The sequence below is a fragment of the Carcharodon carcharias genome, chromosome 2, assembly GCF_017639515.1.
Source record: "Carcharodon carcharias isolate sCarCar2 chromosome 2, sCarCar2.pri, whole genome shotgun sequence".
Lineage (NCBI taxonomy): Eukaryota > Metazoa > Chordata > Chondrichthyes > Lamniformes > Lamnidae > Carcharodon > Carcharodon carcharias.
This window is the reverse complement of record NC_054468.1, coordinates 152,915,168-153,203,525: the sequence shown is the minus strand read 5'-3', so window position 1 is coordinate 153,203,525 and position 288,358 is coordinate 152,915,168. Positions and strand designations below refer to the sequence as shown.

The 288,358-nt window shown below is 43.9% G+C and overlaps 2 protein-coding genes across 8 annotated transcripts; one reads left to right on the top strand and one right to left on the bottom strand.

Annotated features, from left to right (window-relative positions):
- The first annotated feature begins 47,292 nt into the window (after positions 1-47,292).
- LOC121273235 (dynein light chain Tctex-type 1-like) lies at positions 47,293-71,824 on the top strand. Of its 2 annotated transcripts, XM_041180259.1 has the most exons (5): positions 47,293-47,361; positions 62,113-62,154; positions 62,244-62,367; positions 67,544-67,621; positions 71,453-71,824. In XM_041180259.1, the coding sequence occupies exons 1-5, from the start codon at positions 47,335-47,337 to the stop codon at positions 71,521-71,523; spliced, it is 342 nt and encodes a 113-aa protein (XP_041036193.1). In that variant the 5' UTR covers positions 47,293-47,334; the 3' UTR covers positions 71,524-71,824. The 2 variants fall into 2 exon arrangements, with proteins under 2 accessions (XP_041036193.1, XP_041036202.1); XM_041180268.1 differs by lacking the exon at positions 62,113-62,154 and having other exon boundaries at positions 47,294-47,361.
- A 70,371-nt stretch (positions 71,825-142,195) lies between these two features.
- tmem181 (transmembrane protein 181) lies at positions 142,196-260,488 on the bottom strand. Of its 6 annotated transcripts, none has more exons than XM_041177392.1 (19): positions 260,368-260,468; positions 259,388-259,535; positions 259,127-259,243; positions 252,487-252,590; positions 215,571-215,632; positions 213,163-213,253; positions 205,452-205,573; positions 177,023-177,145; positions 174,909-174,989; positions 170,685-170,784; positions 169,652-169,782; positions 167,092-167,183; positions 158,525-158,582; positions 157,021-157,123; positions 156,070-156,121; positions 151,079-151,161; positions 150,358-150,447; positions 144,900-144,966; positions 142,196-143,423 (listed from the first exon to the last, which is right to left on the bottom strand). In XM_041177392.1, exons 4-19 carry the CDS (start codon positions 252,578-252,580, stop codon positions 143,345-143,347), a joined length of 1,428 nt encoding a protein of 475 aa, XP_041033326.1. In that variant the 5' UTR covers positions 252,581-252,590; positions 259,127-259,243; positions 259,388-259,535; positions 260,368-260,468; the 3' UTR covers positions 142,196-143,344. The 6 variants fall into 6 exon arrangements, with proteins under 6 accessions (XP_041033326.1, XP_041033334.1, XP_041033317.1 ...); XM_041177400.1 differs by having other exon boundaries at positions 259,446-259,535; XM_041177383.1 differs by lacking the exon at positions 259,127-259,243.
- Positions 260,489-288,358: the final 27,870 nt, after the last annotated feature.

Genomic DNA, 288,358 nt, shown 5'->3' with positions numbered 1-288,358 from the left:
CATCAGCAAACATCCCGACTTCTGACCTTATGATGGAAGAAAAGTCATTGATGAAGCAGCTGAAGATGGTTGGGCCTAGGACACTACCCTGAGGAACTCCTGCAGTGATATCCTGGAGCTTAGATGACTGACCTCCAAAAAGCACAACCATCTTCCTTTGTGCTAGGTATGACTCCAACCAGTGGTGAGTTTTGCCTCAATTCCCATTGACACCAGTTTTGCTAGGGCTCCTTGATGCCACACTCGGTCAAATGCTGCCTTGATGTCAAGAGCAGTCACTCTCACCTCACCTCGGGAGTTCAGCTCCTTTGTCCATGTTTGAACCAAGGCTGTAATGAGGTCAGGAGCTGATTGGCCAGGTGAAGTTTAGAAACAGAGTGTTTATTTTTCACAAAGGTTACTGGTAAAACTTAGTGCTATGAGAGATTTTTATTATCAGGAAAGTGAAGTCCAAAGAAATAATGAAACAGTGGGTATTTGCATTCAAAGGGGAAAATATGCATAAAGGAGCAAATGTTGTGTGTAAGGGTAGGCATTTTAAGTACTAACAAGTGTGAAAAGCCTTCAGCATCTATGCCTTAAGCTGCTGTTTTCAAAGAACTAAGGTTAAGAAAACTCACATTGATTTCGACTAGTTCAGGGTATCATGTTTCTTTGCCTGGGTCTTTTAAACTATATGTGTCTTAGTGTTGCCTTAACGTAACTATAACTGGGATTTAGATTAATTAGGGGATTTAGAAGTTATCCAAGCAGTAATTTGTAGATCTATGTACGCATTTAAAATTATTTCTTCTATTATTAAAGGTGTAATTTAGTTTGGTTAGACTTGGTGGCCTTACTACTACTGAATTTAAGGCACGCATCTCAAAATATGTACAAATTGCAAAACAAGTTGTAGCAGTTGGTTTAAATTTCCTTTGGGATTTGAACAACTCAGCTGTGCCAGAACGTTAATGCTGTTGGAGAGGCAGGTGGATGGACACCAGCATATAGCATTAGAAAGGAAAAAGAAGGTGGACAAAGGATTGCAAGAGATAGCACTAGAATAAGAAATAATAAGGTATTAGGTGGGGTCATATTAAGAGACAATACAAGGTCTGCAATGGAGTGCTGCTTTGGGCTGCAGTAGAGTGCTTAAGTTGGTGTTCGGTGATTGAGGGAGTTTGGTGAGGAGGGAACGAGGTGTCCTTTGAGTACTGTGAGTAAGGTGAGGTAAGTATTTACTACTTTTATCGCTTATAGTTTTTAAGGTCTTATTTTGTGGTTCATCATTTTTAAGGGCTGTATTCTGTAACAACGAGGAGCAGGGAAGAAGGGCCCTAGAGTAATTGATATTATTTGTTATTAATTTTCTTCCAAAAGGTTTAATTTAATTTAAAGGGGTAAGTCATGGCAGAAGAGCTCAAAGCCATGTTGTGCTCCTCTTGCTCTATGTGTGGGAAGCCAGGAACATTTCCAGTGCCCGGGGCCAGCATGTGTGCGGGAAGTGTCTCCAGCTGCAGCTCTTGGAAGCCTGAGTTTCAGAGATGAATCGGTGGCTGGGGACACTGTGGAGCATCTGCGAGGCAGAGAGTATCGTAGATAGCACGTATAGACAGGTGGTCACACCAATGGCTAAGAGTCCACAGGCAGGAAGGGAATGGGTGACCACCAGGCAGAGCAAGAGGATTAGGCAGAAGTTGCAGGAATCTCCTGTGGCTATTCTCATGCAAAACAAATATACCGCTTTGGATACTGTTGAGGGGAATGGCCTCTCAGGGGAAAGCAGCAACAGCCAAATTTATTGCACCACAGTTGGATCTGCAACAGAGGGGAGGAGTAAAAAGTGTGGGAATCCAAGAGTCACAGAGGATTCAGTTGTAAGGGGAATAGATAGCCGTTTCTGTGGCCACAAATGAGACTCCAGGATGGTATGTTGCCTCCCTGGTGCTAGGGTCAAGGATGTCTCAGAGCAGCTACAGGACATTCTGAAGGGGAAGGAAGTGGTCATGGCACACATTGGTACAAATGACATAGGTTAAAAAAGGGATGAGATCGTAAGAGCAGAATATAAGGAGTAAGAAACTAAGTTGAAAAGCAGGACCTCAAAGGCAATGATCTCAGGATTACTACCAATGCCATGTGCTAGTCAGAGTAGAAATAGGTTGATTTATTGGATGAATATTTGGCTGAAGAGATGGTGTGAGGTGGAGGGTTTCAGATTCCTGGGGCATTGGGACCAGTACAAACTGGACAGGACCGGGACTGATGTCCTAGGGGCAATATTTGCTAGAGTGGTTGGGGGGGTTTAAACTAAAATGGCAGGGGGGTGGGAACCTGTGAAAGGAGTCAGAGGAGGGGGAATCAAGGACAAGAACAAATGACAGAAAGGGGAATAAGAAAAGTGATAGGCAGAGAAATCAAGGGCAAGAATCAAACAGGGCCTCAGTGAAAAATAGTGAGAACGGGACAAGTAATATTAAAAAGACAAGCCTTAAGGCTTTGTGTCTTAACACAAGGGGCATTCACAATAAAGTGGATGAATTAACCGCGCAAATAGATGTAAACAGGTATGATATAGTCGGGATTACGGAGACATGGCTGCAGGGTGACCAGGGATGGGAACTGAACATCCAGGAGTATTCAGTATTTAGGAAGGACAGACAAAAAGGAAAAGGCTGTGGAGTTGCATTCCTGGCTAAAGAGGAAAGTAACACAATAGTGAGGAAAGACATTAGCTCCGACGATGTGGAATCAGTATGGGTAGAGCTGAGAAACACCAAGGGGCAAAAAATGTTAGTGGAGGTTGTATATAGACCCCCAAAATGTAGTGGTGATGTTGGGAATGGCATTAAACAAGAAATTAGAGACGCATGCAACAAAGGAACAACTGTAATTATGGGTGACCTTAATCTGCATATATATTGGGCAAATCAAATTAGTAAGAATACCGTAGAGGAGGAATTCCTGGAGTGTATATGGAATGGTTTTCTGGGCCAATACATTGAGGAACCAACTAGAGAACAGCAAGCAGTGATAGGAGCAGATAATCAAAAGATGTCACAGACAAAAGAACAAAGAGGTGTTGACGGTGGTGATATTATCTAAGAGAATGTGCACACCTTCAACACCTCTTTGTTCTTTTGTCTGTGACATCTTTTGATTATCTGCTCCTATCACTGCTTGCTTGTCCCTACAACCACCCCCTCAACTTCTCTCCCCCCAACACCGACCCCCCCACCCCCACCACCTTAAACCAGCTTATATTTCACCCCTCTCCTAATTTTACTCAGTTCTATTGAAGGGTCATGAGGACTCAAAACGTCAGCTTTGCTCTTCTCCGCCAATGCTGCCAGACCTGCTGAGTTTTTCCAGGTAATTCTGTTTTTGTTTTGGATTTCCAGCATCCGCAGTTTTTTGTTTTTATCTTTATAACTAGAGATCAGGCCATCCTAGACTGGGTATTATGAAATGAGAAAGGAATAATTGGCAATCTAGTTGTGCGAGGCCCCTTGGGGATGAGCGATCATAATAAGATAGAATTCTTCATCAAGATGGAGAGTGATGTAGTTGATTCTGAGATTGGGGTCCTGAATCTTAATAAAGGAAACTGCGATGGTATGAGGCGCGAGTTGGCTGTGATGGATTGGGAAACGTTACTTAAAGGGATGATGGTGGATAGGCAATGGCGAACATTCAAAGAGCACATGGGTGAACTGCAACAATTGCTTATTCCTTTCTGGTGCAAAAGTAAAACAGGAAAGGTGGCCAAACCATGGCTTACAAGGGAAATTAAAGATAGTATTAAATTCAAGGAAGAGGCATACAAATTGGCCAGAAAAAACAACAGACCTGAGGATTGGGAGCAATTTAGAATTCAGCAAAGGAGGACCAAGGGATTGATTAAGCTGGGGAAAATAGAGTTTGAGAATAAGCTTGCGAGGAACATAAAAATTGTCTTTAAAAGTTTCTATATTATGTGAACAGAAAAAGAATGGTGAAGACAAATGTAGGTCCTTTACAGTCAGAAACAGGGGAGTTTATAATGGTGAACAAAGAAATGGCTGACCAACTAACTACATACTTTGGTTCTGTCTTCACAAAGGAGGGCACTAATAACATACCAGGAATGTTGGGGAACAAAGGGTTTAGTGAGAAGGAGGAACTGAAAGAAATCAGTATTAGTAGGGAAATGGTGTTGGCGAAATTGATGGAATTGAAGGCCAATAAATCCCCAGGGCCTGATAATCTACATCCCAGAGTACTGAAGGAAGTGGCCCTAGAAATAGTGGATGCATTGGTGTTCATCTTCAGAGATTCTATAGACTCTGGAACAGTTCCTACAGACTGGAGGGTAGCTAATGTAACCCCACTATTTAAAAAGGGAGGTAGGGAGAAAACAGGGAATTATAGACCAGTCAGCCTGACGTCAGTAGTGGTAGAGTCCATTATAAAAGATTTAATAGCTGAGCACTTGGAAAACAGTGGCAGAATCAGCCAGTGTCAGCATGGATTTATGAAAGGGAAATCATGCTTGACAAATCTACTGGAATTTTTCAAGGATGTAACTAATAAAGATGATGAGGGGGGGCGCCAGTGGATGTGGTTTATTTGGACTTACAGAAGGCTTTTGACAAAGTCCCACATAAGAGATTGGCATGTAAAATTAAAGTGCAATGGGATTGGAAGTAGTAAATTCAGATGGATAGAAAACTGGTTGGCAGACAGGAAACAATGAGTAGGGATAAACGGATCTTTTTCCGAATGGCAGGCAGTAACTAGTGGGGTTCTGCAGGAATCAGGGCTGGGAGCCCAGCTATTCACAATATATATTAATGATTTAGATGAGGAAACTAAATGTACTATGTCTAAATTTGCAGATGACACAAAGCTGGGTGGGAGGGTGAGCTGTGAGGAGGATGCAGAGATGCTTCAGTGTGATTTGGACAAGCTGAGTGAGTGGGCAAATGTATGGCAGATGCAGTGTAATGTGGATAAATGTGAGGTTATCCAGTTTGGTAGCAAAAACAGGAAGGCAGATTATTATCTGAATCTAAACTGAGAGAGGGGAATGTGAATGGCCTACTCCTGCTCCTATTTTATATGTTTCTATGTCAAGATCTAAATTAGTTTTATAGTGCATGTGTGTAAATGCACAAAGTGTAGAAAAGAAGGTTGGTGAGCTGAAAATGCAAATAGCCACACAAGAATATTGGTGGGATTTTTAAATTTGTGCAGCGTCCACATCTGCATCCAGGCCAACATGGTGGGCAAAGACCAGGAAGTGAGGGAAGTGGGATGCAATGGATCACACAATGGACAGCTGTCACCAAGCTATAACAGCTGCTGGGCCATAGCTGCAGGTGCTGGGCTTGCCGTATAGAGGTTGGTCCCCCACAATCATGGCCAGGCGGCTGTGGCCTTTTAAATTGAAAAAACAGACCTCTTCTTCAGAGGGCCTCTCCATTTTGACAGTATACCGCCCCCCAATATGACTCCCTGGAGCTCAGAGTTTGCAGCCCTATATATCTAGATATTTAAACCTAGCTACTTGCCTGGGTGTCCTTGTACACCAGTCATTGAAGGTAAGCATGCAGGTGCAGCCGACGGTAAAGAAGGCAAATGGTATGTTAACCTTCATAGCGAGAGGATTTGAGTACAGGTGCATGGATGTCTTGCTGCAATTATACAGGGCCATGGTGAGGCCGCACCTGGAACATTGTGTGCAGTTTTGGTCTCCTTATCTGAGGAAGGATGTTTTTGCTATAGAGGGAGTGCAGCGAAGGTTTACCAGACTGATTCCGGGACTGACATTTGAGGAGAGATTAAGTTGGTTAGGATTATATTCGCTGGAGTTCAGAAGAATGAGGGGGGAATCTCATAGAAACCTATAAAATTATAACAGGACTAGACAGGGTAGATGCTGGAAGGATGTCCCCGATGGTGGGTGAGTCCATAACAGGGGTCACAGTCTGAGGATATGGGGTAGACCATTTAGGACTGAGACTAGGAGAAATTTCTTCACCCAGAGAGTGGTGAGCCTGTGGAATTCACTACCACAGAAAGTAATTGAGGCCAAAACATTGTATGTTTTCAATAAGGAGTTAGATGTAGCTCTTGGGGTGAAAGGGTATGGGGAGAAAGCGGAAGCAGGCTATTGTGATGGATGATTAGCCATGATCATAATGAATGGCGGAGCAGGCTCGAAGGGCTGAATGGCCTACTCCTGCTCCTATTTTCTATGTTTCTATGTTAAGATCTAAATTAGTTTTATAGTGCATGTATGTAAATGCACAAAGTGTAGAAAACAAGGTAGGTGAGCTGAAAATGCAAATAGCCACACAAGAATATGGGTGGGATTTTTAAATTTGTGCAGCGTCCACATCTGCATCCAGGCCAACATGGTGGGCAAAGACCAGGAAGTGAGGGAAGTGGGATGCAATGGATCACACAATGGACAGCTGTCACCAAGCTATAACAGCTGCTGGGCCATAGCTGCAGATGCTGGGCTTGCTGTATAGAGGTTGGTCCCCCACAATCATGGCCAGGCAGCTGTGGCCTTTTAAATTGAAAAAACAGACCTCTTCTTCAGAGGGCCTCTCCATTTTGACAGTATACCCCCCCAATATGACGCCCTGGAGCTCGGAGGTTACAGCCCTATATATCTAGATATTTAAACCTAGCTACTTGCCTGAGAATCTACACCTCAGCAAATCCTTTTATGCCGGATTATACGACATGAAGCCCACAGACGGCATGGCCTCCCAGTCCTTCCTGTCCTCTATCACGGAGGTCTTAGACGACAGTACACGGGAGAGCCTGGACAAACCGCTAACTCCTGATGAACTGACTAAGGCCCTTGAGTCCTTCGAGAAGAGTAAGACTCCCAGAAACGACGGCTTGCCGGCGGAGTTGTATTCGGCTCTGTGGGACTGGATCGGCCCAGACCTGCCAGAAGTGTACGAGAGTATGCTCCTGGCCGGCAGTATGTCAGAAACCACGAGGAAAGGCATTATCACCCTCATCTACAAGCACAAGGGGGAAAGGGAGGAAATTAGAAATTGGCGACCCATTTCACTGTTAAATGTGGACTATAAGATTCTGTTCAAGGTCATCGCCAATCAGGACAAATCCGCTCTGGAATTGGTGATCCACCCTGACCAGACCTGCACTGTGCTGGGCAGGAAGATTTCTGACAGCCTCACGCTGCTCAGGGATACGATTGCCTATGTGCAGGACAGGGGTGTGGACACCTGCCTCATCAGCCTGGATCAGGAGAAGGCCTTTGACAGAATATCGCACACCTACATGGTGGATGTGCTCTCTAAAATGGGGTTTGAGGAGGGAATCCACAATTGGATCCAACTGCTCTACACTAACATCAGTAGCATGACCTCAATCAATGGGTGGGAATCAGATAGCTTTCCAATTAAATCTGGAGTCAGGCAGGGCTGTCCTCTCTCGCCTGTTCTTTTCATGTCTTGCATAGAACACTTTGCTGAGTCCATCAGGAAGGATCCAGGCATAAGAGGAGTGACAATCCCAGGCAGTGGAGGCACTCAGATCAAAGCCTCCCTGTACATAGACGATGTCGCCGTCTTCTGCTCGGATCCGCTGTCGGTGCGCAGACTGATCCACAACTGCGACCAGTTCAAACTGGCCTCCGGAGCCAAGGTAAATCATGGGAAGAGCGAGGCCATGTTCTTCGGGAACTGGGCTGACCGATCCTTTGTCCCTTTCACTGTCAGGGCTGATGGCCTGAAGGTACTGGGGATATGGTTCAGAGGGACCAGGGCATGCATTAGAAACTGGAAGGAGCGAGTGTCTATGGCATGTGGGAGCGACGCTCCCTCTCCATTGCGGGTACGAACCTGGTCATCAGGTGTGAGGCACTCTCGCTGTTGCTGTACGTGGCACAGGTCTGGCCCATTCCACACTCCTGTGTGGTGGCGATCACCCGAGCCATCTTCCGCTGTATCTGGAGGTCGAAAATGGATCGTGTCCACAGGGACACAATGTACAAGCCTCTAGATAAAGGGGGAAAAACATGCCCAACATCGCCCTCATACTGATGGCCACCTTTGTGTGTGGCTGCATCAAGTGGTGCGCAGACCCTCAGTACGCAAACACCAAGTGTCACCATGTGCTGAGGTTCTATCTGTCCCCTGTGTTGCGAAGGATGGGTCTGGCCACGCTGCAGCGGAACGCTCCAAGTAGTTGGACCATGCCGTACCACCTGTCCCTCGTGGAAAAGTTTATGCAGAGAAACATCTTTAACCACAAGTCCATCAGGCAGTGGTCAGCACGTAATGTCTTAGAGGCCCTGAGGGAAAAGGAGATGGTGGTTCCTGTGGGATGGTTCCCCGAGCAGACTGTCAAAGTCATTTGGCAGAATGCCTCATCGCCAGAACTTTCCAACAAGCACCAAGACATAGCTTGGCTGGTGGTGAGAAAGGCCCTCCCTGTCAAATCCTTCCAACATGCCAGGAGTCTCACCCCCTCTGCAAGTTGCACTCAAGATGTTTGCGGTGGGGACGAGAACGTTGTTCACCTCCTTGTCGACTGTGCCTTTGCAAAGAAGGTGTGGAGAGAGATGCAGTGGTTTCTGTCGAGGTTCATCCCGAGCAGTTCTGTGACACAGGACTCTGTGCTCTACGAGCTGTTCCCAGGGATGCACACCAAGACAAACATCAACTGCAGCTGGAGGATCATCAGCTCGGTGAAAGATGCTCTTTGGTCTGCCCGAAACTTGTTGGTCTTCCAGTGGAAAGCATTGTCCCCAACCGAGTGTTGCAGACTGGCACATTCCAAGGTCCAGGACTACGTACTGAGGGACGCACTAAAGCTTGGGGCAGCCGCTGCAAAGGCGCAATGGGGAAAGGTCGCTGTCTAAGACCTTTCTGACATAGTGCACCGAGGGACTGGGAATTGTGTAGACCCCTTGGGCTGTATGGCTCGCAATGAATGTATGCATTGAATACTAATTGTATTCTAATTGTATTGAAGCACTTCAGAGTGCAACATGATGTATGCTGATAATCTTTTAAATGAAAACCAAATCAACAAAATTGGGATAAATCAGGCACAGCCCCTAATTCAGGTCAGCTGTAAAACCAAGAACAAAGTTTAAAGGAAACTTACAAACTTTAAATCAAAGGGGTCAACAAAACACCCCAGTCCCCGCGGTGCCCACCGAGCATGGAAGGCCTCGTGAGTGCCAGCAGACACCGCGTGCTCCTTCTCCAGGGACATCCGGCAGCGAACGTAGCCACGGAAGAGGGGCAAACAATCGGGCGGGACTCCCCCGTCGATCGCCCGCTGCCTGGACCTGTTAATGGCCAACTTGGCCAGGCCCAGGAGCAGGTTCACGAGGAGGTCCTCCTCCTTCCCGACCCCATGATGTATGCTGATAGTGCAATGGTATTGGAGTTGTCTGATTGTCTGTAATGACCATATTGAAATGATTGTAATATTCATTGATTGTATTGAAGCACCTCGTGATCCATGTGTAAAAGTTGAATCTGATTGCACTTTTTGTGATGGCGATTTAGAGATGTTTTGTAATGTTCTTCCAGATATTTTATGAATAAAGTATTTTTTCAAAAAAAGGCTGCCCATCTTGTGGGAGCAGGTGGTCTTGCCAGACCTAAGCGTGCCTCATCCAAAGAGGCTGATGCCAAGAAGGGGGTTGGGAAAGTGGCCCACCAGCCTGTACTAGTATTTTCATGCCTGTCCAGCCAGTGGCAAAAACTCCATGGCACACAAAATTCCTGCCCAGAGAGCAAAATGAAGCAGAAAGGTGAGCTTGATAATACAAATGAGGACAAGGCTGAATATAGAAATTTCAGAGGGGAAGTGATAAAGGAAATAAGAAGGGCAATGGGAAAATATAGGAAGAGATTGGCAACTAACATAAAAGTGAATCCAACAGTCTGCTATTGGAATATAAATAGTAAAAGATTAATAAGAAGAGAGGGGCCAATTAGGGATCATGAAGGAGACCAACGCATGGAGGTAAAGGGTTAGGTGGAGGTATTAAAGGAGCACTTTGCATTTGCTTTATCGTGGAAGAAAATGCTGCCAAACTTATAGTGAAAGAAGTAGTAGTTAAGATACCGGCTTGGCAAGTTGATAGAGGTACTAGAAAGGCTGGCTAAATTTGTAGTTGATAAGTCACGGGGAGATAAAGGGGTGCATCCGAGGATACTATAGGAAATAAGGGTGGAAGTTACAGAGGCACTGGCCTCTTCCAATCTTCCAATGCTCCTTAAGTAAAGGAGTGGGGAATTGCAAATATTACACCCTTGTTCAAATGAGGGTGTAAAGATAAACTCAACAACTACAGTCTAGTTAATTTGGTGGTGGGAAAGCTTTTGGAAACAAAAATCTGGAACAAAATTAAAAAGTCACTTTTTAAGAAAAGTGTGGATTAATTAAGGAAAGTCTGCGCAGATTTGTTAAAGGCAAATTGTGTTTAACTAACTTGATTGAGCTTTTAATGAGATAACAGAGCATTGATGATGGTTGACAATGGCTGATGTGTTGCATATGACTTCTCAAAGGTGTTTGATAAAGTGCCCCATACAGGTTTGCCAGCAAGATTTAAGCACGTGCAATGAGTAACTCACTTCCTGACTCTCCAAAGCCTGTCACAGAATCAATCACAGAATTCAAACAGCACAGAAGGAGGCTATTTGGTCCATCTTGTCTGCACCGGCTCTCCAAATGAGCATTATGACATAGTGCCATTGGCTTTTCCCCGTACCCATGCACATTTTTTCTATTCAAATGATCATCTAATGCCCACTTGAATGCCTCAATTGAACCTGTCTCCACCACACTTCCAGGCTGTGTATTCCAGATCCAAACCACTCATTGTGTGAAATGTTTTTTCTCATGTCACATTTGCTCCTTTCGCAAATCACTTAAATCTGTGCCCTCTCGTTCTTGATCCTTTTATGAGTGGGAACAGCTCCTCCCTATCTACTCTGTCCAACCCCCCCATGATTTTGAACATCCCTATCAAATTTCTTCTTTGCCTTCTTCTCTCTAAGGAGAACAGTCCCAACCTCTCCAATCTATCTTCATAACAGAAGTTTCTCATCCCTCTCCTCCATCTACAAGGCACAAATCAGGAGTGTGATGGAATACTCCCCACTTACCTGCACGATTGTAGCTCCCACAACACTCAAGAAGCTTGACGCCATCCAGGACAAAGCAGCCTGCTTAATTGGCACCACATCCACAAACATTCAATCCCTCGCCACCCACGCACAGTAGCAGCAGTGTGTACCATCTACAAGATGCCCTGCAGGAATTCATCAAGACTCCTTAGACAGCACCTTCCAAACCCATGACCATTACCATCTAGAAAGCCAAGGGTAGCAGATAGATGGGAACATCACCACCTGGAAGTTCCCCTCCAAGTCACTCACCATCCTGACTTGGAAATGTGTCACTGTTCCTTCACTGTCGCTAGGTCAAAATCCTGGAACTCCCTTCCTAACAGCACTGTGGGTGTACCTACACCATTGGACAGCGGCAGCTCACCACTACCTTCTCAAAGGCAACTAGGGATGAGCAATAAATACTGGCCCAGCCAGTGAAGCCCAAATGCCATAAATGAATTAATAGAATTACATGGAACAAAAGGGACACTGGCAACATGGATATGAAATTGGCTAAGTGACAGGAAACAGAGCTGTGGTAAATGGTTGTTTTTCAGACTGAAGGAATATAATGCTGTTCCCTGTGGTTGGTACTCAGACCACTGCCTTTCCTGATTTATCTTAGTCACTTGGACTTGGGTATATAGGGCACAAACTTAAATTTCAAAATTTGCAGTCGCACAAAACTTAGAAGTATATAAATTGTCTTTTGGTAGTACAAAACTTGAGTATCACTAAAGAAAGAAACATGTCAAAGCTTTTTGTCTTGCACTCATCTGGGCATTCGCAAGAATACCAAATATAAAGAGAATGACAATTTATACTTCATGAGAAGATAGTGCTGATTGGTTGGTAAGTGGACTCTGATTGGTAGAGGTAGAGATTGGTAGATTGGTAGATGTTATGGAGAAGGCATCAATTAACTGAAGACTGACAGTTAACTGCCAAGCTTTGTTTAAATTCAAACCAGCAGGTTGACTCTGATTGGTCAAGGCATTGCCCTGGGGAATGAACCAGAGAATGGCTATCAACTATTTTGTTCAGTTGAAACAGGTGCAATGTGTGTACATGTTCTTTCTGTTTACAAAGAACAGGGCTCTGTGCATTAATATATGTAGCTTCTAGCACCCGTAAGTGTGCCACACTGCACGCCCAACTGATAATCTTAAATTGATTGTCAGCGTAATTTTTAGCACACTGAGGATTGTTTAGCAAATGTTGTCCAATCACAGAATCACATCTAATTTTGGACACTGTGTTTTGAGTTTTGCAAACATGGGCTGGTTGGGTACGTTCAGTACTTTGCCTGTTGTGAAAAGCTGAAGGGACATGCTGCTTGATATGATCCATCAGTCTTTGGGACGTACAGCCTACATGCCTAGCATCACAGTGACATTAAATTCATATATCACATTACTCATTTGTGTGATAGCCAGAATGTCTTTTTGGCTTAATGGGAGCATCCTGTTAGTAGCAAACACCACTCGTGTTGCTACCGCATAGTAGTAGCATGAAACCTGTTTTTCACCTGTTGCTCAAATTTTTGAAATACCTTACCCTTCCAGGGTAATATGAGGTAGGCTAGGCAATCTTCAGGACCAAAAGTGGCGGCCTTTGAGTTTGCACAATATACAGCAAGCAATGATCTGATCAGGGTAACCATTATCCCACAGGATGGCTTTGATGTGCCCTATTTCAGCACCAAGCTTGCATAGCGAGCAAACGGCTTGGGCTCTATTTATGAGGTTGCCATTAAGGCCAATCTTATACTGCATGGAACTGAAGGAATCCCTACACATATATTGACCAGTGAAGGTAGGCTTGCAGTAGACAGTAGTAGAGAACTCTCTGGCAGATTTCTCAACTAGCACATCAAGGAAAGGGAGCTCATTTCATACATTCCAATGAGTAAGAAAAAGTACAAGGGACAGACACAACATCTGTGGTTACTGGAAAGGTTAAAGGTAGTATCAAACTAAAGAAATATAGAATTGTACAAATATAGGTGGAAAGCCAGAAGACTGGGCAGAACATAAGGAACAGCAAAGGATGAAGAAAAGGTTAATAAGAAGGGAAAATTTAGGGTACGAGAGAAAGCTAGCCAGAAATATAAAAATTTCTATAAATATTTTAAAAAGAAATGAATTAACAAAATGAACAGTGGTCCGATAGAAGATGAGCCTGGAGAATTGATAATGCAAAACAAGGAAATGGCAGATGAATTAAACAGGTATTTTGCATCGGTCTTTACTATAGAGGAAACAAGTAACATCCCAGAGGAAGAGTAAATCAGGAAATGGACATCGGGAGGAACTCAGGGAAATTATAGAGCAGTGGTATTGAGTACATTGTTGGAGCTGCGGACTGACAAGTGTCTGGGTTCTGATGGACTTCATCCTTGGGTCTTAAAAGAAGTGTCTATTAAGATTATTGATACATTGGTTTTAATTTTCCAAAGCTACCTAGATTTGCGTAAGATCCCATTAGATTGGAAGATAGCAAATGTAACTCCATTATATAAAAAGGGTAGGAGACAGAAAGCAGGAAACTACAAGCCAGTTAGCTTAACAGCTGTTATAGAGAAAAAACTTAGAAGCTATTATTAAAGAAGTTATAGCAGGGCACTTGGATACATTCAAGTAATCAGGCAGAGTCAACATGGCTTTGTGAAAAGGAAATCATATTTAAGCAACTGATTGGAGTTCCTTGAGGAAGTAACATGTGCTGTGGATAAAGGGGAACCGGTGGATGTACTGTACTTAGATTTCCAGAAGGCATTTGATAAAGTGCCCCATCAAAGGTCATTGCAGAAAATAAAAGCTCATGGTATAAGGGGTAACATATTGGCATGGATAGGAGATTGGCTGGCTAACAGGAAGCAGACAGTAGGCATAAATGGGATCAGTGCTGGGGCCTCAACTGTTTACAATTTATATAAAAATCTTGGGGTGGGATTTTCCACGCCCACCAGTCGCTAGGATCTTCCTGTCCTGCCACAAGTCAATGGACTTCTCGCTGGGGCGCCACCTCACCCACAGCAGGTCCCGCCCGCAATGGGGCCAGAAAATCCAGGCCTTGGATGAAGGGATGGATGGGATGGTTGCCAAATTTGCTGATGACACAAAGATAGGTACAAGAGTAAGTTGTGAAGAGGATATAAGGAGGCTACAAAAAATATAGATAGGTTCAGTGAGTGGGCAAAGATCTGGCAAATGGAGTATACTGTGGGAAAAAGTGAAATTGTCCATTTTAGCAGGAAGAATAAAAGAGAAGCATCTTATCTAAATGGTAAGAGATTGCAGAGTTCTGAGATGCATAGGGAGCTGGGTGCCTTAGTGCATGAATCGCAAAAGGCTAGTATGTAGATACAGCAAGTAATTAGGAAAGTTAAAAGCAAAATCCTGTGGATGCTGGAAATCTGAAATAAAAACAAAAACTGCTGGAAAAACTCAGCAGGTCTGACAGCATCTGTGGAAAGGAAGACAGAGTTAATGTTTCGAGTCCATATGACTCTTCATCAGAACTAAAGAGGAATAAGAAATGTGGTGAAATATAAGCTGTTTAAGGGGATGGGACAGGTGGAACTGGATAGAGGGCCAGTGATAGGTGGAGGCAAAGGAGAGATTGTCAAAGATGTTATAAACAAAAGGACAAAGGGGTGTTGATGGTGCTGATATTAGCTAGAGGATGTGCTAATGATGACATTAAGGGTAGAAAGCAGGATGAGCAAGTGACAGATGGCCCTAGTGGGGGTGGAGTGGGGTGGGGTGTGGTGGGGTGGGGTTGGGTGGGATGGGGGCAAGGGATCGAAATAGGCTAAAAGGTGGAGATAAAACAATGGATGGAAATAAATTTTTTAAATAATGCTAAAAATAGGTGGGAAAAGAAAAATATATATATAAATATATATATATAATAATTATTAGAAAAAAGGGGATCAAAAAGGGGGTGAGGATAGAGGAGAGAGTTCATGATTTAAAGTTGTTGAACTCAATGTCAAGTCCGGAAGGCTGTAAAGTGCCTAGTTGGAAGGTGAGGTGCTGTTCCTCCAGTTTGTGTTGAGCTTCACTGGAACATTGCAGCAGGCCAAGGATGGACATGTGGGCATGAGAGCAGGGTGGTGTGTTGAATGGCAAGCGACAGGAAGGTCTGGGTCATGCTTGCAGACAGACCGAAGGTGTTCCACAAAGTGGTCACCCAGTCTGCGTTTGGTCTCTCCAATGTAGGGAAGACTGCATGGGGAGCAGCGAATGCAGTAGACTAAATTGAGGGAAGGGCAAGTGAAGCGCTACTTCACTTGAAAAGAATGCTTGGGCCCTTGGACGGTGATGAGGGGGGAAGTAAAAGGGCAGGTGTGGCTCTTTCTGCGGCTATTTCGATCCCTTCCCCCCACCCCACTCCCACTAGGGCCATCTGTCACTTGCTCATCCTGCTTTCTACCCTTAATGTCACCATTAGCACATCCTTTAGCTAATATCACCACCATCAACACCCCTTTGTCCTTTTGTTTATAACATCTTTGACAATCTCCACCTGTCCCACCCCCGTTAAACAGTTTATATTTCACCACATTTCTTATTCCTCTTTAGTTCTGATGAAGAGTCATACGGACTCGAAACGTTAACTCTGTCTTCCTTTCCACAGATGCTGTCAGGCCTGCTGAGTTTTTCCAGCAGTTTTTGTTTTTGTAATTAGGAAATCTAGTAGAGTGCTATCAATTATTGCAAGGGGAATTGAATATAAAAGTAGGGAGGTTATGCTTCAGTTATACAGAGCACTAGTGAGACTACATCTGGGGTACAGTGTTCAGTATTTGTCACCTTATTTAAAGAAGGATGTAAATGCGTGGGAAGCAGTTCAGAGAAGGTTTACCAGACCAATACCTGGAATAGACAGGTTACCTTACGAGGAAAGTTGGACAGGCTAAGCTTGTATCCGCTGGAGTTTAGAAGAGTAACAGGCGATTTGATTAAAACACATAAGATCTTGAGGGGTCTTGACAGGGTGGATGTGGAAAGGATGTTTCCTCTTGTGAAAGAATCTAGAACTAGCGGTCACTGTTTAACAATAAAGGGTTGCCCATTTAAAATGGAGATGAGGCAAATTTTTTTCTCTCAGCGGGTCATGAGTCTTTGGAATTCTCTTCCTGAAAAGGCAGTGGAAGCAGAGTCTTTGAATATTTTTAAGGCAGAGGTGGATAGAATCTTGGTAAGCAAGGGGGTGATTGGTTATTGGAGTAGGCAGGATGCAGATTTGAGGTTCCTGTCAGAACAACCATCATCTTCTTAAATGGTGGACCAACTTGAGGGGCTGAACACCTACTCATACCCCTTGTTCATATTGCAAAGGTGAATATGAGTGCAGAATGGAGGCCATTAAGGTGTGTAAGGAAGTTCTTATGTGCAGCAATGGATTCAACTATAGCAAATGTGTCATCTTCATAATCAGAAATATGGAAGGGGTAGGAGAATAGCTGTCACGCCTTTCTCGTGAAATTCAACAAAGATGTTTGCAAGAGCTGGGCCTAGAGGGGAATCCCATGGCAAAACCATCTATTTGGGCATACATGGTGTCATTAAAACTGAACTTAACTGCACGAGTTGCTGAGTTTGTAAGTTCAATGAATACTGATTCACAGAAGGTGGGAGTCCAGATCGCCATGATATATTGCACCAGTGCAAATGTCTATGGTTTCTGTCATAACACTTTAATCACAGCAAATGGTCCATCTTCAAGGACTAAGAATATTCTGGAAGAATTTAGTGCAGAGGCTGGGGCATAATGGTATTGGCAATGAGCTGGTAACCCGGGTTTGTATCCCACCGTGGCAGATGTGGAATTTGAATTCAATAAAAAATATGGAACTAAAAGTCTAATGGAACCATTGTTGTAAACCTATCTGGTTCACTAATGCCCTTCAGGGAAGGAAATCTGCCATCCTCACCTGGTCTGCCTACATGTGACTCCAGACCCACAGCAGTGTGGTTGACTCTTAAATAGCCTCTGAAATGGCCTAGCAATCAAAGCGCTAAAAAGTCAATGAAAAGGAATAAAACCAGCATCAACCTAGGCACTGGAAATGACAATGGCAAAATCAACCCTGTCAACCTTGCAAAATCCTCCTTAAAAATCTGGGGGCTTGTGCCAAAATTGGGAAAGAATGTTCTTAGTCATACTGAGTCAGACATAGTCATACTCAGGGAATCATACCTTACAGATCATGTCCCAGACACCACCATCACCATCCCTGAGTATGTCCTATCGCACCAGCAGGATAGGCCCAGCAGAGGTGGCAGCACAGTGGTATACATTCAGGAGGGAGTTGCCCTGGGAGTTCTCAATGTCATCTCTGGACTCCATGAAGTCTTATGGCATCAGACCAAACATGGGTAAGGAAACCTCCTGCTGATTATCACATACTCCCCACCTCAGCTAATGAATCAGTACTCTTCGATGTTGAACATCACTTGGAGGAAGCACTGAGGGTGGCAAGGGTGCAGAATGTACTCTGGGTGGGGGACTTTAATATCCATCACCAAGAGTGACTCAGTAGCATCACCACAGACCAAGCTGGCCAAATCCTCAAGGAAAAAGCTGCTAATTGGGTGCGGCAGGTGGTGAGGGAACCAATAAAAGGGAAAAACATACTTGGCTCATCCTCACCAACCTGCCTGCTGCAGATGCATCTGTCCATGATAGTATTTGCAGGAGTGACCACCGCACAGTTCTTGGGGAGATGAAGTCCCATCTTAACATTGAGGATACCCTTCATCGTGTTGTGTGGCACCACCACCGTGCTAAATGGAACAGATTTTGAACAGATCTAGTAACTCAAGACTGGGTATCCATGAGGCACTGTGGGCCATCAGCACCCGCAGAACTGTACTCAACCACAATCTGTAACCTCATGGCTTGTCATACCCCCACTCTACCATTACCACCAAGCCAGGGGATCAAGCCTGGTTCAACCCTGGTTCAATCCTGGTGCAGGAGGGCATGCCAGGAGCAGCACCAGGCATACCTAAAAGCGAAGTATCAACTGGTGAAGCTACAACATAGGGCTACTTGCATGCCAAACTGCATAAGCAGCAAGTGATAGACAGAGCTAAGTGATTCCACAACCAATGGATCAGATCTAAGCTCTACAGTCCTGCCATATATAGTCGTGAATGATGGTGGACAATTAAACAATTCACTGGAGGGAGAAATTCCACAAATATCCCCATCCTCAATGAAGGAGGAGCCCAGCACATCAGTGCAAAAGATGAGGCTGAAGCATTTGCAACAATCTTCAGCCAGAAGTACAAAGTGGATAGTCCATTTCAGCCTCCTCCAGAGGTCGCCCAATATCACAGGTGCCAGTCTTCAGCCAATTCGATTCACTCCATGTGATATCAAGAAACAGCTGAAGGTACTGGATACTGCAAAAGCTACGGGCCCTGACAATATTCCGGCCATATGTGGTCCAGAAAATGGTGCCCTAGCCATGCTGTTCCAGTACAGCTACAACACTGGCACCTAAATGGCAATGTTGAAAATTGCCCAGGTATATCCTGTACACAAAAAAACAAGACAAATCCAACCCAGCTAATTTCCGCCCCATCAGTCCACTCTTGATCATCAGTAAAATGTTGGGAGGGGGTCATCAAAGGGGGTTATCAAGCAGTACTCACTCAGAATAACCTGTTCACTGACACTTAGTTTGGGTCCCGCCAGGGTTACTCAACTTCTGACCCTGTTACAGCCTTGGTGCAAAATTGATCAAAGAACTGAATTCCAGAGATGAGGTGAGAGTGACTGCCCTCGACATCCAGGCAGCATTTGACTGAGTGTGGCATCAAGGAGCCCTAGCAAAGTTGGAGTCAATGGGAATTGGGGGAAAATTCTCCGCTGTTTGGAGTCATATCTGGCACAAAGGCTGACGGAGGTCAATCATCCCAGTTCCAGGAGTTCCTCAGGGTAGTGCCCTAGGCCTAACCATCTTCAGCTGCTTCATCAATGACCTTCCTTCCATCATAAGGTCAAAGATGGGGATGTTCGCTGACAATTGCACAATATTCAGTACTGTTCATGACTCCTAAGATACTGAAGGAGTCCATGTCCAAATGCAGCAAGACCTGGGCAATATACAGGCTTGGGCTGACAAGCAGCAAGTAACATTCGTGCCACACAAATGCCAGGCAATGGCCATCTCCACCAAGAGAGAATCTAGCCATCACCCCTTGACATTCAATGGCATTACCATTTCTGAATCCCCCACTACAAACATCCTGGGGGTTACCATTGACCAGAAACTGAACTGGACTAGCCAAATAAATACTATGGCTACAAGAGCAGGTCAGAGGCTCGGAATCCTATGGCAAGTAACTCACCTCCCTAAAGCCTGTCCACCATCTACAAGGCACAAGTCAGGAGTGTGATGGAATACTCTCCACTCTCTTGGATGAGTGCAGCTCCAACAACACTCAAGAAGCTTGACACCACCCAGGAAAAGCAGCCCACCTGATTGGCACCCCTTCCATAAACAGTTGCTCCCTCCACCACTGACACACAGTAGCAGCAGTGTGTACCATGTACAACATGCACTTCAAAAACCCATCAAGTCTCCTTAGGCAGCACCTTCCAAACCCACAGCCACCACCATCTAGAAGGATAAGGGCAGCAGGCACATGGGCACACCGCCATCTGGAAGTTCCCCTCCAAGCCATTCACCAACCTGACTTGGAAATATGTCGCCATTCCTTCGCTGACGTTGGATCAAAACCCTGGAATTCCCTCCCTAACAGCACTATGAGCATACCTACACCACGTGGATTGCAGTGGTTCAAGAAGGCAGCTCACCACCACCTTCTGAAGGGCAATTATGGATGGGCAATAAATGCTGGCCTAGCCAGCTACATCCACATCCCATGAATGAATTTTAAAAATTGTGTTTTATAAAAGATTTTACAATAAAAGGTAAACTGGTAGACTGTTTACAAAAGGCCACATGGTGATGTGTAGTTTTAAAAAAAATGCCTGGAAAACTGTGTTTAAAAGCTGGTTTTAGTTTTTCTTTGGAGGACAAGAAGATCAACTATTTGGGTAGAGAATACACCAGCTGCTGAAGCTCCAGACCCAGATCCAAAGCAGAGAGTGAATGGAAGTTGCTCCAAAATCACTTTACATTCTGAAATCAACAGACTGAAAGTTTTCCTCAAGTCCGCCTGAAAAATAATGCAAGAGTCATCAATTGTTTCATAGACCTGTGCTAAGAGTTCAACTGTATAACCCAGACACCGTTTCAAGGACTCCACCATCTTTCCTTTTTCCCTGAACCATTGACTTTTAACCTTTTCAGCAGAATTCCTCTATTTTATTTAGTTTCTTTTGGTGTGTGTGTGTGTATCAGAGTATTTAGAAAGAGTAATTATTATATGTTCGTTTTCATATTATATGCTAATAAGCTTCACTTACTTAACAAGTCTGATTTTACAGTAAACTAATAATTTTGTTATTTATTGAAGAAACCTGGGCATTGAGTGGTCACTCTGAGATTAATAGGAAAAGCACCTATTTGGCCATATAGCTAGCTGAAAAAATCATTTAAGTATATGTTGTGCCCCATGGAGTAATGGAACTAGAGATAGTGCACTGTTCCCATCTCGGTCATAACACTTCCTTGAGTGGTACATTGGTGAATAAGCTAGCAATGTCAAACAAGCACATAGGCATGGCATCACTATCGATATGCAAGTCCTGTATGGTCTTCGCAAATTTGAAGGAATCTTCCTCTGTGCATGTGGAAAATTTGTCCAAAACTGGTTGCAGCAACTGACCCAACCATTTAGCTAATTCATGTTGTGCAGAACTGGCCATTATTAAGATAGGGCGTAAAGGAACATCACATTTGTGTGTCTTGGGCATCCCACACATACGTAGACTCAGTGAGCCATGTAGTCCTATCGTATGTATCACTCAGCAGCTCATTGCACTTACACAATTCCAACAAACATTTTTTTAGCTTGCTTTTGAGCAAAGCTGTCTGGTCATGCTGAGCGGCAGGTCCAATGGATACAAATTTGGACCCATCATTAAGAATAGCGTGCATTTTGTTGATATAATCATATTTTTTAAGGATGACTATTCCAGTCCCTTTTGGGTTTACTGATAAGTATGTCTGGGTTGGTCTTGAGCCCTCGCAATGCTACCAGACATTTGCCTTGCATGTGAAAATTGGCCAAGTCATTCCGAGTCCCGCAATCTGCATGTGCTAGAACAGGTAGACGCACTTTTAAGGATTCAGCATCTTCAGTGGACGCTGGTTTGTGGCGGGATAGCTGGGAGTAGAGGAGTTCGAACTGAGCTAATATCTTTTCCTGTATGAGATAGGATGAATGTATACAAAACTCGAACCATGCGCAAGAACAAACTCCTTGCTTTCAGAGAGTACATGGTCAGAGAGACTTACTACGTGTTTGGTGGTATTTTTAAATCTGCTGCTAAACCTCTTGCACTTAAGTGAGTTTACAGTGTGGGTGTATTATTATTTATGGTGCAGTCATCTATTGAGGCAATATTGTGACATAAGCAGATCAAATCAAAAAATGAACGAAATTTATGCACCTCAAACCAAGCGCGGTTTAGGGCATGGCATAAATTAGTAACCCTGTTACCAATCTGTTCAATTTCATTTTACGTAAACGCTCGCTCAATGGTGGGACTATGTCTACTTTAACATTATCAATACACTTGAAAATAAAAACAGGCACAATCTTGGGTTTAATACACTCGGAGAAATTCAATAGGTTGCTTACCTGTTCTAAACTTTCCTATGAGTCGAACTATGTTGTCGATATCCCAAAGTCATATTCATCAGTTAACTGGTGCATTCTCCATAGTAACACCTCTACCAGAGTCCACCAACCAGCACTCTCTTCTCATGAATTATAAATTATTGTTCCCTTTACATTCGGTATTCTTACGAATGTCCTGATGAAGTGCAAAAGGAAAAGCTTCAGCCTGTATCTTGTTGGCAATACTTAGAAGTAAAGTGAACCAAGAGGAAGATAATAATAGACTTCAAGAGGACATCAATGCATTGGTAGAATGGGCAGAGAGAAATGTGAAGTGAAACACGTCAACAGGAAGAATGCGGAGAGATAAAAGGTACAATTCTAAAGAGGGTGCAGGAACAAGATAGACCAGGGTTTATGCACACAGATCATTGAATGTGGCAGGGCAGGCTGAGAATTCATTTCAAAAGGCATTCACATGACTCTGGGCTTTATAATAGAGGTGTCGAGTACAAAAGCAAGGAAGTTATGATGAGCCCTTATAAAACAACGCCTCAAGATTTATGAGAAAGGTTCCAGGTTGAGGGACTTCAGTTATGTGAATAGATTGGACAAGCTGAGGTTGTTCTCCTCAGAGAAGAGAAGGTTGAGAGTAAATTTGACTGAGACATTCAAAATTTTGAGAGCTCAAGACAGAATTGATAGAGAAAAATTGCTCCCATTGGTGAAAGGATCAAGAACCAAAGGACACAGATTTAAAAGTGATTTTCAAAAGATTCAAAGGCATCATGAGGAAAGTGATGACACACTGAATGGTTACAATCTGGAATGTATTGTGTGAAACGCTGATGGAGGCAGATTCAACTGTGGTTTTCAAAAGGGAATTGGATAAGCATTTGAAGGAAAAAGCATGCGGGGCTATGGGGAAAAGACAGAGGAATGAGACCAGCTAAACTGCTCTTCCTGAGAGCTGGCACAGGCTTGCCAGGCCGAATGGCTTCTATTTGTACTATAGGTATTCTATGTTTCTATTCTAGGTCCATGCAGAAGAAAGCTTCTACCTTACAACACAATGTAGCACCTTGGTGGTAAAGAGAAACTTTTCAAATACTCAGTCAGGAGGCTTACGTAGGGCACTTGTGAGAATGCTGCCTCCATACAGATGTGCTGGAGATTTGTGGGCATCTTGTCCATAATTGGCACTCCCAGGCTCCTGACCAGTAGTTTGTATTCATTTGTTAAACTTCCAGCACCCATATTCAAGTTGAACCTTGTTAGCACTCACTGACTGAGCAGGCCAGCTGTTAAAGTCAAGGTTCAACTCCTGTACTTCACACTCATCTAAATTTCCCATTCGTGAGTGACTTTCATATGTACATTTTAGAAGAGTCTACAGAACATTGCAGAGGTTGTGCAATGAGATCTGTGGCAGCCACGTGTCTCATAGTACATTCGGTTGTGCCATGATGGTCAACTGTGTTCAGCATTGCCTGGTGTGGCTCAGGAGTCCCACTCTGGCATGGCAGTCTCCGCTCCATTTGCTGCAGAGGAAGACAGTGGACTGGGAAGGTGCATGATTCACTGTTATCTGGCACTGTTCTTGGCCAGCTGAGCTTTTCATTTCTGCTAGCCTCTTCCAAAGCCTTTCCAAACAGTCAGCCTCCAAAGGTCATGGCTATCGGCGATGGTCTCCCAGGTGTCAGTGTCAATATCCACCATCCTCATATCTTCCTTGAAGGTGTCCTTGTAAAGGAGATATCAACGCCCAGGAGGCTGTGATTCAATGGCCAGTTCACTGTGCAGGAGACCTTTGCATATGTGGCCATCATCCATCCAATGAATGTGGTCAAGACAGTGCAGATATTGTTGACTTAGCAATGCAGATGCTGATAGAATTAACATGCTCCAGGACCCCTGAGTTGCTGATGTTGTCCTGCCGTTTGATGCTAAGGATACATCTGAGACAGTGAAGGTGGAAACTCACCAGCCTTTTCTCCTGCCTAGCATATGTTATCCAGGTCTCATCATTGTAGAGGAGTGGGTTGGTAGATTCGGAGTTTGGTGTTTTCAATCAGGTTGCTGTTGTTCTACACTCTCTTACTCAGCTTAGACATAACAGCTGCAGCTTTTGTGATGCACATGTTAATTTCAGAATCAAGTGACAGATTGCTGGTGATTCTGGTGCCAAGATATGTGCAGCTGTCAACAATCTCCAGCATCCCTTTGTCAATGCTGGTAGGTGGAGGTATAGCAATATCCTGAGAGAGAAAAAGAGATAAATTAATAATCTCATAGTAAGGTGGCCTCTAGGGAAGTGCAACCATAATATGATAGTGTTTTATATTGAGATTGAATGTGATTTTATAAAGTTCAAAAATAGGGTCTTACATCTAATAAAGCAGACAACGTAGGTATGAGGGGTGATTTGGCTTAAGGCAGTTTGAGAAACTGCATCAAAATAGATGAATATAGACAAACACTGACTAGAATTTAAAGAATTAATGCATAATTTGTAACAAATATACATTCCTTTAAGGCACAGGTGTGCCCAACATGTATATGGGTGCAGAGAGCTAGCATGCTTTCTGCTTTTTGTAGACTAGTCAGCTTCTCATTTTCAGCCTATACCACTAGCTAGCAGCAAAGTGAAAAAGAGAGCTAAATGTGGAAGTCTCTCCTTTTCAGTACACAGCTTCTCCGCTGTGCAATGACAAGGGGTTAATTAATAATCTTGTTGTGCAGGGTCCTTTAGGGAACAGTGACCATAACATGATAGATTCTTCATTAGGGTAGAAAGTGAAGTAGTCCAATCTAAAACTAGTGTCCTAAATCTAAACAAAGGAAGTTATGAAAGTGTGAGGCGTGGGTTGGCTAAGATAGGTTGGAGAACATCATTAAAATGGCTAATATTTAAGAAATGAATGTATGCATTGCAACAATTATACATTCCTTTCTGGTGCAAAAACACAACAGGAAAAGCAGCCCAACCATGGCTAACAAAAGAAATTGAGGAGAGTATTAGATCCAAAGAGGAGTCATATAAAGTTGCTGGAAAAAGTAGCAAGCATGAGGATTGGGAGCAGTTTAGAATTCAGCAAAGGAGGACCAAGAGGGGAAAAATAGAGGTATGAGAGTAATCTTGTAAAGAACATAAAAGCGGACTGTAAAAACTTTTATAAGTATGCAAACAGAAAAAGATTAGTGAAGACAAATGTAGGTCCCTTACAGTCGGAAACAGAGAATTTATAATAGAGAACAAGGAAATGGCAGAGTAATTAAACAACTACTTTAGTTCTGTCTTCACAGAGGAAGACACAAATAAATTCCCAGAAATGCTAGAGAACCAAGGGCCTAGTGAGAAGGAGGAATTGAAGGAAATTAGTATTACTAAAAAAATAGTGCTGGAGAAATTAATGGGACTGAAAGCCAATAAATCCCCAGGGCCTGATAATTTACATCCCAGGATACTAAAGGAAGTGGCCATGGAAATAGTGGATGCATTGGTTGTCATCTTCCAAAATTCTGTAGATTCTGGAACAGTCTGGCAGATTGGAGCATGGCAAATGTAACCCTATTATTTAAAAAAAGGAGAGAAGGAGAAAACAGCAAATTACAGACTGGTTAGCCAAACATCAGTAGTAGGGAAAATGCTAAAGTCTATTCTAAAGGATGTGATAACAGGACACTTAGAAAATATCAACAGGATTAGACAAAATCAGCATGGATTTATGAAAGGTAATTCATGTTTGACAAACCTACTGGAGTTTTTGAGGGCATAACAAGCAGAATAGATAAGGAAGAACCAGTGGATGTGGTGTATTTGGATCTTCAGAAGGCTTTTGATAAAGTCCCATGTAAAATGTTAGTGTGTAAAATTAGGCAAATAGGATTGGGGGTAATGCATTGACATGGATTGAGAATTGGTTAGCAGACAGGAAACAGAGAGTAGGAATAAATGGGTCTTTTTCAGAGTGGCAGGCAGTAACTAGTGGGGTACCACAGGGGTCAGTGTTTGGACCCCAGCTATTCACAATATATATCAATGATTTGGATGAGGGAAGCAAATGTAATATTTCCACGTTTGCTGATGACACAAAACTTGGCAGGAATATAAATGGTGAGGAGCATGTTAAGAGGCTTCAAGAAGATTCAGGCAGGTTGAGTGGGTGGGCAAACACATGGTAGATGCAGTATAACATGGATAACTGTGGGGTTATCCACTTCAGTAGGAAAAACAGAATGGCACAGTATTATTTAAATGGCGATAAATTGGGCGATGTTGATGTACAAAGGGACCTGGGTGTTCTTGTGCACCAATCACTGAAAGCAAGCGTACAGCTGCAGCAAGAGGTTAAGAAGGCAAATTATATGTCGGCCTTCATTGCGAGAGGACTTGAGTACAGGAGCAAGGATGTCTTTCTGCAGCTGTACAGTGCCTTGGTGAGACAACACCTGGAGTATTCTGTGCAGTTTTGGGCTTTTTACCTTAGAAAGGATATACTTGCCACAGAGGGAGTGCAGCGAAGGGTCCCCAGACTGATTCCTAGGATGGCAGGATTGTCGTATGAGGACAGATTGGGTCGACTTGGCCCATATTCACTGGAGTTTAGAAGAATGAGAGGGAATCTCATTGAAACGTATAAAACTCTGACGGGGCTGGACAGACTGGATGCAGGAATGATGTTTCCTCTGACTGGGGAGGGGGGGTCTAGAAAAAGGGTTCACAGTCTCAGGATATGGGGTAGCACATTTAGGATTGAGATTAGGAGAAACATCTTCGCTCAGAGCTTGGTGAACCTGTGGAATTCTCTACCACAGAAGTCTGTGGAGGGCAAGTCACTGAACATATTTGAAAAATAAATAGTTAGATTTCTAGGCTGTAAAGGCATCAAGGGGTATGGGGGGGAGAGCGGGAATATAGCCTTGAGACAGAGGATCAGCCATGATCATACTGAATGGCGGAGCAGACTTGAAGGGTCAAATGGCCTACTCCTGCTCCTATTTTCTCTTTCTAAGTCCTCAGCTGTGCCCCCTTGTGATGATACATGGAAACTGGGTTCCTTTCAGTCCCATGAACCAGCTATTGATGAATAGCTCTAGTCCTTGTGGATACCTTGGGAAAGATGAAGGTTAAGGGAGTAAACCCTGACAAAAAATCTGGAGTAGAGCCCAAAGGCAGACTGATATCTAAACATGTCATCTTTCAACAACTCCTGCAACTAAGCTAATGCCAAACATAGTGTGTTGCATTCATTTGGAGCCAACCCAGAGGTCAAGAGGGGGAACCTGATGCTTGGGCAGCCCAGCCTCCAAACATTTTGTTTCGGTTTTGCGCCCTGGAGAGCACACTGCAGTTTCACTGCAGGACATTAGCACAACATGAGAGACAGCAGTGAAGAGAGATAAGCCCAACTTGATTAGTATAGGAACAGGTGCCACAGATTGTCTCTGATGGTGAAGAGGATATTTGTGTACCAATGGTCAGTCATCCCCCACCTTAAGTCAGGCCATCCCCGACCAGCAAGGTGCTGACCCAACACAGTCAATGGGTGCTTGGATCTTGGATCAAATTGATCGCACCAGACAAACAAACAGAATTTAATGCCCTGCCCTGTGGCAATTTTGGTGGCAGGGGGCATTTAATAGGGCAGGAGGGTGGCGGTTAGGGACCCCACCACCTTCACACCCCTGTCTTGATTAGGTCCCTGGCAAGCAGGTTCATGGATGTCCTTCCCACCCCGCTGCCAATTGAGGCCTATAACTGGGTAATTAATTCCCACTTAAGGGCGTCATCCCATCGCCACTAATATTAGCCCAGCAGGGGACTTGCCATGCAGGGAGCACAATAAGCAAATCTGTGTGGGTTTGCTTGAGGGGTCCCGGGGGAGATCCCTCATTCAAAAGTACTCAGTGCCTGATTGAGGGACCCAGCATCAGAAAAGGGAGGCCCACTGAGAGCCACCATCCTGCCCTTGCTGATGCCCCCTCACCTTGCCTTGCCTGCAATGCCCTGTGGCATGGGATCAAGTGACAATCATAAGCCTTGGGTGGGTGTCAAACCGGCAGTAGCCACCGCCTCCCCAAGACCCCAGGGTGGCTCACCACTGCCCAGATAAGTGCCGGGGCAGCACTTATCAGATGGCCTCCCCTAAAAGAGGCAACATGGGATTCTTGCTGGCTCCCCATTTATCACCATTGAAATGACTCTTCCAATCCTGTGTCCTGAGTAAGACCTGGGCAACATATGCTAGGCAGGAGAAAAGGCTGCAAAGTTTCCACCTTCGTTATCAAGATGGATCCTGGCATCTCTTGGCAGGACAAAATCAACGTCTCAGAGGTTATGAACATTGCTAATTTCATCAGCATACACCCATGCTAAGCCAACCACATCTATGCTAGCTCAGCCACATTAATCAGATCACTGATGGCAGCAGATCCAAAGTCCTTCAGCACAGTGAACTGGACATTGGGTCATGACCTCCTGGCAATGTTATGACCAGGTGAGAAGAGGTGAATTGGCTTCCTCCTCAGTTGATCACAACGTAAGTTTCTTTCTCACAAGGATATGCCTTTTCCAAATAAGAATGTACTTAACTATTTATGCAGTGAGCCAATCAACAAGGTTTTCCTCAGTTAAAGAAAAAGCAAATTTATTAAACACTAAATACAAGAGAAAAAATAAAAACGTCATGTCTCACACACAAGTATCAGAAATAAGGAACGGTAGAGTAACATAAAAATGTTAAAAGAATATACAGTTAAGAGTCCTTCGATTGACTTTGAGGCATGGATTTTTTAAATGCTGCGGCTAATTTGGACTCGCTGATAGACTTCTAGTAAAGTTGACTTCTGAACCAGGTAATAAGCTTGTTCCAAAAGTGAGAGGGGGAGAAAGCACCTATGCAGGAATCTGTGCATTGCCACGGTCTCAGAATGATACTCATGGGTTAATATAGTATAACCTGTCTAATGCTTGCAAGCACCAGGTGGCCATGACTAACTTGAGAAAGAACGTAGCAAACAAGAAAAGTCCTTTGTTTATACCATACTGGCAACCTTCCAGTCGAATTCAGACTTTACCTGTGGACTGGGTTTGTGACCGGTGCCAAGGAACTTGAGGATATCTCTCGACCAGCCATCGCAGCGGGGTCTCTGACGGGCAGAAGGATGTGAGATTATTGTTTGTAGTTGTGTAAATATAATAAAGTAACATTTATAATCAGTTATAAAAACAAAAAAACTGCGGATGCTGGAAATCCAAAACAAAAACAGAATTACCTGGAAAAACTCAGCAGGTCTGGCAGCATCGGCGGAGAAGAAAAGAGTTGACGTTTCGAGTCCTCATGACCCTTCGACAGAACTTGAGTTCGAGTCCAAGAAAGAGTTGAAATATAAGCTGGTTTAAGGTGTGTGTGTGGGGGGCAGAGAGATAGAGAGAGAGAGAGGTGGGGGGGGTGGTGTGGTTGTAGGGACAAACAAGCAGTGATAGAAGCAGATCATCAAAAGATGTCAACGGAACAACACCTCATCTTCCAACTAGGGACTTTACAGCCTTCCGGACTGAATATTGAATTCAACAACTTTAGGTCGTGAGCTCCCACCCCCATCCCCACCCCCTTTCTGTTTCCCCCTTCCTTTTTTTTCCAATAAATTATAAAGATTTTCCTTTTCCCATCTATTTCCATTATATAAAAAAAACCCCATGAGAGCTATACCTTGAGAGCCCTACCATCCATTCTTAATTAGCACATTCGTTTAGATAATAACACCAACTTTAACTTTAACACCTATGTGTTCTATTGTACTATTGTCGTTGACATCTTTTGATGATCTGCTTCTATCACTGCTTGTTTGTCCCTACAACCACACCCCCCCGACCTCTCTCTCCCTCTATCTCTCCGCCCCCCACACACACACCTTAAACCAGTTTATATTTCAACTCTTTCTTGGACTCGAACTCAAGTTCTGTCGAAGGGTCATGAGGACTCGAAACGTCAACTCTTTTCTTCTCCGCCGATGCTGCCAGACCTGCTGAGTTTTTCCAGGTAATTCTGTTTTTGTTTATAATCAGTTGTCTCCTTTGATTCCACTAATATCGGTCAGATCCAAACAAAGCATCACCCTATAACACAACGTTTGGCGTAGTCGGCAGGATCTGAGCGATATGTGGAATAAGGAAGAAACTGGATGGTAGATCCAGTTAAAATATGGGTGTAGCTAACATCCAATTGGGATCCCAGCCACTGGGATGGGGATATTTGGTACTCTTCGGGTGAGGAGTATGAGGATGGAGAGGAGGATAAAGGAGGTCCAGAAGTCTGTCCCCTTGTAACATCAAAAATGAATTGTTACAAGAGCTGTTTGTGCTGAAGAGAGAGAGAGAGAGAGAGAGGGGATGCCCCTAGAGGTGTTAATGAGCAGTGACAGGCAGGAGCAGAGGAAATGTGAGCTTCAGTCAATTTGATTGTCCCTGTAGGGGGAGACTCCAAGATCCCTTTGTTCCCCCCACTGCTACTTGAAATTTTGGTTAGAGTATTTTAAGTTGTTAAGTTCATGTTATAGGAATATAAATACATACCTTTATAAATGTGTTTGTTTATGTGCAAGGAAGCATTTGTATGTGAGTTTTAATGTGTTTTCTTCCATAAATTGTCATTTGTGTGTGTAGTTCAGCACTTTAGGTTACTTCTGAATAGCTAGGATGCTATCTAAGATGAAGAATGTCGATAAATATATGGGACCTTTAATCTGGATACAGATCAATAGACATGAGAAAATTTTGATAATGTAAATTACATTTCTTACAGAGTTTAAAATTTTGAGATTTGATTCGTGATAAAGTTCTCAAAAGGGAATTTTCATTTTAAAGAGTTTTTGACAACAATTGGCACTAATTCAAATGCTGCAAGTTTTTGTAATTGTCAGTCTGTTCCCAAAATATGAAGTTAAGCTCAAGACCTTGACAAAGTTTGGCAGAAATCCAGTTTTGACCTAGTTAATGAATCTGGGATAATTCTAAAAAAAATAGTGGGTTACTTTTGAGACAATAAAATATTGATTAAAGAAGAAGATAAGGAAACAAAACATGTCAATGCCTGATTTCTGTTTTAAAACTGTTATGAAAGTATGTTATTGTACTGTAAGTCTCTCCAGACAACCTGAACAAGATAAGATGGTAGCTTTTACATGTGTAAAATGGTATGAGGAAGTGAGACAGACAGACAAAGAGAGAGAAAGAGAGAGACAAAAACAGAAACAGAAATACCTGGAAAAACTCAGCAGGTCTGGAAGCATCGGCGGAGGAGAGCACAGTTGACGTTTCGAGTCCTCATGACCCTTCAACAGCACTAAGTAAAAATAGAAAGGGATGCAATATAAGCTGGTTTAAGGGGGCGGGGGGTGGTGCTGGGATAAGCAGCCAGTAATAGGTGGAGATAACCAAAAGAAATCACAGACAAAAGGACAAAGAGGTGTTGAAGGTGGTGATATTATCTAAAGGAATGTGCTAATTAAGAGTGGAAAACAGGACAGATAAGGTACAGATAGCTCTAGTGGAGGTGGGGGAATACTAAAAGTGCTAAAAGGTAGAGATAGCCAATGGGTGGAAATACATTTAAAAATAATGGAAATAGATGGGAAAAGAAAAATCTATATAAATTATTGGAAAAAACAAAAAGAAGGGGGAAGAAACAGAAAGGGGGTGGGGATGGAGGAGAGAGTTCAAGATCTAAAATTGTTGAATTCAATATTCAGTCCGGAAGGCTGTAAAGTGCCTAGTCGAAAGATCGGAAGATGAGGTGCTGTTCCTTCAGTTTACGTTGAGCTTCACTGGAGCAATGCAGCAAGCCAAGGACAGACATGTGGGCATGAGAGCAGGGTGGAGTGTTAAAATGGCAAGCGACAGGGAGGTCTGGGTAATGCTTGCGGACAGACCGAAGGTGTTCTGGAGCTGTGCAGGCAGCTTCACAGGCTAAGGCAGGCACCCTGGACTAATGTGACAGAGGCGGGTAACTATTTGCGAGAGATGGCGACCCAAATAGGGATTTATACCGCAAACTTTCAGGGACCAGATCATAAGCCACTTACTGCTGGTATGCGAAATCGATTAATACGACACAGTCCTCCACACTTAAAAGGTGCTTTGCTGGCTTTGTTAGGTCCAGCACAAGGACAACCAGTGGGAACTGTGGTAATGTTGTTAGGACAGTTAGAGGGTGTCGAAGAAGAGCGAGCGAGAGCCAGAGTCACAAATAGTGGAGAAAGGAAACTGAGGGGAGATAAAAATGGGAATGGTGGTGTTAGGAAGAATTTTACCAGATGAGAAATGTTTACAGCTCTCTTGAAGTCAGGGGTACCTAGAGAAGAAATAGAAGGTATCCCGACTGGGACTATGTATGCATTATGGAAGAAACAGAGTGGGGGTAAAAGAAAGCTGAGTGCACCTCTGGTGCAGGAAGTGATGTCTGACCTAGAGAAACCAGATTAGTCACATGATAAAGGTAATCAGGAAGAGCCGCCAAAGCAGCCGAAACCACGATTGTACCTCAATTTAGAGGAGTTTGGAAACTGGAAGGTTAGTTATCCAACATAGGGGCATGGCACGGGGACTGAGGTATGACTAATAAAGAGAGTCGCCCCTGGGGACCTAAGGCCACATGTGCCGATTACAATATATTGGAATAATGGGAATAGGCAACACGTAATGGCTGTTATGGATACGGGGGCCGAGGTGACATTAATTTATAGAAACCCTAGAAAACATGCAGGCATATGGATGGTAGTAAATGGGTTTAGAGGTGCCGAGAGCCCAGCAGTTAGAACTAATATATGGTTAGCCATTGCTAATAGACCACCAAAGATAGTCCCAGTACCGATCACTGAAATCCCAGAATCTGTTTGCCTTCACATGGGATGGTAGGCAATATACTTTTCAGGGACCAACAATGTGTCATGGATTGATAGCATGTGATTTGGAAAGTTGTAACCTCTCCCTGGGAATTAGCGTCACCCATTATATTGATGATATTCTAATCTGAGGACCAACTGAAGAGATAGTCGGGGAAGCTTTGGCTACATTGGTGCAACATATGAGAAACAGAGGATGGGAAATCAATCCCAAGAAAATCCAGGGACCTAGCAAAGTGGTTATGTTCCTGGGCAGACAGTGGACAAGAGGAGAGCAAATTATACCAGATAAAGTGAAAGATAAGATCCGAGATATGCAAGCCCCTACAACAAAAGAGTTGGCCCAACTGTTTATTGGGCTATTAGGGTATTGGAGACAACATATTCCCCACTTATACAGCCAATTTATAAAGTAACGAGAAAGAAAATTGCCTTTGAATGGGGACCAAAGCAACAACGGGCCTTTGAGACAGCAAAAGAAGTTGTGTTGACCGCTATGCCTCTAGCTCCAAAGGTTGTGGGACACCCCTTAGAATTGCAAATATCAGTTGAGCAGAATGTGGTGACTTGGAGCCTATGGCAGAATTTGCCAGGGAGACAAGCTCCATTGGGATTCTGGTCATGAAAAATGCCAGAAGCTGCGACAAATTACTCTCCATTCGAAAAACAACTGTTGGCATGCTATTGGGCTCTGGTAGAAACTGAAGGATTGATCGACCCATACAGCTATCTCTTTCATGACCTGGAGACTGTCTGATAGAACCAACAATAAAATCGGACGAGCACAGCAAAGCTCGAGCATGAAATGGAAATGGTACATTGCAGATAGAGCGGCTAAGGGAAGGGATGGGGTTAGTTGAATACATGAGGAAGTGGCTAACTACCCTACTGATCCAAAGACTACTGCTACCCAGCCTCTGCCTCCACCTGAATCTTCTGTTAAATAGGGTCAAATGTATGAAAGTTTGGAAAATAAGGACTTACGGCATGTTTGGTTTACTGATGGGTCGGCTACGTATTGCCGAGGTAGATGAATCTGGAAAGCTGTGGCGTTGGATCCAAAAACTCAGACAATCTTAGAAGAAGAAGGTACTAACGGCTTTAGTCAATATGCTGAACTAAAGGCGGTAATCCTTGCTTTAGAACATGATCAGGAGGGACTGGTAGTACATATTTACATTGACTCGTGGGCAGTAGCCAATGGAATGGCAGTCTGGATGCCAAAGTGGAAGGATAATCAGTGGGCGATACACGGAAAACCCTTTTGGAGAAAAGACTTTTGGGCTCAGATATGGAAAGAAGCCCATAAGAGATAGTTGTATGTAAATCATGTGGGCGCCCACTTGAAAATTACCATACCCACTAGCATGAACAATGCAAATGTTGATGAAATGACAAGAGTTCGAGCTATTGAAGTTGAAGAAGAGGAAGTTAAGCAGTTTGCACAATGGGATCATTGAAAATCCAGACACCTAGGGGTGGCAGGAACCCGACAATGGGCATCTGACAGAGAAATCTCAGTTACACATGATACCGCATGAATGGTAGTTGCTGAATGCCCAACATGCCAGAATGTGAAACAATTCCCACTCCAGAAGAAACCCTTAGGACAGATAAAAAGGCGGATGGGACCAGGGCAAATTGATTATTATAGGGCCATTACCCCTTCAGCATTGATATCAGTATGTACTTACAATGGTAGATACTTACTCAGGTTACATGGTCACCCATCCCACTGTAAAAGCAAACCAAGCTGCAACAATAAAAGGATTAGAGTATCTTGTGCAGAGATACGGTGTCCCTAATGAGATACAATCAGATAATGGAAGTTGGGCAATGGACAAAGGGATTTTGTGGGTGTATCATATACCACATTATCCACAAGCCTCAGAATTAATTGAACGAATGAATGGGCTATTGAAGCAACATATCAAATTGCTAACCCCCAACCATACTCTAAGGGGATGGTTGAAAGTATTAGCTCAAGCAGAATACAATCGGCCTAGGCCTGGGGGTACTCCTATTGAATGGATGATGGGGCGGAACCAAGTTCCTCCCCAACAACTAAAGTCCACTGAATAAAATGTATGTGAAGGTGGAAAAGTATGGGTGCATTACCCTAATATGAAACCAGTACAAGGAGAAGTATTGGCACATGGGGAAAGTAATACCTATTGGGTTTTACTTAAAAATGAAGATATACCAACCTGTATAAATACTGATAAGCTGAGGAAAAGAGAGTGAAACTGTAAATAAGAGCAGCTATTTCATTATGTCGTTACAGGTGAAGATGATGTGGTTACTTCTGTGCATTGTTATACCTCTGATGGACAGATACGGGACCTTATTTTTGCCCTAACGCTTTGGCAATTTGATGGAATTGTATGAGATAACCCAACGGAATGAATTGAAACTTACTCTATATACCAGACATTATAATGCATGGATGAAGCTGTTAAATTTGACTAAGACTAATTTGACTATAAATCCAGATCTGAAATGTATGCAATGTAATGATACTGCATGCAATGTAACAGCTATAATTCTAAATGGATAGATATATGGTGTAAGTTTATTACATTACCACATTTATTTGGAGCTAAGTTATGGCTCCCTGCATTCTACGGAACATGGTTGGATGAATATAATAAGACCCATGTTGGGGAGGATTGTGAGCATTGACCTGAAGGATTGGTATGTCCTTATCATGCCCCAGTGTTTGAGCCATGCACCATTTGAGACTTGGGAGGAACATGTAAATGGAGGAAGTTACCCATGAATAATACTATTATACATGAAATTGGGCATAATCATGTTTGCATTACTTGTAGCTACACTGTTTACCTCAACTCAGAACGAATAGAGCCCCCTGTTAATTTATGCAAAGTTAAAATTTATCGGATTTATGATCCATTAAACCAGAAGATGTACCCCATTAGGCAGTAGAATTCCATAGTAAGATACAAGCAAATTAATGGTATACAACGTCTTCCTCCGATTGTAACTTTGAAACAAATGATTCCTCTGGAATCACTCCAAAATTACTGAGTATTTGGCCAACGTAAAACATGATTTAATTAAAAAGGAAGTTGCCATGGTATACACGAATCAGGAATTAGTTTATATTACAGACAAATTACATACCATAACCACCCATCATTGGTGGGATATTTTCAGCGGATGGTTTCCCAAAGCCTCTATGATCCTTACCTTAATTATGCATCCAATTGTGATTTTACTAATCATACTCTGTATTGCATTTTTGGTTTTATTGATATTACTATGTAAATTCTATAAACTGTATCATAAGGTAATGGCTATTGAGCAATTAATTCATGCATATACTCATTTGCTTGATAACCCCTGAGTATCAAGGGGTGGAATGTGGGAATCTGCGGATTGCCATGGTCTCAGAATGATACTCACGGGTTAATATGGTATAATCTGTCTAATGCTTGCAAGCACCAGATGGCCATGACTAACTTGAGAAAGAATGTAGCAAACAAGATAAGTCCTTTGTTTATACCATACTATAAAGGCAGGGACCTTCCAGTCGAATTCGGACTTCACCTGTGGACTGGATTCGCGACTGGTGCCAAGGAACTTGAGGATATCTCTTGACCAGCCGTAGCCACAGGGTCCCCAATTAGCAGAAGGCTGTGAGATTATTGCTTGTAGATGTGTAAATATAATAAAGTAACATTTATAATCAGTTGTCTCCTTTGATTCCACTAATATCAGTTAGATCCGAACAAAGCGTTACCCTATAACACAACAATATACTTAATACATATACCTGCCCAAAATTAATTGTTGTATCTTTCAAACTGATCACGTGATGAATAAGATTAAATTAGAGTCTTGAAATGAGGGTTTAGTCATGGCATGTTCTTGACGTAGGGTCAGGTAGGAGTCGGGAACGTGGCGAGAGTCTCCAGTGGCTGGCTGAACGCGTTAACTTACTCCAGCACTCAGACTATAAAAACCCATCTAAACTTAAGGCTCTTGTAGATGTCGGAGGAGCTGTTACAACAAGCCCAGAATTGTAAAGCAGCAGTTATGCTGGGTTTATCAACAAGAGCTCCGGAGTGGCTTTCTGAGCCAAATCCCTTTTGCAAATTTAAAGTTTAACATTGTCCCTGTGAGAAAGTGCAGAAAAAAATGTTGTATTCTGGACACAGGATATACCCACGGTTAATTGATGTCTCCTTTAGTGACCTGTAGCAGCTACTGTGCAAGCTGGCAGAAATTATTTCCCCTGCAGATGGTCAGAAAAGGTCTTCACAATGACTCCACTCTCCCCCCCCATGTCAGTAAGTGTCTCTTACATGTACTCAAGAGACCATCAAATTAATCCCCTACATCAGGATGTACTTAACCTCAATTAAGACAATGAAAAATGCTTGGACTTTAACGCATTGCCCCAACCCTCTTTGGCTCCGGATTGAGGGTAATTAGCTATTCCCGAAGAATCTGGTCATTGCTGCACCAAAACTGTTGTTGCAGCATGTGAAGAGACGAGAACAATAAAGAGGACGCAGTCCCCAAAGAACAGGGGAAGTGCCTGAGGTCATTGCCAAATCCAACGCCTTCATCAGGAAAGCAGCTGGAGAGAGTTGGTTTCTACTAAGCCATCGCAGGCGTAGAAACTCTCCCTTCCTCCATTCCTAGACCATTAGGATAGGCACTAACTAAATTCCCACCCCAACAACCCCTAGCTGACATCAGCTGACTCAGTACAAACCAGATGTGAACCTGGGCCCTTTCTGGTTTCTATGGTAGTGTATTTATACATTGGAGCATCAACCTCTGCTTCAATTCATAGAATTATAGAATTCATACAATATTCAGATTTATTTTATATATTGATGGTGTTTCTTATTTACTCTCCTCAACTTTTACCCATTTCCACCCCCATCAACACCATCCTCAGATTCAGGATCAGAATTGTCCGGTCTGCAACTATTTCTTGAGCATTTTTATTGTTGTCATCAATCCACCCACTGGGTGATGATGGTTCAAAAATAAGAGAATTAATCCTGAGTATTGTTGAAAAAGAGACATATCGAAGCTTTTCATCTTGCTGTCATCAGGACACTTCACAAAAATGCAATATAAGGGAAAAACAACAATCTATACTGTATGTGAAGACAGTACTGATTGGTTAGCAGTGGACTCTGATTGGTAGAGGCATTGCCATGGAAAATGCACCAATAATGGTGACTGACAGTTAACTGCCAAGCATTGTGTGAAATTTAAACCAGGCAGCTTGACTCTGATTGGTCAAGGCATTGCCCTGAACAATGGCTGTCACCTATTTTGTTTAGCTGAAACAGGCACAATGTGTGTACATGTTCTTTCTGTCTGTAAAGAACAGGGCTCTGTGTATTAATATGTGCAGCTTCCAGTACACACAAATGTGCCACTGTGAGCCCTAGTGACAATCTTAGCACACTGAGGATTATTTAGCAAATGTTGTCCAATCACAGAATCACATCTAATGTTGGACACTATATTTTGAGTTTTGCAAGCACGGGCTGGTTGGTATGGTCGGTACCTTGCCCGTTACGAACAGTGGAAGGAACATGCTGTTTGACATGATCCACCAGCCTTTAGGATGTACAGCCTACATACCTAGCCTCACACTGGCTCTGAAATTCATATACCATATTACTCATCCGCGTGATAGGCAGGATGTTTTTTTCGCTTGAAGGCAACATTCTCTTAGTGGTGAATATCACTGATGTTGCTACTGCATATTAGGTTCATCCATTGCTCAAACTTTTGAGATACCTTGTCCTTCCATGGTAATCTGAGGTAGACTGGACATTTTTCAGGGCTGAAAGTGACAGCTTTAGGCCCGTTCATGAGTTTGCATGATATACAGCACAAAATGATCTGATCAGGGTAGCCATTATCGTGCATGGGCAGGATAATGGCTACCCTGATCAAATCATCCTCTTGTTTTGTGAAGACAAATGCAAAGTACTCATCCAGTACCTGGTTTCCACAAAAATATTTCCTTCTTTGTCCCCAATTAGCCTATCCTTCCTATGACTATCCTTTTACATTTTATGTGCTTATACATTACTTCTGTATTCCCTTTTACATTTGGCAGCATTTCCGGAAAAAGAAACAGTGTTAGCGGTCTGAATATTATGGTCAGTGGTGAAACAGCGGCATTCACTGCTGCCCATGCTGCGAAATGCAAACTTTCCTAACTTATTGGCTGCAGTGAGAATTTTGACTTGTTGCAGCAGCTTGATCCACTGACAAGATGATTAGCAATGCCTTGCAGCATTCCCAGTGAAGCCACGCATCCTAGTATCATCACAAGCTGAAGACATGCCAATTGAGCTCAGTCGTTAGCTCAAAATTATGATTGAATCTGTTATCACCCACTTTCAGGGACCATAATGCCAGCCATGGCACCTGTCCCTCTTTGTTTTAAAATGTCAACATTTGTATTTAAAGGTACATTTCTGTCTTCAAACCTTTACATTGAGCAAAAGCCTTTTTCAAAATGGGACTATGGACATACAAAACGGCACCTTTCTATGTTAGCTCAAACTGTATCACACTCATATCTCTAAAGCTGGCTACAAAGAGTCATTAAAATGAAAAAGACTCCTCAAGGGATGTCCATTGTATCCTATGAATAAAGTGTGAAAAGTCCTTGGCTTCTGAGAGAACAGCAAACAGGAAAGGATTTCAAAGGACCACAACATAATTAACTTCTTAGCCTGATGGAACAATGCTTCATCAAAATTAACACAGCAGCCATTTTGTTTTATGATAAAGACAGGTTGAGAACAGCCATTTTTGTATGCAGAACCCCAGGATGAACTCTGATAGACATCATCAGAGGGTTCTTTTCTTCTCTGACACTGTAAGTAAAAGAGGAAGGTATTAAGAAATCAACTGCTGTTTTGCCAAAAGAGTCCAGACAATCTGCAAGTGCCATAACTGCAGAGCTATTGAGGAACAAGAAACCTTCTCTCTCTCCCAAAACCTGCTTGACCTGCTGAGTCCACTTGAGAAAGGCAAACACCAGCTAGTCGATTGCAGAAGCCATCACAGCTGCTAAACCAAACCTCAAGTTTCAAATCCTTCACTTTGGAGAGAAGGATTTCAAGCAAGGATATCTCACAGGGACTGATTTAAAATCTCATATTTAGATATCTTTTTTTCCTTTATCTGCATTTCAATCTTTACATCTGTATTCTAGTTAATAACTTTATCACTTTTACTTAAGTAACTTTCAGCAGTGGTTTTGTAATAAACTACTAGCCTACATCTTGTTAAGACTAAAACTTGTCTGTTGGGTCATTTTTAAATCGTACCACTTACAAATTAAAAGGGGGCTACATATACACACACAAATTCTTAGCTAACGGACTGCTTTGAAGAAACGCCTTTATGTTGTTGTGACAATTGGTTTAGAAATCAGTTGAGCTCTTTAATTAAGGAATAATGAGTGACAACATTATTTTGATATTTTAACAAACAAGCCCAAATATTTGTCAACATTTATTTTCTTTGTTTTTGGGGACCATTTACAGGAGTGAATTTCTATTATTCATTCATGGGATATGGTTGTTGCTGGCTAGGCCACCATTTATTGCCCATCCCTAATTGCCCTTGAGAAAGTGATGGTGAGCTGCTTTCTTGAACTGCTGCAGTCCACATGGTGTAGGTACACCCACAGTGCTGTTAGGGAGGGAGTTCCAGGATTTTGACCGAGCAACAGTGAAACAGTGAAGGAACAGCAATAGTCAATATGGCGAGTGACTTGATGGGGAACTTCCAGGTGGTGGTGTTCCCATGTGCCTGCTGCCCATGTCCTTCTAGATGGTAGCGGTCTTGGGTTTGGAAGGTGCTGCCTAACGAGCCTTGGTGAGTTTCTGCAGTGCATCTTGTAGATGGTACACACTGTTGCCACTATTTGTTGGGGGTGGAGGGAGTAAATGTTTGTGGATGGGGTATCATCAAGTGGGCTGCTTTGTCCTGGATGATGTCAAGCTTCTTGAGTGTTGTTGGAGCTGCACTCATCCAGGTAAGTGGACATTATTCCATCACACTCCTGACTTATGCCTTGCAAATGGTGGACAGGCTTTGGGGAGTCAGAAGACAAGCTATTCGTCGCAGGATTCCTAGCCTCTGACCTGTTTTTATAGCCACAGTATTTATATGGCTAATCCAGTTCAGCTTCTTAAGGGTAACAGTATTTATATCGCTAATCCAGTTCAGCTTCCTAAGGGCAACCCTTAGGATGTTGATAGCCAGGGTTTCAGCGATTGTAATGACATTGAATGTCAAGGGGCAATGATTAGATTCTCTCTTGTTGGAGATGATCATTACCTGGCACTTCTGTGGCGTGAATGTTACTTGCCACTTGTCAGCCCAAGCCTAGATATTTTCCAGGTCTTGCTGCATTTGGACATGGACTGCTTCAGTTTCTGAGGAGTCGTGAACAATGTTGAACATTGTGAAATCATCAGCAAACATCCCCACTTCTGACCTTGAGATGAAAGTAAAGTCATGGATGAAGCAGCTGAAGATGGCTGGGCCTAGGACACTACACTGACCTTCCTTTGTGTTAGGTTTGACTCCATCCAGCAGGGGGTTTTCCTCTTGATTCCCATTTACTCCAGCTTTGCTAGGGCTCTTTGATTCCACACTCGGTCAAACGCTGTCTTGATGTCAAGGACAGTCACTCTCACCTCACCTTTGGAGTTCAGCTCTTTTGTCCATGTTTGAACCAAGGCTGTAATGAGGTCAGGAGCTGAGCCTGATGGAACCTAAACTGAGCATCAGTGAGCAGGTTATTGCTAAGCAAGTGCCGCTTGATAGCACTGTTGATGACCCCTTCCATTACCTCACTGATGATCAAGAGTAGGCTGATAGGGTGGTAATTGGCCAGGTTAAACGTTTCACACTTTTTGTGTACAAGACATACCTGGGAAATTTTCCACGTTGCCAGGTAGATGCCAGTGTTGCAGCTGTACTGGAAGAGTTTGGCTAGAGGCGCAGCAAGTTCTGGAGCACAAGTCTTCAGTACTATTGCCGGAATATTGTCAGGGCCCATAGCCTTTGCTGTATCCAGTGCATTCAGCCATTTCTTGACATCACATGGAGTGAATCAAATTGTCTGAAGACTGGCATCTGTGATGCTGGGGACCTCCAGAGGAGGCTAAGATGGATCACCCACTTTGCAGTTTTGGCTGCAGATTGTTGCAAATGCTTCAGCCTTGTTTTTTGCACTGATGTGCTGGGCTCCCCGATCATTGAGGACGGGGATATTTGTGAAGTCTCCTCCTCCAGTGAACTGATTAATTGTCCATCACCATTCACGACTGCAAAGCTTAGATCTTATCCGTTGGGGTAAAACCACTTAACTAACTATTGCTTGCTGCTTCTGCTGTATGGCACACAAGTAGTCCTGTGCTATAGCTTCACCAGGTTGACACCTCATTTTTAGGTATGCCTGGTGCTGCTCCTGGCAGCAGGAAATGAAAATATTTTCCACTTCCATTTATCATTTACAAACCAGTGAGAGATGTGTTTGTAACATCAGATGATGCTTCAATGCTGTGCTCAAAAAATACTTCTGTAGTGGTAGCTTTGACAAACAGACCACAGGAGGCTCAGGAACAGATTACCATCGTTTATTCGAGCAATTGCAAGGACAGAGCCATCTCAAGCAGCTTGAGGTAGCATTCTGCTAAATTACAAGTATTCAGCATATTTATACATACTGGTCATATACAAAAACATTGTTCAGATTCCAATTTTGTCAACATATACATACACACATCCTCCTACACCCAGGCAGAGCTTTTCCCCCAATCTCAGCTGGGACCTGGCCTTCCCTTATCTGTTGAAGAGCACACTTCATCTATATTGTTTTCAACCTATGCCTCCAGTCTGGCTCCCAAGGCCTTTCTGTTGTTTGCAGGCCCTAAGGCTGTGCAAGGTTCATCTGGTAACCTTTGGCTGCCTGGAGGATTTAAAAAGTTCATTCCCTTTCAATAAATTCTTACTGTATTTCCCCTAACACTTTTCAATACTGCTGTGACATGCCATAAAAAATAAAGTTAATACTGCATGTGCAGGAAATCCAAAACAAAAACTGATAGCAATAGAAGAGCACAACAACATCATGAAAGATGAAAAAATGAACTCTAATAATATGGAAAACTGGGCAGCATAGATTTTTGCTATCAGATGGTACATAGTAATAGTTTGTAATCTTAGGGATGAAGAACTAGTTTGTCCTGTGTTATGAAATGCATTCATTCTGTGTGCCATGTAAGCTTTGAGTCTGTGGAGATTATAACATTTAAGGCTCAGGGTGTTCCACTGCTTGTCACATTTGTTCCTGCCTAGGAACAAGGATGGGACCCTCTTGGAACGTTGTGATAGGTCACCAGATCAGTTCAAGGGTCAGTAAACAGTCAGTTTGAGTCAGTCAGTTAGCAAGTGTCCCAGGTGAGGAACAAAGACACAGGATAGCAACAGGCCCCAGTTAAGTAAAAAGAAAGGAGCAGAGAAACAGGCTCCCAGTTAGAGAAAGAGCTGCAGGGAGCACACTTTAAGTAAAGAGGGCCGTTGGGGCAAAGGTATCTCTTTGGAGCAGTGAGGTTCTGCTTGGCACAGCCGAAGATCTGAAATTGTGCTTGTAAGTTGATGCTTGAGTGTACTTGGAAATTCACGGGAATGTAATCTCAGAAAGCTAGACTGAAGCCCTGTGAGGTGGGCTGTCATTGAAGCCGTCTAAGTTGGAGTGACTTTTGGAGAGAATTCCAAGGCAAAATCTGAAAAGGTGAAGATTAGAAGCCCTTGTGAGAGAGACAGAGTTTCAGTGAGATTTGTTGGCTCAGTACAACTAACATCTGGGCTGAGTTGTTGAGAAATCCGTGGAATCCATTTTTGGTTGCATCTGACATTTCTTCTGTGGTGTGGTGTGTCCAACCACAGTTTGCCTGTTAACTTACATGTATCTCATACTTATCCTGAATGTTAAGAGTATAAGATAGATATTGTAAATTGTTTTATCTTTCTAAACTTGTATAGTAAAATATATTTTTGTTTGCCCAAAACCCATGGAATCTGTGGCTTTATTCACTTTGTAACTGTCTTGAATTTCAAACTTTGGGTGGAATTGTCCCAGATTTGCACTAAGTGCAGTAGTGGGTGTGTAAAGTGACATTTTACACACTGGCCGCAATGGTGGGTTTTCACACTGTATCATCCCAAGCCAGCCACATTAATTATGCATTCCTGGGAAACACACTGTTTCCATGGTGGGCGAGCTCTCATTCGCTCACCAAGCCATCACCTCGCCTCTTCATCAAGACGGGCGCCATATTTAAAGTCCAGCCATGTGCACACATCTCAGTGCTTCCAGCCCATGACTACTGCATGGAAAATGTCCACAAAAGGCAAAAATATTGGAGCCCCCAGGTTTAGTGATGCGTCACTGGAACGCCTTTTGGACACCATGGAGGCCCGCCAGGTTGTCCTCTATCCCCGCTCTGGCTGCAGGGCAGCAGCATGACCAACCAGGCTTGGGAGGCAGTGGCATGGTGATCAATGCCAATGCTGCACAGAACAGAATGGCCATCCAATGCAGATAGAGGATGAATGATCTCAACCATGCAGCCAGGGTATGACAACCATCTCATCATTCTAAGCTCGCATACTCAAGCCCATCACACATTCACAGACATCTCACACACATATCCTCTCATGTCCATCTGGCTCATCTCCTCTGGAGGCTGCATCCTCAGCTCTCACCATCTTGAGGCCACTTGTACCGATCAACATGTGCCCCACATACACCCCGGGTTAGCCTCCTTCCCCAGTACAGCCCTCGTCCTGCAGCCTCTTCCCTTTCCTGAGGCCATTTCTCCCCTTCACCAAGCAAGCCTTAGCCCTGCAGCCATTGAAAAGCCACATATGGCTGATCTGGCAGGTAAAGATCTGCCGTGAGCCCCCCCTAAACGTGATGTGGTGCTGTCTGTAAAGCCTGGCACTGATGACTGTGACTGCTGACCAAAGCAAGGTAGGCAAACAAGCCTTGAAGTCCCGAGCGAAGTACAGCTCGCCAGGTGTACGTCGCTTATTGTCACGAAGCTATTAATATATATATTATAGGAAAATATTTTACTTTTAAAATAGAGGTTTAGTCTATGAGTGTGTCTTAATTGAATTAAAGTCAGCTAGTCTGGATGCTTTGATGTGTACTAGTTTTGAGATGTAAGAGAGGTAGAGTGCATTTGCATTTTTTGAATAGAGCATTAGAGAAGCGGAGTGAAAACTGGCACCTAGCTAGCAGAGACAAAGCATTATGTTTATATTGCTAATAAAACTGGTACTATGAAAGAGTCTTTATTGTTATAAGAGGTGGAGTTCAAAAAGGCTGGTGATACAATGAGTATTTACATTCAATGAGATGTGCTGGATATAACCGATGGCAGTTTCGTGTGTGCAGGGTAGAGGCAATGTAAGATCAAAGCAGCTATAAGCCTACAACTGTCTCCACAGGAACCAAAGTGAGAGGAACCTCATTTTGAATTCGTAAGGTGAAAGTGGTATCTGGTTAAGCCTATGTGTGCTGTTGTTTTAATGGAGATTAGTTTGAGAATTTGTTATAAGTAATGATAGTAGTAATTTGTAGCCATGTATATGTGCTTAATGTGTTGTAACTTAATAAAATGTTTCATTTAGTTTAATACAAAACTTCTCGAGAACTGGTGGTCGGTTTCCTGAATTAAGAGTTGCATCTCAAACATACCAGTTAAAAATATAGGTTATGACAGTTGTTTAAAGTTTCCCTCTGGGATTTTTAAATAACTCAGCTTTACCAATTGCTGGGTCATAACACTTATGTGCTGTTGTGAAACACGTTGGTGTGTTTTCCTGCCGACATGGGCGGACAATCCAGTGGGGTGGTGGGGGTTGGGGGGGTGGGGGTGAGTGCGGGCAGGCCTAATGATGATATGCTGATGCATTACAATGATGTTCCCAATATCTGATGGCGGAGAACCGCGGCCTGCCATTGGCGGGCTGAGTGGACTTTTGCAAACTGGTTTCATGCCATCGTGATACCGATCACGCTAAGTTGTCCGCTCATGCCGCCGAACACGCCCAACACCTGTGGACACGGAAAATCCCAGCATTTGTCTACTTTAAACAAAATGTTATTGGTCCCAAACTGAATCTTCCCCACAATCTGTTCAAGCATTGTAACATCTGGAACTGTCGCAGAAGTAAACATAAAGTAAACAGCAAAATATTGCAGATGGTGGAAAATCTGAAAAAGCAATTGCTGGAAAGGCTCAGCAGTTCAGTCTGCATCCCAATCTTATTACTGCTCAAAGCTACTTTCTTGGTGGATAAAAGCAGCCAATCACTACATGCTTCTTCAATGTAACTAGTCCATTACACTGAATCACAGAATTGTTGCAGAACAGAAGGCTGGTCGGCCCATCGTATCTGCACGGGCTCTCTGATTGATCAATTCATTGAGTGCAATTCCCCCAACTTCTCTCCATAGCCCTGCATATGCTTCGTTTTCAGATAATAATCCAACTCCTTCTTGAATGCCTGATTTGAACCTGTCTCTAAGACAGCACATTCCATGTCGTAATCACTCATCGCATGAAAAAGTTCCTCATGTCCCCATCACTTCATTTACCAATTACCTTAAATCTCTACCCTCTCATGCTCGATCCTTCCACAAGTAGGAACAGTTTCTCTCCATCTATCCACACTCTTCACAATTTTGAATACCTCTATCAAATCTCATCTCAATCTTTTCTTCTCCATGGAAAACAGTCCCAACTTGTCCAATCTATTTATATAATTGTTCATCATTCCTGGAACCATTCTTTTCTGCACCCTATTGCCCTCACATCTTAGCTCAAGTGTGGCGTCCAAAACTGGAAACAATACTCCAGTGGAAGCTGAACCAGTGCTTTATATGTAAGTTTAATATAAATCTTTGCTCTTGTACTCCCTCCTCTGGGTATTGTAAGCTTTATTAACCCCGCCTTCAACCTGTCCTGCCACCTTCAAAGTGCATATATATGTGTACCTAGGTCCCTCTGCACCTTTCGATTTGTATCCTTGATTTTATATGGTCTCATTTACTTTATTCTTTCAAGATGCTGATTTGCATTTCTCTTTTTCATTCTTACACCAGCAGTTAACGGAAATTTGCACCTGATCTTTATAAATATTAACAATGTCTTCATTCTAAAATAGATGCAATTGCCGGACCGATGTAAACATCATTGACAAGCAACTGGTTTGAAGTCTCCCTCCCAAAAGCGACATGCGCAAAGCCATATGCGACCTTTCCATATGGCTACAATACACAAGCGCACGATTCTTGACGGTCGCGAGACTCCCTCCCAGTTGGGAATCCGGGTCATCACCCCGAGAATGGCGCCCGCCCGCTGTCGCGAAGACGCGCGTGCGCGGACGGAACCGTTAGAAAAATGGATGAATATCAGAGCGGAGAGGAGGTGAGGTGATGGGGTAAAACATAGAGTGAGGGTTGAATGAGGAAAAGCATTTAGAAGTCGGCGGATGGGCAATGGTGTTGGGGGGAGAGTGAAGGGAGATAAGGATGGGATGGGGGAGATGATGATGGGGAGGGACGGGGGAGATGATGATGGGGAGGGAGGGAGGGGGGGAGGGGGGAAATGATGATGGGGAGGGAGGGGGGAGATGATGATGGGGTGGGAGGGGGGAGATGATGATGGGGAGGGAGGGGGGAAATGATGGGGAGGGAGGGGGGAGATGATGATGGGGAGGGAGGGGGGAAATGATGATGGGGAGGGAGGGGGGAGATGATGATGGGGACGGGAGGGGGGAGATGATGATGGGGACGGAGGGAGGGAGGGAGGGGGGAGATGATGATGGGGTGGGAGGGGGGAGATGATGATGGGGAGGGAGGGGGGAGATGATGATGGGGAGGGAGGGGGGAGATGATGATGGGGAGGGAGGGGGGAAATGATGATGGGGAGGGAGGGGGGAGATGATGATGGGGAGGGAGGGGGGAAATGATGGGGAGGGAGGGGGGAGATGATGATGGGGTGGGAGGGGGGAGATGATGATGGGGAGGGAGGGGGGAAATGATGGGGAGGGAGGGGGGAGATGATGATGGGGAGGGAGGGGGGAAATGATGATGGGGAGGGAGGGGGGAGATGATGATGGGGACGGAGGGAGGGAGGGAGGGGGGAAATGATGATGGGGAGGGAGGGGGGAGATGATGATGGGGTGGGAGGGGGGAGATGATGATGGGGAGGGAGGGAGGGGGGAAATGATGGGGAGGGAGGGAGGGGGGAAATGATGGGGAGGGAGGGGGGAGATGATGATGGGGAGGGAGGGGTGAAATGATGATGGGGAGGGAGGGGGGAGATGATGATGGGGAGGGAGGGGGGAGATGATGATGGGGAGGGAGGGAGGGGGGAGATGATGATGGGGAGGGAGGGAGGGGGAGATGATGATGGGGAGGGAGGGAGGGGGGAGATGATGATGGGGAGGGAGGGAGGGGGAGATGATGATGGGGAGGGAGGGAGGGGGGAGATGATGATGGGGAGGGAGAGATGATGATGGGAGGGAGGGAGGGGAGATGATGGGGAGGGAGGGAGGGAGGGGAGATGATGATGGGGAGGGAGGGAGGGAGGGGGAGATGATGATGGGGAGGGAGGGAGGGAGGGGGAGATAATGATGGGGAGGGAGGGAGGGAGGGGGAGATGATGATGGGGAGGGAGGGAGGGAAGGGGAGATGATGATGGGGGGAGGGAGGGAGGGGGAGATGATGATGGGGGGAGGGAGGGAGGGGGAGATGATGATGGGGGGAGGGAGGGAGGGGGAGATGATGATGGGGGAGGGAGGGGGAGATGATGATGGGGGAGGGAGGGGGAGATGATGATGGGGGAGGGAGGGAGGGGGAGATGATGATGGGGGGGAGGGAGGGAGGGAGAGATGCTGATGGGGAGGGAGGGAGGGGGAGATGATGATGGGGGGAGGGAGGGAGGGGGAGATGATGATGGAGGGGGAGATGATGATGGGGAGGGAGGGAGGGGGGAGATGATGATGGGGAGGGAGGGGGAGATGATGATGGGGAGGGAGGGGGAGATGATGATGGGGAGGGAGGGAGGGGGGAGATGATGATGGGGAGGGAGGGAGGGGGGAGATGATGATGGGGAGGGAGGGAGGGGGGAGATGATGATGGGGAGGGAGGGAGGGGGAGATGATGATGGGGAGGGAGGGAGGGGGAGATGATGATGGGGAGGGAGGGGGAGATGATGGGAAAATGATGGGGAGGAAGGGAGGGAGGGGGAGATGATGGGGAGGAAGGGAGGGAGGGGGAGATGATGGGGAGGGAGGGGGAGATGATGGGGAGGAAGGGAGGGAGAGGGAGATGATGGGGAGGAAGGGAGGGGGGGGAGATGATGGGGAGGAAGAGAGGGGGAGATGATGATGGGGAGGGAGGGAGGGGGAGATGATGATGGGGAGGGAGGGAGGGGGAGATGATGATGGGGAGGGAGGGGGGAGATGATAGGGGGAGGGTGGGAGCGAGGGAGAGTGAGCTGATGATGGGAAGGGAGGGGGGAGCTGATGATGGGGAGGGAGGGGGAGATACTGATGGGGAGTGAGGGAGGGAGGGGAGATGATATGGGGAGGGAGGGAGGGAGAGATGATATGGGGAGGGAGGGAGGGGGAGATGATATGGGGAGGGAGGGAGGGGGGAGATGATATGGGGAGGGAGGGAGGGGGGAGATGATGATGGGGAGGGAGGGAGGGGGAGATGATGATGGGGAGGGAGGGAGGGGGAGATGATGATGGGGAGGGGGGGATGGGGAGACGATGATGGGGAGGGAGGGAAAGACGATGATGGGGAGGGAGGGAGGGGGAGATGATGATTGGGAGAGGGGGAGATGATGATGTGGAGGGTGGGGGGGAGATGATGATGGGGAGGGAGGGAGGGGGAGATGATGATTGGGAGAGGGGGAGATGACGATGGGGGGGTGGGTGAGATGACGATGGGGAGGGTGGGGGAGATGATGGGGAGTGGGGGAGATGACGATTGGGGAGGGTGAAGATGACGATGGGGAGGGAGGGGAGATGGCGATGGGGAGGGAGGGGAGATGACGTTGGGGTGGGAGGGGGAGATGGCGGGGGAGAGGGGGAGATGACGCTGGGGCGGAGGGGGAGATGACGCTGGGGCGGAGGGGGAGTTGACAATGTGGGGGAGGGGGAGTTGGCGATATGGAGGAGGGGGAGTTGACGATGGGGAGGGGGAGATGACGATGGGGGTAGGGGGAGATGACGATGGGGGGGAGGGGGAGATGACGATGGGGGGTGGGGGAGATGACGATGGGGGGGTGGGGGAGATGATGGGGGAGCGGGGGATGATGATGGGGGGAGGTGGGAGAGATGATGATGGGGGGAGATGATGATGGGGGATGTTGAGACGATGATGGGAGCGGGAGACGATGATGGGGGGAGCGGGAGACGATGATGGGGGGAGCGGGAGACGATGATGGGGGGAGCGGGAGACGATGATGGGGGAGTGGGAGACGATGTAGGGGAGCGGGGGATGATGATGGGGGGGTGGGAGAAATGACGATGATGGGGGGGAGGGGGAGACGATGATGGGGGGGAGGGGGAGACGATGATGGGGTGGAGGGGGAGCGGGAGACGATGATGGGGGAGGGGGAGACAATGATGGGGAGGGTGGGGGGAGACGATGTGGGGAGCGTGAGATGACGATGGGGAGAGAGGGGAGATGACGATGGGGTGGGTGGGGGGAGATGAAGATGGGGAGCGGGGAAGATGACGATGGGGGAGGGGGCAGATGACGATGGGGAGGGGGTGAGATGACGATGGGAAGGGAGGGGGAGATGACGATGGGGAGGGGGTGAGATGACGATGTGGGGGAGGGGTAGTTGACGATATGGGGGAGGGGGAGTTGACGATGTGCGGGAGGGGGAAATGATGATGGGGGGAGGGGGAAATGATGATGGGGTGGGTGGGGGGAGATGATGATGGGGAGGGTGGGGGGGAGATGACGATGGGGACGGTGGGGGGAGTTGATGGGGAGCGGGGGAGATGAAGATGGGGAGCGGGGCAGATGACGATGGGGGAGGGGGCAGATGACGATGGGGAGGGGGGGAGATGACGATGGGAAGGGAGGGGGAGATGACGATGGGGGGGAGGGGGAGATGACGATGGGGGAAGGGGAGTTGACGATGTGGGGGAGGGGGAGTTGACGATGTGGGGGAGGGGGAGTTGACGATGTGGAGGAGGGGGAGTTGACGATGGGGGGAGGGGGATGACGATGGGGGGAGGGGGACGACGATGGGGTGTGTGGGGGAGATGATGGGGGAGCAGGGGATGATGTTGGGGGCGGTGGGAGAGACGGTGATGGTGGGAGACGATGATGGGGGAAGCGGGAGACGATGATGGGGGGAGCGGGAGACGATGATGTAGGGGAGCGGGAGATGATGATGTAGGGGAGCGGGAGACGATGATGTAGGGGAGCGGGATACGATGATGTAGGGGAGCGGGAGACGATAATGGGGGGGTGGGAGAAATGACGATGATGGGGGGGGGGAGGGGGAGACGATGATGGGGGGAGGGGGAAACGATGATGGGGGGAGGGGCAGACGATGATGGAGGGGTGGGGGAGACGATGATGGGGGGAGGGGGAGACGATGATGGGGGGAGGGGAGACGATGATGGGGGGAGCGGGAGACGATGATGGGGAGAGGGGGAGACGATGATGGGGAGGGAGGGAGGGGAGACGATGATGGGGAGGGAGGGAGGGGAGACGATGATGGGGAGGGAGGGAGGGGAGACGATGATGGGGAGGGAGGGAGGGGGAGACGATGATGGGGAGGGAGGGAGGGGGAGACGATGATGGGGAGGGAGGGAGAGATGATGATGATGTTGGGAGACGATGTTGGGGGGAGTGGGAGACGATGATGGGGGGAGCGGGAGACAATGATGTAGGGGAGCAGGGGATGGTGTTGGGGGGTGGTGGGAGAAATTACGATGATGGGGGGAAGGGGGAGACGATGATGGGGAGGGAGGGGGAGACGATGATGGGGAGGGAGGGAGGGGGGAGACGATGATTGGGAGGGAGGGAGGGGGAGATGATGGGGGGAGGGGGAGATGATGGGGAGGGTGGGGGGAGATGAAGATGGGGAGGGAGGGGGGAGTTGATGATGGGGAGGGTGGGGGCAGATGGGGGGAGGCGGAGATGGTTAAGGGGAGCGGGGGAGATGATGATGGGGAGGGTGAGATGATGAAGGGGAGGGAGGTGGAGATGACGATGGGGAGGGTCGGGGGGAGATGACGATGGGGAGGGTCGGGGGGAGATGACGATGGGGAGGGTGGGTGGAGATGAAGATGGGGAGCCGGGGACATGATGGGGAGCGGGGGAGATGACGATGGGGGAGGGGGGAGATGACGATGGGGGAGGGGGCGAGAGATGATGGGGAGGGAGGGGGAGATGACGATGGGGGGAAGGTGGAGATGACGATGGGGGAAGGTGGAGATGACGATGGGGGAAGGGGAGTTGATGATGTGGGGGAGGGGGAGTTGACGATGTGAGGGAGGGGGAGTTGACGGTGTGGGGGAGGGGGAACTGATGATGGGGGGAGGGGGAAATGACTATGGGGGAGGGGGATGAAGATGGGGGAGCGGGGGATGACGATGGGGGGGGTGGGAGAGATGATGATAATGATGGGGGGGAGACGATGATGGGGGGATGGGGAGACAATTATGGGGGGAGGGGGAGACGATGATGGGGGGATGGGGAGACGATTATGGGGGACGTGGGCGACGATGATGGGGGGGAGGGGGAGACGATGATGGGGGGAGAGGAGGGTGGGGGGCTGTTGGAGGGGGTAGAGGAGGGTGCGGGTGTGTTGGGGGGGTAGAGGAGGGTGGGGGTGTGTTGGGGGTGTAGAGGAGGGTGGGTGTGTGTTGGGGTAGAGGAGGTTGGGGGTGTGTAGGGGGGGAGAGGTGGGTGGGGAGGTGTTGGGGGGAAGAGGAGGGGGTGTGGGGAGGAGAGGAGGGGGGTGGTGGGGGAAGTGGGTGGGGGGATTTGGTGGGGGAGCAGGGTGGGGGGGCGTGGGGGGGAGGAGGGTGGGGGGTGTTGGGGGGAGGGGGGTGGGGGGGGAGAAGAGGGTAGGGGGGTTGAAGAGGAGGGTGGCTGGAGTGTTGGGGGGCTGGAAGAGGGTGTTTGGTGTTGGGGGAGAGAGGTGTGTGGGGGGATTCAAAATTGGCTTAGTTGTAGGAGACAGAGTGTGATGACAGAAGGATGCTTTAGTGTTCGTAAGCCAGTGGCGTACCACAGGGATCTGTGCAGGGTCCCCTATTATTTGTCATTTTTATAATATGACATAGCTGACTATGTGGGGTGTAGGATTAGTAAGTTTGTGGATGGCACAAAGATTGGCTGAGTGGTTAACAGTAAGGTTGAGTGTCTTGGGCAAAAGGAAGATATAGATGGGATGGTCAAATGGGCAGATAAGTGGCAGATGGAATTTAACCCTGAAAAGTGAGAGGTGATACACTTTGGAAGGAGTAATTTGACAAGGAAGTATTTAATGAATGGCATGACACTAGGAAGTTCTGAGGAATAAAGGGACCTTGGCATGTATGTCCATAGATATCTAAAGGCGGAGGGGCATGTTAGTGGGGTGGTGAAAAAGGCATATGAGGCATTGATTACAAAAATAGGGAGGTCATGTTGGAGTTGTATAGAACCTTGGTGAGGCCACAGCTGAGTACTGTGTGTAGTTCTGGTCGCCACATTATAGGAAGGATGTGATTACACTGGAGGGGGTGCAGAGGAGATTTACCAGCATGTTGCCTGGGATGAAACATTTAAGTTACGAAGAGAGGTTAGATAGAGTTGGGATGTTTTCGTTGGAGCAGAGAAGACTGAGGGGCTACCTGATCCAAGTGTACAAGATTATGAGGGGCATGGACAGGGTGGATAGTGATCAGCTGTTCCCCTTAGTTGAAGGGTCAGTCATGAAGGGACACAAGTTCAAGGTGAGGGGCAGGAGATTTAGGGGGTTGTGAGGAAAAACTTTTTTACCCAGAGGGTGGTGACGGTCTGGAATGCACTGCCTGGGAGGGTGGTGGATGCCTCACATCCTTTAAAAAGTACCTGGATGAGCACTTGGCACATCATAACATTCAAGGATATGGGCCCAGTGCTGGTAAATGGGATTAGGTAGGTAGGTCAGATGTTTCTCACGTGTTGGTGCAGACTCGATGGGCCGAAGGGCCTCTTCTGCACAATGACGGGGAGTGGAGGAGGGGGTCGTGGCAGACGAGGGCGAGGGGGGTGGGGGGGATGAGGACGGGGGAGGGGGAGGGGTGGTGGGGGATTTTAGGATGGTGGGAGGGGAGTAGGCGGATATGAGAATGGGGGAGTAGAGGGAAGCTAGGGGAGATGAGGACGGCGAGGGGAGGGTGGGTGAGGGGGATGAGGACAGGAAGGGGAGAGGGAGGGGAAGGGAGCGGGGGAGACGGGGGTGTGGGGGAAATAATGACGGGGTGACGATGGTGGGGAGGGAGGTGGTGGGGGAGACGAGGATGGGGTGGGTAGGGTGGGTGAGGGGGACAGGGAAGGTTGGGGGGGGGTGTGTGGGGGACAATGATGGGGAGGGTGGTGAGGGGGGACGAGGACATGTAGGGAAGGGTGGTTGCGAGTGGGACGAAGACGGGCATGGGAGAGGAGGGGAGTGGAAGGGGGTGCAGGGGACACGAGGACATGGGAACAGTGGGACAGACGATGACAGGGAGGGGAGAGTGTGGGGAGACGGGGAGGGGGTGTGGGAGACAGGGAGGGGAGGCTGGGGAGGGGTTTACGAGGATGGTGGGGGATATGAGGACGGGGAGGGGAGGGGGGCTGGGGCAGATGAGGACAGGGCAGAGGAGACGAGGACGGGGCGGGGGAGTGAAGGAGACGAGGACGGGGCGGGGGAGTGGAGGAGAGGAGGACAGGGAGGGGGGTGGGGGAGAGGAGGACAGGGAGGGGGTGGGAAAGACAGGGAGGAGGTGTGGGGGAGACGGAGTGGAGTGGAGGGGATGGGGTGGGGTAGATTGGGAGGGGAGCGGGGCTTGGGGAGATGGGGATGGAAGGTCAGCTGGGGGGCATGAGGGCAGGGATAGAGGGTGGGGAAGAAGAGGACGGGGTGGGGTGGGGAGGGTTGGTGTGGGAGATGAGAACGGGGAGGGGTGGTGAGCGAGGGGAGAGGAGGGGGTGGTCGAGACAGTCATGGAGGGGAGGAGGATGAGGGAGAAGAGGATGCGGAGGGGTGGTGGTGGGGTCGGGGAGAGGGGTATGGGGGACAAGGAGGGGAGGTGTTGGGGACAGCAAGCGGGGCAGGGAGACTGGGAGGGGGTATGCGAGACGATGACGGGGAGGACAGGAGCGCAGGGGAAACGATGACAGGGAGGGGCAGAGGGGGTGGGAGAGACGATGACGGGGAGGGGAGGAGGAGGTGGAGGAAACGAGGACGGGACGGGGTGGGGGAGACGAGGAGGGTGTTGGGGAGGTGAGGACGGGGAGGGAATTGGGGGAGACAAGGAGGGGGAGGGGAATGGGGAGGTGAGGATGGGGAGGAGGTGGGGCAGATGAGGACAGGGAGGGTAGGGGCTGGGGGAGGTGATGATGGGGAGGGGAAAAGGGGTTGGGGGAGGTGAGGAAGGGGAGTTGGGCAGGGGGCGATAAAAATGGTTTAGGGGGCGGAGGGAGATTAGGATGTGGTTCCGGGTTGTTTAGGATAGGGGGTGGAGGGTGATTAGGATGGGGAAGGGCTGAGGGAAACTGAGGATGGGAGTTGGCTGGAGATGAGGATGGGGTGGTGCTGGGATTTGAGGATGGGGAGGGGATGAGGGAATTTGAGGATGAGGAGGTGGGCAGGGGTAGATGAGGATGGGGAGATAAGGATGGGGAGGAGTGTGATGGGGATGGGGCAGTTAGGATGGGGTTGGGGGGGGTGAGAGATAAGGATGGGGGACGGGGGGAGATGATGATAAGGATGGGGTGAGGGGGGTGGTAGGGAGATGAGGATGGGTTGAGGGGATGGGGGGAGATGAGGATGGGGGGAGGGGGTGGGGGGAGATGAGGATGGGGGGAGGGGGTGGGGGGAGATGAGGATGGGGGGGGGGGGTGGTGGGGAGATGATGAGGGGAGGGGGTGGTGGGGAGATGAGGATGAGGGGAGGGGGTGGTGGGGAGATGAGGATGAGGGGAGGGGCTGGTGGGGAGATGAGGATGAGGGGAGGGGGTGGTGGGGAGATGAGGATGAGGGGAGGGGGTGGTGGGGAGATGAGGATGAGGGGAGGGGGTGGTGGGGAGATGAGGATGAGGGGAGGGGGTGGTGGGGAAATGAGGATGGGGGGAGGGGGTGGTGGGGAGATGAGGATGGGGGAGGGGGTGGTGGGGAGATGAGGATGGGGGGAGGGGGTGGGGGAGATGTGGATGGAGGGAGGGGATGGTGGGGAGATGAGGATTGGGAGGTGGTGGTTGGGCGATGGGGATGGGGCGGTGGGGAGATGAGGATGGGAAGGGGGTAGTTGGGGAGATGGGCAGGAGGTGGTGGGGAGATGTGGTGGGGGGATGGGGGGAGGTGAGGATGGGGGGAGGAGGTGGAGGGAGATGTGATGGAGGGAGGGGGTGGGCTGAGATGAGGATGGGGGAGAGGGTTGGGGGAGATGAGGGTGGGGGGTGGCGGAGGTGAGTAGGGGAGATGAGGATGAGGATTGGGGAACGGGGTGGAAGGAGATGAGGACGGGGGTTGGGTGGGGGGAGATGAGGATGGGGTGAGGGGGTGGTGGGAGATGAGGTTGGGGAAGGGGTGGGGGGAGATGAGGATTGGGGGTGGGGGAGGTGAGTAGGGTGAGATGAGGATTGGGGAACAGATTGGAGGGAGATGAGGAAGGGTGAGGGGGGTGTGGGAGGGTAGGGGGGTGGGGGAGATGAGGATGGTGGGGGAAGGGGTGTCGGGGAGATGAGTATGGGGAGGGGAGTGTGCGTGAGGAAGATGAGGATGCGGAGGTGGGCGGGGGGGGCGATAAAATGATTTGGGGGAGCAGGGGGAGATTAGGATGTGGTTCCGGGTCGATTAGGATAGGGGATGGGGGCTAATGAGGATCGGGAAGGGCTGAGGGAAACTGAGGATGGGGGTGTGGTCGGATATGAAGGTGGAGAGGGGGTTAGCTGGAGATGAGAATGGGGTTGTGCTTGGAGATGAGGATGGGGAGGAGGTGAGGGGAGATGGGCAGGGGGAGATGAGGATGAGGAGGTAGATGAAGGTGGAGAGATAAGGATGGGAAGGGGTGTGATGAGGAGGGGGGAGGGGGAAGTTGATGATGGGCAGGGGGATGGTGCCAGTGAGGTTGGGGGGGGCAGGGGGTAGATGAGGATAAGATAGGTGGAGGGGGTGGTGGGGAGAAGGGGAGGGTGGTGGGGAGATGGGGAGAGGGTGGGGGAGATGGGGAGGGGATGTGTGTCGATGAGGATGGGGAGGGGATGTGTGTAGATGAGGATGGGGGAGGGGAGTAGAGGGAGATGAGGATGAGGATTGGGGAACAGGGTAGAGGGAGATGAAGATGGGGGTAGGGGATGGGTGTAGATGAGGATGGGGGAAAGGGTGGGGGGATGCAGATGGGGGAAGGGGTTGGGGGAGACGTGGGTGAGGATTTTGGGAGATGAGTATGAGCATTGGGTGAGGGGAGTAGGGGGAGATGAGGATGGGGAGGGGAATAGAGGGAGATGAGGATGGGGAAGGGAGTGGAGGGGGATGAGGATGAGGATTGGAGAACAGGGTGGAGGGAGATAAGGATGGGTTGGGGGTGGGGGCAGATGAGGTTGGTGACGGGGCTGTGGAGCAAGATGATGAAGGGGAGGGGGGTGCGGGAGATGAGGACAGGGAAGGTAGGTGGGGAGGGGAGGTGCGGTGGGGAGATGAGGATGGGGAGGTGGGGTCGGGGAGATGGGGATAGGGAGGGGGGTGGGGGAGATGAGGATGGTGGGGCAGGGGGTGTTGGGGAGATGAATATGGGGAGGGAGGAGGTGTGGGGAAGATGTGGGGATGTGGAGGTGGGCGGGGAATGATTAAAATGGGTTGGGGGGCAGGGGGTTGTGGTTCCAGGTCGATTAGGATAGGGGGTGGGAGGTAATGAGGATGGGGAAAGGCTGAGGGTAAATGAGGATGGGGGTGTGGTCAGATATGAGGGTGGGGAGGGGGTTGGCTGGAGATGAGAATGGGGTGCTGCTTGGAGATGAAATGGGGAAGGGGTGAGGTGAGATGAGATGGGGAGGTGGGCAGGAGGAGATGAGGATGAGGAGGTGGGCAGGGGTAGATGAAGGTGGGGAGACAAGGATGGGAAGGGGTGTGATGAGGAGGGGAGAAGTTGATGATGGTGAGGGGGATGGTGCCAGAGAGGATGAGGGGAGGGGGTGGGGAGAGATAAGGATAGGGGGGCAGGGGGAAGATGAGGATAAGGATGGGTAGAGGGGGTGGTGAGGAGATGGGTGGGGCTGGTGGGGGAAAGGGGAGGGTGGTGGGGAGATGGGGAGGGGCTGGGGGAGATGGGGAGGGGGTAGGGGGAGTTGAGGATGGGGGAGGGGAATAGCGGAGATGAGGATGGGGAGGTGAGTAGAGGGGGATGAGGATTGGGGAATAGGCTGGAGGGAGATGAGGATGGGGGAGGGGGTGAGCGTAGATGAGGATGGGGGGAAGGGGTGGGGGGATGCGGATGGGGGGAAGGAGGTGGGGGAGATGAGGGTGAGGATTTTGGGAGATGAGTATGAGGATTGGGCAAGGGGAGTAGGGGGAGATGAGGATGAGGGAGGGGAGTAGAGGGAGATGAGGATGGGGAGGGGAGTAGAAGGAGATGAGGATGGGGAGGGGAGTAGAGGAAGATGAGGATGAGGGTTGGGGAATAGGGTGGAGAGAGATGAAGATTGGGGGAGGGGGTGGGCGTAGATGAGGATAGGGAAGGGGTGGGGGAGATGAGGGTGAGGATTTTGGGAGATGAGTATGAGGATTGGGCGATGGGAGTAGGGGGAGATAAGGATGAGGGAGGGGAGTAGAGAGAGGTGAGGGTGAGGATTGGGGAATGGGATGGGGGGAGGGGTGGGGGAAGATGAAGTTGGGAAAGGGACTGTGGGGGGAGATGAGGATGGGGTGGGAGGAGGGGAGGGAAGGCCAACACACCATTTGCCTTCTTCATTGCTTGTTGCACCTGCTTGTTAGCTTTCAGTGACTGAACACCCAGATATCTTTCCCAATGTTTCCCAATCTCTCCCTATTTAAGGTATACTCTGCATTTTTGTTTGTCCTGCCAAAGTGGACAACTTCACAGTTTTCCACAATAGATTGCATCTGCCCATGTTCTTGTCCACTTACTTAGCCTGTCTGTGCCCAGGCTATCTTGCCAGTGCAGAAGAGACCAATCAATCTGAAACCTATTATATGAGCTGTGATGGGGGTTGAAGATTGTGATTATTTCTCCTGGAACATAAATACTTTTCAATTGTGAAATAATACTTTGCAAGATTCTTGAAGGAAGAAACAAATTGATATCTAAGGAAGACAGAGTCTTAACTTGTATTTTCAGCTTTTATCGTGTAGTTGTTGAAAAATACAGAATTACAATCACAGAATAACAGCATAGAAGGGGACCATTCAGCCCATCAAGTTGGTACCTGACTCTCAAGGGCAATTTAGCTAGTCCTACCACCCTCCCCCCTGCCCTTTTGCCATAGCATTACAATTTTCTCTCTCTTCAGGTGCTAATCTAATTCCCTTTTGAAAGCCACAATTGAATCTGTTTCCACCATCCCTTTCAGGCAAGCATTCCTGATCCTCACTTGTCGCTGTATTAAAAAAAAGTTTTCCCTCAGGTTGCCTTTGGTTCTTTTGCCACCTTAAATCCATGTCCTCAAGTTATCAGCCCTTCTACCAATGAGAACAATTTCTCTCTTACCTACTTTGTCTCAACCCCTCATGATTTTGAACAACTATCAAATCTCCTCTCAATCTTCTCTGATGAGAATTGTGCCATTTACTTCATATTACCACTCCTCATTCTTCTTATCAAAATGTTTTACTTTATGCTTCTCTGTATTAAACTTGATTTGCCACGTCAGCCCATTCCAGTCATTTATATATATCAAGAAAATTAATGGTCCTAATACTGAACCTGGGAGCCCCAGTCTCCTCCAGTATGAAAAACAACTGTTCACCATTAGTCTGTTTCATGTGGCTCAGCCAACTTTGTATCCAAGCTGTCACAGTCCTTATTCTATGGGCTACAAGCTTACTGGTAAGTCCGTTATTTGGCACTTTATCAAACACCTTTGGAAATCAATGTGCATCACATCAACAGAATTACCCTCATCAAAAAACTCAATCAAGTGGGATAAACGCAGTGTGCATTTAACAAATGCATGCTGGTTTTCCTTAATTAATCAACAAATGTCCAAGTGACTGCTAATTTTGTTTCTAGAAGTTTTTCTACTACTGAATTAAACTGACTAGCCTAATTGCTGGGCCTACCTTTTTTTTGTTGAGCAATGGTATAACATTTGCAATTCTCCAGTCCTTTATCTAAGGAGGGTTAGAAGATTATGACTAGTTGCTCTGCAAGTCAGGAGTATAATGGCATACGCTTCACTTGCCTGGATGAGGTACAGCTCCACCAACACTCAAGAAGCTTCACACCATCCAAGACAGAGCAGCCGACTTGTTGGGCACCCCACCTACAAACATCTCTCCACCACTGATGTACAGCAGCAGCAGTGTGTACCACCTACAAGATGAACTGCAGGAAGGCGAATTAGACAGCACCTTCCAAACCCCATGACCACTACTACCTAGATGGACAAGGGCAGCAGGCACATGGGAACACCACCACTTGGAAGTTCCTCCCCAAGCCACTCACCATCCTGACTTGGAAAGATCACCGTTCCTTCATTGTCGCTGGGTCAAAATCCTGGAACTCCCTCCCTAACAGCACTGTGGGTGTACCTACACCACATGAACTGCAACGGTTCAAGAAGGCAGCTCACCACCACCTTCTCAAGGGCAATTAGGGATGGGCAATAAACTGCAAAGTCTCCATTCCCTCAATGTGGATATTAATCGGGCTTTGAACAGTCCACAGAAATCCTAATAGATGCTTATCAGCAGCTATGCCATAGTTCATTGTATTTTCTTTCATCATGGATGATTACCAATTCTCACTCAGCAAGCTTTAATGCTGTTTAAGTATTGGGAAATTCTCCCACAGTCTTCAATTCAGCTTGGATTTTAGACTTCACGGATAACTGTCACTTCTCTTGTCCATCTGCAGCAATGCATTGTAAAGATCTATAAAGGACTATTTCTTTCAACGGTTAGAAATGTTATTTTAACACTTTATGAAATGCTCCCAATTTTATTTTATTAAATATTGTTCTATTTTAATATTTTGCTGTGTCTCTCAGTTTATAAATTTAATTTGTCAGTAAACTTAACCAAGTAGTTTTAGGCTGTTTAGTCTGCCTTTTGAGGGAGAAGAAGACATGTTATGTGTTCCACATGCTCATTGTACTATGCACCACATCTGGAAGTTAATTGTTAATCCTGAATGTACAGTACGTAGTATTGGGCACAAGGTTAAAATCATAGGAGGTTTGATCTGCTGTTGGAACCCATGATTTTTGTTAACAAGTGATGTTCAGGAAGGAAGCCTGAACTGTGACAACTGATATGAGATCACTAGTTTTTTTGTGTGCAGTTGTAGACTTTATTGGTGTGTAAAATACTGCTGTGATTGTTCTGATCTCAACCATTCCACCCTCAAAGTAGGTATTGCATCTTTGGGGAAATAACCAAGCATTTTCTAGTATAATGTCCAGGTATTTTATAATAAAAAATTGTTAAAGCCATAAGGCAGTAGTTTTTAGTGAACATGGGGAAAATTGTAATCTTTTAGCAAACTAGCCTTTAAATCAGCCGTGTTGCGAAATGCAATAAGTTGATATACAGAACAGAGCAATTTTTCATTTCCACCTAACATTTAACTTTTTATTGTAAACTGATGGTCCATGTCTACACACTCCATTGGCATATTTCTTGCCTTGTCTCTTTGCAAGCTTTACTGCAGTGAATAAATTTCTGATAATGTTATAGCATTTTAGAAAGATATTAAGACAAAAACTAACCTGTATTTTTTTCTTTTGAGACTGCCTTTATTGTTGATGAAATTAGTGGCATTATTAAAGAGGTAAGGTGTTATGCAGAATAATTAAAATCTATTTAAATTCTCAACCAATACTTAGCTGTTGAAACTCATTAACTTTCTATTATTTGCAGTCAATTGAGGCTGCAATTGGTGGAAATGCATATCAGCCTAGCAGAGTTAATCAGTGGACGACAAGTTTAGTAGAACTGTGTCTGAGTCAGCTTACGAAGCTGGGGAAACCTTTTAAGTATATTGGTAAGTGTTGCAAAATATTAAAATGACTAAGTGAGACAGAAGTAATATTTAGTTATCATATTCAGTATTTGTGACGCTGGTATAATGTTGCACCTGCTCTGCAAGATGTCTTGCAATGCAGTCTTTGTGTTGCTCATGGTGCCATGTGATCTGCATGGACTGATTGAATTTTTTACACCAGTATACTACAGAGAGGCAACATAGTATCCCAGTAATGTGCCTTTTTTTTAAAGGCATCTCCTCACTCCCACCCTCGTCTTGCTGGAGTGTGGTTCTACTACTGTATGCCACTTCAGTCAACGGGATGTTTATCTGTAAGTTTAAACAGGAAATTGTTAATAGATTGTCTGATTGTAGAGGCATCACTGGTGAGCCTTGACAAATGTCCACATATATTCACTCACAGCAAAAGTTGTTGGACAATGATCAGGAGAGAGAATCTTAGCCAAATCATGAGAAGAGAAACTCACTTTCCTCTCTGCATTGTGAGGAGCTGCTTCACTGATGCCATTGTGAGAAACTCATGCACAGCGTCTAGAAACAGTTACAGACCATTCTGCACAGAGCATTGGGAGCAGGTCACCACTAACTATGGTTGGAGATGATGTGTAGCAAGGGGAAGTGGGACATTTGGGAAAACATAGTGTAAGTAGTAAATTTTTAGTAGTAGACTTTTGCAAACAGTTGAGCTTGTTGAACAAATTTTTTTTTGAGGATGTAACAGGGTTAGCTGAAAATGTAAATCTACATTAGCAAGGTCTTTGACACAGTAACATAGGGCAGTATTTTCTGGCCCCTCCCACCAACAGTATCCCGGTCCTGCCGAAGCGAATGGAAATTTGAATGGCCTGCCACATGGGGCCGGAAAATTCTGACCATAGAATATATAGTTAAATATATAGAAAAAGGACAGGAGAGGGGAAAGCATGATAGTGTAAAGGGCAGAGGGAAGAAGAGTTTCTAAGTTGCGTGCAAGCGAACTTTCTCCATCAGTATGTTTCCAGTCCGGTGGGGAAGAAGCACTGCTGAATCTAGTTCTTGGGAATGAGGTGGGCCAAGTGGACAAAGTATCAATACGGGCACCTTTGGGAAAGTTATCATTGAATCTGAAGGTTAAAATTAACCACGAAAAAGGATAAGGAACAATCCAGAATGAAAATAATTAATTGGGAGAGTGCCACTTTCAGTGGGGAGAGAACAGATCTGGGCCAAGTTAATTGGAATTGAAGATCGGTAGGTAAAACATTAATTGAACAATGAGCTGCCTTTAAAGAGGAGGTGCTTCAGGTACAGTCAAGGTACATTCCCAGGAAGGAGGTAGGTAGGTCAAACAAATGTAGAGCTCACTGATTGACAAAAGAGAGAATAAAGTGAAGCAGAAATAGGGTGACAATGTGTGACATTGACAGATATGACAGATGCCAATTTGATAATACAAGTGAGACCCAGGCTGACTATAGAAAGTTCGGATGGGAAGTGAAAAAAGAAATAAATAATAGTAGCAAAGAGACTGACAACCAACATAAAAGGGGATCAAAAAGTCATCCATAGGCATAGTAAAATGTCTGATAAAAGGAGGAATAAGCCTGATTAGTGACTCTCACATGCTGGCAGAGGACATGGCTGTAACCAAATGACTACTTTGCATCTGATATACCAAAGAAGAAGGTACTGCCAAAGTTGTAGTTGAGACACTGGAGGGCTAAAGATTGATGAGGATGTATTAGAAAGGCTGATTGTACTTAAAGTTGCCAGGACCAGTTCCGATGCATCCAAGGATCTGAGGGAAGTAAGAGTGGAAATTGTGGAGTCACTGGCCATAATATTTCAACACACGGATGCTGTCAGAGTACTGGAGAATTGAAAATGTTTTTAAAAAGGGTATAAGGATAAATCCAGCAGCTACAGCTTATCCTTGATGATGTTAAAGCTTTTAGTGGTGATAATCCAGGACAAAATTAATGGTCACTTGGACAAAGGTGGATTAACTCAAGAGCCAGGATGAAATTGTTAAGGGCAAATTGCAATTATCTAATTTGATTGAGGTTTTTGATGAAGTAATGGAGAGGATTGATGAGAGTAATGGGCAGATCTTGTAATGTAGATCTTGTCTACATGGACGTTCAAAAGGCATTTGATAAAGTGCCACATAACAGGCTTGCCAGTAAAGTGGAAGCCCGTGGAATAAAAGGGATGGTGGCCAGATTGATACTAAGTTGTTCTAGTGACAGGAAACAGAGATTAGTGGTGAATGGTTATTTTTTGGACTGGAGGAAAGTATATAGTGGGGTTCCCCAGAGGTCAGTATTAGGACCACTGCATTTCTTGATCTATATTAATTATCTCAGACTTGGATGTACAGGGCATAATTTCAAAATTTGCAGATGATAAAACTTGGAAGTATTGTGAACTTTGAGGAGGATGGTGATAGACCTCGAGGACATAAGACAGGCAGAATGGGCAAACCTGTGGCAGATGAAACTTAATGCAGAGAAATGGGAAGTGATACAAGGAAAGGCAAAATAAAGGAGACAATTATAAAGGAGCTGTAGGTGCAGAGGGACCTGTCAGTATATTTTCACAAATCTTTGAAGGAATTTAATTATCTTAAGAGGAAACATTTTCAGGGCCCAGGGAAAAGTCATGGAATTAGGACTGGCTGAGTAGCTTTTACAAAAAGCCAGCTTGGACACGATGGGTTGAATGGCTTTCTGTGCTATAACCATTCTGTGATTCTAGGTTGACACTAGTTGTAAAGGGTAGTTGTTAAGGGAGCAGTGTCAACATGGATTTAGAGGCACCTCAAAGATTCATTCTGGTTGTTTTCGAGTTATAAAGTGAAGCTTTCCAGGTTTGCCACTGGTACCAGATTTGGAATAAGTATGTCATATTCAAAAGACATTTGGGAGATTGGGCCACAAAGTTGGCTTTGATTAACATAGAGAAATGCAAGTTATGACTGTGGGAGGGGAAACAAGAGTGGAAATCAAATGGGAGCAGTCTACATGAAAGAATGTCAATACTTCCATCTGGGGAGCTGCTAAATTTAAATGAGGTTCAGCCAATAAAATCACAGATAAGTCTATGCCGCCGGAAAGGCCAGCTAGCTTGTGTGCGCAAATACCTAATCAGCTTAAAGCTTATTGGATCGAGGTATAGATAAACTGGCTCCCTAATATTTAATATTAGTACAAACTCAAGGGCAAAATGACATCAATACAAGCTTAAATGGTGAAGTAAAAATATAGTTGAATAACTTTTTTAATTTGATGCAGTAAATTTGTAAAGTAGCAAACCAAGATGATGTTGTCAACTCTGAGTCAATACATTTTCGGCAGCCAGAATGATTACAAGTTACGAGAGATAAAGTAGGATTGGCCCAATAGAAAGGTATAATCTCTTCGCTGGTCTGTGTTCACAGAATCACACAGTGCAGAAGAGGCCCTTCAAGTCTGCACCGACATGTGAAAAACACCTGACCTACCTACCTAATCCCATTTACCAGCATTTGGCCCATGGCCTTGAATGTTATGACATGCCAAGTGCTCATCCAGATACTTTTTTTAAAGGATGTGAGGCAACCCACCTCCTCCACCCTGCCAGGCATGAATTCCAGACTGTCACCACCCTCTGGGTGAAAAGGTTTTTCCTCACATTCCCCCGTAAAGCTCCTGCCCTTCACCTTGAACTTATGTCCCCTTGTGACTGACCCTTCAACTAAGGGGAACAGCTACTCCCCATCCACCCTGTCCATGCCCCTCATAATCTTGTACACCTCGATCAGGTCGCCCCTCAGCCTTCCCTGCTCCAATGAAAACAACCCAAGTCTATCCAACTTCTCTTCATAACTTAAATGTTTCATCCCAGGCAACATGCTGGTGAATCTCTGCACCCCCTCCAGTGCAATCACATCTTTCCTATAATGTGGCGACCAGAACTGCACACAGTACTGCAGCTGTGGCCTCACCAAGGTTCTATACAACTCCAACATGACATCCCTAGTTTTGTAATCTATGCCTCAATTGATAAAGGCAAGTGTCCCAAATGCCTTTTTCACCACCCCACTAACATGCCCCTCCGCCTTCAGAGATCGATGGACACACACACCAAGGTCCCTTTGTTCCTCAGAACTTCCTAGTGTCATGCTGTTCATTGAATACTTCCTTGTCAAATTATTCCTTCCAAAGTGTATCACCTCTCACTTTTCAGGGTTAAATTCCATCTGCCACTTATCTGTTACTTAAGAGGTTGAGGAAACTGATGTGAGAGAACAGGGGATTAGATATCTGATGAGTAGTCATAGTCTCTTAAAGATTAGTTGTTTTCCTAGGCTTTTTTTCCTGAAATTGACCAATGGTTATTTCTGTAATAAAAGCAAAATGCTTCGATTGCTGGAGATCTGAAATAAAAAATAAAAGTGCTGGAAAAAATCAGCAGGTCTAGCAGCATCTGGCATTTCCGAAGAAGAGTCATATTAGACTTGAAACATTAACTGTTTCTTCGCAGATGCTGCCAGACCTGCTGAGTTTTTCCACTGGTTATTTCTTTTTACCCCCCGCCCCCCCAGAAGTTAGCATTCCTGGTGCTTGGGAAGGGCAGGGTACAAGTTAACAATCCCGTAGATAGGCTGAGCATTCAGTAAACTTTCCTTCTCCTATTCATATGAAAATATCTTAAATGTCCACTTTTAGTTGGTCAGTTTTCTTTATATTTGAAGAGCAGACAAAACAGAGTACTTTGTGACAGCAAATCTGTTTTGGCAGTGGCTGGAACTTGAAGATTGCCATATCCTGAATGGTTTAAGCACTAAATGGCAACTTAACATTAAAGATCTGAAGCATGTAATATTCAATTCTAAATGGGTGAGTCCTAGAATCAGAATTTACAGTACAGCAGGCAGAAGACAGGCAGTCTATCATATCCATGCCAATGCTTCAACTGGAACCACCTTATCTAATTCTTTTCCATTATCCTTTCGCAATAATTGCAACTTTATTGCAGATATGTTGCTTTGTCACGTGTTTTATCCAACCTATTTAAAGCAAGTTGAAAAGATGTTACATTTGTGCCAATTGAAACGTCAGTAACTTTAGTGGTGTGTTGGGCCTTCTACAAAAGCATGACCAATATGGCTACCACTGAGATGTTAACCCATTTAACTTGTATTTTGCTTTAGTAACCACTGTGATAATGCAGAAGAATGGAGCTGGTCTGCACACAGCTAGTTCCTGTTTCTGGGACAATAATGCTGATGGTGAGTATGTAAATCTGTAATAGTGGAATCTGTTGCCTGATAATCTTTACACTCTAAAAATACATTTTTTTGTTGTGCTTTGAAAAGTTTTAACATAACGTGCTGTGAGAATGCAAATATTGCGTGCTTCCATTTTCCTTCTGTTCTCTTACACATCCAACATTCTGACTGGTCAGAAAGTTAGTTTGTTGAACTGTATTTTAATCATAAGAAATGGAAGCTGTAGAAGGCCATTTGGCCCCTTGAACCTCTCTGCCATTCAGTAAGAGCATGGGTGATCTGATCGCAGATTCATTTCTACTTTAGTGTTGGCCTTCCCATAACTCTTGACTTCCTTGTAGATCAAATACCCATCTAACTCAATCTTGAATATATTCAATGACCCAGCCTCCACTGCTCACTAGAGGAGAGAATTCCAAACATTGACAATCTGCTGAGAGAAAAAAAATCCTCCTCTCCTCCAATTTAAATGGGAGACCCCTTATTCTGAATTTCTGTTCCCTAGTCCTAGATTCCTCCATGAGAGGAAACATCCTCTAGGCGTCTACCCTGTCAAGCCCCCTCAGAATCTATATGTTTCAATAAGATCACCTCTCATTCTTCTAAACTCCAGTGAGCATAGGCCCAATCACTCAACCTTTCCTCCTAAAATAACCCCTTTCAATCCACCCAGTGAACCTTCTCTGAATTGCTTCCAATGCATCCTTCCTTCCTTAAATAAGTAGACCGAAACTCTGAACAGTACTTTAGGTGTGAACTTGCCAATGCCCTGTCCAGTTGTGGTAAGACTTCCCTACTTATCTCTCTTGTAATAAAGACCAACATTCCATTTGCCTTCCTAATTATCCCCAACACCATGAGCTCTTAGCTTGTGTTACAACTTTTTAGGTGGCACTCTATAAAATGTCTTTTGGAAATCCAAATGTACTACATCTCTTGGTTCCCCTTTATCCACCCTGCATGTTCATTCTCAAGGAATTCTAATAAAGTTGAGTATTGCTTTTCGTCTGGCACTTATCAGGATAATTCGCAAGAAAATGTCAGGGGAAGCAACGTATTTGTACTGTATGAGAAGAGTGTTCTGATTGGTTGGCAAGTGGCTCTGGTAGAGGTGTTGCCATGGAGAATTCACCAGTTGATGGTGACTGACAGTTAACTGCCACGTGTTGCTTGAAATTTAAACCAGGCAGCTTGACTCTGATCGGTCAAGACATTGACCTGGGGAATGAGCCAGCAAATGGCTGTCAGTTATTTTGTTTAACTGAAACAGGCACAATACGTGTCCATGTTCTTTCTGGCTGCAAAGAATAGGGCCCTGTGTATTAATATATGTTGGGCTTCTAATACATGCTAATGTGCCACACTACAAGTCCGACTGACAATCTTAAATTGGTTGTCAGCGTAATTCTTAGCACACCTGAGGATTATTTAGTAAATGTTGTCCAATGTTGGAGACTGTTTTGAGTTTTGCACGCATGGCCTGGTTGGGTATGGTCCATACCTTCCCCATTGCGAACAGCGGAATGGACATGCCATTTGACACGATCTGCCAGTAATTGCGACATATGGCCTACGTACCTAGCATCACACTGGCACTGAAATTCATACACCACATTATTCATTTGCAGAGTCAACATGGTTTTATTATGATTTTCTAAATGTCCTGCTCTTCAATTAATAATGGATTGCAGATTTTCCCATTGGCAAATGTCAGGATAACTGGCCTATATTTTCTTGCTTTCTCTAGTGATTATTTTAAGTTCCTCCTTCTCTTTTGCCCCTTGATTTTTTTCTATTCTTTGGATGCTTTTAATGTCTTCTACTGTGAAGACAGATATAAAATACTTATTAAAATCTCTGCCATTTCCTTGTTTCTAATTATTGATTCCCTAGTCTCACACATTAAGGGTCCAATGCTTACTTTAGCTACTGTCTTCCTTTTAATATACTTGTAGAAGCTCTTACTGCTTGCTGCTAATTTACTCTCATTCTAATTTCTCTTTTTTTTAGTCATCCTTTGCTGGTTGCTGAAATGTTCTCAATCTCCTGGACTGCTGCTAATCTCTGCAGCATTGTGCGCCTTTTCTCTCAACTTGATACTATCCTTAATTTTCCTAGTTCGTGCTTGTCACAGAATCTTTGTATACCAGTAGAATATATCTTTTGAGTATTTGGAAATACCTCCTTAAATGTCTGCCACTGCTTATCTACCATCTTACCTTTTAACATATTTTCCCAATCTACTTCAGCCAACTCTGTCTTCATACCTATGTAATTGCCTTTATTTAAGACACTAGTTTCACACCCCAGTTTATAATCTTCAAACTAAATGCGAAATTCTATCATGCTATTGTTCAAAGAAGCTGTCCCAAATACACTTTCATGAACTTGCCCTCAATTTGCTAATTTGATTTGTCCAATCTATATAAAGACTAAAATTACTCACAATTATTGCAGTACTTACAGGCCTTGATTATTTCTTGATTTTTATCCTACTGACAGGAGGCCCATAAATTATTCTCACCAGTAACTTACTTACTTTTTTTTTTAATCTCCACCCAAACTGATTCTACATCTTGATCTTCCAAGCCAAGATCATTTCTCATTACTATTGAAGATACCCTTGAATATTCAGTTACCAGCCTTGGTTACCTTGCAACCATTTCTATTTGTGCCATCAATTCATCTATTACGAATGCTTCATGCATTCAGATTTTTTTTTATTCGTTCATAGGATGTGGGCATCACTGGCCGGGCAATCATTTATTGCCCATTGCCCTGAGGGCATTTAAGAGTCAACCTTTAAGAGGGCATTAGTGAACCAGGTGTGTTTTTACGACAATCAGCAATGGTTTTAGATTTTCTTTAATTCCCAGATTTTTATTGGATTCAAATTTCACAATTTGCCATGGTGGGATTCGAACCCAGGCCCCCAGAGCATTACCCTGGGTCCCTGGAAAATACTACTCCATTGACAATATCACTATGGCACCGCCTCCCACTATTAGGCAACTTATTTACCACTGGCTAAAGCTGTGAAACTGTCAAACTGTTTCAAGTGCATTGGTTATGGCAGGTAAATTCATTTACATAAAAAATACCATTAACAAGGGAATGTTCATGTTTATAATGTTTCTCACCTCATGGGCAGCTGCAGAAAGCAATTTTATAAATGAACATTCATTCATATCTCTTTTAAGGAATTGGCATGGTCAGGCCACTATTTTGTCATTACTAAATAAGTCAAATCTATTTCTATTATATGCTGGTGTGAAGTTACTAGCAATCATTGAGGATCACGGTTCACAGTATTGTATTTGTTTATAATTAATGTACTGAATAAGTTAAATTCTGTGCTTATTACATGAGCTTCACTCCACAATTGTATCCAGTTTTGTATGAAAACCTACAGAGTGGCTTTGGCATATCCAACATGTGATAAGATTTGATATCCTTTGTTGATGCCCGTTTATATGATCAATGAAATGTGGGCTGAAGTTGTATCACTTGGAAGAGAGTTCACTGTCCAAAGTGCCTATGGGATGAGAATCTGACCTAATGCCAGTTGTTTTCTTGTAGAATTAGGAGGAATTCATTGTGGCGGAAGAGCAAACCCAGGATTACCTCCTGATTAGATGATGGCAAGGCCAAATTCTAAATCTAGGTACACTCCTTTCTGGGATTGCTACACGGCATACTTGGAAAGATTAAAAATAAAAATTCTTCCACATGTCAATCTGTAGAGTGTACTGACTAGTTCTAATTTAAATTGCACATACTTATGTTTGTTGTGTTGAAAGGATTCTTCACCTCCTCTCTTACTGCTTTCAGGAAGCTGCACTGTGAGATGGGAGAATAAGACCATGTTTTGTATAGTCAGTGTCTTTGGGCTGTGCATCTGAAGCCTAGACCGCTGCCAGACTTCATCCTCAAATAACATGGTTTTCAAGTAAAAGATGTACTTGTGCAACACTTGATTGTTGCCTTAATGATTACATAATATCTTTAAACTACAGTCAGCATATGTTGTTTTACTATTTCAACTTTGGTATTGCATTTTAGTGCGAAATTTTATAGTTTTAACATAGCATTGGTTTAATCTATGCTGCCAAGAAAAGTAAACAAATGGAACTTACACTAGTGTTTTCATGTAAAGTTGCTTCAGTGTTGAGGTTTTTAAATAAATGTGAAATGTTTAATTCACGTCTGTTTTACATTATTCAAGGTTTGGTACAGTTGGACTATTTACTTTGTTTCCTGGCATAACTATACTTAAAAAACCTTTGAATATAAAATTAAACTGAAAAATTCTCTCTCAAATAGCTACAATACAACATGTTCTTAACTAGAGGAATTACTCATTTAAATTAGATATGTTGGATTGAAAGTAATAGCACTTCAAGATCTGTGGATGTAATTTAGAGCCTACAGATATACCTTAGTTAAAGCAAAATTGACTGGGGATAGGCATCAGCATATAGAAGTAGAAAGGACTAATAAGGTGCATTTAAAAATTAGGTTGTTAGAGAAGGAAGTGGTACCATACAGGAGTAGTCTAAGAAGGACTTCAAGGAATACAAACACAAGTTTAGAATGTAATAAGGTTGGTGAGCCACAAGTGCAAATAGCCACGTGGGAGTATGATGAAATGGCAATAGTGAAATCGTGATTTAAAAATAGTGAGGACTGGGTGCTTTTTTAAGTGTTCAGAAAAAAATAGGGAAAGAAAAAAGGGAGGTAGAGATTAGGGATTGTAATGTTGGAAATAGAGGATGTCCTTGGAAGATCTAAGGACAGAGTCTATTTGACTGGAGTTGAGAGGCAAAAAGGGGATGCTCACACTACTGGGGGCATTAATAGGCCTCCAAATAGTGAGAGCAAGAGAGCAAAGAGAGAGAAAATCATCAGGGAAATCACAGAAATGTGCACAAACTATATATAAATATATATATAAATAATAAAATCAACAACAATCATAGATCTGATGTAGTTTCACCTGATATAATACATAAAACCTAATTAGGGTCAGTTACATGAAAGTAGAGAGCTGTAGCTCCTCAAAGTAATCTAAGAAAGTTGCCAAGCTTCATAAAATACATCCGTGTACGTGTTATAGTGTATTTCCTCAAGTTTAAGATTCTGCATATGATCACATATCCAATTAGTAAAAGAAGGCAGGGCAGACTGTTTCCAATTTAAAAGAATAATACGTCTAGCCAATAATGTTGAAAAGGCAAGTGCATGGGTCTTTTTGTAAGAGGAATGCCATTTGGTTCCACTCCAAAGAATGCTGTAATAAGAGAAGGTTCAATGTTGCCGCTGAAAATACGTGAGAATTATATAAAAAATTTTGTCCAAAACAAAGCCAATTTAGGATATGACTAGTACATATGAATTAGAGAGGCTGGGGCAGTATGACATTTATCACAGGTTGGATCAAAATTTGGATAAATCTTAGATAATTTCACCTTGGATAGGTGGCTACAATGCAAGGTTTTAAATTGTAGCAACCCATGTCTTGCACATACAGATGAGGAATGTACACGAGAGAGAAATAGACTTCTAGTTATCTTCTGATAAGTCTGAGTTAAAATCTTGCTCCCAAAGAGTTTTTAAGGTAGAAAGTGAAGGGCAGTGTTGTGAAAAAATTAGAGAATACAATTTGGAAATGAACCCCCTAACAAAAGGATTTAAGCCTAACATAATATCTATTGGTGACTTAGGGGGCAATAAAGGAAACTGGGGCTATGTACATTCTACCAAGACCAAAAGGTATAGGGGAACAAAAGCCAGGGCTCCTTGGATAACAAAGATAGAGAATATGTTGAAACAAGAAAAGAAGGCGTATGATCCATGTCAGGTTTATTCTTCAAGCGAGAACTAGGCCAAATATAAGTTGAGAGGTAAATTGAAAAGGAAAATATGACTGACGAAGAGAGAATATGAGAATAAAATGACACTTAACATAAAAAGGAACCCAAAAATCTTCTCCTGTCATTTAAATAGTAAGAGTCTGGGTGCACCCTATTAGGCACAAGAAAAACAATAAAAATGCTTGCAGCTGCAGGGCAAAGCTAGAATGCCAAAAGAGCACTTTGTATGGGCGCTTACTGAGAAAGCGAATAGTGACAACATATTGATAGAATTGCAGATGACTGAAGTAATGGAGTGAAAATTGATGGACAAGATGTGCCGCAAAAGCTTACTATGCTTAAGAATGGCTAAATCACCTGGTCTGGATGGCTTGCAACCCAGATTGCTAAGGGAATTGGGGAGTGAAGAAAGCAGAAGGGCTTGTTATAATCTCCCATCTTTCTAAGTGCTAGAAGATTGTAAACTGGCAAATATAACACTCTTGTTCAAAAAGGGGTGTAAGGTCATTCCTGGTAATTACAAGCTTATCATCAGTGGTGGGTAAGATTTTAAACACAGACACTTGGAGTGGTTGAGTTAATTAAGGAAGAAGAAAGAAAGACTTGCCTTTATATAGCACTTCTCATAACCACAGGACATCTCAAAATTGCTTTACATCTATGAAATACTTTATAGTGTTGTAATATAGGAAATGTGGCAGTCTTTAAGCACACAGTGAGCTTTCACAGACAGCAATGCGATAATAAGAACAAAGAAAAGTACAGCACAGGAACAGGCCCTTCGGCCCTCCAAGCCTGCGCCGATCATATTGCCCGTCAACTAAAACATTTTGCACTTCCGGGGTCCGTATCCCTCTATTCCCATCCTATTCATGTATTTGTCAAGCTGCCTCTTAAACACCACTATCGTACCTACTTCCACCACCTCCTCTGGCAGCAAATTCCAGACACTCACTACCCTCTGCGTAAAAAACTTGCCCCACACATCACCCTTATAGTTTTCTCCTCTCACCTTAAATCTATGTCTCCTAGTAATTGACTCTTCCATCCTGGGAAAAAGCTTCTAACTATCTAGTCTGTCCATGCCACTCATAATTTTGTAAACTTCTATCAAGTCGCCCCTCAATCTCCGTTGCTCTAGTGAGAACAATCCGAGTTTCTCCAACCTCTCCTCATAGCTAATAACCTCCAGACCAGGCAGCATCCTGGTAAACATCCTCTGCACCCTCTCCAACGCCTCCATATCCTTCTGGTAATGTGGTGACCAGAATTGCATGCAATATTCCAAGTGTGGCCTAACCAAGGTTCTATACAGCATGACTTCCCAGCTTTTATACTCAATACCCCTGCCAATGAAAGCAAGTATGCCATATGCCTTCCTGACTACCTTATCCACCTGCGTTGCCACTTTCAGTGACCTGTAGACCTGTACACCCAGATCCCTCTGCCCGTCGATGCACTTAAGGGTTCTGCCATTTACTGTGTAATTCCTGCCTGTATTAGACCTTCCAAAATGGATTACCTCACATTTGTCCGGATTAAACTCCATCTGCCATTTCTCCGCCCAAGTCTCCAACCGATCTATATCCCGTTGTATCCTTTGACAATCCTCTTCATTATCTGCAACTCCTCCAACCTTGGTGTTGTCTGCAAACTTACTAATTAGCCCAGTTACATTTTCCTCCAAATTATTTATGTATACCACAAACAGCAAAGGTCCCAGCACTAATCCCTGTAGAACTCCACTAATCACAGCTCTCCATTCAGAAAAGCACCCTTCCACTGCTACCCTCTGTCTTCTATGACCAAGCCAATTCTATATCCATCCTGCCAGCTCACCTCTGATCCCGTGCGACTTTACCTTCTGTACCAGTCTGCCATGAGGAACCTTGTCAAAGGCCTTACTGAAATCCATGTATATAACATCCACTGCCCTTCCATCTTTGATCATCTTTGTCACTTCCTCAAAAAACTCGACCAAGTTAGTGAGACATGATCTCCCCTTCACAAAACCATGCTGCCTCTCACTAATACGCCCATTTGCTTACAAATGATAGTAAATCCTGTCACCAAGAATCTTCTCCAATAATTTCCCTACCACTGACGTAAAGCTCACCGGCCTGTAATTTCCTGGATTACCCTGCTACCCTTCTTAAACAATGGAACAACATTGGCCATTCTCCAGTCCTCTGGGACCTCATCCATAGCCAGTGAGGATACAAAGATTTCTGTCAAGGCCCCAGCTATCTTCTCCCTTGCCTCCCTCAGTACTCTGGGGTAGATCCCATCTGGCCCTGGGGACTTATCCACCTTAATATTCTTCAAGACGCCTAACACCTCTTTTTTGATCTCAACATGATCCAGGCTAACTACACACTCTTCCCTAGACAAATCGACTGCTAAGTCCTTCTCTTTGGTGAATACTGATGAGAGAAGTATTCATTCAGTATCTCTCCCATTTCTTCTGGCTCTACACACAGATAATGATACACAGATAATGGCCAGATAATTTTTTTTGTGATAAAAGTAAAATGCTGGAAATCTGAAATAAAAACAGAAAATGCTGTAATGACTCAGCAAGTCTGAGAGCATCTGTGGAGAGAGAAACATAGTTAACGTTTCAAGTCTGTATGACTCTTCAGAGCTGAAAAGAAATGTTTAAAAATGTTTAGAAATATACTATTTAAGAGGGGATGGAGCAGGTGGAGAAAATTAGGTGGTCAGGGATAGGTGGGAGCTCAGGAGAGATTGACAAAGATGCCCTGGACACAAGACAAAGGGCAGACACAAAGACATAGCTATTAAAACATTCTGCTATCTTACCTTTATGCCACCATCAGCACCTTTAGTCTTTAACTCTACCATTAACAATCCGTTTGTCTTGTGTTCAGGACATCTTTGTCAATCTCTCCTGAGCTCCCCCACTATTCCTGCTTCTATTTTGCTCCACCCCCTCTTAAACAATATAAAATCCATCACATTTCTATTTTTCTTTAGCTCTGAAGAAGAGTCATGCAGACTCAAAATCTGTTTCTCTCTCCACAGGTGCTGCCAGACCTGCTGAGTTTTTCCAACATATTCTGTTTTTTATGATGTTGATTGAGAGAGCAATATTGGCCAGGAGACTGGGGAATAACTTCCCTGCTCTCCTTCAACATAATGCTGTAGGATCTTTACATTCACTAGAGCAGGCACATAAAGGCCTCAATTTCTAACATTTCATCAGAAAGATGGCACCTCCAACATTGCAGCACTCCCGCATTATGGCAATGGAGTGTCAGCCTTCGTTTTTGCATTTGAGCCTTGGAGTGGAATTGGAACCTTGACTTGATTGATTCTAACTGAGCCACAGCTGACACACACAGTAGCAAGGATTTGTAAAAGGTAGAAAACAAAAACAGAATTACTTGGAAAAACTCAGCAGGTCTGGCAGCATCGGCGGAGAAGAAAAGAGTTGACGTTTCGAGTCCTCATGACCCTTCGACAGAACTTGAGTTCGAGTCCAAGAAAGAGCTGAAATATAAGCTGGTTTGAGGTGTGTGTGTGGGGGGGCGGAGAGATAGAGAGACAGAGAGGTGGAGGGGCGGGGGGGTGGTGTGGTTGTAGGGACAAACAAGCAGTGATAGAAGCAGATCATCAAAAGATGTCAACGACAATAGTACAATAGAACACATAGGTGTTATTAAAGTTAAAGTTGGTGATATTATCTAAACGAATGTGCTAATTAAGAATGGATGGTAGGGCACTCAAGGTATAGCTCTAGTGGGGTTTTTTTTATAATGGAAATAGGTGGGAAAAGGAAAATCTTTATAATTTATTAGAAAAAAAAAGGAAGGGGGAAACAGAAAGGGGATGGGGGAGGGAGCTCACGACCTAAAGTTGTTGAATCCAATATTCAGTCCGGAAGGCTGTAAAGTCCCTAGTCGGAAGATGAGGTGTTGTTCCTCCAGTTTGCGTTGGGCTTCACTGGAACAATGCAGCAAGCCAAGGACAGACATGTGGGCAAGAGAGCAGGGTGGAGTGTTAAAATGGCAAGCGACAGGGAGGTTTGGGTCATTCTTGCGGACAGACCGCAGGTGTTCTGCAAAGCGGTCGCCCAATTTACGTTTGGTCTCTCCAATGTAGAGGAGACCACATTGGGAGCAACGAATGCAGTAGACTAAGTTGGGGGAAATGCAAGTGAAATGCTGCTTTGTAAAAGGTAGATCGTGTTTGACTGAGAGAACCTTTTGATGAAGCAACTGAGAATATTATTATAAGAAATACAAGGGATATTGTCTATATGCATTTCAAGAAAGTGTTTGATGAAGAACCACATAAAAGGCTAATTAACAAAATTGAGGCTCATAGAAGATCACTGTCAGCTTGAATTTCATAATTTGCCAATGAAACCAAGCTTGGAGGTGTGGCACAGATCTACAAAACACGTGCAGGGATAAAATGAGCGTTGGGGTTCATGTGCATAAATCATTATAGGTAAAAGGCCATACTGAGAGAGTAGTTAGCAAAGCATGAGGGATCTTGAGCTTTTGAAGGGGTATTGAGTACAAATTGGGGGAGCCATGCTGATCTTTTAGTTGTGGCCTAACCAGAGCTTAATATAAAGTGTCCAGTTCTGTTCACCACACTTTAGGAAAGATGTGAAGGTCCTTGAGACAGTTCAGAGGAGATTTACCAGAATGGTTCCAGGGAAGAAGGAATTTAAATACAAGATTAGTTTGGAGAATCTGTGGTTGTTCTCCTTGGAACAAAGGAGGTTGAAGGGAGATCTGATAGAGGTGTACAAGATAATGACAGGTTTAGGTAAGTAGACAAAGAAAATATGTTCCCATTAGCCAGTGGTACAAGGACTAGGGGACACAGGTTTTGGCAAGAGATGCAGGGGGAATGTGGTGATGAATGTTTTCTGATGCAGTGAGTGGTAATGACCTGGAAATTGGTGCTTATGAAGGTGATGGAAGTGAGATGATCAATGATTTCAAAAATAAATCGCAATTGCATTGAAATTGAGTCAATTTCATTCTTTGGATTTGAAGTAGTAGTCTGTCAATTTTTGACTTAAGCTGTTCTATAGAATGCTTAGTATTAACAAGTAAGACATTTACTGATTCTAAATTATAGTGATTACTCATATTGAGATCCATCTTCTACTCCTTCGACCCTATTGCCACCAAAATGTTGTCTACCTAACTTGCCCACTTGCTCTTCATGTTAGCTGATGGTTCTCCCTCTTCAGGTGCTGTTCCTCTCTCCTTTAAATCTGCTGTAATCAACTCTCTTCACAAGAAATCAAGTAGGGGTCAGCCCCAGTGTCTTCCGCACCATCTCCAATGTCCCTTTCCTCTCCAAAGTGATTGAACATGTTGCTGCCTCCCAAATCTGTGTCCATCTTTCCTGGAATTGCATGTTTGAATCCCACTAATGAGGGATTCCCCCGCCACAGTGCTGAAACAGCTCTTATAATGTGTTATTTACCACTGATATTACTTGATGGAGGTAAGCCATCCCTCCTTGTCCTGTCTGCAGTCTTTGATACTTTTGACCATACCGTCTTCCTCCAACACCTCTTCACTAGACTGGGTTGGATGGCACTTGGCTGGTTCCCTTCTTATCTAAGTGTAGCTGGAGTATCACTTGCAATGGCTTCTTCTCCCACTTCCGCACGTTACTTCTGGTGTCCCCCAAGGATCTATCCTTGGCCTCTCCTAGTTCTCATTCACATGCTGTCTCTAGGTGACATCATCTAAATACACAATGTTAATTTTCACATGTATGCTGACAACACCCACCATCACCTCTTTCAACTTCGCCACTATTGCTGCTAAATTATCAGTTTGCTTATCTGACATCCAGTACTGGAATAGCATAAATTCCCTTCAGTTAAATATTGGGAAGACAAAAAGCCATTCTCTTCTGTTCTCTCTCCAAACTTCATTCCCTAGCTACTGACTCTTCTTCTCCCTGACACTAAATCAGAATTCTCACGACCTTGGTGTCACATTTGATCTCAAAACGAGCTTCCAAAAACTTAACTATGCAATCATTAACACCGCCTATTTCCACCTCTATAACATTGCCCAATTTTGACCCTGCTTCAGCTCACTTGCTGAATTCCTCATTCATGCCTTTATTACCTCTAAACTTGACTATTCCAATGCACTCCTGGCTGGTCTTCCACATGGACTTTAGTAAGGCCTTTGACAAGGTCCCACATGGGAGGTTAGTTCAGAAGGTTCAGACACTTGGTATCCATGGAGAGGTTGTAAACTGGATTTGAAATTGGCTGTGTGGGAGAAGACAGAGAGTGGTAGTGGATGATTGCTTCTCAGACTGGAGGTCTGTGACTAGTGGTGTGCCTCAGGGATCTGTGCTGGGACCATTGTTGTTTGTTGTCTATATCAATGAGTTGGATGATAATGTGGTGAATTGGATCAGCAAGTTTGCTGATAACACTAAGATTGGAGGCATTGTGGACAGAGAGGAAGGCTTTCAAAGCTTGCAGAGATCTGGACCAACTGGAAAAATGGGCCAGAAAATGGCAGATGGAATTTAATGCAGAAAAGTGTGAGGTGGTGCATCTTGGAAGGTCAAACCAAGGTAGGACATACACAGTAAATGGTAGGGCTAGGATGTTGCTGGGTCTTAAGGAGTTGAGTTACAGGGAAAGATTAAACAGATTATGACTTTATTCCTTGGAGCGTAGAAGAATGAGGGGAGATTTGATAGAAGTTTACAAAATTATGAGGGGTATAGACAGAGTAAATGCGAGTAGGCTCTTTCCACTTAGATTAGGAGAGATAAACACGAGAGGACATGGCTTTAGGGTGAAAGGGGAAAGGTTTAGGGGGAACATTAGGGGGAACTTCTTCACTCAGAGAGTGGTGAGAGTGTGGAACGAGCTACCATCTAATGTGTTAAATGCGGGCTCACTCTTAAGTTTTAAGAATAAATTAGATAGATACATGAATGGGAGTGGTCTGGAGGGTTATGGACTAGGTGCAGGTCAATGGGACTAGCGGAATAATATTTTGGCACAGACTAGAAGGGCCGAATGGCGTGTTTTCTGTGCTGTAGTGTTCTATGGTTCTATGGTTCTATGCAAGCCTCCATAAACTTAAGGTCATTCAAAACTCTGCTGCCCATGTTCTTACTCATATATATTGGCTCCCAGTCAAGCGCACCTTGATTTTAAAATTCTCATCCCTTTCAAATCCCTCCATGGCATCTCTGCTCCCTATCTCTGTAATCTCTTCCTTCATAACCTCCAAAGGTATTCACACTCTTTCAAATGGACTGGCCTCACCTGAGTGAATTCAGGACCGAGACTATTGCCAGAAGTTAAGTATGTATCAATAATGGGGAAATGTCTACATCCAAAAAGGGTGCCAAGCTTTTCATCATCATTGGTTACTTAGGTACACATTTAAAATTCTTCTTGACTTTTAAGTACTCTATTCGGATCCAGTCAACACATCCATTATTTCCATTGCCACGTCCTTTAGTACCGTGGGATGTAGATTATTAGGCCCTGGGGATTTATTGTCTTTCAGTCCCATTAATTTCTCCAGCACTATTTTTTTTAGTAATACTAATTTCCTTCAATTCCTCCTTCTCACTAGGCCCTTGGTTCTCTAGCATTTCTGGGAAGTTATTTGTGTCTTCCTCTGTGAAGACAAAACTAAAGTAGTTGTTTAACTGCCCTGCCATTTCCTTGTTCTTTGTTATAAATTCTCCCATTGCAGATTGTAAGTGACCTACACTTGTCTTCACTAATTATTTTCTTTTTACATACTTATAGAAACTTTTGCAGTCGGCTTTTATGTTCCTTGAAAGTTTACTCTCATACTCTACTTTTTCCCTCTTAATCAATCTCTTGGTCCTCCTTTGCTGAATTCTAAACTGCTCCCAATCCTCAGGCTTGCTACTTTTTCTAGCAACTTTATATGACTCCTCTTTCAATCTAATACTATCCTTAACTTCTTTTATTAGCCATGGTTGGGCCACTTTTCCTGTTGCGTTTTTGTGCCAGGAAGGAATGTATAACTGTTGCAATGTATACATTCATTCCTTAAATATTAGCCATTGCCTATCCACAGTCATGCCTTTTAATGAAGTTCCCCAATCTATCTTAGCCAACTCATGCCTCATACCTTCGTGGTTTCCTTTGTTAAAATTTAGGACCCTAGTTTCAATTGAACTACTTCACTTTGCATCCTAATGAAGATTTCTATCGTGTTATAGTCACTGTTCCCTAAAGGACCCTGCACAAAAGGATTATTAATTAACCCTTTCTCATTGCACAAAAACAAATCTAGGATAGTCTGTTCCCTAGTTGATTCCTCGGCATACTGGTCTAAAAAAACATCTCGTACACACTCCAGGAATTCATCCACCACAGTATTATTGCTAATTTGGTTTGCCTAGTCTATAGGCAGATTAAAGTCACCCATGATTACTGTAGCGCTCTTGTTGCATGCATCTCTGATTTCCTGTTTAATGCCTCCCCTACCTTATCACTTCTCTTTGGAGGCCTATAGGCAACTGCCACTAATTTTTTCTTATAAAAACAAAAAGATAAAAACAAAAAACTGCGGATGCTGGAAATCCAAAACAAAAACAGAATTACCTGGAAAAACTCAGCAGGTCTGGCAGCATCGGCGGAGAAGAAAAGAGTTGACGTTTCGAGTCCTCATGACCCTTCAACAGAACTAATTTTTTCTGCTGCTTCTTGCTTCTTAGCTCCACCCAGACTGATTCTACATCTAGATTTTCTAAGCCAATATCCTCTCTCACTATTGCACTTATTTCATCCTTAACTAACAACGCCACGCTACCTCCTTTTTCTTTTGTCTGTCCTTCCTAAATATCAAGTGCCCTTGAATGTTCAATTCCCAGTCTTGCTCACGCTGCAGCCATGTCCCCATAATTGCAATTATATCATACCTGTTTACATCTATTTGAACTGTTAATTCATTTACCTTATTGCGAATGCTGCAGGCATTCAGATACAGTGCCTTTAGATTTGTCTTTTTAACCTTTTGTACACATAATTTTTGTACAATGGCCCTATTTGCTGCTAGCCCTCATTTCCTTTGCCTTCCACTTTTGCTTTCTACTTTTCTGTCTTTCATTCCTATTTTGTGTCTCACAGCTCAGGCTCCCATTCCCCTGCCACTCTAGTTTAAACCCTCCCCCACAGTATTAGCGAAAACCCCTGCAAGGATATTGGATCCAGTCCTGCTGGGGTGCAACCTGTCTAGCTTGTACAAGTCCCAACTTCTCCAGAGTCAGTTCCAATGCCTCATGAATCTAAATCCCTCCCTGTTACACCATCTGTGCAGCCAAGCATTCATCTGGTCTATTCTCCTGTTCCTGATCTCACTAGAATGTGGCAATGGGAGAAATCCTGAGGCTACTACCTTTGTGGTCCTGCTTTTTAATTTATTTCCTAGCTCCCTAAATTCTGCTTTTAGGACCTCATCCCTCTTTTCATCTATGTTGTTGGTACCGATATGGACCATAACCCCTGGCTATTCACGCTCCTCCTTCAGAATATCCTGCAGTTGCTCAGTGACATCCTTGACCCTGGCGCAAGGGAGGCAACATATCATCCTGGTGTCTTGTCTGCAGCCACAGAAATATCTATCTGTTCCAGTTATGATAGAATCCCCTATCATTATTGCTCTTCCACTCTTTTTTCCTCCCTTCCCCACGCCCCCCACCCCCCCTGCCCCCCACCCTGCAGCTGGGCCACATATGGTGACACAGATTTAGCTCTTGCTGCATTCCCCTGAAACCATCTCCCCCAGCAATATCCAAAATGGAAAATCTGTTGGAGAGGGAGATGGACCCAGGGGACCTCTGCACTTCCTGACTAGTGCTTTTACTCTGTCTGGCGGTCACCCATTCCCTTTCTGACTGTGCAGTCTTTATCTGCAGCGTGACCACCTCACTCTATGTGCTATCCATGAAGATCTCAGCCTTACGGATGCTCCACAATGACTCCAACTGCAGCTCCAGCTCTGAAACGTGGATTTTGAGTAACTGCAGCTGGAGACACTTCCTGCACATGTGGTCACCATAGACACTGGAAGTGTCCCTGAATTTCCACATCCACACATTCCAAGCTGCCTGCCATGACTAACCCTTAAATTACTCCCTTTACTTTTACTTCCTCTAGTTTAGATAATATTAAAGGCAGTAGAAATACTCAACAGTGGACTTACCAAGGCCACCACTCTTCTTTCTGAGGAAAGGTAGAAAAAGGAGCATCTCCTCCCCTCTTCATTGAACTCCCTCACTCACCAAGCTCCAACTTAAGTACTCTAATGTAACCCAAAGCAGTACTCAAGTGTTATGTGTAAATTACAATAGAGTTTTAGCTGATTCCATTTATTGCAACGCCAAGTGAATTGGGCAGACACATGGCAGATGTAATTTAAGGTGGATAAATATGAAGTGATGCACTTTGGGAGAAAAAAAACATAGGGCGGGATTTTCTGGTCGTCGGGCAGGCACAGCGGACGGGCTTGGGAACGGCTGTGAAACGATCCACCGCCCACGATCAGGCCCCAACCGCGATTTCATGCTGGCTGGCTAATTAATGGCCAGCTAGCATGAAATGCACACTGAGGAGCTCAGCGCTGCCGGGGTGGGGGCAGGAGGAGTGCGAGCACAAAAGTCTACACATGCGCAGGGGAGTGTGCATTGAAAGCTCCCTGAGGGCACAAAGCTGCCTCAGGGAGTTGAAGATTTGTGGACACAAAAATAAACATTTAAAAAAATAAACATTTACTTCTGGAAACCTCATCCCGCCCGTGGATGAGGATTCATAAAAAATCCAAAGGCTGCCTGGCCGATTTGCCCACCCGCCATCCAAACGGTTGAACTGGCAGCAAAAAATACAAACTAATTACCTGCTTAAGGGCCTTAGTAGGCCTCTTAATTGTCAGCAACTGCACTGCTGACCACTGTACACGCCTGCCGACAAAGAGCGTGCAAGTAAACGATGATGTCGGGATGCTCGCCCAATATCATTGCGCATGATTTTACACCTGATCAGGTTGGGCGCCCGCCTGCCCACCAGCGTGGTGTAAAATCCTGCCCATGGAGGGGCAGTATGATCTAAATGGTACAGCTTTGAGAAGATTGCAAGAGAAAAGGGACTGTGGGGAATGGGTTGGACATAGTCACAAATCTTTGAAGGTGGCAGGACAAGTGATAAGGCAGTTGAGAAAATGTATGGCTTTGGTTTTATAAATAGAGCCATTGAATATGAAAAGAAGGAAGACTTGTGAAACCTTTGAAAATCTCAGGTTGGACTGCAGCTCAGTACTGTATTATGTATAATACTGGGCACCACACTTTAGGAAGACTATGAAGACCATTTAGAGGGTACAGAGGTGGTTGACCGGAGATTGAGGATTTATGAAAGGGATTATAGAAGTGAAGATTATTCTTGTTAGACCAGAGAAGGCTAAGAGAAAACCTAACAGAGTCATTCAAAATTATGAGGGGTTTTGATATAGCAGGTAACGTCATTATGAGCAAAAAACGAGGCCATTCAGCCCATCGGGTCCATGTCGGCTCTCTGTAAAGCAATCCAATCAGTCCCATTCCCTTGCTCTATCACCTTGGCCTTATGAGTTTATCATCCTCAGGTGTCTAACCAATTTCCTTTAGAAATCATTAATCTCTGCTTCCACCACCCTTGTATGAAGTGAATTCCAGGTCCTTGTCACTCACCTTGTATTTCTTCCCCCAAACTGTTCCCCCAAGTCTTTGTATCATCAGCTAATGGGAACAGTTCTTTGTCTATCTTATCTAAACCTATATTGTGCACTTCCATTATATCTCCCTTCACTCTCTTTTGCTCCAAGGAGAATAACCCCAGCTTTTCCAACCTAACCTTATAGCTAAAATCTCTCAACTCTGCAATCGTTCTGGTAAATGTCCTCTGCATCGCATCAAGGACCCTCACGTTCTTTCTAAAATTCTGTGACTGGTACTGGACAAAATACTTAAGTTGTGGTGTAATCAGAGCTTTATAAAGGTTCAGCATAATTTCTCTGCTTTAGTGTTCAATACCTCAATTTATGAAGCTTAAGATACCATATGCTTTGCTAACTACTCTCTCAATATGTCCTGCGACCTTCAGGGACCTCTGCATATGGACCCCAATGTTCCTCTGTCCCTGCACGTTCTTTAGAACTGTGCCATTAAGTCTTATGTTGCCTCTTCCTATCCCTTCTTCCAAAAGTACATCACCTTATACTTCTCCGTATTAAATTCCATCTGCCATTTGTCTGCCTACTCTGCTAGCCTATCTCTGTCCTGTTATAGTTGATTTGGATCATCCTCACTGTTTGGCACACCCCCAGGTTTGGTATCTTTGGTAAGTTATGAGATTTTAGTCTACATTCCAATATCCAAGTCATTTATATATATCTAAAAGGCAAAGTTTCTGGCACTGTTCACCATCCTCCAGTCTGAAAAATGACTATATACCATGACTGTTTTCTGTCCATAAGCCTTTTGTTTACTTAAGCTGACACTGAACCTCCTTTTCATGACACATGTATTCAGCTTTTAACGATGTAACTTGTTAAACGCTTTCTAAATCTATTTTTATGGTCAGGTGAGGAGGGGTAGGGTGGCTCCTCTCTTTTCCCACTCTTTGTTTGACAGCAACAGGTTTTCTTTTAAAGGGATATGCTCACCAATTCAGTGAAAGTTCAACTGGTTAAGTGCTGTGACTGTAAAAGACACACACAGGCAGGTTTTCTCATAGGTTTTTAAAAAAAGGGAGAAGTGAATATTTATTGCAGCCAACACACGGTCAAAATAAAAATAACAATGTTCCAACTCTCTCACACACATGTATTCAAGCATAGGAGGATAGTCTTTTTTAAAGTCCAATAAAAGTCAGAGTTATACGGATCTTGTAGATTGATGATTTGGATGGTTTCAAGCTGGGCTCAATGCTACTTCTGGATTCTGTGTCAAGATGATTTAAGATGTTGAAGGACAATTTATCTTTTCTTCTGGAGGCAGCGGCTGCTGGGTTGCTATTTAAACCACTGCCTGGGGTATGTGGGTGGTCAAAAACAGGCAGGGCTCAAACTTGTAGGATAGATGGAGAGAGTGTATCCACTCAGGGACCATCTTCACCTGTCCTTTGCTAATTCTGGTCTCTGGACTGGGGAAAAGCAGTTTCTTAAAAACACAAAAGAGGGTTAGTTGGCTCACCACATGATCCCATCTCAGCAGCTGACCAGTTATCTAAATATGGCCATAGCAAGTTGATTCCAGGTCCACATTTAGATTATGGTTGGACAAGTTCTTTTCTCTGGCGGGGTCCATTGTCCAAAATCATTTTGTCAAATGACTGGTCCCTGACCAAGATGAATGCATAGGTGACTGGATATTTTGTGATTGGGTCAGGAAATTTGGTCATTCACATTCCTTTAAGGTGATTATCTTTGATGGGTTCTTCTAGACAACCATTGTTAATGGCCTTAGAATTTTTAAGATACAGTCATGAAAATGTTCAGCCATGTTAGAAGCTGCTGTTTTAAGTTACTGAAGCACTGTTGTACAATCCAATGAATAAAGTTGTTTTCAACACACTATTTAGAACACTATATATAACAAAAACAGAATTACCTGGAAAAACTCAGCAGGTCTGGCAGCATCGGCGGAGAAGAAAAGAGTTGACATTTCAAGTCCTCATGACCCTTCAACAGAACTGAGTCAATATAAGGAGAGGGGTGAAATGTGAAATATAAGCTTAAGCTGGGGGGGGGGGGAGTGGTGGAGTGGGGGGGAGAGAAGTTGTGGAGGTGGTGTGGTTGTCAGGACAAGCAAGCAGTGATAGGAGCCGATAATCAAAAGACAAAAGAACAAAAGAACACAGAGGTGTTGAAGGTGGTGATATTATCTAAATGAATGTGCTAATTAAGAATGGATGGCAAGGCACTCAAGGTACAGCTCTAGTGGGGGTGGGGCGGAAAGACTAGCAGGGAATAAAAGATTTAAAAATAACGGAAATAGGTGGGGAAAGAGAAATCTATATAAATTATTGGAAAAAACAAAAGGAAGGGGGAAGAAACAGAAAGGGGGTGGGGATGGAGGAGGGAGTTCATGATCTAAAGTTGTTGAATTTAATATTCAGTCTGGAAGGCTGTAAAGTGCCTAGTCGGAAGATGAGGTGCTGTTCCTCCAGTTTGCGTTGGGCTTCATTGGAACAATGCAGCAAGCCAAGGACAGACATGTGGGCAAGAGAGCAGGGTGGAGTGTTAAAATGGCAAGCGACAGAAAGGTTTGGGTTATTTGTGCGGACAGACCGCAGGTGTTCTGCAAAGCGGTCACCCAGTTTACGTTTGGTCTCTGCAATGTAGAGGAGACCGCGTTGGGAGCAACGAATGCAGTAGACTAAGTTGGGGGAAATGCAAGTGAAATGCTGCTTCACTTGAAAGGAGTGTTTGGGCCCTTGGACGGTGAGGAGAGAGGAAGTGAAGGGCAGGTGTTGCATCTTTTGCATGGGCATGGGGAGGTGCCATAGGTGGGGGTTGAGGAGTAGGGGGTGATGGAGGAGTGGACCAGGGTGTCCCGGAGGGAACGATCCCTATCGCATGCCGCCGGGGGGGTGAAGGGAAGATGTGTTTGGTGGTGGCATCATGCTGGAGTTGGCGGAAATGGCAGAGGATGATCCATTGCATGCAGAGGCTGGTGGGGTGATAAGTGAGGACAAGGGGAACCCTATCATGTTTCTGGGAGGGAGGAGAAGGCGTGAGGGCGGATGCGCGGGAGATGGTCCGGACACGGTTGAGGCCCTGTCAACAACCCTGGGTGGAAAACCTCAGTTAAGGAAGAAGGAGGACATGTCAGAGGAACAGTTTTTGAAGGTAGCATCATCGGAACAGATGCGACGGAGGTGAAGGAACTGAGAGAATGGGATGGAGTCCTTACAGGAAGTGGGGTGTGAGGAGCTGTAGTCGTGGTAGCTGTGGGAGTCGGTAGGCTTGTAATGGATATTGGTGGACAGTCTATCACCTGAGATTGAGACAGAGAGATCAAGGAAGGGAAGGGAAGTGTCAGAGATGGACCATGTGAAAATGATGGAGGGGTGGAGATTGGAAGCAAAATAAATAAATTTTTCCAAGTCCCGACGAGAGCATGAAGCAGCACCAAAGTAGTCATCGATGTACCAGAGAAAGAGTTGTGGAAGGGGGGCCGGAGTAGGACTGGAACAAGGAATGTTCCACATACCCCGTAAAGAGACAGGCATAGCTGGGGCCCATGCGGGTACCCATAGCCACACCTTTAATTTGGAGGAAGTGAGAGGAGTTGAAGGAGAAATTGTTCATTGTGAGAACAAGTTCAGTTAGACGGAGGAGAGTAGTGGTGGATGGGGAATGTTCGGGCCTCTGTTCGAGGAAGAAGCTAAGGGCCCTCAGACCATCCTGGTGGGGGATGGAGGTGTGGAGGGATTGGACGTCCATGGCGAAGAGGAAGCGGTTGGGGCCAGGGAACTGGAAATTGTTGATGTGACGTAAGGTGTCAGAGGAATCACGGATGTAGGTGGGAAGGGACTGGACAAGGGGAGAGAGAAGGGAGTCAAGATAACGAGAAATGAGTTCCGTGGGGCAGGAGCAGGCTGACACGATCGGTCTACCAGGACAATTCTGTTTGTGGATTTTGGATAGGAGGTAGAAGCGGGCCGTCCAAGGTTGGGCGACTATTAGGTTGGAAGTTGTGGGAGGAAGATTCCAGAGGTGATGAGGTCAGTGACAGTCCTGGAAACAATGGGTTGATGTTCAGTGGTGGGGTCATGGTCCAGGGAGAGGTAGGAGGAAGTGTCTGCGAGTTGATGCTCAGCCTCCGCGAGGTAGAGGTCAGTGCGCCAGACAACAACAGCACCACCCTTGTCAGCGGGTTTGATGACAATGTTGGGGTTGGACCTGAGAGAACGGAGTGCAGTAAGTTCAGATAGAGACAGATTAGAATGGGTGAGAGGAGCAGAGGAATTGAGACGACTAATATCACACCGACAGTTCTCAATGAAAAGATCAAGAGAAGGTAAGAATCCAGAGGGAGGGGTCCAGGTAGGGGGAGAATATTGGAGGTGGGTAAAAAGATCCGTTGAATGGGAAGAGGACTCCTGCCCAAAGAAATGAGCACGGAGACGAAGACAGCGGAAGAAGAGTTCAGCATCGTGCCGAGCCCAATATTCATTGAGATGAGGGCGTAAGGATTTGAAACTAAGTCCTTTGCTGAGCACTGAACATTCAGCATCGGAGAGGGGAAGGTCAGGGGTATAGTGAATACACGGCCGGGGCTGGGATTGGAAGATGGGGTGGGGACGGCGGGTCAGGCAGGGGTGGAGGGTCCTAGATGGGTGTTGGTATCTATGAGTTGTTGGAACTTGCATTCCTTTGCACTTGAGAGAAATAGAAAAAGTTTCTTGTTGAGGAATTGGATGAGACGAAGAATAAAATGAAACTGGGGCACGCGCAGCTTTGAAAAAGGGTGCGGCAGTTTCTGAAGGGAGAGGTTCAGTGTGTTCATATGGCGGCGCATGGCACTGAGTGTGGATCTCAGAATGTGACGGGAACAGCAGTCCGAGAAACGTTTTATGTCCCGGAGATACCTGTAATCCTGGGTGGGTTTGAAACAAGAGGGATGGAATTTCAGTTGAAATCCACGTGGGGTAAGTTGGAGACAGAGACAGTCACTGAGAAAGGAGATATGGCTGTGAAAACTGGTTTTAGTAAACACCTTGTCAAACAGCAGGAGAGAAATGGAAAGCAATGAAGGTGAACATGGCAAAAGAGAGATACGGAAATCTTGTCACAGAGACGAACAAAACTTCTTCAAGGTAGGCATTTCTTGAAGAGGAGTGGCAGTCAATTAAACACAGAGATAAAAACAAAAAACTGCAGATGCTGGAAATCCAAAACAAAAACAGAATTACCTGGAAAAACTCAGCAGGTCTGGCAGCATCGGCGTAGAAGAAAACAGTTGACGTTTCAAGTCCTCATGACCCTTCAACAGAAGTGAGTGAATATTAGGAGAGGGATGAAATATAAGCTGGTTTAAGGTGGGGGAGGTTGGCGGGGTTGGGGGGTGGTGCGGAGAGAAGTGGAGTGGGGGTGTTGTTGTAGGGACAAACAAGCAGTGATAGGGCCAGATCATCAAAAGATGATCAAAGACAAAAGAACAAAAGAACACAGGTGTTGAAGGTAGTGATATTATCTAAACGAATGTGCTAATTAAGAATGGATGGTAGGGCACTCAAGGTACAGCTCTAGTGGGAGTGGGGTGGAAAGACTAGCGGGGCATAAAAGATTTAAAAATAATGGAAATAGGTGGGAAAAGAGAAATCTATATAAATTATTGGAAAAAACAAAAGGAAGGGGGAAGAAACAGAAAGGGGGTGGGGATGGAGGAGGGAGTTCACAATCTAACGTTGTTGAATTCAATATTCAGTCCGGAAGGCTGTAAAGTGCCTAGTCGGAAGATGAGCTGCTGTTCCTCCAGTTTGTGTTGGGCTTCACTGGAACAATGCTGCAGGCCAAGGACAGACATGTGGGCAAGAGATCAGGGTGGAGTGTTAAAATGTCAAGTGACAGGGTGGTTTGTGTCATTCTTGCGGACAGACCACAGGTGTTCTGCAAAGCGGTCGCCCAGTTTACATTTGGTCTCTCCAATGTAGAGGAGACCACATTGGGAGCAACGAATGCAGTAGACTAAGTTGGTGGAAATGCAAGTGAAATGCTGCTTCACTTGAAAGGAGTGTTTGGGCCCTTGGACGGTGAGGAGAGAGGAAGTGAAGGGGCAGGTGTTGCATCTTTTGCGTGGGCATGGGGAGGTGCCGTAGGTGGGGGTTGAGGAGTAGGGGGTGATGGTGGAGTGGACCAGGGTGTCCCGGAGGGAACGATCCCTACGGAATGCCGCCGGGTGTGTGAAGGGAAGATGTGTTTGGTGGTGGCATCATGCTGGAGTTGGCGGAAATGGCGGAGTATGATCCATTATTTTTAAATCTTTTATGCCCCGCTAGTCTTTCCACCACACCCCCACTAGAGCTATACCTTGAGTGCCCTACCATCCATTCTTAATTAGCACATTCGTTTAGATAATATCACTACCTTCAACACCTCTGTGTTCTTTTGTTCTTTTGTCTGTGGCATCTTTTGATTATCTGCTCCTATCACTGCTTGCTTGTCCCTACAACCACACCACCCCACCCCCCAACTTCTCCCCACCCCCCCTTAAACCAGTTTATATTTCACCCCTCTCCTAATATTCACTCAGTTCTGTGGAAGGGTCATGAGGACTCGAAACATCAACTCTTTTCTTCTCCGCCGATGCTGCCAGACCTGCTGAGTTTTTGCAGGTAATTCTGTTTTTATTTTGGATTTCCAGCATCCGCAGTTTTTTGTTTTTATCACTATATATAACGCTATATAGACAACATCTACTGCATTCCCTTCATCAACATTCTCTTACTTTATTGAAAAATTCAATTACTTTAGTCAAGCATAATCTGTGTGTTACAAATCCATACTGGCTCTCCTTAATTAACATAATCCTCTCCAAGTGCCTGTTATTTTTTTTTCTCCTTTTCTTGAATAAGGATGTCACATTTGCCACTCTCCAATCCTCTGACATCTCCCCCATAACTAGGGAAAATTGGAAGATTATGGCAAGCTTCTCCACTTTCCCCGCTCCATTTAGCAACCTGGGAGCCATCCGGACCAGGTGACTTATCCACTGTAACTCAAAAGGCTAGTATGCAAGTACAGCAAGTAATCAGGAAAGCTAATAGAATGTCATCATTTATTGTGAGGGGAATTGATTACAAAAGTAGGGAGGCTATGCTTCACTTGTACAGGGCACTGGTGAGACCACACCTGGAATACTGTATACACAGTATTGGTCCTCTTATTTACTCACTTATCTTGTGAAATATGCGACAGCTGGCAGAAAGCAGAAAGCAATGCAGTTTAAAATTTTTCAAAAACCTGCAGAATCACAATCATGGGGATCCCACCAAAACTAGAGAAGAGTACGAAACCCAGAAGAGAAAAGCCGACAGCTGCAGAGACAGAGTTTTAAAAAAACAGTGACTGCTCTTAAAGCGGCAATGCATTTAAACTGGTAGATACATGAAAATGGTTATGGACAGAAAATTATAAAAGACCCCAGAGAGAGCGCAACTCCGTGGTAAGCCAAATGCCTAAATTTGTCATTACCTAGTAAGCCTATCGGAAGTGCAATCACCTTGCAGTCATTCATGATGCCGCAGTGTGGGAGTGTCGATCCATTTGACCCCATTTCAGATGACTGGTCTCAGTATGTCAAACACCTAGCGTTCTTTTTTAACGCTAATGACAATTGCAGGGGAGAAGAAGAGGGCGATTCTTTTGTCTTCCTGTGGGAGCAAAATGTATGGGCTGATCCACAGCCTTACGTCACCTAGCACTCAAACTCGAAGACGTTCGATGAGTTAATAAAAATTATACAGAGCCCCGAGACCAAAGCCCTCAGTTACTATGCAGCGCTTCAAGTTCAATTCAAGGAACAGGCTTCTGGAGGAGACAATAGCTGACTATGTGGCCTTTTTAAAGGCATTAACTGAGCATTGTGAATTCGGAACATCTATTTGTGATATGTAGAAACATCAGCTGATATTCGGGATTGGAGATTATACTATCCAAAGGCGTTTGCTAGCTGAACCTAGTCTAGAATTCAATAAGGCTTACTGAAGGCTAGAATTAGCTACCACAATGGAGAGTGCTGTTAGAAATTCCAAAGCCACCTGCCTTTATCTTGTGTACAAAGGTTTCACATCTGAGTGATAAGAACACTGCTCATCAGAGCAAGGAACCATAGGCAGGGAGACATTCTGGGAGTTTACTGACAATAGTGAACATTATGTACAAGTGATTAATACCCATGCCCAGACTGTGCAATCAATTCTCCTTAACTTTCCTAACCCTGTCGCTACTTCTTAGTGCTCCCCAGACATCCACAGCGGAGGTGGAGGCAGCCTGCTGTCTGTGACACCCTGTCTGTGATGACTTTGGCGAGCGTCCTCTGAAGGGCCGAGACTTGATGAGTTTCGGTCTGCTTTCTGGGTCATGCTGTGTGGCAGTAGCATCCTCCTCGGCCTGTGAAGCTGCAGCTGTGGAGGTCACAGGAAGAGTGGAGTCAGTCACTGCCAGAGTCCCCTGAGTGAATGGCCCCAGAGTGTGCACCCGCTGATCCTCCTCCCTATGGGTACCCGAGGGCCCCTGGCTGACCCTGTGAGCGGAAGGGGTAGCTGGAGTGAGATTGAGTTGCCTAGCACCCCTCTCGTGTACGCACTGTTGGATGCCAACTATGGCATCAGTGATGTAGCAGAGCAGAAGTGACATCCTGGACCAAGGTCATCATGGCAGCTGCCATCCTGCCAGTGTTGACCTCGGTGCATTGCAATGCCAGCGCTATCACCTCCGCCTGAAGACTGATGGACTCCTCCATCGTGCCTTGCAATCTGAGGAGTGCAGCAGCAATCCCTTCCTGATGTTCCCGAGCTTGCCTTTGCAACTCCAGCAACTGTGACATGACCGAGTCCAGAGGCTCCTCATCTGACTTGGACTCAGTGATATTCTGTCCTCCTTCTCCGAGAGACCTGGGAAATCCCTGTGTCCTCCAGCTGTGGATCAGAAAGTGCAATGTGCTCAACAGATTGTGGTCCTGAGGCTACTCTAAAGCTAGGTCCCACCGAGGTGTTGTGTCTCTGCGCTGGTGGAGGGTGTGGGCGTGTGTGTGACGGGACTCCAGGGAGGGTGCCTCCAGATTCCTCTTTGGAGATTTCTTCGGAGCTTGCTTGGGGGCTCTGGGTTGTGGACTCCATCTGCTGCTTCCAAGATGTGCCTGCAAAAGCAAGGGGAGATAATTAGTGCATGTCAGTGGCCTGTGAAAGAGGACACATCACTCATGGATGGTTGTCTGATGGATGTTGCATTGCTGGATCCTCACTTAGTACAGCAGCGCAGACCTCACCGTCAGCACAGGACCGGACCTGGTCATCACTGGCCAGCTGGATGGCTGTGTTTTCAAATTCTGAGAGAACTTTGAATTGCAGCATTCCTCCACCTGTCTGCGACCTTTCCCTTCTGTTGTGAACTACTTGGCCTGCATGGATAGAGATGGGGAGAGTGTATCAGGACACCTGCCGGGCCAGATGATAAGTATGCCTGACCTGTGTGGGTGGTGAGAGGTCCCATGGATGCAACGAGGACAATGATGGCGTGTGAGAAAGAGTGAATGCTGATGTACCTTGCACTGGCAGTGAGGGCCCCGTGGGTGTGTGATGGGTTTGTGAATGTGAGAATTGGGAGTGATGAAAAGAGTGACACCCTGGTGGAACAGAAATCATACATCCTTTTGCGGCACTGGGTGGCTGTCCTCTTCTGAAGGTTATTGGTGCTGATCAATGCTGCCACCGCCCCCCAAGCTGGGTTGGTAACATTGCTGCCTATCCTGCGGCCAGAGCCAGGATATAGCACATCCCAGTAGGCCTCCACAGCATCCAGCAGTCACTCGAGGGACCTGTCATTGAAATGGGGGCTGCAGTCTTTTTGCCTTTGCTGGCCATGTCTTCCAGGCAGCAGTGGTTAGCTGGTGGCGATGAGCACTTTGCTGGCAGCTGCCTCTTAAAGATGGCGGCCGGCGTGATGCAACAGTGGGGTGATGCTAAGCGGGTGAATGAGACCCTGCCCGCCATGAAAACAGTGTTTCATGAGAGGGCATATATAATGAGACGGGTTCGGGATGATACGGCGTGAAAACCCGCCATTTTCATCAGCGGGTAGGACTCCATTTTACACGCCCGCTACCACACTTAGTGCAATTCTGGGAAAATTCAACCCTATGTCTCAATAAATCATTTTATTCTTACATCAGTCTCTCCCCATTATTGATTGCAAGCAGCAGTTGAGAACATAGAGAGGCGTGCAGTTAGAATTCGGTTGGCCCACAAATTCATTTACCCAAGACATAAAACAGAGTCTTTGAATATTTTTAAGGCAGAGGTGGATAGATTCTTGGTAAGAGAGGGGATGATAGGTTATTGGGGGTAAGTGGGATGCATATTTCAGGTTACTGTCAGATCAGCCATCATCTTATTAAATGGCGAAGCAGGCTTGAGGGGCTGAATGGCCTACTCCTGCTCCTTGTTCATACATTTGTTTGTTTGTATGTATGTTTAAACATAGCCAGCCTTTCCAGTACAACCTGCCTCTCAATTTTCATCCCATCCATTACCTCTGCCATTGCCACTTCTATCAGTACTTTTCAGCATCCTCTCCCTTAGCAAACACCAATACAGAATACTCAAATATTCTAGCCTTGCCCTACTTTTATAAGCATATATCACCTTCTTTGTCGCTTAGACGCCCACTCCCCAGCACCCCTTACTACCCAATTACTCCTTGCATGCTAGTAGATTTTCAGGTTGTCTTTTATGTTAATTGCCATCTATTCTCTCTTTGCCAGTCTTACTATACCCTTCACTTCCCCTCTCAACTCATTATATTTGGCCTGGTTCTTGCTTGAAGAGTTCAGCGGAAATGCACTCTTTTTTTTCATCACATTCTCCATCTCCCTTGTCATCCAAGGAGACCTAGCTTTGGTTCACTAACCTTTCATCCTTGTTGAAACATACCTAGCTTGTACCTTTTGTTTATTTATTCTCCCATGTGATGTGGGCATTGCTGACTAGGCCAGTATTCTTATTGCCCATCCCTAATTGCCCTTGAGAGGGTGGTGGTGAGCCGCCATCTTGAACCACTGCAGTCCATGTGGTATAGTACTGTTAGGAAGGGAGTTCCAGAAAAATCTGGAATACCTGAAACAAAGTAGTACTTTGGATTGTTCCTTGCTCTTCTCCATTATTAACCTAAACCTACGATGCTATTTTTACTCTTACCCAAGTGTTCCCCCACAGTCATTTGGCCCACCTCATCCCAGTACCAGGTCCAGCAATGCCCCCTTCCTATTTGGACTGAGGAAGATCTCCTGAACACATTTCAGAAATTCTTCCCTACCTTCCTATTTACTCTACCATTAACCCAGTCAATATTTGGCTAATTAAAATCCCCCAATATGACCACTCTATAGTTCTTTCACATCCCTCTGCAAATTTCCCTGCAGATTTGACTTGCTGCAGTTCAGCTTGTACATGGAAAACATTGCTGCCACTCTGTGTCGGTGGTGGAGGGAGTGAATGTTGAGGGTGGTGGATGGGGTGTTAATAAGTGGGCTGCTTGGTCCTGGATGGTATCCAGCTTCCTGAGTGTTGTTGGAGTTGCACTCATACAGGCAAATGCAGAGTATTCCATCACACTCCTGACTTGTGCCATTCACATGGTGGTTGGGTTTTGCAAGTCAGGAGATCAGTTATTAGCCACAGAATTAGCAGCCTGCGACCTGCTCTTTCATCAACCTGTTCTTCTACCTGTCTTTATGTAGGTGAAGGCAGGAGGGAGAGAGAAAAGGTGGGAGGAGGGATGCCTGAGCTCAGGCCCCTTACTCAATTCAAGCAACAGGCTAAAAACAAAAAAACTGCGGATGCTGGAAATCCAAAACAAAAACAGAATTACCTGGAAAAACTCAGCAGGTCTGGCAGCATCGGCGGAGAAGAAAAGAGTTGACGTTTCGAGTCCTCATGACCCTTCGACAGAACTTGCGTTCGAGTCCAAGAAAGAGTTGAAATATAAGCTGGTTTAAGCTGTGTGTGTGGGGGGCGGAGAGATAGAGAGACAAAGAGGTGGAGGGGGGTGGGTGTGGTTGTAGGGACAAACAAGCAGTGATAGAAGCAGATCATCAAAAGATGTCAACGACAATAGTACAATAGAACACATAGGTGTTAAAATTAAAGTTGGTGATATTATCTAAACGAATGTGCTAATTAAGAATGGATGGTAGGGCACTCAAGGTATAGCTCTAGTGGGGTTTTTTTTTATATAATGGAAATAGGTGGGAAAAGGAAAATCTTTATAATTTATTGGAAAAAAAAGGGAAGGGGGAAACAGAAAGGGGGTGGGGATGGGGGAGGGAGCTTACGACCTAAAGTTGTTGAATTCAATATTCAGTCCGGAAGGCTGTAAAGTCCCTAGTCGGAAGATGAGGTGTTGTTCCTCCAGTTTGCGTTGGGCTTCACTGGAACAATGCAGCAAGCCAAGGACAGACATGTGGGCAAGAGAGCAGGGTGGAGTGTTGAAATGGCAAGCGACAGGGAGGTTTGGGTCATTCTTGCGGACAGACCGCAGGTGATCTGCAAAGCGGTCACCCAGTTTACGTTTGGTCTCTCCAATGTAGAGGAGACCACATTGGGAGCAACGAATGCAGTAGACTAAGTTGGGGGAAATGCAAGTGAAATGCTGCTTCACTTGAAAGGAGTGTTTGGGTCCTTGGACGGTGAGGAGAGAGGAAGTGAAGGGGCATCTTTTGCGTGGGCATGGGGTGGTGCCATAGGAGGGGGTTGAGGAGTAGGGGGTGATGGAGGAGTGGACCAGGGTGTCCCGGAGGGAGCGATCCCTACGGAATGCCGATAAGGGGGGTGAAGGGAAGATGTGTTTGGTGGTGGCATCATGCTGGAGTTGGCGGAAATGGCGGAGGATGATCCTTTGAATGCGGAGGCTGATGGGGTGATAAGTGAGGACAAGGGGGACCCTATCATGTTTCTGGGAGGGAGGAGAAGGCGTGAGGGCGGATGCGCGGGAGATGGGCCGGACACGGTTGAGGGCCCTGTCAACGACCGTGGGTGGAAAACCTCGGTTAAGGAAGAAGGAGGACATGTCAGAGGAACTGTTTTTGAATGTAGCATCATCGGAACAGATGCGACGGAGGCGAAGGAACTGAGTGAATGGGATGGAGTCCTTACAGGAAGCGGGGTGTGAGGAGCTGTAGTCGAGATAGCTGTGGGAGTCGGTGGGTTTGTAATGCATATTGGTGGACAGTCTATCACCAGAGATTGAGACAGAGAGGTCAAGGAAGGGAAGGGAAGTGTCAGAGATGGACCATGTGAAAATGATGGAAGGGTGGAGATTGGAAGCAAAATTAATAAATTTTTCCAAGTCCTGACGAGAGCATGAAGCGGCACCGAAGTAATCATCGATGTACCGGAGAAAGAGTTGTGGAAGGGGGCCGGAGTAGGACTGCAACAAGGAATGTTCCACATACCCCATAAAGAGACAGGCATAGCTGGGGCCCATGCGGGTACCCATAGCCACACCTTTTATTTGGAGGAAGTGAGAGGAGTTGAAGGAGAAATTGTTCAGTGTGAGAACAAGTTCAGCCAGACGGAGGAGAGTAGTGGTGGATGGGGATTGTTCGGGCCTCTGTTCGAGGAAGAAGCTAAGGGCCCTCAGACCATCCTGGTGGGGGATGGAGGTGTAGAGGGATTGGACGTCCATGGTGAAGAGGAAGCGATTGGGGCCAGGGAACTAGAAATTGTTGATGTGACGTAAGGTGTCAGAGGAATCACGGATGTAGGTGGGAAGGGACTGGACAAGGGGAGAGAGAAGGGAGTCAAGATGACGAGAAATGAGTTCTGTGTGGCAGGAACAAGCTGAGACGATCGGTCTACCGGGGCAGTTCTGTTTGTGGATTTTGGGTAGGAGATAGAAGCGGGCCATCCGAGGTTGGGAGACTATCAGGTTGGAAGCTGTGGGAGGGAGATCCCCAGAGGAGATGAGGTCAGTGACAGTCCTGGAAACAATGGCTTGATGTTCAGTGGTGCGGTCATGGTCCAGGGAGAGGTAGGAGGAAGTGTCTGCGAGTTGACGCTCAGCCTCCGCGAGGCACTGACCTCTACCTCGCGGAGGCTGAGCGTCAACTCGCAGACACTTCCTCCTACCTCTCCCTGGACCATGACCGCACCACTGAACATCAAACCATTGTTTCCAGGACTGTCACTGACCTCATCTCCTCTGGGGATCTCCCTCCCACAGCTTCCAACCTGATAGTCTCCCAACCTCGGACGGCCCGCTTCTATCTCCTACCCAAAATCCACAAACAGAACTGCCCCGGTAGACCGATCGTCTCAGCTTGTTCCTGCCCCACAGAACTCATTTCTCATTATCTTGACTCCCTTCTCTCTCCCCTTGTCCAGTCCCTTCCCACCTACATCCGTGATTCCTCTGACACCTTACGTCACATCAACAATTTCCAGTTCCCTGGCCCCAATCGCTTCCTCTTCACCATGGACGTCCAATCCCTCTACACCTCCATCCCCCACCAGGATGGTCTGAGGGCCCTTAGCTTCTTCCTCGAACAGAGGCCCGAACAATCCCCATCCACCACTACTCTCCTCCGTCTGGCTGAACTTGTTCTCACACTGAACAATTTCTCCTTCAACTCCTCTCACTTCCTCCAAATAAAAGGTGTGGCTATGGGTACCCGCATGGGCCCCAGCTATGCCTGTCTCTTTATGGGGTATGTGGAACATTCCTTGTTGCAGTCCTACTCCGGCCCCCTTCCACAACTCTTTCTCCGGTACATCGATGATTACTTCGGTGCCGCTTCATGCTCTCGTCAGGACTTGGAAAAATTTATTAATTTTGCTTCCAATCTCCACCCCTCCATCATTTTCACGTGGTCCATCTCTGACACTTCCCTTCCCTTCCTTGACCTCTCTGTCTCAATCTCTGGTGATAGACTGTCCACCAATATGCATTACAAACCCACCGACTCCCACAGCTATCTCGACTACAGCTCCTCACACCCCGCTTCCTGTAAGGACTCCATCCCATTCTCTCAGTTCCTTCGCCTCCGTCGCATCTGTTCCGATGATGCTACATTCAAAAACAGTTCCTCTGACATGTCCTCCTTCTTCCTTAACCGAGGTTTTCCACCCACGGTCGTTGACAGGGCCCTCAACCGTGTCCGGCCCATCTCCCGCGCATCCGCCCTCACGCCTTCTCCTCCCTCCCAGAAACATGATAGGGTCCCCCTTGTCCTCACTTATCACCCCATCAGCCTCCGCATTCAAAGGATCATCCTCCGCCATTTCCGCCAACTCCAGCATGATGCCACCACTAAACACATCTTCCCTTCACCCCCCTTATCGGCATTCCGTAGGGTCCGCTCCCTCCGGGACACCCTGGTCCACTCCTCCATCACCCCCTACTCCTCAACCCCCTCCTATGGCACCACCCCATGCCCACGCAAAAGATGCAACACCTGCCCCTTCACTTCCTCTCTCCTCACCGTCCAAGGACCCAAACACTCCTTTCAAGTGAAGCAGCATTTCACTTGCATTTCCCCCAACTTAGTCTACTGCATTCGTTGCTCCCAATGTGGTCTCCTCTACATTGGAGAGACCAAACGTAAACTGGGCGACCGCTTTGCAGAACACCTGCGGTCTGTCCGCAAGAATGACCCAAACCTCCCTGTCGCTTGCCATTTCAACACTCCACCCTGCTCTCTTGCCCACATGTCTGTCCTTGGCTTGCTGCATTGTTCCAGTGAAGCCCAACGCAAACTGGAAGAACAACACCTCATCTTCCGACTAGGGACTTTACAGCCTTCCGGACTGAATATTGAATTCAACAACTTTAGGTCGTAAGCTCCCTCCCCCATCCCCACCCCCTTTCTGTTTCCCCCTTCCCTTTTTTTTCCAATAAATTATAAAGATTTTCCTTTTCCCACCTATTTCCATTATATAAAAAAAAAACCCCACTAGAGCTATACCTTGAGTGCCCTACCATCCATTCTTAATTAGCACATTCGTTTAGATAATATCACCAACTTTAATTTTAACACCTATGTGTTCTATTGTACTATTGTCGTTGACATCTTTTGATGATCTGCTTCTATCACTGCTTGTTTGTCCCTACAACCACACCCCCCCCCTCCACCTCTTTGTCTCTCTATCTCTCCGCCCCCCACACACACACCTTAAACCAGCTTATATTTCAACTCTTTCTTGGACTCGAACGCAAGTTCTGTCGAAGGGTCATGAGGACTCGAAACGTCAACTCTTTTCTTCTCTGCCGATGCTGCCAGACCTGCTGAGTTTTTCCAGGTAATTCTGTTTTTGTTCAAGCAACGGGCTGCTGAGCTGGCAGGGGAGGTGACCATGCCTGTGCCGATGGCGAGGTCAGCCTCCCCCAAGCATCCAGTGAGGAAGCCTGAATAACTCAGAGCCTCAGAAAATCAAGGTGATTGATGAGGGCAACATTTGAGCCAGCCTAGGCAGTCACTCATTCTTTCTTCTCTCCAATCTAGGTGCCAGCAGGAAGAAGGGGAAGCCAGCCCCCAACCAGAAATAAGCTCCATCCCCCAGGACGCCTCAGAGGAAGACAAGGACGACTTCAAACCTGTAGATCCCTCACAGCGTTCATCTGCACCTTCCATCAGCCCAGAGACACACATCTCAGTGGGTCATATATTGAGTTTAGGCTCGGGCTCACACTCTGGTTGTCTCCTTGCAGACATGTATCCACAGCAGGCGGAGGCAGTGACAACCAAGGTCTCTGGCACTCGGAGGACTGCTAGAGAAGAGGCCCCTGCTAAGTCAGTCAGAGTCAGATGACGAGCCTCTGGAAGCGGCCATGGAAAAGATGCTGGAGTATCAAAGAGATGCATAGGAAATTCAGTCAGAGGCCCTCAAAGAGAAGCATGAGATGCGGAGGAGTGTGTCTGTATGGCTCTCTGATGAATTGTTCCAGCATGTGTGTGCATGGAAGTCTCCATGGTGAGGTTGGTGGACACCATGGAGATCCAGGACCAGCAGGTTCTGCCAGATATGCACTTGGATCTGTTAATGGCATTTCAATGAAATTAATCTAATTTTCTTCACAGTTTTGTACAATGCACATTACTACTACAATCTATGTATTATAAAAATTTCAATTTTTTTTTAAAAACTGAAGAGGCAGCTTGACAAATACATGAATAGGATGGGAATAGAGGGATACAGACCCCGGAGGTGCAAAATGTTTTAGTTGACGGGCAATATGATCGGCGCAGGCTTGGAGGGCTGAAGGGCCTGTTCCTGTGCTGTACTTTTCTTTGTTCTTTGTTCTATTAAGGTCTAGCATCTTTCCTTCATAATGCCTCTTGCAGGCTAAATCTGGGCAGTTGGCACAAATTAAGTACAACACAGTAAATATGTGCATAACAAAAATTCTCTCATCACAGTGGAATACCATTAATTCTTACAAAACGGGGTGCCAAAAAACTGTGGATGAAGCATTTCTTATAGATGGGGGTATTGGCAAGGAATTTTGTCCTTTTTGTTTTGTTGGCTGTGTGGAGTGTGCACTTGCCACATGCCTTAGCATTTAACTTCAAAACTAACACGTCAACATTAACAAACCATTAAATTGACATTGTGGGATTGACTGTCACAAAGCTATTACAATGTAGGAGACCATCATTCGGCCCATTGAATCCATGTTGGCAGTCTGTAAAGCAATTCAGTCCCATTCCCCTGTTCTATCCCCTATGGCCCTACAAGTTTAATTCCCTCAACTGCTTACCAAATTTTCTTTCGAAATCATTGATCGTCACCCCTTCCACCAACCTCACAGGCAGCAAGTTCCAGTCATTCCCACTTACTGCTTAAAAAAATCTTCTTCCTCACATCTCTTGCCCAAAGCCTTAAATCATTGTCCTCTAGTCCTTTTACCATCTGCTAATGGGAACAATCTTTCTTTGTCAATCATATCTAAACCAATCATAATCACCACTATCAGTTTTCCTCTCAATCTATTTTTTGCTCCAAGGGGAACGAACCAAGTTTCTCCAACTTAACCTTGCAGCTGAATGTCCTCATTCCTCTAACCATTTTGACAAATGTCCTCTGTACCCTTACAGGGGCCTGCACATCCTTTTTAAAATTTGGTGACCAGAGCTGAATGCAGTACACTAGTTGCGGCCTAACCAGAGCTTTATAAAGGTTCACCATAATTTCCTTTCTTTTGTACTCAAACCTCAATTTATGAAGCCCAAGATCCCATATGCTTTGCAGACTACTGTCTCAATGTGTCCTACCACCTTCAAAGATCTAATCACATGATCCATCTGTTCCTGTACACTCTTTAGAGCTGTGTCATTAAATATCAATTGCCTGCTCCTACTCCTTCTTCCAAAATGCATGAGCTCACACTTCTCTCCACTAAATTCCATCTGCCACTTGTCTGCCCATTCTGCTAGCCTATCTATGTACTGGTGCTGGCAATTTGTATCATCCTCACTGTTTGTCAAACCTCTAAGTTTGGCACGTTGGCAAATTTTGAAAATTTTCTCCATATTCCAATATCCAAGTCCAACTGATCTTTGGGGAGCACTAGTGCCTACCGATCTCCTATCTGAAAAACAACCATATGCCACAACTCACTCTGTTCTGTCCTCAAGTCAATTTTTTATCCAAGTTGACACTGACCCTCCTATTCCATGAGGCTCTATTTTGTTAAGTCCATATGGACAACATCCACTGCATTCCCTTCAACAACTTTCTCTGTTATTTTGTCAAAAAGTCAATTAGATTGGTCAAACACGATCTGGTCACTGCTGCTACTGGCATTGTTGGGACTACAGAGCAATCAGCTTGGCCAACAGCTCTCTGAGGCAGGATTTCTGGCTGAGTGAGGGACAGAAGTCCCGTTCCCAGCTAATTAATGCTACTCGGAACATTAAATGACTATGGAGCTGCCCGCTGAATCTTCAGGTAGCGGGGGTGAAAAGCCCTGCTATCTGAAAAATCCTGCCTGTACAATACAAAAGGAGGTTATGATGAACCTTTATAAATCAATGATTCAGCCTTAATTGTGTGTTGTGTACAATTCAGGACATCACACTCCAGGAAGGTCCAGAAATGATTTATCGTAAGATCATAAGAAATAGGAGCATGAGTAGGCCATTTAGCCCATTAAGCAAACTCTGCCATTCAATAAGATCATGGCTGATCTGATTGTGGCTTTAACACCACTTTGCTCCTTGCCCCCCTTGTAGATCTAAAATCTGTTTAACTCAGCCTTGAATAATTCAATGACCCAGCCTCCACTGCTCTATGTGGAAGAGAATTCCCAAAACTAATGACCCTTTGAGAGAAGAAATTCCTCTTTAGCTCTATCTTAAATGAGAACCCCCTTATTTTCAAACTGTACCACCTATTTCTAGATTCCCCCATGAGGGAAAACATCTTCTTGGCCTCTACCTTGTCAAGCCCCCAGATTATTATATATTTTCAAACACCTATGAGTACCAGCCCAATCTGCTCAATCTTTCTTCATAGGACAGATACTTCATCCCAACAATCAGCCAATGAATCTTTTCTGAATTGTATCTATTTCTTTGCATGCTCTTGTATCTTCCTCACAACTATCTATCTTTGAATCATCAGCAAATTTTGCTACAATATTGTCAGCCCCTTCATCCAAGTCACTAATATAGTTTGTAAATAGTTGAGGCCCCAGTACTGATCCCTGTGGCACTCCACAGGGTTAGTTTGTCAACCTGAAAATGACCAATTTATCCTGACTCTGTTTCCTATTAGTGAATCCTCTATCCATGCCAATCCATATCATCCCCAACAACATGAGCTCTTATGTAATATCTTTTATGTGGCATCTTATCAAATGCCTTTTGGAAACCCAACACTATATCTAATGGATCCCCTTTATTCAAGCTGTGACATCCTCAAAGAACTCTAATATGTTTGTCAAGCATGATTTCCCTTTCCCAAAATCATGTTAACTCTGTCTGATTGTATTATGATTTTCTAAGTGTCCTGAAACTACCTTGTTAATAATGAGTTGCAGCATTTTCCCAATGACAGATGTTGGGCTAACTGGCCTTTGGTTTCCTGCTTTCTGTCTCCCTCCTTTATTGAATGGATGTATTTGCAGTTGGGTCCATTCGAGTATGTAGGTAATTTTGGAAGATCACAACCAATGTATCCACTATTTCTGCAGCCACCTCTTTTAAGACCCTAGGATGCAGGTCATCAGGTCCAGAGGACTTGTCAGTCTTTAGTCCCTTACCATTCCTAGTACTTTTTCTCTAATGTGGTTAAGTTCCTCCCTCCCTGTTGCCTCTTGGTTTTCCACTATTCTGCTATTTATCAGAATGGTTCCTGGGATGTGGGATTTCATTCATGTGGACAGATTGGAGAATCTGGAGTTGTTCTATTTAGAGAGGAGAACATTGAGATGCAATTTGATATAGAGGTGTTCAAAATCATGAAGGGTCGAGACAGAGGGAATGGAGAGAAATTGTTCCCATTGGCGAATATACTTTCATATCGCTACAAAATCTTCTACCGACCTGTAAGTAGAGAACCAGAGGACACCGATTTAAGGTGAATGACAGAAGAACCAACGGCAACATGAGAAAAAAGCTTTTACAGAGCAAGTGGTTAGGATCTGAAAGTCACTGTCTCTGATAGCAGTGGAGGTAGATTCAATCATGGATTTCAAAAGGGAATTGGATAAGCACATGAAGACAAAAATTTGAAGGGCAACGGGGAAAGGATGGGGTAGTGAGACTAGCTGAATTGCTTTTGCAGAGTGCCAGCACAGATACATCTGGCTCATTTTATACTGCAACCATTCAATGATTCCACGACCTGCCCTTAACAAATCCATGTCAAATGTTCTTGATTATTCCATGCTTTTTTAAATGACGAATAGTACTGTTCCGCAGATTTTTTTCCCATCACTGTATTAAGGCTGACCAGCTTCTAACTGCTCCGACTATTTGTTGCTCCTTTTTTAAATAGTGCAACATTAGTAGTCTTCTGTAGCCAGAGAGGATTGGAAAATGATGATCAGTGCTCCCCTTGTTTCTTCCCTTGCTTCTTTAACAGCCTGGGATACATTTCATCTGGGCCTAATGATTTATCCACCTTAATACTTCCTCACAGTGTTATTTGATCTAATATTTCACACACCTACTCCTTAACTACAGTGCCTGCTTCATCCCCCCTCATGTGAAAAGAGGTGTAAAGCATTCATTATTGTGAACCATGCCCATATCTTCCACCTCCATACACAATTTACCTTTTTGGTCTATATTTGCTAACTTGCCCTCTTGCTCTTTATGCATCTATAAAACATCTTTAGGTTTACCTTGGTTTGATTTGCCAATATTTTTCATGCCCCTTCTGCTCTCTTTTAATTTCACTCTACACTTAACATTCACCACTAGGCTTTCTGCAGTATTCAGCTTTTAAGCTTTTTTTCTCTTATCCTAGTCTGTATGCTCTTTGACATCTGGGAGGTCTAGATTTGGGAGTCCCACCCTTTTCCTTTGTGGGAGTATATTTTTTCTGAACCATCTTCATCGCCTCCTTGTATGCCTCCCACAGATCTGCATTGACATACCTTCAATGATTTATTTCCAGTCCACTTTTGCCAGGTCACATTGTAGCCCAGTAAATTGTCTTTTCCCCAATTTAAAAAAAACGCTTTACCCTTTTCCATCATGTGATGAATTCTGAAGTTTGCAAGAAGCTTGTATTTTTGAGACAACACTGGCCAAAGTAAAACTAAGAATATTCTGGGGAGGGAGGTGTAATTGGATTTCCTCGCTGGGAGATAATTTCTGAGAAGTGACCTGTTGACTTGAGGCTGCTATGGAAATGAAAGCTAGGTGACTAAAAGTGGCAAATAGAAGCTAACTGGGAGTATTGAATTTCAACCTATTCTGCTGCAAAGAACACACTTGGTTCTTTAGTAGGGGGAAGAATGGAGAAGGCACTTTTATAAGGGGTTGTGTGCACAATGCAGTTAAGGACAAAAAGCTGAAGACTGGCGTAAAGAGGGATCATAAGTTGGAAAATTCTACTGCTACAGCTTGAATTTTATTGTAGCCGGCCAAACCATTTAACTAAGCTAATTAAAAGGTTCAGATAAGGGAGCCTCTGGGAATCTGTGCCATTGAGACTATTGTGAACCTAGCTAAGGTGGTTCAAGAGTATCCTGCCTTATTGGTGTTAAATTGTACCTGGGGAACTCAAATAGAATAAAGCTGCTGGTGAAGAGAAACACAAGAGGGATCGTGAGTTGAAAAGGAGTGCGAGAGGAGCTGGGAGTTGAAAAGGAGCGTGAGAGGAACTGGGGCTGAAAAGGAGCACAAGAGGAGTCAGGAGTTGAAAAGGAGCTGGGAGAGCAGAGGTGATTGAGGGAGTTTGATGAGGAGGAAACGAGGCAATCCTTTGAGTACTGAGTATGGTCGGGTAAGTATTTACTGTTATTGCTTATAGTGGTTCATCATTTGTAAGGGCTATATTCCGTAACAATGAGGAGCAGAGAAGAAGGGCCCCAGAGTAATTGATATTATTTGATATTAAGTATCTTCCAAAAGGGTTAATTTAATTTGAAGGGTTAAGTCATGGCAGGAGAGCTCAAAGCCATGATGTGCTCCTCCTGCTCTATGTGGGAAGCTGGGAACATTTCCAGTGCCCGGGGCCAGGGAAGTGTCTCCAGCTGCAGCTCCTGGAAGCATGGGGTTTGGAGCTGGAACAGCGGACAGGGACACTTTGGAGCATCTACGAGGCGGAGAGTATTGTGGATAGCACATATAGAGAGATGGTCACACCGCAGGCTAACAATCCACAGGCAGGAAGGGAATGGCTGACTACCAAGCAGAGCAAGAGGACTAGGCAAACAGTGCAGGAATCTCCTGTGGCTATTCCCCTGCAAACCAGATATACCACTTTGGATATTGTTGGGGGGGGAATGGCATGTCAGGGGAAAGCAGCAACAGCCAAATTCGTTGCACCATGGTTAGCTCTGCTATACTGGGGAGGAGTAAAAAGTGTGGGAAAGCAATAGTTATAGGGGATTCAATTGTAAGGGGAATAGATAGGTGTTTCTGTGGCTGCAAATGTGACTCCAGGATGCTGGAAATCCAAAACAAAAACAGAATTACCTGGAAAAACTCAGCAGGTCTGGCAGCATCGGCGGAGAAGAAAAGAGTTGACGTTTCGAGTCCTCATGACCCTTCGACAGAACTTGAGTTCGAGTCCAAGAAAGAGCTGAAATATAAGCTGGTTTAAGGTGTGTGTGTGGGGGGGCGGAGAGATAGAACACCTTCGTTCCAATGATGCTACATTCAAAAACAGTTCCTCTGACATGTCCTCCTTCTTCCTTAACCGAGGTTTTCCACCCACAGTCGTTGACAGGGCCCTCAACCGTGTCCGGCCCATCTCCCGCGCATCTGCCCTCATGCCTTCTCCTCGCTCCCAGAAACATGATAGGGTCCCCCTTGTCCTCACTTATCACCCCACCAGCCTCCGCATTCAAAGGATCATCCTCCGCCATTTCCGCCAACTCCAGCATGATGCCACCACCAAACACATCTTCCCTTCACCCCCCTTATCGGCATTCCATAGGGATCGCTCCCTCCGGGACACCCTGGTCCACTCCTCCATCACCCCCTACTCCTTAACCCCCTCCTATGGCACCACCCCATGCCCACGCAAAAGATGCAACACCTGCCCCTTCACTTCCTCTCTCCTCACCGTCCAAGGACCCAAACACTCCTTTCAAGTGAAGCAGCATTTCACTTGCATTTCCCCCAACTTAGTCTACTGCATTCGTTGCTCCCAATGTGGTCTCCTCTACATTGGAGAGACCAAACGTAAACTGGGTGACCGCTTTGCAGAACACCTGCGGTCTGTCCGCAAGAATGACCCAAACCTCCCTGTCGCTTGCCATTTTAACACTCCACCCTGCTCTCTTGCCCACATGTCTGTCCTTGGCTTGCTGCATTGTTCCAGTGAAGCCCAACGCAAACTGGAGGAACAACACCTCATCTTCCGACTAGGGACTTTACAGCCTTCCGGACTGTATATTGAATTCAACAACTTTAGGTCGTGAGCTCCCTCCCCCATCCCCACCCCCTTTCTGTTTCCCCCTTCCTTTTTTTTCCAATAAATTATAAAGATTTTCCTTTTCCCACCTATTTCCATTATAAAAAAAACCCCACTAGAGCTATACCTTGAGTGCCCTACCATCCATTCTTAATTAGCACATTTGTTTAGATAATATCACCAACTTTAACTTTAACACCTATGTGTTCTATTGTACTATTGTCGTTGACATCTTTTGATGATCTGCTTCTATCACTGCTTGTTTGTCCCTACAACCACACCCCGCCCCCCTCCATCTCTCTGTCTCTCTATCTCTCCGCCCCCCACACACACACCTTAAACCAGCTTATATTTCAGCTCTTTCTTGGACTCGAACTCAAGTTCTGTCGAAGGGTCATGAGGACTCGAAACGTCAACTCTTTTCTTCTCCGCCGATGCTGCCAGACCTGCTGAGTTTTTCCAGGTAATTCTGTTTTTGTTTTGGATTTCCAGCATCCGCAGTTTTTTTGTTTTTATCCAGGATGGTATGTTGCTTCCCTGGTGCTAGGGTCAAGGATGTCTCAGAGTGGCTACAGGACATTCTGAAGGGGGAGGGTGAACAGCCAGTGCTCGTGGTACACATTGGTACAAACGACATATGTAAAAAATGGGATGATGTCCTAAAAGCAGAATATAGGGAGTCAGGAACTAAGTTGAAAAGTAGGACCTCAAAGGTAGTGATCTCAGGGTCACTACCAGTGCCACGTGCTAGTCAGAGTAGAAATAGCAGGATATATTGGATGAATACATGGCTGAAGAGATGGTGTGAGGGGGAGGGTTTCAGATTCCTGGGACATTGGGGCCAGTTCTGGGGGAGGTGGGACCAGTACAAACTGGACGGGTTACACCTGGGCAGGACCGGGACTGATGTCCTTGGGGGAACATTTGCAAAAGTGGTTGGGGAGGGTTTAAACTAAAATGGCAGGGGGATGGGAACCTATGCAAGGAGTCAGAGGAGTGGGAATCAAGGACAAGAACAAAAGACAGAAGGGAATAAGAAAAGTGATAGGCAGAGAAATCAAGGGCAAGAATCAAACAGGGCCTCAGTGAAAAATGGAAAAACTCAGCAGGTCTGGCAGCATTGCGGAGAAGAAAAGAGTTGACGTTTCGAGTCCTCATGACCGAGTCGGAGGAGCATTCACAATAAAGTGGATGAATTAACCACGCAAATAGATGTAAACAGGTATGATGTTGTCAGGATTACGGAGACATGGCTGCAGGTGACCAGGGATTGGAACTGAACGTCCAGGGGTATTCAGTATTTAGGAAGGACAGACAAAAAGGAAAAGGCAGTGGAATTGCATTTCCAAAAATATCCAAAGATATTTTACCAGTGCATTAAGAGCAAGAGAATAACTAATGAAAGGGTAGGGCCTATCGGAGATGTACATGGTAACTTGTGCGTTGATGCTGAAGAGGACCACGGCCTCAGGCTGCTCACCCACCCCCAGAAGAATGTCCTGCTGCCACTCTGTGACATTCTTGATTCTGGCACCAGGGAGACAACATATCATCCTGGAGTCACATCTACGGCCACAGGAACACCTGTCAGTTCCCCTAACTAACAAATCCCCTATCACTATAGCTCTTCCTTTCTTCTTCCTCTCCAGTACAGCTGAGCCGCTTGTGGTGCCACAAACTTGGCTCTGACTGCACTGCTCTGAGGAACCAGTCCCAGTACATTTCCAGTACAATGATGACTGTATCATTGCCATTCGGCCCATCGTGTCTGTGCCGGCTCTCTTTAGGAGCAATTTACCTAGTGCAACGCCACACTTTCTCCCCATAACCCTGCACATTCTTCCTTTTCAGATAACAATCCAATTCCCTCTTGAATGCCTCAGTTGAACCCACGTCTACCACAATCTCAGGCAGTGCATTCCAGATTCTAACCACTCACATCATGAAAAAGTTTTTTCTCATGTCGCCATTGCCTCTTTTGCCAATTACATTAAATCTATGCTCTCTTGTTCTTGATCCTTCCACCAATGGGAACAGTTTTTCCCTATCTACTCTGTCCAGACACCTCATGATTTTAAAAACCTCTATCAAATCTCCCCACACCTTCTCCTCCAAGGAAAACAGTCCCAACTTCTCCACTCTCTATAACTGAAGTTCCTCATCCGTGGGACCATTCTCATGAGTCCTTTCTGCATTTTCTCCAATGCCTTCATATTTTCCCTAAAATTTGGCGCCCAAAACTGGACGCAATACTCCAGTTGAGGCTGAACCAGTGTTCTATACAAGTTTAACAAAACCTCCTTGCTTTTATTCTCTATGCCCCTTTTAATAAAATCTAGGATGCTGAATACTTTATTAACCACTGTCGCAACCTGTCCTGCCACTTTCAATGAGTTTTGTACATATTCACCAAGGTCCCTCTGCTCCTTTTATTCATTCTTTCATGAGATATGGGTATTGCTGACATTTTAGTGGTAGTGATCATAATTTAGTTAGAATTAAAGTGGTTATTGTTATGATTCCCACAGAGATCAATTTTGTGGGCAGGGTTCACAGTGAGCACTTTGGCTCTGTCTTCACTAAGGAGAGGGATGATGCAGACATTCCAGTTAATGAGGAGTGTGAAACATTAGATACAATAAGCATAATGAAAGTGGAAATACTGGAGAGACTGACATCCTTGAAGGCAGATAAGTCACCAGGGTGGGATGGATTGCATCCTAGGCTGCTAAAGGAAGCCAGGGAGGAAAGAGTGGATGCTCTGAGGATCATTTTCCAATCCTCACTAGATACAAGCGAGGTACCAGAGGATTGGAGGTCTGCAAATGTTTCAAAAGGGCGCAAGGGATAGGCCAGAAAATTATAGAATGGTCAGTCTGACTTCAGCGGTGGGCAAATTATTGGTATAAGTTCTGGGAGACGGGATAAACTGTCACTTCAAAAGGCACGGGTTGATCGGGGCAGTCAGCATGGCTTTGTTAGGGGAAGATCGTGTTTTACTAACTTAATAGAATTTTTTGAGGAAGCAACAAGTAATTGATGAGGGTAGTGTCGTGGATGTTGTCTACATGGATTTTAGTAAGGCATTTGACAAAGTCCACATAGTAGACAGGTCAGGAAAGTGAGATCCCATGGGAAGATGGCAAGTTGGATCCAAAATTGGCTCAGCAACAGGAAACAAAGGGTAATGGTTGATGGATGTTTTTGCGTTTGGAAAATGGTTTCCAGTAGTGTTCCACAGGGCTCAGTGTTGTGGCCCTTGCTGTTTGTTGAGTCAGTAGTTAAGAAGGCAAATGCAATGTTGGCATTTATTTCGAGAGGACTAGAATATAAAAGCGGGGATGTGCTGCTGATGCTTTATAAGGCTCTGATCAGACCACATTTAGAATATTGTGAGCAATTTTGGGCCCCATATCTCAGGAAGGATGTGCTGGCCTTGAAAAGGCTCCAGAGGAGGTTCACGAGAACGATCCCAGGAATGAAAGGCTTAACATATGAGGAATGTTTGAGGACTCTGGGTCTATACTCGATAGAGTTTAGAAGAATGAGGGAGGATCTGATTGAAACTTACAGAATACTGAGAGGCCTGGATAGAGTGGACGTGGGGAAGATGTTTCCATTAGTAGGAGACAGTAGGACCTGAGGACACAGCCTCAGAGTAAAGGGAAGACATTTTAGAATAGAGATGAGGAGAAACTTCTTTAGCCAGAGAGTGGTGAATCTATGGAATTCATTGCCACAGAAGGCTGTGGAGCCAAGGTCATTGAGTGTATTTAAGACCGAGATAGATAGGTAAAAACAAAAAACTGTGGATACTGGAAATCCAAAACAAAAATAAAATTACCTGGAAAAACTCAGCAGGTCTGGCAGCATCGGCGGAGAAGAGTTGACGTTTCGAGTCCTCATGACCCTTTAACAGAACTATGTGAATCCAAGGAGAGGGGTGTAATATAAGCTGGTTTAAGGTCGGGGCGGGGTGGTGCGGTTGGTTGGGGGGAGAGAAGAGGGGGTGGTGGTGTGGTTGTAGGGACAAGCAAGCAGTGATAGGAGCAGATCATCAAAAGATGTCACAGACAAAAGAACACAGAGGTGTTGAAGGTAGTGATATTATCTAAACGAATGTGCTAATTAAGAATGGATGGTAGGGCACTCAGGGTACAGCTCTAGTGGGGGTGGAGGGAGCATAAAAGATTTAAAAATAATGGAAATAGGTGGGAAAAGAAAAATCTATATAAATTATTGGAAAAAACAAAAGGAAGGGGGAAGAAACAGAAAGGGGGTGGGGATGGAAGAGGGAGTTCAAGACTTAAGTTGTTGAATTCAATATTCAGTCCGGAAGGCTGTAAAGTGCCTAGTCGGAAGATGAGGTGCTGTTCCTCCAGTTTGCGTTGGGCTTCACTGGAACAATGCAGCAAGCCAAGGACAGACATGTGGGCAAGAGAGCAGGGTGAAGTGTTAAAATGGCAAGCGACAGGGAGGTTTGGATCATTCTTGCAGACAGACCGCAGGTGTTTTGCAAAGCGGTCGCCCAGTTTACGTTTGGTCTCTCCAGTGTAGAGGAGACTGCGTTGGGAGCAACGGTTACAGTAGACTAAGTTGGGGGAAATGCAAGTGAAATGCTGCTTCACTTGAAAGGAGTGTTTGGGCCCTTGAACGGTGAGGAGAGAGGAAGTGAAGGGGCAGATGTTACATCTTTTGCGTGGGCATGGGGAAGTGCCATAGGTGGGGGTTGAGGAGTAGGGGGTGATGGAGGAGTGGATCAGGGTGTCCCAGAGGGAACGAACCCTACGAATGCCGACAGGGGGGTGAAGGGAAGATGTGTTTGGTGGTGGCATCATGCTGGAGTTGGCGGAAATGGCGAAGGATGATCCTTTGAATGCGGTGGCTGGTGGACAAGGGGGACCTGATCATGTTTTTGGGAGGGAGGAGAAGGCATGAGGGCTGATGCGCGGGAGATGGGCCGGACACGGTTGAGGGCCCTGTCAACGACCCTGGGTGGAAAACCTCGGTTAAGGAAGAAGGAGGACATGTCAGAGGAATTGTTTTTGAAGGTAGCATCATCGGAACAGATACGACAGAGGCAAAGGAACTGAGAGAATGGGATGGAGTCCTTACAGGAAGCGGGGTGTGAGGAGCTGTAGTCGAGGTAGCTGTGGGAATCGGTAGACTTGTAATGAATATTGGTGGGCAGTCTATCACCAGAGATTGAGACAGAGAGGTCAAGGAAGGGAAGGGGAGTGTCAGAGATGGACCACGTGAAAATGATGGAGGGGTGGAGATTGGAAGCAAAATTAATAAATTTTTCCAAGTCCCGATGAGAGCATGAAGCAGCACCGAAGTAATCATCGATGTACTGGAGAAAGAGTTGTGGAAGGGGGTCGGAGTAGGACTGGAACAAGGAATGTTCCACATACCCCATAAAGAGACAGGCATAGCTGGGGCCCATGCGGGTACCCATAGCCACACCTTTTATTTGGAGGTAGTGAGAGGAGTTGAAGGAGAAATTGTTCAATGTGGGAACAAGTTCAGCCAGACAAAGGAGAATAGTGGTGGTTGGGGATTGTTCAGGCCTCTGTTCAAGGAAGAAGCTAAGGGCCCTCAAACCATCCTGGTGGGGGATGGAGGTGTAGAGGGATTGGACGTCAATGGTGAAGAGGAAGCGGTTGGGGCCAGGGAACTGGAAATTGTTGATGTGATGTAAGGTGTCAGAGGAATCACGGATGTAGGTGGGAAGGGACTGCACAAGGGGAAAGAGAAGGGAGTCAAGATAACGAGAAATGAGTTCCATGGGGCAGGAGCAAGCTGACATGATCGGTCTACCAGGAAAGTTCTGTTTGTGGATTTTGGGTAGGAGGTAGAAGCAGGCCATCTGAAGTTGGGCGACTATCAGGTTGGAAGCTGTGGGAGGAAGATCCCCAGAGGAGATGTGGTCAGTGACAGTCCTGGAAACAATGGCTTGATGTTCAGTGGTGGGGTCATGGTCCAGGGAGAGGTAGGAGGATGTGTCTGCGAGTTGACGCTCAGCCTCCGCGAGGTAGAGGTCAGTGTGCCAGAGAACAACAGCACTACCCTTATCAGCGGGTTTGATGACAATGTTGGGGTTGGACCTGAGAGAACGGAGTGCAGTAAGTTCAGAGAGAGACAGATTAGAATGAACACACTCAACCTCTCCCTCCAGCAGCACCGCCGTACCCTTTTTCAAAGCTGCGAATGCCCCCAGTTTCATTTTATTCTTCATCTCATCCGAAGCCTCAACAAGAAACTTTTTCTCTTTCTCTCAAGTGCAAAGGAATGCAAGCTCCAACAACTCATCGATACCAACACCCATCTAGGACCCTCCACCCCTGCCTGTCCCTCCGTCCCCACCCCATCTTCCAATCCCAGCCCCAAACGTGTATTCACTATACCCCCTGACCTTCCCCTCTCCAACGCTGAACGTTCAGTGCTGAGCAAAGGACTTAGTTTCATACCCTTACGTCCTCATCTCAATGAATTTCGGGCTCGGCACGATGCTGAACTCTTCTTCCTCCATCTTCGTCTCTGGGCTCACTTCTTTGGGCAGGACTCCTCTCCCCGTTCAACGGATCCTTTCACCCACCTCCAATATTCTCCCTCCACCTGGACCCCTCCCTCTGGATTCTTACCTTCTCTTGATCTTTTCATTGAGAACTGTCGGCGCAATATTAGTCGTCTCAATTTCTCAGCTCCTCTCACCCATTCTAATCTGTCTCTATCTGAACTTACTGCACTCCGTTCTCTCAGGTCCAACCCTGACATTGTCATCAAACCCGCTAACAAGGGTGGTGCTGTTGTTGTCTGGCTCACTGACCTCTACCTCGCGGAGGCTGAGCGTCAACTCGCAGACACTTCCTCCTACCTCTCCCTGGACCATGACCGCACCACTGAACATCAAGCCATTGTTTCCAGGACTGTCACTGACCTCATCTCCTCTGGGGATCTTCCTCCCACAACTTCCAACCTGATAGTCGCCCAACCTCAGATGGCCCGCTTCTACCTCCTACCCAAAATCCACAAACAGAACTGTCCCGGTAGACCGATCATGTCAGATTGCTCCTGCCCCACGGAACTCATTTCTCATTATCTTGACTCCCTGCTCTCTCCCCTTGTGCAGTCTCTTCCCACCTACACCCGTGATTCCTCTGACACCTTACGTCACATCAACAATTTCCAGTTCCCTGGCCCCAACCACTTCCTCTACACCATGGACGTCCAATCCCTCTACACCTCCATCCCCCACCAGGATGGTCTGAGGGCCCTTAGCTTCTTCCTTGAACAGAGGCCCGAACAATCCCCATCCACCACTACTCTCCTCCATTTGGCTGAACTTATTCTCACACTGAACAATTTCTCCTTCAACTCCTCTCACTTCCTTCAAATAAAAGGTGTGGCTATGGGTACCCGCATGGGCCCCAGCTATGCCTGTCTCTTTATGGGGTATGTGGAACATTTCTTGTTCCAGTCCTACTCCGCTCCCCTTCCACAACTCTTTCTCCGGTACATCGATGATTACTTCGGTGCTGCTTCATGCTCTCGTCGGAACTTGGAAAAATTTATAAATTTCGCTTCTAATCTCCACCCATCCATCATTTTCAAGTGATCCATCTCTGACACTTCCCTTCCCTTCCTTGACCTCTCTGTCTCAATCTCTGGTGATAGACTGTCCACCAATATCCATTACAAGCCTACCGACTCCCACAGCCACCTCGACTACAGCTCCTAACACCCCGCTTCCTGTAAGGACTCCATCCCATTCTCTCAGTTCCTTTGCCTCCATCGCATCTGTTTCGATGACGCTACGTTCAAAAACAGTTCCTCTGACACATCCTCCTTCTTCCTTATCCGAGGTTTTCCACCCACTGTCGTTGACAGGGCCCTCAACCGTGTCCGGCCCATCTCCCGCGCATCCACCCTCACGCCTTCTCCTCCCTCCCAGAAATGTGATAGGGTCCCCCTTGTCCTCACTTGTCACCCCACCAGCCGCCGCATTCAAAGGATCATCCTTCGCCATTTCCGCCAACTCCAGCATGCCACCAACAAACACATCTTCCCTTCACCCCCCGTCGGCATTCCGTAGGGATCGTTCCCTCCGGGACACCCTGGTCCACTCCTCCATCACCCCCTACTCCTCAACCCCCACCTATGGCACCTCCCCATGCCCACGCAAAAGATGTAACACCTGCCCCTTCACTTCCTCTATCCTCACCATACAAGGGCCCAAGCACTCCTTTCAAGTGAAGCAGCATTGCATTTGCATTTCTCCCAACTTAATCTACTGTATTCGTTGCTCCCAATGCGGTCTCCTCTACATTGGAGGGACCAAACGTAAACTGGCGACCGCTTTGCAGAACACCTGCGGTCTGTCCGCAAGAATGACCCAAACCTCCCTGTCGCTTGCCATTTTAAAACTCCACCCTGCTCTCTTGCCCACATGTCTGTCCTTGGCTTGCTGCATTGTTCCAGTGAAGCCCAATGCAAACTGGAGGAACAGCACCTCATCTTCCGACTAGGCACTTTGCAGCCTTCTGGACTGAATATTGAATTCAACAACTTTAGATCTTGAACCCCCTCCTCCATTTTATGCTCTCTCACCCCCACTAGAGCTATACCTTGAGTGCCCTACCATCCATTCTTAATTAGCACATTCGTTTAGATAATATCACCAACTTCAACACCTCTGTGTTCTTTTGTCTGTGACATCTTTTGATGATCTGCTCCTATCACTGCTTGCTTGTCCCTACAACCACACCACCCCCCTCCACTTCTCTCCACCCCCACCTGAAACCAGCTTATATTTCACCTCTCTCCTTGGATTCACATAGTTCTGTTGAAGGGTGATGAGGACTTGAAACATCAACTCTTTTCTTCGCCGATGCTGCCAGACCTGCTGAGTTTTTTCAGGTAATTCTGTTTTTGTTTCGAGATAGATAGGTTCTTGATTGGTAAGGGGATCAAAGGTTACGGGGAGAAGGCGGGATAATGGGGCTGAGAAACTTATCAGCCTTGATTGAATGGCGGAGCAAACTCGATGAGCTGAATGGCCTAATTTCTGCTCCTATGTCTTATGGTATATATCAATGACCTGGGCATAAATGTGGGAGGTATGATTGGGAAATTGCAAATGACACAAAAATCGGCTGTGGGATTGATAGGATAGTGAGGAGGATAGCTGATGTCTCCAGAATTATATCAATGGCTTGTTTGAGTGGGCAGAAAAGTGGCAAATGGAATTCAATCTGGATAAATGTGAGGTAATGCATTTGGGGAGGGCATACAAAGCAAGGGAATACTCAATAAGTAGGAGGATATTGAGAAGCTTGAGGAAATGGGAGACCTTGGAGTGCATGTCCACAGGTCCTTGAAAAGTATTAGGACAGTTGGATAAGGTGGTAAAGAAAGCATATGGAATAATTTCCTTTAATGGACGAGGTATTGAATACAGAAGAAAGGATGTAATGATGGAACTGTATAAAATGCTGGTTAGGCCACAGCTGGAATTTTGTGTACAGTTCTGGTCACCACATTACAGGGAGGACATAATTGGTCTGGAGAGAGTGCAGAGAAGATTTACAAGAATGTTGCCAGGGCTTAAAAATTGCAGCTATGAGGAAAGAATGGATAGGCTAGGGTTGTTTTCCTTAGAACAGAGGAGGTTGAAGCATGATCTAATTGAGGGGTCTAAATAGGGTAGACAGGAAAGTCCTGGTTACCCTGGATGAGGGATCAATTACCAAGGGGCATAGATTTAAGGTGATTGGTAGATTAGAGGGGACATGAGGATAAACTCTTTCACCCAGAAGGTGGTGGGCGTCTGGAATTCACTGTCTAAATCAGTGGTTGAGACTGAAACATTCAACTCATTTAAAAGGTACTTGGAGCTGAATCTGAAGTGTTGTAACCTGCAAGGCTATAAACCAGGTGCTGGAAAGTGGGATTAAAATGAGTGGCTAGATTCTTTTTCATCTCTTCCTGGCCAGCATGGACATGATGGGCTGAATTGCCTCTTTCTGCGCTATAGTTTTTCTATGGTTCTAAAAAAAAGTTTGCTATGTGCTGGGCTGAATCTTGTTTTTCATGTTTTTACATTCGGACAGAGCTTTCATTATTGTGCCATTCACACACACTTTGGCCAGAATTTTTCACTCATCGGGCAGCCGTGTACTGAACCTGAACAAGCGTAACATGATGCATGATGATGTCAGGTTAGTGTCCCAACATCATTGTGCGCACTCACAATATTCCAGTCAGCGGTGGGCTCACCCACCGACAATTAACAGGCCTATTAAGGCCATTAAACTACCAATTAAATGAAATTTTTTGTTGCCCATCCAACCTTGCGGCTTTTAGATTTTTTAGGAACCCTGATCCATGGGCGGGATGAAGTTTCCAACAGCAATTAAATATTAAATAAAAATTTTAACATTTCATTAATAATATGTCCCTGCTCTTGTGAGTCACATGAGGGGACATGTTTTTTAATATTTTAAAATTCTTTATTTTTCATTTTTTAAATCTTCACCTCTGTGCCTCGGGGAGCTTTCATTGTGCGTTTGACCTCCTCCCCCTACCACACGGAGTGCTGAGCGCTGCAGCACATGTTTCACGCTGGGTGGACCTTAATTGGCCCATCAGAGTGAAACGGCAGTAGGTGGTGGGTGGCTTCCCGATCGCTCCCGCTTGCCCCCACCAAGCCTGACCAACGAGAGCAAAATTCTGCCCTTTGGGTTGCAGTAAAGAACAAAACACATACTCCCTTTGCCTTTTGTTCCATGACATTTTTGTCATTTAATCTCTTCTGCCCTCTATCCTATTCCAGACCTTCCCTTTCAATCTTCCTTCCCTTCCCCCCAGTCAACAGCATAAAATCCATCACATTTCTACCATGAGCTCTGAAGAGTCATATTCAACTGGGAACATTAACTCTGTTCCTCTTTCCACAGACATTGCCTGACCTGCTGAGTATTTTCTGTTTGTATTTCATGTTCCAAAGTTTCTATCTGTGACCTCAGATCATCTATTATTCATTAGCTTCCTGGCATTGAAGTGTATACTGTTAATTGCAACTAATTTGCTGTTTATTTTCTAGTCTTTCATCCAGAAGAAGCAGAGAGCTCTGGCTCTTTGGAACTCATCAAGACTGAGCTTGATGCTGAAATTCTGATTCTTCTATCTGAATTCACCTGGTTGGTAAGTAGTGATTGCTAACCTGTAGGAGCATATTGTCATGGTGTCTGTCGGAAGAAATTATTTTGATATGCTAACAAAATGCCATGATTTTACGCTTAAGATTTTAAAAAATATTACTTATATTGGGGAGGTAATTTAAAAATATGCTCCTGACTTCCAAGGGATCTGATTGGACACATCCCCACAAACAACAACAACTCTGCCAAGGGATGTAATACTGGGGAAGGGAAGTGAGTGTATCTATTGGACAAAGTGACCCCCTTTGAGAAAAGAAAATTAATTTCATATAAATAATGAGAGTAATGAATTGTGAAACTAGTCCAATCTGTGTTCTATTATGATAGATTGGGATTAGCAGTTTTCTCCTGTTGTTAAACTACTTTACTGCAGTTGTTAAACTACTTTGGTCATTAACATGACACATAAAACCTGTGTAGGGTTAGATTTAAAATGAAGAGTGCTTAAATCTGAAATTCCACTGACCATTTCCAAATCCTGGAGCCCAAAATATGGTGCTGCCTAAGGACTGACTAACAGACAGGTATTGGTCATCAAACATTGAAGAGTCATATGGACTTGAAATGTTAACTTGTGTTCCTCTCCGTAGATGCTGCCAGACCTGCTGAGTTTTTCCAGGTATTTTTATTTTTGTCTTGGATTTCCAGCATCCGCAGTATTTTGCTTTTAGCTTGCACCCTATTGGGTGTTTGCTTTAAATTGGAAGTAATATTTTTAGGATTTTTTCATATATGATGCATGGGTAAGAGCATTGGTATACAATAGCTATTTGCAAGTTCATTGGCATTTTATCGAATTATGGCAGATTAGGACAGGAGTCAAAGTTCTCAATACAAGCAAATATTTTGTACAAATACACTTAACTGACACACTAAGGATTTATGCCCTTTCACACAGAGTCTTCTCAAGTACTTGAACATGTAGTTCCCTCCCAAATTTGTGCTCATCTTTCCTGGAACTTGTGTGTTTGAATCCCTCTAATCAATTTCCCACCCTTGCCACAGTACCAAAATGGTTCTAAACAAAGCCACAAATAATATCCAATGTCGCTGTGACAAAGGTAAAAATCTTCTCCTCCTTTTCAATCTGTCTGCAGCCTTTGACACAGTTGATCACACCAACCTCCTCAAACATCTCCACATCATTGTCCAGCTGGTTGAGGCAGGTTCTATTCTTACCTATCAGCAGCTTCTCTTTCCATGTCTGCAGTTAATCCCCACCATGCCATCAAGGATTTACCCTTGCCCTCCTATTTCTCATCTACTTGCTGGCCCTAGATGACATCATCCAAAAACAGTCAGATTCCACATGTACAAAGGGGATATCCAGCTTTACTTCACAACCAGCTTCCGCGACTACTCCACTGTCTCTAAATTGTCAGACTGCTTGTCCAAGATCCATTACTGGATGAGCAGAAATTTCTTCCGAATAAGTATTAGAAAGACTGAAGCCCACTATAAATTCCTTTCCCTTGCCACTGACTCTACCCCACTCCGACAACTGAAGCTGAACCAGACTGTTTGCAATCTGTGTCATATCGGGCCAAGATGAGCTTTCAAACAAATATCCACACGTCACTAAGACCATCTATTTCCCTATCCGTAACATTGCTCTACTCTGCCCCTGCCTCACTTCTTCTGCTGCTGAAACCCACCTTTTTTTACCCCCGGATTGACTAGGCCAATGCACTCCTGGTTGGTCTCCCACATTTTATCCTCTGTAACCTTGCGGTCATCCAAAACCTTGCTGCCCATCTCATAACTTGCATCATAGCCCATCACTCATTACCCATGTGTTTGTTGACCTACTGGTTCCTGGTTAAACAACACCTCAATTTTAAAATCCTCATCCTAACTTTCAAATCCCCCCATGGCCCCGGCCCTCCCGATCTCTGTAATCTTCTCCAGCCCTATAACCCACCAGAATATCTGCGCTCATCTAATTATGGTCTCTTGAGCATCCCTGATTTTAATTGCTCCACCATTGGTGACTGGGCTTTCAGCTGCCATGACCCTAAGCTCTGGAATTTTCTCACTGAACCTCTCTCACTCTACCTCACTTTCTCCCTTTAAGGCACTCCTTAAAATTTACCTCTTTGACCAAGTTTTTGGTCATCTGCCTTAATATCTCCTTATACGGCCCTGTGTCATGTTTTGTTTTAGAAATTCATCTGTGAAGCACCTTAGAATGTTTTATTACACTAAAATGTAAATTTATAAAAATACAAGTTGCTGCTGCGTGATCATTTGGGTACAGAGAAGAAAATATTCAATCAAGTCAATGAAAAACATATTTGTATGTCTCCCGAGTTCAAGAATGCATCTGAACATATAATTAGGAGCAGGAATTCAGCCCCTCGAGCCTGCTCCTCCAGTTGATAACCTCATGGTCGATCCGATTGTGGCCTCAACTCCACTTTCCTGTCTATACCTCATATCCTTTGACTCCCTTGCCAATCAAGAATCTATCAAACTCAGCCTTAAAGATATTCGATGACCCTGCCTCCACTGCTCTCTGGGGAAAAGAATTCCACAGACCTTATTTCTGACTTAGATGGGAGTCCCCTTTTCTAGTCTCTTCCATAGGGGGAAATATCCTCAGCATCCACTTTGTCAATTCTCATCAGGATCTTATATGTTTCACAAAGATCACCTTCTTCTAAACTCCAATGGATGTGGGCCCAACCTGTTCTCAAAAGATAACCCCTTCTTCCCAGGAATCAGTCCAGTGAACCTTCCCTGAACTGCTGCTAAAGCAATTATATCTTTTTCAAATAAGGAGACTAAAACTGTACACAGGACTCCAGATGTGGTCTCACGAAGGCCCTGTACAGCTGCAGTAAAACTTCTCTACTTTTATATCCCATTCCCCCTGCGATAAATGACAACATTCCATTTGCCTTCGCAATCACATGCTGTGCCTGCATACTTATGTTTTGTGATTCATGTACCAGGACACCCAGATCCTTCTGTACTGCAGAGTTTTGCGATCACTCTCCATTTAAATAATATGCTGCTTTTCTATTCTTCCTGCCAAAGTGGACAAGTTCACGTTTTCCCACATTTGCAAATTTTTTACCCACTCACTTAACCTGTCTAAGTCCTCTTGTAGGCTCAATGTCCTCCTCAAAATTTACTTTCCTACTTAATTTTGTGTCATCAGCAAATTTATTGAACCAAACATTTAGTCCCTTCATCCAAGTCATTGATATAGGGCGGAATTTTCCTAGATTTGCACTGTGTGTGGTAGCAGGTGGGCAAAATGGCGTTCTAGCCGCCGACAGCGATGGCGGGTTTTTGCACCGTATTTGTCCCAAACCCACCTCATTATTTGTGCATTCCCGGGAAACACGTCTTTTCCATGGCGGGTGGGCTCTCATTTGCCCTCCCGCCATCACACCGGCCACCATTTTTAAAAGGCAGCTGCCAGCACAGTGCTCATCGCTATCAGCTCACCACTGCTGTCCAGGAGACATGACCAGCACAGGAAAAAAGACTGCAGCCCCACCCACCTCCCCTTTCAATGATCTCGAGCGACTGCTAGATGCCGTGGAGGACCACCAGGATGTCCCACTCTGGCTGCCTGGAAGGCAGTGGCAGTGGCAGTGGTGGTCAGCGCAAAAGTCCTTCAGGAGAGGACAGCCACCCAGTGCTGCAAGAGGGTGAATAATCTCCTCCATTCACCAGAGTAAGTCACTCTTTTCATCACTCTCAACTCTCACTCACAAACTCAGCACACATCCACAGGCCCCTCACTCACTGCCAGTTCAAGGGACTCGCACACTCACCTGCATTGTCCTCAGCCCGTCCATGGGACCACTCACCACCTGCACAGGCCAGGCACATATATCATCTGGCCCGGCAGGCACCCATATACACTCTCACCATCCCTATCCATGTAGGACAAACTGGCACACAACAGGAAGGAAAGGTCGCAGACCGGTGGAGGAATGCAGGAGTTCAAGGTCCTTACGAAATTTGAGAACAGAGCCATTCAGCTGGCCGGCGATGACTTTGCTGAGTGAGGTCGGTGCTGCTCTACCAGGTGAGGATCCAGCAGAGCAACATCCATCAGACAACCATGCTGTGAGTAATGTGTTCTGTGCCACAGACTATTGCCATGCACTAATTATCTCCCCTTGCTTCTGCAGGCCCATCACTCCAAGAGCCAATGAGTCCATGACCCAGGGCCTCCAAGCCAGTTCGGAAATGACACCCAAAGAGGAACCAGAATGCACCCCCCTATAAGTTCCATCACAGCACTCACCCACACCTTTCATTGGCGCAGAGAGACACACCTCGGTGGAACCTAGCTCTAGAATAGGCATGAGAACACATATTGGTGAGCACAGTACACAGTCTGATCCATAGCAGGTGGTAGCGGGGACTTCCAAGGCCCCCAGCATTTGGCGGGCTGCTGGAGGCCAGGAACCTGTTGAGACCGAGTCAGATGATGATCCCCTGGACTCGGTCATGTCACAGTTGCTGGAGCTGCAAAGGCAAGCTAGGAAACATCAGGAAGGGATTGCTGCTGCACTCCTCAGATTGCAAGGCACAATGGAGGAGTCCGTCAGTCTTCAGGCTGAGGTGATAGCGCTTGCATTGCAATGCACCGAGGTCAACACTGGCAGGATGGCGGCTACCAAGATGGCCTTCGTCCAGGATGTCACTTCTGCTCTGCTACATCACTGATACCATAGTTGGCATCCAACAGTGTGAATTTGAAAGGGGTGCTAGGCAGCTCAATACACTCCAGCTACCCCTTCCACTCACGGAGTCAGCCAGGGGCCTTTGAGCACCCATAGGGAGGAGGATCAGCAGGTGCACGCCCCAGGGTCTTCCACCCAAGTGACTCCGGGAGTGTCTGGCCCTCCAAATTCCCCTCTTCCTGTGACCTCCACAGCTGCAGCTTCACAGGCTGAGGAAGGTGCCACTGCCACACAGCAGGACCCTGAAAGCAGGCCAGAGCCCTCTAAGTCTCAGCCCTTCAGTGGACGCACGCCAAAGTCATCACAGACAGGGTGTCACAGTCAGCAGGCTGCCTCTACCTCTGTTGTGGATGTCCACCAAGACATATTGGCAGGGTTAGGAAAGTTAGGTAAAAGTTGTTGCACAGCCTGGACACGGGTGTTGATCACTTGTACATACTGTTCACTATTGTCAATAAACTCCTAAGAATGTCACCCTGCCTGTGGCTCCTTGTTCTGATGAGGAGTGTTCATGTCACTCAGATGTGAAACATTTCTGCACAAGATAAAAGGCAGGTGTCTCAGTCCAGGGCCTCTTCCCTGTGCTCTGTGCAGCCTTCAGACCAGAGTGATGGTCCAGCCTCACAATCCCTGGAAACATTACTGATGCCTGCACCTTGGTGAAGTTGGTCATTGCTGCCAGGATGTAGTGGGCAGGTGCCACAGAGCTCTCTCATTCTCTGTGTGCTCTCAGAACATTTAAAGCGGGGCAGGCCCCCATCACGCCAGAGTCTGCGACCAGTGATGCTGCACCAGCTCCTGAAGGGCTCAGGTGGTGAAGGCGGACACAGCATCGTATGCTTCTAAAGTTTCTTGGCTGCGTCTCTATGAGGTGGCCCTGATCATGCAGTGCAAACAAGATGCCCTTGGTCAGACAGGAGTCAGGCATTCAGAGACTACGTGAAGATTCATGGATTGTCCTCACTGCATGTTGTCATCTTCCTCCTGTGATGGAGCGACTACTAGGGCCTCTTTTAGGTGCTGCTTCATGCTCTTGTTGGGACTTGGAAAAATTTATTAATTTTGCTTCCAATCTCCATCCCTCCATCATTTTCACGTGATCCATCTCTGACACTTCCCTTCCCTTCCTTGACCTCTCTGTCTCAATCTCTGGTGATAGACTGTCCACCAATATCCATTACAAGCCTACCGACTCCCACAGTTACCTCAACTACAGCTCCTCACACCCCACTTCCTGTAAGGACTCCATCCCATTCTCTCAGTTCCTTCGCCTCCGTCGCATCTGTTCCGATGATGCTACCTTCAAAAACAGTTCCTCTGACATGTCCTCCTTCTTCCTTAACCGAGGTTTTCCACCCACAGTTGTTGACAGGCCCTCAACCGTGTCCGGCCCATTTCCCGCGCAACCGCCCTCACGCCTTCTCCTCCCTCCCAGAAACATGATAGGGTCCCCCTTGTCCTCACTTATCACCCCACCAGCCTCCACATTCAAAGGATGTCTCTGTAGGCCTCTGCCATTTCCACCAACTCCAGCATGATGCCACTACCAAACACATCTTCCCTTCACCCCCCTCGGCGGCATTCTGTAGGGATCGTTCCCTCCGGGACACCCTGGTCCACTCCTCCATCATCCCCTACTCAACCCCCACCTATGGCACCTCCCCATGCCCACGCAAAAGATGCAACACCGGCCCCTTCACTTCCTCTCTCCTCACTGTCCAAGGGCCCAAACACTCCTTTCAAGTGAAGCAGCATTTCACTTGCATTTCCCCCAACGTAGTCTACTGCATTCACAGCTCCCAATGCGGTCTCCTCCACATTGGAGAGACCAAACGTAAACTGGGCGACAGCTTTGCAGAACACCTGCGGTCTGTCCGCAAGAATGACCCAAACCTCCCTGTCGCTTGCCATTTTAACACTCCACCCTGCTCTCTTGCCCACATGTCACGGCGGAAGAAGAGTTCAGCATCGTGCCGAGCCCGAAATTCATTGAGATGAGGGCGTAAGGGTATGAAACTAAGTCCTCTGCTGAGCACTGAACGTTCAGCATCGGAAAGGGGAAGGTCGGGGGGTATGGTGAATACATGGCTGGGGCTGGGATTGGAAGATGGGGTGGGGACGGAGGGACAGGCACCCTCTGGAAGACTGCAGGGATCTGTGACTGACTGAGGCCGTGCACATTCCCTGGAAACCGTGCGCACACCTGCAGGATGTGTTTCTGGTGGTCGCATACCAGCTGCAAATTCAGTGAGCGGAAGCCCTTGTGGTTGATGTGGTCCACCATGTGTAACTATGCAGACCTGAGCACCACATGGGTGCAGTCGATCACACCCTGCATCTGTGGGAATCCCAAGATCTGGGCATTCTGGGTGTTCCAGACGCAGGCGAAATACACAAAGTTGTGTGTCATAGAGAAGATGGCATCCTTGACTTCATGGATGCATTTGTGGGTGGCAGCTTGTGATATCCTACAGAGGCCTGAAAGGAGCCACTGGCATAGAAATTAAGTGTCGTAGTCACTTTCACAGCCACTGGCAGTGGATACCCTCCATGCCCCCTTGGTGCCAAGTCCTGCAGCAAGTGGCAGATATGAGTGACCAGGTCCCTGGACATGCGCAGTCATCGGCGACACTGGTTCTCAGTCATCTGCAGGAATGGCAGGTGGCATCTATAGAACCTAGGCGCTGACCAACCATGGCTCACTGTCGCTCCTGGGCAGGAGTCCCAGCAGCCCCTTCTTCCTGAGTTTGCTGCTCCTGCCTTTGTGCGGCCTGGAGCTTCAGCCACTCTCTCCTCCTTCTTCACTCTCTGTAGGCCATCAGGATCCATAATGTGGTTTTTCTGCAATATGAAAGAAAGCGAGAGGCGTGGTCAGCATGGCTCTACTTAGCATCCTTGTCCTGGCCCTGTGTGACTGCCCCTTAATGCTTCCCGGAGAGTACTGGCCACCCCTTGGATGGCCACAGATGTGTGCGCTGCGTGGCTGCCCTGTCAGCCTGCGACATGGGGGACACTGGTCCAAATTGGGTGCTGAGATTGCAAGGGGCTCTGAGTACCTCCAGCAGTGACTGCTACATGGCCAGTGTTGGCGAGGAGATTGTACAAAGTGTGCAGTCCAACTGCTGCGCAGTCCAGTAAAGTGGTCGCAGACTCACAGTCTGTGCCGGGGTTTGGGGGGTAAGGTCTGGAGGATTTGGTGGCACATTGGTGCCTCTGCATTACTTGCATGGGCAGGCAGGCTAGGAGCTCAACCCGAGTCATATCACTGTGGCTGCGCCTGAACTGTCTCAGTTGCAGGGGAATGGTCAGTTTATACAGGTGTCCCTACTGGGTGGCCACTTCCCTCGCCTAACCTGCCCCCACCCTCCCCCCCCACCCCTCCCCCCACCCCGCCTCCCCTCCCCTCCCCTGCCCCTGCCCCCTGCCTCCCCCCCTTTTGCTCTTTTGCAATATCTAAAGCAGGCTTATCGTGAGCCGGGTTGTGGTCCCCGAGGCCCCATAACTCGGCCCACCAAACTTCTTGAACATTACATGGACTTATATTTGAAATATGCTGTAAAGTTGTTCATCCAGTCACAAGCTGGTCTCTCTCTCCATTTGCTGCTGGTAGGCTCACTAGTGAGCAAATGCAGAGTGAAACCAGCTTGCGAATGGACAAACATCAAAGAGTGGGAAGGTAAGTTCTGAAGGTAAATTCCAGGGTGTGGAGCCCGAGGCAGCCGGAGGAACAGGGCCCAGGAGAGCCAGAGGGCAGTGGATGGGAGAGCGGTGGATGGGAGAGCAGGAGGGTGGCGGGGGGAGAGAGAGATGGTGGTGGGAGATGGTGGGTGGGTTAGAAAGGGTGAGGGGGCAAGAGAGGGTGGGGGCAGAAGAGAGTGTATGGGGAGGAAGAAAGTATGTGTGTGAGGTGAGAGAGTGCAGTGGAGAAAGAGGAGGGAGTGGGGTGCAGGGAAGGGAGAAATAGTGTAGGGGGAGGGAGAGAGAGAGAGAGTGGGTGCAGACAGTGTGTAATTGGGGACAGAGAGAGAGAGAGAGATGTGTGTGTGAGGGGGTGAGAGCAGATAAGTGAGGGGGAAGAGGGATGGCGAAAGAGACAGTGAGGAGGAGGGAATGTGTGAAGGGGAGAGTGAGTGTGAGGGGGAGATAGGGAGTGTGAGAGGTGGGGATAGAGAGTGTGAGGTGGGGATAGAGAGTGTGAGGAGGGAGATAGTGTGAGAAGGGAGATAGAGAGTGTGAGAAGGGAGATAGAGAGTGTGAGAAGGGAGATAGAGAGTGTGAGAAGGGAGATAGAGAGTGTGAGAAGGGAGATAGAGAGTGTGAGAAGGGAGATAGAGAGTGTGAGAAGGGAGATAGAGAGTGTGAGAAGGGAGATAGAGAGTGTGAGAAGGGAGATAGAGAGTGTGAGAAGGGAGATAGAGAGTGTGAGAAGGGAGATAGAGAGTGTGAGAAGGGAGATAGAGAGTGTGAGAAGGGAGATAGAGAGTGTGAGAAGGGAGATAGAGAGTGTGAGGAGGGAAATAGAGAGCGTGAGGAGGGAAATAGAGAGTGGGAAAGGGCAGAGAAAGAGTGTGAGGAAGAAGATATAGAGTGAGAGTAAGGAGATAGAGAGTGTGAGGGGAAGAGAATGTGGGAGATGGAGTGTGGGGAAAGAAGAGTGTGAGGGGGTGAGAGAGGGAGTGAGTGTGTGTGAGGGGGAGAGAGAGAGGTTGAGAGAGTGCAAGGGAGAGAGAGTGTGTGAGGAGGGAGACACAGTATGAGGCGGGAGAGTGAATGTGAGGGATGAGAGTGTGAGGGGGAGATAGAGAGTGTGAGGGGGAGATAGAGAGTGTGAGGGGGAGATAGAGAGTGTGAGGGGGAGATAGAGAGTGTGAGGGGGAGAGAGTGTGGGGAAGGAGATGGAGAGTGAGTGGAAGGAGATAGTGAGTGTGAGGAAAGAGATAGAATATGAGGGGAAGAGAGTGTGGGAGATGGGAGAGCGGGGGGAAAGAGTGTGATGGGGAAGAAAGGGTGAGGGGGTGAGAGAGGGAGTGAGTGTGTGTGAGGTGGAGATAGAGAGTTTGAGAGGGGAGAAGTTAAGAGAGTGCGAAGGGGAGAGTGAGTGTATGAGGAGGGAGAGTATGGGGGGTGGAGAGTGAACGTGAAGGATGAGAATGTGAGGGGGAAAGAGAGTCTGAGAGGAGAGGAGAGAGTGTGAGTGTGTGGGAGGGGGAGAGTGTGTGTGAACGGAGTGGCAGTATGAGTGGGGAAAGTGAATGTGAGGGGCAGAGAGAGGGTGAGGAGGAGAGAGAGGAAGAGAGAGTGAGTGTGAGGGGGAGATAGGGAGCAAGAGAATGTGTGGGGGAGAGAGGGATAGAGGAAGAGAGGGTGGGAGACAGAGTGTGGGGAGTGTGATGGGGGCGAGAGGGGCTGAGAAATGGGGGAAAGAGAGGGTAAGAGGAGAAAGAGTGTGAGGGGGGAGATAGAGAATATGAGGGGGAAAGGGCGGTTGAGAGAGTATGTGAGGGGGAGAGGTTGAGACAGTGGATGAGAGAGAGAAAGAGTGTGTGTGAGGAGGGAGAGAGCATGTGAGGGGGAGAGACAGTGTGAGGGGGATAGACAGTATGAGGGATGAGAGTGGGGGGGGAGAGAGTCTGAGAGGAGTATGTGTGAGAGGAGAATGTGATGGGGGACAGAGTGAGGGGAGAAGAGGCAGAGAGAAGGTTAGGGGGAGAGAAGGAGAGAGAGTGTGAGTGGGCGCGAGGGAGTGAAGTGGAAGATAGCGAGTGTGGGGGTGGGTGTATTGGGGTAGAGGGTGAGGGGGAGAGAGCGTGTGGTGAGAGATAGAATGTTGGAGGAGGTGTATGATGGGGAAAGAGGGGGTGAAAGAGGGTGTGGGGGAGAGTAAGTGTGAGGGGTGACAGAAAGGGAGAGTTTGAGAGGGAGAGACACAGTGTGACAGGGAGAGGGAGTGTGAGGTGGTAGGTGGAGAGTGTGGGGGGGAAGAGTGTGATGGGAAGAGAAGGGCTGAGAGTAGGGGAGAGAGGGTGAGAGGAGAAACTGTGAGAGAGGGTCAAGAGAGGGAGAGAAGGACTGTGAGGAGGGAGATAGAGTGTGAAGGGGAGAGTGGGGGAAATAGTAAGTGATGGGGAGATGGTGAGTTTGAGTAGGGAGAGAGGGAGAAAGCGAATGTGTGGGGGGAGGAGGAGGGAGAGTTTGGGGGGAAAAGAGGGAGAATGTGGTGGGAGAAAGAGAGGAGTCGGGGAGAAAGAGGGAGAGAGTGAGGGTTAACAGAAGGGGAGACAGTATGAAGTGGAGAGAGGGAGAGAGTGAGTGAGGGGAAGATAGTAAGTTTGAGTGGGGAGGGAGAGGGTGTGAGGGGTAGAGTGAGAGTTTGGAGGAGAAAGAGGGAGACTGTGGGGGGAGAAAGGAGAGAGTGGGGGGAGAGGTAGAGAGAGAGTGAGGGGTAGCAGAAGGGGAGAGAGGTGGAGATAGAAAGTGATGGGGAGATAACGAGTTCAAAAAAAAAGTAGGGAGAGAGAGGGAGAGGGTGTGAGGGGGAGAGCAAGAGTGTGGGGGAGAAAGAGGGAGAGTGTGGGTGGTAAAGGTAGGGAAAATCCCAAGATATTCTTTAAGTATATCAATGGGAAGAGGATAACCAGGGAAAGAGTAGGGCCCATTAGGGACCAAGGGGGTAATCTATGGGGGGAGCCAGAGGACATCGCTAGAGTGTTGAACGAATACTTCACATCTGTCTTCATCCCAAGAGAATGAGGATGAAGGTATCGATCTCGGGGAAAGAGACTGTGAGATTAAGCAAATTGATATAGGGAATGACAAGGTATTGGGGGTGTTGGCAGGCTTAAAAGTGGACAAATCTGCAGGTCCGGATGATTTTTTGTCCCAGACTGCTGAGAAAGGCAAGGGAGGTGATCACAGGGGCCCTGACCTAAATTTTTAATTCCTCTCTGGCCACAGGGGAGGTGCCAGAGGACTGGAGAACAGCTAATGTGGTTTCACTATTTAAGAAAAGTTGTAGAGATAAGCCAGGGAACTACAGGCCAGTGAGTGTCATGTCAGTGGTAGGGAAACTATTGGAGAAAATTCTGAAGGAGGGAATCTATCTCCAGTAGGAGAGGCAAAGTTTGATCAGGGATAGTCAGCATGGCTTTGTCAGAGGGAGGTCATGTCTAACAAATTTGATTGAATTTTTTGAGGAGGTGACCAGGTGTGTAGATGAAGGTAGTGTAGTTGATGTACTTTATATGGATTTCAGCAAAGCCTTTGACAAGGTCCCACATGGGAGACTTATAAAGAAGGCAAATGTACATGGGATACAGGGTAATTTGATAAGGTGGATTCAAAATTGGCTTGGTTGTAGGAGACAGAGGGTGATGACAGAGGGATATTTTAGTGATTGGAAGCCAGTGTCCAGTGGATACCACAGGGATCTGAGCTGGGTCCCCTATTATTTGTCATTTATATAAATGACATAGATGACTATGTGGGAGGTAGGATTAGTAAGTTTGCGGATGACACAAAGATTGGCTGGGTAGTTAACAGTGAGGTCGACTGTCTTGGGCTATAGAAAGATATAGACGGGATGGTCAAATGGACAGATAAGTGACAGAATTTAACTTTGAAAAGTGTGAGGTGATACACTTTGGAAGGAGTAATTTGACAAGGAAGTATTCAATGAATGGCATGACACTAGGAAGTTCTGAGGAACAAAGGGACCTTGGCATGTGTGTCTATAGGTCTCTGAAGGCGGAGGGGCATGTTAATGGGGTGGTGAAAAAGGCATTTGGGACACTTGCCTTTATCAATCGAGGCATAGATTACAAATGTAGGGAGGTCATGTTGGAGTTGTATAGAACCTTGGTGACGCCATAACTGGAGTACTGTGTGCAGTTCTGGTCGTCACATTATAGGAAGGATGTGATTGCACTGGAGGGGGTGCAGAGAAGATTCCCCAGGATGTTGCCTGGGATGAAACATTTAAGTTATGAAGAGAGGTTGGATAGACTTGTGTTGTTTTTTTTGGAGCAGAGAAGACTGAGGGGTGACCTGATCGAGTTGTACAAGATTATGAGGGGCATGGACAGGGTGGATAGGGAGCAGCTGTTCCCCTTAGTTGAAGGGCCAGTCACAACTTTAAATCTGAACTACTTCCTATTATCACCTCTATTTCCTAATTGCATTTTTACTATTGTGTTTTATGTATCCTCTAATGTTTATGTTACTAGACTTAATGTAACTTATACACTCTGACTCCATTCACATCTGCATTTTTGATGCCATTCTGGGCTTAAACTAATCAATCTATTTCAATTTTGCGCTTTCTTTTACCTTTTCTCTTTACACTTCCTAGACTCTCTTCTATTGTCATATACCCTTTCACTTCTCCACTTCCAGGTACTCTGCCCTCCCAAAACCCCATACCCCAACCCTTCAGTACTCCTTCACCTTCCGGCTTTCTTGCCACTCTTGGCTCTGTTAGATAAATCCCTCTCCGTCTTTCCTGGTATCCTTCGACTGGTTCATCGGGCAGTCAGTACTGGCTCATCATGAGCAGCAACCCCTCTTGCCAACTCTCCCACCCATTATGCCCACTGGAGGTTAACCTTGCAAAGCATAGTATATTAGGCTTTATTAATAGGGGCATTGAGTACAAAAATAAGGAGGTCATGATGAACTTGTATAAGACACTAGTTAGACCTCATCTGGAGTACTGCTTCCAGTGCTGGGCACCATACTTGAGGAAGGATGTGAAGACACTGGAGAAAGTACAGAGGACATTCCAGGGATAAAGAGCTATAGTTATGAGGATAGATTAGAGAGTTGGGACTCTCTTCCTTGGAGAAAAGAAGGCTGAGAAGAGATTTGATGGAGATATTCAAGATCCTGAGGGGTATGGACAAATAGTGAGAAACTGCTCCCACTCATTAGAGTATCAAAAACTTGAAGGCACAGATTCAAGATAATTAGCAAAAGGAATAAATGTGATGCGAGGAAAATTTTTTTTCACCCAGAGGCGGTTGGAGTCTGGAATGAACTTCCTTTAAAGGGTGGTGGAGGCAGGTTCGATCAAGGTTTTCAAAAGGTAATTGGATTGCTACCTGAAAAAGAACGTGCAAGGTTATGGGAATAAGGCAGAGGAGTGGGACTAAGTGGAATGCTCTTTCAGAGAGCCAGCGCAGACTCAATGAGCCGAATGGCCTCCTTCTTCACTGTAAAGATCCTATGATCTTTTTCCTGTCCAAATCACCCCTTCCATTGCCGACTCTGCCAGGTCAGCTTCCACCACCCCTCTATTCTCCCCCAAGAATGACCATTCACTTGAGTAAAAGGCTCTCACCTTCCATGAACTTATTGTGAAAGTTTGCACTGACATCATAGCCTTAATGGAAACCTGCTGATGGGTGATGACACCTTCCCACTTAATGAAGCCCTCCTGCAGCACTACATTTTCCACCACGATCCCATTGAGACCGTCATGGTGGTAGTGTGACACTTATCACAATTTCACACCCTGGCCTAACGCCCTACTCCTCTGATACTTTCTCCTTGTTTGAGTATCTCACTTTGTTCCACAACTCTCAACTCTCTTTCAAAATCATAATTCTATCACCTTTCTAGGTGCAATAAAAATTTTATCAACATTTTTTCACTGCTTTCCTCTCTCAGCTCCTCCATCAAATTACTTCTCATCCTCAGATATTTCAATTTCCATCTCAACTCACCAAGTTCTCTCTCTTCTGGGTTCACTCCCTAATCTCACCCTCCATGTAAACTCCCCAGCCCATTTTCAGGGTCACCCACTTGAACTTGCCATCTTATGTGGTTTTATTACTCCCTTAGTCTCCATCACAGATAAAGCCATCTCTGATCACTTCCTTGTATCACCCACATCCCCCATTCATCCCTAATCCTACCTTCTTCTGTATCCATTTCCAGAAAAATCTATTCCCCAATTCACTTTCATTTGCACTTTCAAAATCCCGATTATCAAGCCTTTGGCCCTCCATTCACCACAATATTTCTTCAGCTACTGGTTTACTCAACTGCCTCATCACCTCCACCTTCGATGTCCTAGTCTTCAATAAAACCATTACTCTATCTCACCCTGGCTGTTCTATCTTTCCTGGAACTCCATGTTTGATCCATCCAATCAGGTTTCCACCCCTGCCACAGTACTGAAAGGGCTCTTACCAAAGTCACAAATTCCTGTGACAAAGGCAAACTTTCCCACTGTTGACCACACTATCCTCTTCACTGTTATCCAACTAGGTGTGATTGTTCTCACATGGTCCCATTTTTATCCATCTATTTGTAGCCAGAGAATCACTTGCAATGGCATCTCTTCTTGTTCCCACATTGTTACCTCTGGTGTTCTCCAAGGATTTATTCTTGGTCCTCTTCTATTTCTTACCTACATACTGCCCCTTGGTGACATCATCCAAAGGCACGGCTTAGTTTTCACATGTACAACGCCTAGCTCTACTTCATCACCACCTCTCTCAACTCCATTAAATTATCAGACTGTGTATCTGACATCAGTATGGGATGAGCAGAAATTTTCTCCAATTAAATATTGTGAAGATTGAAGCCCATTGTTTTCAGTCCCCACTCCAAACTCTGTTCCTTAGTTATCAATTCCATTCCTCTCCCTGGCAACAATCCAAGATTAAGCCAGTCTGTTTGCAATCTTGGTGTTATATTTGATTCTTACCTCATATTTGTGTCATCACTAAGACTGCCTATTTCCACCTCTATTGTTCCGACTCCATCCTTCTCAGCTCATCTACCAGTGAAACCTTCATTCATTCCTTGGTTACGTCTGGACTCACCCCTTACAATGCACTTCTGCTGATCTCATATTCTACCCTCCATAAATTTGAGGTCATCTGCTGCCCATGTCATAACTCACAACAAGCTCCTTTCTTCTATCACCTGTGTTTTCTCTGATTAACGTTGGCTTGATTTTAAAATTCTCATCCTAATTTTCAAATTATTCCCTCCTCATCTCTGTAATCTCCTCCAACCTCACAACCATCCGAGATATCTGCACCCCTCTAATTTTGGCCTCTTGTACATTCTCAATTATAATTGCCTCATCATTGGTGGCTGTGTCTTCTATTGCCTAAGCCTCAAGCTCTGGAATTCCCTCACACCTCTCCATTTCTCTACCTTGCTTTCCTTCTTTAAGATATGTCTTAAAACCTACCTCTCTGACCAAGCTTTCAGTCATCTGACATATCTCCTTATGTGGCTCAGTGTCATACTTTGAATCTTGGAATGCTTCACTACTTCAAAGTTGCTACATAACTAATTGTTATTGTGAAGTTAGAGTAGACATTGCAGGGTGCTTTGCACAATCTTCCAATCCTGCTTAGATAGAGGTTGTACATGAAATCTGAAGGATTGCAGATCTTACACCCTGGTTCTAAAAAGAGAAGGGTAAGCCTGGCGATTACAAGTCAGTTTAATATTGGCAGCAGGGAAATTTTTCAAAAGCTGGAATCTGGCAGAAAATTAACACCCATTTGGATAAGTACGGACTAATAAAGGTGAGGCAGCATGGATTTGTTATGGGCAAATCATGTTTGACTAACTTGATTAAACTTTTTTGATGAGGTAGTTGATCAATGAGATGTATTTGGACTTACGAAAGGCCAAAAGATAAAATACCACATAATTAGAAAAACTGAGTGGGACTAACTGGATTGTTCTTTGAAAGTACTGGTTCTGACCTGATAAGCCAAATGGTCTCATTTGGTGCTATACTATTGTACTGGTAGCCAATTAAGGCTTATGATAACTTGTGAAGGAAGGAGAGAAACCAGATAGAACTGTGATAGATGGAGAATAAGAATGGTACAGACTCCAGAAACTAAACAATGTTTTAAACCTTCAATTCTCATGGATAAGTTTACTTGTCTAAGCATTGTCCATTATTACAATCCAGGGGGATTAGAGGTCAGTCATTATTAGCCTTCCTGATTATGCACCAGAATTATCATGGACAAGGCCTCATGTGATACATGTCTCAATGCAGTTAAGCATAGCAATTTCCTACTGATCGACATAAATCAAAGAAGGTGGGCCAAGTGGATCAAGTGTCAATTTAGGGGCCAGTGATCATTCTATCACAAAGTTTAGGTTGGTTATGGAAAAGGACCTGGTACAATCCAGAGTAAGAATAATTAACCTGGGGAGAGCCAACTTCAATGGGGTGAGAATGGATCTGACCCAGGTCAAATGGAAGCAAAGGTTGGCAGGTAAAATAGTATCTGAACAATAGGCTTGCCTTTAGAGAAGATGTAGTTTGTTTAGTGGAAAGGACAAGGCAAACAAAATCCAGAGCTCCCTAGATGACAGATGTCAGGTGGATAATATAACTTAGCCAACCTGAACATAGAAGGTTCAGAGGGGGACTGTAAAAGCAAATAAGAGCAGCAAAGAGAGAGCGTATGAAAAGAGGCTAGCAGTCCAAAATGTCAGCTATCAGTAAAAGGAGGAGTGGGGCTGATTAGGGACCAAAAAGGAGATTTCCACATGGAAGCAAGGGCATAGCTGAGATATTCAATGAATACTTTACATCTGTCTTTACCGTGGAAGAAGATGCTGCGTAAGTCTTGGTGAAAAAGGAAGTAATTCAGACACTTTAGGGTTTAAAATTGATTGAAAGAAAGTATTGGATAGGCTGCCTCTACTTAAAGTTGATAGGTCAGTTGGACTGGATAGGATGCATCCTAAGATACTATGGGAAGTAAAAGACAGTGAAAATTATGGAGGCACTGACCATATTTCCAGTCTTCCTTAGGCAGAGGACTGAAATTTGCAAATGTTACACCCTTGTTCAAAAAAAGGTCTAAAGCAACTACAGACAAATCAGTTTAACCTCGATGATGGGGAACCTTATGGAAACGTTAATTTGGGGCAAAATTAATAAATCACATGGGCAAATGCAGATTAATTAATGAAAGCCAGCACAGATTTCTTAAGGGCAAATCACATTTAACTAACTTCCTGGGGGTTTTTTTTTATTAAGTAACAGGGAAGGTTGATGAGGACAATGCTGTTGATGTGTACAGGGACTTCCAGAAGGCATCTGATAAAGTGCCGCACAACAGGCTTGTGGGCAAAGCTATAGTTTAAGGAATATAACGGACAGTAGCAACGTGGATACAAAATTGGCTGATTGACAGGAAACAAAAAGTAGTGATTAATGGATGTTTCATCAGACTGCAGGAATGTTTGTAGTGGAGTTCCCCAGTGGTCATACATACCTTCCTGATGTGTATCAATGAGCTAGGCCTTGATGTACAGAGCACAATTTCAAAACTTGCTAATGATACAAAACTTGGAAAGTGTGAACTGTGAGGAGGATAGAGTAGAACTTTAAAAGAACATAGACAGATTGGTGAAATGGGTGGACCAAGTAGCAGATGAAATTTAATGCAGAGAAGTGTGAAGTCAGTAATTTTTGTAGGAAGAACATGAAGAGACAATATAAAATAAAATAAACCTGAAGCATATATGTGTAAACCATTGAAGGTGGCAGGGCAGGTTGAGAGCATGTTTAATAAAGCATAGTTTCTTGGGTTTTAATAATAGGGGCATAGAGTATAAAAGCAAGGAAGTTATGTCAAACTTGTATAGAATACTGGTCAGCCTCAACTGGAGTGTTGCGCCAGTTCTGGTTGCCACACATTAGGAAAGATGTGAAGGAATTACAGAGGGTGCAGAAATGATTCCAAGGATGAAGAACTTCAGTTACAAAGATAGATTGGAGAATTTGTGACTGTTTGCCATAGTGAGTGGTTAGGATCTGGAAAGCACTGCCTGAGTGTGGTGGAAGCAGGTTCAATCAAGGCATTCAAGAGGGAATTGGATTGTAATCTGAAAAGGAAGAACAGGGCTACGGGGAGAGTGTAGGGGGGTGGCAATAGGTAAATTGCTCCTACTGAGAGCCTGCTCAGACACAACGGACTGAATGGCCTCCATCTGTGCTGTAACAATTCTGTGAATTCAACCTCATGGTCAGTCTTGGTTCAAGCACCAGTACTCTCACCAAAGTCAAAAAATCCCACCACAGCTTGACACTTCAGTGCAGTATTGAAGGAGTGCTGCACTGGTGGAGGTGCCAGGTTTCGGATGAGCTGTTGAACCAAAATCCCAGTGTTCCAAGGAAAGTGGGGAGTTCTCCCAGAATCCTGGTTTTTGCCTCAAACCAGAACATGTTAGAAATACTCAGCATCTGTGGAGAGGTACAGAGTTAACTGTCCAGATTTTCGACAAATTGATGTAAGGGTACGGGTGGCTCACCTGCATATAGCACTCACACCCTTGCTGGCTCGTGTAGGGACAGACAATTTAATCCTCCCCCCAATAATTTTAATGGAGTCGGGCCCCTTCAATAAGCAGACATGGTCCTCAGCCTCTTAAAGGAGGCATGACCCATGAAGGAAACCTCATTCCCAAGTGGGGAACCAAAAGAAGTTACCTGCTCCTGGAATCCTTTCATTGACAGGCTTTGAAATTTAAAAAAAAACTTTGTTCTTTCAGTTTCAATAGTTAGATACTGTCTTGGAAGTTAGAAGTCTTACTGCAGTGCCTGATTATAGGGCTCTGTCCTTCAAAGATAAGTTGACCATTACATTGCCTAAGTGTTGAGATACATTTAAGAAGTGCTGTTATGCATTCAAAACTGAAGAAAACACTGCTTGGGATCTCTAGTGTAATAATTTGAATTGATTTAAATGCCGAGACCTTTTAAATTGTGAAAAAGTACCTTCAAGTGCTTTCACCTGGGCTCACTGGATTTCATCTAGGAGGCATGGGAATCTGACAGCGCATGGAGGGAGCAAAGTGAATATGAAGGGGCATGTGGGGTCGATAAGGAGTCAGGGTTTGAGGGTCTGATGTTCATCATTACAACTAGGCCGAAGTCCCAGTAAATGGAGGTGGGTATTCCAGACTGCAATTTGCCCACCTCTGTTGCAGTCTTGTGCCTGCCTCCAGAGACAGTGGGTCTGACTGCTTCCCATTCCTGCCTCCGCAGCATGAAAATATGGCGTGCGAGGGACTTTTTAAGGGAGACAGGTCTGCCGGGTTGAGAAGTTTCCTGATTCGACATTCCCTTTTCCATGAAAACCCAGCCCAAAGTTTCAGATCACAGACCTTTCATCAGAACCAGTTGTGGTATCAGAACTTGGTAGTACTTGAATATTGCTGAAAAATGACATTTTGTTGAAGATTTTTGTCTTGCACTCATCAGGACAATCGCAAGAGTATCAATGTCAGAGGAAGCAACAACTTTATACCGTATGAGAAGAGAGTGCTGATTGGTTGGCAAGTAAACTCTGATTGGTAGAGGCATTGCCATGGAGAATGCACAAGTTAATGGTGACTGACAGTTAACTGCCAAGCATTGTTTGAAAGTTAAATGGGCAACTTGACTATGATTGTTCAAGGCATTGCCTCAAGGAAAGAACCAGCAAATAGTTATCACTTATTTTGTTTAGCTGAAACAGGTGCAATGTGTGTATATGTTCTTCCTGTCTGAAAAGAACAGGGCCCTGTGTATTAACATATATGTAGATTCCAGCACATGCAAACATGCCACACCGCAAGCTCGACTAACAATCTTAAATTGGTTGTCAGTGTAATTTTTAGCTCAGAGGATTATTTAGCAAATGTTGTCCAATTGCAGAATTAGATCTAATGTTGGGCACTGTGTTTTGAGTTTTGCAAGCACGGGCTGGTTGGGTACGGTCTGTACCTTGCCTGTTGCAAATAGCGGAAAGGACGTGCTATTTGATAAATCCACCAGTCTTTGGGACCTATGGCGTACATATCTAGCATCACACTGGCACTGAAATTCATATACCACATTAATCATTTGTGTGATAGGCAGAATGTCTTTTTAGCTTGACAGCAGTATTCTATTGGTAGCGAATACTACTTGTGTTGCTACTGCATAGTAGCAGCGTGAAACCTGTTACTAAAATTTTTGAGGGGCAAATTATCTCAAAAATTTTAGAAATAGGTGAAGTTAGCTGTTTCACATATACATATGTAAAGAACATATACACACATTGCGCCTGTTTCAGCTAAACAAAATAAGTGATAGCTATTCACTGGTTCTTTCCTCAAGGCAATCATAGTCAAGTTGCCCGTTTAAATATCAAACAATGCTTGACGGTTAACTGTCAGTCACAGTCACCAGTAACTTGTGCATTCTCTATTGCAATGCCTCTACCAATCAGTGTCCACATGCCAACCAATCAGCACTCTCTTCTCATACAGCATAACGTTGTGCTTCCTCGGACACTGGTGTTCTTGTGATTGTCCTGATGAGAGCAAGATGAAAATCTTTGGCAAAATGTCTTTTTTCAGCAATACCCAAGTATCAGAACTGTTGTGATGAAGGGTCATCAATCTGAAATGTTAAGTCAATTTCTCTCCGGATGTTTCCTGACCTGCTTAGTATTTCCAGCATTTTCAGTTATTATTTCAGAATTCCAGCATCTGCAGTATTTTACTTTGTATTTGTGCTCATTTATCTCTATTGTTGTTTGAAGGGTTTTGTCATATTTGCATCATAACTGTGTCTCTGCTTCCAAAGCACTTTATTGATTGTACAGTGTTTTTGGATGCCCTAGAGAGAGAAGAGGTGCTTTATAAATAGAAGTTTTTTTCTTTCTTAGTACAAAGCCCAAGAAACATTAAACTCATGTTACTTGCATTGTACTTCTTCATTCCCATATCTATTGTGCTGGTATGCTTTGTATACAAGATCAAAATTTGGACAGTCTATTTGAGCACTATGACATTATCTCTAAATAAACTATTTCTACTTGTTAACCTGGAAGGGAGAACATAAGCAAATATAGTTTCCAATGGAAGCAAAGTTTAGCAAATATAGAATAAGTTTAATTAGTTAGGATAAAATAACAATTACATTAAGATAGAGAATGGGGCAAGAAGATAGAAATAGGGAGAAGAGAAATAAAATATTCGCAATTTGAATTTTCCATATTTAGATTAGTAATTTACAGTTAATATTGCAGCAAAATACTTCCAAAAGTTGAATATTAAGTACAACATCAAAACAAAAAAGTCAACCAGCCCAGGGATGCAGAAATTTCCCAAGAAGTGTTAATAGTCAAAATGTTACTGTTATGGAGCAGTGGAGGTTGATTTTTACTGATGTAGTGGAAAAACAAACCTCAAGAACAGTAACTTGCTGCAATGACATGATCAGAGCAAATGAACTTCTGCAGATTCCTTGCAAATATCAGCTCCCAAACTGTGGCAGTATAAATCTTATTTAACAACGTACAGCCTCATTTTAAAAGCAGCATCAACTAAAATGGAGGCTGAAATTCCAGGTTTCATTTTTTTTAACAAAGTAAATCACACTTTGTAAAGTGGAATGTTTTACACTTGGATCTGCTTTTTATGCTAATATTGATAGGAACTAGAATTTCAGCCCCGAGTCTGCTGCTCAATTTATTTTAAGATTTCTTTGATTTTAAAAATGCAATAAATAAACTTGCTCACAAGCAGCATTCTAATTTTTGCTTTAAAAGCATTACACCTTAACCCTGCCACAAAGCTCTGAACATCTTGCTTATTAGTACTTAGCCTACAAACAGGTTCACAACACAAACATTCATGACGCTACGCTTGTTCACAAGGTACAAATGGTTTTAGAAATTTAGTGGGCTGATTTCTGACAAAAAATAAAACTATACTCCCTTTTTCCCCGTGGAAGAAAAAATAAACCTCATCTTCAAGCATGCATATGGCTGCTCCTTTGCTCACAAATCAGAAGATATTGAATGAGGGTAGGACAGCAAGATGAGGTGCTCGGAGAATGAAACCGTTAAATATTTACTTGTGAAGTCATGATGAAGATGACTTTAGTTACAGGAATTGAGATGGATAAGAGGATGGTGGTGTGAAAGGTATTTCGAAGAAAATTCAGTTCCATTCATTTTCAGCAGTCAGTGTAGTGTATATACTCTTGGTAACGATTAGTCTTCTGAAGATGTACTTCAGTCACTGTCAGATTCATCTTTATACTTTGATTTAATGGCACGGCCATTTTGTAGAGGCATTTCTTCATAATCACTCCTAACATGGAAAAGTTCAAAGTTATTGTAGAAAAACTTTTGTAACTTTCAAAAACTGTTGGTTCAAAGGATTGAAGTAGGTTAATGGATATCTGTTGCACTATTTCAATTTTCTTTTATTCATTCACAGGATGTGGGGGTCACTGGCAGGGCCAGCATTTATTACCTTTGAGAAAGTCATGGTGAGCCTCCTCTTGAACACAATTGTTTTAGCTAGGCCATTTAAAATGTAGTTTAGAGTCAACCACATTGTAGCGGCTCTGAATTCACATATTGTACAGACCTGCTAAAGATGGTACATTTCCCTCCCTAAAAGGATATTGGTGAACCAGATGGATATTTTACAACAATTTGGTCTTTTCATGGTCACCATTACTCATGCTTATGTTTTATTCCATATTTATTTAATTAACTGAATTTAAATTCCTTAGCTGATATGAACTCATATCTCCAGATCACTACTCCGGGCTATGGTTTCCTAGCCCAGTAATATAACTGCACTATCACATCCTGATGAGCCTTGCGAAAGGTGCATGAAATATTTTGGTACTTCATAGCTCAAGCACATCGGCCAAGAAACTTTTAGCTGGTCTGTTGCATATCTGACATGCTTGGGCTAGAATATTTCCAAATCAAACTGAGAAGTTTAAGGGCTCCAAAGTGTGCAACTTAAAACAGCTAAGGCCATGCAGAGAACTGATAACCCTGTAAACAAGGGTACTGTAGCCGTAGCTGGGTTATGTGGAGCTTAGTGGAAAGAAAACCAACCTCTAATGACAAATCTAGCACTCACGATCCATCAGTGAACCTGCCGAATGTCAGAGGTGGATGTTTCACATGGAACAAATGAAACACTCTTCTGTTGAACTTCTGAATCATGATACATTTCACACTCCCAAAAAGTGAAGCTACACAACTGTTATTGAAGAAAAAAAATCGACCAATGCAGCTTTCACCTTTTCTCTGCATGAACCCAAGAATTGTGTCCAAGTATGGACCAGAATCCGTAAGCACCAGAATTGGTTATGATACAAACCAAAAATTGAGCATTTTTCCTTTATATCTTCTGATCAATACCTTGCATGTCCTCGAGTGATGCAGAGATAAAATGCAATTCTCAAAAGCATCTTTCATTTCACAAGCTAGCCCATTGCTCAAGGTATAGAGAATCCCCAGGCAAGCTGGTCAAGATCACATTCGCAAAAAAAAAGACTGCCTGGAAAACACTCCTAGGCAATCCCTCAGAAGCACTGCACAGCGTTAAATACAATGCTTGAAGAAGCCGAACAATAAATTAATAATCTTCCAATTAGCACTTGAAAGCCTCCAGAAATAAAATTTTACATTCCTAAAAGACACAAAATTTTCTAGGCAAACGACAGCAACACAAACACAAGATGATTCAAGTGTCAAAAATGGCCCAGTTGTTAATAATAAAACCAGTTATGGTCTTAAGCCATGGTAGCATTTAACTCACCCATAAATCACATCATCATCAGAATCATTTAACATGGAAAAGGCTGGGTTATCCTTTAGCTGGGATTCTAAGGAGAGAGAATATTATTGAAATAACTTTCTGTACAAAGGCTTATCTGACAAATGAATGTAACAGTTCTTCAATATAGAGAGACTAGTGTTTCCTACTTGGAACAGATCCCAGCACATTAAAGATCTGCAGCTTCTTGCAATATTCTGCCACGAAAACAGCAACATTCTCACAATATACCACAATAGCTAATTGTGCTTTAACTGAAAAAAGTGTCAGGTCTCTGAAACACTGATTGCATTCCAGGCAGCCTTATCATCATGAGTCAGCTTTGACTATCATACCTTGTGTTTGGTGAATGTATTGTCTCAAAAATTAAATATACAAAAGATAGCACAGTTTATGTACTCAAAAATTCACTGCTCTTTGTGATGTGTCAAGAAAAAAGTAATATTTAATGCCTTAGATGAAAGTCTGTTGGTAATTCACAGAATGATACAGCACAAAGGGCTGTCTGGATCATTGTGCCTGTGCTGGCTTTTTGTAAAAGTTATAGTAACAGGAGTTAGCCTCTAAAACCTGTTTGTCATTCAATGTGATCACAGCTGATCCATGACCTAACTTCCCATATCTGTTAATACCTTTGGTTAACAAAAATCTATCAATCTTTAGCATTAATTGCCATTTGCAAAAGAGTTCCAAGCTTCTACCACACTTTTCGTGAGGAAGTATTTCCTAATTTTACTCCTGAAAGTTCTGGCTAGTAGTGCTTGACACCCCAACCAATGGAAATAGTTTCTATTTACCCGATCTGTTCTCTTTAATATCTTGAAATCTTTGATCAAATCACCCCCTTTAAATTCCTTAGTTTGTGCAATTTCTCCTCCTAATTTAACTCTTGGAGTCCAGGTACAGTAATTTATCACTAACCATTGTAGTTACATTCCTGAAAAATGCAACTTTAATTGAAATAACATAAGCGAATCATATTTTCCCATTACAACCAAAGTAAAACCCGTAGTTAGGTTCTGTAAGATCTTGTCAGAAAAAATATTGAAAAGTTGAAATGCTATACGATCCTAAATTCCTATACTCATAAATGAAATACTTTTTAGAACAAAATAAATTTTAAAATGTAAAAAAAAATTAACTTTTTCTCGCCGCCTCTCCCACTCCTTAACCCTGCTGCCTGTCCGTTCCTTCTCCGAACCTCCCGCTCACCGCCTCTCTCACTTGCCCCAAGCCTCTGCTGAACCTTCAGTGTGAGTGAGGGCTTGGGAGAGGGGTGGCGAGAAGGAGGAAGCAAGTGAGGGAGTAAGAGGAGCTGCAAGTCACTTCAGTTTTGTAAACGCAATAAATTGGGCCAAACTTAAGTATAGTTTGAAATGTAATAGATTTTTAAAATAACTCTGGTCCATGTATCCACCCCATTAGATGGCATTGAAAATATACTGCAATTTTAAATCCAAATCTAAAAATAAGTTGTGTACTACTTGGTGTACAGACTTAAATTGCAATGAATGAAACACTAGCAACCAATTTAGAGCGTAATATCTTAACTGGGAAGGTGTATGCAATGTCATATAGCCTGTAATTTTTACTTTTAGCCTTGAACACTCAATTTCATTCATACCCACTGTAATGTGAGAGTTGAGTTCAATGACGTTCTAACATTTGGTGGAAGTTATGTCCAAGGAACAGCAGCATTTTATTACTATGAAAGTCACATGATTGGTTACAAAAGTAAAATTCATCATTTTTGTTCTGACTTAAAACCCACAAGAGCCCCCTAAAGAGCTACTTTAGGAAAATAGATTTATGAGGATGTTGCCTGGACTGCAGAATTTTAGTTATGAGTTAAGTCTGGATGGGTTGGGCTGTTTTCTTTGGAAGAAAGGAGGCTTACGAGAGACCTAATTGATGTCTGTAAAATCATGGGAGATCTAGATAGATTTCCCTTGGTTGAGGGACCCATAACAAGGGGCAAAGATTTAGAGTAAGAAATAGAAGGGTTAGAGGGGATTTGAAGGGCAAGCCTTTCACCCCAAGGGTAGTGTGGATCTGGAACTCTCAGCCTGAAAGGGTGGTAGATGTAGAAATCTTTATAATATTCAAAAAGTGCTTGGGTATTCACTTGAAGTGCCATAACCTACAAGGCTACACACCAAGAGCTAGTAAGTGGGATTAGACTGGATGGTTACTTGTCAGCCAGCACACACACAATGGACCAGTTGGTGCTATAAATTTTTATGATTCTATGATCTAAATCTCCTCTGAACCTTCTATAGTGCAATCACATCCTTCCCATAATGCAGTGACTCTAGCTGTGATCGAAGTAGTTTTTTACAGTCCTAGCATAACCTCCCAGTTCTTACTTTCTATGCCTCTGCCAATAAAGCGAAGTATCCAAAATGCTTTCTTAACCACATTATCTATCTATCTATCCTGCTATCTTCAGGGTTCTGTGAACATGCGCTCAAAGGTCCCCATGTTCTTTTACACCTCAGTATTCTATCAATTATTGTATATTCCCTTGCCTTGTTTCGCACCCAGAGCCATTACCTTACATTTCTCCAGATTGAATTCCATTTGTCACTTTTCTGTCTACTCGACCAATCTATATATATCTTGCTGCTGTCTACAGCTTCCTTCCTCACTGTCAACCATACAGTCCAATTGTGGTCACACCTGCAAACTTCTTAATCTACATTTAATCTAAACCACTAAATTTTTATTTGTTCTTGGGATGTGGGTTTCACTGGTGAGCCCAGCATTTGTTCCCATGTCTAATTGCCTCTGAGAAGTTTTAGGGAGTGAAGAGGAAAATTCCCAGCCTCTGATCTCCCTCGTGGTCACAGTATTTATATAGCTGGTCCGGTTAAGTTTCTGATCAACGGTAACATCCAGGATGTAAATGACGGGGGATTCAGCAATGATAATGCCATTGAATGTCATGGAGAAATGGTCATTGCCTTGCACTTGTGTGATGTGAATGTTTCTTGCCCAAGCTTGAATGTTGTCCAGCTCTTGGTGCATGCGGGCATGGACTACTTCAGAATCTGAAAAGTTTCAAATGGTATTGAACATTGTTCAATCATCAGCAAACATCCCCATTCCTGTCCTTTGGTACTTGTCTTATCCTACCCTCTGTGCTCCTTGATATCCTGTGAGTCTAAATTTGAGAGTCTCACATTTTTACTTTGTGGGAACATAATTGTTCTGAACCTTCCCTATCTTCCCCTTGAATGCCCCCCAATGCTCTGCCACTGATTTACCTTCAAGTAGCTATTTTACAGAATAGCTACAGAACATAGGCCATAAGGCCTGTTGTGTCTCGGCTCATTCTCTGAAGGAGCAATTCACCTAGTGATACTCTGTCACCTTCTCCACATAGCTCTGAACATTCTTCCTTTTTCAAATAATAATCCAAATCCCTCTTGAATGTCTCAATTAAACCTGCTTCCAGCATACACACAGGTAGCGCATTCCAGATCCTAACCACTCACTGCACCAAAAGGTTTTCCCTCATATTGCAACTGCTTCTTATACCAACTTCCTTAAATCTCTGCCCTCTGATTCTCAATCCTTTCACTAATGGGAACAGTTTCTCCCTCTACTCTAGTCTGTCCAGGCCCCTCATGGTTTTGAATAGCTCCTCTCAACCTTCTCTTCTCCAATACGTACAGTCCCAACTTCTCCAATTTATCTATGTAATTGAAGTTCCTCATCCCTGGTACCATCCTCTTGAATCTTTTCTGCACTCTCTCTAATGCCTTCATACCTTTCCAAAGTGTGGTGCCCTGAACTGCAGGCAATACTCAAACTGAGGCCGAACCACTGTCTTATACAGGTTTAACATATCCTCTTTGTATTTGTACTCTATGCCCTTATTGATAAAGCCCAGGATGCTGTATGCCTCATTAACCCCTCTCTCAACCCGTCAGGCAATCTTAAATGATTATGCACATTTACACCCAGGTGCCTCCTGTACCCCCTTTAGAATTGTATTTTATATTCTCTTTTCACGTTCTTCTTATCAAAGTGAATCACTTCATATTTCTCTGTATTAAGCTTCATTCTGCTCTTCTTTAACCCATATTTCAGTAATAGCTGTGATATCATCCTCAAAGTGTCTATCTGTTTCCTTAGTGCATTCGACTCCTTGCATTGAAGTGTATATCATTAAGTACTGCCAAATTCCTTTATGGTCTACTTCCAAGCCTTTGTTTCCTCTGCCTTAAATATTCATTTAATAATCTGCCTTCCATTTCCAGCTTTGCTTCTCTCCCTCTCAATCCACACTCAGATTCTCATAGTCCTGCCAACCCTGTTTAAACTCTCCCAAACAACAGGAGCAAGCCTCTACACAACAATTCTGGCTTTGATGACATACAACCCATATGGTCCTACCTAGCCCCAGTATCTGTCCCTTGGCCAGAAATCTTGAGCCCTATTGCACCATCTCTCCAGCCATGCATTCATCTGCAGTATCCTCTTATTTCTTTACTCACTAGCATGTGACACCAAGAGTAAAGTGGAGATCCTTTAAGATTCTGCAAATTAATTCCTTTCCCATCTCCCTAAATCTGCCTGCAGGACCTCATCCTTCTACCTATGTCATTGCTACCAATATGAGCTCTGGCTCCTCCACCCTCAGAATGTTCTGCAGTGACTCAAGTGACCCTGGCATCAGCAGCACACAATCCTGGAATCACATCTGCAGAAACACCCGATTATCCCCCTAACTATTGAACCACTTATTACTATTTATTTTCTGACCTCCTTCTTTCTCCACTGTACACCATGGTACCTTGTACTTGGCTCCGGCTGCAGTCCACAGAGGGACCATCACTCTCACCGGTACTCAGAACTGAATACTGATCTGGCGGTTACCTAGTCCTCTGTCTATACATTCTTAAGCTGGGGTGGGATGACATTCTCCTGAAATATGCAATCCACATAGCTCACAGATGCACGGCAGAGACACCAGCTGCTGCTCAAGCTCCAAAATAGAGGCTCAGCCCCTCCAGCTGACAATACTTCCTGCACAGAAACTGCTCCAGAAACATCCTGGAGTTCCCACATGGCACACAATGTGCATTTAACAGAACTGATGCGCCCTCTTTTTGGTAGACTACTATCCGAACTTACTGGAAATAGATTGAAGACTTGTTCAAAAGATCTCACCAGCTATTCACCAACCAGCTCCTTCCCTGTGTCAGCTTACCTCTCCCTGACATTCACATTCCTTACCTTCTGAGTCTCCGATTGAGGCCTATGTTAATAAAATTCTATTCATCCAACCAATTGTTAACTTCAACCGAAGTTTTATTTGGACATAACTTCTATACTGCATTTTGACAAATCCTCAGTATCACATCTGTAGCAATTTTCATTCAAAGGCTAGCCAAATAGCCAATCGCCACATCATGTATAAAGTTTCACATACCATACATGGCATTCTTTGAAGGGGAATAAACGTATGCCAATGTATACAGGTAGTAGTTCAGCAGGCCATAGAAAGATAAAAATTCAGCTGGTAGCCTTAGTAAAGGAAGTGAATCAAACACATGGAAATGCAATATTAAAAATAACTTAAAAATGGTCAAAAAAACACTCCGTGACAATAAGCATTGGCTCAACACAAGAAATTTGACACAAGACAATTTTAAGAACATTGAAATATTCATCATTACATTAGGAAAGTTAACAATGCTATACTTGCTTGGCCTTTCTCCACTTGTCCCAAATATTAGGAGGTGGTAACTGAATTTACATAAATATACACCTGCTCAAACTATACTTCTCAAGGGTTTTCTCACTGAAGTTTTCTTACAGATGTTAATGATTTGTCTGAACCTGAGTGACCACCACACCCCTGTTGCCCCACCCCTCCCAAATGCCCCGCCACAGCTGACCCCAGTTTTCAGTCTCCACTGCAAGTCTGTCCTATAGGATTTTTTCTTTGTCCAATTAAGATCGAATAAATATAGTCCAATTCTACGTACTCTCTTTAAATGGAATTCCTCATAAATTACACGCTAAACTTGTATAGGCTTGGCATCTTTATACACCTGCACTAGCTAGTGTTACATCACAATCCAAATTTTTTATTGCAGTCTAAACATTAGTCACCATCAGAAATCAAGTTGAAGCACACTAAAGGATATAGTTCTGATAATGAGTTGAGAGCTCAGCTACAAAGTTATCTTGCAGAACTTTTGCTCCAAACCTCAGGTATAATATTACAATGCTGAAAAAAAAAGTTAAGAAACAAAAATAATTATCAAGAGAAGAAAATGTTACAATTACATGTTTAAAGTGATACTGAGAAAATGCAATGTAACTGCAAAAATCTTAGGTCAGGTTAAGGGCAGTGAAAGTGATATTATTTTCTAAAATAGTCCTACCAACATTTCACCAACCCAATTTTTGAAAAATTTGCTTTAGTTAGGATTTCAAGAGGAAAAATAATCAGACATTATTCTAATATTTAATGGTTCTCTGCATTCTCATAAGTGGCCTTCACCACTTTTAAGGAGAACTACGTTGTGGCTGCAAGAAGTGGTGTGAAATTCTTTGAAAACAGATTCTGTGCTGACATTTTGAGCAACGACTGAGCATCTGAGAGACCGTGTAACTAAGGTTTTTAGACACAACAGTGGAAGGAGCAGAAAGAAAGAAAGAGAGATGCCCTGATTCCACAGAGGCACAGAAGGCCCTGCAGACACATGCTCAGGAGGTAGTGTGGAAATAGCAGTGCCAGATGTCAATGCTAAGTGTGTTCCTCTTGGACCATAGATGCAGTGCAAGAAGTTTAATGATCTCACACTAATTGCCACGGTATGTGTGTTCATCTTTAAATGGTATATTCTCCTAACTGCACCACTAGTCAATTCACTACAGTACCCCCATACATACAATCTCAATCAATCAAGGCTCAACCCTAACATTCATATGCTTTATCTTGCCCACATTCACTTAGCAATGTGGCAAGCCTCACATCCATAACTCACAACTAGCACATAGCTATCTAATCATGGCAGCCACATTACCCACACATATTGCAGAACACTTGCTGACATAGTTCCCTCTTTCTTGCAGGAGAGACTGGCGCATAACAGCCAGCAGCAGCAAGAACTGAAGGAGGACAAGCATACCTGCATGTTTTAATCTCCATTAAGGAGACAATGTCAGCTATCACTGGAAAGGGCATCACTGAGGCGGTGGTTAGTGGTAGATCTTAAGCGATTGATGGGGAGAGTATCTGCATACTTAACCATCCTTCCCTCTCATCCCTCAATCTCTTCTGACTTGGAAGCTGCAGACAATACACAATTTTTGCATTCTCCTCTTGCCCCAACACAACCTAACTTATGTCCCTTAGTCATATCAGATACCCAAGAACTGAACCTTCCAAGTCAGTGCAGGGAGAGATAAACAAGTGTCACCACTTGATCTTACACTAGAAAATGCCAGGTTGTAGAGTAACATTGCACATATTTTAGAATTTAGGAAGAGAGGGATCAGAAGAATGAGAGGCGATCTCGTTAAAAGGTACGAGATCCTGAGGGGACATGACAGGGTAAACATGGAGGTTATTTCCGCTGACTGGGGAATCTAAAAATGGAGGGCACAGTTTCAGGATAAAGGAGGTCGACCGTTTAGGATAGAGATGAGGAGAAATTACTTCCCTCAGGCGGTTGTGAATTTTTGGAATTCTCTGCTCCAGATGGTTCAATGGAGAGATAAGACAGATTTTTGGTTGGGGAATCAAGAGATATGGGAATCAGACAGGAAACAGAGGTGTGACAGATGACCAGTATTTAATGGTGGAACAAGCCCAAGGGGCCACATGGTCTACTCCTAGTCCTATTTCTTATGGTCTTATGGATAAGCACATAGTGAGATATAGGCACAGGTGTTGGGGGCGGGGGGGGGGGGTGGTGGAGGCACAGTAATGCAGATGCCAGCTAACCAGAGAATGAGATATCACATTCTACAGAAGACTCAGATGAGAATTTTGATGGGCTACACTACAGAAGGCGGTTGACAGGTGAATGTGCTCAAATGCTTAGTGCAATGTCAAAGAGAATGGAGGGTTTCAGTACCAACACTTCTTTCCTTTCCAACATGGAACAAGTGGTCACTTCCACCAGCACACCCACACCTGTGAAACACACCATAATGCAGCATCTGATGTTGAATGTTACAGTTTGTATTACAGTACAAACTTTCATAGCAGGTCTGAATGCTGCGGTATTAACTTTAGACTGCTACCTTGCAAGCTCTCATTGCTGCCATTGTGGCTCTGGATACCACTGACAAAGGGGCTTCCAGGGTATCACAGAAATCTAATCTGTTCTCCACAGATTACTAGGATTGCTGAGGTGCTACACCAGGGGAGAGCAATGGCTCCCTGGGGTACGAACTTGCTGTCCCCTCTGAGGAAAACACCTGCTTCCATCCCTGTCACCTGTCTAGTTCCTTTTTTGATAGTTGTGGTCATTATGAATGCTTGGCTGAGTTCCAAAAACTTTGGAGTACTCAGTTCTGTTAACACAAAGCAATGATTGACCATTTTGAGGCTGTGATAACATATTCAGCCTTTGATGAGGTTTCAGAATACCTGCTGGTTTTTTGTTTACACAACCTAATGGCTACTTAAAGGATTTTTTTCCAATTGAGAAGTGTTTTTGCAGTATCAACGACAAACCTTTGAATAATAATTTTATTACATTAAACCCCTTGTGACAATATCTATTACACCTGCATTTAAAATAATTCCTATGCTGTTACATGATTCTGGAGGACTGCAAATAGTGGATGCTGGATGAATGGCTATGGAGGTTGAGGGGGGGCTTAGAGGATCTGAGGGGGCATAGGCTTTGGGTGAAGAGTATGAGAGCACCCACTCTCCTCCTGTCCCACACCATGGCAAGCAAACTGCACAGCAAACCCTGCATGGACTAACAAAAATCTCGAGCAAAATCATGGGTTGTATGTGCTGTTTGGAAGCCGCAAAAGTGCGCAAGTCGAATTTTCCTGAATCTACATGAAAATCTAGGCCTTTGCCTCTAGAGTTTTTGGACAGAAAGAGACAGAGGTCTCTCAGAAAGACAAAAGGCTGACGCTACTGTAGTTAGCAGAGAGGAATGTACTGCTTTTCTGTGAACTACCAGGCAGAATGCAGGAGCGAGGACAGTCTCTGGTTGAAGAGGCGCATCTCTTGGCACTCTAAAGACTCTGGAAGATTTTCCCTGGCAAGGCTAGGAAGAGAAATCACTGGAGTGGGCTAACAATTCGGGAATTCTTTGAAAACTTTCAACAGTCACTCAATGTTACTTGGCAAAACAGGGAGACGTGAGTCCATTGGAATCTGGAAGTGACAATGGACAATGTACTTTAAAGACTCCATGCTGTGCAGAGCATGCAGGAAAGTAAATATTTGCAGCGTGGGGTTATTGGTCATGTTAAGACTGCAAATTAAGGTAATTTTTTTTGTAGTTTACAGTGCTAGTCACCTATTAGGTAATGTTCTTGCCTGTTAAGAGTAAAAATCTTGAAATTTGAAAGTTTGGCATGCAATTCCTTTAAGTCAGTCACTGGGAATTCAAATATCTTTTTAAAAGTTATTTAAAAGTCTCTATGGGGTTCATAACTATTTCACTCAGTAATTATTTCACCACGTAGAACCTGAGCAGAAAGTAATTTCTACTTGCTCCTTCCTGCCCAGCTCATAGATGATGATGGTCACAAGGGCTGTTCCCTCAACGGCATGAAGCATACTACCACAAATGTTGATACTGCTCAGCTGTGTACGGTAGGGCTCCTCTACAGAAGTGTAGGCAGCTGAAGCATTGCTAGATGATGCCGATTACTATGATCTATAATATTCCTTATGGCAATATAGCTCTGATAGTAGGCCTACCGTACTGTGCGCCTGTGTGTAGGTTCTGGGCCAGTGTCTTGGGCCATGTCATCAGTGGATAATCCTTGTCGGCCAGTAGCCAGCCTTTGATTTATAGTGGTGGCACAGAGGATTGCCACAGAATGAAAAAATTGTGACTATTACCAAGATAACAGGCACTCACCTGCATTGTGTATTGCCTATGTTCACATAACTCTACACATTGATGGAATGGAATATCTTATGATTCAGTTTGCGAGGCTCATACAAGGTCACGCGCATGCAGTCGATGGTAACATGTACCATGTGAAGTCTGCCACGCATGCAGAACCTCTTGCTCACTCCATCTGTTTGTTTCTGACAAGAGGGAATGAGATGAAGTTGTCTCTGTATAGAGAGCCTCAGTGACCTCGCTTATCCTGCAAACTGTCACCTGTTGTTTATATCTCCAGCAGCAGCATGGAAGGCGCCAGACGCATAAAAGTTAAAAGCCACAGGCAATGTGGTCTTTGTCCTGCTTTGAGTTGCAGTTGTCATATTTCAGTCATGGTCTCTTTAGTGAAGTGAAGATAGTCCATTGGTCCTCACTTAAGTTCAAGCAAGAAAAATGCTCCATGAAGGCCCTTGTAGATATGGCTTCCTGTTAAGAGCCCTTTTCCCTTAAATCCTTTTTCCAGCGTCTTCCCCTGCGTTCCCACAGTAGAAGGAAGACCTACTCAGGTCACCTATGTCTGGAAGCAACTTGTTCCATCACAAGCTTTTAAATTAACAAAAAAAAGCACTTAATCACCAGCCTGACTACTCCCAACGCCCACTCAAGTGTAGGAAAGCTTCAAAAACATACAATTGCATAAACAGCGAGAAGGAACAATCCAATAACTAACTTGTAATTAGTTCATGATCCTTTTAAGTAGTTTTTAATTTGTGTAGTTTCTTCATGTATTTAAAATGCATTCAGCAGTACGAGGTTAATTCAGGCCATAGACTGGAATATGGCATTCCAAAAGGGCAGTGCTGGCATCAATTCACCATTGTGTGTTGACTGATGTCATAATCTGCATGCTCTACATGCTGCCAGCAGTTATTAACATACTTAAAGATGGCTTCCAGTGCATTTGCGCCACGTCACTGACAGATTTTAAAACATTAGGAGGCTGTCTGAAAATGGGCCCTACATGGCCCAATTTAGCCTCCATAGCTTCTTTATTATTTAACTGGCTTACTTCCATCCGTACCTATGGTCCCTCCTACCTTATTACCAGCACAATAAATGTTAGCCCAGTCAAAAATTTCAGTCGGAGATCTGAAACAAAAAGCATATACAGATGTCAGTCGCTCATCAAAAATATACTAGAATGGGATTTGTGCTATATTAAAATAGAGAAGTGAAACTGGGAAACAGAATTTAATAAAAGACTCAATAAAACAAACAGTACAAGCACAGCAAGTCACAAACTTCCATAGAAGTATTATATTTTCTTAATTGAAATAGTTAAAATGCATTGAAGCCATGTTTAAAATGATCTTTACATGCCTACCCTAAATCAGTGACCCAACATATACTGTGCCAAGTTTTCTTACAGCCCAAGAGTCCTCTGCCTCTAAATTTTGTGCGGCAGTACTGCTCCTTCCTCTCCCAGGTGCGCCAGGGCCCCCTCCTGCCAGGATAGATATTCAGCACTGGAGTGATTTGTGGAAAAGGTTTAGATGGGGGTAAGGTGCTGGGAGAAGAGAAGAGGACTGAAGCATTTTGGGCAGAACTTGGAGCAGCAGCACCCAGCAACCGAGTAACTGTAACATGGTGAATTGAAGCAGTGCTGAGAGTTAGAGCAGCTAAACGGGTAAATGAAACCAAAGAACCTTACTGTCATTAAATAGTCAAATATTGTTTTCACTAACGTGCGAATGGAGAACAAAGAAATGTCCAACTAATTGGAGGAAAATTCAAACTAATTTCTACCTCAGTGTTGTCCACATTACATTAACTGATTGTGTCCCATGCCAGTGCCAGGATGTTAAATCAGGACCGCTATATAAATTGACTTTGGCAGTAAGTCTATAGATATATGCAAATTAATGAGAACTTGGATTATCCTTTAGATTGGTTCATGTTTAACAATAATACACCCATATGCAACCAAACCTTTTCTGGATAAGTGAATATTTTAGCAGAAATTTCATGCAGCAATAAATTCCACATACCAAAGTATGGCATATTTTTCAGTTCAGAGCAGGCCCTCACAATCAGGAAAACAAGGTATAGTATATACAAGGAACCCACTATCAGGAAGAAAATCTTCATTCCCTACAACAGTGGCAAAAATAAAATTGAAAATAAAGGCATTTTCTTCATATAACAAGGCAAGTTGGTATATCTTTTCAATAGAACACTTGAATCCCACAAGACCGTATACAAGAAACAAAAAACTTGCATTTATACAGTACTTGATGATGTCCTCAGAATGTCCCGAAGCAGTTCATAACCAATTAACCAATTTAGTTGACAATCGTCAAAATGCCAGTTGCTTTCTACACACCAAGATCCACAAACAGTAAGTGAACAACCTGAGATAAAAACAAAAAACAGCGGATGCTGGAAATCCAAAACAAAAACAGAAACAGAAATACCTGGAAAAACTCAGCAGGTCCGGCTCTTCTCCGCTGATGCTGCCAGACCTGCTGAGTTTTTCTAGGTATTTCTGTTTCTGTTTTTGTACCAGTTAACCTGTTTCTGGTGGTGATCGGGAAGAGAATATATTGGCCAAACAATAAGCAAACTCTCCAAACAAGTGCACAGAATCTCAGTCTACAGTCTCATCTGAAAATCAGTATTTCTGGCAATGCAGCAGTCTGGGTCCTGTACTAAACTATCAGCCTAGATTATGCACGCCTGCAACGGGGCTCCAGACTCAGCGAATTCAATACCAACTGAAATAAGCTAGTATGTAAACAGAGAGTGTGCTTAAAGCTGTAGATCAGCATGCAACGTTACACAAAAACATGCATTCTATTAACAGTTGACAAAAATTTTTAACTCAAATATCTATGCGGTCAGCTTTGTGATATATGAAAGCATTCTACAGAGGCTAGAGCAGATATTATACAGCATCTTATCTACAAAGTACCATCACACTACCAAGGATGTTTGAGAGTTTCATAATATCTTAGAAAACGAAGCTAGGTCTAAATGAAATTTGTCCGACTTCTACCCTTAGCAGCTCTAAGTAAAGCTATTTTTTTAAAAAAGCTCAGACATCAATTTCTTGACATCATTTAGAGACTAGAGGCATGAAGACACTGACCAATGTAAATTGGCAGGCTCATTCTCATGTGAGTCAGTCCCCATGAACTTTAAAAAATATGGCTGCAGAGCTGAAGTTCACCCTGCCATCCAGCAGTTTGTATGCCCACATGGCCCTTTTGCTCTGCATCCCCAAACAGAATTCAAGCCAAAATTACAAAGGCAGTTTTAGTAAATTTCATGCACATGCAGCTTTTTATTTGCATAGTCAGTTAACTATCACAAAATCAGTTTGGTGTAAAAATTACTAGTAATATCTCAGTCTGTGACAGTCACCACAATGCAAAAACTAATTACTGAAAGACATCATTCAACCAAGGGTTCTGGCATTATCTACATGAGAATATATTCACTAAATTTATCTGAGCTGCATTTATGAGCTTTTCAGAATCGAGAATTAGTCACCTGGAAGTTACTTGTGTCCACTCTGTATTGATATGTTGGGTCACGTAATTCGTTAACTCTGAAAAAGTTCCAAGGAGAGTTTAAGATAAAAGGGAAAAGCAGCGCTGGAAATCAAAGTGAAATAGAAAATTATAAAATAAACAGGTTAGCATCTGCAACGAGAAAAAAACAACTGTGATAATTTTGGCATGTAAATTCCAGCAGAATACTGACAGACTTACTGGGTATTTCCAAAGAAACTGACTTAATAAGAATGACCAACCTAATACACTTTGGGGGAGGATTCTCCCCTCATTGGGCAGGCCCGGGAGTGGCTGCGCAACAGTCTGCCGCCCGTGATTTCACACTGGCTGGCCAATTAACAGCCAGCCAGGGTGAAACGCTGGGGTGGGGGTGGGAGGAGCGTGAGCGCTGAAGTGTGTGCATGCGCTTGTGTGCACTCAGTGAAAGCTCGCTGAAGGCTCAGAGCTGCCTCAGGGAGCTGGTGATTTTTAACATTAAAAATAAAGTTTTCAAAAATGAGAACATGTACCTGTTCATGTGACTCTGTATGAAAATTATGATGATGCAGCCAATGATAAAGGTTGAGTTGTTCAAACCCCAGAAGGAAACTTGAAGCAACTGTCATAATCCATTTTTTGCAACTTATATGTTTCGAGATGCAGGCTTTGAATTTAGTAGTAATAAGACGACCAACTCTCAAGAGGGTTTTATACGAGGTGTATAAAATTATGAGGGGCATAGATAGGGTAGACAAGGAGGAACTTTTCCCCTTGATGGAGGAATCAATAACCAGGGGGCATAGATTTAAGGTAAGGGGCAAGATGGGGTGTGAGGAAGCATTTTTTCACCCAGCGGGTGGTGGGAATCTGGAACTCACTGCCTGAAAGAGTGGTAGAGGCAGAAACCCTCATAACATTTAAAAAATATTTGGATGTGCACTTGTAATGCCATGGCATACAAGCCTATGGGGCCTAGTGCTGGAAAATGGGATTAGAATAGTTAGGTACTTGTTTGACCGGCGCAGACTCGATGGGCCGAAGGGCCTTTTTCTGTGCTGTAGACCTCTATGACCCTAAACATTTATTCATACAAGAAACTTGTAAACACATATATATACATCTACAAAATTACTGCTATAATAACTACAAAAATCCCCTAATTAATCTCCCAGTTACACCCACTTTAAGGCAACAGTAAATCTCAGATTTAAAGAAATACCTGGCAGAGCACATGTTAAAAATGAGTTTTAAAAATTTCTAATTAACATCGGAAACCTCATCCTGTCTGCGGATGAGGTTTCCACAAAAATCCAAAGGCCGCTTAATTAATTTATAGATTAATGGGCTCAACAGCCCTCTTAATTGTTGGTGGGAGCGCTGCCACACACATCGCCCGCTGACCAAAATATCGCACGAGTGCACAATGACATTGGGATGCTCGCCCAACGTCATCATGCACTATTTTACACTCGTGCGTGTCGGGCACGTGCCCATACGCCAAGCTGAAAATCCAGCCCCTGGAAGATTTTGTTAGGTGCTGAAGCATTTCTGAAGTGAAATGATTTGGACTTTTGTCCTCCATTAAACCGCCACTGTGTAAGTAACAAGTGTTAGCATCCAACATGGAGGGCTGATAGTCTTCATTATAATTTAATGAATGATCAGTACTTCAAAGGCAAGCAGTCTTATCAAAAAATACGAACATTTACTTGAGTCCTGTAACAATCAATCTTACAGACTATTTTACCCTTATAGGAACAGATATATTACATTACTTTTTTCTTTCATCTGTTGATTTTGAACACCTCTAAGAAGACTAGGAGGAATACAAAGAGAGGTTTAGGATTTGTGTATGTAAATGCATAAAGCTTGGTGATTAAGGCAGATGAGCACGGAGCTATGAGGGCAAACAGATGTTTGGGAATATGATGTAGTAGCAATAACGGAAACATGACTTAAAAATTGTGAGCACTGGGCACTTAAATATTCAAGGTGTTCAGAAAAGATAGGGAAGAGAAAAAGGGAGGTTAGGGAAGACATTGTAGTGTTGGAAGGAGAGGATGTCCTTAAGGGGGAACAGGACAGAATCCATCTTGTTAGAGCTGAGAAGCAAAAAGTATTTGATCACACTATTAGAGATATTCTATCAGCTTCCAAATAGAGACAGAAAAAAAGTAGCAAATCTGCAAGGAAATTACAGAGACATGCAAGAACTGATACTGAGTGACAATGGGGGACTGTAATTATAATTAATGTTACAGTAAAGGCTAAGGAGAGGGAGGAATTTTTGAAATGCGATCTTGAGGAGTTCCTTGACCGGTCTGTTCTTGGACCAACTTGGAAGGAGGCATTGCTGGATCTGGTGCTGGGAAATGAGGTTGGCCAAATGGACGAAGTGTCTGTGGGAGAACAACTTGGGTAAATGTGATCATTGTAGCATAAGGTTTAGTTTAGTAATGGAAAAGAGCAAAGAACAATGTAAAGGAGAACTTTTAAATTGGAAGATGGCTAACTTCAATAGGATAAGAGGGGATCTAACCAAAGAAAATGAAACCAAAGGTTAACTGTAAAAACTGTATTGGAACAATGGGTGATCTTTAAGGAGGAGATGTTTCGGGTACAAACAAGGTACATTCCAACAAGAGGGAAATGCTAGGGAATGACAGCCAAGGCTGGATGATGGAGACAGAGAATGTGATGGAACCAAAAAAAAAGGGTGCATAATGTATGTCAGATGAATTCTTCAAGTGAGAACCAACCCAAATACATTAAGATGAGAAGGGAAGTGAAGAGGAAAATAAGATTGGTAATGAGAGAATATGAGAATAGTTTGACAGTTAACATAAAAGGGAACGCAAAAATTTTCTGGTATCTAAATAGTATGCGGGCATTTAATAGAATACTGCTTAAAAGGCTGGTTAACAAAATTTGGCTCATGGAGAAGGAGGGTCAGTGTCAGTTTGGACAAAAAATTGGGTTAAGGATAGAAAACAGTAAGTCATGGTAAATGGTTGTTTTTCAGACTGGAGGATGGTAAACAATGGTGTTTCCCAAGTGTCAGATCTCTACTATTCTTGGGCCAGAAGCTTCAGCTTCGCTAGGAGGGGTGGGGCCCGCTTGCCAATGTGTAAAATGACGCACGGTGACGTTGGACATGTGTCCTGATGTCACCACGCGTCATTCAGATTTTCAGTTCAGTGGGCATGCACCCATGTCGGTTGCGCACCTGCTGAACTGTCAAAGCCCTATTAAGGCCATTTAAATATCAATTAAAACAATAAACTGAGCTGCCTGTCGGTTGGCGGGCAGGCGAAGAGCCCAGGCAGCCTTTGCATTTATCATGAAACCTCATCTACGGGAGAGATGAGGTTTCATGAAGGTATTTAAAGTTTTATAAAAATTTTTATTAATATTCATAGACATGTCCCAACTCATGTGACACTTTCACATGAGGGGACATTTAAAATTTTTTTTTTCTTTGGTTATAAGTTCTGAAAATTTTAATAATCTCCCTTTGGAAGCTTTCTGTGTTCTTTTGCACACATGCCTTAATTGGCCCGCCCACGTAAAATGATTGCGCACCTGCCCGCTCCCACCCAAACCCCCCTGGCGGGGAGCAAATTCTCCCCTTGATATATATATAAATGGCTTAGATATTGGAATAGAGTAAAATTTCAAAATTTGCGGATGATTCCAAACTTAGAGTAGTGGCAAATAGTGAGGTTGATACCAATCACTGCAACTGGATAGATAGGCTAGAAGTATGGGAAGACAAGTGGCAGATGGAATTTAATATAGAGAAGTGTGCGCTGATGCACTTTGGCAGAAGGGATGGGAGGAGACAGTATATGTTTAATAGCACAGTTCTAAAAAGTGTGCAGTCACAGTGGGACCTGGGGGTTCATGTGCATAGATATTTGAAGGTGGCAAGGTACACTAAGAGAGTGGTTAGCAAAGCATATGGGATCTTGGACTTTTTAAATAGAGGTGTTGAGTATTAAAGAAGTACAAAACATAACATCCGTTACGCTAAACCTTAATAAACTCTGGTTAGGTAATGACCAGAGTATTACATCCAGTTCTGTCCACCACATTTTAGGAAGGATGTGAAGGCTCTTGAGATGGCATAGATGAGATTTACCAGAATGATTTCAGGATTGAGGGAATTTAGCTACAAGGTTAAGTAGAACCTGGAGTTTTTTTCCTTGGAGCAAAGGAGGTTGATGTGAGATTTGATAGAGATGTAAAAGATGATGACAGGTTTAGATAATGCAGACAACAATAAACTGTTCCCATTAGTTGATGGTACAAGGTCAAGGGGACACAGGTTTTAGGCAACAGATACAGAAAGGGATATGAGGAAGAACACTTTTATGCAGTGAGTGATGATGATCTGAAATTCCCTGCCTACAACAGTGATGGAAGCGGAGACAACGAATGATTTAAAAAGGAAATTGAGAGAAATAAACCTGCAGGGCTACGGGGATAGAACAGAGGAATGGGACTGATGGGATTATTCTACAGAGAGCTGGCCTGGACTGTATGGGCCAAATGGTCTCCCTCTCGACTCATATCAGACCGGGGGGTCAAGGGAGATCAGCCAGCACAGGGTTGATGGCTGAATGGAAGTGCAAATTAAGATATGGGTAGCAGAGTTTAGATGTCCTCAAATGTATGGAGGGTGTATGATGGAAGACAAGCTGGGAGAATAGTGGTAGAGCCAAGCCTAGCAGTAACAAAGGTATGGATGAAGGTTTCAGCAGCAGATAAGCTAAGGTAGGCTGGAGTCTGTTGTAGGCGTGGTGGTAGGTGGTCTTGACAACAGAACAGGTACATGATTGAAAGCTCATCTCAGGGTACATTAAACACCACCAAGGTTATCAATGGTCAGGTTCAACCTCAGACATTTGCCAGGCAAAGGGATGAAATTGGTACCTAGTGAACAGAGTTGGTGGTGGGGACCAAAGACAATGGCTTCAGTCTTCTCAATATTTAGTAGAAAAACAATCCATTCATTCAGTACTGAACTTCGGCAAAACATCTAGCGTCGAGAGAGGTGTTGGTTAGGTACAGCTGGGTATCGTCAACATACACACAGAAGCCTGTGTGTTTTTGGACGATGTGCTGAGGGGCAGCATGTGGACAAGAAATGGGGTGGGGACAGGGGGTGCTGCAAGGATAGTTCCTTAAATGACTCCAGAGGTAAGAGTACAGCTGTAGGATGAGGAGTCACTGCAGGTGAGTCTTTTGCCAGGACTGGACAGATTAGAATGGAACCAGGAAACAGCAGTTCCACCATAGATAGATGATCGAGGCTTTGGAGGACGGTACCGTGGTCGACCATGTCAAAGGCTGCAGGTAGGTTCTTCACTCTTTTATGAGATTTGGGCGTCGCAGGCAAGGCCAGCATTTGTCGCCCATTCCTGATTGTCCTTGAACTGGGGGCAGTTAAGAGTCAACTACATTGCTGTAAATCTGCAGTCACATGTAGGCCAGACCAGGTGAGGATGGCAGATTTCCTTCCCTAAAGGACGTTAGTGAACTAAATGGGTTTTTACAATATTCAATGATGGTTGTCATGGTCACAACTACTGAGACTGGCTTTTTTCAAATTCCAGGTTTATTAATGAATGAATATGAATTTAAATTCCACCAGGTGCCATGGTGGTATTTTAACCCATGTCCCCAGGCTAGGTCTCTGGATTACAAGGACATACCACTATGCAACCATCTCCCCCAGCAATACACCACTCTCAGCCCCCCAGGCTGAGAAGGAATAATTTACCATGGCCACAGTCACAAAGGATGCCATTTGTAGCTTTGATGAGAGCCATTTCAATACTGTGGCAGGGCAGAATCCTGATTGGAGGGATAGCAACAAAGTTTGGGAAAGATAGATCTGCACTTGGGGGACATCAGAGAGAAAGGAAGATTGAAGGTGGGGCGTTAGTTTGCAAGGACATAAGGGTCAAGGGTGTTTTGTTTAGAAGACTATGGTGATGAAGGCAGATTTGAAAGGGAGAGGAACAGTACCTGAGGAGAAAGAAACGTCAATAGTATCAACTAAATGGGGGCCAGGAAGGGAAGCTGGCTGATCTGCAGTTTGGTGGGAATAGGGTCAAGGAAGCAAGTGGTGGGTCTCTAGTCTTTGTATCAATTTTTTTGTCTGTGTTTCAACCTGTGGTGGAATATTTATTTTGCAGCTGCTGACAAAAACAGTAGATTACAATTTAATTTTAATGCTTGAAACATTTGGGAAAGAGGATGTGAAAGATGCTATATTTCACATCTCAGGATGAGCCAAAGCACTTCATAACTCATTCGATTAATTTTGGAGTGATATGTACACAAAGACAGCTGATAATTTGTGCAGAATAAGGTCCCACACACACACAATTTAATGCCCTCCCCCAGGGCAAGTTTGGTGGCATCTAGTCGGGCAGCAGGGCGACAAATGGAACCCTCCACTCTGAGTGAGTCCATGGTGGAAAGGGTCGTGGATGGTCTTTCGGCCCCACCATTAATTGAATCCCTTAAGTGGACAATTAACTCTAGGGCCTCACCCAGCAACGACTGGCATTAACCCAGAGGCAGGTGGTCGACTCACCAAGTGGGGAGCACAATAAGCAAACCAATGCGAAGTGTTTAGCGAGCTTCCAGTGCCTGCTGGAGGGGCCTGGCATCGGGAAGGTGGGGTCTGCTGAGAGCCAACCCTTACTTTTGCTGCTGACCACACCCCCCCCCTTCACCTCACCTATCCTGTGATCCTCACCCTGTGGCCCTCCCTCCCACCATTAGAGGCCTCAGGTGGGTGCTGTACCAACAGCAGCCACCACTTGTTTGCAGAACCCTGTGTGCAAAAAATACTTTCAATGTTTCCCTACATGATGACTGTGACTACACTTCAGTTTATTGGTTATACAGTGCTTTGGAAACTCCCGATGTCATGGAAGGCACTAAATAAATACAACCCTTTCTTTCTTTATAAGCTTATGGATATTGTGGCTAGTTGCTGTGGGACTGCTGCTATTACAGCAACAAATTTTCACCAGTATCATCCTGATAGACTTCTGTCTCGTGAAACAATAGTTTGCACCACGGTGGTCAACTTTGTGTTGATCACCACCTGGTGTGGTTCAGGAGCCCCATACTGGCATGGCAGTCTCTGCAGCATTTGCAGTGTGCTGAGAAGTTGCAGGATTCACTGGCTTCTGTTTTCTCTGGGCCCTCATCTTGGCCAGCTGAATGTTACATTTCTGCTCTCCTCTTCCAATACCCTTCCAAACACTCAACCTCCCGAGGTCATGGCCATTGCCAACAGTCTCATAGTTGTCAGTGTCAATATCCGCCAGTTCTATATCTCACTTGCAGGTACCCTTGTAGCAGAGAGATGAATGCCAAGCAGATCATGACTCAGTGGCTAGCTGACTGTACAGAAGCTCTTTGAGTATACAGCTGTTATCCATCCGATGAATGTGGCTGAACCAGTGCAGACATAGCAATGAGTGTATCCTGATGAAATTAGCATGCTCCAGGATCTCTGAGATGGTGACCTTGCCCTGCTAAGAGATACTGAGGACACATCAGAGACAGTGAAGCTAGAAACTATCCAGACTTTTCTCCTGCCTAGTATATGTTGTCCAGGTTTCCCTACTGTAGGGGAGATACCGAGGATTGGTTGACTCACATTTTCGTGTTCTCAGTCAGGTTGCTGCAAGAGAAATGCTGTAACAAAAGGAGACCACTATATTTGCCTTCATCAATCTCACCCAAGGCATTTGACCAAATGAGGAGAGGCAATCTATTTAAGAAAATTGGCTGCCCTCCGAAGCTGCTCAGTGTGACCTCTTTCCATGGCAACATGATGGATAAGGTCAGCTAATGATAGGGCAACATCAGAACCCTTTGAGATCCGTAGGGGGGTAAAACAGGGTTGTGTTCTGGCACTGATGCTCTTTAGCATAATCTTCCCTTTACTGCTGTCACATGCCTTCATCAACAGAGAGTGTCTACTCAGATACCAGAACTGATGGAAGGTTGTTCAACCTGGACCAGCTGAGATTTAAGACAAAAGTGCACCAAGTCCTCGTCAGAGAGTTGCTCTATGCTGGTGATACTATACTAGCATTCTATACTGAAGAACACCTTCAGTGGCAAATGGACAGACTCTTCCATGCCTGTGAAGAGTTTGGTTTGACCAACAGCATCAGAAAGACAAATGCCTTGGTCCAGTATGTTGCCATACCACTATCTATCAGTATTGACAATCTGATGCTCGAGAGTGTTGATAGGTTCACATGCCGTTAATGAAAATGGTGTCAGCCAAGTCCTTGAAGAGATAAAAGCTTTGTATGAACAGAACCGAACAAATGTGTAAGCTTTGCGGTTATCAGCAATCTGTCTCATGTTGCTGAAATCACCACAAGCATTGCCAAAGATGTTATGTCAAAGCTGGGTAAAAGAGTGTAGGACCAGCATCATACAAAACTGCTAATCTGCCAATTAGCTTCAATAGTTTTTAGGTAAAGGTCCTAAAGAAAAACTTATAAAATTTCTGCTACTTACGTCTGCCAAATCCCTAGTGTCACTGCTGCCAGCCAAAGGAGACCGACAATAAACAGTTTGGGCACATAGAAACTCATAAACTTCCTCTCTCCCTGAATGAGAAATAAAAGCATACACAGTTGATTAGACTTGAATAAATCCATAACGTCAACAGAGCTAGTCAGAAAATCACTCCCCTGGGCTGCTTCTGGATGTTTAGGTGTCCTTCAACTTTGCCATCTTCCTATCCTGCAACTGCTCCCCTCTGTACACCTCCTGGATCTTCATTCCTACGAAAACACCTCCATCAGTGCATCCTTTGACATTCTACCCTCAAAACAACTTCTAGATTTCACTTACTGCACAGGTCTCTGAACTCAGACAACAGTTTATTGATGCTCCATGTTGACCCTACCTAAATCATCATTATTCCACTTCAGGGCCTCCGTCTTTACCTCTGGGTTCCTTCCTATTATCTTCATCTTTCTCCTATTTCCAAGTCAGCCCTCCCATTACTGACTCTGTGGACTCTGGCCTTTCACCTCTTCTCTATGCATCTCCCTCCAGAATGTCAATTCACTTGTGAATAAGCCCTTGCCATCCATGAACTTATTATGAATGAATGCATCGACATCATGGCCTTAAAGGAAAACTGGCTGAGGGATCATCACATTAGACCATTCCCCTTAATGAAGCTTTCCCACCTGGGTGGGGAATTCTTGCACCACCCCCCTAGGTGGTGCAATTCTTTACCAATCAAGACTATCGCAGTATCAGTGAGGCTCTTATCACCAGACAACATTGACTCCCTACTCCTTGGTCTACTCCTATGAGCATTTCATCTTGCTCCATCCCTCACACCTCTCTTTCAAATCACTGTTCATTACTGCCCTCCCAAGCAACACCAAGATATCTTCGCTGCTTTCCTCCCTCAACCTCTGCTTCTCATCCTTGGTGATTTCAATCTTCACCTCAACCTATCATGCTCTCTCGCCCCGAGTTCAGTGCCCTCTTATCATCCCTAAATCTCTCCCTCCATGTGAACTCCCCAGCTCATATTTATGATTACCCCCTGACCTAGCCATCCTCTTGACCTTGACATCTCACATGGTCACTTGCTAGTCCCATTGTATCAATTACAAATAAGGGCATCACTGATCATTTCCTTTGCATCGTTCACCACCCATACCTCCTCCCTCCCATGCCCCAATCTTATTGTATCTGTCTCTGGAAAAAACTATCAGCCGGTTCACTACCAACTACACTTTCAAAATCCCATCTATCTAGCCTTTGGCCCTCTGTTTGTCACAAGATTTTCTGCAGCTAATGAATTACTCAACCACACCCTTGTCTCTCTCCACCGTTAATGTCTGAGTCCCCAATAAAACCATCATTCTCTCTCACCCTGACCATTCACCATGTTATGTCCCTCTTTTCCACTCCCAGCACCATTACCTCTGGTGTCCTCCAAGGGTGTACTCTTGGTTCCCTCCTATTTCTCATCTACATGCTGCCCCTTGGTGAAATCATCTAAAATCACAGCATTAGATTTTACATACAGACTGATGACGCCTAGCTCTACCTCACAGCCACCTCTTTCACTCATCCACTATTGCTAAATTATCAAATTGCTTATCAGACATCCAGTACTGGATGAGCAGAAATTTCTTCCAATTAAATATTGGGAAGACTGAAGCCACTGTTTTTGGTTCTACACTCCAAACTTTGTTCCCTAACTACTGATTCCATCCCTCTCCCTGACAACAGTCTGAAATTATGTCAGTTCGCAAGTCCAGTGTCATATTTGACCCCAAGATGAGCTTCCAACCTCATATTCATGCTATTACTAAGACCGTCTATTTCCATCTCCGTAACGTGACCCTACTTTGCCCTGTCTCAGCTCATCTGCTGCTGAAACCCTCATTCATGCCTTTGTTACCTCTAGGCTTGACTATTCTAACATCCACCTGCCTGGTCTGCCATATTCTATCCTCTGTAAACTTGAGGTCATCCAACATTGCCCGGCCCATGTCTCAACTTGCACCAAGTCCTGTTCCCCTATCATTACTGTGCTCACTCAAGTACATTAGCAACATCTTGATTTTAAAATTTGCATCATTGTTTTCAAATCTCTCAATAACCTCATCCCTCCATATCTTTGTAATCTCGCCCAGTCCCACAACCTTTTGTGATAACTGCGCTCCTCTAATTCTGGCCTTTCGTAATCCCTGATATTAATTGCCACACCATTAGTGGCCACAGCTTCAGTTGCCTAGGCCTTAAGCTCTGGAATTCCCTCCCTACACCTTTCTGCCTTGCTATCCTCTTTTAAAACCTATCTCTTTGACCAGATTTTGCTCATCTGACCTAATGTCTTCTTAAATGGCTAGTTGTTGTTGCTTACAGTAATTGGGGCTCACTAGGTGGGGCAAAGAGCGCTGGTGAAGAATAGATGCATTGGGACCATTGGGGCCAGAGAGAGGTGATGGAATGGCAGGTAATGCAAGAAAGAGGCACTGGGGAAGGGGAAACATTTTCTGGCAGGCAACAAATTTTGCAAAGCTCCATTGCAATTCTTTACCTGCACACGAAATCCATGGTAAACACAGAGCCAAAACAGCAATAACGCGCACAGAAAGACCGCCTGGAATAGGTCGTCAAGCATTCCCGGAAACCAGCTGTTTACAAGAAATGAAAGTGGGAAGAATGGATCTAAAAAAAAAAAGGAAAATAGTATAAATGTATGAAGCACTTTATAGAAACAGTGCATCTGAACTTAAAGCACCACGGCAACATGTGCTGTTTAATAAAATGTGTACCTAGTTTGTGAATTTGTGTTCTGGGGATTTTCTGTTTTCAAACATATCAAACAGTTCAAGGAGCATTATTCACTACTTCCTGGGATTCCTGATCTCTTGATAGGATTGGCTGCATACCATAGGTAGGAATTCTTGATCCATCAATAAGGCTGCCTGCAGGAAGTAGCTTTTGATCTCAGACTGGATGTTGCACCATTTCTGTATTGTGCGTGCAGGCATGACTGCTTTATTCAGATGAAAGAGTATAAGGCAGGTTTTTGTATTTTTAAAGCAAGGGAGTGAATAACACTGAATCATTTGATGAATGCCAGCGTGAGTAAAAGAAAAGAACTTTTAGGGAAGAGAGGCAAATGAATAAACTTCTACCATAAATGATGTCTCACTCTGAAATAACTTCAGTCACTGCTGCCTCTCTGGTCAGCTGCTGAGTTGAACAACAAGGATATGTGACCACAAAGGGTAGTCAAGACAAAAAATGGAGAGTAATTATGGAAGGTTACATTCAAAGAATGAAAAACCGTTCCCAAAGATATAAAGGCTAGTGTAGACCAAGTGAAAGAGTTTTGTGTGAACTCAATTTGTAAAAGACTCAGACATTCACAAGAATTGATTTGAAGTCTAATAAAAGACAGGAAGGAGAGCAAGTGTAAACCTACTGCCATTGCTTCATAAGGGAACTGGCAAAATGAATGAAAAACATCTTTGTTAATATAAGGTGAAAACATTTCAATTTAGAAAACAAGACTTTTAGTCCTATGCCAATAAGTGCAACATCTACATATTGCTGACACGTACCATTATAAAGCAGTAACAAAGGCAATAGAATGGACATCCATTTCTGCTCAATCGCCCAATCTTTCATTGAAAACTTCCTCAAAGAGTGAGCAAACAAGCACTGTGGGATCAAAAAAAAATTCTTCAGGCATAAGAACATTTCAATCAACATAATCACAAACTTAGGAGTAATACTATCACTGTCAAAAAACGAAACTTATCTAACTTTTAACCTTGGCCCCAATTTGTACTCTTGTTCAATTGCCATTTACCAATGGAGTTAGAAAGGATGCATGGAGTACTGGTATGGTGCAGCAAGTAGACTTCTTAAAAATACCAAGGAGGATGAATTGGGCAGTGCCAACAGTAGCAAAAGTCAGATTGCCAAGAGAACTGCTACTAGTGGAATGGGTGGGTGGCAAGGGTTCAGTGGGGGGTTGTCCCAGCAGCAAAAACAGATAAAGCAACACAACTATTTTTCTTAAATTATTTGCCAAATAAGACTGCTCGGTATTGATCATATGATTGTTATAGACCAATCAGTAATGTTACTGGAACTTTCTAATTATACAATGTTAAAATCACATAGGTATAGTATTTTTAATAATAAGCTGATGTCCCATGGCATTGTAACCAGGTGGTCAGGGGTTGGAGCACTTCCATTATTTCCGAATATAGAACACTGCACAGAGCAAAGTCCAGAATTTTTAAATTGGGAAGAATGTGAAGGCATTAGAGAGGGTGCAGAAAAGATTCATGAGAATGCTTCCAAGGAAGAGGAACTTCAGTTACGCAAAAGATTACAGAAGTTGGGACTGTTCTCCTTGGAGAAGGCGGAGAGGAGTTAAAGTTATTCAAAATGGAGGTGCCTAAACTGAGTAGAAAGGGGGAAACTGTTCCCATTGGTAGAAGGATCAAGAACCAGAAGGCACAGATTTAAAGTAAAAGAACAGGCAAAAGAACCAATGGCAACATGAGGGAAAACGTTTTCACGTGAGCGGTTAGGATCTGAATTGCACTGCCTTCCATGAGTGTGGTGGAGCCGGGATCAACTGAGGCTTTCAAAAGGGAACTGATCATCAGAAAAGAAAAAAATTGCAGAGCTACAAGCAGAAAGGAGAGTGAGGTTAGATGAATTACTCCATCAGAAGGCCAGCACAGACATGGTGGGCCAAATGGCCTTCTTCTGTTCTGTACCCATCAATTATTCTATGAAGAGTTTTGGTTATTGCGAAAAATAGAGTTTGCCTGTGTAAATGGCATTGGTACAACCCATAGTGATGGAAATCTTTTCCTCGGATCTGATTTTCAATTAGAAGGCTATATCCAAAAGAAAATTTATCTTCAGACCAGACTTTTTTAAATAATTAACAGCTTGACTGGTCATTCACTAAGCATGCTACCACTTTGTGCTGCTAAGTCCCACCCTATGTTCAGAACTTTATTGAACTCAGAAGAAAGTGCTAGCCTACCGCTACATTCTGGAAGCTGAGCAACATTTTGGGAAGTATGCTAGTGAGACATGCATAGGGTGACACTAGTGGTGTCTAAGAATTTGCACATTGAGTAAGCCTCTTCATTCAGGCAAGAACCAGGTATGCAAAAGAAGCTAGGGAATGTAGGAGACAGGTGCAGGCTTTTGCAGGTGAAACTTCATGGAATGGCTTATTTCATGCAATGGCTGCTTTTATGGGCAAGTTTAGTTTATGTTACAAAGCAACTTTCTATAGCTTAGAAAAACATTCTGCAGCACTTCACAGAGGGAATCAGGTAAGAAAAATAAACATGAGGAGGGTTGACTATAAAGCTAGTCAAAGAGATGGGCTGAGCTACAAGATCAAGAGGGAGATGGATAGGTGAAAGGGTTTAGTTGAAGGCATTCCAGAGCTTGGGGCCTGGACAGCTGAAGTCAAGGGTGAAGTGAAGTGAAGGTAGAGGGACAGGTACATGAGTTAAATTTGCAAGAACAGGGAAAGTGGGGAGAGGTTATCTTTAGTGTAGGAGATTTGAGATATGGGGAAAATGTGAGGTCATAGAACACAAGGACGAGAATTTTAAATTGGAGACAGGAGAGCCAATATAGTGTTAGGAACTAGAGATAGTTTTAAGTAATTTATATTTGTATTTGTGGGTGTTAGGAATAAGAAATAGATTTAAGTTTAGTTTATTTTTTTTTATTTGTGTGTTAAGAAAGGTAAAACCTGGGTTTTGGTTTCAGTTTAGAATTTTCTAAGAGATGAAACCGGGAAGTCTCTAGGCTCTGTTTGTATGCTTGCATTTTTAATGAGGTTTTCCGACTCTTGAAGTAAAGAGCTGGGCTACTAAGCAAGCGGGGTGGTGAAGCGAGGTGGGCGGGCGGGGGGTGGGGGCGGCGATTGTTAGTAGCTTAGGGAAGTTAAACAAATACATAAGTAGAAAAAAAAAGTAGTTTTGAAGTCAGATGGTATGAGTATACCACAGAGCGGAAGCAGAAAAGTTTAAGGCTCTGTCTAGCTGGAAATGATGCCAAACTGTTAAGGAACACATATGTACTGCTTTAAAGTTAAAGTAAGAGTGAATTTAGAGTGAGTTTTCTGGATATCTCAAGGGAGATACCAATTGTGGAAGAGAACTCTCTTTGCAACTGAACCAGCTCTACCCTTGGTATGGTACAGCTTCACTGTAATGTTGGGTCTGTAAAGATTTTTGCTGGAGTAAAAGGGAAAGAGTCAGTATGAATCATTTGTACTTTTGGTGTCAGTATTGAAAATCTTTCCAACCTGTTTGCTATCTAGTGTAATATAGTTAGTGTTTCTTGCCTAATAACTTTTTAACAAAAAGATGAAACATTTAACAGCAGACTCCTGCGAATCTGTTCAGTAAATACACTCCATGGTTAAAAAGAAAATTAAAAATTATGATCTATTAAACCAGGTTCCATTCTGGGATCTGACATGCCCAGTAATAACACCAGCTGGAATCATAACAATAGGTCAACATGGACAGGAAAAAGAAATGAGTGGGACTTCATATGGGATAGAATACTGGCAGCAGAGTTTAAGATTACCTGAAATTTTTAGAGCATTCCTGCCTCTGATCGAAAGGCCCCTGGGTCAAGACCCTCTTCAGGGCTTGTTGGCCATGAAAAGGGAATTCACGCAACTCAAGGCAGGTTGTTAATCTGCCTGCAAAATCCTTGTAACATTCCATACCATTCTTCAAGGGGAGGAAAGAGTGTGAGATATATATATAAAAAACATTTTTTAGAGCAAGGAACATGGGGGGCCTGTCAGATGATAAAAAAGCAAAATACTGCAAATGCTAGAAATTTGAAATAAAAACAGAAAATGCCACACATGCTGCCTGACCTGCTGGGTATTTTCAGCATTTTCTGTGTTTATGGAATAGTTGAGGTGACAAAGGGATGGAAACAATGTTCATATGGATTGAGGAAGTGCAAAATCAGTTAGATACGACACACAAATATAAATAAGTGACTCCCATCCACAAAGCACAAGTCAAAATTGTGATGGAATACTCCCTAATAGCCCAAATGAGTATTGACCCAATAACACTCAAAATCTTGGTACCATCCAGATCAAAGCAACCTATTTCATTGGCACCTCACCCACCAGCCCAAACATTCACTGTACCGCCGGTGCATCATGGCTGCAGTGTGTACCATCTACAAGATGCACTGCTGCAACTCACCCCAGCTTCTTCAATAGCACTTCCCAAACCACAACCTCTGTCACTTATAAAATCAAAGGCAGAGAGTGCACAAGAACACCACCAGCTCTAAAGTACCCCTTCAAGTCATGTATCATTTTGACTTGAAAATATATTGCCGTTCCTTCACTGCCATTGAACCAAAATCCTGGCACTCCCTACCCAACAGCACTACAGTAATATCTTCACCGCACAAACTGCAGCACTTCAACAAGGTTGCTTACTACCAACTTAATGGTAATGTGGGATGGGCAATACATGTTGGCCTTGCCAGGAATGTCCACATCCCATGAATCAATTAAGATCCAAAAAGAAATGGAGAACTGGCCCAAAACTAACTTTATTTCACACAAACCTTTTCAATCAATACTATGACTAACAATTCATTATCCATTAATTCAGCTCACATCATCGAAAGGTGCAAAATACAATATAAAGCTATCTGCATTTTGATATAAAGGATTTTGAGCACCATCACTCCTAATATCAGGACATCATGCATCAGACTACTAATTATTGGTAGCACGTTTTACTTACTGTGACCATGAAGGTGAAAACAACAAAGATAAACCGGAACCAGATTTCCACTTGCGAAAATGAGGCATTATACATCTTCAGCTGTTAGAAGAAAATTTAACACTGGCATGAAAAAAGATAAATTTTAAACCTGACTCTTTAGCTAAACATTATGAAGCTATCAGGCACTTATAGTTGGAAAAACATTTAAAATAATTTTTTGTAGTTTAAACATACTAGATTTTTGATACAACCACAAAATTAAAATCTCATCCAATTTTTAATCTTGGTATACTGCTTAACAATGTACATTGAGATTGAAAAAACAATTGCAATTTATTTCTCAGTAAGCCTATGGTAATGTCACTATCATTGTTAATCTGCTTATGCAAAACTGATCACATGTCAGTCGCTGCTGATGCAGGATGTTGGCTATGTACTTCAAACATTACAAAATCAATAATAATTTGAAGGCAAGTTCAACACAAATCTATTAGTGAGGAAGAAAAATGCAACCAGTCATTTTTTAAGTCACCTGAGGACACATAATAGCATGGATTTTTTGCACCACATGAGGTTAGTACATATATTGTAGTTAACTAATACCAATTCAGCCAGCAAGCTTGAGGACTCCAACTTTAGCAAACCATCAGGTTTCTCATGTTGACCTCTATAAAAATGCTGTGCACCCTCAACTGAACATTACAAACGGAAAAGTAACAAAGCCCCTAATTGTAAGATAACCATACATGTATATGATTAGCTTAGGTTTGGACTAATCTCATTTGGGTTTTTGCTTTTTTTAATATTTATAAATGCTTCATGGGTTTGGATTGTAAATAGGAATAATGAAATGGTTAAGTTGTTCATTTCCCAGAAAGGGTTGAATGTGTCAGGATATGAATCAGCTGATTATACTGTTTATAGCTTGTGCAAAAATGTAGGATGTATGAATTATGCCTGTGGACTTCCTTTTGTCATTACATCGTGAAATTAGATAGCCAAGATAACCTTCAGATATAGGAAAAATCTCTCTATCAAGGTAGTGCCTCCAGAAGAGGGGGAAAATTGTAGTAAGAAAAAAGGAACTAGAAATGAAAAAGACTCAGTAAAATCAGCTAATAAAAAGGCTAGTTAGAAGATTGAATTTCAGAACTTCCTCAAAAGAACATGCAAAGTATATGTGTGATAATATGATGATATATGTGTGATATGTGTCAACATTTTAAATCTTTGAAAAAATATAAGTAAACAAGGTATCTATAAACCCAATTAAATAGATTATTTCTTTCTTCTTTCATTCACAGGATGTGGGCATCATAGGCTAGGTCAGCATTTATTTCCCATCTCCAATTGCCCTTGAGCAGTTGGCAGTGAGCACTTTCTTGAACCGCAGCAGTCCATGTGGTGTAGTTCCGTCCACAGTGTTATTAGGAAGGGTTCCAGGATTTTGCCCTGGTGACAATGAAGGAACAGCAATATAGTTCCAAGTCAGGGTGCTGTGTGGCTTGGGGGGGAACTTGGAGGTGGTGATGTTCCCAGGCATCCGCTGCCCTTGTCCTTCTAGGTGGTAGAGGTTACAGGTTTGGAAAACACTGTCCAACAATCCTTGGTGAGTTGCTGCAGTGCATCTTTTATATTGTACACACTGCTGCAGATGTGACTTTGTCTTGGAGGGAGTGAATGTTTAAGGAGATAGATGAGGTGCCAATCAACCAGGTTGCTTTCTCCTGGATGGTGGCAAGCTTCTTGAATGTTTTTGGCGCTGCGCTTATGCAGACAAATGTAGAGTATTCCATCACACTTGTGCCTTGTAAATGGCTTTGGGGAGGCAGATGGTGAGTTACTTGCTGCAGAATTCCTAGCCTCTGACTTGCTCTTGTAGCTACAGTATTTATATGGCTGGTCCAGTTCAGTTTCTGGTCAATGGTAACCCCCAACATGTTGATAGCTGGGGGGTTAAGTGAGGGAAATATTATTAAATGACAAGGGGAAATGGTTAGATTCTCTATTGTTGGAGATGGTCATTTCCTGGCACTTGTGTGGCACAAATGTTACTTAACAATTTTAGTTCAGTCTACTCTATCAGGAAAATACCTGACAATCAAGCCCATGAAAACAGAGAGTGTACTTACAGTGAAAGTCACATTCCTTATTGAAAACTGAGTGTTTTCTAGATTGTAGAAGGTGACAGTGATCATGTATTCTGTGTAGTTCAGATAACCAAGGTGTAGCACAATTATTTCATCACAGAGCCACTTAAACAAAACGTAAAAATGCACATTAGTCGAGTTCCAACAGTGAACTAAAACATTCTTGTGACCATGTAATTTCACGGTCCAAAGTAGTTGACTTATTATGGTAACAAATTTTATATCTATTAAAAGTTTTGAGCATGCACACACTTCTTGCTTTCTTGATTTTTGGCCAAACTTGTATCAAAATTTAACATTGAAGCTTCCCACATAAACATAAGACTCCTTAGCAATACAGTTGCAAGGTCTGGATTAGTAGTTACACTGCAGATGTGGAAATCTGAAATAAAAACACAGAATGAAGGAAATACTCCAGTCAGGCGTCATCTGTGGAGAAAAAAGTAGTCAAAGTTTCAGGTAGATGATCCTTCTTCAGAATTGGAGAATTCTGGAGAAGTAACATGTTTTAAGCAAGTATAGAGGAAAGGTGGGGGAGAGGAGAGAATCATTGAGCCATTATGAAACAGGAGGTGGCCATTCAGCCCACTGTGTCCATGCCAGCTCTCTTTGATCCAGTCATTCCCATACCCCCACTCTATCCTCGAAGCCCTGTAAGTTATTTCCCTCATGTGTCCATTCAATTGGAATCATTCATCGTCTCCACTCTCACCACACTGGTGGGCAATGAGTTTCCAAGTCATTACCACTTGCTGCATAAAAGTTCTTCCTCAGGTCCCCCCGCTGCATCCCCTGCCCAAAATCTTAAATCTGTGTACCCCAGTCCTTATACAGCAGCTAGTGGGAACAGCTTTTCTTTGTCTACCTTCTCAAAACCTGTCAAAACTTGAACACCTCTATGAAATCTCACCTCAATCTCCTTTGCTCCAAGCAGAATAATGCCGACTTTCCCAACCTAGCCTTTGCAGCTAAAATCCTTCATCACTGGAACCAATCTGGTAAATCTCTGCACCCTCTGAAGGACACTCACATTCTCCCTGAAGTGTGGTGACATGAAGTGGGTGCAATATTCTAATTATGACACACCAGAGCTTTATACAGGTACAGTATAGTTTCCCTGCTTTTGTACTCAATACCTCTATTTATGAAGCCCATTTTCTTTTCAAACTGCTCATCAATATGTCTTGCTCCTTCAAAGATCTATGCACTTGAACCGTTAGGTTAGTCTGTCACTGCATACTCTTCAGAACTGTACCATTAAGTCTTTACCGCCTGTCCATATCTCTTCTGCCAAAATGGATCACCTAACACTTCCCTGTATTAAATTACATCTGCCACTTGTCTGCCCATTTTGCTAACCTATGTCCTGTTCCAGTTGATTGGTATGATCTCACTATTTTCCCAAACTTCAAGTTTGGTATCATAGGCAAATTCTGAAAATTGACTCTATTCCAATATAAGCACAATGATCCTAGCACTGACTCTTGGGGAACACCATGCTCTAGTCTGAAAAAAACAACCATTTACCCTGACTCACTGTTTTCATCCTTAAGCCAATTTTTTAAATATCCAGGAAGTCTGACAGCATCTGCGGAGAGGAACACAGTTAATGTTTCAAGTCCGTATGACTCTTCGGAAGAGTAATATGGACTCGAAATGTTAACTGTGTTCCTCTCCGCAGATGCTGTCAGATCTGCTGAGTTTTTCCAGTTATTTTTGTTTTTGTTTCAGATTTCCAGCATCCGCAGTATTTTGCTTTTATTTTTAAATATCCAATTGGACACTGAACCACCACGTCACCCCTCCACCCCAGCACCATTCCATGAGCTTCAATTTTGTTAACAAGCCTTTTATGTGGTATTTTGACAAACACTTACTTAAAATCCGTATGGGAACAACCATTAAGATCATAAGGAATAGAAGCAGTGGTACCATTTGGTCCACCTTGTTGAATGCCTTTTGGAAATCCAAGTGCACTGCATCTATTGGTACTCCTTTATCCACCCTGCTTTGTTACATCCTCAAAGAACTCTAATAAATTTATCAAACAGAATTTCCTTTTCACTAAACCATGTTGATTCTGTCTGATTGTATTTTCTAAATGCTCAGCTACTACCTCTTTAGTAATGGATTCCAGCATTTTCCCAATGACAGATATTAGACTAACTGGCTTATAGTTTCTTGCTTTCTGTCTCCTTTTTTTTAATAGACGTGTTACAATTGTGGTTTTTCCAATCTACTGGGACCTTTCCAGAATCTTGGGAATTTTGGAAGATTATAATCAATGCATCCACTATTGTGGCAGCAAATTCCTTTAAGATCCCAGGATACAGGCAGATCCAGGGGGCTTGTCAACCTTTAATCCCATTGGTTCTCCAAGCACATTTTCTCTCGTGATTGTTTTAAGTTCCCCCTCGACTTTTGCCTCTTGATTTTCTATAGTCTTAGATTTTCTTTGTGCCTTCTACCGTGAAGACAGATTTAAATACTTATTCAAAGTCTGTCATTTCCCTGTTTCCCATTATTCCCCAGTCTCCACCTCTAATGGATCAATGCTCATTTTAGCTAAAATGAAAGCAAAATACTGATGCTGGATAACTGAAGTAAAAACAGAAGGTGCTAGAAAATCTGAGCAGGTCGGCAACATCTGCAGAGAGAGAAACAGAGTTAATATTTTGAGTCCAATATAACTCTTCCTTGGAACCTCACTTTAGCTACTCTTTTCCTTTTTATATACTTGTAGAGGATTTTATTCTCTTCTTTTATTGTCTTACATTTTTGCCAGTTTTCTCTCATACTCTAATAAGTCATCCTTTACTGGTTTCTAAAATGTTCCCAATCTTCTAGCCTACCACTAATGGTTGCAGCATTGGATGCCCTTTCTTCCAATTTGATACCATCCTTAACTTACTTAGCCAGGGATGGTGCATCCTTTTACAGAGTCTTTCTTTCTCAAAGGAATATGTCTGCTTCTCTACTGCCTTATCTTATAACCTATTTTGTCATTCCATTTCAAGGGTAGTGATCCTGGATAACTTCCAGTGCTACACACTAGTCAGAGTAGAAGCACAAAGATGGGGAGGATCAAAGAATGGCTTGAAGCATGGTGTGGTGCAGTGGGGGCCGCTTTAGATTATTGAGGCACTGGGAACAGTTTTGGAACAGAAGGCACCATTTCAAAAGGGACAGCTTGTACCTCAACAGGACTGGGACTAACGTCCTAGCAGGGAGGTTCATTAGTGTGGATAGGGAAGATTTAAACTAAATTAACAGGGGGACGGGCACCAACATACTGAAGTAAAAAAGGGTGGAATCTTCTGCTCTTGCTGGTGGCAAGCTTGGATGTGTGAATGGCACTTAAAGGTGATAGTGTACCTGAACCCTACCACCTTTATGCCTTCGCTAGAAATAAGTTCAATGACCATAGGCCTTCCCACCCCCAACACCAATTGAGGCCCTTAAGTGGCAAATTAATAACCAATTTAAGGACTTCATTCCACACCACCACTGGGATTAACCCAGCTGCAAGCAAGCCTGTTGCCATTCAGCCTTCACAACAGGTGAACCTGTCTGGGCCACTAGTCACCTTGGACGGAAGGGCGGGGGATCCCTAGATCAGAGGCAATTAGTGTCTGAGGGAAGGGGTACTCTTGCTTCCGACCCTCCACCTTTTCTCCACAACACCCCACCCTGCCTGCCCCCTACATAACTTACATGTAGCCTGGGTCCTCAGCAATCCTGGGACTCCGGGGGTGAGGTGTCCTTGCGGCAGCAGCCACAGCCACAAACAGTGGTGCTGCTGAGCGCAAGAGCTGCCAGTCTCTGATTAGCTGGCAGTTCTCACTAGATGGGACTTCTGCCCCCAGGGTCTTTATTCCAGCAGAAGGCCTGTTGGTGACCTTGCCACTGTCTGATTGGCATGTGGTTCAGCGGGCCTTCCTGAGAAGCACTAGCGCAGGTCCGACACAACCTCAACCCAAAGAGTAGTGCATAACGTGAGTATTACTGCAGAGAAGGACGTGGTACCATATTAGTTAGGAACTGACTAAGGACGACCAGGAGAATGCAAACATAGAGTTACAACGCATGCACGCAAATGCAAAAAGGGTGGTGAACATGTTTGGTTAGCTATAAGCACAAATTGCAGTGTGGGGTTATGATCTAATGTCAATAAAAGAAACGTGGTTAAAAATGGTGAGGACTGTGCTTAATATACAATATATGACATGTTAAGAGAAAATAGAGAATGAAGAAAGGGAGGTGAGGTGCCAGTACTGATTAGGGAAAACACTGCAGCGTTGGAAGTGGGGGGATGTCCTCGACAAGGGCAAGGACAAAGTCTATTTGGGAAGAGTTGAGAAGCAAAGAGATCATGCAATTTGCACTATCCTATAGGCATTCAAATAGTGACAGAAAGAGGAACAAACCTGCAGTGAAATCACAGAGATGTGCCAGAAATATAGTATGATGATACTGGGGTACTGGGGACTTTAATTACCAAAATATTGATTGGGATAATGTTAGAGAAAAGGGTAAGAAAGAGGAGTTTCTGAATTGTGTCCAGAAGAACTTCCTGGATCAATATGTTCTTGGCCCAACTAGAAAGGAGGCATTGCTGGATCTGATGCTGGGAAATGAGGTGGACCAAGTATCTGTAGGGGAACATTTGGATAAGAGTGATCATCATATCATAAAATTAGATTAGTAATGGAGAAGTGGAAGGAACGATCTAATATGGAACTTCTAAACTGGAAGAAAGCTAATTTCCATGGGATGAGAAGGTATCTATCCCAGGGTAAAATGAACAGGAGACTGACAGGAAAAACTGTAAGGAATAATGGGTGATATTTAAGGAAGAGGTGCTTCAGGTTAAAGTTAGGTACATACCAACAAGGGCAAAAAGTAAATTAGCCTAAAACAGGACTTCCTGGATGATGAGGGAGATAGAGATTATGATGAAACAGTAAAGGAGGGTGTATAATGCATGCCAAATAAACTCTTCAAGTGAGAACCAGCTCAGCCACAATAGGTTGAGAGGGGAAGAGGAAAATAAGACCGGCAAAGAGAGAATACGAGAATGCAACAGCAGTCAACATAAAGGGTAACCCAAAATTTTTCTACCAGCATGTAAATAATAGTAAGAGGTGGATTGGCTAGGAGGGCAAGGCTAGAATACTAAATGAGTTATATGTATTGGTTTTTACTAAGGAAGATAAATCTAACACTATATTGGTAGAAGTAGAGGTAATAGAGGCAACGGATAGTGTGAAAATTGAAAAGGAGGTGGTAACGGAAAGGCAGGATGGCTTGCACCCCAGGTTGATAAGGGAAGTGGGAGTGGAGATAGCAGAAGGGCTTGCCTAAATCTTTCAATTTCCCCGGATATGGGGAGGTGCTAAAGAATTAGAGAGTAGCAAATGTGACACCCTTATTTAAGAAAGGGCGTAAGGGCAGTCCCAACAATCACAGGCTAGTTAATTTGAAATCAGTGGTGGGTAAGGTTTTGGAATCCATAATCAGGGAAATAATGAACAGGCACTTGGAGAGGTTTGCATTAATTAAGGAGAACCAGCACTGAAAATTTGCCTTTGTAAAAGGCAAATGGTGCTTGACTAATCTAATTGAATTTTTTGAAGAACAAAGGAGGTTGATGAAGGCAGTGCAGTGGATTTTGTCTGCATGTATTTTAAGAAAGCATTTGACAAGGTACCACATAAAAGACTGTTTAACAAAGTTGAGTCTTATGGAAGATGAGGGTCAGTGTTGAATTGAAAAAAAAGTTGGCTTAAGCACAGCAAGCAGAAGAGTCATGGTAGTTTGGTTGTTTTTCAGACCAGAGGGTGGTCAACTGTGGTGTTCCCCAAGGGTCAGTGCTAAGACCACTGATTCTTTGGCTATATATAAGTGACTTGGATCTTGGAATACACAGAGAAAACGTTCAAAATTTGCCGATGCTACTAAACTTGGAGGAATGGCAAGCAGTGGTGATGATAGGACATAGGTAGGCTAGCAGAATGGACAGACAAGTGGCAGATGGAATTTTATATAAAGAAACGTGAAGTGATGTGTTTTCGAAGAAGGGGCAGGGAGAAATAATATGGACTTAATGGCACAGATCTAAAGTGTGTTCAGGGACGTACCTCAGGGTGAATGTGCATCAATCTTTGAAGGGGCAGGACATATTGAGAGAATGGTTAGAAAAGCAAATGGGACCTTGGGTTTCATAAATAGAGGCACTGAGTACAAAAGCAGCGATGTTATGCTGAACCTTTACAAAGCTCTGGTTAGGCCCCAAAGAGGGCATGCAGCCCAGTTCTGGTCATCACACTTCACATCTTTCCTGAAGATAGTCCTTGAGATAGTTCAGAGGAGATTTTCCAGAATGGGTCCTGGGATGGGGATTTTAGTTAGAACATTAGGTTGGAAAGGTTAGGGTTGTTCTCCTTGGACCAGAGGAAACTGAAAGGAGATTGGATAGAGGTGTATAAGATTATGACAGGCTTAGATAAGGTAGACAAGGAAAAGCTGTTCCCAATAGCTGATGGTACAAGTACTAGGGGACACAGATTTAGATTTTGGGCAAACGATACAGGGGAAATGTAAGGAAGGACTTTTGTACGCAGTGTGTAGTAATGACCTGGAACTTGCTGTCCACGAAGGTACTGGAAGCAGAAACAATCAATGATTTCAAAAGAAAACTGATGGGCACCTGAAGGCAATAAACTTGCAGGGCTATGGGGATCAAGTGGGGGACTGGAGTTGGTGGATTGTTCTGCAGGGAACCAGTCTGGACTCAATGGGCCAAATGGCCTCCTTCTGTGCCATAAATAACTATGACTTTAACCAACTCTGTCTTCATACCCTTGTAATTTGCTTTTATTTAAGTTTAAGACACTAGTTTCTGACCCACATTTCTCACCTGCAAATGGAATATGAAATTCTATCATGTTATGATCAACCTTTCCAACAGGATTCTTTACTATGAGGTCATTAATTAATCCTGTATCATTACAAATTACCAGGTTGATTCCAGAATGTATTGCTATAGGAAATTATCGCAAGTACACTATGAACTCATCCTCCAGGCCACCTTTGCCAATTTGATTCATGGAATCTATATGAAGATTAAAATATCCTACAATTATTACAGGACCTTTTTTCCAACCTATTATTTATTGATTTATATTCTGTCCAAGAGTTATAGCTACTGTCAGCAGCCTATAAGCTATTCCCACCAGTGACTTCTTTCCTTTGCTATTTCTTATATCCACCCAAACTAATTCTACACCTTGATCCTCTGAACTAAAATCATTTCTCACTACTGTACTGAGATCATCCTTTATTAACAGAGCTACCCCACCTCTTTTTTCTTTCTTCCTGTCCTTCCAAAATGTCAAATACGCTTGAATATTTAGTTCCCAGCCGTGGTCACTTTGCAACCGTGGCCTGAATTTTATGCTTGGCGCAATTGGTGGGCCGGGAAGAGAATGTGATATCCACTTCCACCTGTAATTGGCTCCTGACCCTGGTTTCACACTGGCTGGCCAATTAACGGCCGGCCAGCGTGAAAAACATAGACTGGCTCAGTGTTGCCGGCGGGGGTGGCAGCAGGACAGGCAGTGGGTCCAATGGGGTTCTGGGGGTGGGGGAGATGATTTAAAGTGGATTAGGAGCTCCCTGAAGGCTGCCAAGAGGTGGTCAGAAGCCTCAGGGAGCTGTTGGTGAATCAGTCAGTGCCTGGAAGGATATTCTCTGTCAGAGCAGAAATTATGGCCTCAGGACTAGCAACCCATGCTAGACAGGAAGGCAATGCCCGGGGGCACTCTAATCCTGTTTTACTGATGAATGCCTACATGTTCTTCTGAAGGCAGTGAGTGCCCAGTAGGATATACTGATCTGCAAAGTACTGCTAAATGGTGAGGGGACATCACTCTCACCTGAGGAGCTGGTGGAGGCAAAAGGTCCAGAGGGCGCCGGCAGCCGGAAGATTGCTGGAGACCAGGACGATACTGACTCTGAGGCAGATGAACCACCTCTGAAGTCATCCATCATGCAGCAGATGCTGGATGTCCAGCAAGATGCAGGGGAAGATCTGGCAGAGATCCCTGAGGGTTTGTGTGCCATGGTCTCTGTCTTGGAGGAGTCCATGTAGAGCCTGAGCACTGTGTTGACCCAGAGCTCCAAGCACACAGCTTCCTCCATAGACAGAGTGGTGACTCTCATGGAGACGCAACTCCAGGAACGCAAAGGTTTCTAGGGTTGCGTTCAAACTTGTAAGCCCACAAACTGGCATTGACCTCAGGAGGTCACTGCCAATGTGATAATATGGATGAGGCACCTAGTAAATCTGCTCCTCCACCCCTCTGCCAGTGGCTGTTGCATCTGATGAGACTGTGACAGCTGAGGAGTGCCCAGCCATGGTGCTGGACTCTCCCACCCAGGTGGGGCCTGCACAGAGTACGGCCACCAAGGTCAAGGCCAACAGGGCATTAGAGTCAGCAGGCTGCCTCAAATCCAGCTGCCAGCTCACAAATGGAAGTTTAAGTCACTATGACCACAATAGGGGTTGTCACGGGTGATTTATGTTTCCTTCCATGTTTGCACTGGCTCATTTGTAAATGTGGCTTCATTATAAAATTGTCCCATTCTTTGCAATGGTGCTAGTGTGCTTCATGCTTTGGTAAGGGAATATGTCTGGGATTTGCATGTGACACAGAAGAGATGCAAACTTTATTTCAGAGGTCAGACCTTGACATGTGAGTGATAGGATTGTCTAATCAGGAAAGATCATTAAGATGGCTTGCCATCGCCTCGACTCCTTGCATTGGATGCCTAGCTGAAAGTTTTCAGAATCAGGGCCTCCCTACCACCTCATAGAGATCCTCACATCGGCCTCCGCATCCTCACCTGGGGGCACCTCCAGCTCCTCCTCAAACCCAGCACTTCAGTCGTCCTCTGCCGCATGTGGAGTAGGATCTCTGTCTTCATTCTCCAATTGGTCCCCCTTGATAGAGCCAGATTGTCGTTGGCTGCTACGCTCTGCACAATAAGTGAGACACACTCTGGAGGATATTTAAGTGCTCCACTGGGCAGCTGAACCTCATCTTGAGCAGCCCAATGATCCTCTTAATTACCGCCCTTGTAGGGACATGACTTTGATTGTACCTCTCATCCGCTTCTGTCCTTGGGTGTTGGAGTGGCGTCATGAGTCACCTTTTCAGGGGATTTGTCTCCCAGGAGCCAACCATCTAACCAAGCTGCAGCAACGAATAGCCTTCACGCTGGGAGTGTCACAGGATGTACACATCATGGCAGTTGCCAGGGTACCTGGAGCAGACCTGCGAAATCTGAGACTTGTGGTCGCAAAGAAGCTGGATGTACAGGAAGTAGAACCCTTTCTGTTGACGCAGGCACCTAGCTCACCCGCTGGTGCCTTTGTGGCCACATGCAAACCATGGTTCCCTGGATGCAGGGAAACTCAGCAATTGCAGCAAAGCCTCTAACTCACTCAACCTGGTTGGCTTCTTCAGTCCAGAAATGAATGAAGTTAATCACCCATCTGAACAGCGCATCATTGACCAACTTGACACAGCTGTGGGCAGCAGATTGGGAAACACCACACAGATCTCCCACTGAGCTCTGGAAAGAACTGGAGGCAAAAAAAATTCAGGGCCACTGTGACCTTAAGAGCAACTGGCATAGGAAGGCCAGCTACAGAGTTTGAAGCGATCTCTGGGCCAATCATCTGGCAAAAGAAGATCACAGCTTCCATTGAGAGGTGCAGCCTCCTTTGGCACTGGGCCTCAGACATGTCCCGGTAGCAAGAGCGCTGCTCATAAATTCTAGCTGTAAGCTTTTGTGGTCCCTTCTGCATTGCACTTCCTGCTGGCCCTGCACCCCCACTTGCTGCACCTCTCTTTCCATAGGTCACACTCTGGGACGCTGCCTGCAGACACCTGGCCTCCTCCTCTTCTGAGGAGGTCCCTCCAGCAGAGTAGACAATTCTCATATGCTGAAATACAGATTGCACAGAATAGTACACTGAAGAGGGCTCGGCAGAAAGCCTTTGAAAATGCTGGTAAACCAAAGAGTCCCCCGGAACACAGAGAAAATGCAATGAACTGTATGAAAACCACCTCCTACCTACTCAACTTGCCAAGATCCTGTTCACCTTTTATCTCACCTTGGAATGAGTTTTAATGAATAACATGATGGCTGCCTGGCTGAGTAGCCCGTGTGCTGAGCGTGAAACCACAAGGGCCATGTAAAATCCCACTCATCCATTGATATGGATGCTGCATAGTCATAAAAACCCTTTAATTCTGTCTTCTTACCGGTTTGCCCTACTCTGACCTTATTTGTTGGCGCACTTTTAAGTTTGTATGCTCTGTCCCTTCCTGCACATGCTGGTTATCATTAGCTGTATTGTTACCCTGCACTATTGCCTCGTCTTTACTCAACTTTCCAAATCTCCCGCCACATGAACCCTTTCCCCCACTATTTAGTTTAAAGCCCTCTCCACAGCCCTATTTATACGATTTGCCAAGACACTGGTCCCAGCATGGTTCAGGTGACGGTCATCCCCAACAGCACAACATCCTCTTTCCTCAGTACTGGTGCTAGTGCATCATGAATCAAAACCCATTTCTCGTACATCAGATTTTGAGCCCACATTTAACTCTGATCTCATTTATCCTATGCCATTTGCTCGTGGCTCAGGCAATAGTTCATAGATTATTGCCTTTGTGGTTCTGCCTTTTAAATTAGTCCCTAGTTGGTTATACTCCCTCAGCATCATCTCCTTCTTAGTCCTACCTATGTTGTTGATACCTACATGAACCACGACAACTGGATCCTTCCCCACCTATTCCAAATTCTTGGAAAAACTCAGCGGGTCTGGCAGCATCAGCGGAGAAGAAAAGAGTTGACGTTTCGAGTCCTCATGACCCTTCGACAGAACTTGAGTTCGAGTCCAAGAAAGAGTTGAAATATAAGCTGGTTTAAGGTGTGTGTGTGGGGGGCGGAGAGAGAGAGAGAGAGAGAGGGGTGGAGTGGGGGTGTGGTTGTAGGGACAAACAAGCAGTGATAGAAGCAGATCATCAAAAGATGTCAAAGATTGTTGTTGACATCTTTTGATGATCTGCTTCTATCACTGCTTGTTTGTCCCTACAACCACACCCCCACTCCACCTCTCTCTCTCTCTCTCTCTCTCTCTCTCCGCCCCCCACACACACACCTTAAACCAGCTTATATTTCAACTCTTTCTTGGACTCGAACTCAAGTTCTGTCGAAGGGTCATGAGGACTCGAAACGTCAACTCTTCTCCGCCGATGCTGCCAGACCTGCTGAGTTTTTCCAGGTAATTCTGTTTTTGTTTTGGATTCCCAGCATCCGCAGTTTTTTTGTTTTTATTCCAAATTCTTCTTCAGCTGCAAGGAGATGTCTTTAACCCTGGCACCGGGTAGGCAACACAGCCTTCAGGACTCATGCTCTTGACTGCAGAGAACAATATCTATCTCCCTAACTATAATGCCCCTTACTACAATCTCCTTCTACAACTATATTTCTTTTTACTCCCCTCACTTGAATGGCCTCCTGCAACACAGTGCAGTAGTTAGTTCACTCATCCTACCCGTGCTCCGTGCTCTCATCCACACAAGCTTCAAGAACATCAAACTTGTTGGATAGCTGCAAGAGCTGAGGCTTCTCCATTGCTACCATTGCATTCCCTTCATCAACCTTCTCTGTTACTTCACTAAAAGGTTAGTCAAGCATGATCTGCCTTTTATAAACATTAACTCCTTATAGAGATAGGAAGGAATTGTTGTACCTGCACAAAATATGTACAAATACCTCGTTGGCACCTCGGAATGTGCCCATAAACCCAAGAGCCAGCCTATAATTCAAGCATGCTTTCTGCGCATGTGTTCAGTGACTTCACACACACAGGCAGTTGCGTGGTGATGTCATCAGGTACCAATACTTACATGGTGACTTCACCAACCACTCACCAGGAACTTGCTTAACAGCTCAACTTTTGAAACCACCTGGCAGCTGCAGGCTCCAACAGGAGATTTTAAATTTGTAAACAGTGAATTGTTTCAGAGGTGAGTATTTCTGATATTATACTATCAAAATAATTTCAAATAATAATCAAAGCTTTTCTTGCTCTCAAGTTGGTGTGCCCTTTTGCTGTGGATACAAATCATGTCCATTTATCACATTATCTCACTTCTCCCCTTCTTGATCCCCCCTCTGCTATTGTCCAACTTCCTGCCTCTAATAATGGGTTTATTTTAGCCCTGTTTAGTATTTAAATGCTACTTTTATCAAACATGTCTAGATGAGACCCACCATTGCCAATCCCCTGACCATGTGCTCCTGGATAACCAGCTTTACCCGCCCACAGTATGTTTCACAGTCAGGAACTGTTTATCCTCTGCTATAGTCCATTTCTCTTCCTCTTCTGAGCTTATATTGAACAACAAATTTTCCACTATTTGTTTTCTCATACTGTCTATGAAATTCCTTCTGTGTCCATTCAGCTCATGTTTCCCATATGATCTATTTGCAGCCTTCCTGATCTGCTAATGTCTATGATGGCTACTCCAGTTGATTCAACAATGTGTGAAGAAGTCCATATAGTTAGTAATCAACAAAGCCATGTAGTTAATGCATAAGTGAATACACACACTGGGAATTCGAATTCAATAAGTATAACAGAGATTAGATGAGACATGTTCTGGTTGTAAATAGAGGTCCATCTGTTTTACTCCTGATTGATGAAAATCTATTACACCTGGCACATCTGGTACTTCAATGTCACAATAAATGTTACAATATTTTTTAAAATGACAAGATCAGTGGCCCTCAGTTCAATCTGTATACTGAAACTCATAGGCAATGAGAAAGACCTTCCTTTTCATCGATTATATTTGAAGAAAGGCCATCATTATCAGAATATCTGTCAGCTAGCAAAATTGCCAGTTTATTTGGGATACCTGCTTTTTTGTGTGAACACTGACATTCATCTGCAGCTGTTAATACAACTGGATTGGGAAACCTGTTTGGGTGGGAACCAAGCACCATTTTAGGAGAGTAGCCTGGGGAATAGTAGTGGTGGCATGTGACATTTTGTACTATGATGATTGTTGCTTTAAGGCCAGCCTTACTAAGAGTCATGTGCTCAGAACAGCCAATCAACACTGAGCATGGGGAATCTCTTAAGGGGGTGGAGTTTTCTTAACGTGGGAGAAGTGTATTGCAGCTAATCCAACAGCTCTGTAAATAAAGTTAGTTGTTCAACTAAAGAATTCTCCCGGTGGCACATCTCTACATCTGGAGTATGGCTGGCCTTAAAGCAACAATCGCCACATCACGCTTCCAGAAATCTTTTTAATACCTCCTCTAAATTTGCTAAATGCTCAGCCTCTGTCAATCCAGTTATGAGGACATCGTCAGGGTATACTACAACCCATGGTGGCCCCTACAGCAAACTCTCCATCGTCTTTTGAAATATTGCATGTGCTGTCTTCATTGGACTGCGGTCAGAAGCAACAATTGTTTACGGCCTGTCTCGGAAGAGCAAATGATACGAAATATAGAGAGGATTGGGCACCTCCACCGTCCTTTGCAGGAGTATCTGCTTATAAACTTGCTTCCACAGAAGGAGATGTGGACATCCTGCTTTCAAAGTAACATTTTATCTTTTGGAAACAACACCAATAATCCAGCTGAGTTCCACTGCTCCTCATCCATAAATGAATGCATCTCAGCCTTGGTCTTCCGCAATGATGTCCTGGATCAGGATCATTCCTATTCCACATTCCTGCAGGGAGCCTCTTTCAAGCATATTGCAGAGTCAGCTGATGATCTACAATTATTCTATTCAGGGTTCACCATTCACTGCAGACAATGCATAAAAATCATACCTGCCTCTATCAAAGTGCGTGTCCAGCAACAGGCCATGGGGTCAGTGACTGTGGCTTCCGGTGCAAAGGAGTGCACATTGCAGATATATAATGGGCAAGCTCCCTGCTGCTGCAGCTTCTGGATTCAGAATTTGTTACCCTGCATACACACTATGATTATGCAGAGGCACCTATGCTCGTCTCTGGAGAGACATGCCCCCAACTGCTGCAGGAAAGCTTTGCGGTCACCCACAATGGCAGACATGGATGCTGCAGTTGTTACTGAGGCCCAGCCAAGGCTATTCAGCAACAAAGAAAAGTATTGGATAACTGCAAACATCATACTTCGGGTGTATTACATCCTGTTGTGCCTCTGTGCAGCGAGCTTCCAACAAGTTTGGACTGGCTGGAACGTCAGATTCACAACTGGCAGCAAGGGCTGGTGGATAAGATGGAAGGTCTTCATGGAAGGCACTGGACTGAGTAATGTGTTGCACAATTGGCAGGTGTCTTTGAATCGAGCAGGCGCATTGTTCCAAATGACTTTTGCGATCCTGCACAATTCACTGACATTAGTCTCATGCTATCATTCCCGGATGACAATGATACCACCATCTGCTCTGGTGAACACTTGGAGTTTCCTTGGGCCCCACTTTTCCAACTGACTTTGGTGATTCTGTACACTACACCAAGGGTCATGAGGACATCAGCCTCTTTCCACTATCCCTGACTGACAATAATTCTACCCCTTGGCCCAATGACCGGTGTATCACAGGCCACAACAATGGGGGTAAACAATGACACTTGGGTACAAACACCTGCTTCCTTATGTAATCCCACCCCTGAAACAACCATACAGAGCCTTATAAAGCTCCGTGGTTGTCAGCTGGTGTGTGTCAAACAGCAAGGACATCCAAAGAGCTCAAACGCCTGGGCAGCATTCAATATAAAGAGGCAGTGCCCAAACAAAAAGATGGCATGCAGTTTGTGCCGCATGAGCCAGCCACCGAAACACCAGATGATCTCTCTGATTCCACTTTTGATGGAGTGGGACTGCACCTGGGATACAAGGCATCTGGATGAGGTGATTCATCCACTCTAGTTAGCCTCTCCAATACATCCTATTAATTTTCACTTTATCCATTAACTCCACTATCACTGCTTCTACCAATATATTATCAGCATCCTCTTCCTTAGTAAATATAATACAAATTACTCATCAAATAGTCTGGATTTTTCCTGCGCCTGTAAGCATATAATACTGTCTTTGACCCTAATTTGACATACTCTGCCTTAGTTCCTACTTACTATTTAAGAGTCAGCAATATGATTAACTCTTAAATGCCCTCTGCAAGCCACTCAGTTGTAACAAACCACAACAAAGTCTAAAAGGAATGAAACCAGATGGACCACCCAGCATTGACCCAAGCACCAGAAATGACAACGGCACATCCTGTCCTATCAACCCTGAAAGGTCCTCCTTACTAACATTAGTCAGTAGTGGTAGCACTGACCGAGCTGGCCAAGTCCTGAAGGGCATAGCTGCTAGGCTGGGTCTGCGGCAGGTGGTGAGGGAACTAACAAGAGGGAAAAACATATTTGATCTCATCCTCACCAACCTACCTGCCACAGATGCATCTATCCATGACAGTATCGGTAGGAGTGACCACCACACAGTCCTTGAGGAGGCAAAGTCCTGTCTTCACATTGAGGATACCCTCAATCTTGTGTGGCACTACCACTGTGCTAAATGAGATAGATCTTGAACAGATCTAGTAACTCAAGTCTGGGCATCCATGAAGTGCTGTGGGCCATCAGCAGCAGCAGAATTGTACTCAAATACAATCTGTAACCTCATGGCCCAGCATATCCCCAACTCCACCATTACCATCAAACCAGGGGGTTAAACCTGGTTCAATGAAGAGTGCAGGAGGGCATGTCATGAGCAACACCAGGCATACCAAAAAATGAGGTGTCCACCTGTTGAAACTGGAACACAGGACGACTTGCATGCCAAACAGCGAGTGATAGACAGAGCCAAGAATCCCACAACCAACTGATCAGATCTAAGTTCTGCAGTCCTGCCACATCCAGTCATGAATGGTGGGGGACAATTAAACAACTCACTGGAGGAGGAGGCTCCACAAACATCACCATTCTCAATGATGGCGGAGCCCAGCACATCAGTGCAAAAGATAAGGCTGAAGCATCTGCTACAACCTTCAGCCAGAAGTACCGAGATGATATATCTCGGCCTCCTCTGCAGCTCCCCAGCATCACGATCTTCAGCCATTTCAATTCACTCCACGTGATATAAAGAATCAGCTGAAGACACTGGTTAGTGCAAAGGCTATGGGCCCTGACAATATTCCTGCAATAGTACTGAAGATCTGTGCTCTAGAACTAGCCACCCAACTAGCCAAACTTTTCCAGTATAGCTACAACACTGGCATCTACCTGGCTATGTGGAAAATTGCCCAGGTACGTCCTGTACACAAAAAGTAGGACAAATGCAATCCATCCAATTACTGCTCCATCAGTCTACTCTTGATCATCAGAAAGTAATGGAAGGGGTCATCAATATTGCTATCAAGCGACACTTGCTTAGCAATAATCTGCTTACTGACGCCCAGTTTGGGTTTTGCCAGGGCCACTCAGCTCCTGACCTCATTACAGCCTTGGTTCAAACATGAACAAAAGGGCTGAACTCCCGAGGTGAGGTGAGAGTGACTGCCCTTGACATCAAGGCCACATTTGACTGAGTGTGGTATCAAGGAACCCTAACAAAACTGGAATCAATGGGAATCAGGGAAAACCCTCCAATAGTTGGAGTCATACCTAACATAAAGGAAGATAGTTGTGGTCATTGGAGATCAGTCATCTCAGCTCAAGGACACCACTGCAGCAGTTCCTCAGGGTAGTGTCCTCGGCCCAACCATCTTCTGCTGCTTCATCAATGACCTTCCTTCCACCATAAGGTCAGAAGTGGGGATGTTCGCTGATGATTGCACAATGTTCAGCATCATTTGCGACACCTCAAATACTGAAGCAATCCATGTCCAAATGCAGCAACACCTGGACAATATCCAGGCTTGAGCTGAAAAGTAACATTCACGCCACACAAGTGCTGGGCAATGATCATCTCCAACAAGAGAGAATCTAACCATCGCCCCTTGACATTCAATGGCATTACCATCACTGAATCGCCCACCATCAACATCCTGGAGATTACCATTGACCAGAAACTGAACTGGACTAGCCCTATAAGTACTGTGGCTACCAGGGCAGGTCAGAAGCTATGAATCCTGTGACGAGTAACTCACTTCCTGACTCCCCAAATCCTGCCCACCATCTGTAAGGAACAAGTCAGCAGTGTGCTACTTCACATCCATCTTCACGCAAGAGAATGAGGATGAAGGTATAGAACGCAGAGAGAGGGACTGTGAGGTTCTTGAGCAAATTGATATAGGGAGTGATAAGGTATTGGAGGTGTTGGCAGGCTTAAAAGTGGATAAATCTCCAGGTCCGGATGATATGTGTCCCAGACTGCTGAGGGAGGCAAGAGAGGAGACTGTAGGGGCTCTGATCCAAATTTTTAATTCCTCTCTGACCACGGGGCAGGTGCCAGAGGACTGGAGAACAGCTAATGTGGTTCCGCTATTTAAGGAGGGTTGTAGAGATAAACCAAGGAACTACAGACCAGTGAGTCTCACGTCAGTGGTAGGGAAACTATTGGAGAAAATTCTGAAGGAGAGAATCTATCTCCACTTGGAGAGGCAAGGTTTGATCAGGGATAGTCAGCATGGCTTTGTCAAAGGGAGGTCATGCCAAACAAATTCGATTGAGTTTTTTTGAGGAGGTGACCAGGTGTCTAGATGAGGCTAGTGCAGTTGATGTAGTTTATATGGGATTCAACAAAGCCTTTGACCAGGTACCACATGGGAGATTTATAAAGAAGGCAAATGCACATGGGATACAGGGTAAATTGATAAGGTGGATTCAAAATTGGCTTAGTTGTAGGAGACAGAGGGTGAAAACAAAAGGCTGCTTTAGTGATTGGAAGCCCATGTCCAGTGGCATACCACAGGGATCTGTGCTGGGTCCCCTATTATTCGTCATTTATATAAATGACATAGATGACTATGTGCGGGATAGGATTAGTAAGTTTGCGGATGACACAAAGATTGGCCGGGTGGTTAACAGTAAGGTCGAGTGTCTTGGGCTACAGAAAGATATAGAAGGGATGGTCAAATGGACAGATAAGTGACAGATAGAATTTAACTTTGAAAAGTGTGAGGTGATACACTTTGGAAGGAGTAATTTGACACGGAAGTATTCAATGAATGGAAGTTCTGAGGAACAAAGGGACCTTGGCATATGTGTCCATAGATCTCTGAAGGCGGAGGGGCATGTTAGTGGGGTGGTGAAAAAGGCATATGGGACACTTGCCTTTATCAATTGAGGCATAGATTACAAAAGTAGGAAGGTCACGTTGGAGTTGTATAGAACCTTGGTGAGGCCACAGCTAGAGTTGTGTGTGCAGTTCTGGTTGCCACATTATAGGGAGGATGTGATTGCACTGGAGGGGGTGCAGAGGAGATTCACCAGGATGTTGCCTGGGATGAAACATTTAAGTTACGAAGAGAGGCTGGATAAAGTTGCATTGTTTTCGCTGGAGCAGAGAAGACTGAGAGGCAACCTGATCAAGGTGTACAAGATTATGAGGGGCATGGACAGGGTGGATAGGGAGCAGCTGTTCCCCTTAGTTGAAGGGTCAGTCACAAGGGGACATAAGTTCAAGGTGAGGGGCAGGAGGTTTAAGGAGTATGTGAGGAAAAACCTTTTTACCCAGACAGTGGGGACGGTGGTAGAGGCGAGTTGCCTCACACCCTTTAAAAAGTACCTGGTTGAGCACTTGGCATGTCATAACGTTCAAGGCTATGGACCAAGTGCTGGTAAATGGGATTAGGTAGATAGGTCAAGTGTTTCTCACGTGTTGGTGCAGACTCGAAGGGCCTCTTCTGCACTGAGATTCTGTGACAAGGTGTTGCATCTCTGCCCCTAATCACACTAAATAATACCCTACTGGAAGTGACTTGTAAACCTTGGGTTCACCATGACAGGCAATCTGTCCCTTGATGCAGGGCTCAATACACACATAGGGAAAATAGCTTCTACCTTTGGTTAACTCGCGAAACCATATGGGATAATGTCAAGTTGACCAAGCTGATGGCTGTGTTCTCAGGATCTTGTTGTATGGCTGTGAAACATAGGCAACATACAGCTACCAGGGAAAAAAACACAATAATTTCCATTTTTGCTGTCTGCAGCACATTATGGGTATACCTTGGCAAGACAAAATTGCAAATGCGGCAGTCCTCTCAAAGGCAGAGCTCCCAAGTGTGTTGGCATTAATCAAACAGAGGCAGTATCGGTGGATCAGGCACATCCACAGGATGGAAGCCAGTTGCATACGCAAGGACCTTCTGCATGGTGAGGTAGCCGGAGCCAGACAACCAGTGGGGTGCTCAAGGCTCTGCTTCAAGGAAATGTTCCTCAACAGACTATTGCACTGGGAATCACTAGCTGGCAAGAGGGAAATAGTGACACCTCCAGTGGGCTGGCATACATTACCACAGCAGGCATTAGCTACAGCAATTTGGCAAAGATGCCAGTGCTAATAACAACCACCCACAACAGCATTTGGCAGATTCATGTGCAGCACTTGTGGCAGAAGCTGCCTCTCAAGGATTGAGCTTCACAGCCATCAACAAAGGCGGACCAAATGAAGACACACCACCTAAATGGATTGTTTGCTGCATGTCCATCATCTCTCATAGATGGGGGTATGCCAACAACAATGGTTTCACTTCAACAAAAGGCTACAGAAACTTTTACATAGTGGAAAGGATACATTTGAGTTCATTCGGATTTCAGTGGCCCAGCCAATTTAATGAATTCAGTGGAATGGCCAAAATGTAAGCACTTATAATTCACAAACCAACTGACAAAAAAAAAAAGGGAACATCATTACAGGTTCTTTACCTGTAATTGGAGAAGCCAAAAGAAACTTTATGGGGAATGTCCAGGAACAAGAAACAAATTCATGAGCTATGAGGAAGTTGATAATTCTTCTGCCTTGTTAGCGTTATCCTCGGTTTAAGTCTTGTACGCATCTATTGATTTGCTTGTATAAAATTGTTTAATACTGTGTGCAATGATTAAATTAACAGCAACTTTGATTAATATGCAGAATAGTGACACTATTTGACATACTGGTCAGGTTCATAAATCTGTATCGCTACAATGCAAGCATCACTTCAACTACCCTTTCTGCAGAAGGGCATTGATACCAAAAGGAGAGCAAAAAGAAGAATTTCTGGATTAAAATCATTTGGTTTCAAAGCCTAAACCTTATACAATTAAGTAAGTGCAGAAGTGATAATTCAGGTTGTATGTTTTTAGATTGAATTGGATAATGTGGGAACTGAGATTCAATTGAAGCAGTATTAGAGGTCATTCAGCATGAAAAGAACAATTAAATTTGAGATTAGAAGATCAGGAACAGAAAAAGTCCCAGCACAGCTCACATTGCACCAGCTGTTTCCGAAGAGGGGGCTTAGCTTCTGAATGATTTGGGGTGAGGTGCTACCAGAGATTAAAGGTGCTATGACAGCTGCAAACAGACAAGGGAGGTATGATGAGACTTCAAAACAAAAACAGAATTAGCTGGAAAAACTCAGCAGGTCTGGCAGCATCGGCAGAGAAGAAAAGAGTTGACGTTTTGAGTCCTCATGAAGGGTCATGAGGACTCGAAACGTCAACTCTTTTCTTTTCCGCCGATGCTGCCAGACCTGCCGAGTTTTTCCAGGTAATTCTGTTTTTGTTTTTGATTTCCAGCATCCGCAGTTTTTTGTTTTTATCTATGATGAGACTTCTTTTGTTTATCAAACCATTTACATTGTATGCCGAATAGAACTGCCCCTTTTTGCCTTGGTTTATGATACTCTTGAACTCTGCTTAGAGCACAGCAACTGAAATTCGGATTGGCACTATTGAAATATTGTAGTGTGAACATTTGCTTGTTCATCCTTTGAGACGAAGATGACCACATTCTTCATCTGGAGTGTTGGTAGGATTCTGGTGGGTATGAAGGTGGCTGTTAAGGCCGATCTGTGTCTGGAAGGTTCTCTGCAAATAGGACAACGCAAACAATTGAGTTTTGGACAAGTTGCTGGATTGGATTTCCTCTCCACGCTTTTTCTCTCTGCTTCTGGAATGGGGGAGTTTCTCCCAGGACTCGGGAGTCAATATCAAAACTTCTAAGTTAAACCATTAGAGTGTCCTTATAGCACTTCCTTTGATCACCATGAGCTCTTCAAGGAAGATTTGCTTTGGCAAATGAGTGACAGGCATTTGGGCTACTTGACCAACCAAACTCAGTTGTGACTGTCTCAATATGATGTGGATGCTTGTCATGCCAGCTCGGTTGAACACCTCAGTGTCGGGTTTTTTTTTGTCCTACCACCTAATCTTCAGACGCTCCCGAAGGCAGCTCAAGTGCAAGTGATTGAGAATCTTGGCATGATGCTGGTACACAATCCAAGATTTGTATGCGTAGAGCAAAATGGGCTCTGCAGACTTTCAGGCCGACTTACTCTGCTTTGTTCCTAAACTGATGTTCAAAATCTGCCAAAGGCTTCACTTGCTTTGGCAATTTTGGCATGTGTCTTGTCATCAATATAGGCAGCTCGAGAGTGTGTGTTGCCGAGATTAGTGAACTTATCCACTGCTGACAGGTTCTGGTCATGGACTGAAAACTAGGGCTCAAGGTGGGGCTTTCCTGGAGCAATACATTACTTCAGTTTTCTTCCGGCTGATCATAAGGCCAAAGTTGTCACAACCATTGGAGAACAAGCCCATGCTACACTGCATGTCCAGCTCTGAACTGGCAGCCAGCGCACAGTGATCGACAAACAGGAAATTGTGAAGTACATCCTTGGAAACCTTGGGTCTTTGTCTGAACTCACTTCAGATTGAACAGCTTCCCATCCATGCAATATTTGATTTTGATGCCAGTATCATAGAATCATAGAAAGTTGATGGCACAGAAAAGAGGCCACTTGGCCCATCATGCCTGCACAAGATCACCATCATGGAAAGCATTGTAGACCATGGCAGAGAAAAAACATGCTGAAGAAGGCTGGCACTAGTATGCAGCCCTGTTTAACTCCATTAGTGACTGCAACTAGGTCAGAAGACTCACCATTATCCAGGACATTGTCATGGGTCCATCAAACCACTGATGAATTTCTCAGGGCAGCCGAATTTCTCTGTTATCTTCCAAAGGCTCTCTCAGCTGACTGCAAAAAAGGCCTGGTCTGATCAACAAATGTGGTGTACAGATCCATATTCTACCCTTGGCATTTCTCCTTCAGCAGTCTAACCGCAAACACCATATCAGTGGTTCTTGATCTTTTTCAAAACTGCACTGACTCTCTGGCAGCAGATCCTGGTTGTGTTGTTGCATGAAACAGTTCAGAAAAATTTCACAGGCGATGGAGAGGAGTGAGATTCCTCTATGATTGTCAAAGACAGAAAGTATGAACCCAGAAGATTGGTGAACAAATTGTGTGCAATTCTACTGGAATATCAATTATACCAAAAAGTGGATAATCAAAATTGGCAGATAATCCTAGACAAAATACCTTGGGAATCAAGCCAAGTACAATAAAAATCACAGAACTGATATGAAATTTTATTCAGTGAAAGATTAAAAACATGTTTTCCCTGACACTGTTCAATTTCTAGACATTATACATCATCCTCTTGAAATGGAGGATTTTTTAATTCGTTCATGGGTTATGAGGGTTGCTGGCTAGGCCACTGTTTATTGGCCATCCCCAAATGCCCTTAAGAAGTTGGTGGCAAGTCGCGTTCTTGAACTACTACAGTCCTTTTGGGATAGATACACCCAAACTGGAGGGAGTTCCAGAATTTTGGCCCAGCAACAGTGAAGGAGTGGAAATACAGTTCCAAGTCAAGATGGCATGTTCCTATGCACCAGCTACCCTTGTTCTTCTAGGTGGTAGAGGTTGCAGATTTGAAAGGTGCTTTTAAAGGAGCCCTGGAGTGAATATTTAAGATGGTGTTAATCACACAGCCTGTTCTGTCCTAAATTGTGTTGTTGCAGTTGTACTCATCCAGGCAAGTAGAGAGTATTCTGTCACTGTCCTGACTTCTACTTTGAGGCTTTGGGGAGTCTGGAGATGAGTTGCTCACTGGAAAATTCCCAACCTCTGACCAGCTCTTGCAACCACCTCATTTCTATGATTGGTCCAGCTAAGTTTCTAGTCAATGTTGATCCTTAGTGTGTTGATGCTGGGGATTCAACAATGGTAAGGCTGTTCAACATCAAGGAGAGGTGTTTTAATTCTCCAGTATTGGAGATAGCCCCTGCCCTTGTGAGATGCGACCATTACTTACCACTGATAAGTCCAAATCTCAAAGTTGTCCAGGTCCTGCCAAATGCAGGTCTGCATACTGATTGCTTCAGTATCTTGAGGAGTTGTGAACACTGCAACCATCAGCGAACTTCTCCATTTCTGACCTTATGATGGAAGGAAGGTCATTGATGAAGCAGCTGAAGATGGTTGGACCTGGGGCATTACCCTGAGGAACTCCTACAGCCTTGTCCTGGGACTGAGATGATTGACCTCCAACAATCACAATCATCTTTCTTTGTCCTAAGTATGAATCCAAGCAATGGAGAGATTCCCACAATTCCTACTGAGTTCAGTTTTGCTAGGGCTCCTTGATGTCACACTCAGAAGAACTTGACATTCTAGAGCACAAGTTAAGTGGAGGCAAAGGTCTTGATCTTGGAGGATTCATGCTTTTTTCTGCTTTTTAAAAATTTTCTATTTCAATAAGTCACCTGCAAAAAGAGTATCCTGTATTGATTGCACCCCTATTCTATAAATGACTATAAAGTTTTAAAAATATTTTCCTCCTCTCTTCTCACAACTAATATTTTTCCTTACATTATCACTATTCACATCAAGAAAAACATTTCACTGCTCAACCTCTTTATGAATGAGCTCCTCACACTCAGGAACTTACCCTTATCCAGAATAAATCCAGTGATGATCTCTTCCTCCTCAAAGACAAGGAACTATGCTTCATCATTGTCAAAGCTAAGGAAGCTATAAATTAGAAGCAACTGTAATTTTTCCAATGCAGGCCAAACCTCACACCAGAATGAACTAGGTTGGCCAGCTTCACCTCATCAAAATGTGAATGACTTCATTTAAGCCCTCTTTTACTACAATGCTTTGTAGAGCTCCACGAGGGAAAGTTTCCTAGTAACATGTTCCTCTATTTCTGCTTCAGTACTGGATAAGATCCTGATTAAAGGTGGCAAAACATAACAAGGATTGGAGTATCTTATTCAGTTAAGGTGCATTTTCTAAAACTGAAGGTGCACTCTACCCAAGAAAGAATATAGAGGGAGTGCAGCGAAGGTTCACCAGACTGATTTCTCGGATGGCAGGACTGTTGTAGGAGGAGATTGGGCCGGCTAGGCCTGTATTCACTGGAGTTGAGAAGAATGAGGGGGGATCTCATTGAAACAATTAAAATTCTGACAGGGCTGAAGAGACTGGATCCAGGGATGACATTTCCTCCGGCAAAGGGTTCTAGACCAAGGGGTCACAGTCTCAGGATATGGGGCAGGCCATTTAGGACTGATGAAGAGAAACTTCTTTACTCAGAGGGTGGTGAACCCATGGAATTCTCTACCACGAAAGCTGTGGAGGCCAAGTCACTGAAGGGAATAGATAGATTTCTAGACTCTAAAGGTGTCAAGGGGTATTGGGAGAGAACGGGAGTGTGGTGTTGAGATAGAGGATCAGCCATGATCATATTAAATGGCGGAGCAGGCTCAAAGGGCTGAATGACCTTCTCCTATGACTATTTTCTATGTTTCTAACCCATCTGATTCACAAATGTCCTTTAAGGATGGAAATCTTACCTGGTCTAGCCTACATGTAACTCCAAACCCACAGCAATATGTTTAATTCTTAACTGCCTCTGAAGCCTCTCAATTCAAGGGCAATTAGGGATGGACAACAAATTCTGATCTTACCAGCGATGCCCACGTCTCATGAAGGAATAAAGAAGACCACATTACATTTAAATTAGCTCTTAGGCAAGCAATGCATTACAGAGAACTCTCAATGCTAATGAAGAATTGCTAATATGTACATATGTTCATCTCCAGAGGGAAATCTTTTTGGTTGGCAAGTGGTGGCTACAAATTGGTCAGCCTGCCACTTATTGATGTGGTAACTGACTATTTCCACATGATGGCGTTATCCAATTGACTACCATAAAAGCCCATTTAGAGCAGGATTATCAGGGTTTGGTTTAGAAGTGTGAAGTAATTGATTCATTTTGGTAGGAAGGATGCAGAGAGACTATATAAAATAAAGGGTACAATTCAAAAGGGGTGCACAAGCAGAGGGACCTGGGTGTATATGTGCTTAAATTATTGAAGGTAGCAGGACAGGCTGATAGAGCAGTTAATACAGCATCCTAGGCTTTATTAATTGGGGCGTAGAGTATAAAAGCAAGGAAGTTTTGTTCAACTTGTATAAAACACCGATTCGGCCTCAACTGGAGTATTGCATCCAGCTCTGGGTGCCACACTTTAGGAAAGATGTGAAGGCATTAGAAAGAGTGCAAGAAAGATTCACAACAATCGTTCCAGGGATGAGGAAATTCAGTTACATAGCTAGAAGTTGCAACTGTTTTCCTTGGAGGATAGAAGGTTGTGTGGAGGTGTGATAGATATATTCAAAATCATGAGCAGAGTAGATAGGGAAAAACTGTTCCCATTGGTGAAGGAATCAAGAATGAGGGGGCACAGGTTTACAATAATTTGCAAAAGGAGCACAGGCGACAAGGAAAAACTTTTACACGCAGCAAGTGGTTAGGATTTGGAATGCACTACCCAAGAGGGTGGTGGAAGCAGGTTCAGTTGAGGCATTCAAGGAAGGAATTGTATTGTTACTTGAAAGTGAAGAACATGCAGGGCTATGGGGAGAAAATGGCACTTGGTTAAATCGCTCCTACAGAGAGCTGGCACAGTCATGAATTGGCCCCTTCTGTGTTGTAACAATTCTGTGATTCTATTTAATTGTTCTCCTGAACTTCCCATATCTTGACAGCATTGCGAAATGCCTGAGGTCCAATCTCAGAAAAGCACCCCTTAATGCAACAGTCGACATTTTTATACACAAACCATCCTGTGGCCTCAAAATTAGAGGCACATTTTTCTGTTTCCATGCTATAGAGATTTCCAAAATCGAGATTCCAACAATCCTTGCTGGTTTGTACCCTTGTCCCAGAGGTGAAATGCAGTGCCTCACTCACTGTGCCATCTAGTTTTTAATGCATATTAATAAACAAGTCACCATTTACTTTTCCAAACAAATAGTCCCCACTGGAAACTGCCCATGTTACAATAGAGCCACACACTTAATTTTATTTGTTACATAGAATGTACAGCAGGAAAACAGGTCAACTGGCCTAACTGGATATGTTCCACCACAGCCTTCTCCCATCCCTCTTCATCTAACCCTATCAGCAAAACATTCTATTCCTTTCTCCTTAATGTGCCGACCTAGCTTTCCCTTAAATGCATCTGTAATATTTGCCTCAATTACTCCTTTTGATAACCGGCTCCACACTCACACCACTCTCTAGGTGAAGAAGTTCCTCTTAAATTTCCTACTGAATTTATTAGAGTCCCATTATTTATTTCCCCTCATTTTGGTCTCCTAACAAGTGGAAACAGCCCAGATGTGTCCATAAATTGGCACTGATGGAATTATCTTCAGTACATCTACTCTTTCAAACTCTTTCATAATCTCAAAGACTTCTCTTTTCTAGAGAAAAGAGCTCCAGCCTGTTCAGAATTTTCTAAAAGATATAACCTCTCAGTTCTGGTATCATCCTTATAAATCTTTCTTGCATCTTCAACCATCTGGGACCAGAACATGGAGACCAGAACTCTGTCTAGTACTCCAAAGTTCTATGCAAATTTAACACAACATCTTTGCTTTTCAATTCTAATCCTCCAGAAATGAACCCCAGTGCTTTTTTTTTTTAAATGGCCTTATTAACTTGCATCGCCAACTTTAGTGATTTGTACAACAGTCACAACGTACCAGGGTTTAACGAGATTCAATTTATATTTGGGGACCAAGAGTTGCATACAACTGAGTTTTATTTTTTTTTAATTATCTATCAAGATATGGGCATCACTGGCAAGGTTAGTATTTAATACTCTTCGCTTGTGGTGGGCCACCTTGTTGAACTGCTAATGGCTGTTTCACACAGCCAAGTCTCTTACTACCCCAATTCAGAGAACAATTAAGAATCAATCACACTGGTGTGGGATTGGAGTCGTATTTAGGCCATTCAGGATAAGGAAAGCATGTTTGTTTCCCTAAAAGACATTAAACAATCAATTGGGATTTTAGACAGCTTATTGGTTACTTTTACTAATATGAGTTTTCTAAAATTATGTTCAAATTTGCCCTTGATCTTGTGTGGTATTTGCAATTGGGGATGAGAAGCAGTAGGTATTTTTCCTCTATCAGGACTGTTTTCCAAGGTTCATCTGCCAAAGTCTGTCATGATTGTTTTATTTTACAGTGTTGAGGTCAGTGAAATAAGAGGCCCAGTCAAAAAGCACTCAGCAATACTATTCTTCCTTAAAAATGAATCATTAAGTTATTTTTAAACTTAAGAGTTCCAAAGGATAGGGCAGTGACACGTTTATTATAATGCGAGAGGACTGCAGTCATGGGATGGAGCAAATTAATGAAAGGATTTGAAGGCAAGGTTAAAGATTTAAAATCGGGGATGTCTCACCAGTGTTGGCCCTCTCTTAATAGCTGTGAGCCAATTTCTGACAGGGCTACACCCAGTACCTGCATCAGGCACCTCGAGCAGTGTAAGATGCCAATGAATTTACAGTAAAGTTACCTTTGCTCCTTCCGGTCCCAACAATGTGAGAATGCTAAACCAAAATACTACGGATGCCGGAAATTTTAAAAAAACAGAAAATGCTGGAAATACTCAGCAGGTCTGGCAGCATCTACGGAGAGAGAATCAGAATTAATGCTTCAGGCTGATAACCTTTCATCAGAACCAGTGAAGTGAAAATATTCCCTAGTAAAAGTATTTTTATTATTAGCAACCAGGTTGAAGGAAGTGGATCCTTCCAGAGAGACCTTCATTCCATTGGCCAAGGCTGAATTCAAACCCCATTCCAAAGAAGAAATGACACTATTAATTAACAGAGCTATTCAGTTCCCAGCATAATTCTCATTTTTGAAAATATGAGCAGGGCGGAAAATTACGTGGTGCTTAGTGGGTTTAGCAGGAAGTACTATACATCACAGTTCGAAATAATAGTTGCGAAAGCTTACATTTGTACAGTGAAGTGACCGGGTGTGATTGTGAGCATCAACTCTGATGTTTGGCACGCTGGTGTCTTGCATGACTCCACTTATTGCAACCATCATTGAGATCTTTTTTGTGAATTCTACACCTAAAGAAAATCAAAATGTGATTTAATAAACACCCTTAATGTTCATACATTATTCAAAAGATGATAACCCACATCCAGTTTTTCAAATTAAATGAAGCTGACACACTACCAATCATAAATCTGTCATGCTCCTGACATGGATAGCTCACAAGGCGGCACAGTGATTGATGAACTATCTGAATACAGCACTTACGAGCATAATCGGGAACAGGTGTCACTATCAAATCCACAGCTGAATCCATGTATGGGTTCATAACCATCCTTACAGCCAAATCATCCTGGATGGGATTTTTCATGTGCAGTTTGAAAATTTCAGTTTATGAGTTGACCAGCTTTTAGCTTGCAAAAGTGTATAATAATCTTTAAAATTTCAAACATTTTCCCCTTAGCTATTCAGTCTTTTCTGTTGTCCTCCATTTGACTAATAAAGCTTGTTTTACATATCTAACTGACCCACTCCTGGGATCTATGGCCCTTTCTGAAGATTTGAACTTATTGTATAAAATATCTCCCATTTAGCTAAAAACATTATCCCTCAAAATGTCAAAACATTGTCTCATGGTCGCACAATTACTGTAATAATTTGGCAGCCTTCTGTCTCGTAAGGCAATGGTTGCACCATGGTGGTCAACATTGTGTTCAACCTCTCCTGGTGTGGCTCGGGCACCCTGCTCTGGCACAGCAGTCTCTGCCACATTTGTTGCAGAGGAAGACAGTGAGCTCAGAAGGATTACCTGGCTTTTGTTTTTTTCTGGGCCCTCATCTCAACCAGCTGAGCTTTAAGCTTCTGCTCACCTCTTGCAATGCCCCTCCAAACAGCTTCCAGAGGCCCTAACCTGCTTGAGCTCTATTCTGAGAAAATGTGTTCAAAACATACAAAAGGCTGCCTTGTCATGTAACTTTCCTTCGCCAACTGCCAGGGGAATTCAAAAACACATTGTCCATGTATTCCAAAGGTGATTTGATTAGCTCATATCTTAAGCTAATTTAGTCAGGGTCCCATTATCCAAGCAATGGCCCATCTCCAATAGTTAAATGTCTCTGGTGATTGCCATAGATGTTTTGCTAATCAGACAGGAGATGCGAGTCCTTCACACTCCCCTGAAGTCACTGTCTTTGGGTTTTGCAGACAGACTGACTCCACTCCAATGAATTGGAATGTGGAACATATAAGAATGCAAATTGGGGTCAGCCATCTTGGGCTGAGTTCAAATCACTTTAGTCACTGTGTTTTTAAAAAGGTCTGTTTTCAAAAGTTCAATTCAAGTTTCCAGCCAGTGTATTAAAAATCATTATTTGGCATATAGCATAAATTTAAGTGGGGAATAAACAAATGGCAGAGAAACTAAACAAATAGTTTGTGTCTCTCTTCACAGAGGAGGAAACAAAAAAACCTCCCAGGAATACTACAGGACCAAGGGACTAGCGAGAGTGAGGAACTGAAAGAAATTAGTATTAAGAAAGTAGTACTGGAGAAATTAATGGAACTGAAAGCTGATAGATCCCCTGGACTAGATGATCAACTTCCCAGTGTTGAAAGAGGTGGCTGTAGAGATAGTGGATGCATTGGCGGTCATCTTCCAGAGTTCTATAGGTTCTGGAACGGTTCCAGCAGATTGGAAAATAGAAAATGTAACCCCATTGTTTAAGAAAGGCGAGAAAGAGAGATCAGGGAGCTACAAACCTATTAGCCTGACAACAGTAGTACAGGAAATGCTAGAATGTATTATAAAAGGATGTGATAACTGGGCACTTAGAAAATAATGGTAGGATTGGGCAGAGTCAACATGAATTTATGAAAGCGGAATCAAGTTCGACAAATCCTTTGGGAATTTTTTAAGGATGTAACTAGCAGAATAGGTAAGACGAAACCAATGGATGTGGTGTATTTGGATTTTCAGAAGGTTTTCGATATGATCCCACAGGAGGTTAGTAAGCAAAATTAGATCATACAGGATTGGGGTAATACACTGGTGTAGACAGAGAATTGATTAACGGGCAGAAAGCAGAGTAGGAATAAATGGATCATTCTCAGGTTGGGGCACCACAAGTATCAGTGCTATTCACAATCTATATCAATGATTTGGATGTGGGGACTACACGTAATATTTCCAAATTTGCTGATGACAAAAAACTAGGTGGGAATGTGAGTTGTGAGGGCGATGCAAAGAGGCTTCAAGGGGATTTAGACAGGCTAAATGAGTGGGCAAGAACATGGCAGATGGAATGTAATGTGGAAAAATGTGAAGTTATCCACTTTTGTAAGAAAAATAGAAATGCAGAGTATTTTTGAATGGTGAGATTGGGAAGAGTTGATGTCCAGTTGATGATCCTTGTTACAATTGCATACAGCCTTGGTGAGACTGCACATGGAGTATTGTGTACAGTTTTGGTCTCTTTACCTAAGGAAGGATATACTTGCCATAGAGGGAATGCAACGAAGATTCATTAGACTGATCCCTGGGATGACAGGATTCGTTGAGGAGAAGTTGAAGAGACTGGACTTATATTCGCTAGAGTTTATGCAGGAAGCATATTTCCCCTGGCTGGGATGTCTAGAACCAGGGGACAGAGTCTCACAATAAGAGGTAGGCCATTTAGAACTGAAAAAAGGAGGAATTTCTTCATTGAAAGGGTGGTGAATCTTTGGAATTCTCTATCCCAGAGGGCTGTGGAGTCACTGAGTATGTTCAAGACACAGATCGATAGACGTCTAGATATTAAAGCTATCAAGGGAAATGGGGATGGAGTGGGAAAATGACACTGAGGTAGAAGATCAGCCATGATCTTGTTGAATAGCAGAGCAGACTCAAGGGGCTGAATGGCTTACTCCTGCTTCTAATTCCAATGCTCCTAGGTCACAGCCATCAACATCTGCCTCTCCGTTGTCAGTGTCAATGCCCACCATCTTCATATCTCGCTTGTAGATGTCCTTGTACCTGGGTGCCCAGGAGGTCGTGACCTAGTGCCCAGTTCACTGTACAGAAGGTCTTTAGGTATACACCCATCTTCCATCCGATGAATGTGGTTGAGCCAGCGCAGACATAGCTTAGCAATGAGTGTATGCTGATGCAATTAACAAGTTCCAAGGCCTCTCTGAATTGGTGACATTGTCCTACCAAGAGATGCCGAGGATACATCTGAGACCGTGAAGGTGGAAACTGTGCAGCATTTACTCCTGCCTAGTATATGTTGTCCTAGTATTACTACTGCAGACGAGTACACTGAGGATGCAGGCTGGTAGACTTATAGTTTGGTGTTTTCAGTCAGGTTGTTGTTGTTCTACACTCCCTTACTCAGCTTGGATATAACTTCCACAGCTTATACAAAGCATATGTTGATTTGAGCATCAAGTGACAGATTGCTAGCAATTATGAAGCCTAGATATGCGAAGTTTTCAATAACCTCCAGTATCAAAATGCTGATAGATGGTGGAATGCCAATGACCTGGAAAATAACATTTGGTCAACACCCAGGACCATGATACTAGGATGCAACCCTTGACAACCACTGTAAAAGCACCAAAACAGGCATTATGTTCGGCTGCAGCACCGGCAGCTCAATGACATAGATGTAACGTACAAATAGTTCCTCTTAACTGGACTTCATAAAACTTAGCAATCTTCCAGTATCTTGCCCAAGTGACTGTTTAATTTAGTATTCAATTCTCAAAATGCATCCTGCTGTAACCTGGGCAGTCCAAACGCAGGTTGGTGACTAATTTGTGAAACACCTCCATTCAGTCTCCAAACGTGACCCCGAGCTTCCGCTCATCTGCTAATAATACATTGTCTTGTTCTCATGCTGACCTCTGTATCCTGGGCCGTCTGCAGTGTTCCAATGAAGCTCAATGTAAGCCTGGGGAACAGCACCACATTATTTGATTAGGCGCCGTACAACCTTCCGGACTCAATAATGAGTTCAATAATTTCAGACAGTCATCTCTGCCTCCATTTTGTACCTTTTTTCTGCAAGTTTTAGTCTATTTTTCCCTTGTTTCTGCTTTCAAACGATAGCTGTTCGTCATTCTGCCATTCACACTTCCTCCAGATATACCTTCTTGTCCAATTGCCACTCACTTTGGCCCTGCACCATCAACTCCTTTGGCATTTAATGTCTCTTGTTTTCCACCTATCAAAGACCTTCATTTTCTTCTTTTTCCACACTCCCCCCTTTCACTTGCTTAAAACATTTCTAAGTTTTCCAAATTCTGATGAACGGTCATCGATCTGAAACATTAACACTGTTTCTTTCTCCACAGATATTGCCTAACATTTGAGTATTTCCAGCATTTTTATTCCTATTCATGCTGCTATGTTTCTATTGCATCATATGTCTGTATTTCACCAAGCCTTCTGTGCCACTCTATGAAATGCTGTTTGAAAATCACTATGCACTACTTTCCCTTTATCTGTCTGTGACTTTCAAATACTATAAAATTTGTCCTTGGCAATTTGCATTTAACAAATCCACACTTCTTGATTATATATATTCTTGATTAATATATGCTTATAATCACAGAATTATTACAATACAGAAGGAGGCCATTCGGCCCATTGTGTCTGCACCAGCTCACGTCGGAGCAATTTATCTCGTGTAGCCCTGCACATTCTTCTTTATCAGATAATAATCCAACTCTCTCTTGATTGCCTCGATTGAACCTGCCTCCATCACACTCAGGCAGTGCATTCCAAATCCTAACCATTTGCTACCCATGTCGCCATTGTTTCTTTTGCCAAATACCCTAAATCTGTGTCCTCTTGTTCTTAATCCTTCCATGAATGGGAACAGTTTTCCTTATCTGCACTGTTCAGAACCCTCATGAGAACCCATCTTCAGCACACTTTCATAACAATCAGCCCATCAGACTAGTCTAAATTTAGCTGGTGCACTAGAAAAACTCAAATTTACCATCTAAACAGATTCTACCAAATGGGAAAGGTACAAAGAAAAACAAAAGGTGAAAAACAGATGGTAAGAGCTACAAAACAGATGAAAAGAAATAATCAAGGGATATCAATCTCAAAACTTCTTAATCAGATTACAAAAAAGCAGGTGGCAGTAGAAAAGTTGAAAATTGCTAAGTGATACTTAAAATTTGGAACTGGCAGACATGTTGAATAATCACTGAGTTATTAGTTACAGTAAAAGAGGTCAACACGCCAATATTCCCAAGGAAACTAATATTAAATCAGACAGGTATTTGCCAAAATTAATGTAAGCAAAATAGCAGTAATGAAAAAAAAATGCACTGCACAGTGACAAATCTCCAGGACAAGATGGTTCCATCCCAGGGTTTTAAAGCAAGTTGGTAAGCACATTGCAGGTGACCTAACTATAATCATCCAAAGGTGTCTCGATTCAGAAAACTGCATGTCACTCTACTATTTAAGAGGTGGAAACATCTACTGTTGGAAAATGACTATAGAGTCTATAATTAATGAAAGGGCGGCAGAACACCTTGAAAATTTTCAACTGATCAGAGAGCCAGCATGGATTTGTTAGGGATAGGTCATGCCTGACAAACCTGACTAAATGTTTTGATGATGTGATGAAATTAGTGAACAGGAATGCATGTTGTTAACATGGTTTCAAGAAGGCATTTGTTAAAGATCCTCAAATGAAACCATTAGATAAAGTTGATGGTTCATGGAATTGAAGGCAAGTTATTGATCACGTTAGGAAATTGACTGAGAAACAGGAGACAGAGTAGGAATCGTAGGCAGGTTAACTCAAAATGGCAGAATGTGATGAGTAGTGTCCCACAAGGATCTGTTAGGGCTTCAAATTTTCACCAAGTTTATTAAAGCCGCACATCCAAATTTGCTGATGACATAACGGTCAGCAGTATTGTAAGCCGTGTAGATGGAAGCATAAAATTACACAGATATTAATAAGTGAATGGGCACAACTGTGGAAAATGAATTTCAACCATAGGCAAATATGTTGTCATCTAAAAAGGATAGAAGAGGGTATTTTCTATGTGGTGCTAAGCTAGAAAGAGTGGCAGTCCAAAGAGACTTAGCCTCAAGATACATGGATTATTCAAGTGTCAAAGGTCAAGAATGATCAAAACAGCATGCTGGCCTTTATATCTAGAGGACTGGAATACAAGCGGGTAGAAGTTGGCTTCAGGGTATGAAAAGACTGGTTAGACCACACTTGGAGTACTGTCAGCTGCTCTGGGTGCTACAACTTGGAGTGAGTGCAGAGTAGATTTACCAGAATTTTATCTGGGCTCCAAGGGTTAAATTACTAGGAGAGATTACACAAATTAAAGTTGCATTTCCTGGAAATTAAAAAGGTTAAGGAGTGATTTGACCAAAGTTTTCAAGATATTAAAGAGAGCACATAGGGCAGATAGAGAAAAACTGCTTCTGCTGGTTGGGAAGTTTAGGACTAGGCAGCATATTCTAAAATTTGGGTCAGCAGTCTTAAGAGTGAAATTAGGAAACACTTCTATACAAAAGGGTGTTGGAGATTCTGAACTCATCCACAAATGTCAACTGATGCTGATCATTTGTTAATTTGTAAGTGGAAATTGATAGATTTTTGTTAACCAAATAGGTATTAAAGGGATGTGGGGCAAAGGCAGGTTATATTGAGTTAGATCACGGATCAGCCATGATCCCGCTGAATAGTGGAAAAGGTTCAAGGGGCTAATTGGCCTATCCCTGTTCCCACTGGGAATTCAGGAGTCCTATTTTGAATCTGTTTGTTTGCAATTCTTTGATTCATCAGAGGTGTCACTATACAAGAAACTAACATAAGCTGTAATTCAGAATTAAGAAAGTGAGGCTAATGAAAAATTGAAAGCTAAGTATAACTGACACGCTAAGTGGTTGTTTATCGGCGTCATCAAAACATTTAGTCAGGTTTGACCTATCCCTTACAAATCCATGCTGGCTCTCTAATCAGTTGCAATTTTTAATTTCTGCATCTCCTCCATTATTGAGGGAGACATAACTGTGTGCACCATACCAGGCATTTTGGCAATTCTACCTGCAGTCAGCAGCATTTGCAAAGAGTTTACTGCAAGGTCATATAGCCCATGATTTTTCAACTTCATTTTTGATTGGTGGTAATTTACAGGTTGCACATCTACAACTTCCTATGGGGCTTGGCCTAAATAGCCAAGTGGTTATGGTACTGGGTTTGTAACCCCAAGATCAAGAGTTCAAATCTCACAATGGCAAACTATGAACAATGTAACTTTATCTGAAACAGATGGAAACAGGTTTACTCAAAAAGAGTATCAAGAGTTCAAATATCACAATGGCAAACTATGAAACAATGTAACTTCATCTGAAACAGATGGAAACGGGTTTGTACTCGAAAGAGTTACAACTTCCTATGATACACCCAATGGGAGTGCAGAGTCAATCAGTCCTTAAGCGCCTTATCCACAATTTCCATTCTCCCCTTTCCAAATGTTCAGCATGACAGAAAGTTAAGATGAGCCCTCCTGCTCATCTCAAAATCTATGTTGCAGTCTAAATTTTGAGATCTGAGACTGGACGGCAATCACTAATTTATACATGTTCAAACTAGATGGCAAAATAACTTGCCCCTTATTTGGATAATCATACCTGTGGATTTGTTCAGTTCAAAGTGGCACATTAACCAAAGCTCTTGATTGTATGTGGACAATCCAGGTGTTTGCAGCTTTAAAGGGCTAGTCTGGTGATGAGGAGAAAAATAAAAAGTTAATTGTTACCATCCAATGATTATTTGGTGGTATACTAGCTACTAATTGAATTACATCATAAAAAATGCTTCAAATGCCAGATGGGATTTGGGCAATTTAGTTTAAATGCTTCAAATTCACCTAGGCTCTTTAGACAGCACCTTTCAAACCCACAATCACTGCCATCTAGAAGGACAAGGGCAACAGATACATGGGAACACCACCACCTGGAAGTTCCCCTTCAAGTCACTCATTGTCCTGACTTGGAAATATATCACCATTCCATCACTGTCGCTGGGTCAAAATCCTGGAATTCCCTTCCTGACAGCACTGTGGGTGTACCTACACCAGATGGACTGCAGCGGTTCAAGGCAGTAGCTCACCGTCATCTTCTCAAGGGCAACTAGGGATGGGCAAAAAATTCTGGCCCTGCCAGCAAAGTCCACATCCCATGAATGAATAAGAAAATTCTCCCAGAATCCAAAATTTAGCTTCTGTAACCCAGACTGGCTTGAGTTCCACTCTAGACTATGTGTGATGCCAGTCTCTTGAAGCTCAGTTATTCAAAGCGTGTTTTTACTCCTTTACCCATAAATGCATGTCATCAATTTCATGGGTGAACTCGGGTGGCTTGTTAGATCTGTGAACAGAAGTGTCTTGAACTAAAGATATTCAAGCAGGCATTTACATAGCCCCACATGTCTCAAAATTAGAAAGTTGTTTCTTCACATCGGAGATGTCAAACGTGTAGCTGCAGGACAGCTTTCAAGTTCTGTGCTTAAGGTTGCTATGTGTCTTGTAATGGCGCGTGAATCTCCCGGACTCGGCTTCTAACAGCAGGGAGATCTGAGCTGATAAAGGGAGCAGCTGGTGGTTGGGACAAAGAGTTGTGGGGTTGGACTAAAAGCGGATTACCAGAGACTAGGGGGCAGGTGATTGGGACTCCGCATGGGCCGGACAGGGTAAGATTGAGAACAAAAACAGAATTACCTGGAAAAACTCAGCAGGTCTAGCAGCATCGGCGGAGAAGAAAAAAAAGATTGAGATTGGAACAGGAGGAGAAGGACAGACAGAAGGCTGGGAATGGTTGGAGGATTGTGGTTGGGCGGGTGGACAGAGGAAAAGGACAACTAGAGGACTGAGGAATTGGGGCTTAGGAGAGGAAAAAAGTACTGGTAAATTGGAATGCACCTAGCATTTCATGCAGAGCTGGAACAGCAGCAGCATCATCTTAAGCAGGAGCTGCACCAAGTGAGAGGCAGCTACAGAAGATGAGAGTGAAATCTGGGGGCCATACTGTGGGAAATTGTGAAAGATCATATGCATTGATGGGCCAGGGGGAAATGGGCAACTGAGGATTCTCATGATACACAAGAAGTTGCCCTCATTGATCTTACATCAGGAAATGGAGATGACAAAAGGGTCAATTACAGGCTGGCAGTTCTGCTTCCTCTACACTCCACAGAAGAGCCAGTTAAAGATAACTTTTCCTAATACTCCTTCATTGGCCTCCAATGGTAGCTCAAAGGATTGCTATGAAATTTTTCATATTTAAATTAATCCAATGTTCATTCATGCAGTCAGCAGTTCTACCAGAAAACAGTGAGGTTCAATATGGCAGTAGTCATGCTGCTGGCACAGATTAGGTGCAGGACCTCGTGGCCAGAGATTAGAATACATGACACATGATATACGCCCCTATATCTGGCAAAACACATACCACTGCCCAAGAATGTCCAAATAACTTTTGCTCAATATAGCCCAGAGCAAGTGCCAAGATGTTTGATCAGACCGACCATTTGAACTGAGTTTGACATCCCTGCTTCACACGCTAACCTCTTCTGCACTTTAACTGTATGTGAGGCAAGACTAAAACAAAAATAGAATTACCTGGAAAAACTCAGCAGGTCTGGTAGCATCAGCAGAGAAGAATAAAGTTGACGTTTTGAGTCCTCAAATAATACAAATAGCACTCCAAGGTGTGAAAATGTGGGAGGAAGAATAGATAGTAAGGAGGATGAATGCTAACATTACCCCCACTTAAAGTAACATATGTGAAAGGACTCAGAACTTTTACCATGACGTAACATAGAATTTCCTGGTGTAGGTTTTATGATTGCATCACTGACAGTATCCAATGATTTCATGGATTACCACTGGTCTTATGATCAGAAAAGGAGACCCCTATCAAAACACTAACCCTGCCATCAAGAAGCAAACTGGGGCAAAGAATGGAGAACAGTAAAAGCTAGTTAGCAGATTCCCCAAACCTTATATGAAACAAATAAATGCTTCATAGTACTTACTTACCAGACTATCTTTGCCTTTGGGTGAAATTGGTGGCAATGCTCTGGATGTAATAATTTCTGGACCTGAAATCAGAAGGAATAGATGGTGAGAAATAAAGCACATATATCTCAGGTGGGGTGAGAAGGGGTGGTGAACAATAAGGGAGATTAATGCATTTCTTCCCAACCTGCCTCAATTTCAGGAGAATATGCTAGGATAAATCTTTCTCCTATTTTGTGTGGAAACAAATGCATTCTAGCCAGCTCCTCTACCCCTGATTGGAGTTGATAATGGTGATTCAATGCACAAAGCATTGCTGAAAAAAGAAACATGCTGTTGAAGCTTTTCATCTTGCACCCTTTAAGAAACTCAAGAATACCAAATTTCAAAGGGAACAACTTATACTTCATGCGTCTGCCTTGATGAGTGCAAATGAAAAACTTCAAGAGCATGTCTCTCTTCTCATCTCTTCACTAACAGGAAGTAGCAGACACATAAAAACCAATCCTACTACCCTGTGCAGAGAGTTGGTATCTAACACACTGCTCCATCTCACCACCATCATTACCCAAGTTTTCCACTAAAACCATAATTTGTAAAAATATATTATTTTATAAGATATGAGCATCACTGGTAAGGCAGCATATAAGGTCATCCCTAATTCCCCTTGAGAAGGTGGTGGTTCACCTTCATGGAACTGTAGCAGGCCTTTTTTCTGTGGATACACCCAGTGTTGTTATGAATGGAGTTCCAGGATGCTGACCTGGAGTTAGTGAAGCGAAATAGTTCCAAGTCAGGATAGTGTGCAGCTTGGAGGGGAACATGCAAGTGGTAGTGTTCCCATGCATCTGCTGCCCTTGATCTTCTAGGTGGCAGAAGTCGCAGGTTTTGAAAGTGGTGTCAAAGGAGGTTTGGTGAGTTCATGAAGTGCATCTTGTGCAAGGTACACACTGCTGCCACTGGGTGTCAGTGATGGAGTGAATGTTGAAGGTTGTGGATGGGGTGCCAAAAAAAAATGGGTTGCTTTGTCCTGGATGGTGTTGAGCTTCAAGTACTATTGGGGCTGCACTCATCCAGGCAAGTGGAGAGTATTCCATCACACTCCTGACTCATGTCTTGTGGTGGACAGGCTTTGGGCAGTCAGGAGGCAAGTTACTTCCCGCAGAATACCTAGCCTCTGACCTGCTCTTGTAACCAGTTTTATATAGCTGATCCAGTTCAGTTTCTGATCAATGATAACCCCCAGAGTGTTGATGCCAAGGGAATTCAGCAATGTTAATACTGTTCAATGTCAAGGAGATGGTCATTGCCTGGCACTTGTTTTGTGCAAATGCTAGCTGCCACTTTTCAGCCCAAACCTGGATATTGAGGTCTTTCTGCATATGGACATGGACTACTTCACTATCTGAGGAATTGCAAATCGTAATGAACAATGTGCAATCATCAGCGAACTTCCCCACTTAAGATCTTACAATGCAGGGAGGTCACTGATGGAAGATGACTGGGCTTAGGACACTACCCGAAGGAACTGTACTTCTTTAGATCCCCATCCAATGCCATTACATCCCTCTCATGCCATATCCATCCCATTCATTTCATCCATCTTATATCACACTCGTGCTACCCCAATCCCAACCCTTCTACCTATTCCATCCCCATTCCCATTCTATCCCTCCCATACTAACTCCAAACTCCCTCCGCAGGCTGCCTGCCCTCCACCCCAACAACGTTTCAAATAATTTTCTCACCACCTATGTTAGGCTGACTGGCCTGCAATTTCCTGCTTTATCCCTCTCCCCTTTCTTGAACAGCTGATTAGCAACCTCCAGTCCTATTGGGTACTCCTGTATCCAATGAGAGTTGCCATAGTGAGCAAATCAGATGATTCACCAACTTTCAATTATGATTTTTTTTAGTATGTCTCCTTTTCATAAATTTCTTTTCTATTCATCAACTGCTTCCTAGTGTGAGGATAAGAACAAAAAACTGCAGATGCTGGAAATCCAAAACAAAAACAGAATTACCTGGAAAAACTCAGCAGGTCTGGCAGCATCGGCGGAGAAGAAAAGATGTGATGTTTTGAGTCCTCAGAACCCTTCAACAGAACAGGTGAATCCAAGGAGAGGGGTGAAATATAAACTGGTTTAAGGTGGGGGGAGAGAAGTGGAGGGGGGGGTGTGGTTGTAGGGACAAGCAAGCAGTGATAGGAGCAGATAATCAAAAGATGTCACAGACAAAAGAACAAAAGAACACAGAGGTGTTGAAGTTGGTGATATTATCTAAACGAATGTGCTAATTAAGAATGGATGGTAGGGCACTCAAGGTATAGCTCTAGTGGGGGTGGGGAGGGCAGAAAAGATTTAAAAATAATGGAAATAGGTGGGAAAAGAGAAATCTATATAAATTATTGGAAAAAACAAAAGGAAGGGGGAAGAAACAGAAAGGGGGTGGGGATGGAGGAGGGAGTTCAAGACCTAAAGTTGTTGAATTCAATATTCAGTCCGGAAGGCTGTAAAGTGCCTAGTCGGAAGATGAGGTGCTGTTCCTCCAGTTTGCGTTGAGCTTCACTGGAACAATGCAGCAAGCCAAGGACAGACATGTGGGCAAGAGAGCAGGGTGGAGTGTTAAAATGGCAAGCGACGGGGAGGTTTGGGTCATTCTTGCGGACAGACCGCAGGTGTTCTGCAAAGTGGTCGCCCAGTTTACATTTGGTCTCTCGGGAACCCGTTTTTGGAAAATTTGAAGGACATTGAATGTTGGACATTCTCCCCCCTGAATTATTTTTAAACGTCTGCTATATTAATTTGGGGCTGTGGCTATGCCATTCTTAAGAAACCACAGGTCAAGCTAGGTGCCCAGCGGAGAACACGTAGAGTGGGAAGAGATGCTTTGTTAATAAAGAACTGCTGTTGCTAGGCTAAAGACTGTTGCTGATTGGTTAAAAACACCTGGTCTAAGGGAAGTATTCTTTAACTATCTTAGTCTTTAAAACTCTCAGGCACAGTGAGTATGGGGTGCTTCAGAAGCAGACTGCAAGAAAAGACTCTCTATTTCCCTCTCTCTGCCTCAATTTTGTGTTAAACCTTCCCCAGAAACGTCTCATCAGGATAACTCATCCGTTTTAATGGAAGTCTTCAAAGTTGTGACAAATAAGAGTCATCAAGCACAGTTTCACCAAAAATTCTGTCTGAAGGAACTTCCAGACCTATTGTGAGCAGAATTCTGTTAGGTCAACAGCATCGAGATCTTTTCGAATGTTATCCTTTTAAAAGAAACTTTCCCATACTCCAGCCTCTGCAGGGGACTGTTTGTTTTGATAAAAGCAAAAAACTGCAGATGATGGAAATCCAAAACAAAAACAAAAATACCTGGAAAAACTCAGCAGGTCTGGCAGCATCTGTGGAGAGGAACACAGTTAACATTTCGAGTCTGAATGACCCTTCAACAGAACTAAGTAAAAATAGAAGAGAGGTGAAAAATAAGCTGGTTTAAGGGGTGCGGCGGGGGGGGACAAGTAGAACTAGTGATTGGTGAAGATAACCAAAAGATTTCACAGACAAAAGGACAAAGAGGTGTTGAAGGTGGTGATATTATCTAAGGAATGTGCTAATTAAGGGTAGAAAGCAGGACAAGCAAGGTATAGATAGCCCTAGTGGGGGTGGGGTGGCGTGAAGGAATCGATAAAGGCTAAAAGGTAGAGATAAAACAATGGATGGAAATACATTTAAAAATAATTGAAATAGGTGGGAAAAGAAAAATCTATATAAATTATTGGAAAAAAAAGTGGGGGATCGGAAAGGGGATGGGGATGGAGGAGAGAGTTCATGATCTAAAATTGTTGAACTTAATATTCAGTCCAGAAGGCTGTAAAGTGCCTAGTCGGAAGATGAGGTGCTGTTCCTCCAACGCAAACTGGAGTCTAGGTCTCACTGCAGTACAGGAGTGTGGCAATGACAACTGCTCGATATACTAGGACTTTTGTTGACTTTTTATTAGTATTCATTCATGGCATATGGCCTTAACAGGCTGGGCCAGCATTTATCGTCCATCCCTAGTTGCCTTTGAAAAAGGTGGTGGTGAGCTGCCTTCTTGAACCGCTGCAGTCCATGTGGTGTATAATACACCCACAGTGCTGTTAGGAAGGGACTTCCAGGATTTTGACCTAGCGACAGTGAAAGAACAGCAATATATTTCCAAGTCAGGATGGTGAGTGATTTGGAGGGGAACTTCCAGGTGGTGGTGTTCCCATCTGTCTGCTATCCTTGTCCTTCAAGGTGGTAGTGGTCATGAATTTGGAAGATGCTGTCTAAAGGGGCCTTGATGAATTCCTGCAGTGCAGGTGACTTGTGGAGGTCTTTGTTGTCAAACACGTGCAGCCATTGTTTATAAAAGGCGGAATTGGTGCAGCTGATCCAGTGCTACATCTCTTTATCAATGGTGGCCTTTTGAGAGTGGTGATTGCCAAGGTATAGGAAATGCTCAACATATTCCACAATCTTGCCTTCAACATATATGGAGGGTGAAATTTGGCTGACCAGGTGTGGGCTGATATACGGGTTTTGTTTTGGCAACATTCAAGGACAGACCGAGTTTCTTATATGCAGAATTGAGGAGATCAAGAGTGGCTTTCAAATCTGGTATACCATGGGCAACAATGCTGCAGTCATATGCAGCATGAATCGATTAGCTGTGTAGGGGGGTGGGGGGGGGGGGTGCAGGAGGAAGATCGGGAAAGTGATAGGGGATTCTGTAGTTAAGGAACAGACTGGTGCCTCTGTGGCAAAAGGTATGAATCCAGCATGTCTGTTCCCTCCCTGGTGCCAAGGTCATGAACATCATGTGCGGCAGCTGAGCACTGAGAGGGGAAGAGTGAACAGCCAGAGATCGTGGTCCATAATCTGTACACAATGACAGAGCAAAAAGAGGTATGAGGTCCTGCAGGCAGATTTTAAGCAACAAGGAAGGAGACTAGCAGAACCTCAAAAATTGGAATCTCTGGGTTACTCCCAGTGCCACGTACTAGTGAGTATAGAAATAAGAGAATAGAACAAAAATAAATGTGTGGCTCGAGAGATGGTGCAGATTCCTGGGATATAAGGACAAGTTCTAGGGGATTTGGAACCTGTATAGGCTAGACAGTTTCCATCTAAACAGGGCTTCAATTAACGTCCTGGTATGGTGGTTTGTTGGTACTGTTGGGAAGCATTTAAGCTGGGCAGGGGTATGAGAACCAGGATATAGCTTTGGAAAGGGAAAACAGGTGGATAAAGCATTGTATGAGACAGTTAGTACCAAAGTAAGAAATAGGACGATATTACATGGGGTCAGACTAAGAGAAAGGTTTACAGTGCATGTAGGTAAATACACCGAGCATGGTAAATAAGGTGGGTGAGCTGCAGGCACAAATTTCTACAAGAGAATATGATAGTGCGATGATAAAGAAAACCTGGCTGAAAGAGGGGCAGGACTTTGTACTAGATATACCTGGATACAAGACGCTCAGGGAAGATAGGTAAACAAAGGATGGTGGCAGCAGTGATCAAGGAACATATTATGGTGTTGAAGAGAGCGGGTGTCCTGGAGTGGTCAAGGACAGGAATCTATTAGGTTAGAGTGAAGAAACAATGGAGGTGCCATTACACTACTGAGTATTTTCTATTGGCCACCAACCAGTGGAAAAGAAAAACAAGAGGTGCAAGAACCACAGAGTAGTGATAATGGGAAACTTCTATTATCTCCAAATAAATTGGGATAGGAATAGTGTACAGGGAAGAAAGGGAAAAGAATTTCTGAGGTATGCTCAAGAGAATTTTTTTACTCAGGACATTTCTGACCAAAGAGGAAGGGGGCATTCTGAGAACTGGGATCAAGTGTACTCTAAGAAAAATTTAGGAAATAGTGATCATAGTATTTTAAAGTTTATATTAGCTATGGAAAAAGACAAAGAACAATTTAGAGCGAAAATACTTTATTGAGTTTTTTGATCAAATAACAGGGAATTGATGGAGATTATTCAGTTGATGTGGTGTATATGGATGCCCAAAAGGCTTTTGATAAAATGCCATATAGTAGGCTTTCCAGGAACAGTTGAGGCCCATGGAATATGAGGGACAGTAGCAGTAGTTATGAAATTGGCTGAATGACAGAAAACAGTATTGTCTAACGATTACTTTTTAGACTGGAGGTAGGTGTAGAGGTGATTTCCAGAGGTCAGTACTAGCAACACTGCTTTTCATAATATATATTAATGACCTAGGCTAGGCTGTGCAGGGCACAATTTCAAAATTTGCAGATGACACAAAGCTTGGAAGTATTAAGAACCTCCAAGGAATCAGGCTTAACTAATTTATTGGAGTTCTTTGGAGGAGTCATGTGCTGTGGATAAAGGGGAACTGGTGGATGCACTTGATAGGCATTTGATAAGATGCCACATCAAAGGTTATTGTGGGAAAATAAAAGCTCATGGTATGGGGGTAACATATTGGCATCGATAAAAGATTGGCTAGCTAACAAGAAACAGAGGATAGCCATAAATGGGTACTTTTCTTGTTGGCAGGATGTAATTAATGGTATGCCACAGGGATCAGTGCTGGGCCCTCAACTTTTTACAATTTATATAAGTAACTTGGTGAAGGGATCACAGGTTTAGTTAGTAAATTAGCTGATGATACAAAAATAGGTAGGAAAGTAAGTTGTAAAGACGGCATAAGGGGGACATAGGTTAAGTGAGTGGGAAAAGATCTAGCAAAAGGAGTACAGTGTGGGAAAATGTGAAATTGTCCATTTTGGCAGGAGGAATGACAACGAAGCATGTTGTCTAAATGGTTAGAAATTGCAGAGCTCTAAGGGATCTGGGTGTCCTGGTGTAGGAATCGCAAAAGATATAGCAATATGAAGGTACAGCAAGTAATTAGGAAAGCTAATAGAATGTTGTAGTTTATTACAAGGGAATTAAATACTAAAATAGGGAGGTTATGTTTCAGTTGTAAAGGACACAACTAGAATATTGTGTACAGTATTGGTCTCTTTATTTAAAAGGAAGGATGTGAATGCATTAGCAGTTCAGAGAAGGTTTACTAAGTTAATACCATGAATGGGCAGGTTACCTTATGAGGAAGGATTGGACAGGCTCGACTTGTATCCACTGAAGTTTAGAAAAGTAAGAGGCGACTTGATTGAAATATATGAGATCCTGAGGGGTCTTGACAGGGTAGATGTGGAGAGGATATATCCTGTTGTGGGTCAATTTTTAAAAATAAGGGGTTGCCCATTTAAGACAGGTGAGGTGAAATTTTTTGAGGGTAGTGAGTCTTCGAAACTGGAAGCAGAGTCTTTGTATGTTTTCAAGGCAGGGGTAGATAGATTCTTGTTAAACGAGGGAGTGAAGGGCTACCAGGGGAGGCAGGAGGTTACAGTCAGATCAGCCGTGATCTTACTGAATGGCAGAGCAGGCTCAAAGAGTCGAGTGGCCTACTCCTGCTCCTAGTTCGTATGTATGGTGATAGACTTCAAGAGGACACAGACAGGCTGGTGGAATGGGCAGACACATGGCCAATGACATTTAATGCAGGGAAATATGAAGGGACACATTATGATAGAAAAATAAGAGGTAGTTCAACCAAAATGCACAATTTTAAAATGGGTGCAGGAAGCTGAGGATTTACGTCCATAAATCATTGAAGGTGGTAAAGCAAGCAGAGAAAGCGGCTCATAGGATATGAGATCCTGGGCTTTATAAATAGAGGAATGGAGTACAAATGTTTTGGTGCTTTTTTATAAAAAGAAGTGCTTTGGCCTCAGATGAAATATTGTATCCAATTCTCTCCATACTTTAGGGAAGATGCAGGAAAAAGTTTGAGAATGATTCCAAGGATGAGGGGCTCAGTTACGAAGATAGATAGAAAGAGCTGGGGCTGTTCTGTTTAGAAAAGAGAAGGTTGAGAGGACACTTGATACCAGCATTCAAAATCATATGGGGCCTAGACAGAGTAAATGGAGATGAACTGTTTTTCCTTTGGTGAGGGGTCAGGTTTAAAGTTGATGAGCTAAAGACCAAAGGTGACATGAGAAAACATTTATTTTTTTGCAGCAACTGGCTACAATCTGGAAGTCACTGCCTGAGAGGGTGGTGCAGGCAGATACAATAAGGGAATTGGACAAGTGCCTGAAGTTAAAAATGCGCAGGGTAAAAGGGTAAGGGCAGGAGTGGGTCTTGCTGAATTGTTCTTGCAGAGAACCAGAGTTGACTTGGCAGGCCAAATGGCCTCTTTCTAGCTTTGACCATTTTAATTCCAGTTTAATGGGCCGTAACTTCCGATGGAACAGCAATTGAGTCGGATTGCCACTCTGCTTGAAAGTTCTTACCTGAAAATCCAGCCGATCCTATCTCATCTGACTTTCCGATTTGGGCCGGGTGAGATCTGAGCAGTGTAGCATGCCCCCCACCCCAACATAGAGGGCTGTGGAGTCAAAGGTAAGTAAGCAAGCCACGACCCCTTCTTTTTTAATATGTGCAACAAAAGTTGGGTTGGGCCACACCTGACCAGGCCCTTTGCCGCACCCTCCCCCACCTCCCCGAGTCAGGCCCTTGGGGGTAATGCCGTTGCGGGGGAAGGGGGAGGGGGAAATAGTTGAGGGGTGGAATAGTTGAGGGGTGGTGGGAGTCCTCTGGGGATTTCAGGTGTGAGGGGAATTCCGTTGGGGGAGGTCAGTGTGGGCCTGTACAATAGTTACCCAGCAGTTAGAAGTGGTTTTAATTCTAACTTTTTCTGGGTAACTATTGATATAACACAGTTGGGACCATCCAAAATTTTAGTTGTAATTTTCAGATGGTTCCCAGTGCACGGCAGTTGCCCATGGGAAGGCTGCACTTCCCAGGCAATTGCCATGCAATCCTTACCTTGGAACTTCTGGGCAGGGGTTCCCCAGCGCACTTTTGGGGTATCCCCAAAATACGACGCCCTGGAGCTTGGAAGTTACAGCCCAATAAAACCAGATAGACTACCTAGCATTGACCCAGACACTAGAAACAAAAAAAGTCACACCCTGCCCAGTTAACCATGCAAAGTCATCCTTACGAACAAATGGGAACTTGCTTAAAAATTGGGAGAACTGTCCAAAAGACTGGCCATGCAACAGCTTGACACAGTCATACATACCTTACAGCCAACACCCCAGACACCTGCATCACCATCCATGTTGTAGCTTCACCAGGTTTGATACCTCATTTTTAAGTATGCCTGGAGCATGCCCTCTTGCATCCTTCATTGAACCAGGGTTGATCCCCCGTTTGATGGTGATGGTAGAATGGAGGATATGCCTGGTCATGAGGTTATAGCTTGCGGTTGTATACAATTCTTCTGCTGCTGATGGCAAACAGCACCTCATGGATGTCCAGTTTTAAGTTACTAGAAATTTCAAAACCTATCCCATTTAGCATGTTTAGTGCCATACAACACGATGGAGGGTATCCTGAATGTGAAGACTGGACATTGTCTCCATAAGAACTGTGCAGTGGTGACTCCTACCAATACTGCCACAGAGATTTACGACAGGTAGATTCGAGAGGAAAAGGTCAGATAGGTTTTTTTCCCCCTCTTGTTGGTTCCCTCCCCACCTACCATAAACCCAGTCTAGCAACTATGTCCTTTAGCACTTAGCCAGCTCAGTGCTACCTAGCTATCCTTGGTGATGAACATTGAAATCCCCCCACCCAGATAACATTCTGTTCCCTTGCCACCCTCAGCATTTCCAAGTGGCATTCAATGTGGAAGGCTGCTGATTCATCAGCTGACGTGGGGAGGGGCGGGAGGGTAATCACCAGGAGGTTTCCTTGTACATGTTTGGCCTGATGTCACGGGACTTCGTGGGGACCAGAGTCAATGTTAGGGACTCAAAGGGCAGCTCCCTCCTGACTTTATACCACTGTGGCCGACACCTCTGGTGGGTCTGTCCTGTAAGTGGAACAGGGCATAGCCTGGGATAGTGATTGAGGTATCTGAGGTATTTTCTGTAAGGCATGATTAAGGTAAGGCAAGGCTTCAGTGAGGAGAGTGAGCTGTAAAGAGTGAGACTTAATTTGAAGTCATTGACTCAAGAAGGAGCCAGGAGAAGCAGCAGCAGAGGCGAAACAGCTTGAGACCTGCGGAGGAATGCAGCTCCAGCTTCCAGTGCGCACTGAGTTTCAGAAAAAAATTCAACAGTGACCAAATAGGAAAGCCCTAAGTCAATTGGCTGATGAACAACTGCTGTTAGGGACTGCTACTATAGAGCTGGAACTTCGAGAAATGTAAACATTTAGTAACCCTAACTTTATTAATTTAGAGACACTAGCAGAAGGGAAGAAAGAAAGTGAGCCCATTATATCTTTTATTCTTAATTTTGAGTTTATTGGATGACTAATTAGTATAGTGGGTGAGGTGAGGGGAGGCATTAATTTAATTCAAAATTATGAATTAATTAAGATACAATAAGGATGGCAGGGCAGTGATGTGTTGCGATTGCCGGTAGCTCCTGGATGCCAGTGTTATCCAGGGAAAACACGTCTGCAGTAAGCACCTGTGACTTCAGGAGCTTCAGCTCAGAGTCATCAAACTAAAGACTGAGCTGCGGACAGTGTGACACTTTAGGGAAGGGGAATGTTACCATGCTACTTTGTTTCAGGAGGTGGTCACATCCGTTAGGATGGGGTCTTCTGATTTGGTCAGGGACAAGAGGGTGTGACTGCAACTGAGGCTGGTAAGGGGATCGAGAATGTAGAAGTGGAGAAGCCTCAGCCCTTGCAACTGTCCAACAAGTTTGAGATGCTTGCAACCTGTATGGACAAGAGTAGGGACTGCAGGGCGGATGAGCAAACTGTCCATGGAACCATGGTGCAGGAAGCCATTCAAGCGGGAGGAGCCTACAGGAATGTAGTAGTTGTAGGGGACATAACTGCGAAGGGGAGGGGGTAGTAGACACAGTTCTAAGCAACTGAGTAGTAGAAGTCCAGGTGGCTAGCTTGCATGCCTGGTGCCAGTGTTCGGGACATCTGCTCTGAGCAGGAGAGGGATTGCAGTGGGAGTGGGAGTATCCAGTTGTAGCCAGAAAAGCTAAGCAAGCTGCAACATTCGTGGAGCATGATGCTAAAATATGTCAACATAGAAGTAGTGCGCAGCAATGGAAATGATCAGCAAAAGGAGAAGGGATGGTTGATTGCTGGGAACAGAAGGTACCACCACCCCCCACTGGATGAATCAACACAAATGAGAAACTAACTTAATCACAAGGAACAATATAACAGATGTAACCTGTTTTACGCTTATTGCTAAGTAAACAGATGACTATGATTCATATGAGTCTGTGATTAAGAACGTTCTCAATGCTGGGTGCAACTGTATAAAAGGAGGAACTTCGGAGACATTGACAGCGAAGACCTGCAGGAACAACCCTTGCAAAGTGGACCCTGAGTCAGGGGCTCAGCGACAAGATCTACCACCAAGCCAGAGGCTGATCACCTCTCCTTGAACGGGTAGTATCATTACATTCCAAAGCTTTTAGAGTTCACAGAATCACAGTGCAGAAGAGGCCCTTCGAGAAACATTTGACCTACCTACCTAATCCCATTTACCAGCACTTAGCCCATAGCCCTTGAATGTTATGACATGCCAAGTGCTCATCCAGGTACTTTTTAAAGGATGTGAGGCAACCCACCTCCAACACCCTCCCAGGCAGTGCATTCCAGACCGTCACATCTCCCCTAAACCTCCTGCCCCTCACCTTGAACTTTCAACTGACCCTTCAGTTAAGGGGAACAGCTGCTCCCTATCCACCCTGTCCATGCCCCTCATGATCTTGTGCACCTCGATCAGGTTGCCCCCTCAGTCTTCTCTGCTCCAACGAAAACAACCCAAATCTATCCAACCTCTCTTCATAACTTGAATGTTTCATCCCAGGCAACATCCTGGTGAATCTCCTCTGCACCCCTTCCAGTGCAATCACATCCTTTGGTATGATTTTAGTTATTTTGGTAAAGTACTTTTAAGTAAGTTTGTGTGATACAATGAAATCGACTTAAAACGAACAATTGGTAGCAAGACTTGTTTGTCCGTATGTCAGTTGTACTCAAAGACAGAGTCAACATTTTGGCGTCCCTGGATGGTCCCTGTTACGTGATCACCTTAAAGTCACTACTGTGCTCGAAACACCGACGTAGCGGACAAACGGAGGGAAAATGGCCAGTAAAATGCCAGAATGGGAGAAGGTGCTCCAGGAGTACCTAAACCACAAATGGCCCAAATGGGTCCAATATGCCGATAAGGCATTGGAGGGTCCAGGACCCGCTGGACAGAAGCACTGGGAAGAGGCTAGAGAGGGACAGGCAAAATGCGCCTCTAAGCTCAGTAAGGCAACAACGATAGCCAGTTGCATGAGAAAATTATGAGAAAGGGAAGTAGAAAACGCAAGGCTAAAACAAGAACTAGAAGCTGCAAAGCAAGCAATAGTTGAGCTACAGAAAGAAGTGTCGGATGAGAAACAGAAAAATCAGATCCATATGTTACATATGAATCAGTTCCAAGCGCAGTGTGAAAAGGAACAGGTCGCCAGATAATGTGACACCACCCATAGGACGATTGCAGAAATGACCGAAAAATGCGCTAGCTTACAGTTTAGCTAGTTTAGTAAAGGTTCTACATAAGTCAGGCAGGGAGGATAGACACCAAGCTGTCGACCACACCAAATGTCAGCGGGAATCCAACAATTAAAATCAGAACTATCCATTCAGAAAGGTATAAAGTGCGCGTTCGGAGCTATGGAGCCGGAAGAAAGTACTGGAGGCGATGACAACATTGACTGGGGTTGTTTACAGGAAGCAGCTCACAAATATGGAGAAGAGGAGGGAGAAGGCTCATGGGATTAGGAACCTCCACCTCCCTGGACGGAGGGTCAGATACCCTTGGTGCCACCAGAGCCTAACCCCATGAACCCAGTTATTACGGAACGAAGAGATCCGGCAGCAGCTGCTGGACAGGGGCCGATAACCTACAGCACGCCCTTCACTGTGGCTCAACTGTCAGAAATAGCCAAGAAAATTAATCCGTTCCAGTGTACGGATGACCCCCCCAGGATTTCTTTGACCGCATACATCAGCAGAGGGCCTTGCATTGCCTAGACGACGCAGAACAGCAAAAACTCCTCTTAATGTGTCTGCGCCCTGCAGTGCACTCTGCGCTACCAGACCCTCAGAACACTGGGGGAGGGATTCTCCCACAACTGAAGAAGGCCATTTTGGCGGCAGTAGGTAGTGACAAAGGGGACCCAGTTGAGAGTCTAAATAAATGTAGGCAAAATAAAGGGGGGCACCCAACAGCTTTCACCAGCTGCCTTTGGACACACTTCAATGGAGTATACGGACCAGGATTGAATAGACAGGGTTTGCAGGCACCCCACACCACTAGATGGACCATAACCCTAATTTCCCATTCCACTGAGGGAAGTAAAAAGGCATGCGAGGCATTTGACCCTACAGACAGAAGCCTGGGTATTGAGATATATGGTACGGCCTGGGAAAAGGAGATCCAGAAGATCGGGAAATCAAAAACGAACAAAGAAGGGCCAAGTTAAAAATCAAAGTCAAGGTCTGATATGGAGAAATGGGGTAAGGGCAGGGGAAGAGGAAACTCCCCTTGAGGATCCCCGCTTACATGTGACTACCATGGGGAGGGGACCATGGTCAGGATCAGAATCAAGGTAGAGGACGACGACAGCAGCGAAATCAAAGCAGTCAGGGACAGTGTTATAATTGTGGTCAAGTTGGACACTATGCAAGGGAATGCAGGGCGCCGCATCAGAGACCGGAGGGGATGGAGCCTAGCCAGAACCAGGTCTTGCCCTTAGAAGGACCCCAAGGGAGGAGTCTAATGCACATGGTCTCTGAAGACGGGCCCACCAATCAAGGAAATCACCTATACCCTCAGTGCCTGAACCAAGATCCAAGTGCATGATGGTGTCAGGCCTCTCCAGAATGGATTTGTAGTGCCAAGTGGAATGGTGTAGGACGACCTCTAGTAGGAGGTCACGCCGCTGAATTTTTATGGGATACCAGAGGCTCCCACACCACCCTTAAGGAATAGAATTCTCGTGGTGCACTAAAAGAACAATCATCTTGAGTAGTTTCATCGGACACTCACAGAACGGATTTGAGACTAGCCCTATAGAATTCAGGTTGGGGGATTTGTCTTGTTATCACTTGGCAGTATTAGTGAATTTAAACCCTGAAGCAAAGCACATTCTCGGCTCTGACCTAATGAGAAAGTGTAATTTGTCATTTGATCCAGTAAATTGCTGCATTTGGCAAATGGGTGAAGTAGCAGAAGTGTCGGTGGGGAAGTCCCCACCATACCCCAAGAGAATTAGCAGTCAAAGAACTTTGGGTTAAACCTATGGACATGCCTGATGATCCCGAGGTACAAAAACTTATTGTCAAGCATATATCCACCTTTGCAACCCATAAATATGACTGCGGTCGAATGATAGGTGAGGTGGTCAGACGGTCCCAATCCAAACCACAGAAACAATGCAGGTTCCCCAAGCAAGCAGGGAGTGAAATTTCGAGGGTAATAACAAGTCTGTTTCAACAGGGAATGTTGCACCCTGTGGCATCAACAAACAACTCACCAATCTGGCCAGTTAGGAAGCCAGGCGGCTCTTGGCGACTAACGATCGACTACCGGGAGTTAAATAAGGCCTGCCAACTGACCGCACATAGGGTGGCGACCAGCCCTGAGACTACGATGAAACAAGCTCCACAAGCCCGATATTTTACCAGTCTGGATATTAGTAATAGCTTTTGGTTCATTCCTTTGCAAAAGGGAGCGTAAACACAAATTTGCTTTTACATTTCAAGGTCAACAATACACTTGGACCTGTCTACCTCAAGGGTTTCATAACTCCCCCTCGACCTTCCATCAGAAATTAGCGCAGGGGCTCACTAGCTTTTCTTGACCCAAATGATTAAGTCAATGCATTGATGGTCTCCTCCTCCAAACAGACACCAGCTCCTCAGTGAATTGTTAGACCTCCTCACCTCTTTGGGACTCAAAGTTAACCAAAAAAAGGCCCAGATTATGAAATCCCAAGTTACGCATTTGGGAACAACGATAACCTATGGGAAGCGAGAGATGGAGGCTAAACGTATCAAGGCAATATCACAACTACCCCTCTCCAGGAATGTGAAATCCCTCAGATCCTTATTAGGATTAGTAGGATATTGCCGGAACCATATTGATAGTTTTGCCACCAAACCTGCCCCACTGTCAGACCTTCTAAAGAAAGATGCCCCTTGGCTGTGGACGGAACAACACACTCAGGCCATTCTAGGGCTAAAACAAGCCCTGGCCAAGGCTCCGGCCTTGCAGGTATCAGACCCAGCACTCCTCTTTGCTCTGGAGGTTGCTGCAACAGACTATACCATCTCGGCAGTCCTCTTGCAGGAGCACCATGGGAGACTCAGACCAGTTGCATATGCATCCCAGCTCCTAACCCCTGTAGAACTAGGGTTTTCTGTCTGTGAGTGACAATTTCTGCCAGTCTTTTGGGTGGTATAACATTTCGTGTACATAATTGGCCTGAACCTCACAGAGCATATACCCATCCAGCTGTTGTTGGACGGACGAATCAAGAGCAGTACCATTAGCCAAAATCGTATAGCCCGACAGGCTCTGATGTTGCAGGGTCGAGATATTGCAGCCAAACGGATTAAAGCACCCACCTTTCTCGCTGACAACCTCAGTTATAGAGGTGAACCGCATGAGTGTCAGGCATTGACAGCAGCAAATGATCCCAAGGGACCATTTGTGCCAAAACAAAAAAGGGGGGGAAGCCTGGGCTTGGGGGCGATATTACTAGTCAGACCCTGAAGATTTTTGTTGATGGGTCCTCCATGATAGAAGACGAAGTTAGGAAGACAGGATGTGGCATCTATGCAGAAGACTACCAAGGTACACCGCTAGCAGAGATAGCTTTATAACTGCCAGCTCAAATGAGCGCTCAGAACGCCGAATTAGCAGCAGTAGGATATGTGGCAAATTTCCCCCATCAATATTTGGACAGCATGTATGTATGCAACAGCTTAATTGATTTCCTGCCCCTGTGGGAAGCAAGAGGCTTTGTATCAGCGGATGGTAAACCTTTGCCATCTGCGCCCATTATCCAAACAGCACAAGGGTAGGAGTACGGTATAATCAAAGTGAAAGCTCACCATAAATCTTCCCCTGCTGGGAACAGACGAGCAGATGAATTGGCAAAACAAGGCACCAGAAAAGAGGAACCATGGCAACCCCCAATAGGTGAGCAAGCAAACACAGTCATTGTCAATCAGACTAAAGTTGAGAACCTTATACAGGCCCAAGGTATGGATAATGACTTAGAACAAATCCGAGATGGAGTATAGCCCACATCATATAACAAGTGGAAAGCTAAGATACAAATCAAGGACGGACTCGTCCTTAAGGATGGACAGTACGTGGTACCAACCCAAGACTTAAACCAGGTAATATACCAATGCCATGATATTCAGGGGCACCAAGGAAACAACCAGCGAGCAAATTAAAAGTTTGTGTTGGTGGCCCAATGTAGACAGGGACGTAAAACACTATGTGGACAATTGTTTGGTGTGTGCCCAAAATAACTCTGATGATCATGCTAACAAGGGAGAACTTAGACACACTAGACCAGTAAATGGACCCTGGACAAATTTGCAAGTAGACTATATAGGCCCTCTGCCGCCATGCAAGGAGGGGTATAAGTATATCCTGGTAATCATTGACACCTTTAGCAAGTGGGTTGAAGCATTTCCCACTAGGACTAATACAGCTAAATTAACTGCCGACATATCGGTGCAGCAAGTACTCACCAGATGGGGACTCCCGCATAGTAGTGAGCCTGACCAGGGTACCCATTTTACTGCCCAGGCCATGCACAATGTAATGGCCTTATTGTGAATAAATCAGAAATTCCATATAGTTTACCATCCGCAAGCTAGTGGTATAGTAGAGAAGATGAATAGAACCCTGAAAGGCATGATCCAGAAAACCGTCCAACAGAACAATTCCACCTGGAATATGGTCCTACCCTTTGTCCTAATGCTGGTACGCAACACAGTATCGAGCTCAACAGGTTTTACCCCTCATGTCCTGATGACAGGACGTCCCATGAGAGGAACTGAAGACCTCCTGGGACTCGACCTCCCGAACCTGAACTGACAGCTCTCAGTCAAGGAAAAGCCATGCAACAGTTATTGGACAATATCCAGGCTGCACAAATGTCCGCCACGGTCAAAATGAGGAAGAAGAATCCATGAACTTATACTGGAAGGGATTGGGAACTGACTATGGATCGAAATTAATGGTGAATGAAAAAAGTACCCCTGTATGTTTTGTGTGTGTTGAGCCCAGCACTTTACAGTTGAGCCCAAACATTACCTATATTGACACTCAGAATGGCGTGGGAAACCCATCCTGCTTAATTACATGGAATAACACACACCTGTGTCACAATTTTACCCAGAGTACAAAAAGCAGTCCAGCCACAGTTCCGAATGAGCAAGCCCTATGTGGGTTTAAAGCAAAGGGAAAGATGAATTGCACTTTGGAAGCGACAAGGACAATAGGTAGTATCACCCGAATAGGATACATGGGCAGAGGAGAGTACTGTGTGACCACCAAAGAAACAATATTTCAATATGGGCACCTAAGGTGTCCAATTAATGGGGCCACCTTCTGATTGCAACCAGAAGTCCCAGCTAGGATAGGGAGGATCGAGTTAGTAGACGTTCATAAAAGACAAGGAATTGATGTGAATGTAACAGAAGAAATAAAAAGGAAACTTAAAAATTATAAGGAAAACTATTTGACAAAAACCAAGTTATTGCCCAAACATTTGACGAGAATAAAGGAGGAGTTAACTAAAACCTTTGCGACCTACCTAGAAGTTGAACAAAATATCGCAGGAATAGCTAAGGATATTAGCAATACTAAGGAGAGTAATTGGTGGGATGATATTTGGGATTGGGGGACAAATGTACAGATTCATCCACGGGTAAGAATTATTTCTCATGGGGCTGCAACCTTGATATTTTGTACTTTGATATATTTAATGTACGTTGTACTAATGCTCAAATGGTGGAAAATTGAAATGGAAGTTAGATATGGAATTATATGTGCGGAAAAGGGAGCAATTGATTAATGAAAATGTCTGATCTATCGATAAATAGATAAATAGATGAATCATGTAACTGTTGTAAACCATCCATGTACCATGCACAGTTTGGAGGGTGATGATACTGTCTATTCAAAGGTGTATATAAGTGATCCATTTGCAGTACCCTTCCAGTGGATCAAAGGGGGAACTGTAGCCGGAAAGGCTAAGCAAGCTGCAACATTCGTGGAGCATGATGCTAAAGGATGTCTGTCAACATAGAAGTAGTGCACAGCAATGGAAATGATCAGCAAAAGGAGAAGGGACGGTTGATTGTTGGGACAGAAGGTACCACCTCCAACCCCCACTGGATGAAACAACACAAATGAGAAATTAACTTAATCACAACGAACAATGTAATAGATGTAACCTGTTTTACACTTATCGCTAAGTAAACAGATGACCACGGTTCACATGAGTATGTGATTAAGAACGTTCTCAATGCTGGGTGCAACTGTATAAAAGGAGGAACTTCGGAGACATTGACAGCGAAGACCTGCAGGAACAACCCTCGCAAAGTGGACCTTGAGCCAGTGACTCAGCAATAAGATCTAACGCCAAGCCAGACACTGATCACCTCTCCTTGAATGGGTTCCAAACATTCCAAACTGTGTAAGCTTTTAGAGTTATTTTGGTAAAGTGCTTTTAAGTAAATCTGTCTGATATAATAAAGTCGACTTAAAACAAGCTACCAATAGTAAGACTTGTTTGTCCATATGTCAGATGCACTCAAAGACAGAGTCAACACAGTAGTTGTGGTCCACGTGGGTACCAACATACAAGTTGGACTAGGAAGGAGGTCCCTAGAGAGTATGAGCAGCTAGGTGCTAAATTAAAAGGCAGAACCTCAAAAGTAATAATCTCTGGATTATTACCTGAGCCAGAAGCAAATTGATATAGGGTAAATAAGATTACAGAGTTAAATGCGTGGCTCAAAGATCGGTGTGGTAGTATTGGGTTTCAATTCCTGGGGCACTGACACAGTGTTGGGGAAAGTGGGGGCTATATTTGGATGGTCTTCAGCTCAACCGTCCTGGGACCAGTGTTCTGGCAAGCCATGTAACTTGGGAAGTACAGAGGGCTTTAAACTAAATAGGGAAGATGTGATAAATTAAAGAGAGAGGAGAAGGTAAGAGAGCAGGATAGCAAAAAGGTAAATTGTTATCAGAGCATGGCAGGAAGGGACAGAGCATACAAACAAAAGAGCACACCAGCAGTTAAGGCTAGACATTGTGAAAATAAGAAGGCTGAATTAAAGGCACTGTATCTGAATGCATGTAGCGTTCACAACAAGGTAGATGAATTGATGGCACAAATAGAAGTAAACAAATACAACCTAATTGCCATTAAACTGTGGCTACAAAGTGACCAAGGTTGGGAACTGAAATTTCATGATTATTTGACATTTAGAAAAGATAGGCAAGAAAGGAAAAGGAGGTGATGTCGCTCTGTTACTAAAGGATGAGATCGATAATTAGTGAGAAAGGACCTTAGATTGGAAAATCAAGATGTAGAGTCAGTTTGGGTGCAGCTAAGAAACAGCAAGGAGCAGCAAACTTTGGTAGGAGTTGTTTATTAGCTGCCAAATAGTAGTGATAACATAGGATTTAAATCAAGAAATTAAAGGTGCATGTAACAAGCGTAATACAGTAAATATGGGGGACTTCAATCAACATACGGACTGGGTAAATCTAATTAGCACAAATACAAAGGAGGACTAATTCCTAGAAGGTATAGATGATGGTTTTCTCGAACAATATATTGAAAAACCAACTAGAGAATGAGCTAAAAGCAAAATACTGTGGATGCTGGAAATCTGAAACAAAAACAGAAAATACTGGAAAAGCTCAACAGGTCTGACAGCATCTGCAAAGAGAGAAAAACAAAGTTAACGTTTTGAGTCCGTATGGCCCTTCTTCAGCACTGAAGAGAAGTGGAAATGTGAGGAAATTTATACTGTTCAAGGGGTTGGGGCAGGTGGAGCTGGATAGAAGGCCAGCGATAGGTGGGGATGAAGGAGGGATTGACAAAGATGTCATGAACTAAAGGACAAAGGGATTGTTAATAGTAGTGGTTAGTAATGGTTAGTGCTAAAAAAGGTGCTAATAGTGGCATGAAGGTACGAAAGCAGAATGTGATTATAGCAGAACAAGGGTGGCGTTGTATGAAAGAACAAAATGGAACAAGTGACAGATGGTCCTGTAGGAGATAGGGTTGGGGGAGGGTGGTGGGTAAAAAAGGATAGAAAATGGGATAAAAAAAAAGGGGATAAAACAGATAAAATAAAATAAGTGGATAAAAATAAAAATGAATGTAGAAGAAAGAGAATAAAAAAAGTGAGGATGGAGGAGGGAGTTCATGGTCTGAAGTTGTTGAACTCAATGTTAAGTCCAAAAAGCTGTAAGGTGCCTAATCGGAAGACGAGGTGCTGTTCCTCCTGTTTGCGTTGGGCTTCACTGGAACATTGTAGCAGGCCAAGAACGGACACGTGGGTATGAGAGCAGGATGGTTTGCTGAAATGGCAAGCAACTGGAAGACCGGTTGCAGACAGACCGGAGGTAAAAGGGCAGGCGTTGCACCTTCTGCGATTGCATGGGAAGGTGCCTTGGGAAGGGGATGAGGTTTGCGGGTGATTGAGGAGTGGACCAGGCTGTCCCGGAGGGAACATTCCCTATGGAATGCTGACGGGGGGCAGGTGAGGAGAAGATGTGTTTGGTGGTGGGATCATGCTGGTGATGGCAGAAAGGGCGGAGGATGGTCCTTTGAATGCAGAGGCTAGTGGGGTGAAAAGCGAGGACAAGGGGGGCCCTATCATGGTTCTGGGAGGGAGGGGAAGGTGTGAGGGCAGAGGTGCGAGAGGTGGGTCAGACATGGCTGAGGACCCTGTCAACCACAGTGGTGGGGGGGAACCTCAGTTAAGGAAGAAAGAAGACATGCCAGAAGCACCGGTTTGGAAAGTGGCATCATCAGAACAGATGCGACGGAGACAAAGGAACTGAGAGAATGGAATGGAGTCCTTACAGGAAGCAGGGTGTGAGGAGCTGTAGTCGAGGAACGGGCTATTTTAGATCTAGGACTAATTAATAATCTCATTGTAAAGGAGTCTTTGGGAAAGAATGGCCAAATGATGATCGAATTTTACATGAAGTTTGAAAATGGTGTAGTTCAAATCGAAACTAGGACCTTTGATCTAAACAAAGGAAACTACAAAGATATGGGGGCAAGTTGGCTGAGGTTCCCCAATCTACAACATTAAAAGATATGACAGTAGACAGACAGTGGCTAGTATTTAAAGAATTAATACATAGTTTCCAACAAATTTTTATTCCTTTAAGGCACAAAAAGCTAGCAAGAAAAGTGATCCAACCTTGGCTAACAAGAGAAGTTAAAGGTTCTATTAGATCAAAGGAAGAGGCATAAAAAATTGATGAAAAAAATAGTAAGCCTGAGGATTGTTAGCATTTTTAAATTCAGCAAAGGAGAACCAAGAAATTGATAAAGAAAGAGAAAACTGAATATGAAAGGAAAATAAAAATGGATTATAAAAGCTTCTATAAGTATGTAAAAAGGAAAAGGTTAGTAAAGACAAATGTGGGCACATTACAGTTAGAGAACGGAAGATTTATAATGGGGATTAAGGAAAGGCAGAAAAACTAAACAAATACTTTATGTCTGTCTTCATGGAGGAAGATACAAAAACCTTCCCTGAAATATTGGGAGCCAAGGGACTGGTGAGATTGAGGGCCAGCAAGAAATTAGTATTAGTAAAAAAAAGTAGTGCTGAAGAAATTAATGGGGCTGAAAGCTGATAAATCCCCTGGGTCTGATGATCTGCATCCCAGAGTGTTGAAAGAGGTGGCTGTGGAGATGGTGGATACATTGGTGATCATCTTTCAAAATTCTGTCGATTCTGGAATAGTGCTTATGGATCGGAGGCTAGCAAATATAACCCTACTATTTAAGAAAGGAGGGAGAGAAAAAAGGGGAACGACAGATCTGTTAGCCTGACACCAGTAGTACGGAAAATGCTAGAATCTATTAGAAAGGATATGATAACTTGGCACTTTAAAAGTATTGGTACAATTGGGGAGAGTCAACATGGATTTATGAAAGGGAAATCATGTTGGGAGTTTAAGGATGCAACTGGCACATGGGATTGGTGGTAATATACTGGCATAGATTAAGAATTGGCTAATGGACAGAAAACAGAGTAGGGATAATGGATCATTCTCAGTTTGGCAGGCTGTGACAAGTGGGGTACTGCAAGGATCAGTGCTTGGGCCCCAGCTATTCACAATCTATATCAATGATTTGGATGTGGGGGCTAAGGCCAGAATCTTACATGCCGACCTGTAAAATGACACACGATGACATCAGGCATGTGTCCCGATGTCACCATACGTCATTCCTATCTTCAGTTCGGCAGGTGCGCACCGGAGTCGGCTGCACACCCGCTGAAATGTCAATGGCCTGTTAATTTAAGTAATTGTAGGGCTGCCCGTCCAACCTTAAGGCTGGCGGGAAGGCGAAGAGCCCAGGTGGCCTTCACATTTTTCATGGCACCTCATCCACGGGCGGGATGTGGTTTCATGAAGGGCTCATTAATTCAATAAAATGTTTCAAGAAAATTCATAAACATGCCCCAGCTCATGTGACAATGTCACATGAGGGGACATGTCTGAATAATTTTATTTATTTTTTTTTCAATTTTTGATAATGTAATTAATTTCCTTGAGGCAGCTCTGTGCCTCAGGGAGATTTCTGGCTCTTTCACGCGCATACTGTCCTGACTCTCCCTCTCCCCTCCGGCTCACACAGGCAGCGCTGGGCGCTTCCGGGTGTGCATCACACTAGGCGGGCCTTAATTAGCCCACCCACGTAAAATGGCGACGATCAGTTGCGCGCCTGCCTGTGCTCACTCCCACTCAGCACCCCCCCCACAACAGGGAGAAAATTCTCCCCTAAATGTAATATTTCCAATGTTGCTAATGACACAAAACTTGGGAATGTGAGTTGTGAGGAGGATGCAAAGAAGCTTCAGGGGGATTTAGACAGACTAAGTGAATTGACATGGCAGATGGAACATAACATGGAAAAATGTGGAGATAAGAAACACCAAGTGGCAGAAAACATTGGTGGGGGTTGTCTACAGGCCCCCAAACAGTGATGGAGATGCAATAATGGTACAACTGTAATCATGGGTGACTTAAATCTACATATGGATTGACCAAACTAGCAATAATACTGTGGAGGAGGATTTCTTGGAGTGTGTGCGTGATGGTTTTTTTAGACCAATACGTTAAGGAGCCAACTAGAGAGCAGGCTATCCAAGACTGGGCATTGTGCAATGAGAAAGGATTAATCAATAATCTTGTTGTGGAAGAGCCTTTGAGAAAGAGCGACCATAAAATGATAGAATTGTTCATTAGGATGGAGAGTGAAAAAGTTGAATCCGAAACTAGGGTCCTGAATCTAAATAAGGGGAATTATGAGGGTATGAGGCGTGAATTGGCACTGACAGATTGGGGAACCTTACTAAAAGGGTTGACAGTGGATAGGCAATAGCAAACATTTAAGGAACGTATGCATGAATTACAACGATTATCCATTCCTCTCTGGTGCAAAATTAAAACAGGAAAAGGGGCTTAACCATGGCTTATCAAAGAAATTAGGGATAATATTAGATCCAAAGAGGAGACATAAATTTGCCAGAAAAAGCAGCAAGCCTGAGGATTGGAAGCCGTTTAGGATTCAGCAAAAGTGGACAAAAGGATTGATAAAGAAGGGGGAAATGGAGTATGAGAGTAAACTTGCAAGGAACATAAAAACTGACTGTAAAAGCTTCTATAAATATGTGAAGAGAAAAAGGTTAGCGAAGACAAACATAGGTCCCTTACAGTCAGAAACGGGGGAAATTATAATGGGGAACAAAGAAATGGCAGAAGAATGGAACACATATTTTGGTTCTGTCTTCACAAAAGAGGACACAAATAATTTCCCAGAAATATTAGGGAACCCAGGGTTTAGTGAGAGGGAGGAATTGAAGAAAATCAGTATTCGTAAAAAAAAGTGCTAGAGAAATTAATGGGGTTAAAGGCTGAAAAATTCCCAGGGCCTGATAATCTACATCCCAGAGTACTAAAGGATGTGGCCCTGGAAATATATGGATGCATTGGTGATCATCTTCCAAAATGCTATAGGCTCTGGAGCAGTTCCTACAGATTGGTGGGTGTCACTTGGAAAGCATTAACAGGATTAGACAAAGTCAGCATGGGTTTATGAAAGGGACTAATCTACTGGAGGTTTTTGAGGATGTAACTAGTAGAATAGATAAGGGAGAACCAGTGAAATGTGGTGTGTTTGGATTTCAAGTTTGCTGACAAAAAACTGGGCAGGGTTGTGAGGAGGATGCAAGGAGGCTTCAGGACAATTTAGACAAGTTGCGTGTGTGGGCAAACACATAGCAGATGCAGTATAATCTGGATAAATGTGAAGTTATACGCTTTGGTGTGAAAAACAGAAAGGCAGAGTATTACTTAAATGGTGATATATTGGGAAATGTGGATGTAAAAAGGAATCTGGGTATCCTTGTACATCTGTCAATGAAGGTAGATAGGCAGATGCAGCAAGCAATTAGGAAAGCAAATGCTTTGTTGGCCTCCATTGCAAGAGGATTTGAGTTCAGGAGTAAGGATGTCTTACTGCAATTGTACAGGGCCTTGGTGAAATCACACCTGGAGTATTGTGTGCAGTTTTGGCCTCCCTACCAAAGAAAGGATATACTTGCCATATAGGGAGTGCAGTGAAGGTTCACTAGGCTGATAGCAGGTATGGAAGGACTGACCTGATGATGACAGATCGAATTGACTAGGCCTGTATTCACTAGAGTTTAGAAGAACGAGAAGGGATCTGATTGAAACATATAAAATTCTAATAGGGCTAGACATACTGGATGCAGGAAGGATGTTTCCTCTGGCTGGCAAGTCTAGAACCAGGGGCCACAGTCTCAAGGTATGGGACAGTCTATTTAGGGCTGAGAGGGTGGTCAACCTGTGCAATTCTCTACCACAGAAGGCTGTGGAGGCCAAGTCACTGAGTATATTCGAGAAAGAAACTGATAACTTTTTGGGTATTAGAGGCATCAAGGGGTATGGAGAAAAAGCGGGAATATGGCATTGAGATAGAGGATCAGCCATGATCATACTAAATGGCGGAGCAAGCTCGAAGGGCCAAATGGCCTACTCCTTCTCCTAGTTTCTGTGTTTCTATGAAGTTAATTAATTAAGTAGGAAAAACAGAAATGCAGAGTATTTCTTAAATGGGGAGAGTTTGGGAAGTGTTGATGTCCAAAGGGACCTGTAAGCTCTTGTTCTTAAGTCACTGAAAGCTAACAACTGAAAGCAACAGGCAATTAGGAAGGCAAATGATACATTAGCCTTTATTGGAAGATGATAAGAGTTCAGGAATAAGGAAGCCTTGCTGCAGTTGAATAGAGCCTGGGTGAGACCAATCTTACAGTATTGTGCGCAGTTTTGGTCGCCATATCTAAGGAAGGGTATACTGGCAAAGGAGGGAGTGCAACAAACATTCGCCAGACTAATCCCTGGGATGGCGGGATTATCCTATGAGGAGAGATTAAGGAGGCTGGGTCTGTATTCTCTAGAGTTTAGAAGAATGAGAGGTGACCTCATTGGACAGTACAAAATTCTTACAGCGCTCAATAGGGTGGATGCAGGAAGGACGTTTCCCCCTAGTTGGGGGCGTCTAGAACCAGAGGACACAGTATTAGAATAAGGCCGTGATGAGGAGGAATTTCTTCAGTCAGAGGGTGGTGCATCTTTGGAATTCTCTACCCCAGAGGCCTGTGGAAGCTCAGTCATTCAAAGTATGTTGAAGGCAGAAGTCGACAGATTTCTAGACAACAGTGGATACGGGGATAGTGTGGGAATTTGCTGTCTAGGGAGAAGATCAGCCATGATCCAGTTGAATGATGGAGCAGGCTTGAAGAGCCAAATGGCCTACTCCTCCTCTTATGTTACTATGTTCCTATTCTGTGAGTATGGTTTTGTCAGGCTGTTGGTTGACTAGTCTGTGGGACAGCTCTCCCAATTTTGGCACAAGCCCCCAGATGTTAGTAAGAAAGATTTTGCAGGGTTGACAGGGCTGGATGTACTGTTTACTCTTATGCCTAAGTTGATGCTGGGTGGCTCATCTGGTTTCATTCCTTTTTGTTAACTTTGTGGCAGTTTGTACAACTCAGTGGTTCACTAAGCCTTTCAGAGGCCAGTTAAGAGTTAATCACATTGCTGTGGGTCTGGACACACATGCAGGACAGAACAGGTTAGGACAACAGATTTCCTTTCCGAAAGGATGTTAGTGAACCAGATGGGTTTTTAATGATAGTGTGTGCCTTGGAAAGGAACCTGCAGGCGGCGGTGTTCCCATCTGTCACAGAATCACAGAACTTTGACAACACAGGAGGCCGCCATTTGGCCCATCGTGTCTGCGCCAGCTCTTCAAATGGGCATTATGACCTAGCGCCATTGCCCTGCCTTTTTCCCCATACGCCTACACATTGTTTGTATTCAAATAATCATCTAGTGCCCTCTTGAATGCCTCTAGTGAACCTGTTTCCACCAAACTTCCAGGCAGTGCATTCCAGACCCAAACTACTTGTGTGCAAAAGGTTTTTCGCACTCACATTTGCTTCTTTTGCAAATCACTTTAAATCTGTGCCCTCTTGTTTTGATATTTTTACAAGCAGGAACAGCTTCTCCCTATCTACTCTGTCCAGCACCCTCCCCCCATGATTTTGAACATCTCAATCAAAACTCCTCTTAGCCATCTTCTCTCCAAGAACAGTACCAAACTCTCCAATCTATCCTCATAGCTGAAGTTTCTCATCCCTGGAACCATTCCTGTAAATCTCTTCTGCACTCTCTCCAATGTGTTCACTCCTTCCTGTAGTGTGGCACTGAGAACTATACACAATACTCCAGCTGAGGTCTAACGAATGTCTCATATAAATTCAGCACAGCCTCCCTGCTCTTGTACTCTACGTCCCTATTAATAAAGACCAGGATACTGTATGCCTTACTAACTGCTCTCTCCACCTGTCCTGCCACCTTCAATAATGAGTGCACATATACACCTAGGTCTTTCTACTCCTGCTCCCCCTTCAAAAATTCACCCCTTGTTTTATATTGTCTGTCCATGTTCTTCCTACTAAAATGCATCACCTCACAGTTGAACTTCATCTGCTACCTAGCTGCCCACTCCACCAACTTGTCTACGTCCTCTTGAAGTTCCACATTGTCCTGCTCACGGTTCACAACACTCCCAAGCTTTGTATCATCCACAAACTTTGAAATTGTCCCCTGCACACCAAGATCTAGATCATTAATATATATCAGGAAAAGCAAGGGTCCCAATAATGACCCGTGGGGAACTCCACTACAAGCCTTCCTCCAGCCTGAAAAATACCCATTGACTATTACTCTCTGCTTCCTATTACTCAGCCAATTTTGTATCCACGTTTCTACTGTCCCTTTTAATCCATGAGTAATAACTTTTCTCATAAGTGTCTGCTGCTTTTGTTTTAGGTGGCAGTGCCCAGGGCAAGGTGTTAGTGTGTGTGTGTATGTGTGTATGTGTGTGTGTGTTGAGGGGCGGGGGGGGGGGGGGGGGGGGGCGGCGCCGGGCTCAAGCAGCACTGTCCCTCAAGTGGCTATCTCTCCTCAATGCTCTCAAACAAGCAGCATGGTGGGCGCTCCACTCCGGAGCAAAGTTCCAACGCTCTAGATCTGATTGTCCTGGAGTGAGACCACGAACGAGTCCATGTTTTGATAGCCAGGGTGCATTCTCAATGATGTAGTCCATATCCACCCTTGGCTATGCTCTCGTCCTTGTGCGTTGGTGTCAGCCCCCTAAAGGACTCCATGGGTTTTTTTACAAAAATCGACAATAGTTTCATGGTCACTAAGCTTTTAATTGCAGATTTTACCACTACACCTCTGTGCGGCTGTGCCCCGCTTACTCCCAGTCTCAGGATTCACGCACTCATACTCGCGTGACAACATCAAGGGGCAGGAGGTCAGTTCAGAAAGGGTCAGTGTCATGCAACATCGAGAAACAATTTATTTTTGGTTTTGTTTTGTTTTGAAATAGTATGCATATGGTCAGTTCAAATGAAAAAGTAATTTAGAAAGGAGTTAGATAATTGAACCAGAAATATAACTGCTAAGAGTACGTATGTATGTAGCAATGGTATTTGACTTCGGTAGTCAAAACAAGTTTTATAAATTATATAGAAAGCTACATAGAAACTAATGAAGAAATTTATTGTATACTTACTAACATAGTTTATGATTGTCTAGTGCCTTAATTACTATCAGCAATTAATCAAAGAAATAAAATGAGAACAAGAGAGAAATGAGTAATAGTCAAACGGTAATGTAACAAATTAAAGGAAATTGTACAGGAGGGAAATTTTAAAAAAACTTGAAAACACACAAGACTTATCCACATCTTCATTCCACCAAGCCCAGGTGAAGACAATTCAATCGTCCATGGGAGAGAATGTGATCAGAAAATAGCACATGGTGTCCTTTAGGGGGCTGGTGCCAATGCATGAGGGCAAGAGCACAGCCAAGGGCGGATGTGGACCACGTAGCCCAGAATACACCCCGACTGGTGCTCTGGCTCCAGAACAATTAGATCTAGAACCATGGAACAGAGAACCTTGCCACTTGCATGCAAGCATTGGGACATGAGGCGAACACCTGAGGGGTGGTGCTGTTCACCACTTCACCTGTCCCCAACCTAAATGCACAATTAGTAATGGACAATAAATTCTTCTCTCTCCAGATGTTACCTGACTTCTTTTCAAAATTTTATCACTCAGCTGACAATTGGGAGGCTGTTGACCAGGCAGGTGAGACGTGATCAGTTCAGAGTTAGTTTGTGTCTCTGGGTGACCCTCAACAATAACTGGCAGATGCCCTTGTATTGGTCTGTTGGTAAAGCTTGGTTTGGGGAGTAACAAGTTCTGATGCTTTGGTCTCTACGCCTCAACTGGGATACTGTCACAACCCATGGTCCTTGGTTTAACTCACTCCTTTACCAGCTGCTTCTTTCTTGGCATTGCTCCCATTCACTCAGTCATTGCTGATGCTCTTGGCTTATCCCACACTACTCCTCTCTTCCCACTCCCATTTCCTTCTGTTTCTCTTATCAGGTGGCCTCTTAAGTTCAAGCTACTCTAAAGTAAATAGGGCCATCCCTAAGTCTTTCTGAGTAACCAAACTTCTTTAAGTGAGAAACGTCTAAAAACCATTCAGGACAAAATCAGTAGTCACATGAACAAATGCGGGTTAATTGAAGAAAGCCAGCATGGATTTCTTGAGGGAAAATCGTGTTTAACTAACTTGCTGGAGATTTTTGAAGTGGTAACAGAAAGGGTTGATGAGGGCAATGGAGTTGGTGTGGTGTACATGGACCTCCAAAAGGCATTTGCTACAGTGCCAAACAGGCTATAAAGCAATGTTATACCTGATGGAATTAAAGGGACAACAGCAACATGGATACAGAATTAGCTGAGTGCCAGGTAACAGAGTGGTGGTTAATGGATGTTTTCAGGCTGGAGGAAGGTTTGTAGTGGTGCTCCTCAGCGGTCAGTGTTGTGCTTTCCCTGATATCAACTAATGACCTAAACTTGGTGCGCAGGGAATAATTTCAAAGTTTGCTGATATGATGAAACATGGAATCATTGTGAACTGTGAGGAGGGCAGTGTAGAACTTCAAAAGGACAAAACAAGTTGGCAGAATGGGCAGACAGATGGTGGATGAAATTCAAATGTGAAGTGAATCATTTTGGTAGCAAGAACATGGACAGGCAATATAAAAAAGGGCACAATTCTGAAGAGAGTGTATACGTGCATAAATCATTGAAGGCAGCAGGACAGATTGAGAGTGGTTAATAAAGCATACAGTATCTTAGACTTTATTAGTAGGGCATAGAATACAAGAGCAAGGAGGTTACATTGAACTTGTAGAAGACACTAGTTCAGCTTCAACTGCGTCCAGTCCTGACAGCAGAGAGTGCAGAAAGGATTCATGAGAATGGTTCCAGGGATGAGGAACTTCAGTTATGAAGATAGACCTGAGAAGTTGGGACTGTTTTCCTTGGGGGAAAAAGAAGGTTGAAAGATTTGAGATAGGTATTCAAAATTGAGGGATCTACTCAGAGCAGAGAGTGAGAAACCATTCCATTCGTGAAAGGATCGTGAATGAAAGGGCACAAATTTAAAGCAAATGGTAAAAGCAGCAAAAGTAACACAAGGAAAAGCCTTTTCACACCGCAAATGTTAAGGACTGGAATGCAATGCCTGAGAGCATGGTGGAGGCAGGTTCAATTGAAGAATTCAAAAGGAAATCAGGCCACGATTGGAGAAGGAATAATGTGCAGGGTTGCAGGGAGAAGGCGGGAGAATAGCACTGTGAATTGCTCATAATAGGAGAAATAGGCTATTCATCCCTTCGGGCCCACTCCACCATTCAATGAGATCCTGGCTGATCTACTTCAACACCATTTTCCTGCACTTGAATATACACAACAACTGAGCCTCCACAGTCCTCTGGGGCAGAGAATTCCAAAGGTTTACCACCCTCTGAGTGATGAAGTTCCTCCTCATCTCAAGCCTAAATGGCCTTAAGGCCAGTGGTCTCCGGATCTCCCTACCCCCCGCCCCCGGTGGTCTATCGCCCAAAACCCTAATCACCACCCCCCTCCCCCCACCCCTCGTGAACCCCCAGGCATTCCCTACCCTACCCACCCTTAGCACACTGGGACCCCTGCCATAACTTGTCCTCTGGGTCCTGGGACTTAATGCCACACTGCTCCCTGCAGTGCCTCTTCTGGCCACTGCAGTACTGTGCCTGGAGGGCTGCCGGCCAATCAGATTGGCTGGCAACTCTCTAAGGCAGATCTTCCTCCTGAGTGAAGAGCGGAACTTTAGCCTTATGCCAATCAATGCTTGTTAGTGCGTAAAATGGCATCGGAGCAGCTGGAGTCAGCGGGGATCTATTCCCTGACAACTCTTTGGATGACCATTACATCTAATCCCTATATACAAATCATTGATATAGATTGTGAATTGCTGGTGATCCTTGCGATACCCCACTAGTCACAGCTTGCCAACCTGAAAATGACCCATTTATTCATACTGTCTTCCATCTGTTAAGCAGTTCTCAATCCATGTCAGTATATCCCCACCCCACAATCCCATGTGCTCCTATTCTGTTTATTAACCTTCTGTGTGGGACCTTATCAAAACCTTTCTGAAAATCTAAAGACACCACATCCACTGGTTCTCCCTTATCTATTCTGCTAGTTATATCCTCAAAAAAAACTGCAACATGAGTTCCCTTTCATAGACCCTTGTTGACTCTGCCCAATCCTACCATTATTTTCTAAGTGCCCAGTTATCCAATCCTTCATTATAGATTCTAGCATTTTCCCCACTACCGATGTTAGGCTGACAGGTCTGTAGTCCCCTGTTTTCGCTCTCTCTCCTTTTTAAATAGTGGGGTTTGTCACCTTCCACCAACTGCAGGAACCATTCCAGAGTCCAAATAATTTTGAAAAATGACCAATGCACATACTATCTCCACAGCCGCCTCTTTCAACAGTCTGGGATGTAGATCATCAGGTCCAGGGGATTTCTCTAGTACTTTTTTTTTTTTACTAATATTAATATCTTACAGTTCCTCATTTACATGAGTTCCTTGATTCTCCATTATTTCTGGGAGGCTCCTAATATTTTCCTCCGTGAAGACACACACATGTATTTGTTTAGTTTCTCTGCCATTTCCGTATTCCCCATTATAAATTCTCCTGACTCTGTTTGCAATTGTTTTTGCTAATCTTTTTACACACCTATAGAAGCTTCTTTTATGCTTCTCGCTAGTTTACTCTCGTATTTTCTTTTCCCTTTCTTAATCTTTTTCTTGGCCCTCCTTTACAGAATTCTAAAATGCTCCAAATTCTCAGGCTTACCACTTTATGGCAACTTTACATACCTCTTTCCTTGATCTAATGCAATCGTGATTTCTTTCATTAGCCACAGTTGGAACACTCTCCTCGCTGGTATTTTTGTGTATTAATGGAATGGATTTTAGTTGTTAACTATATATTAGTTCTTTAAATGTTAGCCATTGCCTGTCTACCGTGATACTTTTTAACATAGCTTCCTAATCAATTTACATTACCACTGATGTATGGTATATAAACTCCTCCCAGCAATGCTTTCTGCCTCTTGCTGTTTCTTAGTTCCACCCAAACTGATTCTACATCTTCATCTTTAGAACTAAGGTCATCTCTCACTATAGTACTAATGCCCTCTTTAATTAATAAAGTTGCCCCACCACCTTTTCCCAGCTTCCTGTCCTTCCTGAATGTCACCTGAATGTCCCAACTTTGGTTTCCTTTTAGCCACATCTCTGTAATGGCTATCAGGTCATACACATGAATTTTTATTTGAACTGACAATTCATCTTTTTTTTGCAAATGCTACAGACATTCCGACAGTTCTTAATTCAGTTTTTCAACTGTTTTTGTAAACTCTGGTCCTATTTGCTGGCACACACTCAAGTTTACAATCACTGTCCCTTCCTGTCATATTCTAATAATCATTGCCTTTATTGCTACCTTGATCTATTGCCATTAACTTACTCAAACTTTCCCTACATGATCCCTTCCCACTCTAGTTAGTTTAAAGCCCTCTCTATTTCCCTAGTTATGTGACTCACTAGAACATAGGCCCAGGGTGGTTCAGGTGAAGTCCAACCCAATGGATCCCTTTACCTGTTTTGTCATACAGTCAAACCCTCCTGTCCCTGACTACTGACCAAATCAGATGATGCTACCCAAAGGGGTGCCTCTGGAACAAATGCGTCACAATGTCTGCAGCTCAGCCTCCAGCTCATCAACTCTGAACAAAGCTACTGAAGCCACAGATACATACTATAGATGTGGTTGCCATGGATTACAGCAGCATCCAGGAGCAGCCAAGACACATCATCCATCCTTCCAAGACGTGGAAGTTCCATCACAGCTGCACAGAACTCTGGTTAGACTTGGCTTATATTCCCTTGAATAATGATTTAGGGGATGATCTAATTGAGTTCTTTAAGAAGTTGAAAGAATCTGATGGTGAGAAACTATTTTGTCTGGTGGATACAAATTTAATAATTAGAGCTCGGCCATTCAGGAGTGATGTTAGAATACACAAAAGGGTAGTGGAAATCTGTAATTCACTCCCCCAAAATGCAGCTGAGACTAGGACAATTCAAAGTTTCAAGATTGATATTGATAAGTTATGTTGACAAAATAGCTTGAGAGGCTGAATGGCCTACTCTTTTTCCCACATTCGTATGGCAGACCAAAAAATAAACGATAGCCAGACATTAGGAGGGTTCAACAGCTGTTGTGCTTTCTGTAGCAGCAACATTTACTGCTCCCACGTCCCACCACAAACTCCATGCCCATTACTGATCATTGTCTCAGATTGAAACAGGCTGTTTCCAATCTCCGCATTCTATTTGCCTCTAAGCTACGTTCCAACATCATATCATAAAGACCTACTTTCACAACATTGCCTGACTCAGCTTCTATCGCAGCTCACCTGCTCCTGAAAGTTTCCCCCATACCTCTTGTCGCCAGATTTGACTATTCTATTGTTCTCCTTGCCAGCCTCCAACCTTCTCTCCGCATTCAACTTGAACTCATCTAAAACGCTTCTGCATATATCCTAACTCGCAACAAGTCCCATTCACCCATTACCTCTGTGCTCACTGACCTACGTTGGCTCCCCCTCCACCAACATTTTGATTTAAAAATTCTCATCCTCATGTTCAAATCCTTTCATGGCCTCATCCCTTTCTCTCTAAACTTGGCTGTGTCAGTGCCATGTAGAACGGGAACTCTAATCTACCTGAAAACAATTGTTATTAATTTCTAGGACTGCCACAAGAATATGGGAGAAAGAGTGGACTACAGCCCCTCAACCTGTTTCATCAAAATCATCAATATCAATCTTGAAATTTTGAATTATTCCAGTCTCAGCTGCTTTTTGGGAGAGTGAATTACAGATTTACAGGAATTTTAATACTTTGAAAAGAATCAGTAATTTGAGTGCATTTCTGGAAACCTTTACCTTTAAACTCTACACTATAATAACCTGCTGTAATTTAATGCACCATTAAAGTCAAATTTTGATACTAACAGTGAAATACTGCCCAAACCTATTGTAGATTATCTTCCACAAACAATAAATGTGTGACAGGAATGAAGACAGAGATCTGCCTTCTTTTGAATCATGAAAGCCTTTCTACTTTTAATATTTCTTTTGGAAGTTTGTGTTTGCTCTGTATATTAGTCCCTTTGCATTGGCTGACGTGTGGCTAGGAGCTAACTCCAACAAAATGCACACATTACCAAAACTCTCAACATCTACAGTCAATTACGTAAATAGCATGGCTGAATTCCTATCCTTCTCTGATGTTTGTTTGAAGGAAAAATGCATGGCCACAGGTATACAAGAGAATACTGATGGCAAGACAGTGTGCAGCAAAGAAAGGATAGAAAACCAACAGGTAGTTGTCTCTGTCATAAAGATGCAATTAAAGACTACTAGGCTGAGAGAAGGAAACAGTGCTGACAAGTTGAAGATGTTAGTTGATATTAGTGGCCATTTGTCTAAGGTTTCCTCTGGCTGGTGTTTATCAACAGCTCTGTGATCAGAGCCCCGCTAAGAGAGAAATATACACTGGAGCCTTCTTCCAGTTCAGCAGTTCCCTTCTTGCTGTGCTATGGACATATATGGACATATACAAACAAAGGATTCCTTGGTGCTCAGTAACATTTCTGCAGCAGATATTTTTTCCCAAGTGTTACGAAGATGTGCTTTTTTCAAAAAAAAAAAAATTCCAATTGTCTTTTATGGCTGGATTTTAAAGAAACAATAAACTGTAATTCTATTAAGACAATGGAGAACTGCCAGCCGGCCACAATGTACAACTTGCATTCCACCCAAGTGGGATGAAAAGGGAACAGACACCAAAAACCCCTTAGGGAACATGACAGACACCATCTCTTGTTTGCTTTCACACTATACTGAAACACTTCCAAAGGTTTCTGAGATGAGACGTCAAAATGCAATTACCTGTTCTAAAAAACAATGACTACAACAAACATGGTAACTGAATTCCTCTGGTATATACAGTCAGCTGGAAGAACTGGTTACCAAGCTAGACAGAGGAGTGAAGAGTTCAGAATGCTGTACTGCAAGCCTGCAAAGAAGCATTTTCTCTGTCTCTCTCACTCTCTCTAAAGCATTGTGTCAGGATTTGCAAAGTAACCATCCAGAGAAGAGAAATCTACTGCAAACTGAAATCTTTTGGGAATAAAACGTGGAAATCTGCTCCATACAACAGCCTGGAGACAACTGAACAAAATGGCTGCAATGTGAAATCACCGCATCAAGACAAGCCAAAGGACAGTTACCCATATATTCCTTTGTTTGTTTACTTCTTCACAAACTGTAAAAAATCTTTAAGCCTATGTTCTTATTCTACCATCTATACTAGCGTGTGTGTATGGACCCATGGAATGGTGGTTGCGATTTACTTAGGTTATTTTCTAATTTGGGAAGTATTGTCAATAAACTTATTTTGCACTTTGTGTAAACTCAGAAAACCTCTCTAGCTAATTCGAAATAATCTGAAAGCATACATAGTGGGACACCTGCAGTATTAGAAAGCAATCCTCTAAATTCACAAAAGACCCTGTTACAATCAGACCTGGAGTGATAGGGTAGGGTAGTCATGTTTTACCCCTCCTCACGCAGTTGTAAATTAGGTTACAAGGATTACAAAACCTTCAGGAATTTTATTACTTTAAAAAGAAACAATAATTTGAGTGCATTTCTATAATATAGTGAATCCAACTGTGTTCATTTTGTTTCTATTTAATTTTACCTTTTAATAATTTGGATTTATGGTCTATCAGAAAGCCAGTTTGAAGAGGTCAAGAATTTATGGCGGTAATCCAATACTTTTAAACATGTGTCTCATAACTTAGCATGTGCCCACTATGCCAGATCACAAGAATTCTGAGGATGGCATATTTGACTCAAAACGTAACTCTGTTTCTCTCTCCACAGATGCTTCCAGACCTGCTGAGTATTTCCAGCACTTTATGCCAGGTTACATGTCTTGGTTTACAGCAAATGTGGGCTTGCTTTTGGAAAGAGTTCTATGTACAAGAACTATTTTCATATTTCACCCAAAATGCACACGAGATACAAACAAATGTGAGCTTGCTCTACAGCCAATGTTATAATCTGGTAATTTGCCGACTGACACTAAAAGAAAACAAAAGCTACCAGATTGTTGTAAAAACACAGGTTGGTCACTATTGATTCAATTCTCTCAGAACAATTGGGGATAGGCATAAAATGAATGGTCAGTGTCACCCATATTTCAAAATCAAATTTCAAAAGCAAACAGTCAGAAGGTGCAGAAAATGATCACATCTCAGAAGGCAAAATCCCCTTTTTGTGATAATTTGAATAGAGCTTTATCATCAACAATTAGCATCTCTCTAGAGTATTATTAAATTCAAGTTCTGTACTTTTGTACTTACCAGCTATTCCGATAAAAACTATCAGCCCAAAACAGATGAAGAACACAACAAACACCAAGACAAAGTGTCTCTTTGAGAGCGTATATAATCGCATTGGGGCTATCCTGCAAAGAAAAGTCATCAAAACGTCAATGCAAAAAACAAAGAAAATATCTAGAACGAATGACCTAAAGTTACATTCAACACAACCTTATCAGAGAACATAATGTGCCAAATATACCACCAAGTTCTACATGGTTAACTGTTCATTCAAGGGAATACAATTACAGACCAGTGAGTTTAAAAGTCCTTTGTTTACCAACTCTTAACATTCATAATTCACAATACAATTAGTGAGCATTTATAAACACCGCTTCCCAATCCAAAGATTTGAACTCTTTTTACGGACCAACTTTCTATCCATCCTGTTATATTTCTTCTTGTACTGCAGAGAAAAACATTTTATATTCATTCACGGGATGTGGGTGTTGCTGGCTAGCATTTTTTGCCCATCCCATGATGAGCTGCCTTCTTGAGCTGCTGTCCATATGATGGGCTAGTCCATTTCAAATGTCAACCACATTACTGTGTGTCTGGAGTCAGATGTAGGCCAGACCAGGTAAGGACAGGATTTCCTTCCCTAAAGGACATTAGTGAACCAGATGGGTCTTTACAACAATCGACAATGGTTATCAATAGACTCTTAAGTCCAAATTTTTTTAATTAAGTCAAATTTCACTATCTGCCATGGCGGGATTCAAACCTGGGTCCCCAAAGCATTACCCTAGGTCTCTAGGTTACTCATCCTGTGACAATACCACTGCACCACCGCCTCCCCCAGCATCTAGAGACTCTCAAACACCAGCTTCATGAGACTCTCAAATACCTTTTGAAAATCACAAAGATGATATCAGTGCTTCCCAAACTATTTTGCAATGTGACCCCATTTTAAGACTTGAAAATTAACATAACCTCAGACAACAGCAAAAACAAAACAGTGATAAAGCAGTATAATAACATTGAGTGCATACTTATGGATCAACATATAACACAATATAAATATGAAAATCTGAGTTTTTAAAAATACTTGTAAAAATGGTATTATTTTATATATTCCTGCAAACTTCATCCAAACACACACACACCAAGATGGAGCACAAACATCCCAGGCCCACTCAAACTCATCACTGAAATTGCCCTCACATGTTAAAGGACAATTTGGACATTGCCAGTCTCTTGCTGTTTGGCGGCATCAATTCAGTGGGTCTAGGCTGTTCCACCAGAGCCTCCACCGAAGGCAGTCTCCTCTCCACTGTCACCATTGCTGCTCAGAGGAGGGGGAGCTTGCGACCCCAAACGTCATCTCTGCAACCCATAGTTTAGGACTGCAGCCCAGAGTTTGGGAACTCCTGGACTATATAGGCTTATACTCCCTTATCCATGAGACATGGAACTTAATTCCATCAATGCACCAAATACCACCATCCATCACTCCCATCCTTGCCAACCACTGTGACTTACAGCATCTCAAATTTAAAATTTAAAATAGTCATCCTTATTTTAAATTCCTTCATCTCCTCAGTTTCCCATCTCTATAATCTTCTCCAACCATATAATCCTCTCTCCACCAAAATTCACCATTCCTTGTCCCTCGTGCATCCCCACTCCTTTTGTCCCACCACTGGTAGCTGTGCATTCAACCATGTAAATCTGTCATAATCTTGTACATCTATATCAAATCTGTACTGAATCTCTTCTTCTCCAAGGAGAACAACCCCAACTTCTTGAACCTAACCTTGTAGCTAAAATCCCTCATCCTGGAAACATTCTAGCAAATCTTCTCATACTTCCTAAAGAGTGGCCACCAGAACTGGACGCAATATTCTAGTTGTGGTCTAGCCAGAGGTTTATAAACATTCAACATGACTTCCCTGTTTTTGTACTCAATACTTCTAGTTAGAAGCCAAGATCCCAAATGTTTTGTTAACTACTGAATACGTCCTGTCACGTTCAAAGAACCATGCACATGAACCCCCAACTCCCTCTGTCCCTGCACACACTTTAGAAATATGTCATTCATTCAATATTGCCTCTCCCAATTCTTTCTGCCTAAATGAATCACCTCACACTTCTCTCTATTAAATTCTGTCGACCACTTGTCTCACCATTTTGATAGCTTATCTATGTCCTGATGCAGTTGATTATCACCCTCACTGTTTGCCAGTCGCCCAAGTTTGGTAACATCTGCAAACTTTGAAACTTTACTCTGTATTCCAAAATCATTTATATATCAAACAAAAGCAGTGGGCCTAGCACTGAGCCTTGGGACACACCACTATCCACCATCCTTCAGCCCAAAAAGACATTTACTGTGTGTCATGAAGGTGTGCTTTAAGCCAAACACTGATTTTAATCCAAAACAAAAACAGAATTACCTGGAAAAACTCAGCAGGTCTGGCAGCATCGGCGGAGAAGAAAAGAGTTGACGTTTCGAGTCCTCATGACCCTTCGACAGAACTTGAGTTCGAGTCCAAGAAAGAGTTGAAATATAAGCTGGTTTAAGGTGTGTGTGTGTGGGGGGTGGAAAGATAGAGAGACAGAGAGGTGGGGGGGGGGGGGGTGTGGTTGTAGGGACAAACAAGCAGTGATAGAAGCAGATCATCAAAAGATGTCAACGACAATAGTACAATAGAACACATAGGTGTTATTAAAGTTAAAGTTGGTGATATTATCTAAACGAATGTGCTAATTAAGAATGGATGGTAGGGCACTCAAGGTATAGCTCTAGTGGGGTTTTTTTTATTATATATTGGAAATAGGTGGGAAAAAGGAAATCTTTATAATTTATTGGGAAAAAAAAGGAAGGGGGAAACAGAAAGGGGGTGGGGATGGGGGAAGAAGCTCACGACCTAAAGTTGTTGAATTCAATATTCAGTCCGGAAGGCTTAATCCACTGGCTGGAAACAAGAAATTGGACTTTAAAACGCAGACTTTGTAAAAACACAGACTAAAAGTGACTCGAGCACAGAGTCAAGATGGTCACCCAATTTGCATCACTATAATTCCACATTCCAAGCCCACTGCAATGAAGAGAGCAAGTCTGCAAAACCCACCAAAGACAATGATCCCCTGAGGAGTGTGAAAGGCCCCACATCTGTCTCAAGTACAAGGCACCTGTGGTAATCACTTGAGGTATTCAACTGTAGGGGACAGACCATTAAAGGCTAACTGCTTGGACAATGGGATCCTGGTTTTAAGTTAACTTCCAGACCGATCAGCTAATCAAGTTACAGTTCTGAATTACTGGCAGTTAGAAGGTTGGTCATATAACCAGCCAACCCCTTGTGTGTGTATTTAAGCACATGGTCAGCAGAACCATACAAGCAGCTGAGAAGCTAATTGGGGATTGCTCCTGCCTCTGTCTCTCTCCACATGATTCGCAAGCTTTGCATCCTGCATGCTATTATTAATTCTCTCCATGTGCAGCAGACAGAAACATTAAAAAAAACTCAAATGCACAGCTGTGTCTCCAGAAAAACATCAACTCTATCATCTACAACTTTTAAGGGAGCCTAAAGACCGACGTCAGCCTGAAATCAGTTGAATCACCAAACTATGAACTGCATACTCTTTTACCTTCTTTTAGTGGACTCTAATTTGGCCAACCTATCTGGCCCCATTCTGTAATCTGCACTTGCGTGTATGTGTGTGCATGTGGGGAAGCATTATTTTACTTAGATCGATTATAATTATAATAAAACTAACCTCTTTCTTTGTTAAATTCAAGAAAGCTGTCCAATTGGCTCTTTGATTGCAGTGCATAAATAGTTAAATACTCATTCAATTGGCAAATGTCTTTTTCAAACAAAGAAATCTGTTTTGGTCAAACGAAGAGTGGACAAAGAGGTGAGTCATTTGACCCTTCTCCACCTGGTTGTGACAGAAAATTGGAGGCTACGTCCATGATCAAACCCACAGACAAAAGAAAAGCTGAAAGCAGGGAACCAAATTGCTACCTATAAGTATCCTAAAAACTTCAATAACAGGGTTTGTTGTTTGAAGTACTAGAGTGTTAAAAATGTCCACTTTTGAAGCCAGTACTTTCCTAGAACAGAGTGAGGTAAGTATGGACAGTTTAGAAACCCTATCTGTTGAAGAGTGAAGAAGGGTAGTTGGGCACTTAAAAGGTAAATATCCATCCAAAAGCTAGGAAATCCAAAATCTGTGACCAACCATTTTCAAATTAAACCGGAAGAAAGAGACAGGCATATAATTTGAAAGACAGTTTTGCATTAGCAAGGATACAGATGGAACAGCGGAGACTAAAGCTGGAATTTCTGGAAAGAGAGACAAGAAAAAGAAAGTGAAAGAGAATTCCAAAGAAGGGAACAGGAGAAAGATCACACTTTCCAGAGAAAGCAACAAGAAGTTAAAACAGCTCAAATTGAGTAGGGAAAGATCCAATGAAGGAACCACTAGTGAGGGAGCTGCCCCTAGCTTAGGACTGACTGCTAAGCTCTGAAAGTTCTCCCGCCAAAGTTTGATAAGTGAGATGTGGAAGCATTTTTCAACTCATTTGAGAGGCTTGCAAAACAGTTGAAGTGGCCAGCAGAGAGCTGGACCCTGCTACTGCAAAGCAAATAACAGGAGAGGCCCATGAGATTTATTCCCTTTTGTCCAATGAGAGTTCGTCAAATTATGAGATGACCAAATAGGCTATGCCATGTGCATATGAGCAGGTACTGGAGCATACTGCCAGAAATTCTGAGCTCTCCAAAAATAGCCCAAACAAAATTACATAGAATTCAAAAGGATTAAGCACCTTGCTTTCAACCAGTGGATACGGGCACTTAAGATAGAGTCCACCTATGAAAGCCTCAGAGAGAGGTGATCCTCCTCAGAATTCAAAATGGCACTTTCCCTTTCTGTGAATGCCCATGTAGAAGAACAAAGAATCTTCAAGGCCAGACAGGCAGCCCGCATAGCAGTTGCCTAAGAGTTAACCCAAAGACCCCAAGTTCAACAGAAACTAGTGACTGGTTGGTATTTCTTACAGTTAAGGAGGGATAGCAGAGAGGCAGATGAAACCAAAGCAGGCTCGAGAGAAAAAGGGAGTAATGAAGGAAATGCAGAGCAATCCGCAACTTTAAAAAAGGAACCTAGATGGTAAACAAGGAGGAAACCATCCAGTGTGTTTTCAGAGTGACAAGTCTCACCGCCTGAGAGAAAACTTTTGGCATGCCAAAAGACCCACAGGAGACACTGCAATCAACAGAGTGCCCACATTCATAAAGGTCATGAGCCTGTGTGCATGAAGGCCAGAATACCTACTGGGATACCTACATAAGGGGAAATTACCCCCAGTTTTTTAAAGGATCTGGAGAAGGAGATCAACTTTCTCTGAGATACTGGCTATTTAGGACTCGGCCAGGTCAATCAGCAGTGGTGCCACTGAGCTATTCTTAGTGATGGACATTTAAGTCCCCCACCCAGAGTACATTCTGTGCCCTTGCCACCCTCAGTGAATTCATCCAATTGATATTCAACATGGAGGAGTACTAATTCATTAGCTGCAGGAGCTGGGACAGGGGGGAAACGCAGATGGTGGGCAGTAGTTGGTAATCTACAGGAGGTTTCCTTGCCCATGTTTGACCGGATGTCATGAGACTTCATGGGGTTCAGAGTCAATGTCGAGAACTCCCAGGACGACAACTCCTGACTGTATACCAACATGCCACCACCTCTGGTGATGGTGGTGTCTGGGCCATTGTCTGCAAGGTATGATTTGTCGAGCTGTTGCTCAACTAGTCCGTGGGATATCTCTTCCAATTTTGGCACAAGCCCCCAGTTGTTAGCTAGGAGGATTTTCCAGAACGACAGGGATGGGTATACCATTTTAATTTCCGGTGCATAGGTTGATGCTGGGTAATCCATCCAATTTCATTCCTTATAGACTTTGTAGTGTTTGATACAGCTGAGTGGCCTGCTAGGCCATTCAAGAGTCAATAACATTGCTGTGGGCCTGGAGTCACATGTAGGCCAGACCAGGTAAGGATGGCCAATGTCCCACCCCAAGGGACATGAGTGAACCAGATGGCTTTTTACAACAGTCGACAATGGTTTCATGGTCATCATTTTAATTCCAGATTTATTAATTAAATTTAAATTCCACCAGCTGCCATAATGGGATTTGAACTCATGTCCCCAGAGTATTAGCCTGGGCTAACTATTAGTCCAGTGACATTACCACAATGCCACCACCTCCCAACTAATGTGCTAAATGACATGAATTTGCCATATTTGCATGGCAGATAGGAACCAAATTCACCACAGAAAGTTAGGTCTTGACCATTTCAGTCCAAGTACCGTTTTAATGATGAGAAAAGTGTTAATTACTGCTAACCAATCTTTGCTACATTAAAAATTAACTGTTACAAAAGTTTGTGCACTCACTTTTTCAGGTTAATTGAAGATATTTAATTTTTAACTTTTTAAAAACATTTCCTTTTATTTTCTTTTATCTCATTTAATCATTTTCCCCTACTTCAGGACCTGATTTGACATTGAACTCTCACACTTTAATTTACACTTCCTTCTTATTCCTTGTGATATTATTTTTACAATCCTTCAATCTGATCCAAAGAGATATGTAATTACTTGCCTTGGTTATTCAGATCCTCGATGCCTGTTTTCCCTCACTGTGCCATTAGCAGCCCATATTTACAGCAACTTGCATGCAAGATTTTTAAATCCAAATTTCACCTGGATCTCCCTAGATCTTCCAGCCAGGAAATGGTCATGCCATAAACAGTAAAGTTCATTGTTAGACAAGAATTGACATTTCCCCCACCCCTTCAATCTCAGGTAAGAAACACTCAGTCAACATACAGTTCAATATCATTTTTCTCCACCAACTACTGACCTTTTCAGTAGAATCACTGCAGAAATATTGGTTCAGGAATAAGAAGGGTGTCCATTACCTCTCTTAAAATGGTAGCAAGTAGACAGAAAGCTGCTTTGAACTAGCAACCTGATGACAAATATTCCAGGCCCCATTCAACTTTAAGAAGCTGCAAAGTCCAAGGAATGATTGTAAAGTAAGAAGCTTGATTCCAACAGAAGGATAATGCAGCTTGGCAGGAAAGTTCACAGAAGCACTCAATTTGCAGTGACTTAGGAGTCATATTAAAATGGTTTTATTTTTGTTGTAAAGTTTGCTCCCATTGATAATTATTTTATAATACGCTAACACCTTTTCCATGATCTCACAAAAATGGAACTATTCCACGGGGGGTGTAGCTCCTCCGATTCATCCAGCTGTTTACTGGACAGTGAGAACTACAATCCTCTCGCTCACAGTAGAGACAAACCTACTCGGAATTTCACAAAGGGAACCACAAATACCGAACAGTACTTATGCTCCAATCGGGAAACATGGCAAATAAATCTTATAGCTCCCCTATTGTTATCAGAAACTAAATTATTGCAGAGTTTTCACCACTACCGTTTCACCTTGGAATCCAGTCCAAGTGCGTGAAATAGAACTTCCGGATATCAATCCTAAAGTTAGTTCTTAGTGGCCCCTTGCCCTACTCTAGAAGTTAAATATTTCGCGCTTAGTTTTTTCATACCACTCGCTATCTTAGGACCATATTTGGCCCGTCTTTCCAGGCTGCATAACAGAGCTCCAACCTCTCAACACTAAGACCTCTTCAGTTATTGATTGAACCCCAACACTTCAGATCCGGTCTCTTCTCAGGTGTGTTCTCACCCATAGGCCCGGTTCAACAGGCACCCAGCCCCTTATTCCGGGAGCTAGAGCAGAGGCACCGGGCTGGTAACGCTTTCGCGTCCCGTCCCGTCCCCACAATGTGAAACCCGGCCTTCTGAAGCAAGACTTACAACTCCATGATCCCGAATATACTCTGCTGATTTCCTTCTGTTCTCCCTCGACCCTGGCAACAGCCACCTCACAACGGTCGCACGCACAATCTTACGTAAGGCGCAATCGACGACGCACTGGCCAAAAGCTGCAATGGTGTCAATCCCCATCATGTGCTGGCAGCTTGCTAAAGGTTGATTTAGTGGTTTTTCGTGCTCGTCAGGAGAATTTTACAGAATCCACATCATTTTGACTTTTTCCTTTACTCTTGCATCCAATAAACAACAATGAATCCTAGAAATTTACTGTACAAAGGAAAGGCACTATTACGGAATCAGGGACATTATTAAATTGGGTCTGGCAATTCGATGGGGGATCATCCTCTCCTGGGGATGCCTTCTCCAGAGTGCCCCATGGAACTGTGTTGGGACCTTTACTCTTGTTGACATACATAATCAGCCTTCCCAAAAAAGTGCAAAAACGGTACAACTATTTGTAGATGACTGCGTGGTTTACACAGCAAGGAAAATTCATGATCATATCAATTCACTGCAAGTTGATCTTTTGGAATTGCAAAAAATGGCAGGACCAATGGGGGGATGGCATTCAATGCCAAAAATCGAACTCAAGTTCTGTCGAAGGGTCATGAGGACTCGAAACGTCAACTCTTTTCTTCTCCGCCGATGCTGCCAGACCTGCTGAGTTTTTCCAGGTAATTCTGTTTTTGCCAAAAATACTATGTCAGGTGCATCACCAATAAATAGGATCCTCCAACAGATAGCGATGGTATAAGGATCTGGCACATACCGGGTTAATGTGGGACTGAGTACAGTTCGGCCCATATAGTGATGTAGGAGAGCACATGACCCACACCCAGAGTCAGTCTATTGTTGGACAGAATTGTGCATACAAGCAAGTATCCAGATAGCCCCTAGTTTGTACTCTTTACTATATATTTGTAAATAGTTCTAAAAGTCAATAAAGACTTACAGTTAACTTGTATGACTACAAAGACTTCTTCAGACCTACCAAACTGTATCCAACACCCTACAACATGGTGGCAGCTTGTGGAAAACCCCAAGACCTTGCGGAAACTTCTATATTCCAGGAGGAAGCGAAGAGGTACAAGAAAGAGACTACAGAGCTGAGGAAAATGGTTGGACACTTGGAAGAAAACTTGGGAAAACATTTAATTTCCAAAGATATCTATGAAAAAATGAAAATTAAGAACCTAGAAAGGCAGGAGCAAGTAGAACTTCTCACAAAAGAGTGTGAAGAATCTCAGAAACAATTGGCAGAAGAGCAATTACAGAATGTGAACTTGAAGGATAGCTCAGATACACAGCCATACCTAGGACTTAATCTCAAAAATAATCTTCAATGGGGATTCCACATTCAACAGATACCACGCAAAGCAAACAGAGTTCTTGGATTTCTGAGGAGGAATCTTTGGTATTGCAGAGGAATTATGCTCTGGTAATGAAAAACTGATCATCATAGAGAACCAACTTTCATGTACGAAAGATGAGTTTGTAAAGGAAAAACAAGAACTGATGAGGACACTGGAATGATGCTGACATGACACAGGACACTTGAAAGAGGACTTGAAATGCTTACATGACAAACTTGTTGAAGCAAACTCAAGAAAGATAGATCTCCAAATAAAACTTGATGCAGTTCAAGTATCAGAAGTCTGTAGTAAGCATCATGCAAAATGCCTGGAACAGGGGAAAGATTTGCAGATGCATCATAACAATCGCATGAAAACAGAATTAAAATCCACAACTGATGAACTTCTTGAACTTTGGTCCAATCTGCACAACATGAAGACTGAGATATGCAATATGGAAAAGAAAATCCAGACTTTGAAATCAGATAAGAGAACTTCTACAGAACAGATTGACAATCTAACGAGTGAATTGAAAGAACCCGAGGAACAGTCAATGACAATGGAAGAAAGATTCCGAACAGAACTGAATGCCCAGGAGAAATTGTAAAATTTATATATGAGTTCCTAGATAACTCTGAAACAAAGACAACTCAGCTTAGCAGAGGAGTTGCTGAGCTGAATGAAAAGATTCATAAGCTCAAAAAACAACTGGAAAAGAAGAAATTACTCAAAAATTTGAGTAAAATTGTGAAACAAGGGTTCCATTTTTTGAAACGTAAACTTCCACACATGCTGTGATGACCCACACGAATGATGGAAGAAGGGAAGAAAGCAACAAGGAGATGAGTACAAGGTTTGTCCCCCCAAAAGAAACGAGTTAGCGTAGCAACCACAGCCGAACTGACCAAGTGCAGTTCAACATGAAAGAATGGAAGAGAAGATTGAAAACATACCTTGATGCCAGGACAATCTCCAAACCTGCAGGAAGAACCAGCAGCAACAGAGCTTACCACTCCTTCAACAATAGTGCAAATTAGAAATGGAAGGGTTATAAGGCCCCCAGACCCCATCTGAACCCTTGAATTCAAGGAGTTGAAGAGGGGAGATGGGGTAGTGAAAATGCAGTAAGGACAATGTAAATGTATGATAGTGATAACAATGTAAGACATAAGGTAAACTATAATCACTTAAAATGCATTGGATAAAAGATTTGAAGGGAGGTGAAGTAGGGTCTGGCACATATAGGATTAATGTGGGACTGGAGTACAGTACTGCCTACACAGTGATGTAAGAGAGCACATGACTCACACCCAGGATCAGTCGACAGTTGGACCATGTGTACCAGTAAGTCGCATATACCAGACAGCTCCTAGTTTATACCCTTTTATTGTATATTTGTAAATAGTTCTAAGAGTCAATAAATACAGTTAATCTACATATTACTACAAAGACTTCTTCATACCTACTGAACTGTATCCAATATCCTACAACAATAGCTTTAAGTTCTGTAATCAAATTCTCCAACAAGCAGATACACAGTCATACCTAGGACTTCATCACAAAAATAATCTTCAATGGGAATTCCACATTCAACAGATAACACACAAAGCAAACAGTTCTTGGATTTCTGAGGAGGAATCTTTGGTATTGCAACAAAAATATCAGAGTTATAACTTAGCAAACATTTGTTCATCCAGTCTTGGAGTGTGCAAGTTGTGTGTGGGGAAATGCTGAGAAATATAAATAAGGTTGAAGTGATTCAAAGACATGCTGCACAAGAGTGCACAAATCAGTATGGGAAATCTATCAGTGTTGCTTCTTTGATCAAAGATTTGGAATGGGAATCACTACAGCAAAGGAGGGAGCAAAATAGACACTACATTCTATAAAATATGGAATGGACTATCAGGAATTGACAGAAACAAGAACCTGATGCTCTTTGGCCATGACAAAACATGAGGTAATCATCCATACAAACCACAAAGGCCATTTGTTTCCAAGACAGTGTATCAACAACCTTTCTTCCCAAAGACAATCCCACAATGGAACAAGCTGCCAAAGGAAATAGTCACAGCCCATCACTTGAAATCTTCAAGACCCATACTTAGGTTATTTCCATTTAAAGGTTTCCATTATCAGGACTACCATCTCAGCAGATCATGTCTGGTTTAGCTAACGCTACCCATTTTAATGTTGGAGGAATATAGCTATTAGTTTGTGATACCATAACAACTAAAGCAGAAGCCACTCAGCCTAACCAGCATGTCTTTGCCAGCTGAGAAAGTGCTCTCCAGCCTATTCCCACTTTCCAACTCTTCGTCCATTGTCTTGTAGGTTAGGGCAAGTGCATATCCAAATACTTTTCAAAAGAGGTGAAGGTCTCTGCCTCTACCCTTTGAGGCAGTGAGTTCCAGAACCCCACCATCCTCTATGTGTAAACAGTTCTCAGCTCCCCATTCCCCACTCCCTTCCATATCTCTAATTGCTTTAAATCTATGCCCCCTGGTTATTACTCTCTCTCCTATCAAGAGCTAGGAACTGATTGTTATGTTTAATTTATATCCCTGAGTGCCACATTCATTGTTGCACTGCAGTCATCTTCCAAATAACATTGTATCAGTCTACCAGCCAAATGGAGAAATGCAAGAAATACACATGACAGTATTTTGAGTCTAAAGGATGATTATTTCTAACTTATGGGAACCAAAAGATGTAACATGGTGGCATTGGTTGTGAGTAAAAACCCATACATTTTAAACAAATTTAATGCTGAATTAGATTAAAAATCAACCTGAATTAGGCCAGTGAAAGAGAAAAACTAAGTGAATCATTCGAAAATGAAAAGGCCACTGCAGCAATAAACACACAGCTCCAACCCAATGTTATAGAGACATTTGAGAAGTTTAAACAAAAGTGTAGGCTGACATTCAATAGCTTTCTAAAAGGCGCTAGTGAAGAGGAAAGGGTCAACTACATCATTTTGTGGGCAGGAGAGAAAGGGTTAAATTTGTTTGATAGCTAGAGCCTGCGAGAAGATTACAGCAAAGGCCTGACAACATTTTGAAAAATTCAGCACACATCTCGAGCCAAGGTCAAATCATCAGACCTACTGAGATGAATGTCAAGGCCTAAGACAGGAATCAGGTGAGCTTGATGTCAATTTCATAACAACATTGAAAAATACAGCCAAAGCATAAATTTAAGGATAAAGATGAAAGATTGCTAGATCAGCTCAACTGTGGCTCTGGTCACCCTGAAGGACAAAAGAATTGATTGGAAAGGACAAGCTCACAATATTGCAGGCTTAGACATTGCCTGAGCACATGCAACCATGATAGATGAAGACACTGACTACTGAAACAGCTAGCTTTCAGCTCAGTCAATAGAAAGGCAGCAGGGTTGGTGCAGTGAAATAGCAACAAAAGAATACACACCTGACAGAGAAAAAGATGTACAAGAGCTGTGGATGACCACATGAGTTCACATATAGAAGGGAATGTCCCACATATGAATCAAACTGCAGAACTTATGGAAAACCAAATCACTGGGAAAAGATGTACAGAACAAAGAAAGAAGATGGTAAATGAGTTATCAGAGACATGAGAGGTAAAAGAAAACAAAATATCCATACCCTGGAAGATGACAATGAGTTAAAAAAAAACAATAGACATAGAAACCATACAACTGCATAAAATGGCTGGATGCAACAGTTCCCAGAGAAAAGAAATTCACACAACCATTGGTACGACCAAGATGGGAGGAGTGCACTGTCTGTCTCTAGTTCCACTACCTCATGGGTCACAACATATATTTAAATGATTTTTCCAACTAGCTATATGGCTAAATATGTGTTTTTCCTGTTAATCTCAGAATGACCACTCAATGCCCAGGTTTCTTCAATAAACGACAAAATCATTAGTTTACTGTAAAACCAGACTTGTCAAGTAGAAAGACAAAGCTTATTAACATACAGTATGAAATAGGAAAGTATAATAATTATTCTAAATACCCTAAAACACAAACAAAAAGATAAAATAAAATGGAGCAATTTTGCCAGAAGGTTAAAAGTCAATGGTTCAAGGGAAAAGGATAGATGATGGATTCCTTGAAATGGAGACCAGGTTATGCAATTGGGCTCTCAGCACTGGTCTGTGAAACAATTGATGACTCTTGCACTACTTTTCAGATAGCCTTCACGGAAAACTTGCAGTCAGTCAATTTCAGAATGTAGAGCAACTTCGGAGCAACTTCCATTCAATTTTTGTTTTCCCAACTGGGTCTGGAGCTTCAGGAGTTGTTGTCTTCTTTACCCAGGTAGTTGATCCTTCTTGTTTTCTCCCCAAAGTAAAACCAGCCCATCAGCTTTAAAAACAGTTTTCCAGGCATGTTTTTTTCCACCATACCTTTTGTAAACAGTCCACCAGGGTCAAGAGGTTTCCAGCTTCTTTAAAACTGCTTAATTACCTTTTCTTGTAAAATGCTGTCTTTTCCAGGAACAGCAGCAACCAGAGTTCAACATTCAACTTTTAAGGCACAGTGTCTTTTAAAAAACACAAATTCTTCCAAAATGTCCTTAGTCCTTGAAGATGAATCATTTCCTATGATTAAAGCATTTATGAATGACACCATTTATATCAGGAAGAGGGCGAGAAATAAGCCCACAACCATAAATCTGAAGCTAAAGCTTGATACTGAGCAGAGAGTAACATCATCCCACCCAAACTATACCAGAAAATTTTTCCTGAAAATTTCCAAGTAAATGGGTGCCCAAGGAAAGGTGCTCTAAACCGCACAATGTCATGCTAATAGCATATGGAGGAACTGAGATTTAACAGCTTGAAACAACCAAAGGGACACAAAGCAAAGATGTTAATTATATGTCCTATATCACTGAAACATACGGTCCTGCTATCCTGGGCTTGAGCAGTTGCAAACAGCTTCAGCTTATCTCAGTTTGGAGGTGAAGAAGGCAATACTGAGGGTTGAAGGCAGTGCACCCATTTAAAAGCTTCCCCCAATCAGAAGCAAGGAAGATCTGGTACAAATGTATCCAGAGTGTTTTTATGAGACAGTTGGATGCTTTGAAGATTTTGAGTATCGCATCACTACTGATCCAATGAAGAAACCATTGATTCATCCCCCACAAAAAGTACCAATAGAACTAAAAGGAAAGCTTAAAAGAGAGCCCCAAGAGATGGAAGAAAAGAAGGTGACTGCCAGAGTCACTGGGACTACAGATTGGGTAAATTCCATTGTGATGAGCGAGAAGCCAAATGCATAGCTAAGAATTTGCCTGGATCCCAAAGATTTTAATCAAGGAATAAAGGGGAAGCACTATCCTATTCCAACATTGGAAGAGATCACACCAGCACTGGGAGAGGCAAACGTTTTCAGCCCTTCAGACCCTTCTGAGAGGTCATGTGGACTCAAAACATTAACTCTGTTTCTCTCTCCACAGATGCTGTCAGATCTGCTGAGTTTTTCCAGCATTTTTTGTTTTCATTTCTGAAACATGAAGCTTGTCAAGGAATCTTCATTGTTGTCAGCATTCAATATTTGGGTGGTACAAATTCCTATGCCTACTTTTTGGCCTTAAAATGAGCCTGGATGTGTTCCAATTCAAAGTAGATGAGACATACTGAGGATGTAAAAGGAGCAGTTGGCATTGCTGATGATATTCAGGTCTATGGTGTAAAGGAAAAAAGATCATGACCACCATCTACATGAAGCCATGGAGAGAACCAGGAAAGCTGGGAGCAAATTAAATGCAGGTAAATGTGAAGGTGATAGAATGTCTGTTCTTCGGAATGGTGTACACACCTGATGGAGTCAAACTAAGTCCTGAAAACATCACAACCATCTCCGAGATGGAAGCTCAAAGAGGCAAAGAGTTGAGAAGGTTCCTTGGCTTGACTGAGTACATGACTTCTTTTATATCTCACATGTTAGAACACACAGTAAGCCTACAAGAGCTGATGAAAGAAGATGTTGAGTACTAGTGCTCAGAGTCACACAAGAGGAGTTTCAACAAACTCAAAGAAATAGTATACAAAAGAGACAAGTCTTTCATACTAAAACAGAATGATATCTGTCACTCCGCAAGTAGATGCTTCCACGAAAGGACTGGGAACAGTCCTGGTTCAAGAGGAAGACCAATAGCATTTGCATCCAAAGCTCTAACATCAGCTGAGACCAGAGCCAGATCAGCTGTGTACAGGATCGGCATCTACAAAGACTACATACAATGTATTCAGATAGCTACTAAAGTGCCACCCAAACCATGGCATAGTGTGGGAGCCGATTTATTCACACACAATCAAGAATGGTATCTCATTGTTGCAAAGTTCCCTTTTATCTGAAAGGGGAAAGATTTGAGAGAATTACAGAATGATAACAGCACAGAAGGAGATTATTCAGCTCACCTAGTCTGTATCAGCTCTCAGAGTGAGCAATTCACCTAATGCCATTCCCCTGCCTTCTCTCGGTAACTCTGCATGTTCTTCCTTTTCAGATAACAATCTAATTCCCTTTTGAGTGCCTCGATTGAACCTGCCTTCCCATACTCTCGCGCAGTGCATTCCAGATCCTAGCTTTTGCCAATTACTTTAAATCTCTGCCCTCTCATTCTTGATCCTTCCAACAATGGGAACAGTTTTTCCCTATCTATTCTGTGCAGACCCCTTATGATTTTGAATACATCTATCAAATTTCCTCTCAGCCTTCTCCAGGTAAAACAGTTCCATCTTCTCCAATATGCCTGCATAACTGAAGTTCCTCATCTCTGGAAACATTCTCGTGAATCTTTTCTGCACTCTCTCCAATGCCTTCACATCTTTCATAAAGTGTGGCACCCAGAACTGGAGAACTATAACAATCATCTCAGCAGTATGAGTTCTGTTCACTGAGCAAGGGATTCTTGAAAGAACAATTGGACCCAGTTCACCTCCAGAGAATTTAAGGAGTTCACACTGAACAGTTTTGATTCAGCATCATCACCTCATCACCATGTTACCCAAGGGGATGCAGGTTTATAGAAAGATATATCCAGGCAGTCAAGAGAACCTCACAAAATGCTGATAGAAAAAGTAAGCCCCAAACCATGCCTTATTGTCACTTCAATCTACACCTTTCAAGGCTGACATGAAATCGCTTGCACAGCTGTCGAATGGAAGAAAATATAAGGCAACTCTGCTAAGCAAGATACTCCCACCAAGTGACTAGGAGGAAGTCAGATAATGACTCATTGATGCACAGGTAGAAGGAGATCAATGCTCCAACAAACCTGCTAAGTCCCTGCCCGAGTTGTTGAAAGGACAAACTGTACATGTACAGGATTCAATCATAAAAACCTGGAACCCAGTAAACGTTGTTGGTGAAGCTAAGACTCCAAGGTCATACATCATTGTGACCGAAATTGGTAAGCAAATTAGAAGGAACAGCGACTTTATTTGATTTACACGAGCTGGAAAAGCAGAAAAGATCATCAACAACACCAACAACATCACTAACCGCCAAGACAACATCAGCAGCATCACCAACAAGTGGTGAAACATCAACAACACCAGCAAGTTTAACATTAGCAAGATCGAGCAAGACTCCTACAACACCAAGAACAACACACGCAACATCACCTGTGCAGCATGTCAACTCACCACTGAGAGCCATGAATGCCAAATCTACAAGATAGCAGCAAAATATCCTACTACTTAAGTGTTACCGTGAGTAATATTTTTGGAAAAGAAAACAAACCATAAAAGACGCAAAATGATCTGTTTAATTATAGAAATCGATTGTTAATCTTTTCTAGTTTCAAAAAGGTTAATGATTGCAACAGTTACATTGAAATAGGGGCATTATATTTATATTTTTTTAAAAAAGAGGGATTGTTATATGATTCATAAAGAGATTGGAATGAATTGTTACGTGAATATATATCCTGGGGTGCCACATTGACTGACGCATTGCAGTCAGATACCCAGTTACATTGTGGCAGCCTACCAGCTGTGTGGAGACGTGCAAGAAATACACTCGATGAAGCTCCAGCACTTTAAATCTAAAGTGAGATTATTTCTAATTTATGGGAACAGGAAGATGTAACAGCCACTCATAATTTTGTGTATCTGAATTATACCTCCCCTCAGCCTCCTCTGATCCAAAGGAAACCACCCCAGCCTATCCAATCTTTTCTCATAACTGAAATTCATCCAGACCTGCCAACATCCTCATAAATCTTTTCTGTACTCTCTTTCGTGCAATCACGTCTTTCCTGTAATGCGGTGACCAGAGTGGTACATGTTACTCCAGCAGTAGCATAACTTATGTTTTATACAGTTCTAGCAAAACCTCCCTGCTCTTATATTCTATGGCTCAGCTGATAAAGGAAAGTAGACCATATGCCTTTTTAACCATCTTAACCTGTCCTGCTACCTTTAGCGATTTGTGGGCACGTACTCCAAGGTCCCTCGGCTCCTTTACGACTCTCAGTACCCTACCATTTATTGTGTATCTCCTTGTCTTGTTTTCTCCCTCCAAATGCTGAATTTGACTGAATTTTATTTGCCAGTATCCTGCCCACCTGACCAGTTCACTGATATTTTCCTTTGTTTTATTCATTCATGGAATGTGGGAGGCATTGGCTAGGTCAGCATTTATTGCCAATCCCTAATTGCCCTTGAGAAGGTGGTGGCAAGCTGCCTTCCTGCACCAGGGTTAGGCTGACTGACCTGTAATTAGGTTGTAATATCCCTTTCTTCACTTTTTAAACAATGGTGCATCTATCCTCCAGCATGACACCTGAAACCAGAGATAATTGGAAAATGATGGTCAGAGCCTTCACGATTTCCTCTATTGCTCCAAGTCGGCAATTTATCTACTTTCTTTTCTCTCACTATGTTTATCCTATCCAATATTTCATACTCCTCCTCCTTAATTACAATGTATATATCATACCCTTCTTTTGTGAAGATAGTTGCAAACTATTCATTAAGAACCATGTCCACATCTTCTGCCTCCACACACGATACATTTTGGTCTTTAAGAGGACCTACTCTTTCCTCAGTTACTCTCTTGCTCTTTATGTATTCATAAAATATCTGGATTTTCCTTGCCAATATCTTTTCACATCCTCTCTTTGCTCTCCTAATTTCCTTTTTAATTTAACCTTTGTACTTTCTATACTACAGTACGCTTTCTGGAATATTGGATGCTCAGGGTCTGACATAACTTCCCTTTTATGCTCCTTGAAATCCAACTTGCTCTATGTTTAGGAGTTCCACTCTTTCTCTTTTGGGAATATATTTATTCTGAACCCATGCTGAATGGCTCCCACTGCTCTGGCACTGATTTACCTGGGAAAGTAGCTCTTTCCCAGTCCACTTTTGCTAAATCACATTGAAGCTTAGCAAAACTGGACTTTCTTCAGTTGAGAATTTTTATTCCTGGTTTGTCTTTGTCCTTTACCATTACTACCTTAAATCTAACTGAATCATGATCATTACCACTCATGCTGTCCTACTGATGCTCCTTCCACCTGCCCGGCTAAGTCCCCTAAAACAAAGTCCAGAACTGACCTTTCTCTATCTGAGTTTGCTATGGACTGGCCAAAAAAATTCCCTACATATTTAAAGAACTCTGTGCTCTCAATACCTTTCACACTGATTCTATCCTAGTTAGTATAAGGCTAGAAGTCCCCTACTAGTATTGACCTGTTGTTTAAAGATTTCTTATAATTTTGCCTAAATATTTACACTATATTTTGTTCTGCCTGTTTGGAGCTCTTTAGCAAATATTGTGTGATTGCTCATCTTTTGTTCTTCAGTTCAACCCATAAGGCCTCATTTGATGATCCATCTGGCATTTCACACTCCTCACAGATTTAATTGTTTCCTTAACCAAAATTGCAATTCTTTTTTATCCATCCTCCAACCAAGAATGCTCAACTGTCTTCCTGACCTCCTTCAAGCTATGTTTCAATAATACCTATGACATTATAATTCCAAGTGTCTATCCATATCCTCAGCTCATCTGCCTTATTCATGGGACTCCTTTAATTGACAAATTGGGGAATGAGGTGTGTCAGGTGGACTAAATGTCTGTGAGAGAGCATTAGGGTAAGAGTGATCATCATGTCATATTGTTTAGACTGGTAATGGAGTTAAACAGGGCTATGTCCTAGCCCCCACTTTGGTCAAACAAGACTGAATGATAGCCCTCATACTGTTTACAATCTACCTGATAGTGGCTATTCACCTCATTAAAGATCAACTGCCCTCTGCTGTGAGTACTAAATACTATCTAGATGGAAAACTCTTTAACCATGGCAACCTCTGTGCCAAAACTAAACTGACCACCACAAGGGTACATGATTTACAGTTTATGGACGACTGTAGTGTTATTGACATTCTGCACCAGATTTGGTCTCTTAATTCTGCATACAAGAAACTTGACCTGTCCTTGAATGTTGCCAAAACAAAATTCATATATAAACCCACAATTGTTCAGCCAAATATTTCACCTCCCATATGTATTGAAGGAGAGACTCTGGAATACATTGAACACTTCCCATGCCTTGGCCACATTTCCAAGAGGTTCCAACACTGGATCAACTGCACCAGTTCAACCTTCTACAAACTAGGACAGCAAGTATTTGACAACAAAGCTCTGCGCAAGTCAACAAAAATTCTAGCGCACAGAACAGTTGTCATCACCATGCTCCTATACTGCATTGAGATCTGGACTGTGTATCCGTGACACAAAGAGTGCAGAGAAATTCCATCATCAGTGTCTCTGCCAGATCCTCCAGATTCAATGGGAGGACTGTCAAACAAACATTCATGTCCTTCTTCGAGTCAACTACTCAAGCACTCAGGAAAACTCCTCTAAAATCAACTCCAGTGGACTGACACTGTATCCGGTTGGCTGAAAACTGTCTTCCTCGTCGGTCCTGTTCTCTCACCTCTCAAATGTTCAATGTTCCAGGGGAGGACAAAGGAAAACTTTCTCTGAAGCTCTCCTTGAAGTGCGGCAACATTGACGTTAAAGACTTGGAAGAGCTTTCTACCAATCATTCAAAATGGCGACAACTTGTCCATCAGGCTGCTTGACACTTTGAGTCACAATGTCTTAATGATGAGGTAGAGCAGCAGCAGAGAAGGAAGGAAAAGGTAGCAAATGCTGTGGTCTAGATCCCACTACCTCATGGGATATCCAGCTGCATATGCCCAAAGATATGTGAGTTGAGAATCAACCTGTTCAGTTACCTGAAGACCCATGACAGAAACTCATTCCCTTGAGTAGAAGTCATCCCTGAATCGAGGGGCAGCTCCTGACCTTTGCCATCCCTCCAGATATGAAAGGAGTTTACCTGCATACTAGGTCAGAGGGCAAACTTTACAATCTGTGCAGACAGAAAGCGAAGATAATAAAATACAGCATGTCTTGATCAGAGATGCTTCTATGCTGCTGATGCCGCACCCATCATTCACATGGTAACTCAGGTAGAAAGATTAATGGAATATCTCTTCCATGCCTGTAACTTGTTCTCCCTTACTATAAGCTTCAAGAAAGCCATGATTATGGGACAGGGTGTCAAATTTCTGCCGTTGATCACGTTAATACCCCACTAGAAGTGGTTGGCAAAATCTGCTACTTTGATCCATGGTATCAGACAACCTATCTCTTCATGCAGAACTCGATACTCACATTGGAAAATTAGCTTTGGCTGACTTACGAAACATGCATTGAATAACATCAAGCTGAGTCTTAGGACCAAGATGCTGCTTTTTGAGGCCTGGTTCTTAGCACCTTCTTGTTTTGCTGAAAAATGCAGATAACTTTCAGCCAGTGCTCAACAATTTTCATCTTCACTGTTTATGGTGCTTTCTGGGCATCTCATAGAATGACAAAATCACAAATGCAGCAGTCCTCTGATAGGCAAATCTCCAAAAGTATCTTGGCACTCATCAAGCAGAGGAGGAAGAGTTGTGAAGGTTGCATTCAGACACATGACTGAGGGGGTTTGCGGGGAGAAAAGTGTCCTCTACACCAGGATAGAGAGAGTAAGTTACAGAATGACATAAGCGAGTTAGGCTAGTTTGGGAGGATCGCTGAGTGAAAAAGCAATTCAGTTTACATTGTTGAGCTTGCAAAGACTGTCTTTGTCCCATTCCAGGGAGGAGGAGCACGTCAGTTCAGTCTCAGTCATGCCCAGCATGTTGTGCACAGGGTGTGCTTATATCATTACGCGTGTTGGACCGTGGAGTTTCTGGCATCATAATGAGCTGAATATGGGACACTAAGTCAGGGGAGACATCTGCAGTCCATAGATGGGGAAAAGGTATTGTGGGGCCATTCAAAGGTGTCGGAGGTGGGTATATATTCCAGTGAGCAAATGGCTGCAAGATGGGCAGAGTGAGGTCCAGATGGGGCATGGGCACATCCACCTCAAAATATTCAGGGGGTAACAAAGGGATATCCACCACAGTTGTGATGGGACCAAGGAATACCGTGTGAGGATTGAAAGGTCTTGGATGGAGGTAAACCCGAACATTAAGCTAGGAGGGATTTCCACACTCACACAGCGGGGTGGAGTCCAAGCTGGTCTGGTAGTGAGACCGCAGCACCATAATCTTCCAAACTGCAGTGATGGCCATACAAAATTAAAATGAGAAGATAATCTGCTGATGAGGGCTCTGAGAGCCAATTGGAGGACCGATGCACTGCATTGGGGGACTGATTAAAGGGGCATCCAATTTAACTGTGCATTCCCAAATGAGGAGAGATGCACAGCCAAGAAATGTTAGGAGCTTTTCAATGACAATGTAGAGAATCAGGAGAGTGAAGCTATGAAGTACATTCATGCAAGACTAATCCCAAAAAGTGGCATTAATCAATCTCCATGTATTAATTCTTTGTTCACAGCATGGAAATTCCCCAGAGTGATAACAAAGTTCCAAGCAATTAGGGCAACTGGTCAAGCTTCAAATGTGTTTTAGAATCATGGCACTGGCAGGTTCACAGAAGAGAAGGCTCAAGCCCCCCTCAAATAATCTAATTTCCTAACTAAACATTCTCCCTCATGAGTATTCCAAACAGTATAGTATTAGAGTGCAGTGAATGAGGATCTCAACACCTGGGCTAAAAGCAGCAAATCCAAGCACCTAGCCAAAGCAATTTCATACTGATCATGTAAAAGGTGGGGGAGGGGGGTAGGAAAAAAAAAAACTCGAAATGCACCCTGCACTAGCCAGGATTTCAAGGGCAAATAGTTGCCGACATTAGAACCCTTAAACCCACATTCACTGATGAGTCATCAACAGAAATAGAACCTTTGGAGGCTAATGGTGAATCATATCTGTTTCTCATTGATGCTGCAGAGAGGAGACCATCAGGAAGATGGAGCCTGGATTTATTGCTGCTGCATAATTGCTTACAGGCAAGGAGAGAAGGAGAAGATTGCAACGGAGGCGCCTGGCTCACCAAAGGGAGCAGCTTCACCCTGATGAGCAAGGGGCAGCATGGCCCCCTCTGGACACATAGGATGAGGTTCACAGAAACGTTGTATGTAGGTGGCTCACAAGACCAATGGTGTAGAGTACACGCATGTAATTTAAGCAAATGAGTGAAAGATACTGTTGCTGGCATCTCTGCATGTCCAGGGATCTGGTGACTCACATCTGCCACATTCTCCAGGAATTGGCACCACAGGATCTGGGAAGACATCCATTGCCAGTGGCTCTGAAAGTCATTGCTGTCCTTAACTTCTATGTGAGTTGCTATTTCCAAGGCTCTACTGGGGGCCTCTGCAGGATCTCACAAGCTTCCATGTATAAGTACATACAGGAGGTAACAGACACCCTTTTTGCCAAGGCCCACAATTACATGAACTTCGACAAAGATCAAGCAAGGCAGGACACCAGAGCACTGGGCTTTGCTGAGATTGCCGGATTCACAGGTGCAGGGTGCACTGCACTCATGTGGCTATAAAAGCTCCCTGGCAACAGGCACTCCAATACATCAACAGGAAAGGCTTCCACTCGCTCAATGACCAGCTGGTCTGCGACCATATCAAACAAATCCTGCAGGTTTGCGCCAGATACCCAGGAAACTGCCATGACTCCTATATCTTGAGTAGATCATAGATCTTGGACATCTTCAAGGGGCCACACAGGATCAGGGGTGGCTCTTCGGTGACAAAGGGTACCCACAAAGGACATGGCTGAGGAACCTGTAGAGAGAAGATTCAACAATGCTCATGCTGCTACCTAAATATTGGTGGAGCACACTGCTGGCAGCTTCAAGATGTGATTCCAATTCCTTGACATATTTGGCAGAGCACTCCAGTGCACTCCCCAGAGGTTCTAGTGGATCATCGTGGCTTGTTGCGTGCTTCACAACCTGACGCTGCAAAGGGGAGAGAGCTTTCCAGATGCCGACATGGAGGAGCTGCACATCTCCAATGAGGAGGACATCGAAGGGATTGAGGTCGAGGAAGCCAAGGCTGCAGGGGAAGAGACCATAGCATGGGCCAGACAAGATAGATGTGTACATAAGGCCCTCATAGCCACCAGAACCTATGAGGAGGATAATGAGTTGCACTGAGTCTCCTCTTGGATAAGTGCTGTCCATCATGGGGCAACATGAACACCAATGTTGCTATTCCTCTCAACTTCAACCATGCACTTCAATATGAGAGTGAATAGTTACACAACAGGCTCACATTATCCTGATCCTTTGAAGGATGACGTAGCCCCGAGAGCATATGTCCATGCTGACATGAGGTGCAGCATCCCAATTGCAATGGCAGCCTTCATGAGCCAAAAGCTGTTCCACTATCCTCAGTATGCTCATATCTGTATGCCTTCAGTCTGACAAAGCTTCTCAAATAGACCCATCTCCAGCAACGGGACAATGCATTCTGTGTAACCTCGCTGGTGAAACTGATAGGTGACACTTGGGGAAAGACAGCTGAAAAAATTCCACAGGTGTTAATCCATTTAGAGATCACTCAGTCTTCTCTACTCCTGCTCCTAATTTGTATGCTCGTATGATTTTCATGGCGAGGTGGCTGGAGCCATAAGACCAGTAGGATGCCCAATGCTCCAGTTCAAGGATGCTTGCAAGCGTGACATAAAGGCCCTACACGATTTTCATACCTGGGAGACACTAGCCAATGACAGAGATAAGTGGAGATGTCACCTGGGAGCTAGCATGACGATCAGTGGCTACAACAACTTGGCAACAGTTGTCAACGCCTAAGACATCAAACCATAACAACTCCTGATAACCACTTTATATATGGCATTTGTGGCAAAACCTGCTTATCACAGATTGGTCTTTTCAGCCATCAGCAAAAGTGCACCATAAGAAGCTACCCTATCTCAAATGGATTGGTTTGCTGAATGACCATCATCTTACGTAGATGGGAGGATGCCAATGCAGGAGCGGCAGATAGCATAGAACAATCTAAAAACCCTATGCTCTAATTTAGAAGAGGGCTAATTTCAATGGGACGAGAGAGGATCTAGCTAGGGTCAAATGGAACGAAAGACTAGCAGGTAAGACTACTGGAACAATGGATGATCTTTAAAAAGATGTTTCAGGTACAAGCTAAGTACATTCCAACAAAGGCAAAAGATTGGGGAACCAAGGTTAGGGGAAGGCTAGGGCTCCTTGATTGGTGAGGGAAATAGAGAATATGATGAAACAAAAAAAGGTAAATTCTTTAAGCGAGAACCACACCGATACAATAAGTTGTAAGTTGAGAGGGGAAGTGAAGAGGAAAATAAGACTGGCAAAGAGGGAATATGAGAAGAGGATAACAGTCAATATAAAAAGGAACTCAAAAACCTTCTAACAGCATGTAAATAGTAAGTGGGTAGGAAGAGTGAGTCATATTAGGGACAAAGATGGTTATATCTGTTTAGAGGTACAGTGCAAGGTTAGAATACTAAAGTGCTCATTGTACTTTGTATCAGTGTTTACTAAAGAAAGTACTGACAAAATATCAGTTGATGTGGAGATGGGAGTAGTAATGGTTGGGGTGAAAATTGATAGGCAGGATGTACTTCAAAGACTGGCTATGTTTTGAATGGATAAGTCACCTTGTCCAGATGGCTTGCATTCTAAGTTGCTAAAGGAAATGGGAGTGGAGATAATGGAAAGGCTCAGCATAATTTTCCAATCTTCCCTAGATATGGGGGAGGTGCTAGAATGACAAATCATTCTTTTTCAAGAAAGGGTATAAGAACATTCCTAGTAGCAGGCTGGTGGTCTAACATCAGTAGTTTTAGAAACAATAATCAGGAAAAAAATCAGCATGAAGTAAGAGAGGTGTGAGTTAATTAAGGGTAGCCATTACAGATTTGTAGAAGGCACATTGGATTTGACTAACCTATTTGATCTTTATGATGTAGTAGCAGATAAGATTAATGAAGGGAAAACAAAGCATTATATCTATGGCCTGAATTTTATGCTGATTGGGTGGACATGCACCCGACCTGATCAAGTGTGAAATCACACGAGATGAGGTCAGGCAAGTGTCCCAACGTGATACCACGCTCGCGCGATATTTCAGTTGGTGCGCCCTCTGACAATTAAGAGGGCAATTAAGCCCATTAACAGTGCAACTGTCTGTCATTGTATGTAACCTGTCAAACCTTACGCTTGGTGGACAGGCGAATCCAACCAGGTGGCCTTTACATTTTTCATCCAAGAGTGGGGTGAGGTTTCCATTATTAAATAAAAATCTGTGGACAGTATTTTTATAATATATATGTTCAGGTGCCTGATTGTGATGCTGAGACATTTTTTTCCTGATTTTAAAAACTTTATTTCCTGCTTTTCGGGTCTTCAGCTTCCTGAGGAAGCTCTCTGCCTTCAGGAAGCTTTCTGTCAGTGCTTGCCCGCACCCACATTGATGTCATCACCTACCCTCCTCCCATTCCCACCCCAACAGCGCTGAGCTTTTCAGCACGCTTCACACTGGCTGGCCATTAATTGGCCAGCCAGCGTGAAATCGTGGTCAGTGGCCAGTCACAGTTGGTGGTCCATTTCCCAACTGCTCCTGGGCCCACCGATCGCGCCCAGCCACCGAGCTAAAAATTCAGGCCTATGTGAATTTTAAGAAAATGTTTGATAAAATACCATATAAAAGGCTGGTTAACAAAATCAGCACTTATGGAACAGGAGAGTCAGTGTCAACTTGAATAAGACATTGACTTAATGACAGAAAACAGCGAGTCATGGTGAATGGTTATTTTTCAGACTGGAAGGTGGTAGACAGTGGTATTCCCCAAGGTTCAGTGCTAGCACCATTGCTTTTTCAATACATATAAATGACTTGAATATTGGAATGCAGAATAAAATTTCATAATTTGCCGATGATAACAAACTGGGAAGAGTGGCAAATAGTGGGGATAATACTAATCAACTGCAAAGGACACAGGCTAGCAGAATGGGGAGACAAGTGGCAAATAGAATTTAGTACAGAGAAGATGAGGTGATGCAACATAAGACCTAATGGCACAATTCTAAAGAGTATTCAGGGACAAAGGGACCCAGATATGCATGTGCATAGATCTTGAAGGTGGCAGGACGTTTTGAGAGAGTGGTTAGCAAAACATATGAGATCTTGGGATTCATAAATAGAAGCATTGAGTACAAGTGCAGGGAAATTATGCTGAACCTTTATAAACCAATGTTTAGGCCACAACCAGGGTATTGCATCCAGTTCTGGTCACCGCACTTTAATATGGATGTGAGAATACAGAGGAGATTTACCAGAATGGTTCTAGGAATGAGGGATTTTAGCTACAAGTTACTGAACCTTCATAATAGCAAGGTTGCGGAGGACGCAGCCCATGACCACAAACTTGGAGTCCCTCTCGGGCATGTATTGCAAAGATCATGCCAATCAATCAAGGCAGCAAAATCTCTCCTCCAGCAGGGCAATGACTTGCTGTACAATATTGCATGCACTCTTATTGAAGGCCCACTGATCTTGCATAATGGGATAGCAAAAAAGGGTCATGAGCCAAATGCAGTGGGGGGTACTCCTCGTCTTAGAGCAACCATCCTCTGTGTGTCTTAGAAGCCAGACAGCGTGGATGGTGCATACTGTTGAAAGTGAGAGCATTACAGGTGCTGCCAGGATAGCGGATATTCCCCAAGATGAATTTCTCACTGCGGTTGCACACGAACTGCATATTTGTTGAATGGAACATCTTGCCCTCATGACTCAACACCTCACTGAAATGCAATAAAATGCTCTCCAGCTTTTAATAAGTAGTGGAATGCATGTGGACCATGAGAGCAAAGATGGATAAATGGCACATGGAGGTAAGGATTCTTCTCAAGTTCATCCCACTTCTCATCCCTGGTAGTGTCTCCCACCCTTCCCACCAATCCAGACAGAGCCCTACGTGCTGCCTCTTATCCCGATGGCCAACCCTGCCTCTGCACAGCTCATAGGCTCCAAAGCTCAGAGGACATTGGATCGGGTATCGTTTCTTTCAGGGTAGGCAATGAGAAGCCTGCTCTAGCTCTGCTTGAGTCATAGGGATTGCATCATGTAGGATTAATAGGAAGTGAAAGAGCAAGATATTTGCACAAGGGTGTGTATAACAATATTTATGGCATTATGTATAAAGCAAACATACCCATCCTCAATGATGGGAGAGCCCAACACATTAGACAAGGTGGAAGCATTTTGAACCAGCTTCAGTCGGAAGTGCCAAGTGGAGGAACCATCTCAGCCTCCTCCTGAGGTCCCTAGCATCATTGGTGCCAGTCTTTAGCCCTGACAACTTCTAAACTATAGTACTGAAGACTTGTGCTCCAAATTTAGCTGCACCCCTAGCCAAGCAGTTCCAATACAGCTACAATACCTGACAATACAGAAAACTGTCCAGGCATGTCCTGTCCATAAAAGGCAAGACAAATCCAATCTGGCCAATTACCACCACCCGTTGGCCTACTCTCAATCATCACCAAAGTGATGGAAGTACCGATGGAAGTCTGGAAAGAGAAACCCTGAACTTGGGATCCTCCCACTCAGGGACATACCTGGTGATCCTATCAAATGCCATTTATTCAGGAAAAACTTGTTCACCAATGCTCAGTTTGGGTTTTGCCAGGGCCACTCAACTTCAGACCTCATGGACTAAGAAGCTGAATTCCAGAGCTGAGGTGAGAGTGACTGCCCTTGACATCAAGGAGAATGGTAACATGAGCGTATTATGTCCCTTGCGCACAATGGAGATGCAAATTGTCTATTAACAAAAGGCAGTTGTTCAAATGGAGTAATATTTCAATTTGTAAACTGGCCTAGATTATAGATTTATTTCAGTGGCATTTAGTGTGCTTGCTCAAGATTGATCATATTTTATAATAGGCTTTTTATATAATTCTGTAACCTGCAAAGAACTAACTTAGTCAAGTCACCATTTTGCACTAACGTGGGCAGAAAAGAAGCCATGTTGATGTTGCTAAACTTTTATCTCAAGCTAACCTATTATAAACTTGGAAGTGGGCAGCAACTAGCAACAGATGATTGTATTAAAAGGAAGTACCTCAGTTACCCTATTAATGAAGAATAAGTAATTAATGATCAACAGGCAATAAGAAGTTGGGTTATATTATATTTCTGTATTTTTCCACTAATATTTCTAAAAGAATTAAAAGTGCTGTCACAGTCTGGAAAGAGAAACCCTGAACTTGGGATCCTCCCTCTCAGGGACATACCTTCTTTGATTGCTGAGGTCTGATCTTAAAGAATGGGATGCTTCAAAAGACACTAAGATAAGAAACATAGCTTGAAGCAGCCAGTGTTTTAAGTTTAAGGCAATTTGCGCAAATAGCTAGAACCAATTAAATTAACCCTTAAAACATTATTGACCAATTAACAATGTCCAGCAACATTGGCTAAGGTGGGGTTACAACACCTTTTTGACATTAAAAAAAAAGGGTTACATGAACCATCTTTGTGTACACTAAGTGAGGAGAAACCGGTTTAGTTCTTAGGCGATAATTGAGATTTTCCCTGTCAGCACGGAGATCATGTTTGTAGTACTGGCCATGGGCAGTTGAGGGTTTCTCGGACAATTTGGATCCCAAGGAAGATGTAGTGCACTTTGGAGGCAGTTGAGAGTTACCCTGTTGGCGTGAAAAGTTGAAATTGTTGTCCACTTCTTTTGGATCATTACTTCATTAAATCACCTTAAAATTCACAAACTCGCTTTAAAATTTAACACCACATCTACAGATTTCTGGGCTTCCTAACACTTGCCAGTGAAAGAAAGGTGAGAACACAACAATTGAGTGGGTTGATTCAAACTTATGGAAATACTGAAACAATATTCAGTGTCAGTTTGGATATAATAATTGGCTTAGGGGCCGAAAGCAGCAGTCTGGTAAATAAAAGCAAAATACTGCAGATGCTGGAAACCTGAAATAAAAATTGAAAATGCTGGAAAAACTCAGGAGGTTTGGCAACATCTGTGGAGAGAGAAACAGTTAACATTTCAAGTCAAACCTGATTCTTCTTCAGAACTGAACTGTGGTAAATGGCTGTTTTTCGGACTCGAGGATGATAGATAGTGGTGAACCATTAGGACCGCTGCTTTTTGTGATATGTATAATATTGGAATACAGAGGAAAATCTCAAAAATTGCCAATGATCCCCAACTTGGAGGTATGGCAAACAGTGAGAATGAAACAAATTGACTGCAAAAGGCCATAGATAGGCTACCAGAATGGACAGACAAGTGCTAGATGAAATTTAATACGTGTGTGATGTATTCTGGCAAAAAGAATAGGGAGAGGCAATATATGCTTAATGGCACAGTTCTAAAGAGTGTGCAGGGACAGAGGGACTTGGGCGTTCATGTGCATAGATCTTTGAAGGTGGCAGGACACATTCAGAGAGAGCAGTTGGCAAAGCACATCGGATCTTGAACTTCATATTAAGTACTAAAGAAGGGATGTTATGCTAAACTTTTATAAAGCTCTGTTAAATTACAAATAGAATATTGCATCCTGTTCTGTTCAACACACTTTATGAAGGATGTGAAGGTTCTTGTAAGGTTATGAAGGAAATTTACCAGAATGGATCCAGGATTGAGGGAATTTAGCCAAAAGGTTAGGTTGGAGAATTTGGGGGTTTTCTCCTTGAAGCAAAGGAGGTTGAGGGAAGAACTGATAGAGGTGTACAAGATTATAACAGGTTTAGGTAAAATAGACCAGGAAAAGCTAATTTAAGGTTTTGGACAAAAGATACAGGGGGGATGTGAGGAAGAAGTTGTTTGCACAGCGAGTAGTAATGACCTGAAACTCTCTGCCTACAACAATGTTGGAAGTGGAGATGATCAATGATTTCAAAAAAAAATTTAAGGGAAATAAACTTGCTGGGCTACAGGGATAAGATTGGGTGGAATGGGACGGACTGGATTGTTCTACAGAAAGCCACCACAGACTCAATTGGTCGAATGACCTCCTTCTGTGTTGTAATGACTCTATGACTCTACTTACTGCTTACTCAGCTGCTTTCTTACTTACAAGTGAGAAAGTGTTTGTTCACTGTACTTTTGTTGAGAGTTTGCTTTCTACACTTGAGGTTTTTTGAATTGCAGCAGAGGTGGGTATCACTTTGGCTCCCATAGATTGGGCCTCGCAGACACGGCCAGGAACGGTACCAAATACCGGGGCCCAGGGGCTAGGGTGGGGCAGGGCTCAGTGTAGAGTTCTCATCATCCACACTGAGCAGCCAGACCTGAAAGACTGGCTTAAAAAATTGGAACTGTCAGGCTGAGTTCTGTTTTGCTTTAAAGCCGGATTGTCAATGTCCAGTCAATTTCACTGAGTTGCTGTACTGCTGCTTCCAAACTTCAGGCAGCTTTGTGGTTTTGTTTCTTTTTTGAAAGCCTGCCAGAGAACCACAAAGCTGCCTGAAGTTCAGAAGCAGCAGCAACTGTCACGAGGGTGCTTTCAGTTCAAAAATGGCAAGTGAAGTCTCTCTAATTTTAGAACCAATTGGATGCTGTTTGTGGGGTAATGGGAGGTTGAGGTGAGGTAGGAGGGGGTGTGTTGGAGAGTGTTTGGGTGGGAGGTTGGAATGGGGGCTGTGGGTAGGTTGGGGGGGGAGATTGGTGGGGGCTTTGGAGGAGAGGTTGGAAGGAGGTTGAAGGTCAGGGTCGGGGTAGATTGGAAGGAGATATTGGAGTGGAGTTTGGAGAGGGAAGCTGGAGAATGGGTATGGGGGGAGGTTGTACAGGGGTGGGGGAGAGATTGGAGGGATGTCAGGAGGGGGTGTTGGGGGTGGGGGAGAGCTTGCTGGGGGTGGGAGAAGTTGAAAGTGGTTGAAGGGGGTTTACTGTTGGAATTTCCTATTTATTAATTACATTTCTGCACTTAATTTTCCTGTTTCTCTCACACCTCAAACAACAATTAGAATGTTATTAAAATACTATCAGTGCATTTATTTAGTACAAATGTAATGCAACATCATATGGAATCTGTGGATAGGCTGTAAATACACAGTATACAACACAATTGCACAACAGTGGGTTAGCACCAGAGAAATCAAAATGATAAGGTTATATTAGCTACAGAGTTAAATTGTTTTGTGAATGTAATGATTTCTTTGTAGCCGCTTTCCTAAAATCAGTTGATTACTCTGTGATAAATTATTCTTAGAGACTCAGCATTGAGCCTCCTATTTCACCATTGCTACAGTTATTCTACCTACTGCATGCAGGTATAATGAAAAAAAGACAAAACATACATTTATACAGCACCCTTCACAATGTTGCAAATTGCTTTATAGCCAATTAAGCACTTTTGAGTTGTAGTTGAGATGAGCTAGGCCAGATGCCCTTTGTCATCCATAATTAGCTTGTGGAATCATGGCTGGAGTTCTGTTTATTTTGTTGCTTGTGAAAGTTCACTGTGAATGGGCTTTGTGGGGTAAAATTGCAAGGAGTGCAATAATGGGCTCATAGTGAATCAGTAACCTGATGGGGAGGTTGGAAGGGGGAGGCTGGATGGGGGAGGGTGAGGGTTTAAGGGGAAGAGATTGGAGGGGGGGTTTGGGTGTGAGATTTGGAGGGGGTTTGGGGAAGGTTGAAGGGGGGGTAGGTGGAGATTGGAGAGTGGGTTGGGGGGTGGTTGGAGAGGGAGCATGGTAGGGGCGGTTGGACACGGGGTGTCGAGTGGGCGGTGGTTGAACACAGGTGGAGATGGGAGATTTGGGGGGTGGAGAAGATGTTAGAGTTTTACACTGCACATGATACTCAAGAGTCCTTTCACGTGGGATGTGAAAATAAGGGCCCCAGAAACAGTAGCATCTGCAATAGCAGAAGGGGAGCAACAGAGGGTTGCAGTTCATAGGAGACACTAGGCACAACCAGGGGTCTATAGGCAGAGCTTGAATTTCTTTGACATGTCCAAAGAACAGTGTTTCAGAAGGCTCAAGTTTACGCATCAAATCGTGGCAGACATCTGCAGGCTTCTAGAAGACCCTTTACCTGTTGGCCTCGCAATATCAGTGGCAGTCAAAGCATACTAGGAGCCAAATCAAACACAAGGGAAATCAAAAAGTCATATCATACTGACATCACGATCAACAGAGACTGCAGGGACAGAAAGCAGGCTGAGGTGAGTATACTGTTAATCTTTTCATTTAATCTAAATCAATCAACTATAAATTATGACCTAAGGGTTTTCGATCTCCTGAAACACATCAGTTAACCTCCTTATTTAATAAAGTGACATCAGCGCAAGAGAAGCAACCCTTAAGTGCATCGACGGACAGAGGGATCTGAGTGTACATAGGTCACTGAAATTGGCAACGCAGGGGGATAAGGTAGTCAGGAAGGCATATGGCATGCTTACCTTCATTGGCAGGGGTATTGAGTATAAAAACTGGGAAGTCATGCTGCAGCTGTATAGAACCTTGGTTAGGCCACACTTGGAATATTGCGTGCAATTCTGGTCGCCACATTACCAAAAGGATATAGAGGCATTGGAGAGGGTGCAGAGGAGGTTTATCAGGAAGCTGCCTGGTCTGGAGGTTATTAGCTATGTGGGGAGGTTGGAGAAACTTGGATTGTTCTCACTAGAGCGACGGAGATTGAGGGGCGACTTGACAGAAGTTTACAAAATTATGAGTGGCATGGACAGAGTAGATAGTCAGAAGCTTTTTCCCAGGGTGTAAGAGTCAATTACTAGGAAACATAGATTTAAGGTGAGAGGAGAAAACTTTAGAGGAGATGTGCGGGGCAATTATTTTTACACAGAGGGTAGTGAGTGTCTGGAATGCGCTGTCAGAGGAGGTGGTGGAAGCAGGTATGATCGTGGTGTTTAAGAGGCAGCTTGACAAATACACGAATAGGATAGGAATAAAGGGATACGGACCCCAGAAGTGCAAAATGTTTTAGTTTCACAAGCATTATGATCAGCACAGGCTTGGAGGGTCGAAGGGCCTGTTCCTGTGCTGTACTTTTCTTTGTTCTTTGTTCTTCTAAGTAGATGTTTAATAGTTTTTTTTAATTCATTCATGAGATGTGGGCATCACTGGCAAGGCCAGCATTTATTGCCCATCCCTAATTATCTTTAAGGGTCAAGAGACCTGTGGGTCTGGAGTCACATGTAGCCCAGACCAGGTAAGGGTGGCAGATTTCCTTCCCTAAATGGAATTAGTGAACTAGCAAATTAGTGAAGGGAATTAGTGATTGTTTTTACAAAATCAACAATGGTTTCATGGTCATCATCAGACATTTAATTCCAGAGTTTTTTTTATTGAATTCAAACTCCACCATCACTGTGGCAGGATCGAACCCCAGTCCCCAGGGCATTACCCTGGGTCTCTGGAATACTAGTCCAGTGACAATATCACTATGCCACCTCCTCCCCTATTATAAATACAGGAAGGAATGGCAGGGCAACTCAGACCCATGGAGTGCACATCCTGCACCATGTGGGAAATCCAGGATGTTTCTCATGTCCCAGCTAACCATATGTGCAGGAAGCATTGTCAGCTGCAGCAGTTCAAGCTCCCAGTTTTGGGATGCAAGCAACTGGCATCACTGTGACACATCCACAATGTTGAGATTTTTGTGAATAGCATGTTTATAAATGTGGTCACTCTGCAGCCAGAGGGAGTCGGTGTCTGTCAGGTTGTCAAGAAGGAGCAGGCTAGTAGTGCAGGAGACCCCTGGGTGCATCACACTCTGCAACCAGTGTTCAGTTCATCTGGGGCATGCAGCCAGGGTCAAGTCCATAGCACCATGGCTGACTCAGCTGAACAGTCGAGAACAAGGAAGATTGGAAAAGCAATAGCTGTTGTTCAGAGATAGCAGCATGCCACCACTTTAAGGGAAGTGTGTATTGTAATTCAGCCTCAGTTTCACTTTAGCCTGGAGCAAAGCGTAAATGCACAGCCCTTCTGCTCAAACTTTCTATTCATGTATATATGTTCACATGTGCCATTTCTTAATAAATGAATCCACAGTGTGTTTGTACAATCCCTTATGAGTGATTGGTACCTTTATATTATTATAACACACACAACATAGTATGCAGCAGTGGTTCCATCTAAACAACATAGTGCCCAGCCTGGCAGCAAGATTCAATATAGCGATGGCCTGGTGAACAGTCTTAGATCTTGCTACATGACATGAGATGACCCTCAGATTGCAACAGTCAGAGAGTTTTGACACTGCAGCATGCTGACTAAGCAGAAAAGCTTTGAAGACACAGCACTCCTATAAAGAGCTGGTAAGCAGACAGATCCCTCATGATGAGTAGGACAGTAAGTCGAGTGGTATGGCAATGAGTTAGCTCAGTCGAGAAAGACAAGTAAGCAGGGTGTGGGCTGGATCAATAGCAAGTGAGGGAGAATTAAACAAAACAAAAAACAAACAAAACAATCATAAAAATCAGGCCAGAGAATGTTACGATTATAATGGGTGGAGCTTTGGTAAAGCACACAAAAGCAGGTACAGTGACACTCAGCCCAGGTACTATAAGAGAAGCGAGGTCAAAGGGATACACAGGTTGAAAACGACAGGATTAAAGGCAGAAGGGCTAAAGGATCCCCAAAAGTTATGGACTGTATTGGAAGACCAGTTCAGTATCAGGTTAAACTTCTGTATTCATCAACTAGAGTTCATGTCATTTTGGCAACAGCCTACAGAATCCACAGGCCACTTAATCAGCAGTTGCAGAGAAAAGGGTACGTACTATGATTTTTCAAACACAGAATTAGCAGACAGAATTGTTGAGTTGGTGAGCACATCCACTCCCATGGAAGCATTCCAGAAAGAAAGACAAGCCCAAAACATAATAGCATCAAAGAGCTACTCAAGGATGGACGTAAGTATGAACTGATCCTCACAGGTTGACCAAGTTTACAGGTCCTAAGCACAACCCAAATTATTGACTCGCTTACTAGAACACCTAAGCCTAACAAGCCATGTGGAAGGTGCAGCCTTCTGCATGCACCAAGGAAATTCCCAGCTTTTAATCAATTCTGCAAGGCATATGGCAGAGAAGGTCAATGGCAGCAGCGGTACACTGGAGCAAAGGCTGATGCAGCTACAAAGAGCCATGCACTGATCCAAACAGAC

Coding starts and splice junctions, on each gene's coding strand:
- LOC121273235 (XM_041180259.1), top strand. CDS start 47,335: ATGGATGAATATCAGAGCGGAGAGGAG. Junction 62,155..62,243: donor TTAGTGGCATTATTAAAGAG/GTAAGGTGTTAT, acceptor TATTATTTGCAG/TCAATTGAGGCTGCAATTGG. Junction 67,622..71,452: donor CTGGGACAATAATGCTGATG/GTGAGTATGTAA, acceptor TACTGCTTTCAG/GAAGCTGCACTGTGAGATGG.
- tmem181 (XM_041177375.1), bottom strand. Junction 174,990..177,022: donor TAAGGAATGTGACTTTCACT/GTAAGTACACTC, acceptor TTCTTCTAACAG/CTGAAGATGTATAATGCCTC. Junction 143,424..144,899: donor GATGATGATGTGATTTATGG/GTGAGTTAAATG, acceptor TTTCCATGTTAG/GAGTGATTATGAAGAAATGC.